The sequence below is a fragment of the Pyrus communis genome, chromosome 15 (assembly GCF_041283825.1).
Source record: "Pyrus communis isolate YQ-2024b chromosome 15, ASM4128382v1, whole genome shotgun sequence".
Taxonomy (NCBI): domain Eukaryota; kingdom Viridiplantae; phylum Streptophyta; class Magnoliopsida; order Rosales; family Rosaceae; genus Pyrus; species Pyrus communis.
The window spans coordinates 29,985,896-30,268,950 of NC_142579.1; the positions used below are offsets into that span (position 1 = coordinate 29,985,896).

The 283,055-nt window shown below is 37.1% G+C and overlaps 28 protein-coding genes, 2 long non-coding RNA genes, 2 other non-coding genes and 7 pseudogenes across 50 annotated transcripts; 22 read left to right on the forward strand and 17 right to left on the reverse strand.

Moving 5' to 3' along the window:
* Positions 1-4,715: 4,715 nt before the first annotated feature.
* Positions 4,716-6,564, reverse strand: LOC148690839 (uncharacterized; annotated as a pseudogene).
* A 6,973-nt stretch (positions 6,565-13,537) lies between these two features.
* LOC148690840 (uncharacterized) lies at positions 13,538-13,888 on the reverse strand. Its single transcript, XM_088685019.1, has one exon. The coding sequence runs from the start codon at positions 13,886-13,888 to the stop codon at positions 13,538-13,540; it is 351 nt and encodes a 116-aa protein (XP_088541145.1).
* Positions 13,889-42,205: 28,317 nt separating this feature from the next.
* On the forward strand, positions 42,206-44,802 carry LOC137718336 (inositol oxygenase 2-like). Its single transcript, XM_068457869.2, has 10 exons — positions 42,206-42,364; positions 42,603-42,792; positions 42,904-43,190; positions 43,500-43,559; positions 43,652-43,704; positions 43,801-43,923; positions 44,015-44,084; positions 44,168-44,246; positions 44,368-44,449; positions 44,545-44,802. The coding sequence occupies exons 1-10, from the start codon at positions 42,334-42,336 to the stop codon at positions 44,569-44,571; spliced, it is 1,002 nt and encodes a 333-aa protein (XP_068313970.2). The 5' UTR covers positions 42,206-42,333; the 3' UTR covers positions 44,572-44,802.
* Positions 44,803-46,459: 1,657 nt separating this feature from the next.
* On the forward strand, positions 46,460-54,717 carry LOC137709178 (uncharacterized). Its single transcript, XM_068448290.2, has 22 exons — positions 46,460-47,704; positions 47,866-47,981; positions 48,158-48,366; positions 48,497-48,616; positions 48,790-48,918; positions 49,012-49,137; positions 49,489-49,544; positions 49,621-49,720; positions 49,841-49,958; positions 50,106-50,315; positions 50,532-50,862; positions 51,121-51,214; positions 51,546-51,654; positions 51,847-52,118; positions 52,249-52,376; positions 52,559-52,793; positions 52,906-53,094; positions 53,194-53,483; positions 53,560-53,743; positions 53,866-54,108; positions 54,221-54,306; positions 54,383-54,717. Exons 1-22 carry the CDS (start codon positions 46,884-46,886, stop codon positions 54,528-54,530), a joined length of 4,314 nt encoding a protein of 1,437 aa, XP_068304391.2. The 5' UTR covers positions 46,460-46,883; the 3' UTR covers positions 54,531-54,717.
* A 1,201-nt stretch (positions 54,718-55,918) lies between these two features.
* Positions 55,919-59,435, forward strand: GGT4 (gamma-glutamyl transpeptidase 4). Of its 3 annotated transcripts, none has more exons than XM_068483488.2 (7): positions 55,919-56,266; positions 56,751-57,091; positions 57,440-57,958; positions 58,091-58,326; positions 58,413-58,677; positions 58,761-58,898; positions 58,985-59,435. In XM_068483488.2, exons 1-7 carry the CDS (start codon positions 56,149-56,151, stop codon positions 59,255-59,257), a joined length of 1,890 nt encoding a protein of 629 aa, XP_068339589.2. In that variant the 5' UTR covers positions 55,919-56,148; the 3' UTR covers positions 59,258-59,435. The 3 variants fall into 3 exon arrangements, with proteins under 3 accessions (XP_068339589.2, XP_088541935.1, XP_068339596.2); XM_088685809.1 differs by having other exon boundaries at positions 56,043-56,266; positions 56,757-57,091; XM_068483495.2 differs by lacking the exon at positions 55,919-56,266 and adding an exon at positions 56,298-56,538.
* Positions 59,436-59,445: 10 nt separating this feature from the next.
* Positions 59,446-61,242, reverse strand: LOC137743580 (AP-4 complex subunit sigma). Its single transcript, XM_068483506.2, has 4 exons — positions 60,967-61,242; positions 59,997-60,083; positions 59,837-59,905; positions 59,446-59,715 (listed from the first exon to the last, which is right to left on the reverse strand). The coding sequence occupies exons 1-4, from the start codon at positions 61,105-61,107 to the stop codon at positions 59,581-59,583; spliced, it is 432 nt and encodes a 143-aa protein (XP_068339607.1). The 5' UTR covers positions 61,108-61,242; the 3' UTR covers positions 59,446-59,580.
* A 663-nt stretch (positions 61,243-61,905) lies between these two features.
* LOC137747535 (ATP-dependent 6-phosphofructokinase 7-like) lies at positions 61,906-63,539 on the reverse strand (annotated as a pseudogene).
* An 857-nt stretch (positions 63,540-64,396) lies between these two features.
* LOC137729230 (nudix hydrolase 8-like) lies at positions 64,397-66,647 on the reverse strand. Its single transcript, XM_068468097.2, has 9 exons — positions 66,499-66,647; positions 66,007-66,272; positions 65,850-65,915; positions 65,497-65,634; positions 65,319-65,393; positions 65,181-65,231; positions 65,059-65,093; positions 64,867-64,975; positions 64,397-64,676 (listed from the first exon to the last, which is right to left on the reverse strand). Exons 1-9 carry the CDS (start codon positions 66,590-66,592, stop codon positions 64,491-64,493), a joined length of 1,020 nt encoding a protein of 339 aa, XP_068324198.2. The 5' UTR covers positions 66,593-66,647; the 3' UTR covers positions 64,397-64,490.
* On the forward strand, positions 65,726-65,827 carry LOC137720543 (U6 spliceosomal RNA). The gene has a single exon (XR_011066536.1). It is a non-coding gene; the product is annotated as a U6 spliceosomal RNA (small nuclear RNA).
* Positions 66,648-67,994: 1,347 nt separating the features above from the next.
* On the forward strand, positions 67,995-70,767 carry LOC137716095 (putative mitochondrial-processing peptidase subunit alpha-2, chloroplastic/mitochondrial). Of its 10 annotated transcripts, none has more exons than XR_015956300.1 (5): positions 67,995-68,259; positions 68,703-68,992; positions 69,096-69,176; positions 69,357-69,787; positions 69,879-69,894. XR_015956300.1 is itself a non-coding variant. In XM_088685194.1 (5 exons), the coding sequence occupies exons 2-5, from the start codon at positions 68,771-68,773 to the stop codon at positions 70,346-70,348; spliced, it is 372 nt and encodes a 123-aa protein (XP_088541320.1). In that variant the 5' UTR covers positions 68,008-68,259; positions 68,703-68,770; the 3' UTR covers positions 70,349-70,767. The 10 variants fall into 10 exon arrangements, 2 of the variants coding, with proteins under 2 accessions (XP_088541320.1, XP_088541321.1); XR_015956302.1 differs by lacking the exon at positions 69,879-69,894 and adding an exon at positions 70,316-70,767 and having other exon boundaries at positions 68,008-68,259; positions 69,357-69,465; XM_088685194.1 differs by lacking the exon at positions 69,879-69,894 and adding an exon at positions 70,316-70,767 and having other exon boundaries at positions 68,008-68,259; positions 69,430-69,465.
* A 3,882-nt stretch (positions 70,768-74,649) lies between these two features.
* LOC137715762 (NAC domain-containing protein 75) lies at positions 74,650-80,118 on the forward strand. The gene is made up of 7 exons (XM_088684861.1): positions 74,650-74,787; positions 75,262-75,506; positions 75,746-75,923; positions 76,180-76,784; positions 77,323-77,676; positions 78,479-78,616; positions 79,362-80,118. Exons 2-7 carry the CDS (start codon positions 75,384-75,386, stop codon positions 79,449-79,451), a joined length of 1,488 nt encoding a protein of 495 aa, XP_088540987.1. The 5' UTR covers positions 74,650-74,787; positions 75,262-75,383; the 3' UTR covers positions 79,452-80,118.
* A 6,486-nt stretch (positions 80,119-86,604) lies between these two features.
* LOC148690841 (uncharacterized) lies at positions 86,605-88,185 on the reverse strand. The gene is made up of 3 exons (XR_015956240.1): positions 87,759-88,185; positions 86,973-87,044; positions 86,605-86,901 (listed from the first exon to the last, which is right to left on the reverse strand). It is a non-coding gene; the product is annotated as an uncharacterized LOC148690841 (long non-coding RNA).
* Positions 88,186-88,878: 693 nt separating this feature from the next.
* LOC137740635 (phosphatidylglycerophosphate phosphatase PTPMT2) lies at positions 88,879-93,090 on the reverse strand. Of its 2 annotated transcripts, XR_011069172.2 has the most exons (8): positions 92,894-93,090; positions 92,534-92,756; positions 91,945-92,067; positions 90,546-90,639; positions 90,361-90,443; positions 90,156-90,245; positions 89,654-90,020; positions 88,879-89,296 (listed from the first exon to the last, which is right to left on the reverse strand). XR_011069172.2 is itself a non-coding variant. In XM_068480472.2 (7 exons), the coding sequence occupies exons 2-7, from the start codon at positions 92,732-92,734 to the stop codon at positions 89,754-89,756; spliced, it is 858 nt and encodes a 285-aa protein (XP_068336573.1). In that variant the 5' UTR covers positions 92,735-92,756; positions 92,894-93,090; the 3' UTR covers positions 89,410-89,753. The 2 variants fall into 2 exon arrangements, 1 of the variants encoding a protein (XP_068336573.1); XM_068480472.2 differs by lacking the exon at positions 88,879-89,296 and having other exon boundaries at positions 89,410-90,020.
* A 5,333-nt stretch (positions 93,091-98,423) lies between these two features.
* LOC137711173 (leucine-rich repeat extensin-like protein 2) lies at positions 98,424-100,115 on the forward strand. The gene has a single exon (XM_068450384.2). It carries the CDS (start codon positions 98,701-98,703, stop codon positions 99,898-99,900), a length of 1,200 nt encoding a protein of 399 aa, XP_068306485.2. The 5' UTR covers positions 98,424-98,700; the 3' UTR covers positions 99,901-100,115.
* A 480-nt stretch (positions 100,116-100,595) lies between these two features.
* LOC137737441 (acid phosphatase 1) lies at positions 100,596-103,158 on the reverse strand. Its single transcript, XM_068476916.2, has 3 exons — positions 102,619-103,158; positions 101,078-101,287; positions 100,596-100,985 (listed from the first exon to the last, which is right to left on the reverse strand). The coding sequence occupies exons 1-3, from the start codon at positions 103,005-103,007 to the stop codon at positions 100,808-100,810; spliced, it is 777 nt and encodes a 258-aa protein (XP_068333017.2). The 5' UTR covers positions 103,008-103,158; the 3' UTR covers positions 100,596-100,807.
* A 3,792-nt stretch (positions 103,159-106,950) lies between these two features.
* Positions 106,951-109,723, reverse strand: LOC137737434 (uncharacterized). Its single transcript, XM_068476902.2, has 2 exons — positions 108,971-109,723; positions 106,951-107,860 (listed from the first exon to the last, which is right to left on the reverse strand). Exons 1-2 carry the CDS (start codon positions 109,564-109,566, stop codon positions 107,194-107,196), a joined length of 1,263 nt encoding a protein of 420 aa, XP_068333003.2. The 5' UTR covers positions 109,567-109,723; the 3' UTR covers positions 106,951-107,193.
* Positions 109,724-114,154: 4,431 nt separating this feature from the next.
* Positions 114,155-117,597, forward strand: LOC137707790 (derlin-1). Its single transcript, XM_068446715.2, has 7 exons — positions 114,155-114,352; positions 115,349-115,484; positions 115,568-115,641; positions 115,891-115,984; positions 116,379-116,507; positions 116,638-116,798; positions 117,208-117,597. Exons 1-7 carry the CDS (start codon positions 114,336-114,338, stop codon positions 117,326-117,328), a joined length of 732 nt encoding a protein of 243 aa, XP_068302816.2. The 5' UTR covers positions 114,155-114,335; the 3' UTR covers positions 117,329-117,597.
* A 630-nt stretch (positions 117,598-118,227) lies between these two features.
* LOC137717118 (profilin-2) lies at positions 118,228-119,720 on the forward strand. Its single transcript, XM_068456425.2, has 3 exons — positions 118,228-118,497; positions 119,040-119,177; positions 119,365-119,720. Exons 1-3 carry the CDS (start codon positions 118,369-118,371, stop codon positions 119,497-119,499), a joined length of 402 nt encoding a protein of 133 aa, XP_068312526.1. The 5' UTR covers positions 118,228-118,368; the 3' UTR covers positions 119,500-119,720.
* Positions 119,721-122,587: 2,867 nt separating this feature from the next.
* LOC137732722 (profilin-2) lies at positions 122,588-124,540 on the forward strand. The gene is made up of 4 exons (XM_068472009.2): positions 122,588-123,125; positions 123,374-123,511; positions 123,790-123,932; positions 124,320-124,540. Exons 1-3 carry the CDS (start codon positions 123,003-123,005, stop codon positions 123,922-123,924), a joined length of 396 nt encoding a protein of 131 aa, XP_068328110.1. The 5' UTR covers positions 122,588-123,002; the 3' UTR covers positions 123,925-123,932; positions 124,320-124,540.
* A 328-nt stretch (positions 124,541-124,868) lies between these two features.
* LOC137732714 (glucan endo-1,3-beta-glucosidase 13-like) lies at positions 124,869-127,759 on the reverse strand. The gene is made up of 4 exons (XM_068472003.2): positions 127,408-127,759; positions 125,386-126,669; positions 125,264-125,294; positions 124,869-125,159 (listed from the first exon to the last, which is right to left on the reverse strand). Exons 1-4 carry the CDS (start codon positions 127,463-127,465, stop codon positions 125,024-125,026), a joined length of 1,509 nt encoding a protein of 502 aa, XP_068328104.2. The 5' UTR covers positions 127,466-127,759; the 3' UTR covers positions 124,869-125,023.
* Positions 127,760-130,787: 3,028 nt separating this feature from the next.
* On the forward strand, positions 130,788-143,158 carry LOC137710904 (mitogen-activated protein kinase kinase 6). 2 transcript variants are annotated; one of them, XM_068450067.2, is made up of 8 exons: positions 130,788-131,111; positions 140,256-140,340; positions 140,958-141,098; positions 141,834-142,058; positions 142,167-142,349; positions 142,447-142,670; positions 142,758-142,803; positions 142,901-143,158. In XM_068450067.2, exons 1-8 carry the CDS (start codon positions 131,026-131,028, stop codon positions 142,991-142,993), a joined length of 1,083 nt encoding a protein of 360 aa, XP_068306168.2. In that variant the 5' UTR covers positions 130,788-131,025; the 3' UTR covers positions 142,994-143,158. The 2 variants fall into 2 exon arrangements, with proteins under 2 accessions (XP_068306168.2, XP_088542664.1); XM_088686538.1 differs by having other exon boundaries at positions 130,848-131,111; positions 142,502-142,670.
* Positions 143,159-145,636: 2,478 nt separating this feature from the next.
* Positions 145,637-146,666, forward strand: LOC137714819 (protein OXIDATIVE STRESS 3-like). Its single transcript, XM_068453953.2, has 2 exons — positions 145,637-146,060; positions 146,176-146,666. Exons 1-2 carry the CDS (start codon positions 145,774-145,776, stop codon positions 146,420-146,422), a joined length of 534 nt encoding a protein of 177 aa, XP_068310054.2. The 5' UTR covers positions 145,637-145,773; the 3' UTR covers positions 146,423-146,666.
* Positions 146,667-148,567: 1,901 nt separating this feature from the next.
* On the reverse strand, positions 148,568-154,577 carry LOC137733590 (arginine--tRNA ligase, chloroplastic/mitochondrial). 3 transcript variants are annotated; one of them, XM_068472724.2, is made up of 18 exons: positions 154,424-154,577; positions 153,975-154,045; positions 153,643-153,779; positions 153,408-153,483; positions 153,194-153,295; positions 152,853-153,068; positions 152,415-152,495; positions 152,171-152,254; positions 151,927-152,031; positions 151,019-151,197; positions 150,742-150,826; positions 150,347-150,533; positions 150,135-150,192; positions 149,743-149,812; positions 149,522-149,611; positions 149,348-149,416; positions 149,124-149,225; positions 148,568-148,837 (listed from the first exon to the last, which is right to left on the reverse strand). In XM_068472724.2, exons 1-18 carry the CDS (start codon positions 154,515-154,517, stop codon positions 148,727-148,729), a joined length of 1,917 nt encoding a protein of 638 aa, XP_068328825.2. In that variant the 5' UTR covers positions 154,518-154,577; the 3' UTR covers positions 148,568-148,726. The 3 variants fall into 3 exon arrangements, with proteins under 3 accessions (XP_068328825.2, XP_068328836.2, XP_068328831.2); XM_068472735.2 differs by having other exon boundaries at positions 153,975-154,049; positions 154,424-154,569; XM_068472730.2 differs by having other exon boundaries at positions 153,975-154,064; positions 154,424-154,569.
* Positions 154,578-171,683: 17,106 nt separating this feature from the next.
* Positions 171,684-176,938, reverse strand: LOC137747449 (putative glutamate carboxypeptidase LAMP1; annotated as a pseudogene).
* A 3,563-nt stretch (positions 176,939-180,501) lies between these two features.
* Positions 180,502-183,951, forward strand: LOC137728418 (putative pectinesterase 53). The gene is made up of 5 exons (XM_068467213.2): positions 180,502-180,992; positions 181,161-181,353; positions 181,443-181,649; positions 182,627-182,862; positions 183,690-183,951. The coding sequence occupies exons 1-5, from the start codon at positions 180,628-180,630 to the stop codon at positions 183,835-183,837; spliced, it is 1,149 nt and encodes a 382-aa protein (XP_068323314.2). The 5' UTR covers positions 180,502-180,627; the 3' UTR covers positions 183,838-183,951.
* A 4,358-nt stretch (positions 183,952-188,309) lies between these two features.
* Positions 188,310-190,324, reverse strand: LOC137716182 (protein IQ-domain 26). The gene is made up of 3 exons (XM_068455594.2): positions 189,735-190,324; positions 189,439-189,645; positions 188,310-189,176 (listed from the first exon to the last, which is right to left on the reverse strand). Exons 1-3 carry the CDS (start codon positions 190,146-190,148, stop codon positions 188,505-188,507), a joined length of 1,293 nt encoding a protein of 430 aa, XP_068311695.2. The 5' UTR covers positions 190,149-190,324; the 3' UTR covers positions 188,310-188,504.
* Positions 190,325-200,378: 10,054 nt separating this feature from the next.
* On the forward strand, positions 200,379-200,450 carry TRNAM-CAU (transfer RNA methionine (anticodon CAU)). Its single transcript has one exon. It is a non-coding gene; the product is annotated as a tRNA-Met (tRNA).
* Positions 200,451-206,960: 6,510 nt separating this feature from the next.
* Positions 206,961-208,836, reverse strand: LOC137714667 (protein DETOXIFICATION 51 pseudogene; annotated as a pseudogene). Its single transcript, XR_015956083.1, has one exon. The product of XR_015956083.1 is annotated as a protein DETOXIFICATION 51 pseudogene (transcript).
* A 24,281-nt stretch (positions 208,837-233,117) lies between these two features.
* Positions 233,118-234,241, forward strand: LOC137729743 (uncharacterized; annotated as a pseudogene). Its single transcript, XR_011068031.2, has 2 exons — positions 233,118-233,208; positions 233,811-234,241. The product of XR_011068031.2 is annotated as an uncharacterized LOC137729743 (transcript).
* A 2,443-nt stretch (positions 234,242-236,684) lies between these two features.
* Positions 236,685-241,635, forward strand: LOC137731329 (hexokinase-1). Its single transcript, XM_068470436.2, has 9 exons — positions 236,685-237,725; positions 238,676-238,826; positions 238,909-239,091; positions 239,356-239,430; positions 239,558-239,713; positions 239,828-239,926; positions 240,009-240,139; positions 240,487-240,568; positions 240,883-241,635. Exons 1-9 carry the CDS (start codon positions 237,454-237,456, stop codon positions 241,228-241,230), a joined length of 1,497 nt encoding a protein of 498 aa, XP_068326537.2. The 5' UTR covers positions 236,685-237,453; the 3' UTR covers positions 241,231-241,635.
* Positions 241,636-241,743: 108 nt separating this feature from the next.
* Positions 241,744-245,602, reverse strand: LOC137731319 (uncharacterized). Its single transcript, XM_068470426.2, has 2 exons — positions 242,727-245,602; positions 241,744-242,413 (listed from the first exon to the last, which is right to left on the reverse strand). The coding sequence occupies exons 1-2, from the start codon at positions 245,380-245,382 to the stop codon at positions 241,995-241,997; spliced, it is 3,075 nt and encodes a 1,024-aa protein (XP_068326527.2). The 5' UTR covers positions 245,383-245,602; the 3' UTR covers positions 241,744-241,994.
* Positions 245,603-252,544: 6,942 nt separating this feature from the next.
* Positions 252,545-253,438, forward strand: LOC137729635 (ubiquitin fusion degradation protein 1 B pseudogene; annotated as a pseudogene).
* A 1,664-nt stretch (positions 253,439-255,102) lies between these two features.
* Positions 255,103-256,405, forward strand: LOC148690842 (F-box protein At2g26160-like). The gene has a single exon (XM_088685020.1). It carries the CDS (start codon positions 255,103-255,105, stop codon positions 256,378-256,380), a length of 1,278 nt encoding a protein of 425 aa, XP_088541146.1. The 3' UTR covers positions 256,381-256,405.
* A 2,129-nt stretch (positions 256,406-258,534) lies between these two features.
* On the reverse strand, positions 258,535-260,821 carry LOC137738618 (mitochondrial import inner membrane translocase subunit TIM17-2). The gene is made up of 2 exons (XM_068478106.2): positions 259,960-260,821; positions 258,535-258,881 (listed from the first exon to the last, which is right to left on the reverse strand). Exon 1 carries the CDS (start codon positions 260,653-260,655, stop codon positions 259,969-259,971), a length of 687 nt encoding a protein of 228 aa, XP_068334207.2. The 5' UTR covers positions 260,656-260,821; the 3' UTR covers positions 258,535-258,881; positions 259,960-259,968.
* A 346-nt stretch (positions 260,822-261,167) lies between these two features.
* Positions 261,168-263,613, forward strand: LOC137748212 (uncharacterized). The gene has a single exon (XM_068488329.2). The coding sequence runs from the start codon at positions 261,420-261,422 to the stop codon at positions 263,439-263,441; it is 2,022 nt and encodes a 673-aa protein (XP_068344430.2). The 5' UTR covers positions 261,168-261,419; the 3' UTR covers positions 263,442-263,613.
* A 4,827-nt stretch (positions 263,614-268,440) lies between these two features.
* On the forward strand, positions 268,441-273,622 carry LOC137745500 (uncharacterized). Its single transcript, XM_068485463.2, has 14 exons — positions 268,441-268,925; positions 269,573-269,628; positions 269,759-269,933; positions 270,185-270,286; positions 270,442-270,513; positions 270,929-271,045; positions 271,137-271,214; positions 271,381-271,443; positions 271,545-271,641; positions 271,938-272,016; positions 272,100-272,311; positions 272,545-272,690; positions 272,945-273,067; positions 273,163-273,622. The coding sequence occupies exons 1-14, from the start codon at positions 268,839-268,841 to the stop codon at positions 273,310-273,312; spliced, it is 1,557 nt and encodes a 518-aa protein (XP_068341564.2). The 5' UTR covers positions 268,441-268,838; the 3' UTR covers positions 273,313-273,622.
* A 71-nt stretch (positions 273,623-273,693) lies between these two features.
* LOC137745514 (uncharacterized) lies at positions 273,694-275,069 on the reverse strand. Its single transcript, XR_015957028.1, has 3 exons — positions 274,933-275,069; positions 274,540-274,647; positions 273,694-273,888 (listed from the first exon to the last, which is right to left on the reverse strand). It is a non-coding gene; the product is annotated as an uncharacterized LOC137745514 (long non-coding RNA).
* A 1,112-nt stretch (positions 275,070-276,181) lies between these two features.
* LOC137717507 (senescence/dehydration-associated protein At4g35985, chloroplastic) lies at positions 276,182-279,372 on the forward strand. The gene is made up of 5 exons (XM_068456896.2): positions 276,182-276,926; positions 278,051-278,181; positions 278,268-278,434; positions 278,644-278,728; positions 279,032-279,372. The coding sequence occupies exons 1-5, from the start codon at positions 276,324-276,326 to the stop codon at positions 279,198-279,200; spliced, it is 1,155 nt and encodes a 384-aa protein (XP_068312997.2). The 5' UTR covers positions 276,182-276,323; the 3' UTR covers positions 279,201-279,372.
* Positions 279,373-279,662: 290 nt separating this feature from the next.
* LOC137747350 (uncharacterized) lies at positions 279,663-282,279 on the forward strand (annotated as a pseudogene). The gene is made up of 6 exons (XR_015956145.1): positions 279,663-279,674; positions 279,793-280,377; positions 280,583-280,680; positions 280,776-280,875; positions 281,242-281,301; positions 281,721-282,279. The product of XR_015956145.1 is annotated as an uncharacterized LOC137747350 (transcript).
* The last annotated feature ends 776 nt before the right edge of the window (positions 282,280-283,055 follow it).

The window sequence follows — 283,055 nt, forward strand, 5'->3', positions numbered from 1 at the left end:
AATAGTTCCAAAACATATTAGTTATGGACTTCATCTTGGGGTTGGCATCATTACCATATCCTCTTGAACTCTCCTCAAGATTCTGTATTTTCCTAGATGAGGGCTTTGTGGCATATGATCTCCCTCTCATTCTTTTCCTTCTTGGTATACCAACTCTTGCAGTTCATTGAACTGTACATCATAAAACTTTTTCCTTAAAGGCAGCCTTAAAGCCTTCTGAGCAATAGATATAAGTTGGGCATGATTGATAAATAATTGGCACCTCATCCTTGTCTTTCTAAACCTTATCATGAAGTTTTCTGTAGACTCATGTTCATATTGTTTTACCTCCACTAGATCGTTAATGGTCATCTCGGGCTCCATCTTATAAAAATGTTCATGAAAAACCATCTCTATTTGCCCCCAAGTAGTAATGGAATTGGGGGGCAACATCTAATACAACTGAGATGCTAGGCTGACCAACGAGTTCCCAAACAATCTTAACTTAGGATTGTCTTCAAATGCTACACAATGGTTGGAGAACTTGAAAATATGATATCTACATGATACACTGCCATCTTCTCCACTAAAAGTGGGAAACGCGGACATCTTGAAGTTAAGGGGAAAAGGATTCTGCTTATCAATATACTCGGGATATGGCTTCTAGTAGGTGATCCTAAACAGCGGGTGAGCCTAAGGTTGGGCATTTTGGACTATCATACTTCTTAACTCGGCTAACTCATTTCTGAGTTGTTGATTGGCAGTATTCTTATATCAGGTATGAGGAAGTTCCCACTTTGGGCTACGATCATTACCTGAGAAAGTTTCATTTTTTGGTTTGGACTTTCTCCTATCTGGCCCCTTTTCCTTTATTAGCCAATGGTGGTGGCCTATAAGGGGGAAGGTTTGTCCACAGTTGTGAGCTCACCTTTCCCATTGGATTCTCATATTAACTAAGGCATCCCGTTCTTATTTCTTTCTTGCCCACCTTGCCCCCCAATATCTAGTGAAAATAATAAGGGTTCGGGGAATTCTATTTCCCGGATTTCCTCCAATATCGGATGACTAATTCCAAATCCCTCATTGTTTTTTCCCTTATCCTTCTTTTCCTCAAGAAAAGGAAATAGGGGATAACTGGTTCTTTCTTAGGGTTTGCTTCTCTCATCATTTCCCTAGCATAATCATTTTTTGGAGTAGAGTACTCCAGATCTAATCTTCTTTGTAGACTTATTGTTAAGGAACAGAGCCTACTCACTTCTCATCTAGTTTACAGAGTAATCTTTTCCATAGTTTTCAATACTTGTATCATGGTGGCTTGTAAGTTTTCATTGGTCATCTTTCATTCTGACTTCTCAGATGAAGTTTGACTCTCTAGAATAGCTGGTCTTCATAAGGAAGGGAAATCTTCCTGTTGATCTGTCATGCTTAATTTTGGTAGACACTGGGGTGGCCCATATTCTGTGTTCCACTTGAAGGTTCTCTCATTCCTTTTCCTTCTTGGCATACAGGACTAAATAAGCCCCACTGGGCGTGCCAAAACTATGTTCGGGCAAAGATTTCTCTGGAGAAGGATCCTCAGACCTCAGCACAGCTCCCCAAGGGGTTAGCACTTTGGACATGTAGTCTCGCTTGTTGATATGCTACAAGAAGAAAACAAAGTTAGTTCTGAAATGTGTTTTTGTGGGGCCTTAGGTGTAGGCCTTGAGGCTTACAATCAAAACTAACTTAGTGCTAGGCGTGTCACTGCTATCTCAGTATAACAGATGTAGAACAAGTGTGTTTTAAGTCGATTATTGCGCCCCAAGTTTCTCAAACTTCTTGCTATCAAAGGATTGTCATGGATGGGTTAAGTCTACATTAAGTTATTTTTCTTGCCTTGTAAACAAGGACTTTTAATTCATAGTCTTGTATGTCCAAATGAAGGGAGTCTAGTGCCCCCTTAAATGACTAGTTTGGTTCCAGATTACATTTAATGAAAACATATCCATCAAGCTAATCAGATCCAGATGCAAGTGGAGCTCTGAAAGTAGAAAAATAGGTTGAAATAACTTGAATACATGCTGAAGAATGCATTAAGTAATAGATCTACCAATTTAGAAAACAAACAAAGAGCCTCAGGCAAGATTTCACCTTGTCTGGCAAGGTTGAACTTCTTGCAGTCACTTCTCTTTGAATTTACAAGGGTTATATGCTAAAAAGGGATGGATGGTAAACAAGTTTACACGAGAGAATCGATACTACACCTCTAAAGGAGATAACAGAACTTTTAAACTAGATAAAAAATAGCTTTTCATAGAACTATCACTAGAAAGAACTGAATCTGGGTTGATTTCAGCTTTTGGATGCAAATCTGGCTTTAGAGCAAAGTTTGTATGTTTGTTTGTTTGATTGGTTGAGTTTTCTTATCCTTGTTGTCTCTTCTTCCTTTTATAAGCAGTTTGACCCGACTGTTGTAGCTTTTGCTCTTACCCAAAAGCACTTGGAGGGTAGTGAGTCATCAACTTTTTACTTGTAATGCCACTGAAAAATGTTCTTTGGCTGGTAGTAGGTTAGTCTCCATTGCTTGTCATTTTAATTATAGCCACGTGGCTTGTAGCTTGGCTGAAAAAGGCTTTAATTTGCTTATGGACTCAACGGGCTTCAGGCAAGTCTTCCTTTAATTTGGCATCCTTAGGCTTTCTTTTATTTAAGCCTAATATTCAAATATTAACCCAAACAATAGTATATACACAAAAGTCATTATGGTTTGACATACTACTCAATTATGTGTTTGTGTGGACACGCTTATGCGTCTTTTTCTCCACCAATTGCAAAATGGTGTTGAATCAAATTCTCAGATTTCTACAACATGTATATTAAATCAAAGGGTAAATTACACAAAATTACCTCAACTATTGGTGTCACGACACTTTCATACCTCATCTTTTAAAATTGATAATGTTATACCTCGTCTTTAGAATTTGGTACAATGTTATACCTTCTGTTAGACTGCCATTAATTTGTCAATTAAATACTGACATGGCTTGATCCAGACCCCACTTTCTATTAAAAAAATAATAAAATATAAAAAAAACTAAAAAAAAATCATTTAATATTTTTAAATATTAAAATAATAGAGAAAAGTTAAAAAAAAAAAAAAACAAAAACAAAACCTTTCGTCCCTTCCACCCTCCTCCCCCCTTCTCTCTTTCCCCATCTTCATCTTCTTCCCTGTTTAATCTTCAACCAAAAAAAAAAAAAAATTGAAAACCTATCGACCCCCAACCCCCTTCCCCCCCCCCCCCCCCCCCCAGAAGCAGGAGCAGGAGAAGAAGAAGAAGGAAAAAAAAAAAAAAAAAACCCAACCCAATTCGTCCTCCCCCCCCCCCCCCACCCACCCAAAAAAAAATGCGGAGGGTGGATGCGAGGGGAAGACGAACTGGGATTTTTTTTTTTTTTTTTTTTTTTCTGGGTTGCAGGTAGGGGCTCGGTTGGGGGAGAAAAGGGGGTGGGGGGAGGGATGGGGAAGGGATGAAGTTTTGTTTTGTTTGTTTTTTTTTTCCTTCTTTTTTTTTCTTCTGGGTTACAGCAGGTAGATGGGGGAGGAAGGGGGGAAATGGACGAAAGGTTTTGTTTGTTTTTTTTTTTATTTGATTTATTTTTACTTTTCTTTATTATTTTAATATTTAAAAGATATTAAATGATTTTTTTTATTTTTTTAATACTTTATTAATTTTTTTAATAGAAAGTGGGGTCTGAATCAAGCCACGTCAACATTTAACTAACAAATTAACGGTCGGGCTAACGGAAGGTATAACATTGGACCATATTCTAAAGACGAGGTATGACATTGTCAATTTTAAAAAATAAGGTATGAAAGTGTCGTGACACCAATAGTTGAGGTAATTTTATGTAATTTATCCTAAATCAAAAGTACCAAGATGAAATTTGGAGACTAATAAATCCCTACGAATTGATTTCTCCATCAACCTCAGAAATCCACGTAAATTACATAAGATAGCTAGCAAGAATAATTAAAATTTTGGAAGCACCGTCCCTCATAAAAATGTCACATTTTGTGTCTCTGTCAAATAATTCTCAACCCTAACTTGTGAAACACGTTGATGTTTTTGATTTCTGTCATGTCTGCCGCTGCGTAGCATTATCCAAACACGTGATTGCTATGTCCTCAATATATTGGTTTTGGACCTTTTGGGAGAACATGCGATGCTCCTGGTTCAATAAACCGATCAATGACCTAATTTTAATTTTTAGCCGTAAATTTTTTATTAATATTAGTCTTTCCACACGTTTTCCACATTCGACATGAACATACGATGCGCGACTCAATATTTTTTTTCCCAAAATAGTTCTTGATCAAGAGTTTCATTTTAAGATAATCCTCTTAATATTTCTATAATTTTCATTTTACATTGTGTTGTTCTTTGGTGTTTTTGACTTTTAATTAGAATATCTTCTCTAGGCTTTTGTAAGGTGTATTTTACCATGACCTATAATATTCATGTTTCCCATCACGTCAAAGTACCACACCAATAGTCAGATCACACAATATGTTATAACAATCTTGTAAATTGTAAACCACGTACCAAATTCTTTTGTGTCCTTGTATGCAGTGGTGAAGCTAGGATTTCTCGAGAGGAGGGGCGAAGTTAAAAGAGTGCAAGGTTAAAGAAAAACGGCAACAACTAAATCTTTTTATATAGTAATGTCTTCCATAATTAATCAATACAAACAAATTACAATTGTTGCCGGCGAGGTTTCATGTCATGAAAATGTCGCAGAATAGGCTCATTATAAATACAAGCAAATACATCTCTCTCAATGTAAACAATCATGCTATCACTCAACTATTGATCTCCTATTTTGTTACTCAATGGTGTTTTCATAATCTTCATAGCAGAAAAACTCTTTCCACCGAAGCGGTTGCAGCCGGTAACACCAAAGCCAATGTAAGAAGCTTGTACACTAACATATAGCCTTCACACCTCCTAGTCTTCACTAACTCTTTTGCAAGATCACTAATTCCTCTCAATGATGAAAACTCACTATGCATCTTCATATCATGAATGTAATTATTAAGTTGAATTGGAAGATTCATGAGATCCATACGATCAAAATCTTGAGGATAAAGTTGGGCTAAACGAACAATTTTTGCTTCATCAAAAGATGCAAAATTATTAACCGGACTCAAACATGTCATACAAAGAAGCAACTTGGTGTTTACCTCATTGAAGCGCTCATTTAATTCCTTTAGTTGAATAGAGGTCCACACGATAGTAATGGAAGTTTGTGATTTTTGGAGCTTTACGCCTTAATTTTCCAGGTACAAAATGGAAATCCTCCATGTTAGGAATGATAATATCATGCTCCTCACAAAACTTTTCTACATCATGAAACAAGTCCACAAAGTCATCATCATTCAAGGATTGTAGTCTTTGCTTGCATACTTCCACTAACACCATCGCATTCATAATATCTTGATCTTTCTTTTGCAATGCTTGTGATAACTCATTTGTAATTACCAATATAAATCTCATCAAGAAAAGGTGAAATGCAAAATCAAAAGTTTGTATGTCTTTGAATAACCTAGTTGCTTCACTGAGATTTTCTTAGTTGCGATCACTTTTAATCCACTCAACCACCTCCACCACGGCTTCAAACATAACAATAATACTAACTGTAGTACCATAATGTGAGTTCCACCATGTATCACATGGACGCATGAAACTACCTTCTTGATTTAACCCTTTACCCGTTTCAAGATTACCAAGATCAAGAGCTTTCTGAATTTGTTCTTGTTGTTTCTTTCTAAATGCATCACGATGCTTACATGATGATCCAATAAGATTCACCAAGCTACTAGCATTGATGAAGAAATTGGCAACATCTTTATTTTCCTTTGCCACAAATACAAGAGCTAGTTAGAGTTAGTGTGTAAAACAATGCATATAAAATGCTTGAGGGTATTTGTTCAAAATCTATGTTTTAAGACCATTTAACTCACCTCTCATATTACTAGCTCCATCATAGCCTTGTCCTCGTAACTTGGACATACTCAAATTTGTTGTAGCAAACAATCTCTCAATGGCCTTTTCAAGCGAGCTACTAGTTGTAGAGGAAACATGTTGAACACCCAAAAACTTTTCAATTCTTTCTCGTTTTTTGTTCACATAACGCAATACCACTGCCATTTGCTCTTTAGTTGAAGAATCACGTGCTCCATCAACTAAAAGAGAAAAAAAAGGCACCTTCCATATCTTTAGTGATTGCATCTATAGTTTCAATGGCACAAGTACAAACAAGATCTTTTTGAATATCGGAAGAAGTATGCTTAAGATTCTTGGGAGCATTCTCAAATACAATCTTCCTAACTTGTTCATTATGCTTGGAAAGAAATTGCATAAGCTCCAAATAATTACCCCTATTGCTTCACTTCAACGATTCATCATGGCCACGAAAAGGCAAACATTGTCCCAACAACCATCTTGTGCACTCAAGTGAGGCACTCAATAAAGTATGATAATTATTGTGAGCTTCATCGGTTTGCTTAATCACAAATGTTTCAATGTGTTGTTTTTGTGTCATCAAATCTCTAGCCTGTTGTACAACTTTATTATGAAAACTTCCAACACCCCCCTCATGGACTCGAAGATTTTTGGGTCCTTTCTTCCAATTTGTAAACCCTTTCTCAGTGAAGACATCACTTCCAATGCTACCCACTTGATCGAAATCACATTTGAAAATATAGCAATAACAAAAAAATGCAGCATCTTTTGATATACTATACTCCAACCACTTAAACTTATCAAACCAACCAATGATAAAACATCGTTTGTTACTAACTTTTCTTGGCATGATGTGGTCTCTAGGTTGACAAGGATCATTTTGGAGATAGTATCTACGAATTGTTTCACGATAATTAGGTGGATAATTAAGCATTCGACGTCTATGTGCAGGGTCTGCAAGAAGATTAGCCAATATCTGTCACATCCTAGCCCGGGACGGATCACTTCCCGGGCCCGCTCCACCACCGTAGCACGATATTGTCCGCTTTGGGCCCCGACCACGCCCTCACGGTTTTATTTCTGGGAACTCACACGAAAAGTTCCCAGTGGGTCACCCATCCTGGGAATGCTCTCACGCGCTTCTCGCTTAACTTCGAAGTTCCTACGAAACCCGAAGCCAGTGAGCTTCCAAAAGGCCTCGTGCTAGGTTAGGATGGGAATATACATTTAAGGATCACTCCCCTGGGCGATGTGGGATGTTACAATATCTCATTCAACTCATTGGCCTCACTTTGTTGTGACCTACTCGGAATATTCGAAGGAGGACTTCTTGGAATATTTGAAGGAGGAGGATGAGGACTACTCGGAATATTTGAAGGAAAATAACTACCCAAAATGTTTGAAGGAGGATTTAAGCATTGTTTTTTATAGTATCGTTCCATTACGTAACTGTAAAATGGAAAGAAAAAAAAAATTCTTAGACTCTTAATCCTAGAGTAGACTATACTATAATATGCATACTAACTAATCCAACCAACAATTCAATTGATCAATACCAATAAGCATATAAATTATTCGATAAATAAAAATTCAATTCAACTAATCATATGAATAATTGTATACATTATGTAATAATTCAAATAATTGAGAATTCAAATTTTAATTTTTACCCTAAAAAATAATTTCATATCAATAATCATAGAATCATATCAATAACCAATAATCATATCAGTGCATTGAGTGCATTACCATATGATTTTATACCAATTAAACAAAATTTGTTTTAAATAATTAATTAGGGTTAGGGTTTATAAATTTAGGTATTAAAAATTTTACCTAAAGAGTGGCTTTGATGGTTGGAAACTGGCGGCTGGAGTGGAGAGTGGCTACCTAAGGGCCAAGCGGTGGGTGGGTGGTGACTGGGATTTCCGTTCCATTTTCTGCTTCGAATTGGGGAGCAAGGCTGCATCTTTTGTTGTTCTAATTGGGGGTTGAAAACGGAATGAGGGACATGTGAGGTTGAGAGATGAATGGAATGGGGGACACGCGATCCCCTTATATATATATATATATATATATATATATATCCAACTTATCGAAAGGGTGTCGTTTCAGGTTTTTTTTAAATTTTTTTTACCAGGACCAAAACGACGTCGTTTTGGCCTGGTTGTTTAAAAAAAAAAATGAAAGCTCTGCTGCAAGCAAAGCAGATCCAAACAGACCGGGATGAAGGGCAACAGCAGAACCAGTGGATTTTCCGGAGAAGGAAGGGGCAAAACCAGTGCTCCAGTCTTGTTTTTCCGATGAGGGGAGTAACGGCCGCCACTTCTCACTCTCACGTGGCTTCGCCACTGCCTGTATGTCTATGTATGTAGAAAATGTAAGAACTCAGAGCACACAAACTGTAGGAAGATGAGATATTTACTAATATTTAACAAATAATATTGTACTTGAATAATACTCGGCTACTCAAAGGATAAGTAGGAGTTCATACTCAAAAGTGTTTAAGTCGATTTATAAAACATCGTGTTTATAATTAGAATCGTTTATTTTATATATCACTCTATAATGATCGCCTAAAAAATCAATTAATACTAAGGTCGTTTGTTATCGAACTGTATGGAAATAGACGAATAAAATTGGTAAAAACATTACGAACCATCTATGTATTTGCTAAAATAAATGGACTAAACGACCTTAGTTTTAATTCATTTTTTGCAGAGGTAATCTTTATTAAGTGATTCATAATATAAATGATTATGATCATAAGCACAAAGCTTTGTAAGTGGAACACAAAGAGTTTTGAGTAGGAGTTCCTATTTATCTTTAAGTATCCAAGCATTGTTCATAGTATATATTTAGCATAAACATATACCACAATATAAAGTTACACCTTAATCCAAGTGATAAGAGTAATATTTTACAATATAAAGCTATCAACCTTACTGTTTTTTTAATTTGAACCATCTCTTCATAATTGTTTCCTATACGAAGTTGTGGATGATACTACAATAAAAAAACCCAAATGTGCAATATAAAAAAAGATAAAAGAAATCACACAAAAGAAATCAATTGGAAATTTGGAATCAAGCAAACATTGTTGGAGTAAAAAATGTTAAACCTAATACGTTCATGTATAATAAAACATCATTGAACTAACCTTGAGACGACATCTTCCTTAACACATCAAGCATTGCAGTTGTAACAAGCTCATTCTCGAACACTATAAATTTCAAAGGTCCATCTTTTGCACACTTACCACCATTGTATTACTCAAATTTATGGGGAGTTCTCTAAGTATGTGTATCGGTGGTGTATGCAGGGACCTTCCCTTGGTATTTATACTACTACAACCCTAACGTACATTCCCATAATCATACACTGGGATCTCTTATTGTACAAGGATATAATCTACCAAATCTCAATCCAAATAAGATAATATCAAGAGCCCTTATTCTCTAATTATAACCAGGTTATATACCTTTACTTGGAGTCCAAGTTATAGTTTATGACTAAACCCTAATCATACTTACATTCCATATGAATCCTTATTAAGTATATTGACCTATTAGACATTGGATTAAAGTCTAACATCCAACATTCTCCAACTAGGTCAATTAGTTAATTCAAGAAAGAACTTTAATGAATCAGTAAGCATGATTTAACCTAATAAGCTTCTTGCATACTTCTGTCAAGTAAAGACTACTCATTTAGAACTATCAGAGACTATGAACTTACATAAGTGTTCATGAGTTCTTATAACCACTGAACAAGATCCTCACTTACATGAAATAAGTAATCACAGACTTGGCACAGAAGTGAGCCACAAAACCATGAGTCGAAAGCATTGACCCCATCTCTTCCATTCCCTGTCTTTTTTTTTTTTATGTTTTTTTTTTAGCTTTGTCTCATCTATCTGAGCTTTGGTGTTAGTTTTTTTCCCTCCCCTCAATCATCGGTCGTTCACCGTCATCCCCCTCATACATCCTTATCACACCCTGGTCTCTTACCTTCCTCCTGTTGCCCTTCATCTTTCTCGACTTTAAACCATGATTAGATATACGAGTATTGGGCTCTATCTTTAATCAAGACCTAACTCGCACAGCCCACTATCGATCCGGCTTACTGGAAAAAATGAGCGAAGTGTGAAACGATTCACGTCGAAACAAGGGTGTTTTACACACCCTCTTTGTCCTCCCCCTTCCCTTGTTACGTTTGGTGACTTTCCTTGCAGGTGTGGTTATGGTGGATTTGGCTCTTGGTGGATTGATTTTGTGCAATACTCTCAGATCTTGGTTTTGGTTCGGGTGCATTTTTCTGTTTGGTGCAATGTCCTTCTTCGCAGAGGTAATGGCGGATATGGCGGTGGTGATCTGTTTTTGGCTTCGGGATTTAAGGGTTTTACTATTTATTGTTTCTTTTGTAGCCTACGGGCCTAAATCAGTGTGGGCCTCTCTTTGTAACTGGAGTTGTAGCTCTCCTTGTTTGGGCTTGTCCTCTATCTTATGTTTGCTTTGTTATGTAGAGCTTTGTGCTCTGTTTAGGTGTAGACCTTTCTAGCACAAATTGTATCTTCCTTTCATTAATGAAGCTTCATTTTTGACCAAAAAATATATATGCAATATCAAGTCTGGTATATACATGTGCATAATTGACTCCCAACGAGAGAATCATAAGGCTTGCTAGCCATTTTTTTCTTCTTAAACTCAGTCTTAGGGCACTTATCCTTACTGAGCTTTTCTCCCTTTGTCATGGGAACATCACATCCATTCTTGAACCTTTTAAGTACCTTTTCAATATATGCTCACTGTGATAAACCAAGAAGTCTTCTACTTCGACTTCTTGTGATCTGAATACCAAGAATAAAAGCTGCCTCTCCCATATCCTTCATCTCAAAGCGTTTGGACATAAATTTCTTGATGTCACTCAGCAATGATGCATTATTGCATGCTAGTAATATATCATCTACGTAAAGAATGAGAAAAATAAAACAGTTTCCATTCATTTTCATGTAAACACACTCATCACTAGGGCTTTCTTTGAAACCATGTAATGAAACAACCTCATCAAACTTCAAATACCATTGTCACGAGGCTTGTTTCAATCCATAAACAGACTTGTTAAGTTTACAGACCAAATTTTTTCTTTCTTCTTGAATGAAACCCTCTGGTTGCTTCATGTGGATCTCTTCCTCAAGATTTCTATTCAAGAATGTAGTTTTAACGTCTATCTAATGCATGAGTAGATCGAAGTGAGCCACTAGTGCCATGATCACTCTAAAAGCGTCTTTTGTAAAGACTGGAGAGAATGTTTCATTGTAATCAACTCTTTCTTGCTAAGTATAACCCTTAGCTACAAATCTAGCTTTGTATTTTTTGATATCACCCTTGGAGTCTCTCTTAGTCTTGTAAACCCACTTGTAGCATATTGGTTTACATCCTTGTGATAGCTTAACCAACTCCCACACTTTGTTCTTATTCATGGAATCCAATTTTGATTGCATAGCTTCTTGCCAATGTGCATTATTGAGACTATCAATTTCCTTCTTGTAGGTTAATGGATCTTCTTCTTGACTACTGAACTCAACCTCTTGCAAATACACGAGGAAATTATATGAGATTGCAAGCTTTCTTGTGTGAATAGATCTTCTGGTTTCCATAAGCACAGGCTCAAAGTTCTATTCTTGAATAGCTAGTGTGTTGTTCAACTGCACAGGTTCTTCTACAATCACTTCTTCTTGTTGAACAACTTATGTTGGTTCTACAACTCGGTCACTTTGCACTAGAATTGGTAGAACAACTTCATCTGTTATAACATCACCTTAGTTTTCTTTTTGCATTACTGTAGTATCTTCATTCCAATCAAGATTATCCTCCCATTGAACATCATTAACTTCTTCAATGAACTTGGCTCTCCTAGTTTCAATAAATGTTGAAGTAAGAATGGGGCAATAGAACTGTAACCCTTGGTTCCTTTTGGATACCCTACAAAGAAGCATGTGATTGTTCTAAGATCTAGCTTTTTCTCTATTAGATTGTATGCTCTTGCTTATGTTGTGCATCCCCAAATCCTGAAGTGATTTGACATTAGTTTTCTGTTAGCCCATAACTCGAAGAGTGTCTTAGGGGTAAACTTGCTAGGGACCCTATTTAGCAAGTAGTTGGCAGTTTTGATTGCTTTTCCCCAAAGGAAAGTAGGTGGCTTCAAATTAGTCATCAAGCTCTTTACCATTTCGATCAAGGTTCTATTTCTTCTTTCACTAACTCTATTTTGTTCAAGGGTACCTAGATTGGTGTATTGAGCAACAATTCCATGCTCTTGCAGAAACAATACAAAATGACTAGGCTGTCTTCCAGATTCACTAAACTTTCCATAATACTTTCCACCCCTATCAGACCTTACCACCTTGATTTTGCATTCTAATTGATTCTCTACTTCTGCCTTATAAATTTTGAAAATAGCACAGGCACTAGACTTCTCAGCCAACAAGTATACATACCCAAACCTGGAAAATTCATATGTGAATGTAATGAAATACTTGTAGCCATCATGTGTTTGTGTTGGAAAAGGTCCACAAATGTCTATGTGGATTAATTTTAGCAGCTTTGTACTTCTAGTTGAACTCTTCTTCTTCTTATCTGTCAACTTACCCTTAATGCAGTTAGTGCAAATGTTGAAATCACCATAGTTTTCTAGTTAATCTTTGCATTCTCTCTTTTGAAGTATGCCCTAATCTCTTGTGCCATAACTTGGATGAGGTGTCGTTTATCAGTGTTTGTTTGTGCCCTATTATGTTAACTACACTCATTGGTATATTGCAGTTAAGCTTGAACATGTCACCAGTCAATACTCCATCATGAATTAGGTTGGAACTTCAAAATATTGAAAAGCCAATCTCATTAATATAAACTTTGATTTAACAAGCCTACTAACTTAAACTAAGTTCCTTTTCATGGAAGGTATATCAGCAACATCAACCAAATCTAGCAAAAAACCAAAAAATAATTCAAGCATAACTACTTCAATGAACTCCACTGCAACTCTAGCTCCATTACCCATGAACACTGACACCTCATCCTTGTTTGGCACCCTCTTACTAATGTACCCCTACAATTAGTTTGTTACATGAATTGTAGCACTAGTATCAAGCCACTAGGTATCATAAGATATCTCAACCAAATTTGATTCAAAACAAACTGAAATTTTATGCACCATACCTTTGTTTTTCTTACTTTCATTGTTTTCCTTCCAAAGTTTATACCTAGTGCACTCATTTTTCTGATGCCCTACCTTCTTACAAAAGAAACATTTCATTCCAACACCCTTATGAATTCTTAGATGGTTATTGCCCTTATTAACTCTTCCTGCAACCCTTTTATTGTTTTTCTGTGGAGGGTTGTCTTTCTCATTAGGAGGACTTGCAAGATTGACATTTTGCACCGCATTGACTTGTTTCTTCCCCTTATCTTGTCGAATATTTTGCTTTTCATGCACACAGATAGCAATCAACTTGTTCATGTCCCATTTTTCTTTCTGAGCTATGTAAGTACTCTTCAACTGAGAGTACTCAGGTGGTAAGGAATTGCAGCTGCATCAACCATCGAGAGAATATGTTCTCTCACATCACCACCAATGTACTTAGTGGTTATAAGAGTGTTCATGAGTGTTCCAGTTTCTGCGTTCTCGGACTCTTTGAACTCTGCTTCTATGGAATCAAGGTATGCCTTAGCATTGTCTGATTCAGTGATAGCCCATCGAACCAGTTCAGACATTGATCTTTTGATCACTAGCAATGCCATTTTGTGAGCCTTAATCCACTTTTCATATTCATTCTTCTTTTTTGCAGTTGTACCTTCAGTAGGCTTAGCTGGTTCATTCTCTCTTAGAGATAAATCGAAATCCATGAGACCCAGAGTTATTTCAATATCTTGCCCCCACTTCTTATAGTTGGTTCTATTGAGTGTTTAAATTGAATTCAATGAGCTAATTACTAAAAGATTTTCAAACGAAAATAAGCACTTATGACTCTATATTCTGTATAACTGAAACAACTCAACATTTGTTTGGTTTTTCAAGTTTAATCAGTATCAATGCAAAACATATAAATTGCATAAGTAATGGTACAACATGAAAGCCATCCACCTTTGTTTGGCAATTAACTTTCACAGCTCATGCATCTTATATGTTATCACTGAGCTATCAGTAACCGAACCAATGTCGATTAGTCGCACCTTTATTTGGGGATATAACCTCATTGTTATGGTTACTGATACAAGTTGATCAATTTAAACCTTGAATTTTTAGCAGTTCTTGAATGATTGAAATGAATTTGTTGCGTTTCACTCATTCAATTACATCTAAAAAACATTAATCCTGATATAACTTCCAACATGTTATGAACCTTGAAACTTTCGATTATCAAACATGCGTAACAATCAGGACTTCTAAAGCAAAGAATTTCTCAGTTTGAATAGGCCAAAACAGTTCTTTACACTAGTTATGCATGGTAGACAGTTTTAGGGTTTCTTGAATGCAAGCACAACATTCATGGCACTTGTTTGCAGATCTCTTATGCATATTACTTAGTCCTATACTTAGTTGAAATTCTTATAAATATGCAAGGAAAATATTTCAAAACTTCATACATGCAATTATTAAGCATAGCATGGGAAAAGAAACCATAATCGAAATTTAAAGAAACATCAGTTCATTCATATTGCATGCATGATGTCATGTACATCAGTTCTTTATGGATTTTAATCCCACAAATGTTGGCACTGATACCAACTATTAAACCTAATAAGTTCATGTATAATAAAACACCATTGAACTAACCATGAGAAGGCATCTTCCTTAACGCACCAAGCACTGTAGTTGCAGCAACCTCCTTCTCGAACACTATGAATTTCAAAGGTCGATCTTTTGCACACTCACCACCACTGTATTACTCGAACTTATGGGGAGTTCTCTAAGTATGTGTCTCAGTGGTGTATGCAGGGACCTTCCCTTGGTATTTATACTACTACAACCCCGGCGTACATTCCCATAATCATACACTAGGATCCCTTATTGTACAAGGATATAATCTACCAAATCTCAATCCAAATAGGATAGTATCAAGATCCCTTATTCTCCAATTATAACTGGGTTATATACCTTTACTTGGAGTCCAAGTTATAACTTATGACTAAACCCTGATCACAGTTACATTCCACATCAATCCTTATTAACTATATTGACCTATTAGTCGCTGGATTAGAGTCTAAAATCCAACCAAAAAAAAACCTCAAATGTGCAGTATAATTGAAATTAACCTCAAACTATTGAAGCAAACTGTTAGATAAGCTAAGTGGAGGAAATTAAAGAATGCCAAAACCACATTAATTCATTTGACATTTACATGTTGACGAATATGTTATAAGCAAAGTCAATTCATCTATAATAACACTTGGAATACGAGACTGTGTTTCGGAAAAGTTTCTATGTATGGGACAGGCTTTTTTTTCATGTGTAACCGATGAAAGTGACAATTGATTAATACATGCCTTGTTTTTTTTATTAGTAACCTATTAGCTATGCATGGATGACTTTATTTGGAGTTGATCATAGATGTAAGAATATGAAGTGTTGATTACGAAAAGAATAATGTATATAATTTTGTAAAAGCTCTTTGATGCGTTAGGGTTACTACACTAAATATGTATACAATCAGCTTCTTTAAAGAGAGGATCTTTTTGCAAAAAAAAAAAAAAAAATTGAGATTACAGGATCAGTAGCTTGGTAATGAGATCGTGCGTTTGACATTTGACACGCCTTATTTTATTTTTTTTCTTTTCCTGCAACGGAACTTCCACGGAGAAAGAACTGTTTCACGAATAAGGAAGACATAAACCAATCGAATTTCGATCTCAAACTCCAGAAGAATCGAAGATCCTCGCATTTTGTATTTGCAAATTCAGATATATGGGGATCCTCCACCTTATCATTTTGGGCAGTTTGAAAATTCAGATATCGCTTTGTCTTTGAACCGAACCTACAAATTGTGCGAATTTTCTTGCTCTTGCGACGTGGTCGACTGAAGCTCTGGTTGGAACCGACGTCGGTCTTCTCCATCATGAGGACAAACAGATATCTGATTAGGTTATAAGGCATGCTTCCATCCTAGCCACACGATGATTGAAAACAAATCCGACGGCTAATCATCGTGTGAAAGCTAAGTATAGTGATTTACGTAGAATTATTAGTAGGTATATGATACTTGTCAATTGTCAATGCATGCACATTACAGTAATAATAATGTTGCATATATGATTGATAGCCGTTCATTAATACAAAAATAATCGAATTCAAATGCTTTGACATGTTCCTATTTTGTAGTTACTCGATTACTCCGTTGTGTATGCTCCCTGTCGCGGCTACACAAGGTCAAATCATGTTAAAGATTTCTTTGACATTATATAGTTAGCAGTGGAAGAAAAATTCAAACATAAAATCTCAAGTGCAGTAAGTGGCCCTCTACCACAGTGAAGAGGAGTGTTGCTCTTGCACTATGGTGTGGTTTGAACCTCGTCGGCTTCCTAATCTAACATTTAATTTAACAAATTTATTGTTTGACAAAAAAAAAAGAAAAAAAAACATCTTGAGGGCAAAAATAAGTGTACTTAATTATAATTAATGTTTTATAACCTTGGACTGTATGGTAGAGCCTAGTACAATTTAATTTGGATAGTGCTATTTACAATTTTCCTTCTCACACATTCCCTTTATCGGAACGAATAAATAGAAAAAGATCAATGACAAAAAAATTAACAAAAATGGGTAAAAAGTGAAAATAAGTGTGTGGATGATACTTTTCTTCAATTTAAGATACAGAAAGAGATAGGTAAGGTTGCCAATTGTATGTTATTTTATATATATATATATATATATATATATATATATATATATTATGGATGCTTTTTAGGGGATGTTGTTTGCATATGGTAATGGTTTAGGAATTACGAAAGATTAAACAAAATCAAGTTGGCTTGTTTCTAAAGATTGGACCTGTAAAGTGGATAACAATCTCACCAAAGCTAGATTTACATGTTTATCTTTTGACTAACCTGTTGCCCAAAATACAAATATCTACTTTTTGTTCCATAGATTTAATGGTAGTTTTTTTTTTTTTTTTTTGGTAAAAGTTTGATTGTAGCAAGCTGCAGTCAAAATTCCCTCAACTTTTATTAAAACAGCAAACCCAAATTTACAAGCAAACTAAGGGTCCAAGTTAAAACTATACACAACCAAAAAAGGGCCAAAACCAACAGAAAAATAGAAAGAGGGCCTAACAACAATGAAGCCTAAAAAACACACAACAGCCGAGAAGTTTCTACCGAAATCCCTCCACCAACAGAGGTCAAGGTCAGCTAACTGAAAACGTCAACCACCACTGAGTATCGCCGCCTCAGACACCACTGCCAACCCCGAACAACAACCAAATCATGGCCATTAACAAGACAGTCAGCACCAAAGAGGGATTAGCCAACTACCAGTAAGAAGTTCAGGGAAACTCACGAGCAACACTACTGAAAACGACAAACATCAAGGAGAATGTGGTGGTGTGGGAAACACCTGAGCCAGGAAAAACATATCATCTCTACACACGAACTCAATAGGAAATATGGCTGAAGATCAGACTGAGGAAGAGATGGGGAAAGGTATACCAACAGGAATTGAAGAAGAGGACATACCGGAGGGAAAAAAAGGAAGAAACATTAGTAGAAACGAAAAGAAAAGAAGAAGAAGAAAAGAGGAAACAGGATATGGCAACCGACCCCAACCGAAGCTAGGGCCGGTGCCACCGAAGGAACGAAGAAGGGAAAGGCTCACACAAATGGTGAGAAAGGCTCTCAGTCTAGAGAGAAAAGCTCTCACTTTTGGAGAGAAGGGCGAAGTGTAACTAATTCTTAGTCTGCCAATATTTTTCGTTTACAGTGTTGTAAGATGTCTCAAATTCGAATCCTATGACATCCACAATAAGAGAATAAAGAAAAAAACAAATGTGTAGAGAAATCTCTTGCAAAATAAAGAAAATTGCAGCATTTATTTTTTCATGGGTAGCCCAAATTTTTTCGTTGGTAAAAAATGAAAATGTAGCCCAATTTATTTGGTTATATGTCTCAAATTCGAATCATAAATATTTGGTTATGTGTCTCTTGCAAAAGAATAATTAAAATTTGGAAGCACTGCCACTCATAAAAATGTCATATTTTGTGTCTCTATCAAATAATTCTCAACACTAGCTTGTGAAACACGTTGATGTGTCATGTCTGCCGCTGCGTAGCATTATCCAAACACGTGATTGGTATGTCCTCAATATATTGGTTTTGGACCTTTTGGGAGAACATGCGATTCTCCTAGTTCAATAAACCGATCAATGACCTAACTTTAATTTTTAGCCGCAAATTTTTTATTAATATTAGTCTTTCTGCACGTTTTCCACAGTCGACATGAACATACGACGCGCGACTCATTATTTTATTTTATTTTTTTCAAAATAGTTCTTGATGAAGAGTTTTATTTTAAGAGAATCTTCTTAATAGTTCTATTATTTTCATTTTACATTGTGTTGTTCTTTGATGTTTTTTACTTTTAATTAGAGTATCTTCTCTAGGCTTTTGTAAGGTGTATTTTACCATGACCTATAATAATCATGTTTCCCATCATTTCAAAGTACCACACCAATAGTCAGAGCACACAATATATTATAACAATCTTGTAAATTGTAAACAACATACCAAATTCTTTTGTGCATTCATGTATGTCAAATTATGTAGAAAACGTAAACTCAGATCACACAAACTGTAGGAAGATGAGATATTTATTAATATTTAACAAATAATATTGTATTTGAATAATACTCGGTTACTCAAATGATGAGTAAGAGTTCCTACTCAAATACTCAAAAGTGTTTTAGCCGATTAATAAAATTTTGTGTTTATAATCAGAATTGTTCATTTTATATATCACTCTATAAGAGCAAGCCCAGCGTTGGGTTTTGCTCGGGGGACAGGGGAGAAACCAAGGGCCCGAGGGCCAGGGGATCAGGTCCAGCGTAGCCCAGCCCGACCGAAGGTGGAGGCCCGAGCTCCGGGCCCGTGGGGGATTGCCAGCCTGAGAGCCCGAGGTGGGGGTGACGTCAGCGCAATATTTAAATTTTTTTGTGTCAGGCACGTGCACCCCACCCGCGTGTGGGGGCGTGTCGCCGACACAAAAATCAGAAGGAAAAAAAAAAGCTGTCAGTTACCGTTGGGAAGCCACGTGGCTTCCCACGGTGCGTTAGATCTCAATGGTCACTTTATTTAGACCGTTCGATCTCAACGGTAAAAAAAAAAAAAAAAAAAAGTCAGATTTAATATCCACCGTTCGATCTGAGATCAATGGTGGATATTAAAATGCTTTATAAATAAAAAAATAAAAGAAAAAATAGTTTTAAAAATCTGAAAAGTTACCGTTGTGACACGTGGCACAATCTGGAGTGTTGGAATTCAAATTTTTTTATATCCAACGGCAGAGATTAATTAATTGAATAAAAATTCAAAAAAAAATTCAAAAAAATTCAAAAAAAAATCTGAAAAATCTGAAAAAAATTGTTTTTACTTTTCTATAAATACCTTCTCATTATCATCTACCTTACACAACAATTTCATATTTTCTCAACTACTTTCAATCACATTCCTTTCTTTGTCTCAAAGTTTGAATCCTTTTTTTTCAACAAAATGACCACTGGTGCAGGTACGAATTGGTCGCTTGTTGAAGATGTTGCGTTGTGTACTAGTTGGGTTGAAGTTACTCATAGTTCGCTTACGGGTAATGAGATACAGTTGCGAGAAATGTGGAGTCTTATTCATACCAATTTTCTTGAGAAAATTGGTGGGAAAAGAACCAAATAATCGATGTCCAGTCGTTGGAAATTACTTAGCCAATCGTTTAGTACGTGGAGAGACGCCTTGGCACAAGCTAGTAGTAATATTTGAAGTGGGGAAAATTACTCGGATCAGGTAACAATATATTATTTATTTGATACCCAAATTTACATTATAATTATTTGTTTGTATTATTTATTTGTTACGTACAAAATTTATTATTTATTGTTTGTATTATTTATTTGTTACCGTCATAATTTATTATTTATTGTTTGTATTATTTATTTGTTATTTATTATTTATTATTTGTATTATTTATTTGTTACCTACATAATTTATTATTTATTGTTTGTATTATTTATTTGTTACCTACATAATTTATTATTTATTGTTTGTATTATTTATTTGTTACTTATTTTCATTATAATTATTTATTTGTATTATTTATTTGTTACTTATTTTTATTGTGTAGGAACTTCAAGCACAAGTTTGGTACGCTGCCAAAACCAAAAGCAAAAATAAATCATTCAACCGGTGGGAATGTTGGAATATTGTCAAAGATTGTCCTAAATTTAGAGTTGTGCCAGTCGGTCCAGAAGTGCACATGAACAGCACCCCTCTACACTCTACACCCGATCATGTTCATGAAGATGATGCAGAAGAAGTGCCCGAAACGCCCCTCCCTGAACAAGCGTCGGGTTCGACCCGTTATCCAATTAGGTCTGAAGGTAAGAAGGCTTCAAAGAGAAAAGGGGGTGCTTCCAAGAATGATTATGCAAAGTTCATGGACGAACTTACTCGCCAAGGTGAATTGACTTTGGCGAGGGAAATGGCGAAAGATGAGGCTGATAAGGCTAGAGAGGCAGCAAAAGCAGCAGCTGTTGAGAGAGAATTTTATGCTAATGAGAGAGAAAGTGATTTTCTACTTGTATAAAATAATTAAAAGTCCATGACCATTGTTCTAATTATCTTCTTTTTTACATAGATTAAAACCCACACGAAATGTGACTCTGTTTTCTTCTTATAATACATATACTAAGAATTACATAAACATAAACATAAAAAAATTACATAAACATACCAAATAATAAAACACACCAAATAAAATAACATAAACATACCAAATTCAAAAAAACACACTAAATGAACTTAATTATCTTCAGCTTGTTTCACTTGGTCTGCAGATGCTCCATATGCAAGCATCCGTAAGGCAGCAGTAATTTTTTGCTCAGGCAGTAGACCCATAGCACCAAAAGCATCTTTCTTTTGCACAAAATAAGAATCATGGTTGCAAACAACAATCATGATTTTGTTGAACAAATGTCGTTCCATTCTAAAACGACGTCTAAAGTACGTATCAGGGAATGCACTATTACGAACAAAATAATCATCCAAGAGTTCCATACCTCGTCGTTGCCTGCTTCTATCAAGGTTTCCGAAACGGCTGGGCCTGCAGATCTGAGCCGCACCTTGGATGACTCGACGGGAATGTGAGGCTCTGCCCTTTCTTACTTCGTCATCTCTCCTTTGACGCTCCTCATCCTCTTCCCTCTCATTTCTTACCCCCTGGTGATTGAACATTGCTTCTGATTCGTTAAACAATTCTTCCTTTGCTTCTGATTCGTTAAACAATTCTTCCTCTTCCTGATTGAATTCCCACATCATCCTTGAGGAAGAAGAAGAAGACATTGTAAGAAAGAAACAGAAACTATGAATAATGATACAGATTTTTGTGAATAAGGAAGCAGAAACTATGAATAATGATAGAGATCTTGAGAAAATTGGTGTGAGATTTGTGAGGATGGATGGTGGATTATATAGAGGATTCAGAAATGATTAGGTTGTACATAATGCCACGTGGCATGCCGTCATTCGTTACAAATATGTTGGAAATCTATCCTCAAAGATTGTGAACGGATTATGACACGTGGCATGCCGTCATTCGTTAAAAATCTGATGGAAATCTATCCTCAAAGATTGTGAACGGATTATGACACGTGGCGCGACGTGATTGGTTAATAATCTTATCAGAAATCCATCACCAATAATTGTATTTTCAGATAATGACACGTGGCATAACGGGTACGATTAAAAAATTTATCGGAAATCCATCCCCAATAATTATCTTTTCGGATTTTATGACAAGTGGCGTAAACGACAACGATTAAAAATCTTATCCGAAATTACAAATAAAATTATTTTGTATTATTTAATAATACTTCGGATAATGACACGTGGCGCAACGAGAACGATTCAAAATCTTATCCGATATTACAATTAAAATTATTTTGTATTATTTTATAAATAAAAAATATACTAATATTTTATTGCCTATTGTCAGGGCTATTGAAGTGCAACGGTGGAGATGCAAATTCTATTGCCAGGGCTATTTACTGTTCATTAAGGGCAGTTACTGTTCATTAGGTGGATTGAATAGTGCATTGCCAGGGGGAGGGCTCCAACGCTGGAGTTGCTCTAAAAATCGCCGGGGCCGGTCTAGAGATTTTTGAGACCCGGGGCGACGCTAAAAAATGTGTCTCACTTCATATAAAAAAATTATTTGTTTTCACACGTAAGACATCGATAAAATTATATTTAGAAAAACACTTCAAATTCAATAATTTAGAAACACGGAATAACTAATTTATTTTGAATCGAGATAAGGAAACCAAAAAAGGGCTTACAAGTAGATTGATTATGAGTTTTGTTTTTCATCTGAACTTTTAAAGTGTTTTTGTATAAATCGTGAGATATTTTTTCTTATTTACTAACCTCGTCAATATAAGACTAAAAAAATAATAATGTTTTCGAGTCTTTAAGGTTATGTATACATAATGAATGAACACTAAATTAAACCTTTTGATAACACGTAATATTATTTGCAAATTTGGTCTAAAAATTTAGTCTACACGTTACTCTTTGTTGAAGATTAGACTTGAATTGGAATGGATAATTGAAAATAGCAACCCACATAGCTACTAGCTAGTAAATAAATTAACAACCAAACAAAAATTTGTAAAAATTGAAAAAAGAAAACTTGCACATAGCATTTCGAACTTAGGACCTCTCGTTAATTTTAAACAATAAAAACCATTGCTTCTAATTAAACTTCTTGATCATTTAGCCAAATTTTATAAATTTATGCTGTTATGAAAAGAGATTTGTAAAAAATGGAATGTAAATAAGTACACATGGTGTTTTGAACTTAAGACCTCCTCATTAATTTTAAACAACAAAACCACCAATTCTAGTTAAATTTCTTTGTCACTAAACCAAATTTCATAAATTTATACTCTTATAAAAACATATATAAATATATCACCATAATAATTTTGGTGCCCCCAATTTTTTGGGGCCCCAGATGGTCGCCCTGCCCGCACTGGGCTTGGGCCAGGCCTGAAGATCGCCTCTGCAAAAAAATCAATTAGCATTAAGGTCTTTTATTATCGAACTATATGGAAACAAATTAATAGAATTGATAAAAAGCATTACGAACCATCCATGTATTTACTACAATATATGGACACAATGACCTTAGTTTTAATTCATTTTTAACAGAGGTAATCTTTATTAAGTGATTCATAATATAAATGATTCTACCATAAGTACAAAGTTCTGTGAGTGGAACGCGAAGAATTTTGAATAGGAGTTTCTACTTATCTTTAAATAGCAAAGCGTTGCTCATGGTATATATTTAGCATAAACATATACCACAACATAAGGTTACACCTTAATCCAAGTGATAAGAGTAATATTTTACAATATAAGGCTACCAACCTTATTGTTTTCTTTTTAATTTGAACCATCTCTTCATAATTGTTTCCTGTACAAAGTTGTGGATGATACTACAATAAATAAACCCAAATGTGCATTATAAAAAAAAGCTAAAAGAAATCACACAAAAGAAATCAATTGGAAATTTGGAATCAAGCAAACATTGCTGGAGTTAATGAGAAAAAAAAAACAAAAAAAACAAAAAAAAAAAAAACCTCAACTGTGCAGTATAATTGAAATTAACCTCAAACTATTGAAGCAAACTGTTAGATAAGCTAAGTGGAGGAAATTAAAGAATGCCAAAACCACAGTAATTCATTTGACATTGACATTTTGACGAATATGTTATAAGCAAAAACAATTCATCTATAATAACACATGGTGTACGAGGTTGTGTTGCTGAAAAGTTTCTATGTATGCGATATGTTTCTTTTTCATGTGTAACCGATAAAAGTAACAATTGATTAATACATGCCTTGTTTTTTTTATTAGTAACCTATTAGCTATGCATGGATGACTTTATTTGGAGTTGATCATAGATGTAAGAATATGAAGTGTTGATTACGAAAAGAATAATGTATATAATTTTGTAAAAGCTTTTTGATGCGTTAGGGTTACTACACTAAATATGTATACAATCAGCTTCTTTAAAGAGAGGATCTTTTTGCAAAAAAATGAGATTCAGTAGCTTGGTAATGAGATCGTGCGTTTGACATTTGACATGACTTATTTTATTCTTTTCTTTTCCTGGAACGGAACTTCCACGGAGAAAGAACTGTTTCACGAACAAGGAAGACATAAACCAATCGAATTTCGATCTCAAACTCCAGAAGAATCGAAGATCCTCGCATTTTGTCTTTGCAAATTCAGATATATGGGGATCCTCCACCTCATCATTTTGGGCAATTTGAAAATTCAGATATCGCTTTGTCTTTGAACCCAACCTACAAATTGTGCGAATTTTCTTGCTTTTGCGACGTGGTTGATCGAAAGCTCTGGTTGGAACCGACGTCCATCTTCTCCATCATGAGGGCAAACAGATTTCTGGTTAGGTTATAAGGCATGCTTCCATCCTAGCCACACGATCTCATGGAAATAAATCCGATGGCTGATCATCGTGTGAAAGCTAAGTATAGTGATTTACGTAGAATTATTGTTAGGTATGATACTTGTCAATTGTCAATGCATGCACATTCAAGGACAAAACAAAAAATTTCTTCTAGTGGGGGCAACAAAAAATAACTAAGAAAATCTTATTATAGTATGGTTATACGCAATATGATATTAAGGATGATTTCAAATGATGATGTATCACAATTCCAATGTTACAAAAATTTCAATATAGTAGTGGAAAGTGGCAAAGTGATAAGAAAAACATAAGTACATGATAGGCGGGAGAGGGTTTTTTTCAGTTTGAATGATAGAACAAGAGCACTATTGCTCATATAATATTTGATATGGAGTTTAAGTAGAATGAATGTATGTTAGATATTAGATACATATATTTTCTTCAAAGATAACCCGTGTATATTATATAATTGTAATCTACAACTAAACAAACGAATTACTTGAGTGGGGGCATCTGCCCCCAGTGAGCCTTCATTGGCTCCGTCCATGTGCACATTATGGTAATAATATTGCATATATGATAGATAGTCGGTCATTAATACAAAATTAATCGAATTTTAAATGCTTTGACTCGTTCCTATTTTGTAGTTACTCGATTACTTCGTTGTGTACGCTCCCTGTCGAGGCTACACAAGGTCAAGTCATGTTAAAGATTTCTTTGACATTATATAGTTAGCAGTGGAAGAAACATTCAAGCGTAACATCTCGAGTGCAAAAATAAATGTACTTAATTATAATTAATGTTTTACAACCTTGTGACGTGTAGCAGAGCCTAGTACAATTAAATTTGGATAGTGCTATTTACAATTGTATTTCTCACATATTTTTTCTCGATTTTCGGCTATCGGAACGAATGAATTGAAGAAGATTAATGACAAAAAGTTAACAAAAATATGTGAGAGGTAAAAATAAGTGTGAGAATAACACTTTTGTTCGATTTAAGATGCTAAAACAGATGGAAAAGGTTGCCAATTGCATGTTAATTTATTATTATTTTATGTATATTTTATGGATGATTTTAGGGGATGTTGTTTGCATATCGTAATGGTTTAGGAATTACGACAGATTAAACAAAATCATGCATCTTTTAAACTTGGCTTGTTTCTAAAGATTGGACGTGTAAAGCAGATAACAATCTCACCTAAACTTGATCTACATGTTTTATCTTTTGACTAACCTATTGCCCAAAAAACAAATATCTACTTTTTGTTCCATAGATTTAAGATGGTGGGTTTTGGACCACAATTACCACTAATTCTTAGTCTGCCAATATTTTTCATTCACAGTGTTATAAATGTCTCAAATTCGAATCTTATGACATCCACAATATAGGAGAATTAAGAAAAAAAACAAAATGTACAGAGAAATCTCTTGTAAAAGAAAAAAGTGGCAGTGTTTATTTTTTCCTGGGTAGCCCAAATAATTGGTGTGGACTGGCCCAAGCCCAGTCTCAGTGTATGCATTTGTCGACATTTGATCCGGTTTCGTAAGAAGAATTACTTGGGCCGCCCACTTTTGGGCCGTGTACTAGGTGTGGTAAAGTGGCAATTCATTTTAACTGAGCACAATTTTATTTTATTTTTTTGATAAAAATAATAGTAGGAAAAAAAAAAAAAAAAAAAAAAAACCCTAACTTAAGACATCGAATGCATAAATAAATGACAGCTTTTAAATATCTACTGAATTGCTAAGGATCAACTGGCATTTTTAAGTAGTTGGTAAACTATCGTAGCTCAACATATGATGATGTATTTTACTAATTATATTTTGACTGATAAATAGGTGTGAAGTGTTTTTTTGCCATTTGGAGCTTCGCATAAGATTATGTATTCCATTACACTGTTTAGTATTGGATAGGAATCAACAATTAATCACATATACATATATATATATATATATATATACATATACATATATATACATATACATATATATATATATATTATAAACGACTTTGTATTTAAGTGTGATTCTTTAAATCCTAAATTAGATTTGATTATAGTTATTCTTTCATATTATGACCTGTATTCCTTGGAAGAGAAGGATTCTTTCCTCCCTTAATACTATAAATAAAAGCACTACGTAAGGGGAAGAACAACATCCTCTACACAACCCTGCAAACACATCTCTCTCTTTGTCAGATAAAATAAGCCACAACACATCAACATTCTCCTACTGCTGCGCTTAAGAATCTAATGTGGAAGATTTCTGCATCAAACCAATTAATCAATATCATCACGCAATCAGGTTCTTCCAAAACAACGGTTTTTATCTTGATATTTTGCAGCTCTGATAGCATGAGCATTCACCATAATGCATAACCCCAGTTTACATTTTTCAAATTTTAGATTCTACATAAATTGTGTATGCATTATATCCATAATTGTTGGATTATGTGAATTGATATCGCCATGAATTGCATCAAACATCTGCTATATGTTAAATATGTATTGAATTATAATCTTGAAATTGAAAAAAATTGAAAAAAATATATTAGGGTTTCGTTGGGAACTCTGAGTACGATGGCTGAAAGTTAAGTCGTTTGGCTCCCTACGCTGAGCCGAGTTAACCAAGCCACAGAGCCAAAAGCTCCAGGCTTTGTAACCCAGAAAAACCCGATGCCATTAATGGCATCCTTATCCACGACCACCACGGGCATGGCCTGCAGCCACCGCCCAGAGCCTCTGGTCACTGTCACCGACGACCAGAAATCGTTCTCGATGAAAATTGGACCAAGATTCACTTGAATCTCATCGGAATTTCTTGAAAATCCAATTTGAAAATTTTAGGGTTTGGTTCTTGAACGCCAAGATTAACCTTCTCCGTTCACCACCGTGGTCGTCGTTGACCCTTGTCACTCGCCCTGAGTTCTCTGAACCTAGACAAAGTCGCCAAAAACAGCGGCGCCAGTCCTTTTCTCCAATGTGCACACCCAGCACAACTAGGGTTTGTGTTTGGTCTGACCCACGACCATTTGGGCATGGACTCTTCTCGGCTTGCAACAATAATTAATTTTATTTATTTATTTGGGCATGCCAACCTAGGCATGCTGCTGATCACCCTAAGCCCATGTGACACCAGCCCGTTGGGCTTTGGTGTTCCCCCTACACCCACGTTGTACCGGATCCCAGCCCAGCGCTGGTGCATCCATGTCCTAGCATGCACTCGATCCTAGCTTGCAGCTGGTGCATCGGTGTACTCGCATCACATCACACTAGATCATATCCTGTCTGGGACCCTATTTTTGGGCTTGCATTCATAGCCCACTTCGCTGTGATGATTGATCCTGCTCACATGCAAGGCACGTGCCTACCCCAGCCCAATTTTTGGGCCTAGATCTCATGACACCAATTTTCTCAACCCACCCGTGGACTTTGGTCTATATTTTTGGGGCCCGAGTTTAATTGCCTTTTTTTTATTATTATTATTAGGCCTTATGGGTTTTATAATTTTTCATCCACACTATAATTTTGGCCCAAGGTCCAAATAATTAATTCAATCATAATTCTAGACCTGAAAATCTATTTGCATTTTTTCTTGTTGCATATTTTTGTATACATATTTGCGTTTGTCTGCAGGAACATATGAACTTGAAGTTCATAATTCTTTCAAAACTTGAAGTTTCTAAAAACATGCCTTGTTTGAAAACCTGAAGTTTTCCTAAAAAACATTACCCATGAAAACTCGAAGTTTTTTATGTAAATTTAAACTAATACATGTCAATTAGAACCTGAATGTTTTACTTCTACGTGAATGAATTGATTTTTTCTCCATTACACTAACCACATCCTTGTCAATTTATTTTATGATAGGAGCATGTCAAATTTGAACAAACTTAACTTCACCACTTTAAAGGTCTCTAGAAGAAACTACCTCAAGTGGGTCCAAGATGCGAAGCTCCACCTCACCGCAAAGAATTTGCATCCAGCCATTGAAGATGAGACGGACAATCCGATTGGCGAAGCTGAGAAAACCATTGCCATGATCTTTATCCGAAGACACATTCATGAGGCATTGCAAACCGAATACCTTGCTGAGGAATATCCACGAGTACATTGGGTCACTTTGGCTGATCGTTTTGATCACCAAAATGACATCTTCTTGCCTGAAGCAAGACATGATTGGCAACATCTACGCTTCCAAGACTTTAAGTTTGTGAATGAATATAATTCTGAAATCTGTTGAATTTGATCACTTCTCAAGTTCTATAACAAGAACTTGACTGAATAGGATCTTCTGGAGAAAACCTATTCGACCTTCTCTGCTACCAATGTTGTCCTACAAAAACAATATATGTCTCAGAAGTTCACTAAGTTTTTGGATTTGATCTCTGTTTTACTTCTCGCTAAAAAGCAGAATTAGCTGTTGATGAAAAATCATCAAGCTCAACCTATTGGGTCGACTGCTATGCCTGAAGCACATTATAGCACAAATCAACATCCAAAATACCAACATAGGCATGGTAAGGACGGCCAGAAGTCACCTCGTCAAGGTCAACAGAGCCAAGGCCCATCTAAGGGAGGAAACTGGGCCCAAAAGCGCTCTAACCTAGCTTCTAAGGCCCCAAACCTCAAGTAAAAGGGCAAAACACCTGACATCATGGATGCGGACATGTGCTACCGATGTGGTTCAAATGACCATTGGTCCCATGTTTGACATGCTTCCTAGAAGGTTGTAGCTGAATATCATTCTCGTCGTAAGAAATTTGAATCAAACTTTATGCAAATGGATAAACCGGAGAGTACCAATATGAAGGTTTTTGACTTTCAAGAAGCTATGACCCTTATGGAAGATTAGAATCTTAGACATGAACTATTTTTAGTTGAATTTTGGAACAATGGGGTGAATTTCACATAGTGGTTGACCCTCCTTGTTTTTGGTTTAAGTTTGGACAATTTTCCTTTATGTTTGGATTATTTGTTGGTGATTTGTTTTTGGATATTAAGTTTTTTTTAACTATCATCCTTGAATACTTAAATTAATTTGCATGGATATTTGTTTTAAGAACTTTTATACATATAACCGATTCAGATTCATTTTTATTTCTAGGTATGACTAATGGGAAAGTTAGTTGTCTGGTAGATAGTGCAACCACGCACACCATTTTGCGTCAACGCATCTATTTCACTAACTTTGTACCTAAGAATGCACATCTGACAACCCTCTCAGGCCCATCCAACATGATCGAAGGATACAGTAAGGTACGTATAATTTGTCTAATGGTACAATCTTGACCATTGATGAGGCACTTTATTCTCCTCGTTCCGGAAAAACGTTGTTGAGTTTCAAGGACATTAGAGATAATAATTACCACACTGAAACCTATGTAGAAAACAGAGTTGATTTTCTATGCATCACTTCTTACGAATATGGCCAGAACTGTATTATAGAGAAGATGAAGCGTATCCCAAGCAGTTTGTATACTAGGACTATACACCCTATAGAAAGCCACTATGTGGCCGGCCCTACCTGAGGGACCGCACATGAAATTACATTTTGGCATGATCGTTTGAGACACCTTAGACGAACAACAATGTGCTGTATCCTTAAATCATCACACGAGCATCCACTAACTCGAAGTTTAAGTTCGATCCAAGGAATCACATGTCAAACCTGCTCCACAAGAAAGCTTATTATTAGGCCTTCTTATGACAAGATTTGTTCGAATCCTCCTATTTTTCTACAAAGAATTCAAGGGGGCATTTGCAGACCGATTCACCATCCCAGCAAACCATTTAGATATTTTATGATTTTGGTTGATGCTTCCACACATTTGCTTGTTGTCCACAAGGAACATTGTATTCTCCAAACTGTTGGCTTATATTATAAGCTCAGGCCCCACCACTCTAATGATCCGATCAAATCTATTCGATTGGATAATGCTGGAGAATACACATTTAAAACTTTTAACGACTATTGCATGTTGGTTGAGGTTGAAGTTGAATATTTAGTACCCCATGTTCACACCCAAAACAACCTGGCATAGGCATTTATTAAACGCTGACAAATGATTGCTCAATCATTGGTCATATATACCAAGCTCCCGGTTGCTGTTTAGAGCCATGCAATATTGCACGCAGCCATGTTGGTTCACCTGAGGCCTGTTGCGACCCAACTATATATCGCCCTTCAGTTGGTTACTGGATATTAACCTGACATATCGCATCTGAGCATTTTTTGTTGTGCGGTCTATGTGACGATTTCGCCGCCCTTACGTACAAAAATGAGCCTCGGTAAAGGATGGGAATCTATGTCAGATATGATTCTCCTTCAATTATTCGTTACTTAGAACCTTTGACAAACGATCTGTTTACCGCTCATTTCGCGGATTGTCATTTCTATAAGACAGTCTTCCCGTTATTAGGGGGAGATAAAAACGTCATCATTCCTAAAAAACAATGCGAATTATCATGACCGAGTCCTACTTTGTCTCATTTAGATCCCCACATCACTCAATCTGAAACTAAAGTGCATCAAATATTAAATGTCCAGAGCGTAGCTCAGAGCATGCCAAATGCTTTCACGGATCTAGCGCGAGTGACCAGATCACATATTCCAGCTGCAAATGTGCCAACAAAGATGGATGTACCAAATGTACAATATACTTCCCTCCTGAAAGCCTGGGAAGCCACATTGGCGAATCCACGTATATTAGCAACTAGTCAATCTTCTACCCCCTACACAAAAGTGTGGCAAACCATTTAGATTCACACCCCCTGGAAAAGGAAACCCACAGCACAAGTTCCTCTTGAGCTTACCGTGAATCTGACTATCACCTACTCATTATATTCAACTCATGAGGAAATTCTAGATTACAGAAGCGTCATTGAATAGACAAATCTACCTCATGAGAATTGCAAGATTTTGGTCCATTATGCTAGCTTGGATGATGTTTGGTGTAAAAATGAGATGATCATCGACAATGCATTAGCATATGCAATAGCTATTAAGATCATGTTGAGTAATGACATTGAATCCTATTTCGTTGAAGAATGTCGACGTAAAACTGATTAGTCAAACTGGAAATAAGCAATCTAAGTCGAACTCAATTCGCTTGTGAAACGTAAAGTGTTTGGATCAGTAGCTCCTACTCCTCCACATGTGAAGCCCGTTGGCTACAAGTAGGTTTTCGTTCGAAAGCGTAATGAGTAAAACGAAATTATGCTTTACAAAGCTCGTCTTGTTGTGCAAGGCTTCTCACAACGCCCCGGGATTGACTATGACAAAACTTATACACCTTTTATGGATGTGATTACTTTTCGCTACCTTACCTGTTCGGTAGTTTCGGAAAAATTAAGTATGCAGCTGATGGACATAGTAACTGTGTATCTCAATGAGGATTTTGATACGGAAATTTATACAAAAGTTCTCGAAGTACTTGCACAAAAATTTCCAAACCACGAAACACGCTCCCAATTCGGCTGAGGCGTTCACTTTACGTTTTGAAACAATCCAGAAAAATGTGGTATAACCGTCTGAGTGAATATTTGACTAGTCAGGGATATGTGAACAACAAACTATGCCCTTGCATGTTCATTAAGAAGTCACATTCTGGTTTTGCGACTGTTGCAGTTTATGTCAACTGAAGGAATATTTGTGAAAAACAAGTTCATTTGAGCAACATCAACAACATGCAATTAACAATTAAAAGGCGGAATCATGTTTATATGCACTCAAAAACAAAACTTAACCCATGAACTTCAAAGCCTAGTAGATAGGTGAACCAAGACTCAACTCAAAACAAAGTGAGTTGAGAAATCAATACCTTTGTAGATTCCTCTTTGCATAAGCAAAGACTAATCACCCAAAGAGAGGGCCTTCATTCCTTGCATCTTAGATCCATGGATTTGGATGGATGAAAAGGTTTCTCCAAGTTCCCAAAATTGAGAACCTCTAAGTCTCCACACCAAGGTAAGATTGGAGAAGAAATGAGTGACCTTGAGGAAGTAAGATTGCTAGATGTTTTCCTCAAGAGTGGCCGGCCATTTTAGAGAGAAAGGAGAGTTTGTTCTCATCTTTACTCCTTAGAAAAATCCTAAGGATGAAATGGCTATAAAGATGTCTTTATACCACCTCACAATGGAGTGGCAAACTTGCAATTAAGCCAAGTTCACTACCCTCCTCTAAATGGCCGAATTTAAGGGGATTTATTGGGCTATTTGGGCCTTTGTGAATCATTATTCATTAAGTTGTCATACAACTTAAGTCAATGGACTTGACGTTCGAAGCCCATTGGGCCTTAAGGTCCAAAACTATCCCGAGGTCTTTTAACGAACTTATTGGTTTGATTAATAATCATATTAATTAATCCTTGCCATAAATAATTAAACCATTTAATTATTCTTACTCATCTCCGTTGAATCTTCAATCTCTACCTTACACGGTGTACGATCCATTAGGTTCCTTTTAGCGAGGTAGTGGGCGATTCAAACTCTTTCAAATTGATTGTGAATTGAAACTTACTTTCAATTCTCCCGTTAGTGATAATACACTTTTAGGGCTTCCACAAACCATGGTTGACGCCTAGCAGCATGTCATGGTTACCCAAGCTAATCAGAAGAGGTGGAGAACCTATTCAGTTTTAGGATTACAAATGCAATACGGTCTTTCTCTAATACAATACTCTTGACCACATTGTTTGGTTTGATAGTTTATTCATGTCTACTATCCAATGTGAGTCTTGTGCTTATATGATTACCTTGAATGTGATTTGGAACACATTCCAACATCTCATTCATACTCTGGCCAGAGATTCTAAATCATATCATAGAGTATTCTCCCTCAAACAGTTTGAAGGTTAGAGATCCCTTGTTGCGCATTCACTTGCCTCCATGGCTAAGTGGCTTAACCCCAACGATGCCGTGGACACCCTCCTGATGGAGTGACTTTGACATAATCAAAGATTAAGGACCTAACCACAAGACAACTGTGATGCCTCAGGTCAAAAGACTAATTTGCATTATCCCAACCATGAGTTCTCATGTGACATGAATATGAGAACTCTTCGTTGATCGTGTTCAGTGAACTCATTCTCTATTGAGCACCTACATGCTTGTCTTGATGTCACACACACCAATGACTCGAGACTAGTCACTCGCCCTGAGAGAAGACATAGCACGTACTGATCTTAACGGACTGTCAATGCCCAATTGACAATCCTATGATCAGGAACGTTTAGGATGTGTCAACGAAAGAATGGTCTCATGAATCTAACTTCTTTAGATCGCATTCTTCCAATCACATATTCCTTGGACTTATCGTTTAAGCATATAACACTTATATGAGACGGCTCAAACAATAATCTTTGCCCTTAATATTAAACTAGATTAGTTTAACATGTGAAATGTCCATAAAGTATCATCATATGATTGGTTTTAGGGCACATTTCCAACATCAACGACATAAACCTCATCAGAACTCCTGAATAGCTCGAAAAAAATGCCATACACCTGAAGTTAGAATTTGAGATAAAAGATCTAGAAAAGACTCGATATTGTCTTGATCTCGAGATAGAGCACTGTCATATAGAATCTTAGTACATCAATTGAACTACACCCATAAAGTGTTGCGCCGCTTTAACAAGAATAAAGCGAAGTCTTCGTGTATTCCTATGGTCTTTTAATCGCTAGATGCAAAACGAGATTCCTTTCTTCCAAATAAGGCTGATGAAGAGATTTTGGAGCCTGAAGTTCCTTATCTAAGTGCAATAGGCGCTTTATTGTACTTAACTTAATGCATTATACCCGACATCTCCTTCGTTGTTAATCTTTTGATGGGCTTGTTTTATCCATACGGATCCTCGAGTAATGCTGCACCCTCTTATCTTGAGTCGATTCTCGCCTTGTTGGTTATGCCCGTGCATGTTACTTATATGACCAGCACAAGGCGCATTCTTAAATGAGTTATGTCTTTATCGTTGGAGGCACCGCAATCTCTTGGAGGTCAACTAAACAGACCTTAGTTGCTATTTTGTTTAACCATGCTGAAATTCTTGTCTTACACAAAGTAACTTGGGAATGCTTCTGGCTGAGAGCAGTTGTGGGCCATATTTGACGCTCCTACGATCTTTACCTTGTCGTTGATGTCTCAACGACGATCTATGAAAACAACGTAGCATGCATCGAATAGCTCAAGAAGTGTTACATTATAGGAGACAACACCAAGCACATTGCGCCGAAGTTCTTCTTTTCACATCAACAGCAAGATCATCAGAAGATTGAAGTCACGCAAATCCGTTCACAAGACAATATGGCTGACCTCTTAACCAAATCACTACCAAAGGTGACATTTCAGAAGCTTGTTTAAGGAATAGGTATATGTAAACTTTTTGAGTTGTAACATTGTTATTTCTCTTTGGAATTATGTCAAACTCAGGGGGAGTATCCTAAAGTATATTTGCTTGATCTTAATGTATTCTTTTTCCTTACGATTAGGAACATTTTTCCTACTAAGTTTTTGCTACCTAACGAGGTTTTGACGAGGCACCCACCTTAGGTTGATCATATCCCTGATGACATCTAGTAGACATTTCATTTGACTTTGCATTTTCTTACGCATTTTTCTTTAGACTATGGGTTTTGTTCCTGCTTGGGTTTTACCATAGCCATTAGGTCTATTGTGAGACTTAATTCCATATGCAAGTTCCTACTTTACTTTGAGACTAGCGTGTTCCCAGAATCAATGCCGACGAGTAGACTTCCTCAATTCTAAATGATACTGAATCTACTTGAGTATTTACATACTCAAGGGGGAGTGTTATAAACTTCGTATTTAAGTGTGATTGTGTAAATCCTAGATTAGATTTTATACTAGTTATTCTTCCCTATTAGGACTTGTATTTCTTGGAGGAGAATGATTCTTCCTTCCTTTATTACTATAAATAAAGATACTATGTAGGGGAATAACATCTTCTACAAACATATCTCTTCCTATCAGATAAAATAAGCCACAATAACATATATATATATATATATATATATTGATATATTGTAGGAATAAAACGAGATTTATATATACAATTATTGCTAATAAACAAATAATTGCAACTATGTATATTGACAAAATTCGAATAAACATGACTAATATTTAAATAGATGAAATGAAGATTGAGGCTTGCTTACCGCAATGTCCTTGAAATAGAAATTAGCCTCTACTTTGTGCTTGTAGTTCTGTAGGCATCTACTTCATCAGGATTCAATGATCTAAGTCAAGATTCGAAATAATGAGTCTAATGAAATAAAAAGATAAACTAAATAAGAAATTATTTAATAAATTAAAAATATATTTAATAAATTAATTATGAATTTAAATCCCATCATATGACAATTAATATATATATATATATATATCTCTCTACTAATTAATAAAACACTCATTGTCAATCAAAATCCTATGAAATTATCAGTTTAACTCTCTAATTAAAACAATACATGAATAAGAAATATGAGGCAGAAATGTAATTTCACACAACCAAATTTTGCTATTTTTTTTTAAGTCTCACCTACATGTAATCCTAACATATATCTAATTAAAAAAAAAAAAAAAAAAAAAAAAAAAAAAAAAAAACTTCCAACTCCCACGTTCTCTATCACTCTCTTCCTCTCTCCTTCTATTTCAAAAACAAAAATAAAAAAATTTCTTACACTTTGTGTGTGCCCATATGCTAGTATATATAATTATAACATTCGAAACCTAGGTTCAAGCCAGTTTTGCTCTCCATAGTCCATATTTCCAATCTTTTTTTTTAAGAAGGACAAGGTGTTACAAAGTGGGCGAAACTTTTGGTTGTGAACAACGTGGGACAATGAGATAAAATGAGATTTCTACTTAAAAAAACTCCAACATTTAGTCTAGTAAAGCATTAGATAGTTTGTATGACGCCACTTGCTGAAATATCTTTGGTTGAGGAATAAATGATATGGGTGGAGTTATAAAAGTACATGACAGTGTGGTTGGTACACTACATTTACTCGTGGTAGGGAGTTATGGGAGACAGTTTCATTTTCTTGACATATATTGTACAAAACATTTTTCATTTGTAGGGTAACAAGTGGCAACAGGGTATCCATTGAAGGACCTCAATTTTGCTCTCCATAGTTTATCCCAAAGCCCAAACCGAGGCTCAAGCCCATTTTGCTCTCCATAGTCCATCTTTCCAATCGTCTTTTAAGAAGGACAAGGTGTTACAAAGTGGGAGAAACTTTTGATGGTGAGCAATGTGGGAAAATGAGATGGAATGATATTTCTACTAAAAAACCCCAATATTTAGTCTGGTAAAGTTTTCTACTATCTGATGTTCTATCACTTGAGCTCAAAATGCTGCTGTTTGAAGACGGTGAACTGTCAAAATGGGAAGAACATGCGAACGGAGCTCGTCATGAAAAGCAAGAAGTTTGTATGAAGTCACTTGCTGACATATATTTGATTGAGATACAAATAATATTGGTGGAATGATAACAATACGTAACAGTGTGGTGGGTACACTACATTTACTTGTGGCAGGGAACTATGGGAGACAGTTTCATTTTAATAACATATATTGTACAAAACGTTTTTTATTTATAGGGTAACAAGTGGCAACAGGATCCATTGAAGGGAACCGGATCCCCTCCGGACCCAAAGGAACTGAGCCCATGGATCAACTGATCCGGGCCATTGAAATTTGATAAAACGGCTATAATTATTATAACTTTTAGAGGGGCCCCCTGTTTGTAGCCGTTGAATCAAATTTCGATGGTTTGAATCATTTGATGAGTGAATTCAGTTCTTTTGGGTCCGGAAGGGATCCAGTTCCCATTGAAGGACCTCAACTAAAAGTTGTACTATTCTCTCGACAAGAAATGGTTTTGTTTTCTGGAATTATGAAAACGTGTTCAAAATACTATCAATCAATCTGAGTTCCTTGAGCAATTTAAACATCGTATATTTTACCGAGTAATGCTTTCTTATCAAATTTACATGTAAAGATAGTGCATATAAGAATAACGAATGGTATGGTATATTTTAACAACTATCCACCGCAAACCAACGAAATTTAGAGTCTTGTAATATGACCATGTTATACGTCGTGCAGTCTGATAAAAAAATATTTTCCTTAATTTATCGTAAATCATAGCCGGCAGTGGTATTTATTTATACCAGGAAAATGATCTACTGCGTATCCCCTAAAGATTATAGCCGACCGGTGCATTATTAAGAATATAACACATCTGCATGACAACAAGAAGGCAAGTTGCAGCCTTGGAGGTTGATGTTCTCAGCAAAACTACTGCAAGTTGTTGTCGGCATCCCAATATTCAGTGATGGTCGTCGATTTTTATTACCCTACCGTATTAATCAAAATTTAAACGGAAGGATGAGGAGGATCACAGCTAATATGTGTGATCTCACACTCCAACAAAAAAAAAAAAAAAAAAAAAAAAAAAAAGGAAAAGTTCAGCAATGTCTCGTTAACTTCTGCAATTGTTCTACATTCACAATGAATATTTAGGTTGGTTTTCACCTCCACTCAACGATTCGCCTTCGGCCGTCAAATGCGTTAGAATTTCGATTAAATTTAGAGTAACTTACATTTTACCTTCTCAGATTTCGGTGTAATTACAATCTCATACAACATCTTTAAAATATTTCAATCTCATACATTTAATATTATTTTATTTCAATTTCATACAATCGTTAAAAAATCAGTTAAGTTAACCATTAAGTGATGACGTGGCAAATACGAGGTCCCCATTTGTGCTAATGTGGCTGCCACATTTGTACCACGTGGCTAAACACTTAATAAAAAATTTTAAAATTTTAAAAAATTAATTAAAGAAAAGTAAAAATAAAAAAACCAAAAATCCCCTTCGTCTTCCCCACTCAAGCCCACCCCCTTCTCCCGTCCCCCTTCACCCATCCCCTTCTCCCGTCCCCCTTCACCCACCCTTTTCCCCATTAGTTCTAAACTCCTTCTCAAACCCAAAAAAAAAAACCAAAAACATATCTTCCCTGTCAAAACACCAGCTCTTCCTAACCTTCGCCACCGTCTGGTTTTCCAGCGATCCGACCTTCTCCTTCAACCACCCTTATCCACCCACCAAGTTCATGTTCGATTGCAACGACATTGAGACTCCTCGAATTGGGACTGCCAGCATCGACACCAAGTTGAGTTGGATCTGCCCCGTCGAGCCGCATCTTGCTGTCACTACTGTCTGAAATTGGACATGCCTCATGCAATTCCTTCTTGATAGGCAAGGGGTGGCGGTAGCGTGTGACTTGGGGTGGGAAAGATTTGGGGCTAAGGGTTGGTGATAGCAGAAGGAAGATGAAGAATGGGACTAAAGAAATGTGTAGAAGTGATGCAGAAAAAGGTGGATCAGCCTGCAACCTAGGGTGGGAAAATTTTGGGGCAAATGATTGGTGATAAGAGAAGGAAGATGAACGAGATTTATGGTTAGGGAAAGGTGCAGAAGTGATGGGGGAAAAGGGTGGAGCCGTGGAGGGGATGAAGGGGTGGCTTGGGTAAGGAAAATGAAGAGGGGGTTTTTGTTTGTTTTTTTTTTCTTTAATTAATTATTTTAATATTTTAAATTTGTTATTAAGTGTTTAGCCACGTGGCACAAATGTGGCAACCATGTCAACACAAATGGGGATCCTATATTTGCCACATCATCACTTAACGGTTAACTTAACAGATTTTTAAATGTTAGTATGAAATTGAAATAAAATAATACTAAATGTATGAGATTGAAATGTTTTAAAGATGTTGCATGAGGTTGTAATTACACCGAACCTGGAGGGGTAAAATATAATTTACCCTTAAATTTAATCAATGTGATGTGCACATAATGTCCATATGAATACCTTTAGCCCTCATTAGTGACTGGTTTTTATGATAAAGAGGGATTTTATTAATTAAAAAAAAGAGTTGTAAACCTAATCACACGTAGTAAAAATAAAGCCAAATTTTTTTCTTGGTTCCTATGGTGACACGGCACTTTCAATGTGACTCTTGTGGTGAAAAAAATTTGGTGAGCCCTGTTAGCAATTGAGGTCCAAATCCAAACTTCAGTTAGTGTTCCCTTAAATACTCATGTGACTATCATGTGGATGAGTCAAATTCATCATTTCAATCCAAATTACATCCTATTCCATGGACATCTAGCATGACTTAGGTATACCGTATACATGTATTCTTTATGGGTGAGTTATGATGTACACTTATTTCTCTTGTGAGTTGGCATCTGATTCCAGTGTACAAAGCAATTGAAACAAAGGGGAGATAATTTACATTATCCATTCACGAAAGAAAAAATAGCTTCATCATCTCTCATGCCATAATGTATTTTGCACACTAATGACAATAGCATATATCGAACCCAAAAAATAAAAAAAAATAAAAACAAAGACAGAAGTATGTCTTCCAAATATATTGTGGTTCATCATAACAAAAAGTCATTAAAGATGTTTTCCACAAACTAAACAAATAATCTAGTTTTTTCACAAAACAAAATCAATTCCCTTCGCTTCATCAATTTTTTTTTTTTTTTTGCAAGGTATTGTGCTTTTTCATCTGTTGATTTTGCATGTTGTGCATTGGGGCCATTCTAGAAGGTCTCCAAGGATTTTTACCATTTGATGATATTGCAGAGGTCATTCCAAGAGGTCTCCAAGGTGCATTGCAAGGTTGTGTACTGCAAGACTACGACCTGCATCAAACCACACTATTAATTAAAGACAAAATTGAAAGGCATATAAGCAGACTGGTACAAATTGATAGAAGAATTAAAATTCAAATAAGTCTAGGTCTCTAACTCATGATCAAAGACGTGTTGGCATTGAAAAAAAAAAACAATGGTTTATTAGAAGTATTAGGATTTCCAAACGAAATCATACGTAAGAAATTAGGCGTGACTTCACCTTCACCTCTTCTCCTAGCCATTAACATGGTTTTATAGGTTTAGTTTCATTGCGTTTAAGTTTTTTTTTTTTTTTTTTCTTATGTAAAATCTAATTTCAATTAAATCTTAAGTCATACTAGATGTCCACCGCATACAATGTAATTTGAATTGAAATGATGAATTTGACCCTCCATGTGATAGTCACACGAGTTTATTTAACGGAAGTTTGGATTGGACCTCAATTGCTAACAAGGCTCACTACGAGGGTTTAAATAACAAATTTGTCACCACGAGGATCACATTGAAAGTGTCGTGTCACCGCAAGGACCACGAAAAAAATTTGACCTAAAAATAATTTGAGGTGACTTAATCATATATAGAGGGGTGTTATATTCACACCGTTTTTTACTTCTCACACATTCCTTATTAATTTTTGCCCTTCGATTTTCTTCAATTCATTTAATCCGACGGTCAAAAATTAAGAGGGTGTCTAGGTAACACATCCCTCTATTTATTTTGTAAATTTTACCACACCAAATTTCACTCAAATTAAATTTCTGCAATCTCTTTGTATAAAGTTAGTTGGCCTTTTTTTTTTTAATTTTTTTTATTTTTTATTTATTTTTTGCATGTTAGTGATTCGAGTGCATTTTTGCTCACCACCATTTAATGTGGTGTATGCTCACCACCATATTTATCACCGTTAGATGAGTTTGAATTTTAAGATTTGTTCATATCCATTACACGAATCTCGAAATTTAAATTCATCTAACGATGATAAATAAAGTAGTAAGTATATACCATACTAAATAACGGTAAGCAAAAATACTCCCTTAGTGATTCGCGTCCCTCTTAAGTCATAAGTGCATCATCATCACTTGATAGATTTAAGAGAAATTCTAACACATCCGACGAGGATAGCAGGTGGAATTGAACAAATAAAAAATCAAGACATTTAAAAACCGAATTATAATTTTTTTTTCTTGGTTAAAAGGATGGATTTTATTAAATTCTAATTGATAAATAATTTAATCAGATTCCACCATGATTTGCATGAAAAACCGAATTATAAATTCAAGATGCAATGTGAAAAATGACGTAATTAAGTTCAGACGACAACGTTTCTAAATTTTCTAAGACCGTTAAAAACTGAATTAAAAATAACAGTTGCATGCATTACTTGGCCATGACTAGATTCCATGTCAGTAGATCCGGCCAAGAATTTTGGATAATGACATCCACGTAATGGCTGACTCTGAGTCCTTCAACTTATAATCCAATCATTTTACTTTTCTAATAAGGGCAGATCAGCCTTATCATCTGTTTCTTTATACAACCGTGTTTTGAACGTTTCATTCGGAGTTGTTGGATAATATTTTCAGTTGAGGACTCCCACGTTTCCTAAATTTCCATGCAAGGATACTATTTATGGAATTTATGCAATCTAGTTGGATAAAATAGGAATTTCAACATGTCGTTTCTCAAGTTGAAGGACTCCCATGCTTCCAAATTTTCATGCAGGGACATTTTAGGTTGCTATATAAGAATCCAGTTTTGCAACGTATCGTACCACACAGAACCAATTTGCTTTCTTCTCTGCTTTTGGCTTCTTGTTTGCTTCGAGTCATATTTTAATTGCTCGATTTTTCGTAGGCAAAGATGACTATCCTCACTGAGCAGCCTGAGCTTGGTAAACCCTTCTACACTTTTCCTTTAATTCGTTTTTTTTTTTTTTTTTTTTCCGAGCGATGGTGGCGGAGGGAGGAGTTGAACACAGAACCTTGGATGAATGGTTGAATGCTGGCATCCAAGCGAGCTGCAAGCCCTTGCCCTTTGTACCTTGTTTAACTCTATTGCATTGGTTTTATGTTCCGGTTTTTTTTTTTTAATGATTAGTTAATTAATTATGATATTAATTTGATCGATAGGGTTACAAATGGAGGAAAAGAAGATTATTTCTTCAGAGATCGATGGAGAAATCAATGAATTAGTATTGGATGGTGGGTTTGTGGTGCCCAAAGAGATCTCCAAAAATGATGGAATTGTGGCACAAGACATTGCAGCATCCAATGAGGCTTTCATTGCACCTGAAATTAATTCATTTGGCCAGTCTTTCAGGTCTGCATAATTATATAAAATTGTTCTTATAATTAACTTTTTGTCACATTTTTCATGTAGTTGTTGTCGTGAAATATTGAGGTCTGACGTGCATATGCAAATGCAATGCAGGGATTATAACGCTGAAAGCGAAAGGCATAAATCTGTGGAGGAATTCTACCGGTTGAACCACATTCATCAAACTTATGATTTCGTGCAGCAAATGAGGGAGGAGTATAGCAAGTTGAATCGAGTCGAAATGAGCATATGGGAATGTTGTGAGCTCCTCAATGAGGTTGTGGATGACAGTGATCCTGACTTGGATGAACCACAAATTGAGCACTTGCTGCAAACTGCTGAAGCAATTAGAAAAGACTATCCCGATGAAGATTGGTTGCACTTGACTGCTCTTATTCATGGTATATTCCCAATTAAAATCCCTTAATTTTGATTTTAATCTTAGCTGTTCATTTGTTAGAATATATAACGGACTTTTCTTCCACATGTTTAAATGTAAATATGTTTTCAATAAACTTGAATACTTAATTTTTTAAATGCAGTTAACCGTACTGTAGAATGACTCATATATTATAGTTTACATAATTCTAGAATTAGAATGATCCACAACTGCTTATGACTTTTTCCAATGAAGTTCTCCATACCCAATTTCTTGGATTTGATAAAAGTGCTTCTTCTCTCGCATTAACTTAATCTTGCATGGGTTTCAGATCTTGGAAAAGTGCTTCTGCTTCCTAGCTTTGGAGAGCTTCCTCAATGGGCTGTTGTTGGTGAGTGTTGTGTTTTGACTATTGAAATTTGATTACCCTTTCACAATTTTGAGCTATTTCAACTGAAAAAGTATTCAAACTTTATGTTGCAGGAGACACACATCCTCTCGGTTGCGCTTTTGATGAATCCATTGTTCACCACAAGGTATTTATCATTTCCCATCAAAGATTTAGTTAGACTGAAGTAAACATCTTAAATGTGATCATAAATATATAGTCAATCATTTCTTTGCTCTTGCAGTATTTCAAGGAAAATTTGGATTACAACAATCCTTCCTACAACACCAAGAATGGGATCTACTCAGAAGGATGTGGACTGGACAATGTCATGATCTCTTGGGGTCATGATGACTACATGTACTTGGTACGTCTTTCACTTCGTGCGTGCGAATTTCAAATGTTAATATCAAGGTAACCCTGATTTTGTTAACTGGTGTATTCAAATTAATCTGCAGGTGGCCAAAGAAAACAGAACAACTTTGCCTAAGGCTGGATTGTTCATCATCCGGTATCACTCATTTTATCGTAAGTACCTCGAAAATGCAGAATCCCTTGCAAGAAAGCAAATGTGACCAAATGCTAACTTCCAATTTATCATTATGTTGCAGCTTTACATAGGGCAGGGGCATATAGATACCTTATGAACAAGGAGGATGAAGAGAATCTTAAGTGGCTTCAAGTATTCAAGTAAGCTCCATTTCTACTTCACTTAATTTATGTATACATATGTATGTATATATCTTGTGATTGCAAGATTTCATGAACAAAACTGACCATACTGTGCTTTTCTTTTTGTGATGTTGTGCAGCAAATATGACCTCTACAGCAAGAGCAAAGTTCGAGTTGATGTCGAAAAGGTGAAGCCATATTATTTGTCCCTCATTGAGAAGGTGAGTACTGTTCTGTAGTTCCTCGAGCGGATTCTGAATTTTCGATTATTCACTAACTCGTATTCTGATTAATTTGCATGTGAATTTTTCCGCAGTATTTCCCAGCAAAATTGAGATGGTGAGCCCCTTAGGTTTTCGGCATGATCGACATATATATTAAGGAAATTGAACCCTTATGTTCTGCTTCAAGATGTTCAGTGTTGTACAAAGTGTTTGATTAAAAAAGAGGCTGTTGAGTTGTATTAAATTCTATGTGAGGAGTTGTATTTTATGCTTTTAACTTTTAATAAATGTATTCTTCTTGTGCCGCTGCCCCAAATTCAAAGATAAATAAAGAAAATTGTATTTCTGCATCTTTCATTTCAGTAATTCCATAAGCTTCTAAATATCTTCTATGCTTTCTCAACCTATTTCTTTCGGTCGAAAAATTTCTGGATCCGCCAGTCTGCGAACCAGCAGCCCAAGTTCATATATTGCAGACAAAATGGTCATGTCTTGTTTCGTCGACTGCCATGGCACCCCACAAGAAATACTTTCCTACCCGAGTGTATCATCTCTCTCTCACTCATCACCTAAGTACGAGTGTCAAGTGAGAAAGAGAAGAAGAGTATCTTCTCCACCCCACAAATTTCATGAGAATTAGATCCCTCTGAGACAAATCACTGTTTGGAATTTTGTTCATCAAGCTGTGATTAGTGGAGTATTTTGTTAATTATTCCATTTGCTATACACAATAGCAAATGTACAAAACAATGTTTAAGTAAATAAGAAAAGATCAAAAGTCAAAGTCGTGCATTCTTATTATTCAATTCCCATGTTCAAAGTGACAGATGCACGAGTAATATAATACAGTTAAAATTCTGCAATACCAGAAACTGAGTGTCAAAAATTAAAAGATAAAAGTTTCTTTCATGAATCTAACGCGAGAAAAAACTTGAGTTGTTACTCAAAATATATTCCTCTCTTTGTGTAATATTTATTATCAGATCATTACGTAACCTAATCAAGTAAAAAGTAAAAATGACGATAAATCTTCGTACAACAATATTCTCCTAAAGCAGATGCATTGCAAGATATAATATCGTTATCAGATGGTAGCTTACGATAATAAAAAATATAGGAAAGAAACAAAAGAAGAATGGTGTGACTATCGTGATGGATTTGACAGATCATATAAGATAAACCAAAGCACAATCTATATATAAAGTCCAATGTGACACTTAAACTAAAACAATAACATTAGCATATAAAAAATAAAATAATATACAATTATTTGGTAAATTACGTAACGCATCAAAACCATTGACTAATTACACTATTTTTTTCGAATTGTAGCAAAAATATTTCTTTTGCTTAATGGCTTTTTTCTTCTTTCCACCTAGAAAGTTGGATAGGATCGTTGAATTGAATTCAAGAAGAAGAGCTTTTTGCAGTAATTGATTGGAGCCTTATGGCTCGTTTGGGTATGCTTTTAAAATGATTTAAAGCGTTTTTAGTGAAAATATTTTTGAAACTAAACTTTAGTAAAAATTCAGTGTATCATGAAAAAGCATTTTAAGTGCTTTCTGCAATAAGCACATATCTAGTGCTTCTTTCAAAAAGCACTTAAAAGTGTTTTCGGAACTCAAAATTAATTTCAATAATAGCGCTTTTAGTCATTTTAAAAGCACATCCAAACGAGTCCTTATTCTTATAGACCGCACTATTGTATGTGATGCATCGATTTTATAAACGCTAAAGAGAAATGCTAAAGAGACTTTCTCAAAATGGACTAAGTATGAAATTCGTATTGTCTCACAGTTTAACATCAATTCACGTGTTAACATTATAAATCATTATGTCAAAAATATAAGATGGCAAAATGTACATGAAGAGTCGCTTTTACTAGAATCTTCTTGGCATTTCACAAGCGGTAAATTAGAATATTTAACTTAAACCACACAAATTTAGCTATTTTAAAAAAATAACAGTCTGATACAACCTATATGCATTATAAGATTAGTCTGATACACCTATATGCATTATAAGATTTGTCTATTGTTATCTGAAACTGAAAAAATGCCTCAATTAAACAAAGACGGTCGCACTTGCCGTGCACACGTGCGCTGCGTCTGTTCCGTTCTGTCTATCCACCAAGGCACCAGCTCTTCGTCTTCTCCTCCGTCAAAGCAAAAGCGCCAAAGAACGCCATAAAATTTCTAAGATTGCTTACCATTTTCGCCACCAGTTCAAATTGCTAAAAAAAAGGTCCAAGATTTTATGTATTCACCAAATTTACCCCACAATTTCTCGTTCAAGCTCTAGTCTTTGATCCAAAAATCTCACCACTAAAACCAATTCTCACAAACCCCAAATCCCCAAAACTCAGAATTCGATTCCGCAGTCTATTTCCAGCTAGGGTTTTTATCTCTGTGATGAGTTTTGCCTCTTCTGTATGGCTCAAAACCCCCCGTTTCTTCTTCACCTTTTCATCCTCAACCTCTTCATCAGTTTCGCCATAAACCCTAGTCTCTGCGCTGTTTCGGACGATGATTTTTCGATTCTTGGGTTCGAAATTCACGGGGACTACTCGCCACCTTCGCCGCCTCCGAGTCCGCCGCCGCCCCACCCTCCCCCGCTCTCGTGCCAGGGGGGTCTCAACGGAATTGGGTCTCTGGACACCACTTGTGAGCTGAATTCAAGCTTGATTCTTGAAGATAATGTGTTTATAGAAGGAAATGGGAGCTTATATATACTTTCCGGTGTTAATTTGAGCTGCCCATTATTGGGTTGTGAAATTGTGGTTAACATTAGTGGGGAATTTAGTTTAGGTAGAAATTCAATGATTATTGCCGGGTTAGTTTCGGTTAATGCTTCGAATGCGAGCTTTTTAACTGGTTCAGTAATAAATGTTACGGCATTGGCTGGTGCACCCCCGGCGCAGACTAGTGGCACCCCGGATGGTGTTCAGGGTTCTGGTGGAGGGCATGGTGGGAGAGGTGCTAGTTGTGTGATTGATAATACGAAGCTCCCCGATGATGTTTGGGGTGGGGATCCATATGCGTGGTCATCGCTGGATGAGCCAGTGAGTTATGGCAGTAAGGGTGGAACAACTAGTAAGGATGAGAAGTATGGTGGGGAAGGAGGTGGGAGGATTTGGTTGGAGGCAAGAAGTTCAATTGATCTTAGTGGGAGTGTTTTGGCTGATGGTGGTGATGGTGGGATTAAGGGTGGTGGAGGTTCAGGGGGCAGCATATTTGTCAAAGCTCGTAGAATGTATGTACTTTACCTGTTTTGTGTTTAACTTTAAACAATGACTCACTAATGATTATGTCTATTAATATGCTCAATCATGGAAGCTGATAGTTTGTTTTGTTGGATTTCTTGTTAAGTACCTCTTGCATTGCGTAACTACAATTATTTTTCTTGAAGAGCAGGACTGGAAGTGGCAGGATAAGTGCAGTGGGAGGTAATGGATTTGCTGGAGGAGGAGGTGGAAGAGTTTCCATCAAGGTTTTCAGCAGGCGTGATGATACAGATATCTTCACTCATGGTAAGTAAAAAGTTATCATTTTGTAATATAATTTTGTACATCAAAGCAAAGAACTTGCTTAAGTTTCTCTTCAGTAATATGTAGAGGAAGAACTTATTTTTGGGAGAACCATTGGAACTACTTTGTTTTTGTACAATACCACTGCTATGTTGGTGATGTTCTGCTTCTTCTGGCAGGGGGAAGGAGTTTAGGCTGTCTTGAAAATGCGGGTGCTGCGGGAACATATTATGATGCTGTACCTCGGAGACTTATAGTCAGTAATCATAACTTCTCCACACAGACTGACACGCTTCTGCTAGAGTTTCCTAAACAGCCACTTTGGACAAATGTTGACATCCAAAATCATGCCAAGGCTTTGGTTCCTTTGTATTGGAGCCGTGTTCAGGTGATTGAAGAACTAAACTAACTTTGGCGGCTCTGTGATGAAGGGCTCTTCTTGTCTCAATTTTTATAATTATAAATACAAACATGCTATTTAAAGTCATATTATACTGAAATTGTAATGCATTGTACAGGTTCGAGGTCAAATTCGTTTATCATGTGGTGCAGTTTTGAGTTTTGGTCTTGCACATTTTGCTTCATCAGAATTTGAGTTAATGGCTGAAGAGCTTCTGATGAGTGATTCTATTGTCAAGGTAAGCGTAAGACTTATCCGTTTTATTTATTTCTTTCTTTCTTTCTATTCTTACATGTTTGACTGTCAGGGCAAAATTTAATTGGGGGTGGGGGTGGAAATAGGAAAACGCCATCTCATATGTTGCAGTATTCTAAAACTTGAGTGTCTATTGTCTTTTTCTGATAAACTCAGATATTTGGGGCTCTTCGAATGTCTGTCAAAATGCACTTGATGTGGAATTCTAAAATGCTAATAGATGGTGGTGCTGATTCAATTGTGGCAACATCCTTACTTGAGGCAAGCAATTTAGTGGTTCTCAGGGTATGTTGAAACTAGAACCTTGATTTTACACTTAAAAGACACATAGAACCTTGATTTACGTTGTCAAATCATGCTTCCGTATTTGGTTGTCAGGGGGCGTCTGTGATACATTCTAATGCGAATTTGGGGGTTCACGGACAAGGTTTCTTGAATTTGTCCGGGCCAGGAGACCTGATTGAAGCACAACACCTGATTCTGTCTCTATTTTTCAGTATCAAGGTAAACTGCAGATTTGGTGTGTATTTTTATGTATTCATCATTTCGTTAAAACCAGGTTTTATGAGTTTTATGGTGCAGAGTATTTAAGTATCCACCCAAGTATCATATACCTAGAATTGTTGGCATCTGAGGGACAATTTATTTGGAATCAGTTCTGTTACTTAAATTTGGAAACTTGTATTGATTTGTTGATTTGCTTTTTAACAGTATAAGAAAACACTTAAAATATGTACGAAAACATATTCTCTGATTTTGTTTCAAGTGTAACTTTTGAAGTGTACCGTATGATTTGTGCATTATTAATATCTTGTGGCCATGTACAAACTGAATTTTCTTCTTTTAATACTGAAGATTGGACCTGGATCTTTACTGCGAGGGCCCCTGGACAGTGGCGGTAGTAATATGACGTAAGTTTTAAATTCATAGTTCTCAATGATGTCATTTTTTTCCCATTGGCATTGATTTTCGTTTTGGGAATGGTAGGAAACCCCAACTCAACTGTGAACTTCCAAACTGCCCCATGGAATTACTTCATCCACCCGAAGATTGTAACATGAACTCTACATTGACCTTCACTCTTCAGGTCTCCCATTGATCCAGATTGGGAACTAAGTACCTATCTTTGTCAGTTTGGTTAAATGTTTAAGAAGGTTGAACAGAGTCCACCTTGTTTTTCTGATAAATGGTTAGCTTCCTCCTTCAGATCTGTCGAGTTGAAGATGTTATTGTTCAAGGAAGTATAACTGGATCTGTTATACATTTTCACTGGGTTAGAGCTGTATCGGTCTACTCTTCCGGGGTAATTAGTGCATCCGGGCTAGGTATGCATTTGGACTCTTAGTTTTTTTTTTTTTTAATAACAATTTTGACTCAACATGCAACCTGGATGTTTGCTTGGATTTGAGGCGATAAATGATTACCTAGACTATGCATTCGAAGATCATAGGAATTTCTATTTCTATGCACAGGTTGCACTGGTGGGGTTGGTAGAGGAAAGCTTTTTGCAAATGGACTTGGTGGTGGTGGTGGGCATGGTGGCAAAGGTGGGGATGGGTATTACGATGGAAATTTTATTGATGGTGGTGCTTCCTATGGAGATGCTGATTTGCCTTGTGAACTTGGTAGTGGTAGCGGAAATGATAGCCTAGCTGGTGCAACTGCAGGTGGTGGTATCATCGGTAAGAAACATTAAATAAATATATCGAAACATGTGGAGAAAGTTTTAGAAGATATCAACTAATCAATGGATTAAACATGTCTAAATTGTTAAATTAGGTTTTGTTTGTGATGAGTGATGACTTTCTTTTTGTGATTGATAGCTAATGGTATTGGGTCATTATTCTTTTCTGAACAGTAACATGCTTCCTTTTTTTTTTTCCCCTCTCCCTGAACAGTAATGGGTTCATTGGAGCGCTCATTGGCAAGTTTGTCTCTTGATGGTTCACTTAGAGCCGATGGAGAAAGCTTTGGAGAAGAATATTTGGAGAAAAATGATAGGATCTTTTCAAATATAGGTCCTGGGGGTGGTTCTGGTGGAACTGTTCTATTGTTTGTTCAAACATTAGAACTTGGTAATTCTTCTACAATCTCAACTGTTGGTGGACATGGTAGTCCTAGTGGTGGTGGTGGAGGAGGTGGTGGGAGGATTCACTTTCACTGGTCAGATATACCAGTTGGGGATGCATATCTACCTATAGCAAGTGCGGGAGGAAGCATCATTTCTGAGTTAGTATCTGGAAATAGATACTGCTTTTCACAATTTTGACATATATGCATCATACATTGTTGAAGTAAATTTGTTTTTAAGTACTACTATAATTTTCTCACTTAATGATAGGTGTACACTAGAACACGTGCCACTTCTATTAAGTTTCTTTAATATAAATATTGTTCAAATATAAAATAGTTTCTTTGTATAACAAGTGTTTCTGGTGTTGAGATATCACTCAAGTTTTAACCCTCTTTTTCGTTTCCTTGGTGCAGGGGAGGTTTCAGTAGAGGTCATGGTCGGGCTGGACAAAATGGGACTGTTACTGGAAAGGCCTGTCCCAGAGGGCTTTATGGTATCTTTTGTGAGGTAGCTTCACTATTTATATTTGGATGACATTTTGACTTAGTTTTAAGATATAATATGGCTCTGTTCATGCTAATATATCAAGCATCGCGTAAGAAACACGTTCCATAAGTTAAGCTTCTTGTTGTAAGCTTATTTTGAAAATTCTAGTTGATGTCAGTTTTACATTTGTTCAATTGGAATATTTTGTATTAATATTTGTCTTAGTGATTATAGGATTGAACATGTTTTCAATGAGTTTGCTTAGTTTCTCTTGGTTTTCATGTTTATGTTTTTTTTTCCCCGGTAAAATATCTTTTTTTTTTGTTCACTATTTGACCAAATTGTACTGCAGGAATGCCCTATTGGCACCTTCAAGAATGTGAGTGGCTCTGATAAAGCCCTTTGTCATGCTTGCCCATCTTTGGAGCTTCCACATCGTGCCATATATGTCACGGTTCGAGGTATCCCTAAATTTAACTCTGGCTACTATGGGCAAGAGCTTTGCTATGATTTTCTTGTGAGCTTATTTAAAGAAGACCTGGAAATTGTGATCGATTGGATTTTTTTTTTGTTGAGAGTGGTGTTACGTGATTTGCCTCAATTATATTATTCTTTGGGTAAATCACCTCTTTAACTAGTTGAAATTTTGTCAGGTGGTGTCACCGAAACTCCATGTCCATACAAGTGCATTTCTGACAGATATCACATGCCAAAATGTTATACAGCATTTGAAGAGTTGGTTTACACTTTTGGTGGACCATGGTGGTTTGGTCTTATTCTGTTAAGTGTCCTCATCCTGTTAGCTCTTGTGCTTAGCGTTGCACGGATGAAGTATGTTACTGGAGACGAATTACCGACTCCTGTACCTGCTCGACAGGGCTCTCGTTTGGATCATTCCTTCCCTTTCCTGGAATCGTTGAATGAGGTTCACCTCCAGTCTTAACTTTGGCTACTTAGTTTTTATGACTGGAAGAATGGTCATTTAAAAACCAAATTACAGTGCCCTGTAATCTACGACATATCATGTTAGATGTGACAATCCTGTTCTTGTGTAGGTTTTGGAAACAAATAGAAACGAGGAATCTCAGAGTCATGTGTATAGGATGTTTTTCATGGGGCCAAATACATTCAGTGAACCTTGGCATCTACCTCATTCCCCTCCAGAACAAGTCACAGATATTGTGTAAGCTCTCTTTCTCTTTAGTGTATTAGGATTTTGGTGGTATGATGCCCTCTGAAAAATAATTGCAACAAGTAGTTATGCACTACATTTATGCTTTGTGCTTGATAATTAGCTCATTGCTTTATAGTACCCAAGTTGCATAAACTTCTGCAAGTGTTTTAAAGTATTTCATTACATGGCAGGTATGAGGCTGCATTTAATAGATTTGTGGAAGAGATTAATGCTTTAGCTGCTTATCAGTGGTGGGAAGGATCAGTCTACAGCATTCTTTGTGTTTTTGTCTATCCACTTGCGTGGTCATGGTTACAGAGTCGAAGGAAAAAGAAGTTACAACAACTGCGTGAATATGTTCGATCAGAATATGATCATTCTTGCTTGCGTTCTTGTCGTTCACGTGCACTGTATGAAGGACTCAAGGTATATCTAAGGAAGTCATAATTCTCTTGCCAACGTCTTTTGAAGTGTACCTAATTGGAGATATAGGAGTTGAATTAACAGTTTTAGCATCATTTACTGTTTTGTGCCGCAGGTAGCTGCAACTTCTGATTTAATGCTTGCATACATGGACTTTTACCTCGGTGGAGATGAGAAAAGAGCTGGTCTTCCTCCCCGTCTTCATCAGAGATTTCCCTTGTCATTAATTTTTGGAGGAGATGGAAGTTACATGGCGCCTTTCCATCTTTGCAGTGATAACATTCTCACTAGCCTCATGAGTCAGGTTATCTATCTACCTTTAGGGCTGTGTTCGATATGAAGTTATTTGTTTCCTATTGCTATTTGTATAAAGCATAAGTTCTGATATTTGATCTGCTTTCAGAGTATTCCACCTACCATCTGGTATCGGCTTGTAGCTGGTCTAAACGCTCAACTGCGATTAGTTCGGCGTGGTCACTTAAAGTTGACTTTTGGTCATGTTATCAGCTGGCTTGAAACGCACGCCAACCCTACTCTTAGTGCATATGGCTTACATGTTGCTCTTGCGTGGTTTCAGCCTACAGCGTCTGGGTATAGCCAGTTTGGACTTTTGGTATATGCTTTAAACAACGAAAGTGTGCCACCAGCACTGGAGGGTCAAGATGCATTGTCACCGCGGGATCATCTGTCACGGTAACATTCAGCTCCTGATTATCTTTCTAGCAAGTTACATACCATATGGCTCATGTTTCTTCCACCCTATTTGCAGTACACCAAGAAATCATTGGGAAAACCCATTCGACCATTTGAGACTCATCGACCATTGGATGTCACAGAAAAGAATTTCTGGAGGAATTTTACTCAGCAAGAGCTTAAGGACGTTTAAAGAGAAGAAAGTCATATGTTATCCGTTTTCTTTCATAGTTTATAATGGCAAACCGGTTGGCCATCAGGTATTGAACATGCCTATGTTTATATTATACCGACTTGGTCTTTTTATCGTTCCTCGTTCTGAAATCCGGTTGTTCTTGGATGCTATTCTAATTCTCCCTGGTACGTTCTTCCGTTATGACAGGATCTTGTCGGTTTGTTCATCTCTATTCTACTCTTGGGAGATTTTAGCCTAGTCTTGCTCAGTTTGCTGCAGCTATATTCTATTTCACTGTTGAACTTTTTCTTGGTCTTATTTATTCTTCCTCTCGGTCTACTATTCCCCTTCCCGGCTGGAATCAGTGCTTTGTTTAGTCATGGACCTAGACGGGCAGCAGGTCTTGCGCGTATATATGCTTTGTGGAATATCACATCCTTGATCAATGTCGTAAGTTGTTCTGGACCAAATGGCTTTCGTATTCAAAAGAACGGCATTGGATACAAGCAGGCAATGCCCTTTTTCAACGGCATGATTCCTGACATTTTCCGGTTGTTAACAGGTTGTTGGATTTACTTGTGGATTGATTCATTATACGACCCACACGAGGAAGAAGCATTCGAACTTTCAATCCTGGAATTTTAGCATGTAAGTTGTTAAACCTTCATTGCGGCAAGTGTTTATATAGTGACTGCAGCAACGTAAAGTTCTTGTGTCAATACAGGGATGAAAGTGAATGGTGGGTGCTTCCCTGTGGCTTGGCACTGTGCAAACTCGTGCAGTCGCGTCTCATCGATTGCCATGTGGCGAACCAGGAAATTCAGGATCACTCGTTGTACAGCAAGGACCCTGACGTGTTCTGGCAGTCATGAAAGAGGTTCATTGACAAAGTTCAAGTTTTATTTAATTTTAATATTTGGTTTAATTTTTTTTCGGTAAATATGTGTACCCTATATAGATATTTCTTTTTTTGATCGAGGTCATCTTTTAGATCGTGGCCTATAGTATTACCAAAAAAAAAAAAAAAGAGGAAGAAAAAAAGAAAAGTTGTCGTACAAATGTGCCGATGTATCCAAATCGGTTTTCGCTTGCTGTGTTCGTATATTTGCCTGACATTATGAAAAGGAAAACCCTACTTATCAATCCTCGAAAGTCCGAATTCGTGACATGTTTGATTACGAAACGATGGTTGTAAATGAAATAAAAATACTAATCAACGTTGTTTCCAATTAGAAGGGACTCGAGTTGGCCCTACTTCGTACTCTGTTTTCAGGCGTGAGAAGTTATGATTTCCTGCAAACTTATTAGGAGTGGGGTGGGTTGTGGTGGGTCTATTCACCAACTCGAGGGCTTAGGCGATGCTTAGTTTGATGTCAGCATAACCATTTATATGTTTGTGTGCGCGTATCATAAAAGTCTTTGTCCACGATAACGATACGAAGCTCGACGACTCCACCGAAAAATTGTTCATCAGCACACTGCAACTGGTCATAAACAATTAAAGTAAATCTTTTATACCAAATAAGACGCAAAATTATAACAATAAATGAAATAGGTATTAAACCAATATTTTTGTTTTGCGGTTTGATAATATTGTTTCTTATCTATAAATTAAAAAATTTTAAGCTTGACTTCAGATGACGAGTCCAACACTTGATTAAAACCCCAATCACTGTCCAATTATCACGATTTATATTCTTTGATATGGTATGATGACGTGGCAGCATTTAGTTGGTGGAGGTTAACCCAGTGCAGACGGATCTAAACCTTCTATTTTGTTTCTTTGTCTGTCGCCAGAAATCATTTCCGGATCTCTTCTATCAAATTCACTCGATCATCCAATTCGAGTCCTTGAAATTTGATCTAACAGCTAAAGTTATTATAACTTTTAAAAGGGCTTCCTGTGTTTAGTCGTTGGATCAAATTTCAAAGGTCTGAATTTGTTGATTGGGAAGTTTTGGTCAAAGAGATCCGGAAAAAATCTCTTCCCCGCTGGTATCTAAACTCTAAAGCCTATATAAGGTTAATGTCTATTTTTTACTTTATGGATTGAAAGAGAAAAATCCAATAAGATTCAAAACTCTGTATCAGGTCACAATAAGAACTAGATTAAGAGATACGATTTATGCACATCATTTTTCTTCTTCAATGTTTTGTTTCTTCATTTTCTTTTACTCTACTCAATTTAAAATGAAATAAATAAGGACGTGTAGAAGTCAATTCTGGATTAAAACCGAGCCATCTTCCTCTTTCTCTCTTTATGTTCTTGTTTGGTATAAATATATATGTATGTAACCATCCTCTCCTTATAACGGTGACAAATGCGTTATTTTCTGTGACAAATGTACATTTGTCATGTCTCACCACAATTATTATTTCATAGAAAATATCTAGGGAGAGTGCCACGCAAAGAAACAAGTATAACTACTTTTCCCTGCCAAAATCACCTAACCTTCTCTCCCTTGGTGAGTCTCAGAACAGAGAGGAATAATGGGGGAGCAGAGCTTGGAAGCTCCACTCTTGGGCAGTCATGGTTTGGTCAATAACAGCAAAAAGACTGCCAGACCTCTCTGGCTCCTCCTACTTACATTTTTAGCCATCATCATCTGTCAGTTCTCTCTCTCTCTCTCCCTCTGATCATATATGTGTGTGTGTGATCTTTGCGTTCTGGTTTTTGATATTGTAAAAACTTTCAGTTTTCTTTGATTAAGGAACCCCGATTTTCTGTTTTTCTGTTTGATCAACATGCTCTACTCTGCAGACTGCAGCTATGGAGGAGACCAAAATCTTCATGATTTCAACTCGATCGTTCTCTCATAGCTTAATTTCCACTATTATGTTTTACATTTTATTTTCTCCGGATAATTTTCCTTGTCAAGGGTATGAAGCAATTCAAATGTATCTCACCAAAATTACAAAAAATAAAAGCATCAAACTGTGATTTATTTGGAAAGAAAATCAGAAAATTGGAATCTACCCTTTTTTTAAGATTCTTGTTTATACAAAGTAGAAGCATAATTCTTGGCCACACATCGTAAAGATAAATGCTTTAATAATTGACGAATTTTTCTATTTTTCATTTAATTTTCTAGTTGTAGGCCTTATATTTGGAGGGGACACGAAGGGCTGGTTACTTGAAGGAGCAAACAAAAACAGTGAGGGGAAATTTGGAGGCAATGAATCTGACATTGTTGAGTCAGAAAATGGAGTTGTTGCTGCAGACGATGCCAGGTGTTCCGAAGTCGGAGCGTTGATGCTCAGGCAGGGAGGACATGCTGTTGATGCAGCAGTGGCAACTGCATTGTGCCTTGGTGTTGTTAATTCCATGGCAAGTGGGATTGGAGGTGGAGGTTTCATGCTTGTGAGATCTTCAGCAACCTCCCAAACCCAAGCTTTTGATATGAGGGAAACTGCCCCATTAGCTGCTTCACAGGTCTAAATTTTCCATCTTTTTGGCTGAAACGCTAGTTTTGTTTGTAGAGATATTGTATAGGAAGACCGGACGCATTGACAAACCTCACTTCTGTTTAATTTTCTTCGACTTTGATTGCATTTATAGATATTGTTGATCCATTATGGTCTAGAATGGTCCCTTAGAAGTTCGATTTCAGGTTAATTGAAGCGAATAACATCAGAGACTGAAACCTAAAAGAATGAACCATGTCAGTGGATATGATCGAAGTTGAAGAAAATTTAGTATAAAGTGGGGTTTTCTTAAAGCGTCCTGCCAATGGGTCTGATCTAATCCTTTAGGCTGATCATTGTCATTGTAAACAAACAGAATATGTATGCGAGCAATCCCAAAGCCAAGGCTGAGGGTGCACTGTCAATGGGAGTTCCGGGTGAGATAGCCGGTCTCCATGAAGCTTGGTTGCAATACGGGCGTATTGCTTGGAGGACTTTATTTCAACCTGCAATAGAACTTGCTAGAGATGGATACGTAGTTGCTCCTTATCTGGGAGGATATCTACGTACACATGGAGATAAAATTTTAAGCGATCCTGGCTTAAGGCAAGTGTTTGCACCAAATGGGAACATTTTAAAGGCAGGCGATACATGCTACAATGTGGAACTTGGCCGGAGCTTAGAGGCGGTGGCAGAACTTGGGCCGCAAGCATTCTATAATGGCACTCTTGGGGAGAAATTAGTCAAGGATGTGAGAGAGGCTGGTGGGATCTTGACAATGGAGGATCTGAGGAATTACAAGGTGAATGTTGTGGATGCAATGGCTGCGAATGTGTTGGGCTACGCTGTTTTCGGAATGCCTCCTCCTTCGAGTGGAACATTGGGGCTGTCTTTGGTGGGTGGTTTCTCTTTCCGAATTATTTTCTTTACCATTTTGTTCTTCAGAAAATGCAATAGCTTATGAAAGCATTAGTTTTCAATCCTAATGGGATAACGATGGCAATGCCTTTTGAAAATTGAAACACAGGTTCTGAACATTTTCAACAGCTATGGAACCACGGATGCTGCGAACGGAGATCTTGGTCTACACCGCCTGATTGAAGCGTTGAAACACATGTTTGCAATCCGAATGAATTTGGGCGACCCTGCTTTTGTTGATACAAGTGAATCCGCGTCTGCTATGCTTTCCCCATCTTTTGCAAAGAAAATTCGGCAGAAGATATTTGACAACACAACTTTCCCTCCAGAGTACTATTTGCACAGGCACGATCAGCTGACTTTTGTAGTTCAAATTAGAGCTTTTCTCTGAGTGATTATTCTGAATTTTTTTTCAGCTCATAATTAACCAGGTGGAGTCAGCTCAGAGATCATGGAACAAGTCATTTCTGCATAGTAGACGCAGATAGAAATGCAGTATCGGTTACAAGCACCGTAAACTACCCTTTTGGAGGTGGAGTGCTTTCTCCTTCTACTGGAATTATTCTCAACAACGAGATGGATGACTTCTCAACTCCGACAGAGATATCCCCCGACCATCTCCCTCCTGCTCCAGCAAATTTTATCGAACCGAACAAGAGACCTTTATCTTCCATGACTCCACTTATAATCACTAGGGTACAGAAACTGCTGCATTGCATACTTTGCGTGTCCTTAAGGTAATAGTATCTAATGAAAGGAGGGATTTTCTGCATTTGCAGGACAATCAGTTGGCTGGGGTTCTTGGCGGTAGCGGTGGTATGAACATAATTCCTGCGGTAACCCAGGTTTTCCTGAATCATTTCGTAATGGGGATGGACCCTTTAGATGCAGTTCAAAGTCCAAGGATCTACCACAGGGTTTGCTTTCTTGCTTCAGTTCATATCCATGATAGATGTTATGAACTCTGTACGTTTTTTTAATAGTTTCTATCAATTCCGTGCAGCTGATACCGAACATAGTTTCCTACGAGAACATGACTGTGATAGACGGTGATCACATTGAGCTTTCAGACGAAAGAAAGCTCTTCTTGCTAGAGCGGGGTCATAAGTTGCAGGCTAAGGCAGGGGGAGCCATCACTCAGCTCGTTGTTCAAACCCTTCGAAACCCTGCAAACATAGGCCGGAAAAGCGGAAAGAATTCTAATGAACAAATTTTTCACGGTAGACTCACCGCTGTAAGTGACCCGAGAAAGGACGGGAAGCCTGCAGCCGTATGATTGCAAGTTAAGTTTCTGTAGATTAGGAAGGAGAGGCCATAGTCGGATTGTGCAGATTTGTTCGTACATAGAAAAACATCACGCGTAGCATAGGTTAATTTTCAGTAATGTTCTCCTTCCCTTTGTGTTTTTGGATGAATTTCAGCAATATTATAGTGTGTTCCAACTTCCAATTAAACCAATCAAAATTTTTAATAACCAAGAAAAAAGAATGGTATTTATCCTCATTGCGATTGTTGTACAACAGGCAAACAGAAGCAAAATCAAACCCTTCGAGTAACTCGATTCAACGCATAGCAACTAGCATCTAAAATGGCATCTTTCTAATTCATTTTGTCCATCAGCTGTATCGGCGCCAGAATGCTAGACTTGTTCGTCTCAACAATGCATCCATTCATGACCATTTCTTCTAGCATGAAATGCGCTTTCTCCAAATGGAACATGATGTCTAGTTCACACTGCAAATTCAAGAGTAGGAAAACAAAAGTCGGAAGTAAATACCAAGAAAAAATGTTCGTTTAGCTCGAAAGTTACAAGAAAAAGTGAACTATGCACTCTGTTTCTGGAAGAGGAGCTTACCACATTGCCGAAATGACGGTCCATAGTCTCAACCAACAGATGTATGAACTCCAAAATTGCAAGCTCATTCTGCAATGGAAATGACAAGTAGAGGGAAACAACGATTCAAAGACACGGTTGGAGGCATCAAAAGAACAGGTTTGTGTTTTGAGTAACTTACTTCATCATTGTCAACTCCAACCAGGAAAAACAACGAAGCATAGCGCCTGTACACAATTTTGTAGTTCCGATGCTCAACAAACGAACACTGTTCCATGTACAAATACACATCAGCATCATAAACATGGATAACGGCTTCGCATAGTATCTACTAATAACAAGAAAACAAAAAACTAACTTGAGTTAACTCAAAAAGAACGACAAGTTGATCAAGTTTGATATACTTATGCTATTTAACTACAAAACTTTATGACACAGCCCATCCAAATTCCATGCATATGCAAGCGAAGAAATAACCACTACCGGTGCTAAACATGACTAGCATTAGCATTCCCCACCCAGTCACCTATGCGTGAGCATCCTAATAACCAACCAACGCAACCCGTTTAGGCGTTTACTAGACCTCGTTCAAGGTAGGAAGGCAGGTAGTGAACTCTTCCAAATGAATTAAGCTCAGCGGGACCCAAAAATATGAACTTCGAAAAGGGTTCGTGACAAATGAGATTGCCCCCCAAAGCCCCTAAACATAAAATCCTAATGCAGAACATGGATCATAGGGTAATGAGCGTAATGTAGCAAGTGCTTGATATTCACGATCTGTATTCTAACTTCAAATCATCAAACATATACTCGGAGTTTCGAGTTCGATCTAAAGCGAATTAACAAGAACATTTTCTTAAACAAAAACTCGATGCACCCAGTAAAACTTAAGAAATACAAAACCAAAATAACCCAACAAAGTTTCGGATCCGAGCTCCACTTTTTTTCGATGAACAAGCAAAATCCATCGTCACCTAATGATATTCCAATGTTCAACAACTTAGCATGAAAACTCAGCATTGAGCAATTGAGCATTGCTAATTTCGTATGCAACAAAAGAAAATCGGAGATTCTGGTTCCGATAATTAGATTCGATGATCAGGCGTAGAAATCGATGAAAGGGAAGTGCAGAGAGAGAGAGAGAGGGGTACCTGTTGCTCTGCGCGGGCGAGGCATTTGCGGACGATTTCAGGTTCAAGAGCTCGCCGTTCTTCGAGAGTGAGGTATTCGTAGTATTGGGCAAGCCGGGTCTGCCCCTGTTTGTTCACCATCAGTATAAATCTGATCCCCATCTCCTTCCTCCTCTCTCACTCTCTCCAACTTCTCAGACGGACGTCTGGTTTTCTGCAGCTCGAGCAGCCTCGAGGATCTGTTTTTTATTTTGTACGAAACCTCGAGGATCTGTTTTGCTGAATCATTTTTCACAAGCTTTCTTTTTCTTATTAAAAATATATTTTCTTTTTCCTACAAGTTTGGTGGAGAGTGCCGAACGTATCTCTTTGAATAACTTCTATGTTTCGGCACTGAGATACCGAATATTTTCCCAAAAAAGTTCTAAAGTTGGGTGCTACTGAACTATCCTATATGTGTTTGGTGCTGCTGCGGTGAACAAGCACGGATCATAACTTTTTAAGGGCTAATTTTAGCTATTATTCTTAAAACTCGATTTTGATCTCACTTTATTTTCTGAAACTCAAAAATCGCGCTTTACTTTCTAATACTTAAAAGTCGGTCAATTTTAATTACTTGTTTCTGTTTATTTTGTCTAAAAGACATGGAATACTAGAATGAATGGGTGGCATATCTCTTCTTGGTCATCCATTACTTTTTTTCATGGTAGACTGCATCACAGTCAAATATTCTGGAAACAAAAGCCTTACATCCCCGAACACCTACAACAATAAGACTTCGATTCTCGCCCTCTCTTTTGAATATATGAAACTAAAACTAAGGAGCATTACAGTAGCGATCTCAATTACAAGCATAGCTGATTTCCTTGTTCAACAAGTTGTCCTCTAAACCATTTTCCTGATCCAGCAACTAGGTTGGCGGATCTTCCTCTTTCTTGTCCTCGATGACATCTTTAGCACTCAAGAAGTTTGGCTGGTTTGTCGAAGATCGAAGCCGGGCCACATTCTGCCAATTATCACAACCTTGTTATGCTGCTCTATGATTCTCTGCAAATCATCCATTAATCAATCACTTCATGTCAATCACTAGTTCATGTTTTATCACAAACTAAAAGATAGATAAATTTTACGGATAATGTGCATTAGCAAAACTAGTTACAAACTTTTAATCAACATAGAGTTGAGGACCCTAAACAGACATTTAACCGTACGTGGCTCACGTTTTAGTATTCTTCTATTGTATGTTTAGTGTCCCTCCCGTTCTATTTTTTGTTAAACGTCAGTATGTCTGCGTATGCCTCCTAGTTTTATGCATGACATGACGCACTCACATGGAAGGGTATATAAGAATGTCTCCCATTGACAGGCCCAACTGTAAATCCTGTGTAACCAGCCATTGCTCCATGGACAGCGCTTAGAGCAAGAAGCATGCAGTAAACGTTATCGGAGGGCATTTCTTGGAACCGCTCAGATCTTATACGTAGGATCTGCAAATAATGAAGTGCAATGCTTAATTAATTGCTCTAGTCCTTCCACTTGCTGAGAACATAATTGTTCCGCCGCGTTTATGGATGGTGTTCACGCTCTTAGAGTGAGGAATCGTGTTACGTGAGTAGAAACCCCGGTATCCTTCCTGCAAATTTACGTACTCCATTAGCCAATGTTGCCACTGAATCATGCAATCCAAATCTCCATAAATCAGTTTGACACTATAAATCACTTGCATCAATTCCGATAACTTCCTTTACATAATACATATGGTGCAAGCAACATGCTATCTCCCTAATCACTGTGTTGAGTCCAGGGCATAGACCCCCACATGTCACAATACAGGCATTAACATCATCCGCTTGAAAATACACCTGATGACAAAGAAGCAACAAAGTCAATTGACAGGATCATGGTATTTAATCATGTCAAAATTCGTTTGTAAAATACACGAAAATACGTACTCTTTGGCGCGGTCCTGCCCTCCGGAAATGTGTGCCCCTTGGACTATTGCTGTGAACAACAATCTGCGAAAGGCAGAAGAGAACACAAGAACTAATTTTACACAGATAGTAAAAATTGCAATCCAATATGAACATGTAATTTCTTTATCAGAAAATTGGAGGGAAAACTGCATTCAAAAAAGGAAAAGGCTTACCTTTTAGGCAACAGTGTCATCCACATTAACAAAGTACTGCCTGATGATAATTTCAAAAAGAAAAACACTAAAACAAAGTACTGCTTGAAATAAGAAATATGCACTTGAAATGTCACTGTAACGGTATTTCAAGTTAACTATATATATATATATATATAATTTTCAAATAATTGTGTGTGATAAACTTAAAATACAACTACAATAACAAATTAATATATCCTATAAATGTGTGATTAACTTTTTTTTGGGAAAAGATGTTTCAAACACCAATAGAGAGTATAAAAGATAGCATAAAAAGCTGTTCAAAACTCAAACATAACTATCAAAAACAAAAGTTGTCTTAAAAAAACACACCCTCGTATGAGGAACAACTTCACACAACTTACTTGACAACTGAGTATGCAGGATTGCCTTGCAACGGGTTCGGGTGGGTCTGCAAAAAGGCCATCAAAACACAGCGGATTTGGGTAGGTTGGATTTGTCACATTCAAGGGCTGTGTGCCACATGTATTTGTATGGTCGGATTAGGGTATAGGGTTTGATGTACTCTGCAGAACCATCTTCAGGTGTTCTTGTCACAATCTTATAACTATGATATATAGGTGGATCGATGCTCTTTATTTGTAAAAGAGGAGTGTTAAGTCTCTTGATGTACATAGTTCCACATTAGAGTACGCATGCGTTCAACAGATGCCACTGTCCAGTTTGATCTTTACCGTAATTAGATAAGATTAATTGTGAAGTTTTTTTTTTATTATATATAATTCAGCATAGCGTCCTATGCAACTAAGTTCTTTAAGTTTTGAGTTTTGTATGCACCTAAAATATCCTCTTTTTTATAATTTATCGCAAGTGTATCCCCCAACTGTATGCATGCAGTTGGAGTTTTAATATAAAAAATAACATGGTGTTATAGGAAATTATCATCTTTATAATATGATATACATTAGATTCACGAGGTAATTATAAGTGTGGCGAATTTTCAAGTAGTCCATTCTCATCAATGTGGGATTCATTCTCCTATGACGTATTTTTAAATCTAACACGTGAACAACATAATAGGATAAAGTGGAGCACATGTGGCCTTTGGGTTCTACACGTGGGACTACATGATCTGAATACCATGCAAAGAGTTTAGATTCTACCATAAAACCAATTAGAAATATGTGAAGCAACCAAACTTATAGCCCATGTAAGGTCCATCCTCCCATCGATGTGAAATTCATTCTCAAACAACTTGGTTTTGTGTTATAAAAAAAAAATGTCATTAATTTGACAAGTTATTTAATAATGTTATAGATTAGATTATGGAGGAAATTATCATCTTTTTAATATGATATATAATAGATTCAGGGGGTAGTTAAATATGTCCCCTTGGAAAATAATATAAGATGAAATTCTAAATATTTTTGAATTCATCATAATACAAGTAAGACACTTTTCCATCAATTTTGGAGTTGAGCTGATGACCAATGAATCCACTGTAACGATCTTCTTTGGCCGCCATGCATATATCAATGACTTTCTTTGACAAGAAGTCATCTTGGTAATATGGCTGGGTAATAAACTCATCAACAGGCATCCACTGAAAAAGAAGATGATCAAACACATCAATCACTCAGAAATCGGAGTGGGAACAAAAATTAATTTCCCGATAAAGTTTTTGATAAGACGAATATTTTTTATTAGTCTAATTTACAGGACACGACGTCTAATAACTGGTCAAACCATGATCGCTTTCAAAGAAATTTAATGTGAGTAAAATTTGATTATACCTTTGCAGCTTGGATTTCCTTGTCATCTATTGTGACCTCGTAGGATAATGGCTTGAGCATGCAGACAAAGAGCAAGTCTGACTGGTCAAATGCTACCAAGTGTGCGTGCCTAGCAGAAGAAAATAGATATTAATTTCATATGCATATTTATATACATAGCAAACTAAGGAGAGATTGGTGCCAAGACCTCACCTGAAAGCTACCATTTTTAGGAAAGTGGTGTCAATCTGTGAACATTAAAAAGTGTGATTAGTGGGTGTGATTAGATTATTATTAAGAAGTAATTAAGGCAATGATTAAAATTATGTTCTTACACCAGTTTCTTCTTTTACTTCTCTGATAGCTCCAGAAAATATGTCTTCAGACTAAGAAAATTAAGAAGAGAATCACATTATTTCTTGTCCATCAAGGAAACCGAAATTCCATGAAACAAATAAATGAGAATTATTCACCTTGTTGATATAGCCAGTGGGCAACTTCCACACACCGGAGCAACTACAAGGGCACTTCTCTTTTACCACAAGAACCTTAATTATGTTATGTAAATTGCATCAGTCAGAAAAATTTACAAATTATGCAATGGCCCCAAAAACGCGAACAAAACTTTATTGGATTTCCATAGATATATACCTCTCTTTTATCGTTGATCACAAATCCTGCGATACCAATTTGATGCGAGGGGCTAGCAGGAAGCACACATGGTTCCTTCGGAATCCAGTATGTTAGCATAATATATCCTGGTTCAGCATGGTGATAGTTGAAACCCTCCTGATTAACATAAGCCAGTCAGATGTGTTGTAATTAACTAAAACTATAAATTTATTAAGTTATGATGAGAATCGAGTGTTTCTGAGGTCCCATTGGACAACAATATTATGTCCATTTGGAACGGTATAAAGAAAATTACTATAGCCTCAGCGCAAGGATGACACATATAGATTGAGAAATAGTTCATTTTTTTACATGTATTATGGAATTGTTACCCGAACTGCAATTGGAACAAGATCAGCTTGCTCTTGCAGTATTTTGAGCCATACTCCCCTTTTTCCCTGCACATAATAGTACTTTTGAGCCATGTTTACAAAGTGCCTATCCATACTAATATGGTACGAATGTGTCTCATTTTCCCATATATTATACCTTCATTTTCCAGTTGGATAAGGAAGCCTGAAAAGCGGATGCAAAAGCATTTGCACTCGTGGGAAGGCTCTCCGAATTAATTATGAGTCCACCATATTCATCGTTCCATGCATCAAGTATTCCCGTTGTCACACTCTGGGAAGATGAGTTGGGAGATGTGACATGAGTTGCTGCTGTTTTCTTGAAGCCACCCCCAAGAAATGGCATGCCGTGAAAATTGAGCTTAGCAGTTGAGCTCGTTGAGTGAATATATTTCTGCCGAAATCCTGAATAACATAATAAAAAGTTGATTAAAGTCCTTATGCAAAGAAATGTCTTAAGCCAACTGATTAAGGCAATGTGTCCATCCCCTTACAGTTAAGATCGATTTCTCTTCCCTAAAGACTAGACTAGTTTAAAGTATCACCTTGTCAAAAACATAAAAACATTTGTTTTGCAATGTAAACTAGAAACACATATAATCTTATATGGCAAGGAGAAGTAAGTACTGACCATTTGGCAACCACTCGAAAGTGCAATTTTTAGTCCAGGAAGCTGCAAACATTGGCCCGTGGAAACCCCCCAATGTTGCTGTTGCCATTGTCATAGTTTTGGAAACAAATTAAGACAGGACCAAACTAGTATTTGTATAGAGCCATTGCATGCAAATTGATGTGCAGGAAACGGAGAGAAGGTGAATATTGAAGGGAATAGCATCTGCAGGACAAGTAGTAGAGGAAAGAGAATATCGCTTAATCTATTATGCATATACAATGTTATGGCAAGATTTGAAAGTGAGATATTAGCGGCCCATCATTAATCAACGTTGCATTGCAGGTGCGTGGTCTTATCACAAATTGTTTCAATGTAACTAGTAATGAAATTTATTACATTGTCTTTTTCTAATCATCCATTAGAGTTTAAAGTAGGAACAAAAGGTCACCCCAATGGATGGAAGCAACTACAACTGCAACTAGTAGTAGTGAACTTATCCTTACGTCCTTTTAAAAAGAATGATGATATATTCCATTCCATTTTCAAGCATTTCATGGACATTCTCTGCATATAAATTCTCAATCTTAATCCAATATTTAGAAAATTGGACTTCCATAATTTTCCATACCTTTAATAATTTGACAATGTTCTTATAAAATTCATCATGTTTTATCCTTTTCCGTCACTTCATGTTCACGTTAATCCACTTCATTGTTCATCTTAATTAAAGCTTCTGGAAATGGAGGTAATTAGTTCGAATTTGCTTCCAAGTTGGCAGGAAGCAGGATTCCAAAGAGTTTAAAATCTTGGTCTTCCAGATCATTTTCTAAACAGAATCATCATTTGAATAAGGATCATTGTCTCATTAACTTTAGCATCACCATGAGTTACTTAGCACTAAGGATATATTCACATTCTTTGATGCTCATAAGTTGCTAGAATATTGAACAGTTGGAATGCGACCACTTGTCCCGCCCGCAATCTGAGACAAATACTATACATATATGACGAATAGTCTAACAAAAACATGACAACTTCATAAAAGAAGTATTTTATCATAAAAACACAAATGGCAACGTTTTATTTGTATAACAAAATATAGGAATTTTAACACACTCACTTTGAATCAATTCGTATGTTCCAGCGAGATTTTGAGTGATCAAAAGATTGAAATGGATCAAATAAACTACTTTTTAACCTTGAAATTTAAAAACTTGAATAATGGTATTTCGTGTACACTAAAAAATGAATCTAACAGTATTTAAAATTTATTTAACACGCATCAATTGATATTGTTATTTTCATTTCATGTACACTCGTTAATTAATACCTTTTAAACTTGTATTTAATGAGACAATAATTGGTGGTGTTTTTTCTTTGTTTTAGAAAAGGAAAATCCAAATTTTTTTCGTTAATTAATACATTTCATGGACACTCGTGTAAGTCTGAGCAAGGTATATTTGCTCATGCTTACACCAGTGTTGACTTGGCACTAATCCAGCCGTCAATGTAAGGATTGTATCTTGTCGTCAATTCTACGGCCCAGATTTCCCCATTCGCAAAATTCCACTTCAGTCCGACCTCCGCAACCGGTAATGGTGGCACCAGCACGTGCCAGCCAGTCCCTCACATCCGATTCCTCCTCCACTCTTCCCAAATCCTTCCACCAAAATTCCACAGCGAATCAAAGTCCGTACGGTCAAGGATTTTGAAGCTGATCGGCACCCTCCGATCGCCGCCATGTTCAAAACCGCAGCTTCGCGCCTTAGGGCTCTCAAGGTCAGTACTTGTCTCTGATAATTTGGTGATTTCATTTGGATTTTAGTAATGCGTGATGGTTGTTTGGATGCCGAGAAAGTGTAAGAAAATTGGAAGTTTGCGACGTTAAGATAGTAAAATTCAATCCGTTAGATTAGTAAAGTTCAATGTTTTCAGCGTGAATTCAATTCACTACGTTTTAGTAAAGTTATATTCAATTTGTTTCAGAGTAGTAATGTTCAAGTTTTTGAGAAGCAAATTCAACTTTCATAGAAAAAAAATTCAATTCGCTACGTTTTAGTAAAGATCAAGTTTTTCAAGGTTCTGTATGTTTTGGTGGAAGTTGAGATGCTCAGTAATTTACCCGAAAACGAAAGGTTCAGTCTTTTAGCTTCTATACAAAATTTCTGTGTTATTTTCATGTACGCTGATAGTCTGATAGAATGTAACTTTTCTATTCGCAGATTTCGATGGGGATATTAGGGTCGTATAAGCGCGTTTAACAGGGGAGTGGCCAGATTTTCAAGTTTGAATGATGTTGCAACGAAGCCCTCCTCCTCCTCCTCCTCCTCCTCTCCTTTCCGAGGTTTGTTTTGGCTGGCTGATTGGGGAAAAGTCCAGGTCTATGCCTCCATTAGGCTTGCTTCTTTCAGGCATCAACCTCCCACCTGCATTGCCTGACCATGTTCAACCAGTAGATGTTAAGATAACAACTCTCCCGAATTGTGTCAAAATAGTTTCCTTAAGGTCAGAGGTACGCACGGTCGTTCATGGAAGTGCTTATTTGATCTAATTTATCTATCCCTTCTTTCTTTTTCATCCAGTAACTTAAAAGTTTGATTTGTCTTGCATGACAGGAAACTCGTTGTGACCTTGCATTTAAACTTCCTGGTGGCTGGCACAATGAGAGGGATGCAATGACTCTGAATACTCTTCAGGTCTATATCAACTATCGTCTTTCTCTAGTAACTATAACTCCTTGTGTTCCGCCCCCCTCCCCCCACCCCAAAAAAATAAAATTGATGCTTTAACACTTCTCCTTAGTGTGCTTTCAAGTGTTGCTCTTATTTTATTTATGCTATATGCATTTCAGAATTTTACTCTGTGCTCTTTATTAGGATTGAAGGTTGGAAGGCGGTAACGAATCCAGTTTAATGTAGGCACTAATGGGAGGTGGTGAATCTTTTTCAGCCTGTGGACCTGGAAAAGGGATGCACTCACGTCTATGTAAGTTTTCAAAAGACAAGCAGAAATTTAAATAGTCCAACTAAAAAAAGTATAACATGGACATTAGTGCTTCAGGAGGTTCTGTTCAACTAGCCACTAGGAAGTAGAGTCCCTTTTATATTTCACCTATTCCGTTCTTTTAGATCAGAAGTGTTCATTTTTTTTTCTTGTTCTGGTTTAAATAGCCTTGGCATCTGAATTAATGTGCTATACGTGATGAGCAGATTCCCGTGTGTTAAATCAATATTCAGAATTTCATTCGATTTTAGCATTCAGTAGCATCTACAACAATACTGGCATTTTTGGAATCCAAGCTTCCACTGCAAGAAACTTTCCTTATGTCATGTGAAAATGTGAATAAGGAGAATTTATTTTCTGTTTAAACTATACTGGGAGCTGCCTCTGGATTTCAGTGTCCAGATTTTTTTTTGCAACAGCCATTGGGAGACAAATTCTGACGTACAGTGATTGGTAAGGCCTTTCTCGTACCTGTATATATTAGTGTTGAACTGTGTTGGATGTGCCTAATGCATTTTTGATTGCTAATGCGGACGTTGCTTGTTAGTTATCTGTTTAACGAAAATGGATTGTACGATAATGCTTTGCAAGCATATTGTGCTATTCGTCCATTATAGATTGTACCACATGATTGGTATTGGTATAATTGTGGAAAAAGCCCCAAACTATTTCAGCATCGGTGCTCCTATCCCTCTCACACGCATATTTTCACATGGAACTCCTAGGTTTATCAATACCTTATGCTGCTCACATGTTTACGCCTTTTTACAAACCACTTGAAAGAAGTTCGTTTCTGGTTTTTATCTTCACAGAAACTTTTATTCCTTGTTAGGAAACTGAGCCATCTCTTGAAGGCTGTGGATGAGGTTTCGTTGAAGGATATCCCTCCTATTGGTTAAAAGCTTTTATCTTCCCCTCTTACAATGGCATCATATGGTGATTGCAGGTTATCATCTTACTGAGAATCCTCTGTTCATGTTACCAGAGTCCCAAGCTACGGTTCAGTCTGCGAAAAGTTCCATTTAAAATGAATTTGCTTTCATGTGCCAAACTGGGCATTAAGCTGATCTGTTGTCTTCGTTTTGCTTGGCATCCACATACGCTAGAGCTTGTATAAAAAAATTTCGGATGAATGAGGAAATATACGTAATCTCGAGTGTAATTAACCCAATACGTAGTCTCGATCTTATATGTATCTCTTGTTGGTACAGTTTATCAGACGATGGTTATGCCATTGTTATTGTATCATTATGTCTAATTTTATTAGCAAACGTTGATGGAAAAGTCAAAAGTGCAAATTGTTGAAGAAATGGAAGCAAATGTTAGATATTGTAGATGAACCTAACATCGGCACTGCTCTCCTCTCACAACCATTCGGAGTCGTACCGAACTTACCATGACAAATCTGGCACGTCCGTACACTCAAAATTCTATGATAATATATTCTAGCTAGACAATATATTCTAAACTATTTACGATGTTCTATGTTACATGGATGAGTATCTGATATTATATTCTAGCTAGACAATATATTCTAAACTATTTACGATATTCTATGATAATATGATATCCTAATCAACTGATCTAACTCATGTCTTAAGGAATAAATATATTATTTTAATTAACTAATTTAATTCACATCTACTCTAATATAAATATAAAGATGAAGAGATTAAGGACAAAATTCTGAAGATTCTTCCCCCTCTCAATCTTCTGCCCAGTCTGGAAAAAGTAGAAAACAAAGAAAAGAAAAGAGAAGTAAAATAGAAAAAGAAAATTATATTATTCGTGTCTTTTGTCGCCTCTACTTGTCTCTCACTTTGTGCTTTGAGAAATCATGAATGTGCCGACGGATTTACCATTTGTGGCGAACATCCATTAGCATTTGGCAACCACCCACTCACCCGCTCATCCACTCATACGCAGTTTTACCACGGGATGAGATTGGCAATGAGGAATGTGTTAAAACATGCATGCAAAAACACCATTATCATAAACTTATGATCATCATGAACAATATTTTCTTCCAAATCAAAGTACGTCGTTTGCTTTCTACAAACCATATTTTTTATGACAACGTCCCGCCCCCAATGAGTAGTCTCCTCTTGCATTTTGTACCAAAACTCATGAACTATATGTGTAGTGTATTTTGTTTGGTTACAAAATGGTCAAACGTTGAAGATCATTCGAACTTTGGCCTCGAGTGCGGAGGTAAATGTTTACCGACACTACAACTTTGAGGAAATCTTTAGTAGATTGACTAAACTCTTTTCAACTCAAATTTCTTCACAATACTCTTCAAACAAATTAGTTATCCGTGAGTCAAGTTTAGTTTTCCAAACAATGGATGCTCACAAGGGAGAGAAAGTGACTGTAGAAAAACCCTTCCAATGTACTACATTTTTTAAGTAATGTGAGTTTTACTTTAAAGAAACAATCAAAGCTTTCCAAACTTTGGCTAGCGATGTTGGAGAGCATTATGAAAGTGGCTAGTTATAAACAACGTACATTTACATCATTTCAAGTCGAAACGGATTATTTTTTAACCAGTATAGTTGAAGGTGCTCTTACTTATCTACGATTTCACGAACCATATTCAATTGTAAATATGTATGTGTGTTAGCATGCAGCATGCCTATCAAGCATTTTCAAGAAAAAATGTCCACATTTGAAAAGGCATGTGCTTGAATACGGGTAACCGTATTAAGCATTTTCCTTTCGGTCCCGGACATCACGACTTTCTAACCAAGTCCTTGTCCTTCCCGATAATCTTGTCTTGAATTTTGCTCAGGAAACTTTTTCAGAGGGTTTTATGAATATAAAATACAAATTGCAAGGTTTCTATTATATTCAAGAATTTAATTCTTGGGTTGAATCTTAATTTATATGTTCTTTGACATGTACCAAGTATTATTCTACCTACTTGTAGCAAATATTCTCATACATGTCTTTACTTATATAATTCATAAAGAGGGAGTATTTTCCTCGTAAAGATGTGCCCAAATAATGCAGAGCTTTGAAAGTTCTTCGAATATTTCATATGCAAATCATGCCATATAAATTTGAATTGTCCCTTATTAGTAAATATTCCTTGCCTCAATTTTTCCTCTTGCTGAAAAGACATAGCAGTTTCCAGTTTTAAAATACAAAAAAATTTGTAGATAGACATGCCACATATACTGAAGAAATTTTTTAGTGTAACTGTGCAGTTACCTATATATTCACCTCATACGTTAATTATTATAACTCAAGTTTAGATCCTAAGTTTATGAAATTTAACTGTGTCGTTTTTATCCGTTGGTACTACGTGGTGATGATCGTTACATTAAAGAATTTTTCCATACGAAGTATCAATAAAGCATAAAAAAAAGTGTTGATATAAGCTGTTTTTATTGAATAATACAATAGGACAATCTAATTCTTTCATTCCCTAGGGACAAAAAGGGACCAATCCAAGGTTTTCAACAAGTTGAATTCATGATTTTTGTCTCGTATTTCTGTTATATATTCCCCAGAATCAATGATATCTGATCTTTTCATTAAGAAAATTACGATTTAAGCCCAAAATGGAATAAAAATAAGTTAACTTAAGGATTTCTATTTTTAATTAAAGAACAAAGAAAAAGCAAAAAAAAAAAAAAAAAAAAAAAAAGACAAAAAAACAAAGGGGGAGATATCAGACAAATAAGCAATCATGGACATGTATCTGTTGTGTAAACAGCATGTTGGACCATCCATCATTTTATTTTTGACTGCTTGAATGAATGAATGAATGTTATAAACGTGAAGGGCTCACCATCATCCGATGCATATCAAGACACTTTCGATAGCACAAGATTTTCCCAGGCCACAAGGATCTAAGTCCCACCCTTTGGGGACCCCACTTCTTTCAAATATAGGAGGAGGCTAACATACTTTGTATGAGTGTGCAGTACCCGAGGCATCCTCCTCTAAATACAAATAACACAAGCCAGAAACAAGGGCCATAGAAAAATATATTTTCCAGGCAAAAAAACATGATTTCTTTTCGGATGAGGTAATTTATTTACTCGGTGGGTGCTTCTACCTGAAGTTTCCTCTAGAGTTTTATTTATTTATTTCTTTTTATAATATGTTTTTTTGCATAAGTTGTAATTAAAAGGGGTGGTGGTGGTCCATTAAGTATACTACCTATTTGCCTTGCACATCAAGCAACCTTCTAATGCCTCTCTCTCTCTCTCTCTCTCTCTCTCTGCAACATTCATGGCCAAAGCATCATGATCAGCACTCCAGCTCAATACCCATGTGAGCACCAATCATCTTTTTTTTCTCTACAATATATCTTTTGAACAATTTTTTGGCTTTATTATATATGCCTCATAACTAAAACTTTTGTAGGAAAATAAAAAAATAGTGGGACTGTAAAATTCCTGATTTCGTCTCTATCACTCAAAGTTTCTGCTGCCACGTATATATATATATATATATATATATATATATATATATGTACAAGTATATCTATCTTTGTTTTTTTTTCTTTCTTTTTTGTCATGAATTTAAATACCTTTGTTGACATCCACCTATTACCAAAAATACCAAACCATTGTTTTATAAGTATAAACATATGTATATATTATAAGTTTCTTGTTTAAAACTTTATACGTACTACTCAAAGCTAGACTAAAAAAATGAGGAGGGTTAAAATCAGGATGTAATGAGATAGTAAAAAATTGCTCTAATTATCAAAACACTCTACCAATTGCTACTTAATTATACATTCAATATATATATATATATATATATATATATATATATCTTTGTATTTTTTCTTTTTATTTTGTCCGCCTTTTACCATGAAAATACCAACCATTATTTTATACATATAGACACATATATATTAGGGCTCCTATATACTATAATATTATACGTATAAATCAATTTTTTCAATAAATATATATAAATATTGCAAAGATGGGTTCATCTGCTTTTGTATTTGTGCCTTAGTAACAGCTGTGAAGGCTGGTTCTTGCCTTTTGCTTTTGTAGTCAAGGCTCTCTAGCTTTCTTTAGCGCAAAACCAACTTGGTTTTCTTTCTCTCTTTCTATCCTCTTCTCGTATCTCTCTCTCTCTCTCTCTCTCTCTCTCTCTCTCTCTCTCTCTCTCTCTCTCAAACCGCCTAGCAAATAAGGCTTTAAGGGCTTAAAGATGGTATGTAGTTAGGGGTTTGAGGACAACTTTTCCTTTTTTTTCTCACTGCCCCTTCAGTTAAAGTAGAGAGGGAAACTCTCATCTCTCTCTCTCTGGTGTTTTCCATGGTTAAAGCAGGTTTATAGCTCAATCTCTCACTGTGACAGTTTCTTTCCTTTTCTCTCCCTAGCTTACCTCAGATCCCTCTTCTCTCCTCCTCACTGATTTTCCTCAATCAAAATATCTGTATTTCTGTCTTGGGTTTCATATATCTCACTTGGGTTCTGCAAAAATCCCACCTTTTCATATTAATTGGATTCGGCAAAGGGAGAAAACTTTACAAGCTTTCAAAACTTGTTTACGATATTTTGCTTCCTTTCTTCATTAGCTTGATGAAGCTGTTCTTCTTGCTTGATATTTAGTTCGTATTTCGATCCTCAATCAAATTCCCAAAATCAATCCAGCAAATATATATATATATATATATATATATATATATATATATATATTATATCAGATATATGTTTTTCATTACTCTTTTTTAAGAGTACCCTTTTGTGCATACAGTTCATCAGCAGATCTCAATCAAATTTGTGTATGATTTGTGTATAGAGAGAAAGCGGCTGGGATATGAGCAGCAGGCGTTTTTACAAGGATGACGAAAATTTCGCAGAAGACGGTATGTCGATGAGTTTGAGAGAAAGAAGAAGATAGCATTTCATTTGAAAACAGCAATGAGTAAGAGTAATTTGGGGTCCATCAGAAGTTCTGATCTCATTGATGCAAAGCTTGAAGAGCATCAGATGTGCGGATCCAAGCAGTGTCCCGGTTGTGGACACAAGCTCGAAGGAAAGCCGGTACGAGTAAATCATATTAATCCAACAATTAATATTCTTAGCTTGGCATATGAAGAATTATGGTTCTTGCATAATATTGTTTGATAGTAATTATTTTGAATATGGAGTAAAATTTTATGCTAATATAAAAAGGGTCCATCTTTATCTTTTACTTTAATTTGTTTGTTCTCTTTTTTATGGGTGCTTTAATTCAATATTTTTAGTTGAAATAAAATTAAATCGAGCTAATTTGCTTGCAGGACTGGTTAGGTCTACCAGCAGGAGTGAAATTTGATCCAACAGACCAAGAACTAATTGAACACCTTGAAGCAAAGGTAGAAGCCAAAGACTCCAAATCTCACCCTTTGATTGATGAATTCATCCCTACAATTGAAGGAGAAGATGGGATTTGTTACACCCATCCTGAAAAACTTCCAGGTAAAAATATTTGAATATTAGTATCTATCTCTCTCTCTCTCTCTCTCTCTCACTCTCTCTCTCTCTCAAATTAGTGAAGTTGAAATAGTATGATTGGCAATTTGCAGTTAGTTTGTTGCTTACCATACACTACTTCAGCTGATGACTTAATTGAAAGAAGCTAAATATTGTATCACATTTTGTCACACCTAAGTCAACCTAACCTTTTGATTTGGCAATAATATTAATGTCTTGTTCACATTATTTCTTGCAATAGGAGTCACAAGAGATGGGTTGAGCAGGCACTTCTTCCATAGGCCATCAAAAGCCTACACAACTGGGACAAGAAAGAGAAGAAAAATCCAAACAGAATGTGACTTGCAAGGAGGGGAAACAAGGTGGCACAAGACAGGCAAGACCAGGCCAGTCATGGTGAACGGAAAACAAAAAGGCTGCAAGAAAATTCTAGTCCTCTACACTAACTTTGGGAAAAACCGAAAACCTGAAAAAACGAATTGGGTGATGCACCAATACCATCTTGGGCAGCATGAGGAGGAGAAAGAAGGAGAGCTTGTGGTGTCAAAGATATTCTATCAGACTCAGCCAAGGCAATGCAACTGGTCTGATAGAGCTAGTGCGACAACTGGAGAAGGAAGCAGTGATATTATGGCTACTAATAGCAGAAGAGATAGTGGGAGTGGGAGTTGTTCTTCTAAGGAAATATTACCTTCTCATCCTCATAGAGATCATGATCAAATGGCGGCAACAGCAATAGCTGCGGTTGCTGCTGCTGCTCCAATTTCAAGCTACAGTGGCATTGACATTCATCAGTTGAAATCAGACCACTTCAGCTTTGGCCCCTTCAGAAAAAGCTTTGATGAGGTAATTAACAATTATAATTACATCAATTAGATAAATGCTTTCTGCATCTTCAACTTCAAAACAATTAAATTAAAATTTAATAAGATAAATTTTATTAACTAATGTTTGTATTTACACATCACGTTTCACATTATGTCGCCTAAAACCGTGATAAGACTAGCTTATTCATTATTAAATTAAACACTTAAAACAAATTTTTCATATATGCATCTAAATACTTTCCAAAAATTTAATTAGCCATATGTGGTAATAATAAAAATGTTTTCTATATGCTGTCATTTTCTTCATAACCCATTGCTTGCAATTGCAGCATTACAAATTTCATGGACCACTCTTGATTTCATTTCTCAGCTAATAAAACTAGTTTACATACCAAAATGGTCCAGACTGAAATCAAATTTCAAGCTGCTCGACTAATAAACACACACAGAAATAAATAAAACAAAGAAAAGATTAATAAGAAAATGAAGTGAATAAAATGTGGTTGATATAAAAAAGACATGGTAGCGGATTTGTTCATGGGGGTATCCATTTGCAGGTGGGGATAGGAGGAGAGGCGTCAACGGTAAGGGAAAGACCAGAAACTGGCACGTGCGAAGAGATACAAGAGCAGCACCAGAGATCAGTAGCAGTACAGCGTCATCATCATCATCATCATATGGGCCATGAACTAGTACCTGATCATCAGCAGCAGCATCAACATGAACATCAACAACAGCAGCAGCAGCAACTGCACCATCATCAACAAATTGCAACAGCTACAGCTTTCCACATCAATCGCCCTTCACATCCCATTTCCACCATCATCTCTCCATCTCCTCTCCACCACACCTCCATCATTCTTGATCAGGACTCCTACTCCCGGTTGATACTTCAAAACGAAAATTTCCAGGTAATATTCCATCAAACCCCATATCTTCGTACTATCACAAGTAACCCAAGCTAGCTAGCATATATAAGTATACATAATGAAGCAATATATTTGACATACTATAAAAATTGAACTAATCACTTTTTCACCCTACTCCACTATCACTTGAATTAGAGCTCATCACCAGTAATCAGCTGGTGTATTTATTCTAGTTGGTTTAGTTTTACATTTGTTCATTTGTTAGTGGTCACATGTTATAATTACTTGGTGCATACACTTGTGTTCACTCTGTGTGCGTAGTTCCTCATCTACTCACTTGTGACCGTATTTTATTATAAATGAAACTGTTTATTCTTTAGTATCATTATATGAAGATTATCTCTGTAAAAGATCAACCAAGTTGGAAATCACTTAGTCATTCATTTAAATAAGATAAATAGATCACGAGAATAGTACTTGTTATCAAAACCGTTAGATATTATAATATGCCGCCAAACTTTCATTGAAAATATATTCCTCAACCAAACAAAGAAAGGAAGAAGTAAAAAACTGAGTCAATAACTCGAACTGAGTTGCACCTGCGAAGCCCGTTATCACATGACCAAACCCTAGCGTCTATGCCATGCTGTACTGTACATGTGGCAAACCAATCTCTGGGGTAGCTTTTAGTGTTTGCTAAATTGCAAACAATGAAACTGTCATTTCACTTTTTAATCCTTGAAGACAATATCATTAAGATGTGCACTTGTTTATTTATTTAATTTATATGTTTTTGGTTTGTTTGTCGTTAATTTATTTATTGCATTTATCTATCAATAAACAGGCACAGCAACAACAGCAGCAGCATCAACAGCAGCAACACCACAACCAACAACAGCATCATAAAATGGGAGATAGGTCTGCATCTGGTTTGGAGGAACTAATAATGGGCTGCACTTCCAGCAGTAGTAATATCAAAGAAGTGAGTACATATATCAACTTTTTTACTCTGAATTTCATGACCCTTGTTTTGTCATAATACAAACTAATTACAAGACAAAAAGAAGGAAAAAGTAAGCAAAGGATCATTAGAAAGAACCAAAAGCAACAAAGACCAATTTATTTATTACTATTAATTTAAATTAAAGATAGAGAGAAGCCAAAGCCTTTTTGCCCTTTTCTCTTTATCTTTTTTTTTTTTTTTTTGGCCTTATCATTTACAAGTTTTGGAGGTATTATAATCCTCCCCCAAAAGAAAAAAGGACGGTAGACACTTAGCATATCTAGACTCTAAGGGCTATACAGAATATAATCTTTTTTGCCACCTGACTGTAAAGCCGTCATTATGTTGAATAATTTCAAACCGAAATTCAAAACACAAAACCTTTATTACCCACCATTTTATTCTTAAATGAGGTAGTAAAAAACATAATAGGATCAAACCCTAACAACATATAAAGAATATATTTATTAAATTATATAGTGAGAGACCAATGTACATTGTGAAAACGACCGGCTTTCTATTGAACTCAAGTAGAAACTCTCTTTTTCACTTTTAGAAAACAAAGGTAGTGATAGCCATGGACTCTGGTTCTCTGCTAATTGTAATTATAATTTTACAGGAAATTTTTTGTTGCAAAATTATCAGAAAATTAACTTTTTAGAAACCCTAATTAGTTCTAATTATTAATCTAAACGTGGCAAGCTTGCAATTAATTTTGTTGCAGGAGTCATCCATGCCAAACCCTCAAGAGGCAGAGTGGATGAAGTACTCTTCCTTCTGGCCTGACCCTGACAACCCAGATCATCATGGGTAGAAGAGCACACAAAAAAGAAATATATTAATAGAGAGAGAATAATAAAATCACCGCATCGATCACAGTCACAGTCACAGTCACAGACAACATCATTGTCATCAATCATCATTTGTTTCCCACCACCATCCCTCGTGAAGTTGCTTTCGAACGTGAGAAGCAAAGAAGTTATAACCATCCATGGTTTCGTTTGGTCACCAACTTTTTTCTTTCTTCTCTCTCTCGGCTTTCAACTGAACTAACTGAGCAAACGGTCCAATGTTGGAAAGGAAAGATAGGACAGGAGAAAGGAAAAAAGGGCGGAAAAGTAAAAGAAAAGAAAAAAAAGAAATGAAGGAAAGGCTGCATGCTGCTCTCTCTTCTGACAAAATAGAAGGAGAAACCGAAGACCCAAAGCAAATCCATTGCTATTCTCTTCGTGCATGAAAATCATCACCACTATCATTGCACAATATCATCTTTATGGGCTATATCTTATTATTATTTTATTTTATTTTTTAAATGTTTGTAGAATGTTTCTTTTTTCTTGTTCTTTTACAGAAAAAAAAAAATACCAAAGAGTAAGCGCCAACTAATGCAACATATACTTTGTTAATTGTGCTCTAGCTTTGGTCAGTGGCTTTGTTAGTAAAATATCAATAGGGTTTCACATTTTTTCTCTTCATAGAAATGTAAATGTGTTATTATATTAAGACAACACGTACAGTATCTTTTTTCATAGTGCTTTGCTTTTTGTCCACTTCTTTCAAGTTTCAATGTTATTGGAAAATAAATCCATAGAAACCAAAAAGAAAAAGGAGAAGAAAATTAAGAAAAGTATAACACATAAGGAACTAATTCTTAATGATGTCATGAGATATATTTGCAATTGTTTTACTCCTATGGTATATGGACAACTTTAAGATATATCTGGGACTAATTTGATAACCATTTTTATTTTTTATTTTTCAGTTTTTAGTTTCACATTTTTTTTTAAATGGTTATCATATGATTCTTTAATTTTATTTTTTATTTTTTTTTTATGTTTTCCATTTTCTTTCGTAATGTATATACGCATATATCTTAAATATTTGCTAGTAAAGATCAAATTATCTGGATGGCTTCCAATTATCAACAAATGCGAAGAGATTTCTGGTTCATATACTATTGTCTTGTGTGCTTGCATTGCTCTAGAATCCAGATGTTTTCCCATTATGAAAAGGAAGTTTGCTTTCTATTTTTGTTAGGACAGAAACTTTACACTGTCATGCCACCAATTATGTGGCTCCCTACTTAACTCTTAAAATTAATTAGGATAATTACATTTTATGTCACTTCTTAATAAGTGATCCAAATGGAATATATACACATCTTAGTGGAAGTTGCACCCTAATTGGTCTTCTTTTATGAAAACAATGATATCACTATTGGTGGATTTCGAAGTCGAAGTGCATGCATGGTTTTTGTGCTTTCTCTTAAAGGCCGTACCATAAGTGGTTTTCCAATATTTGAACTACTTAGCCACTAAAAAGGACGTGAAGTGGGGTTCAGCTAAAATATAATTTTTATTAGAAATTAATTTGGAATCTTAGCTAGTATAATATATAGTAACAATAAGTTCACAATTTTAGTCGGTCTCTCCGTTGTTTAATTAATTTGTTACTTGAGGGCTTTCTTTGTTGCTTTATTCTATTCCATATTCGATCTTTTTCAGCAGTATTATAGAGTAAAGATATGTTTCTCCCTCTCTAATTAGCTAGAGAGAGGAGAGAGAGAGAGAGAGAGAGTAACGTGCATGCGATCTTTATTTTCATGGGACGTGCATGAAAATTGAAATAAAGGTTAAAACAACGTGGAGGATAATTAAGCAGCTTCATCGTAGTTTCTGAAGGGAATAAAGAGGAACCAAGAATTAAAAGACAAGAATAAACTTTAGTACTTGCAAAATGACCAACATCTCCTGATCGAGCCCTTATTCCCAATTACCCTGATTATACAAATACAATGTCTCTGAAATATGGATAATACTTGTACTGTTTTGGGTACCTACTTGTTTCCCTCACTTACAAGTTGTAATTAAAGAATCTTTACCGTCCGAATATCACAATCGAAACCAATCATTCTCTTTATCATCGTCTAATTTGGAGATCATTTAGTCATCCATATGTATCAAATCAGTCAACGGTTTTGATAACAAGTAGCATCCTCATGAAAAACCTTCCATTTTTTTTTATGCATTCTCTTTGTCATCATCTAAATATCATATTTGCAAAATAGTATTCAATTTGGAGATTGTTTAGTCATCCCTATGTGTCAAACTAATCAACAATTTTGATAACAAGTAGCATCCTCATGAAAAACCGTCTATTTTTTTATGCATATGAATGTGGCTAAAAGATCTCCAAATTGAATAATTTTTTACATATTTGATATTTAGATGATGGTAAAGTAAATGAACAATTTGGATTATGATCAATATTCAGACAATAAAAATTCGTTAATTGTAAGAGAAAGAGGGGAGAGGGGACAAGTAGGTTCCCATAGGGGAAAACAGAAACATTATCTCTGAAATATATGTATTTTTTAATTTTATATAAAATACATTTATGAACTTGTAAATTGGCATATCCACTGGCACATATAATCGAATACAAACTAAAAATACCCGACAGCATATATATTCATACGAATATTGTCCCAATCTAACTAATACAATTTATATAGAGTGATTTTGGATGCGGTCCCTATTTATCAACGTTTTTTTATTGAAACCTTGTTGGTTTTTTATTTTTTATTGAATTCCCTGAAATTAATGCAATAATGCATTTCTATGTAGGTTATTATAATTTTTAAATTAAAATTTGATATTTGTAGTTATTTATATTAATGAGATTTTAAATAGAATCCATAATTTGTTGAAAATATTAAAAGAAATTATACTTAAATAAAACCCATGATTTTTCATTACTTATATTAATGACATTTTACATACAAAAAATTGGTAATTTTTATACGATGCATTTTACATACAAAAAGTTGGTACATTTTATACAAAAAAAAAAAAAAAAAAAAAAAGGTGATACGTTTTATATAATGGTTACATTTCGTATATATAAAAATAAATAAATAAATAAACAATGGGTACATTTTACACAAAAGAGATGGTACTTACAAAAAAAAAAAGTTCGGTACATTTTACATATAACAAAGTGACACATTTTTAAAGACAAATGGGTACTTATTAATAAATTATGGATACAAATAAAAGGTCAAAAAAAAAAACAATATGAGTACAAATAAAAGTTTGAAAAATATGGACACAAAAAGAAATTAATATATGGTTACAAACTAAAACTGAATAGAAAATTGGCACAATTTAAAAAAAAGGGTTGCAAATTAAAATGGGTACAAACTAAAAATAAAAATATATGACACAAAATTTAGCCATAAATATAAATATACCAAATGTAACGTTTCTAACACTAAATGAATAATTTAAAAATAAAATTTAATTATCTTGCTATGTAAAATATTTTATTATTGAAATAATTAATGATGTTTATTAAAACCAAGGGACCTTGATTAAAATTTGAAAAGGAATAAGGTTTCAATCAATGGAGTTGAAAAAATAAGGATGAAAACCTAATTTCTTCATTTATATATGGAAACTTAGTTTATGTGCGCGGTACTATATTTATTTGCTATTGTATCAGAATAACATCGAGGGGTTTATGAGTTGCAGCTGGAGATTCAACACTGTTTATGAGTTTAGTACGTACAGGTAGGGTTAGCACATAGCGGTAGCAAGTATATATATATTGAGATTTGTTGGTGTCTAGAGATTTGGTCCCATAAAGAAGTTGCAGGAAGAATTGTGGGTGGTGGGTAGTGCAAGGACGAATATCACAACATGGCCAAACTCACCCTTTTTGGGATATATTCTTCCACAACGTCCCACCACCCTCTTTTTATTTGCTTTTCATTTTTCATATAAAACACACACACATATATGGTCCACTACTGCTTCTGCTTCTGCTTATTCTAGGCTCATATACATATCATTTGGGGATGGATCTTCAAGTAATTGCAGAAATGCATGACTATCTTTAGTTTGGAGGGTTACTTAAGCGTATGGTGCATGAGTGCAACTCTTAAGCAGTTACTTTATGGGCTAGTTTGGTATTGCTATACTTAAAAAAAAAAAAAAATACTTTTGTTGTGTTGTAAGAATAAACAATTGCGTGGTATTGCTATACTTTAAAAAAAAAAAAAAAAAAACTTCTGCTGTGTTGTAAGAATAAACAATTGTAAAATAAAGCAATTGAGTGTTTGGTAAACTTTTTTTTTATTTTTAAAGTGCTCTTAAGTGTAAAGATGTTTGGTAAACTTTTATACAAAGCTGTTGTAACCATGTCAAATGACAAAAATGAGTATGATATTAAATGTAAAATAAGAATAATTTTATTTATATTTGACAAAAAATAAAGAATAATAATTGTATTTATTATTTTATTTATTAATACTCTCTCTAGAGTCTCCTCCCTTTATTCTCTCCATATGCATCGACTAGACTTTTCCAAAAACCAAAAAAAATCTCTCTAGAAGTCTCCCCCACTACCCCAATTTTCTCAGTTTTTATTTTTTCTGCTCCATCTTCTTCTTTTTTATTTTCATCTCCATGGATTTCGAAGGCGCCAACGTTGTGATTATGCCGTCTTTGATGGGTTGTTCCTCAATCTCTCTCACATGTCTCACTGCATTTTTCTTCCTCATTTTCTTCGTCTGGGCAATCTAATGCCAAAACCAAATCTGAATCCGAGTTTGGTTATCACTGGAAAATATGGTGGTGTTTCTCGATGCGATTTTGTCAACATGGGAGTGAGAGAGGACGAACAATATATGGGTGAAAGGACAGAGACATAAACAATGTCGTAGGGTATGGAATCAAAGGTCAATAACGATGATTGTTGAAGCTGGGAGTGAACAGTGTTGTGGCGGAGTTCACGAGGACGATCTCCCAATTGAAGTCGGTGACGTCTTCCAGTTGGTATTATGTGTACTCTATTTAATTGTTTAAGGCCATTTTGGGTATTTGAAAGTTTCATTAAATGACTCGTCGCCTCTTGCAAATTAGGTTTGCCCTGAAGCTGTGGAAGCAAAAAAAGCTGGTTTTTCAAAGCTAGCTTTTGCTGCTTCTGTTTTTTGGTTTTTTTCATCCAAAACTGTGAAAAAATAATAATAATAATATAAAAAAATAAAAAAAACTGAAGTTGAAAGTTTACCAAACACAAAAAAGCTCCCAGCTTTTTTTTGATACCTGCTTTTTTCAAAAGCATCTCAGTACCAAACCAGTACTGTATCTTAGGGATTTAAGTAATGACAACTTTTCATCATATGTAATTAATATTGCCGTTTTGCAGATAAGTATATACGATATTGGGTAGGAGAATTTGATACATAATATTGAAGGAAACATGACTAAATCCTCTTAACTACGTGAATTACAATGCTCATATTTTTTCCAGATTAATTTAACATTAGAATAGCGTTCCATGCATGGACGATTTGTATGCATAAAATATGGAAATTAGAGTTGGGATGGAAGGATGAACAACACAGATATGGTTTGTTAATTTACATAAAAAATCGATCTACAATTATGTTGTGAATACGGTATCAGATATAAACACCAGAGTTTTGTGTGTATATATATACAGATACAAAATGGACTAAAGTTGAAAAGGAGCTTTCTTTGAAAAGCAAATGAGGGCCCAATTAGATCACATCAGTTTAAGCTAGAGAAGTGTTTATAATAAAGTATCGTCGATATGTAACTGGTACGGACTGAATGGGCAGTGTCCCATTGGACAAATAATAGAATGTAGGGCTTATGGATGTTGAAAACAATGCTCTAATAATAATTAATAATAATAATTGTATATATCCTAGGATAGGGTTTGGATAAGACTGAAAAGAGACATGTATGAACTGCCAAACTTTGAGTGCTTATAACGTATGTAAGACCATCTGCAAACATCGATTGGAAGGAAAGCATGTATATGTATGTAATGGAAAAGAGTTTCAAATCAATCATACGCCTGTTATGAAATTAAGCAACTAGCTAAACAATATATGATTAATATGTAGCAAACATTAGAAACTGCATTAACAAAGGAACTAGTTTATAATTCTAAGGGTATGTTTAGAAGTGTCTTTATAATTCTAAGTAATCCCTTTAACAACGTTTCATAAAAAAGTTTAAGAAAAAAACCATTTTTGAATTTTCATCATAGTTCTTGGAAGTATTTGGATTTAATTTTTTGAACGTATCTATAACAGTAACGCTTATAAACTGAAATGTACTATATGAGCTGAATGTTAACCAGCATGTGCTTAATGGGTCTTGCACCATGGACCTGAAGTCCATAAATCATAAATGATTTATATTATATTTCTTAATGCACAAGGAAAAGATCTTACAAATTAAAACGAACAAATGTATTATTCTTACTAGCTTAGTTGATATTGTGCAGTTTTGAAAAAACATTATTAAACTTATATTCATGAAATTTTTGCCGCACAAAAGTTTCATAAAACTCATACAGAACAATCCATAGTTGTTCTTACCACTGAAAATATGTTATGGCTTTTAATATCTGTTATGGGCCGCTAGTATTCATTTTTTGTTTTTATTTTTTTACAATATAAGAATTCAATAAAATTCACTTATGGAACTTAAGGTATGATCGCCTTTAAATGACTAATATTTTTCATACTGCACATACAAATGATCTTATCACAAAAGTTGCATTTTTCACAAAAATGATAAGTTATAACTCTTAGTTTACAGTTCTTTTATGCAAAAATTGTAGAAAGACCATCAAAAGACCAATTTCCATGGCATTTAGCTTTAATAATTATTAATAATACTTTTCTAACTCAATAAATGATAAGCCACTTCCCACTTATAAGAATTTCTGTTTTACACACAAAGTTTTTGCCAAAACAACATTTTAGCGTGCTTAATTTTTTTTTCCAATTAGTTTGCTCTTCCAAACCCTACTACATTGGATATATATAGAATAAAAAAGTAGGGTTGGAATTTTGTCTTGAAGATCTTACAAATTAAAACTCGACAATCGTATTTTTTACGAGAAAGGAAATAGAAACGGTCATGTTTGAAAATCGATGTCAATCGTTTGATAAGGATTCAACGGTTGAAAGATCATTATTTACAAAAGCATAAAGAGTTTAGCAGCTTGTTGGAAAAGCAAAGCAACAAATGCGAAGAAACATAACATACATGTCCTCTTCAATAATCTCATCCTACAGATAAATACCTCGCTTTTCTTGATTTAAAAAGATAACTGCAGAATTTTTCTCGAGACCACAATGTAAATGCGGATGTTCTTTGTTTCTAAGAAATCTGTTTCGAGAGTTGCAAAGGTTCAAATGCGGATTGCCCTTCAATTTCCTGCAGGTTAACTCTTAATAATGGAATTCTTGTGTCAAATAAGTACATCATCACGGACTAATTACACTTACAGGGATTTGAGAAACTTCAATTCTTCCAGGAACAGAGGCATTGGCCTGGTTAAGTTATTGTTCGACAAATCTCTGGGACAAAAAGCATTATAGTTAGTATGTTCTGCAGGATATTAAAGTGAATAGCTTCAGCAAGATGAGTCTTTATGGAAGCAAAAGTGAAGAACAACTACTACAAGGACTCAAGCGATGACAGCTTGGCAATGGAAGCAGCTATTATCCAATTCAAATTGCTTGAACTCAAGTTCCCAATCACTATAAAGGGCAATTTTGCTTAGAAATTGCAAAGACAAAGAATTGTAAGAAAACTAGTTCCCCAGAAGGACTCATAGGGAAATAATCCGAGCAAGCGAAGTGATATAGTTGCGTTCTGGACCTTCCCAAGAGAAATCCTTAGGTCCACAAGGATCACCAGCCCAGTTTCTTTTTATTTGATACATAGTAGTGATGTTCCTTATGGCATCGACTGCATTCATTAACAAAGAGAGATCAAACAGGAACGATGTGAAAGCATATATTTTTCCGAGCAACTAACAATTACCAATGCACTAAAACCTATCTTAGTTTTAATGGCAGTAGCGAGGACAAAAGAGGATTATGGGAGCACAACTACACACCAGGGCCAAGTGACCTGACTACTAAAGCATCCTACCCTACCCTCGCTCAAAGCGATTAGAGGGAACCTAGCCCCGGATAGAACGCTCCATGATCTTCCAGGCACCCACACCAAAGCATATATCAATACAAATAAGAATGTGCTTGATGGTTCGACAAAAAAAGACATACCATCTTCACCATAAGTAGGTGATTCAACTAGCTGCACGACTTGGAAAATCTCCATGGCAATTGAGAACGGGAGGAAGGGAAGAGTCATCTGCCTTGGATATCGAAATTTCATGATCTTTTCCACCAGAGCTTTTGAATTAGATATTCGTCTGCGTGTATGTAGCGTGGAATGAACTGTCCAAACAATGGAGATCCATTCCAAGATATATTGAATTTGATTAGACCTCCCTTCTTGTATGGAAACTACAATTAATGGAGAAAACAAGCTGCCTGAATTTGATCTGTATTTCGGCGTCAACTTTTGGTTAAGGGTGAGGTGTGGCAATGCTTTAGATATTGTTACAAAGGAGATTATTGGTTTTGCAGAATCAAATACCATGGATGTTTGCCTAATAAATAAAGGGTTGGGAGCTCCTTTCATTTCGGCGTCGGAACTTAGACCCCTTAATAGCTCAACTTATGGTACTGAATTTGGGACATCTGCATCATTATTACTCGCTGAAAGATCGGCCATCGGTTCGGGAATGGAACAGGTCGATATGGAGACGATGTTTATGATCATATCGCATCATAAATTTTATACAAGCCCCTGAAATCTTAGAGACAGACTTGCCAACCCACAATAGATCAACCATAAAGACTGCACAATGAGATTTTACGGATTCCTGGCCAAATGGCCCTGACTTTTGAAGGCTTGAAATTTAAATTAGGGTTCCATTTAAGTCCACCCTTACGCGTACACTAAATGAAAAAACCCTACGTTGAAAACAATGTTAGCATAAAATTCACCTGTCTTTCTCCCACCCCCACCTACTTTTCATGTTTCTATTTTTGCTCTTGTTCCTCCGGCGATAATTGCATAGCGTGGAATGATTATTGGTACATCTGAACTTAACTGTATATAGAAGAGATGACTTAATATGCATATTACTATTTTGAAAGAATGACGCAACATATTCTAAGCTGTTTTAATTCACGCGGAAAGATTAAAACTTGAATAGCACATTGCTTTGGTCAATTGGCCGGACTTGAATGGGCATTGATGGATGGGCCAATTGGAGCCGGAATCCGTAAATCACAAGATCCCCATCACCACAAAATAATCCAAACAACCTAGCAATGTAAAATAGCCCGACAGATAAGACCCGCCCATTATGTGAAAATTATCAAAATGGTCAAACTCTACAGCTACAATAGTTGGCTATTGCATATGTTCAAATAGAGGAAAATCTTAGGTAAGGTGCATGACTATGTTATATGTACGACACCTCTCGCGACTAAGCATAAGATAACATTTGTAACCCATTGTCCGTGGAAAATTGTAGCTTCCGCCCCTCCATACCACGTGCATGCAGCCATACTAACACACCCCCTGTATTTGGTCTCACGTGCCTTACACTTGTCATTGTTTATTGGAACAGAACCACCACATGACAGTAAATCCGTTCTAGTGTATCATGCTTTGTATACAGAGGTCAGGCATCAGTTTGTCTCCATTGTCCGTACCATAGTTTATGGCACCTCGCCCTCCCAAAGACCTGTCGCCATTCAGAACTTTGACATTAGCCAATGTATAATAGAAAGAAAGAAACCTCGTAAAAGTTTCACCGCTGGCACAAGTTGCTAAAGCAAAACACAACACCACCAAAGGTTAAAAAGCAAAACAATGACGCTTTAAATGCAGCAGCAGCAGTACATAGTGTGCCATTGGTACAAACTAGGAAAATAACAACGACGAAATTACATTAAAAAAGGAAGAAAATTTGACGTGCTGTGTAATGTACATGTAGAAGCTCCAAAATACATTCCTCAGCCATTGACAATGCGTTATACTCAATCTTGAAGAAAGCCGCCGAAACCTTTTTTTTTTTTTAATCTTTAATTTCTTCATTTACCTTCTCTCTCTCGTAAACATGAAGCGGCCAGAAACATTGGCGCGTCATAAAACTTCTACAAGCAAACAACTATCGACACTTGCGTGATATGTGTGAGAGCTCAGCAAGCACGTGGCTCCGGCACAGACAACCGCCTCGCGACTGGTCCACAATTTCCTGAGACTTTCAAGGATGCGAAAAGGCATGATAACCTAGCTATCATGGGGCTGGCCTTCACCATTTTGGGAACAATTGCCAACTGCTTACGAGCAGTGTCGTCGTAAGTTCCATGGTACCCTTCAAGATCATCTTTGGTAATTAAAACTGCATCTCCTGAGGGAGAACATGCTGCGGTAGTTGATCCACATCTGCTGTATTCTAGAACAGCCTGCCAAGAAACAGCAAAACATGGTGATTGAGGTTGTACGGGAATGGGAATTAATAAAATCAGTCAGCAACGAATGATAGAAGATTGCAGATTATAACAAAATGCATATATACAAGAGAGAACTACAACACATACCTTCCATTGTGAGGGGGCTAGCAGTACACGTGGTCTTCTAGACCGGACATAGTCTAGGGCTGCAGATGGTGTCATGTTCTTGTATTTCACCTGCAGAAAGCAAATCAATTCAATCCTATAATGTCCTAGAGGTTGACAAGGGTTCATCATCAGTAACTCTTCAGCTAATGCAACCAGCAACTTTTGAAAAGCAGGAGATAGTTACCAAATAGCAAAGCACGATAGTTGTGCTCCTTCCCCGACCAGCTTTACAGTGCACATAAGTAACTTCACCACACGATGCATTCTCTGTGTTTGGGAACCAAGGTTAAATAATTAAATTAACAGCTCTACAAATGAAAGCTAAAAATTACGAACTAGCAAAATATTGAAGTTGAATAAGATCCTCACCGTGAATGAATTCTACAGCTCTGTCGATATCAACAAAGGAAGGAGCAAATAGATAATCTCGCGTGGGAATTACAAGATGGTCAATTCCATGGGCCTGAGAACCATCAAACATCTTAAACGAATAAGTACAATCCAGATTGAGAAGATTTAAATGCATTTCACTCTTCTTATTGGCAGGATAATAAAACATCTCAAAACAAATAGAAAGAATCATTATAGTTTCAAATCTTAATCTGTGGGTTCCTTTTCTCATATGTTAGATCAAATAAAGGTGATTTCAAACTTGTCCTTATTTAGACATTTAAAAACATATTTTCGTTAGAGGAAAAAAACTTGAAATAATGATTTCGTTACATCATATTATCCAAGGACAAGAACCAAGAAAAATTGGGTAACTTTGGATGCGGTCCTTACTTATCAACGTTCTTTGATTGAAATCTGGTTAATTTTCAGTTTTTGATTGGGGTACCTGAAATTAATACAATAATACATTTCTATGTTGGTTATTATAATTTTAAATTAAATTTGATATTTGTAGTTACTTATATTAATGAGATATTAAATAAAATTCATGATTTGTTGGGTTGAAAATATTCAAAAAATAAATTATACTTGTATAAAAAAGTATAATTTAATGACATTTTACATACAAAAAATTGGTAATTTTTATATGATACTATTTACATACAAAAAGTTGGTACATTTTATACAAAAAAGGTGGTACGTTTTAGATGAAAAAATTGGTACATATTATATACAAAACAATGGGTACATTTTAGATTAAAAAAATTAATACATCTTACATTAAAAAATGGGTACATTTTACATAAAAAACATGGTACTTACAAAAACAAATTTGGTATATTTTACATATAACAAGGTGGAACATCTTTAAAGAAAAATAGGTACATTATCAATAAATTACTGGTACAAAAAAAAAAGGTTAAAAAAAGGTGTAAAAATAAAATTTTGAAAAATATGGACACAAAAAGAAATTAATATATGGGTACAAACTAAAACTGAAAAGAAAATTTGTACAATTTAAAAAAAGGGCTGCAAATTAAAATGGGTACAAACTAAACATAAAAATATATGATACAAAATTTACCCATAAGTGTGTGTGTATATATATATATATATATATCAAATATAACGTTTCTAACACTAAATGAATATATTTATTAATAAAATTTAATTATTTTGATATGTAAAATATTTTAGTATTGAATGATGTTTATTAAAACCAAGGGACCTTGATCAAAAATTGAAAATGAATAAGGTTTTGATCAACGGAGTTGAAAAAGGAGGGATGAGAACCTAATTTCTCCAAAAAAAAATATTTATATTTCTAACATGGTAGTAGCAATTCAGAACCATATGGTGCAGAGAAGTAACACACACGATACAAGGATGTCGGAACCAAAGTTTCGTAAGGTTCATTGAGAGTGATAACACCACCAACACCTAGCCGCTTCAACTGGGGAACGTCTTTGGGAAATGGAACCGCACCGAGCAGAACAAACTGTAAGAACAGCACCGCGTATCCATTAAACACCACGAAATGAGCAACGAAATACATTTTACCAAACAAGTACACCTCTTACAACAAATCCAAGACGATATTCATACATATATACTCGGTCTATTCAAATATATGTAATAGCAACATGCAAGAATCCACTTTTGTGTAAAGTCCTGAAAACATCAAAATTTCAATTTTTTTTTTCTTATCCCAAATTTCGATTGATTGCCAAGAAAGTGAGAAAACTGATTGATCAATTTCAAAAACTCGTTTCTTCTTTTGAAACCAACTTTCTCAGAAACCAAACAAATCGTAGCTACATAACAAAGATATATAAATTAAAATCAACAAAAAAAAAAAAGATGAAAAGAAATCAATTTTCCTACAATTTCTAGGTCAACAAACAGAGGATTAACGAACCCAACCACAAAAATACATAAATTGAACAAAATCGAGAAAGAAAAACCTGGTCAACTTCATCCCACCATCTGAACTCAGCTTCCATCTTGTTCCGCAGCACATTATACAACAGGGTCGGGTAAAAGAGGATCCGCGCCCCGGCTCCAACGAGTGCTCGCTTGGCGTCGTCAACCCCAACTACCTGCCTCCCGGAAAGGCCGTCATTCCGATCGCAATCCCCCTCCGCCTCCAGTTCCTCGATCTTCATTTCGCACACACAACAAACACCCCTGACCACCAGATCCAAATTTAATGAGAAAACACAAAGGGTAATAAAATCCCCAAAAAGATTCCGATTTTCCGAATCCCTAATTCGCAATTGGGATATAAATTTCCGAATAAAAAAACAAACAAGAAATTTACATACTTGGCAAACCAAGGAGCGGAATTGCAATGAACAGGCAAATTGGGGGCCGATCCCGAATGGAAAATTAGGGTTTTTTGGGTGGGAAAACGGAAATTAGGGAAATTAGAGAGGTGGGCTTCTAAATTTGGGGAGTTAGAGAAAGAGTGTGCACTGTTTAACTTAGATGCCAAGGAATTGGATTTGGTATGCGAATACTGAAATAGGAAGTTGTAAATAGTCAAAATCTGGGAAATACAGGTAGGTGGTGGTTATAAATGGGGGTTGGAGTTGGATTTTATTACGTTAAATGCCATTGGAAGGTTATGTGTCTGATGGTGACTGGTGGGTGATCCGAATGGTTAGTCAAAAAGATAAGTCTTAAAGTGGTTAGTTAATAAAGGTAATAAAGGAAAATATAGGTTAACTTAGCGCCCTTGGTAGGAAAAAGTAATTAATTAGATGGAAGCATGACCAAGAAAGTTGTCAAGGAATAAGTGTTTGCTTAACTTAATCTCCAAGTTAGTAAGTTTTTTTTCGTTTTCATTTCATGCTCTAAGAGTGTAACAACGTGTTTCGACGTGGATTTGATTTACATCATGGATAATGAGTTGCATTTTAAATAATCTTGTAGTCAACATTTGTGTTTAAAGAAATTGAACTTTGAAAAAACAGAAGCTATGGTACTTTACTCTTTAAATATTGAAAGAGGTTCCGCGTTCAGGTCGTATTTCGGCATTCCCTCCCCTAGGTCATTGTTGTACTATTTTCTCAAGTGTTGTTTCTTAGATTTTATTAGTAATGTGAAGTGGGCAGTAGAAAAGAAGACTGCAAAGAGGGAGCTTCAAGTTCAACCGTGAACCATGCATATGAAGGGTAGCTAGGTAGGGTTACATCTTGTTGATACGAGAGTAGTGGTCCCCCGTTTCTCAGAGGGGATCGAACAATTTGTCGAACAATTTGTCTCAAAAGTAAAGAAAGTGGGAGTTTTTTTTATGCAAAGTAGGTGTCGCATGAATCTCATTCACTTCGGAAACACAGAAATTGCACTTCAAAACTAATCCCCAACAGGAAATTTTTTATTACTTTTTAATAAATCACAAGGAGTGAAAATGTAGTTTCAAGTAGGTTATTGTATAACTCACTCCTGCTCAGTGCTCAGTGGTGTGAAAAACAATTGGTAACATTAGGATAACTCAATTACTTATAAGGGTATATACGTCTCTTCATTACTCGATGTGGAATTAATATTTTCAATATGCCTTGTCACTTTTGATGAATTTTCAAGATTAGCACGTGGACAACACAAATTGGTGACGTGAAGCATATGCAGCCGTTGAGCTTCACAAGCAAGACAACCTACTCTAATACCCTTAAGAAGTTTTTTTTTCCATAGACACCATGAAGGATTAGTCAAACTACTCATAAGTACATGCAAAATATCTTCCTTCCTAGACGCGAAATTACTACTCTTAACAAAAAGGGGCAGCATATGGATTGATTTTGTTTTGGATCAAAGTGACAAATATTATATGTGTGTGTGTAATTGTTGGGTTGGGGTGATTCTTTTATGGTCTTTTACGTGCCTCATCCAACATAATCCTTTTGGATGGACAAATAAAAAACATAATCATTTTGGATTTAATTGGTTAGATGGATAATTTATGTTGCAACAGATACCATCTGTTCCCTATCTTCAAAACTCTGCCTAACTCCTAAGCACACACTAATTGAGTGATTAATTGATCACAATTTGGACTGGTTGCTGGTCAATACTTGATTAATTAGTTGAATAAACCCTAATTACCCAGATTGTTCTGTATGTATTAGGCCCTTACCATGTTGCATGAGCCCAGTCCAAATATTGGTAACAAAAAGTCTAAACAAGTACAATTTTGGGCCCTAAAATTCACTCTATCATTTCAGAGTCCAACTTTGCTGTTTTCCATCTCAAAACACCTCCAAAAGATCCAAACCAAAAGACCCAAGTTATGTATTTTGATATCTTTTTATGTATATGAATATTTCGGAAGAAATATTCGAACTTAAAACTTCTTAATATATAAATAAATAATTCTATTCGCACGTGAGTTACAAGTACCCGACAACTGATATAATTTTGAGAGTTGTCTAGTTGCGTTTCCTTCCACTCCATAAATGTAAAAGAAAGTACCTGACAACTGATATAATTTTTAGAGTTGTCTAGTTGTGTTTCCTTCCACTCCATAAATGTAAATGAATCAAGATCTTAAGAGCAATCGGAGAATTGGCATAAATTCCCACCCCAACTGAGCACAAGCACATGAGATACAGGTGAGTTTTGGGTTTGCCAATTTAGAAGCCTATCCACCTGGCTTCACACAATTAGGTTTTTTTTTTTTTATCCCCAACATCCCCTTGCATTCTAAAATAATTCATAGGAATGAGATTACTTATTGTCACAAAAAATCTTGATGCTTACCTAATATTCACATGCTGCCTTGATTCCTTCTTTTTTTTTTCTTTTAATTTTTATATTGTTAGGTATTAACGGTGTTTAAAATATCGATATCATTGAAAATATTAATATGTAAATTTGTGGAAATATCAATAGATATAATATGGAAAAATTACACATAGAGTATACTTTTACCACTTAATTTTATATTGAGACAACATTTTTTAACCATTTCAAGGAGAGACAAACAATAATAAATGTGAAAGATGACATCATTTGTTTTTTTTTTTTTCTTTGGAGTTTAACTTACGAAAATACCCTTTATCTATGGTATCTTTTCACACTTCTCTCTCCAGCATTGGAGTTGTTCGTGCCACCTAGGTGTCTTGTTTCTCAGGGTTTAAAGAGATGATGTAGTCGTGCAGGTTGGGCATCTACACCTTTTTGCCGCAAGAATGAGCTTCCCATCATAAGTTGAGGTTAACTAGTACAAAAGCTAAAACAATTATACTTACACTTGGGAATGAGACTTTAGAAAACCTATTTAAAATTTATTTGTTTCATCAGGTACATTAAATATGCTCTCAAACTTTTTAAAAAGATAAAAAAATTGATCCAAGTAAACAAAAGACCAACTTACAAAACAAGCGTCAATCTTATATTCTTATACATTTGGACATTGTTCAATGAACTCTCAAAAGATTAAACACATGATGAAGCTTGCACAAGAGAAATTAAATTAATACACAGTGATTAATTTAATTTGAAGGAGGATGTTAATTAACTTTGAACTTAATTTGATTGATAAAAAAAAAGTAAATTCTTTGGAACTTACAAATACCGAGTAAGAATCAATCTAACTCAACCCAACACAAACTAGGCTTCCCCATTTACTAATTCTTCTAAAACTATACAAACTGGTTCTATTATAAAATATATAAAACTGGTTCAATTTCGTGTTCCATGATACTCTTGATTATTCCGTAACCCTTACCTCCCTCGCATGAGTAGGAAAGTTGCATATATATTTTTTTTTAAGTAAAAAAAGTATACAAAACTGATTTTACATGTATTTGAAATTGACTTTGCAAAAATGGTCGAAGGCGGTTTGAACTGATTTTGCAACAATGGTCGAAGGCGGGTTGAATTGATTGTGCAAAAACGGTCGATGACAGATTAAACTGAATCTGCAAAAATGGTCGAAAACGGGTTGAACTAATTCTGCAAATGGTCGAGGACGGGTTGAATTGATTATGCAAAAATAATCAAGGACAGGTTAAACTAATTATGCAAAAATAGTCGAAGCCGAGTTGAACTGATTCTGCAAATGGTCGAAGATGAGTTGAACTGATTCTGCAAAAATAGTCGAAAACGGGTTAAACTGATTATGCAAAAATAGTCAATGACTGATTGAACTGATTATAGTAATAAATGATACAAACTTATTCTACATATAATTTCAAAACTGATTTTGCAGAAATAGTCGAAAATTGGTTGAGCTTATGAAACATATTAATTTTATTGGAGTTGTGAGAGTTGGATTCTATTGAAAGCCTAAAATCTTAGGGGGTATGGTTAGTATTTTAAAATATTGTTTTCATGTTTTTGGGCTGGCCTTTAATTGTTTTTATGTTTTTGTCTTTCCTTTATATGTTTAAAAACTAGTAGAGTTCCTTGAAATATAGTAAAAAAAATGTCCCTATATATAAAGCTCCCATATAATATTTTTTTCCGATGGAAATAATGAAAATTTGCTCAAAAATGTGTAAATTTAAAATGAAACTTTAGAGAATGTTAAAAGGCAGTTTGTCAATATTTAATCGATATATCGTAAATACCGACGAAATCTGTCGATATTATCCGAAATTTAAGAATTTCTTCGATGTTTTCAAAATATCGACCGTTCAAAGAAACTGCAAATAATAGGTATCACAAATGAATAGAGAACAATTGGTGCTTACATTCTTGTGGCCAAGATTTTTATAAATAAAACTAACTTGCAGGGCTTCCACTTATAGTGAGACGGTTGAATTTGGTACCATGGAAGCTAGCTGCCATCCAATAGAGAGATTCAACTCCAAGTAGAGCACGCGCTTGCCTTTTGATTCATGTTCTCACCATGAATCCCTTTTTGTTCGACACTGCATGTGCAATATTATGCCGACAATAGGGCAAACTTATCTACCTCAGCTGAATAGAGGGCTGGATATGTTAAGGATTCAGGTGTATACCGTACAACGGTGCGTACTAGAAGTCTAGAAAACTCCTGTGCTCTTCACGCAACCAAGCAAATGATCCCAACTTACTTCAAGATCAACTGGGAATGAAGAACCTGATATCCTCAAGCTAAGTTAAAACTTAAAAACCATAGATTACCCTATGGATTGGGATATAGTTTAAGTGATAGGAGTATTGCAGTTGCGCCATTTAGACATGCGTTAAACCATCTCATATTTGGCATAAACCGTAACTTTTAGTGCTTTAGAGAAAAGATTGATTACGTTACGTTTGCTTAACCACGTCATTTGAATGATATTTTACAAAATAAAAATAAAAAAGATTATATCTTTGTATCATTTGATTTTGGACTAATCTCACCTAGTGAAAAATGTCAGAATCAGTCAATTTACCAAAATATCTCGATTCAGACACCGAGAAAGAGTAAATGAATAGAGTGAAGTAAATATTATTATCTGAATAATAAGTTTGAGTCTGGCTACAAATACAATAGGTATCTGAACTTTGTCCCATCTAATCAATACTACATGTACTGATTCATAACATTATGAGCCACCCAAAATGTTTGTATCCTTCTCACTCTGCTTTCTGTCAATGATTAGGACCTAAATCATATCATTACGCAAGCTCATATAGACTAATTTGCCCCTGCTCATTTATATTGGTCGGTTTACTAATGGACCAACTTACTGACCAGAACTTCTCTGTCACCAAAAGAAGCTGACCAGCCTGTTCTATCACCATGAAATTGAATGATGATAACACTTAATCACTCGCTCGTAAGTCAACATATGTACAGTGAAATGTTACAACCAAAACATTAAATCGAAAACAAAAACATTAATAAAAAAAAAATATAATTAAAACAGTTTCATCCAATAGGAAATATCATTGAAACAGTATCTTGATCATGATCATTTTATTTTACAGAGATATTATTATAACAATATCTCGATCATGGACACTTACATGTGAACAAAAATGTCACGAAGTGGTATCTTAAGCCAACAATAGTATTGTTACAATACATTTTACTCTCGTTCAAGGCCAAATAAACCCCACCAGTTTCCACTCTCATTAATGCTGCAAACATAATTGGACAACTTTACAAGTAAACCCAGCAAAGAAGCATTATAGTGTTTTCTCCACTAAAAAAATGGAGAAATGGTGGTGGTTTCTTGCACTTCTCCTACTGATTGCTATCCCCACGGAAGCTGGGATTAATGTGGGCGGAGGAGTTGGTGTCAATGTCGGCCCTGTTGGCGGCGGCGGTGTCTGGATTGGTGGAGGAATCAATGGAAACGGGAATCCCCCGGTCCCGTCTGGGTCTTCTCCTTCAGGCCTCGAGAGAGCTTTCACCGCCCTCCAGGCGTGGAAATCCGCCATCTCCGACGACCCATCAAAGGTTCTAGACTCATGGGTCGGCCCGAATGTGTGTTCTTACAGAGGGGTTTTCTGCTCACCTGATTCTCAAGAAGTTGCAGGCATAGATCTCAACCACGCCAATCTCAAGGGCAATCTCGTCCAAGAGCTCTCTTTACTCTCTCAACTCTCTCTCATCCACCTCAACAGCAACAGATTCTCCGGCCAAATCCCCGAAACTTTCCGAGACCTCACCGCCCTCCAAGAACTCGACCTCAGCAACAACGACTTCTCCGGCAGCTTCCCAACGGTCACATTACAAATTCCGAACCTCATCTACCTCGACCTCCGATACAACAGCTTCTCCGGCACCATCCCGGGCGAACTCTTCAACCAAAAACTCGACGCGATCTTCCTCAACAACAACAATTTCGAAGGCGAAATCCCCGAGAGTTTAGGAAACTCCCAAGCCTCCGTCATCAATTTCGCAAACAACCAGTTCACCGGAAACCTCCCGGCCAGCTTCGGCTTCATGGGGACGAAACTGAAGGAGATTTTGTTCCTCAACAACCAGTTAACCGGCTGCATTCCCGAAGGAGTCGGGATCTTCACAGATGTTAAGGTGTTCGATGCAAGCCATAATTCCCTGATGGGTCATCTTCCCGACACGATTTCTTGCCTGGAAGAAATCGAAGTTCTGAACTTGGCGCACAACGAGCTGTCGGGGGTGCTGCCGGACTTGGTGTGTTCGTTGAAAAGCCTGGAGAATCTGACCGTTGCTTACAATTTCTTTTCTGGGTTTAGTCAGGAATGTACGAAGTTGCCTGACCGGAATGTGTGGTTTGATTTCTCCCTGAATTGCATTCCCGGGCGGAACATGCAGCGGCCGCAGCCGGAATGCTCTCTGATTCCGGGCGGCGGGTTGAATTGCCTGAGAATTCCGGGGTCCAAGCCTCTGGTCTGTGGGTCCCGCTACCCGTCGTCTTCTCCATAAGGAGATTTCAGAGCTTAATTTCTCTAATATCCAGACAAATGTTTTGTTAACCAAGATTCCCAGAAGCACTATTTTAAAAAGCAGAATTCATGATTGGCTTTGGATTTGAGCAATGGAAGAATCGTGAGCAGAAACAGTGGGATATATAAAATGGTTTGCTTCTGTTTGTCATGTGACATTCTTATGGAATTTATGTGATATCTTTTTGTGCCGCACTCGCATGTATGTTTATCGGCTTGTGTCACGTGACTTCATCTCAACTTTTAAAAATCTTGTTTTGGCATTTCCAATCCAGTGCTCATATAATTAAAAGCTTTCGTCTTTGCCGTTGTTGAACAAACATATTTGAGAACTTGAATGTTTTTACCTAGTTGTTGTAACCGGCAAAAGCACTTCTAATTCCGTTTGGACAGAAAACTTAAAAGCGCTTATGGATTGTATAAGCACTTTATCAAGGAGCAACCACATCCAAGTATTTTTTTAAGTGCACTTGGTTTTTCAATAAAAGTTTCAACATGTTTCCAATAGTTTTTGAAGCGCTAAAAGTGTTTTCTTCAGAAGTATTCATAAACAAGTCTTTAAGTTTTCCACAAAAAATGGTAGGATCATTTGTGTATGCACTTGGCTCGATCATCTATGCACGAGTGTGTGACTGTTCCTGGCACTCCTGTTTGCACCAACTTATTCCAATCAAATGAAACAAGGCATATGCGACTCTAAATCAAGCCGACTTTCATACCATTTGAAAAGATGAATACAAATACAAGGTTCTCCGGATTGGATTGGCTCGCCGCCGGGTTAGCAGACGAACGATGGCAACCAATTTTAATCACTGTGGCAATTGAACTTAAGGGAAAATACAAGAGTCTAATTATATTACAGACAATTGCTGAATGTTGGTAATTTGCTAGGCAATGTAATACATTGGGTTTGGAAGTTTAAAGGATCGTTGAGCAATTGCAAAACCCACCAAATCACTCCATTGATCTCCCGAGCTCCCATGAATTCGATAACCTTCATTTATCAAGTCCGATCTCTTCTGGGATTTGAAGACCGTGGCAAGTGTTCCTTGATCAGAAGGTCCTCTGTATCATTAACGGATTAACCAAACATCAACAGTCTTTACTACCAAGTTACGAAGAAAGACAAGGAAAGAAATGAAGTTAGCGCAATGTACCTCAGCAGCAGCCTCTCCCAATTATTGTAACCTGCAACTAGAAGGTTTTTCGCGGTGTCATTTCTCTGATATTCGCTCCGCCCAGTTAACAGAAAAATCTTGAAACCCAACCGCTCAAGCTGACTGTATAGATTTAAACTTGCTGGGAGAGCAGGGGCCTCAGCCAACTCCACCCACTCATCGAAAGATGCTTCATCGAACGTCTCTGATCTATGTCCAAAAGAATGTAGACCCAGTCAAATTTCATCGTATGGAAAACTTATCAATTAAGACAACTAAAATCATTGATGTACTCCAAGAATCCCGCATAACTCACTCTAGTTAAAGGAACATAAACCAGACCTATACCAGCTAAGAGTGATGTTGGGAAATCGAAAATTACAAAGAAAAACAGAGAGTTTTCAGTGGAACTCTCATTGCTACGATGGAGGATAGAGGACTTGAAGGCAGTGAACAATGTGATGATTATGCAACCCCAGTTCGTCAAAGAAAAAAAAACTGGAATCTGCAGCATAAATGTGTTCTGTATAACACAAGTAAGATTGTTTACCTTACCCATACTTCAGCTATATGTTCCCTTTCCCCTTACCCCGTGTAAATTAGAAAAAAAAAAAAAAAAAAAAAAAAAAAAAAAACACCCCGACAACGATAAGTTTTAAATGACTTATCTATCCACTTGTCTTGCTCTAATTGATTTGAAGTTGTATAATTTCCTATGGTGCCCTTCCCTCATTACCACGTCTGTTAAGTTTTCCACTAAAGTATTGGGTTTGAAATGTTTTCTCGAAGTTACAATGTTACCAAATTGCTAAAAGTTATTTCCTTCTCACTCTAAATTGCTAAAAGCCACACTGTTTCTTCCCATTTAGACCTTCTCACTGTGCTTTGTCACAAGTCACAATGTGCAAGGTATCACTTTGGCACAAACTAATAGGATATATGCAGCAGCATCATCTTTTACAAGCAATACTCATAAGTTAACAAACCAAATGATCAACAAACAAACAAACCAAAATGAAGGCTACAAAGAATGCCCTGTAACAATGGAGAAAATCCATTGAGTCACCGGCTATCTCTAACGTTAGCCGCCCTTATCACGTGATCTGAGTGTTACCGACACTAAAAAAATATATCTGCAGACTGCAAAGGTATGACATTCTCTTCTAATAAAGGCTCTCTTATGCATGAATCTAAACCTCTAAATTCTATAAACATACAATTTTACAATCAAAATCCAATCATTCCATATTTCCTCATCAAAATTGGTCATTTGTCGCAAAGCTTAAAATTAGATCAAGATCATCACACTTTCTGCTTTGGGTGGGGCCTGCACCCTAGCATGCATCACACAGTACACTATCTATCCACCTTACGTGGCGGCCTCTCATTAGCTAATCCCACCTGCCAATGACGAATCAATCACGTGTATATTCCACACCAACCACAAAAGGCCTAACATTCCTAACCCACAACAATTTAATCTGCAGTAAAAATCAAACCAATCAAAGCAAATCGGACGGTTGTGATCGACTGGAGCTTACCCGAATCCATGTGCCTGATAGTAGGGCAAATTCGAAAGCAGAGTCTCATCGATGTCGAACACCCACGCGTCCTTCCCATCGCCGCCTATGGTCACCCCCTTCGCGAAGCTCAGCGAGAAATTCGCGACGGCCGCCGAATCGGACAGATACCGGTCGCCGGTCATGTAGTTCTGGACGAACCCGACGCACCTGGACGGAATGTTGGACCAGGTCCCGGCGTCGTTGGTCTCGACGGAGAATCTCCAGCTGTCGCAGAAGAGGCTATCGTCGGAGTCGGAGACGCGGTGTCGTTTCGTTGGCATTTGGATGATGGATTGGGATGATAAGGACGTGGGGATTGCGAGGAGGGTGATGAGGAGCAGGAGAGGGCGGTGGCGAACGGAGGCCATTGATTTTGCTGAACCCAGAAAGATCTTTGCGGGAATCGGAAAGAGCTTTCTGGTTTCGGATTGAGAATCGAGAAGGACGGAGGAGGGAGAGACTCCGAGAGCTTTTTTTTCTAAACGATTTTGGGGGGTTTTGTCCTGTTCTTTTATGATTTTATCCGTACCCGAGAGTTTTTACGTACAAATTTTACCGCATTTTAGTTTGGTTTTTATTTTTTCGGTAAAAACTATAATTATTTTACATCAATTTTTATAAAAACAATTAATTTTAGTTTCATCAACAGAAAAGCAATCAAATTTTAGAAAATAAATCGCATTCACAGGTTTTATAGGATTTAACATTACTTATAAAAAAATTTATAAAAACAAATAATTTTAGTTTCATCACCAGAAAAGCAATCAAATTTTAAAAAATAAATCGCATTCACGGGTTTTATAGGATTTAACATTACTTATAAATTGAACATTCGTTACCTACAACAAACTATAATAAGTCATGATATAGCATATATCCGCTGCCTTCATGAAGGTGAAATTTAACTAAGTGAGAACCTAGTACCTCGAGACCAATACAATCATGCGAAATGGTTTTTCTCTTTAGTTGGGTAGTAATTTCCTTTTTGGTTTTTGCCATTTTATTGGATAAATAGATAGTAATTTATGTTAACAAATCTTACATAGAGTTGTGAGAGAGAAAGTAGAGAGAGAGAGAGAGAGAGAGATTGTGTATTTCTTCAATAGTTCACTGTATTGATTAATATTGTTACATCACTTGTTTATATATAAATACATCCCCATATAACTAACTCATCTAATACACTTGTGATACATGGCACACATCTAATACATAACACTTGGCACAATCCTAAGCTAATCTCTATAGCCTAACATTCCCCCTCAATCTTATGGAGGTGAGAACCGAGCATAAGATTGGAACAATGGACATTGAACTGAGAAGAGCACAACCCCTTAGTAAGCACATATGCACACTGTTCTGTAGAAAGACAAGCTGGAACAAAATTGTGCCTTGTTGAACACATTCTTGCACAAAGTGGCAGTCAACTTCAATATGCTTTGCTTTGGAGTGTAACACATGATTAGTAGAAATATTGTCACAATGTAGTGGGGGAATAGATGAGCTAGAAAGATGCAGATCCTTGAGTAGCTGTTGAATCCACACTACTTCAGCAGTGGTAGTAGCCATTGCTTGATATTCAGCTTCTGTAGATGACCGACTTATTGTATGTTGTTTCTTAGAACTCTAAGAAACCGAATTAGAGCCTAAAAACACAACAAAACAAGTGGTTGAACACCTATCATTCAAGTCACCAACCTAATTAGCATATGTGTATGCCTTAATATCCATGAAACCAGGTCTAAAACATAGTATGAGACCAATGGTACCTCGAAGATACCTCAAAATTCGTTTTACAGCAACAAAATGATCTTCAATAGGGGAATGCATGAACTGACACACTTGATTAACTGAATACGCAATGTCTGGGTGTGTGAAGGTGAGGTACTGTAATGCTTCAACTATGCTTCTGTAAAGACTAGGATCCAATACAGAAGAGCTACCACGATTTAGTAACTTGTGATTGAGATGACAATGAGTGATGCAAGGCTTGCAATGAAGCATATCAGTTTTCAACAAAAGATTTGTAATATATTTGGACTGATGAACAAAGATACCTTGAGCTTGATATTCAATCTGTAAACCAAGGAAATAGTGCAGCATACCAAGATCCTTCATATCAAATTCTTTGGTCAATTGATTAATCACAACTTGAACATGACTCTCAACATTCCTAGTCAAAATTATATCATCAATATACAAAAGGAGAACAACAATAGACTGGCCAGTAGACTTCACAAACAATGATGGATCGACATACGAGGATTGAAACCCCAAAGATAAAAGAAACCTGGGTGATCAACATCCACAAAGTCATAGAGAGACCTTTGAAGTTTATAAACATATTCAGGGTGATCAACATCCACAAGGCCTTGTGGTTGAGCCATAAAGACTTATTCGTCAAGAAAGCCATGTAAGAAAGCGTTTTTGACATCCAGTTGTTTCAGTTTCCACCCTTTTGAAGCAGCTAGAGATAACATAAGCCTCACTGAAGTAAGTTTAACTACAGGGAAGGCCAACTTCCTGAGATAACCCCTTAGCCACTAATTGGGCTTTATAGCAAGCAACCGAACCATCAGGATGCTTTTTAACTTTATATATCCATTTACACCCTACCACATTTTTATTGGGAAGAAGTGGAACTAAACTCCAAGTGCCCTATTGAACTAAGGCATCCATCTCCTTTTGCATAGTTGTTTTCCAATGAACAAGTTTAGATGCTGCAGAGTAGGATTGAGGCTTTATGACAGAGAAATCTTATTGCACATGAGCACTAAAAACTTGCTTCTTCTTGATAATGCCAAACTTAGATCTAGTATGCATTGGATGAACATTTCCTGAGGATAAAGACACTTGTTGTAACTCTGTTGCTTGAGACACAAACAAATCTGGATATAACTCAGAATGAGGCACTTGTGTAGAAGTAGAGTCTTGAACCAACTGTGGAGATCCACCAGTAGAGACAAGGTCACTTTTTGACTAAAAGCAAAACTGAGTAACATTTGTTGGAGAAGTAGATTGAGAAAACAGTTGTGGGAAAAGAATAGGAACCAATGGTGGATGATGAAAAGTAGTGGGATGCACAACCAAAGGTTTAGGTGACTGAGAGCTAGAGATCTCAAAACTAGAAAGCTTATGGAATCAATGAAACACATGTTCATCAAATAAAACTTGTGTTTACCTATGATGGTATAATCCTTATCTTACCTTACTGTACTTTACTTATACTCTGTAATCACGTGTGAAATGAGTTCATTCCCGCTCACCAGCGCACTCTTATATTTAGGCATTTTAGGTTTAAATTTATTTACATTTTCCACATGACTACACTTTATGGCTTCATCATCTTTCAGGTGTCGACCAGCACAGCTCGATTCGGAATCCTAGTGGACATACTGGGTCGAGGTGTGTCAATCATTGCTATAATTGGATTAACATTAAGGGACCATTTCTCCAATTAAGTTAAAATTGAAGGACCATTGCTACAACTTTCTCATTTGGGTTTCTATATTTGGCCCTTGATTCAGCCTCACGTGCATGACACGTGTCTCATTTTGATGGAAGTTCTGACGAAGTTGACGAAAAAGACAACTGCATCTTTGGATGAGTTAAGCAATCTCCAACCGAACGAGGGTCAGATGGCTCGTTTTAGCCCTCCAGTCCTCCAAGATATTAATATTTTAATGAACAATACATGGCCATATTTGCTTCCATCTTTGCCAAAGGGCCATAGGACTCGTTTTAGCCATGTCACAAAAAATTCGTCTCCAACCGAGGGCCAAACAAAATTTATTATTTAAATTTAATGTTATTTAATGTTGTTTGATATTGTTTAATGTTGTATAATAGCTTAGGAAGTTATAGGAAAAAAATAGAATTAAAAAAAAAATTAAAAATTTTGTAAAAAAAAAAAAAAAAAAGGCCTACCATTCTTGTCAGATATAACCTACAGGAATAAGTACAATGCTGTCGGTTATATCCGACAAGAATACTCAAAATTCTAGCCTAGCCCGGGGCGGCTGGCTCATTTGGGCCAGCCGGTTGGCCCTTTGGTCCTTTTTTGTCTAGTGGGGCCCACAAGCCCTTTGGTTTAGCCCTCGGTTGGAGATGGTTTTCGGCCCTCTGGCACTCTGGACCCTTCGGTTGGAGATGGTCTTAGGGAACCAATTGTCATAGATTTTTAGTTGAGGATCATTATTCCAATTGGGTTAAAATTGATGGACTGCTACAATTTCCTCCGAAAAATACAATAAACCATAAAATTACAAACAATTCTCTTTGTTTGCCTAAATTATTTGCAAGTTTCTTGTATATAGGTCACAGAACGATGTAATATTATAAATTTCCCTAATACATTTACAATGTGTAACCAACACCAAAACCACTGGCAGAATCAAAACCCGGAAAATCAAATCAAAGAATGTGGAGAAAAAATGAAATTAAAAATAAAAAATTATGCATATTTCAGTGCTCAAACTTAGTAAAAACTAATTGGTTGTCACAGCGGCAGAGAGGATGAATTAGTAAGAAAATTAAGATTTAAACCAGTTTTAATTAGGAGAAACAATTCTGCTCATCATGGCAAAGCTCCTTTCGGAGTTTATGAGAAAACAGCCGGCAAGCGTCCATGCTGAGATCAATGGCGGCAGAAAGCGCGACAAAAAGAGCAGCATCAGCCATGCAAGTTACATGCTGCACTCCGACTTGTACCACCGGCTTGCTAACCTTTCCTTCACCTTCCACGGTCGACCCCGTCACGAAACCTTTCACGGGTGACCTCGATTTCAAACCTGAATCTCTATTTAACCTACTGTCGATGCAAAACTGTCCGCCCTTTTTGACACTCAGTGTACCTTCGGCAATGGTAATGCTGCTGCTAGGCCCATTGTCAGTGACAAGCTCAAACTTGTACCCCAAGCCATCAATAGGCCCTCTCTCGCGCCATGCCTCAAGACGGCCCCATGGCTTCCAACTACTGATTGAGAACCCATGGGGTCGGAGGATGAGCCATGCTCCAGGGTTTGACCTGGATACGCGGTCAGTGCCCGGAGAGGGTACAAAGGGAGTGATCATGGAAGCGGCCGCCACAGGCGAGCCGGATAGGTCATGAATTGTTATCATCCACCCCTTTCTTTCCCTCCATGGCTTTTCTGTATCACCAGATAATGTTCTCATCCATCCTCTATTATTGTTAATGGTGGAATAATCTGATTGGAGAGATCTGCAGATTCCACACAAGATCAAGAATTAATTAATCATTATGATCATATTAGTTTAATTAATTTGTTTAATAAGGATTAGGACAGAGGATATTATCAAAAACAGGAATATAATCTTAAACAGAACATGTAGAATTCGAGACCAAATATATAAGCACATGGGAGGGAATCTAATCAAACCATGAAAGATACAGTTTGAGGAGTTGGGATTTTCTGTTTGACTAGATATGCAATGCAACGACCGCTAATTGTTCGAAAATACTTCAAGTTGTTTCAAATCATTTGGTTGGTGTTTTGCTTAAGTTAACATTCTTGGCTGGTGGAAGCAGGAAAATTAACAGCAAAATCTTTGAGGCCAAGCAACCAATTTACCAGACAATACATCCATGGTCTCGTTCAGTTTGTCAGATCTGTTGGAATGACATCTGACGGCCATATTTAACCGTTAATGAGTGATTGTTAAGTAATTCAATGTACCATATAAATAGTCAGTCTCCTAACATTGAACAAGAACGACGAAGATATATCCAAACTAGGTGAAATGTGTCATGTCAAATCTTCCAAGCCATTGCAACAAATGTGTGGAGTCCTTGATGTTTTAGTCAAAAATACCTAAAAATCCGTCTTACTAAAAAAAAAAAAAAAAAAAAAAAAAAAAAAAACCCTTGAGCCATTGTTATTGAACTCGACGATTGTTCCATTACAAAGTATTGCGTATATTTTTTCAATCGTTTTATTTTTAAGTTTTTCTCGTTAACATTATCAGGACGACTAACTCAATTTAGGAAAAAAGAAAGCAATTCATAAAAGAAAACACATGGAGAGGCACTAACTAGCATGAAGAAAGAACGTAAAATCCTGAAAATTGAACCAACCGGGCATGTGATTCTTGGACGCCACCTAATACTGCCACCCCAAAAATGCGTAATCCAAAACCCATATCGCCAAAAACGACACAGATGAAAAAGTAACTCACCCACAAAAGAAAAACAGAAAAAGAAAAAAGAGAATAATTTCCGCATTCAAGTTAACCACCACTCCAGGCTCACGTTAGCTAAAGTTAATCACTCAGGACTATAGTGCGCCAGAACCGCAAGTAAAGGAAAACTCACCGGTTTCTGGAGTTACGGTCCGCACTGAACTTGCAGCTAAAAACGGGCTGTCGTATGTCCCGCCCTTGAATCTGAAAAATCACCGGGCTGCACTCCGGCTCACCACCGAATTGGAAAACGAACCGGGGGTCTGGTTCAGCTCGAACCGTCAAGTGCAGCCTGGCGGAGGGCTTGTCGCAGTCCTTCCCTAATTTCACCCACCCGCTGTGTATCGCGGTTGATTGAGCCTTGGCCGAGTTCAAGTCAATGTTAAGTTGGACTCGGCCGAGCAATTTCCCACTAGCAACTCCGCATGTCTGGCCCATCCGACCAGTATAAACTGAGACCCGGAGAGCGACGGTCTTGCCGGCCAGCCTCCGGAGCATGGTGGGATCCACGTGGAAGCCGGGAGCGGACGTGGAGGATTCCGGCGGGGAGTCACCGGTGGAAGTGGAGAGGTTGACAATGGAGGTTTGGGGAGGGAAGTTTTTGATCTTGAGCTGGCAGAAGCAAGGGGTGGTGGAAGAGTGGACCCTCGGACCGGCGGGTCTGGTGGCGTGCGGGAGCTTGAGAGCAAGAGAGTCGACATTGAGCCGTACGAAGGGACACGGATCCATTGAAAGTTTATGAGTTTTTGAGAAGTGGGAGTGGAGGAGGAGGAGGAGGAGACAGCTTTTAGGGGTGAGTGGGACTGAAAGATGGGGGTTGTGTTGTTGGGATTATATTGCTTGCATGTTACCAACTTACTATTTTTAACGTTTTATCTTTATGTTTGTATTGTGGAGTGGATATTCTCTGTATTGTATTGTTGCCAGGTGAGATTGTAGTTGGAGGGGTTGGAGAGGGGTAGGAGATGTTTTTCTGCTTCAATTTTCCTTTTAATTATATTTTCTACTACAATTGGTGGATTATTTTGCTTCCTAAAAGTCTTTGTCTTGGATATCAACTGAGAGAAATGCTAAGGATAATGCTAAATGGACTAAATTTGTAAATAAAATTTACAATTAATGATGTATTACTAATAGAAATGAGCATGTTTATCAATACTTTAGTCATAATCCAATCATTAACTTCTATATCATTTAGTCTACAAAATTTTGACTACGAATTTAGTTTATCTACCACTATCCAAATTCTAAAGAGACTCTTTCAAAATGAGATTCTTTATAAATTCTTTGTCATTTCAAAATTTAACATTAATTTTTATACTAATATTATAAAAATTATATAAAAACAAAAGATGAGAAAAAATTCATAGATAACCTGACGTTTGAAAAAGTCATTCATAGAGTTTGGATTAACATTGTTTTGTGACACTTGAAGTTGAGTTGGCGATTGACTCAAGACATGGAAAGTGATGATACAAAAAGCAGAAAAGAATGACGGGCCCGACTGGGTAAAGGAAAAAAATGCAAATGAGCAAGAAAAGGAAGATGAAATGGATCCCGCAAGTGATTCAAGTGGGGTCAGAGGCACAGCTTGGTAAAGGCTGTCACCACCTCGTCATTCAAAAGCTTACCTGGATCGGACAACAACGCGCCATAAATAAACGAGCAGTAAAGGCTAATCGGCGCTCAGGACACTTCTTTATGATGAAAGCAATAGCACGGACATAATCGTTACGGTGCTATCGAAGTGACGGACACCGTTAATATATAAAGTTATGAAGAGATAAACTTGCACTGTAGATGTATAATTGTAGTGAAATACGGTAAGTTTAATATTCTTATGTCATATAAGCCATTTCATTTTTAACCGTTCATTGCGTATTGAATTATTTGTGCACTCAAGTATGATGACAATTAAATGTCATAAATATTGTCTCATATTTTCAACTTTTTCTTTCAATATATCATGAATTAAGAATATTTTCTGATTGGGATTTGGATAAAACAGGGTCGCTGATTAAATTCAAAGACAATTTGAAGAAAATCAAGTTCCATAATTCAGCAAAATTGGGACAAGTGGACAAAAGATGGGTGGGATTTCACCAACAAAAATTATAATTGGTGCACAACATTAAAAGGTCGACACTACTAAGTTTTATTCAAGGTGCATGCATGGCCCCAAAAAACAATTAATTTCTCCACTGTCAATTTTAATTAAATGTCATAGACAATGTTTTTCGTGTATTTTGGAATGTTTTCTTCTAATCCATTTTGTCACTAGTGGGGGTGGCTTCTAGATTTGAACTATTTTTTTTGGTTTGAAAAAACTGATATAATATTATTGAAATTAATTGTTACGTGCATTAAAAGTTTAGGCGAGCAAGACAACACATCAATTTTCGATCATCGACCATTATTTCTTCAAGAAGCACACTTTTTTTTTTTTTTTGTTCCATTAGATAAGAGGGAACTCTAACTCTTTGAAAGTCCTTTTAATATGAGTAGAAGTGTCTTTTTTATGAGATGATGCTTTTTCATGAAACACTTCAAAATACTTTTTCAAAAAGGGATGTGCTATCCACACATCACAAATTACTCCTCACACACTCTTTGTTAATTTATGTTCGTTGATCTTCTTCAATTCATCCGATCCGACGGTCGAAAATTAGGAGGGTGTGTGGGAAGTAAAATGGGACGTGTGGATATCACACCCCTTTCAAAAAACACTTCCAACATACGGGTTTATGAACAAAAGTGTTTTTTGAATTCATTTTCAAACTGCCAAACAATAGAAATAACAAAGGTAAATAACTAGATTAAATAGATGATTAATGAAACTTTTTTTTATTAATTTTCACTAGTAATTAACCTTATCTAATTCGTCACGGGTGGGCACACTTTAAATCTGTGGGGAGCAAGCTTGTAGGCATACCACATTTGATTGCTTGGCACAGTCTCATTCAAACCATGATGGTTGTTGCATTGCTACGCTACCAAATGTTTCACTCCTATAAAGCTATATAATAATAGTTTCTCCTCATATATTAACTTTTAATCCCACATCCTTAATTAATTATTAGCCAAAAATACTAGGCAATAGCAACGACAATGTTTGTCAATATAGTACCACTCTGTCGGCTGGCTTTGCTTTGTGTTGCAACGACAAGAAGCATCATGAGGCTTCTGAGTTTACAAACTTAATTTCATCCACTAATTAAGATCCAAGGGGTAATTACTTAAGCGAACTAGGTAGTAGGTTTCTCACTTCATATGTGTTACGGGTGTTAATCTGTCCAAAGCGAGATCGGTCGAACTTTTGTCGTGAAGGTGAAGGTCAGCATCGAGTGGTTTTAGTTGTGTGAAATCAAATGAGAGTCGAACTATCACCAAAATGTGAGAGTAGATACTGTATCATGCATTAGAGTTACCATCATGTCCAAAGCAACGGAAGAGTAGTAGAACTTTTCTCTTGAATATCAATGCATGTTAGAACCAAATTCTCCTTATATTTAAGCGTGAAGCTGAACGAAAGTTGAACTCTCATCATGGAAAGGAAAACAAATTCTTTACAATCAATGCTTTTGACGTTATCAGTAGGTAACACTATCACATAAGTCATAATTTTCGCCCTCCTATTTACTTCTTTACCATTCATTCCTTTGTTTCTAGATTTAGAATTGAACAATTTAATAGAGAACAAAGAAAGAAAAACAAGAGAACCCGAAGAAGTGGAAACAGAAAAATTTAGAATGCAGAAGAAGAAAATAAAAGTGTGAAAATCGCATGCCCTAGCAACCTAGAGTACATTAAACGTGTAGTGCATGAAAATCACACGCACTGTATCGTGGATCCTAAGCATAAAAAAATCTGGCATGTAAATCGATGTTTGATAACGTTATAAAAGCACATAGGGACAATCCATTTGGTTGTATTTTTTACACAAAACAAAGTTTTGGTGAATCCACAAAGGACACAGACAAAGATATTTAAAAACCAACTCAGGGGTCTTTTCCTTGTAACATTTCCAGGCAAGCATTTGAGCAAAGCGGCATGGTGCTGCTGGAGAAGGTATCAATGTATGAAAAGTTGGCAGCAGCAGCAGACAGGTCATTTGGGCGCTCTCTCTCTCTCTCTCTCTCTCTCTCTCTCTCTCTCTCTCTCTCTCTCTCTCTCTCTCTCTATATGTATATATATAATCTCTTAGGAAGATGGGCAGGTCTGGTTTGGTCCACCAGGACTAGGACCGGTGCAGTGATGATTTTCTGCCAAAAGCAAACCATAAATTATGGAAATTTAACACTAACTAATTCTTAATGATGAATTAGGACCCTCTAGAACCCTCTGCATAATGATCAATTAGGTGAAACGTATGATGAAGATGTACGTGCATATAAAATATTTGATGCAACTTTTCTCTCGTCAGACAATGATTTATAGCAGAAATGGCATTGTGATATCAAATCTTATCAGTGGCGATTCATGAACAGTATCTGGGGTAAGATGTAATAAGCTTTCAAACATTGACTTTGAAGAGGAATGATTAATTCAAGCTAGAACAGATGCCTAAGTCTGGACAACACTTTACTTCTTTGCCTTACCTCGGCCCTTGCGAAGTATTTTGCCCAATATACCTTGCTTCCCATAACAACAACGTGGAGCCAAGTCAGGGCTTACCCGTTCGCAAAGGGTCAATGGGGACCCATCCATTCATGTGGCATCTCTTGGCCTACGTGGAGCCAAGTTGGGGCTCACCTGTTCACCCGGGGTCATGCAGGGTTAAAGGGGACCCACTCATTCACGTGGATGTACGGGTCCGTCCCCTGGATTTGATACCATGTTAAATTTCAGGTAGATGGGCAAGGCAGGGTGGTGTGAGGTTGCATATCCTCTTTTCTACCTAAACCAGTAGTCATTTTCGGCTTTTCTCTTCAATTTCAACAACATTTCACAAAGTTCACTCACTTCACCCAAATATCCCTCGATGTCTCTGACCCCACCGTTGATAAAATCCACCCATCAAGAAATTTAGGCAAGAACTCGAGACCAAGATACATATCTGCACCAAGTAAATTTTTTTGAATCCGCCACTGAATCTTATCGTATGTACGTAAATTTTGTTTTATTTTTTCCCCATATTGAACCCATAACTTTTGGGTTAGGAACCCTTTGACTCAGTGGCCCAGATACCCACATTCAGACGGTAACCTTTGGGTCAGTGCCCAACCTCATAGGGCCTTAACCCACACATGCACATAGTCGGCCCAATTAACAACCCAATTGCAACCTGTTCGCGCGTGCGAAGAGTACCAAAAAACGTGCACGAAAGCGAGAGTCTTAGAGAAGCTTCTGGTTTCTGGGTCGTCGTTCCTGTATGAGCAAACCTCTTCTTCCCTTTCCTTCAATTCGAAGTTACTTGGTCGAATCGAGCAAGTAGGAATTAGAGGAGAGATCTCAATTGGGTAACCGTTCAAATTATTTTCTTCAATTCTGGGTCAACCATGTCTTCTCCTGCCGAGTAATACTAACACCCTCTTCTTTCTTCTTTCTATTTCGTTCTCAGATTCATAGATTATTATTCTTGGGATATATACGTATATATATGTATATTTTTCAGCCAATATACTTGAATTAATGTATTGGATTTTGATTTTGGTGCTGTTACATTGTACTAGCCGGCTTCGGGTTGCATTTTATGGTGTTTTTGTTTAGCTATGATTTAGCAGCAATTTTATACCCTAGACTTGAATTCAACTGTGTTTATGTACAATCTGATAAACCCAGATTTTTGTTGAGAAAGTTGATAAACCCAATTCTTAAATGGGAGTCCTTGAGATGCTAGTGTTGGTCATATTAAATTTGTTAGCGTGTTTGCACCGGTTTCATGGCCCTGAAGACTTTGAGTTGCTACCCGAAGAAATCGGGTTTTTGTGATTGTGGATTGGCCAGATGAGCTAAGTTAGGCATTGTTATGGGTGTATAACTTCCGGATGAAGTTAGTATAGCAAAAGGCGGTTTAGTCGTTTGATGACAATATAGCGTATGATTGATATATTGTGTATGATTTTATCTGATATGAATGGCTCTACTCCGGTTTGCAATGATGGATTATCATAATCGAGCTAGCTTCAGCATCTGTTATTGTTTTCCCTCAAAACAATAAAACTAGGGTATAGGAAAAAGAACCCAACTTCAGATTTTCTTTTTCTTGGCAGCATGTTGAAGCAAAAGTCATATATCACCTTAGCCGTATATTGTTCTTTGGATGAGTTGAATTAGGCATTGCTATGGGTGTGTAACTTCCGGATGAAATTAGCATATCAACAGGCGGTTTAGTCATTTGATAACAATATAGTGTATGATTGTGTATGATTTTTTCTTCATATGAATGGCTCCGCTCCTGTCCATGATGATTGATTACGATCATCCAGCTATCTTATGCATCTTATTGTTTTCCTGAAGATACAGTTGCTCCAATCACAAGTTACAACCATATATTGTTTGCTTCTTTCAGATGGTATCGGTCACTCCCACCCATAAGCAAGGCTTATGGTACCCTCTGTGTAATTGCAACTACAGCCTTTCAATTGGGGTTTTATGATTGGAAAAGTATTGCATTAGTACATAAACTAGTATTCTCACATTTCCAGGTATGTATCCCATCAGATAATTTAAGATTTGTGCATAGTTGTTAAGATATCAATTGGATTTTGAACTTCACCATTCTTTGTAGGTTTGGAGGTTGTTTACAAACTTCTTTTTCCTTGGAAACTTCTCCGTCAACTTTGGAATCCGCATTCTGATGATGTAAGTTATAGTTCTATAGGATACCTGGTCAGATGAATTGAAAATAGATCTTTGTCACAGTCTATACTCTTATATCTTTTTTTGGGCCTTTGCAACAAAGTGGTACCTCTCCTTTTAGAAGGCATACAATTTTCCCTGTTATGCAGCATAGGAGATAGATTCATTCTTCTTTTAAGTATTGGATCAATGGATTCAATAAGGGAACTTAATTAATCATGCAGTAATACGAAAACATTAATGATTTTACAGAGCAAGATATGGGGTTCAACTTGAAAAGGGACCATTTGATCGACGAACAGCAGATTTCTTGTGGATGATGGTATTTGGAGCCACGACATTGTTGGTGCGTGAGTTATCTTCATCATACTTTTGCAATTAAATCTTTTTCTTCTGAATGAAAAGGTCAAGTGTGTTTTTCTGTGGTGTCTAGGCTAACTTACAATCTCATAAGCTGTCTAGAATTTAAAGTGGAATTGATTTTTTGAACTCAAAAGGCTGATTTTACTTGGGTTTTACTGTTCATCCTGTATGCTTTTCATCTTCCTGTTCAGTGTCAATCTATTACTGCAACCTTTCGTATGATAGGGAAATCTACTATTGAAAGTTTGAAACTTAAGGAAGTTGCTTCACATGTGATTGTGTCTCATATAGTGTAGCTTGATAGGATCGTATTGTCATTGAATTGTACGCCAATCCTATATCCTGTTTTCACCTTTCACTCTTGTCTTGAATTTTAGGTTTTATCTGCTATCCCTATTTTCTATTCTCCTTTCTTGGGGATATCTCTTGTGTTCATGCTTGTTTATGTCTGGAGTAGAGAATTTCCAAATGCCAACGTCAACATATATGGTCTCGTGCAACTTAAGGTATGCACATTGGTATATATACAAAGTTTCTCTTGGGTGCATCTATTTTGTAACTTCTATTTTGTAATTTATCTGCATCTACGTATTCATAATGTCTGGTGCATGCAATTTCTGTATATTGTGATTGCAGGCGTTTTATCTACCTTGGGCAATGCTTGCTTTGGACGTCATCTTTGGTTCCCCATTTATGCCAGATCTGCTGGGAATCATTGCCGGACATCTGTTTTACTTCTTGACTGTGTTGCATCCATTGGCAGGTGGAAAGAACATATTACAGACTCCAAGATGGGTGTATCCTTACTTTTATTCATTTACTTTTTTCAATTGCAAAGTAAATTCATGCAAAAGCGAAGCTATCATACCGTCATTCATTCTCTTTCACATATTATCTGTTTGTACTTTAGTTTCTTCCGTGCTTGTCTATTGCATTCTACTTGTAGCTCATTGCAGTCAAGTTTTTAGTTTTGTAGTCAGATATCCACATTAGCATATGTAGCTCATCCGCGGTCTATCATAATCATCCACGTTTGGCAGTGTTAGTTGTCATTCTCTTTTCAGGGTCATTGCCATGCTTTTGTGGTAATGTTTCAAAACTAATGGCAGTCTACCACATAGTAATTGATTTCTCACTTTCGTCAACTAATCATACTCACTTGAAGGTAGTTTGCACATAAAGATTTCCTTGACTGTTACTGCACAGACGTAAAATAGTTGCAAGATGGAGGATAGGAGCTCCTCCACCAACTAGCCTAACCCAAGAACCTGCCCCAGCTGCTGCTGGTGTGGCGTTCAGAGGGAGGTCTTATCGACTTAGCGAATGATTGCGACCTGTAAAGGGGCTGAGATTTTTCAGATCATTTAAACTTTCTCACTTTTTTGTGGAGGCCGAAACTAACAAGCAGAAAGGAAGCAATTTGGTCATAAAGGCCCTAACTGTTGCAATTGTAGTAAAAATTCCCCATTGAGGATACATTTTCATAGTTTGTTGAACTTGTGAAGCGAAATGAAGAATATTTCAAACAAACTACAGATTGTTTGAGTTGCTACGAATGCTAATGATGCAGACAAATCTTTACACCAATTTAATTCATTCTCGGTGCACCGTATGTTTGAATTTAAATACGAGGCCTCAAAGTTTTGATATCAATTGATCCAACAGATGATATATGATAATCTCATTATCAACCTTTATTAGAAATTCTTGGCGCAAAATATTCGTTCTTCAATAAAGAACAGACATGATGTCGAAAATGCATCAATAGCGTGTTTACGTATTTCATTGGCAACAATAACATTTACGTGTTATCTATGTCATATTGACGGATTTAAAAACATACATCTATTTCAAAGTCGAACTACAACATTAAACAATTTTTGGTTCTTGGTTGTACAATTTTCTGGGATAGTTTGGAGATTTGAGAGAGAGGGAATAAAGCATTTCTGTTGGCAATTTCAGGCAGGGTAATTGATGGATGGATTTGAGAGGGGAGACTTGGGATAAATAGCAATATTTCTCCAACAGAAACAGAGGAAAAATGGTCAAATAAGTACAAAGACCAAGGATAAAGCGACACGTGGCAGCATGAAATATGAAGGATAGAGAGAGAATGGAGGTGAGCCATCAGATGAGATCCATGTTTCTCTCTTTCAAAGCTCTCCCCTCCCCCCACATTTCTCTCTCCTCCCTCTGTTTATAATTTGCTTTCTCAAAACTAACCACAATATTAATAACTCCACCAAACAAACAAATCACTTCTTCCTTCAGAAAAATTCTCACAGCTTTCTGTACACCAACAAACAAGAATACAACAAGCATAACACAAGGCAGACTCTTGCACTACAACATCAGAGGTAATCGAAAATGTCGTGGCAGACCTACGTGGACGACCACTTGATGTGCGATATTGACGGCCAGGGACAGCATCTCACCGCCGCTGCCATCGTCGGTCTTGATGGCAGTGTTTGGGCCAAGAGCTCTTCCTTCCCTCAGGTCCAACCCTACCTCTCCACCTTTCACTATTTGCGTGCTTTCCTTTGTGCTTTCTTTTTGGACTTGTGTTGCCATATAATATTTGGTTACATCGTCAAACTGTGAATAGAGACCATCTCGAAGCTTGCATAGTCATGATCGACAATCCACGTTCACAATCTGACAACATAGTATATTGTCATCGTTTTCGTTGTATGTTGTTTGGTGTTCAATATAGTTGCATTACATGCTTTACTTCATCTGATCCACACATTCAAAATATCATAAGATATTGATTTCTTATTGCCACATAATATATGGTTACATTGTCATTATGTGAAGCGAGACACATTCTCAAGCATATTTTTGTCATGATCAATAGTACGTGCTCACAGTTTGACGACGTAATATACTTATATGGCCGTCTTTATTGTATGCTGGTTGGTGTTCAATGTAGCTGATTGCATGCAGCATTGTTAATCTGTGGTTGATCTCTTTCATACAGAAATGCATGTGCTTGTGGATTTAATTAGGGTTCATTATATATCATTCTTCACATGCAGTTTAAGCCAGAGGAGATGACTGGTATCAACAAGGATTTCGAGGAACCGGGCCACCTTGCTCCAACTGGCTTGCACCTTGGAGGCACAAAGTACATGGTAATCCAGGGAGAGCCTGGCGCTGTCATTCGTGGAAAGAAGGTACGAGCCTCCCATATTGTCAATAATGTATCAATAACATATCAATACATTTTGTTAATTATAATTATGTCAACACATCATCGATTTCATGTCAACAATTTGTTCTTTTGTCCGTTCCATAGTTGGACTACACATACTTATTGCACAACTTTTAGACTAAGATCTCCTTTGTAATTGGTTTTCTTAGGGCTCTGGAGGAATCACCATAAAGAAAACTGGGCAAGCTCTAGTATTTGGAATCTATGAAGAACCAGTGACTCCAGGGCAGTGCAACATGGTTGTTGAGAGGTTGGGCGATTACCTTGTTGATCAGGGCCTGTAGGCTAAATAATATTCTACCATGTTCATGATCTCCTAGCATTCAATTTTGGATCTTATTTTTCTTTTTGTTTTGGGGTTTTGGTTCCCAGTTTGCATCTCCTTCATCCAAAACCCTAAAAACTGGTGGTGAAGTTGTTGCAGACAAACCATGTGACAAGGACTAAAAGCAGTTTGGTGTTTGAAATTGTTTGAATATTGCATAAGCTCTATATTTTCATGATATATTTTTGTATCCTTTTATTCCCTCCGTATTTCCCTTAATCTCTTGGAGTTTTTCTTAAAGCATCTTTATCTGGCAAAAGCTTGCCAGCACATATTTGAAGCGCTGGTTGTGAATTTATGATTTGGTTTTTTATTTTTCTCACAAAAGTTATGAGATGTGCTCGCGACATGTTTGGTACAATAATGAATCAAACAACTAGTTGCATTGCATATAAAGAAGAACGTGTCGAGGAGATGAGGGAAACTTATTTACAACATAAACATCATTTTAATAGTATTTTTAAGTTTTTGATATAACAATACGTCATAGACTTAATATATTACATATATGACATCCCGATTGCATAAAACAATACTTAGTCATTGATGCACTTGCATGTAACATTGCTAGTTGGCAACCAATGGTCTTCAAAGCCTAAATCCTCCCATTTTGGCGTTTGATTAATGGTTTTGCTGGCAAGGGAATATTTATCATCATTTTTTATTTTAATGGTGGGAAAATCCACCATCATGGTTTGCCATGCTTTCCTCAGAAACAAGAAGACCTCAGATATTGCAAGTTGCCGCATGTCCTCACATATCATAGGGAATATCTCCTGATTAAAAAAGAAAGAATTCTCCTTTGGGAAAGTGACGGGACAGAAAATCTAAGTTAACTGTTAGGGTTAAGAAAAAGATGAACAAATCAAAAGTATTTTTACCAGAAGGGTATATTATCAATTTCCCCCCTGAACTTGTGACCATTAGCCAATTTCCCCCCTCAACTTTAATTTTGGCCAATTTCCCCCCTCAACTTTCATGATTAGTCAATTTCCCCCCTCAACTTTAATTTAGCCAATTTTCCCCCTCAACTCTTATAATTAGTCAATTTGCACCCTACTGTTAAATTTTTAATTTGATCATAATTAAACAAGTGTGTGTAAGAAACTAAATAAGATGTATGTTAATCATGTTCCTATATCTTTATCCTATTACAAATAGATTAAAATTTAGAATTTTCAATTTATCATAGATAGTATTATTAGTCATAATAAATCAGTATGGAGTAATTTTATTTGATTTTTGACTATACAAAATTGATAACAAAAAGGATTGATGTGTAAATTTTTGTATGTGAATACAATTTTCTTTATAAAAGTGAAAGCTAAGTTCAAGTAAATTGCGGAGAATGGAGCTTTAGTAAAAAAATGGCTAGTCTATTCATAATTTTCGACTCCTTATTAAGAATAACCCATTTTATTGAAATAGGTTTGATCCATGAGTTTAGGATTATTATTTCTTTTTGTTATTATTTCTTCTTCTACATGCTTTAAACCCGATTCATAACTTTTTCTTATAATCAACCCATGTCACATACTAACTGTATTATGTTTTTGTACATTTTACCCTATATTATGCAGGTGAGTTTATGTTAATTTTAGTACTTTGTTGGAAGCTATTAGAAAGATTGAAAATTAAGAAAAGAATAGATGGAAAATTAAAAAAAAAAAAAATTAACAGTAGGGTGCAAATTGACTAATTTTGAGAGTTGAGGGGGGAAATTGGCCAAATTAAAGTTCAGGGGGGGAATTGACTAATTATGAGAGTTGAGGGGGGAAATTGGCCAAAATTAAAGTTCAGGAGGGAAATTGGCCAATGGTCACAAGTTCAGGGGGGAAATTGATAATATACCCTTACCAGAAAGAAACAAACAAGAGTAAGACTAGGATAGACAGAGATTCTCCTAAGCGTGGCCTTTTTTCATAATTTATTTTATCCTTTTGTAGCTTTAAGCTTTGTCGTTGGGAAAGAACAAAGATCATGGTTTTTATATTATAGGAGCAAATAGGTGTAAAATTTGAAGCATTTCTTAAAAAAATAAAAATTGAAAATTGAATAGATTTGGAGCAAAAATAGCAAAGAAGATGTTGAAAAATATTACATCGACATATAATAATAAAAAAATGACGTATTCTTTTACTTCAATCAAATTACCAAAGCTGAAGTGTAAAAGAAGGCTGAACTTTAGACGTCAAAATTGACGCCAAATAAATTTTTTGTTTTTACCAAAGGCACTCAACGTGCCTTACATTAAATGATAGTATATTCAAATGTTTTTGTTGCTTTTAAACCAGTAAATACACAACTTTTATTATTTTTGTTTAAAAAAAAAAACATAAATGAAGCGATAAATTTTAACATATTGGGTGAAAAAAAAAATGTTGACAAGATGTCAAATAACCAAGTTAACCATCAAATTGAATTTTGATGTATTAAATTTGACGTCTCATTTGAAGATGCTTTAAGAGAACCTAAAGTAGTTTAATGTTCTAAATTTCATACTCTTATGCCGATGGGATGAATTTGTTTGGCATATTTCCTATGTGCTATTTTTGCATTTGCAAAAGAAATATAAGCAAAATGCACACAAGAGGGGTGGATGTGTTACATCAATTTCATGCATTTATTCATGCATGTGGGGTTGATATGAAACGGACATGACATCTAACTTACCAAAAAATGCACATTATCATAAAAAGATACTAATTATCATGGGATAGCTCAGTGGTTGAGAATAAATTTTAGACCTATACTCAACACGACACATCCTTCGTTTGATTCATGACGCTAGTGAATCACATGATGATGGCTAAGGTGTGAGTCTTCCTAACCTTCGAAAGGATGGACTGCCATAACAAAATTATCAGCCGGTCCATTTAAAAAAAAATCATATGAAAGATACGAGACATTGTCACGTGAGTATATTGTTCGAACTCTATAATTAATTAACATTTGAGCGTCGTCTCACGTTGCATTAATTTTGTATCTTCCATCCCACATTAGAGAACTCTCGTATTCTTAAATTCTAAGAAATATATAACTTTTGAAGTTGCAATTATATTACAAATGAGATAATTTTCACAAGATCAAAGATAAAAGAAGTAATATAGTCCTTAATAATCACACAAATTTCAACTATATGCTTACAAGTTATATTGAATACATAATATCTCCTAAATTTGTTTTTTAAGGGGGGAAATCATTTAATACATCCTTAATATTTTTTTATAAGAAAGGGTAAAAATATTCAGAATTTAAAGAGATTCACCCTTCGGACAAAAAATAAATTAAAATTTAGAAAAAGAAAAAGTATGTAAAAACTGCGTGCGCAGCCTGGGAGTATAGAAGACTGAGGGTTGAAACGAGAGCTGAATTTCCTCCGCAGCACCCCAAAACCTCCGATTCAGCAGCAAATCCCACCAGACACACAAAAACCTACGAGAAACCTCAAAAAACAGCAACATGTCTTGGCAAACGTACGTCGATGACCATCTGATGTGCGAAATCGAAGGCAACCACCTCTCCGCCGCAGCCATCATCGGCCACGACGGCAGCGTCTGGGCCCAGAGCGCCACCTTCCCTCAGGTACCCATCATTTTTTTCACTCTCTTCCTATAAAACACCTCAAAATTTCAATTTTTATAATCCCATCTTGCTTAAAGCTTAGATTTTTGGTGGGCAAGTCAAAGTTTGATCCGGTAAACAAATCGATTTGTGCGATCTTTGATCTGGGTTTTCATCTAACCACATCGTTGGATGCGGTAATTTGATAAAGATTAGTGCTTGATTATTGATTGGTTAGTGTTTTGGTTGTTATTGTTTGGGACAATTAGTTGAAGCCTGAGGAGGTGACTGGCATTATGAATGACTTCAATGAGCCGGGTTCACTTGCTCCGACCGGGCTGTATCTTGGAGGGACCAAATACATGGTGATCCAGGGTGAACCAGGAGTTGTGATTCGAGGAAAGAAGGTAATATTTGTCGCTTAATTTGATCCATTCGTTTCCAATACTTACAAACCACATGCATGATTCATGCCTATGTATTTTGGTTTTGGGAAATACGCACAAATTGAACTGGTTACATAACATGTATGGAGATGGGTGTATAACACGGTTTAGTGATTCGTTATTGGATGTTCTGTTGCTCCATTTCTATTTTTATTGAAAGTTTATAGTAATCGTTCGTGTTTCCCTTCGTTTTTTGTTTTCATGGTTCTTGATCTGGGTTTGTGTCACTTTAATCGCAGGGCCCTGGTGGTGTCACTGTGAAGAAGAGCACTATGGCTTTGCTGATCGGGATTTATGATGAGCCGATGACTGCTGGCCAATGCAACATGGTTGTCGAGAGGCTTGGGGATTATCTCATTGAGCAGGGTCTCTAGTTACCTTGGTATGTTGTTTGTTCTTTTACTTGAGAGAAACTTACCGACAGGCCAATCAAGATCTTCCATTGCAAAATATAAAATATATGCAGATGCAGTGCTTGTTTGGATGTGCATTTTTGCTCACCGCCTTTAAGCAGCGGTGAACATGTTCATCACATTAATCACCAATGGATGAGTTTGATTTACTCTATTTGCCACATAAATCTCAAAATTTAAACTCATCCAATGACACTTAATATGGTGGTAATGCTCACAACTTAAGAGTGGTAATAGACCATGGTGCCTCCTAGTTTGGGCAAGTTATTATGCTTTTGGTTAGGTAAATCTTCTTGATTTCTATAGAAGTTTTCATCTACTCATCCTGACTGGCTGCCGGAAATGTTTTGCTGCAGTGAGAAGAAAAACTACCTGTATTGCTAGCGTTGGAACCTCTTGCAGAAATGATATTTGGTGCTTGAGAAATGATGATTATGGTCTTGTGTTATTGTCTTTGTACTTCTTTGATGATTTGTATTGTATGATTTTCAAGCGAGGTACTTGTCCAATGGATTTCAGTAATGGATGTTGCAAATTGATTTGCATGATTTATAGAAAATTTATTTTTATCATGGTTTTTCTCTGGTTTTCAGTAAATGGTTCTCTGTTTACAAGAGATATGATCCCGGCATAACACCGTTGGATTCAGAATCTTGTTTCCAGTGTAGTCTCCGGCTTCAGTTGAGGTGATGGTGGTGGCATAAGTTACAGGCAGGGTTAGTGTGTCGAGGCAATACCGAAGTGTATGCATGAAACTTTGGTATTGCCTTGACACACTGCAGATGTATATCGTAGCTACGTCGACTCGTCCTCTCCAACTGAGGTGTGAAGTTCAAACATAAGATGCAACATCTTTAGTTCAAACTTAAGCCTCTGCAAAAATATGTAATTCATGTCATCCCATCTTCAGAAGACGAACGCTATCATACAAAACTTAGGGAGCAGTTTGATGTTCAGCAATTACAATTCTTTCCCTTGAAAACGGGGCAACAACTTTCAAAAACCAACACCGCTCCCTGCATTACACTAATCACCGGAATACAAGAATCGCCAATCGCCATTATCTGCTCTCCGCGGAAAGGAATGACATCAAAGTCACCAGAAGGCAACTAAAAATCCATGCTTGAACTCCGTTCCTCGTGGAAGAGGAGGTAGAAGATATTGCAGTCGTATTACTTGATACGGTTTTGTTGCTCCTGTGCGAAAGTTGCGAAAGTTGCAAAAGAAGAAAAGATCGGTAAATATGGAGTGCAAAATTGACAAACAGAATTCGTAGGGTTTTTGTTTATATAAAACTTACCCAGTAGTCATATAGATGCAGTTGTCATAGCCTGCACAAGCGGAGGAAGATTAGTTAGTTTTCAGCGAGACCTGTTAAAGAAATCTGGTTTAAAAGCAGGGCTTGGATCCGTGAATACGTACTTGGGTTCTTATCGACCTTGATCCCTGTACCTCCGAAACTGCAAGCAATATCAGTAGCCCCATTTTGCTGGTAATAAGTGTTGAATGCAAACGATGCGTGAGCCACTGTATTATCTGGCTCGAAACAAGGCTGGCTAGGCTGAATAGCTCTACAGTCCACATTCCCAGGACCACAAGCCCAATCCAAGGCATTCTGCAAGTCGAGTTCAGAAGCCTTACTCGAAGCAATGCACCATGTTGTCGTTGTTGTTCCATTTGAACTGGTAACATTAGTCTCTGTAGTCATATCCACGGAACCTTTTCCTGTGAAATCCAGGTTGTAGACGCTAGTCTGGTCCGGGTAAAATAGCCCCCAGTTCCTCTCAGATTCCAACCCTGGCTTCCTATTTTCGTTGAACAAGGAGAAGATGTACACATCCAGCCTCTCTCCAGGCTTTGCGGGAGTACCAGTATCGTTGATGACATGGCGAATCAAATTGGTATTGTAAGTTTGGGCATTATCAGGAGTTGCAGCTGTCTCTTTAGGTGATCCTTTCGAAGGCCAGCCCGTCTCAGTGACCATGACTTTGATTGTTTTGAAATTCAGGGCCATCAGCGCGTAATATATAGCGTCAATCTGAGCATCGAGCATGTTAGTGTATAGCAAACCAGTGTTCGGATCAATAACTTCTGAAGATGCCTCAAATAGAGCGTAATCCAAAGTGCCATTGCTTGGAGAATCTCTGTAAGCATAGTATGGATAAATATCAACCATGAAGGGTGACTGGTTTTCGGCAAGGAATTCCAACAGCGGTTTCAGGAAAGACGCATGGCTGCTATTAAAAGCCCCTGCTGAGGGAGGGAATGATCGGGACAGAACACCGAGGGAATGTGTGCTCGATAATTTGATCTTCTTAGACAGACCAACTTTTTTTAAGGCTGTGAGGACATTTCTCATGGCCGGCACTACTTGGGCAGAGAAATTACTGGAGCTCTCAGTAACTTCAGCTCCAACCGTTATGTATGTGATCTTCGTTGCTGGGTAGTAAGGAAGGATGCTGTTCTTGAGCCAGGTGTCTGCATTGGATTGGAACTGTGAAAACGCCAATAAATCCGAGTTCGGAACCCCAATCATAAGTTCAACGCCAGTGTTTGCAAAGGCCTTGAGGACTTGTATGTTGGAGTCGTAAATCCTAACATATTTAATGTTATGAAGCTGGACAAGCTGCGCCGCTTTGTCAGGCGTAGGAAGATCATCAGCATTTCTTCCATAGCAGATTCCAATAGTACTTCCCCAGCAAACATCTGCCACGAAGATCAACAAGATTCAAACAAATGAACATTCATTCAACTTCGGAAATGTCCGGCAACACAAATATACAAACACCAACTGAAAGATTGTATGACCGTCAACGGATAGTGGTCTAGCAGCCAATGTCTACCATTAAACCCGAAACCGTATTCCCAAGTCCCTCAACTAATTCCTAGTGACAGTTAGACAATGTCAACATGCATTTTACGGAATAATCGCTTCCTCTCAGGAACAATTGCTTCATCAGCAATGAACCCTTTCAATTGCTCAAATTTCAAATTTGAATATTTTCCAATTGACCATACCACATTATATACTTGTTCGTATCAGATCGTATTGTAAATGACCAAAACAAGATAGGGGCCTCAAAACCCCAACAACTTGAATAAAGGATAAAAACAGAGCAAATATAAAAGAAAATCATTAGTTTAAGCTCCTACATTCTTAGAATTTCACACTCTGTTGAAAAACGAGGGCGAAAAACGAGAAAAAAGATCCCTAAATGGCCAATATTTCCTTTTTGTTTGTGCATAATGTGTGTGAATTTTCTCTTAAAGCACTTTGTGAAACCAAAGATCCGATGGCTAAGAAGCCAAATAAGAAAAACCACTTGTTGAACAAAGAAATCCCAGCTGAAAGCAGTTCAAACACCATCATCAATGCCCACCAAAAGAGAAAGAAAGCAAAAAACGACAGAGATAAATAAGAAGAACCGAGAAAGAAAGACGAACCCAAAAGTATAGGCAGCAGTGAAGTTGCAAAGAGAAGCCGGAAGAACCCTCTTCCCATTTGCTCTTTTTCTTTCTTTTCTCAAACAGCTTCTGCTTTTCTCCTTCCTCTCTGAGCTCCAAGCAATCTCTTCAACGTTCTTGTTCCTTCTTGTGAATGGCAACGGCACCTTGGTGCTTTTCCACTTTCCCAAAAGCCTCTTCTCTATCCGTGTGGTTTCTCAGAGCTCGATGGTGAAAGCACTTAAGAATCAACTTATGGTAAGCTAGTAAACACTTTTGCTTCTACGTATGTATAGGTAGGGACTTTCTTGAGTTACTACACATATTTTAACTGCTAAATTTTTATTTAAAAATATAAAAATAAAAATTTAGCAGTTAAAATATAACCGGAACTCCGGAATACCTCGGAATTTTCTTTATTAGTAGACCAAATCTAAATTTAGGCTAAATGCTATTTTTTAGGTTTTATTTTTCTCTCAAACTTAACTCAACTCATGTTAAATGTATGGGTTAAAAGCTAAAAGCCAAACAAAGCTAAATTTCCCTTAGGATTTAGCCCAGAAAATGGTGTGGACATCACCAGCGGGACTCCATCCACATAGGCATGTCTCATGGAATTTATTGAATCTAACAGCTGAGATCGAATATAATCAAATCTAACGGCAAAAAAAAGATCTAACAACCCGAATTTAAATGCAACAGCTAAAATAATTAAAAAAATTATTTAACTCAAAATTCATCTAAATTTAATGATTTTTAATATTTATCCAAATTTAAATATTTTTAAATTAAAATGTTCATAAAATTAAATTATGATAATGTACATAATTAAAAAAAAAATAGTTTGAAAGAAAAAATTAACCTAAATTTATAATTTAATAATCTTAGACTGAAAAATTTAGATCATAAAGATTAGGGTCGAAAAATTGTTTCTAGATTAAAAATTTTAGATTTCAATCCAAAGGTGAAGATGGTGTTAGGTACAGGTTTAGAGCTCAGTCATCAGTAGGGGAAGAAGCTTTTCAGGGTTTTTAGTGCTTGTGTCAGCAGAAGGACCGGACCTGGCAGTTGAGTATAAAATCTAGTTAATTCAAAGGCATCGGGTCCGGAAGTAACTTTGCATGTCTCAGTGGTAGGTTCTGCTTCGCACTGTTTATTTTAATCCTTAAATATATAGGGCTGGTGCTGGTTAAGCTGCTACTGTTGGGTTTCTGTATGTAGTTGCTAAATGCCAAACAAACGGTCCCATTCGAGCAAGGGATTCTGCTTACTTCCCTTGTATATAGAATATTAGAATATTAAAAGTGATATCCGCAGGTAAAACATATCTTTGTCTCTTGCTTTTTGGATTTTGGTCTGCTATAGGTAAATCTAGGAGAACTACATGTATTACAAGTTTTGTAGTTTATCTATCAACTATCTACCGACCGTTAGATTTTCAACCTACGGTGAAAGATGTGTCGGGTGGTTTTACGAATCTAACACCTAAATTTAGTTGATTAAAAAGAAAGAAAAAGAATATTTAAGCGTTAAATTTTTATTGATGAAAAATCACTTGGCACAAGTGTCGGATACTGCTAAAAATTTCTCCTATACTAACTAATTGTTAATAAAAATAGTCCTCCGTCTTCACGTACGTTATGGGAAATGTTGATAACCTTCTTGCTTGGACCTTTCGTTTACTTTCTTGGCTCTTCTTATGTTATGTTGTTTGATGATCAAAATCGTCTCTTTTTTATATCACCCTTTATATATCAACCCTTCAATCAATCAAATCATAATCCTTTAACCGTTTGATTAATGTCGTCAAATCTAAGTATTCAAATAAGAAACATAGGTTGTCTATATGACTAAACGATTTTGGGTTTAATTAAATTTTGGCAGAGATGATCATTAAATGGTAACCAAGAAATTAGACGGTTTAGATAATCCTTCAACATTGTAGATGAGAAGAAGAGTCAAGAGGAAGAACGAGAATATCCAAATGAGAATGTTGCTAGCATTATTCTTACGTTATAATCTTATTTGTATATAAAAAAGAATAATTCCCCCGGGGGGTTCCACCTTAAACCAAATGTTTTTTTGACTCTCCTCTCAATCTCATACCTCACTATGTGTAATAAATTTTTATGCTTAATGCGTGTATTACTTTAAATGAGTTACATGAAGCACATGTAAGCAAACTCCGTCGCTCTCATACCATGACAATAATTCAAATTCCACCTATAAATTAATTGGCGATAAAAAAAATAACCAAATTCCTTATAAACTTATGTAAGGTTTCTTAACTTTTCTTTCTTAAACTAAAGGGAAATGGCATGCTATGTACATTTCTTTTAATATTTGGATTTTGAACTGAATGAATTAAAGGAGAATAGAAAGAGAAAAAAGAAATTGTAGTTGTGCGGATATCATTTTCGTATATATGTAGTGAATTTATTTCACCATCTTCAAGCTTTGTTGTTTAGCGTACTAAGTTTTCTTGATAGTTTCTTTCTTTTGTTGGTTAATTATGTCTGCTCCTCGTCTAAATTGATATATTTATCCGGATTCCATATATATGGAATCATCATGTCCATCTCTTCGACATGGATCGATCCACAACGATATATGTTCAATTTTTTACACCGCAAAATCTGTCATTGATTGTCTAGTTTAATTAGATTTTTAATGAATTATATTCCGCTTAATTTATAAGTGGAAGGTTTTTGGCAAAACGAGAAGGTCTCTTAAGAAATTTCGAGCTACTTAATAATTAACATCCATGGCTTGAAACTAGTTCTTACCTAAGTATTTCAAAAACAAGTGAACATCCATGACTGCAACGAACGATTTCTTTTCTTGTATAATTGAACGTTAACTTTGGAAGACAATTACCATTTCTTAGGCTGGAATGATGAAATTATGGTTTCGCATCATTTAGGTAAAGGTACGTTCTTGTTCGTCCCGTTCTTACGGATGTTTCAGTTGCAATCTCACTGAAAGGATATTGAAAGAAAGAAAATTTTGGAATTGATCGTTTATCATTTGTACTTGTAATTTGCATTGTTTACTGAATTTGTTAAGTAAGTTGGGTTACAAACTTATTTGTTAAGGTTATTACTATTACTGTTGGTTCGACAAAGAAAAGAGTGTAAAAATTATCAGCACCGTAGTGACTGACCATAATATGACAAGAAAATATTCTATTAAGTTAAATTTTAGTTGCATTTTGTTGATTTTAACACGACACTAAAAAACCTAAGGACGCAATTAAGATAATGTGATAAAAGGAGATTCACATATACATAACAAGTGAATGATTGACTACATAATAGGAACGTAATTAAGATGATATTCAAATTTGTACATAACACGTAAACAACTGACAATAACATAGGTCTCGCTTTTCAAGGCTATCATCACAACGTATAATAGAATTTCCAAGACTAATTACAACAGAAAGAAAAACAAAAAGTAAACAAATTTTCATATAGTTTTCGCGGTCTGATCGTTTGAATTTCTCTACTACTTTCATTCCGTTAAACCCATCTGGGCCATCTCCACAAAATTGAAAAAATCCAAGGCTCTGCCTGGAACCCTAGCTAGCAACGAGTTCAAAGTCCAATAGCACCAAGGATGAAGACTAAGACGCCATTGAATTTGAACTTGAAGCAGCTGAAGCTCAATGTCCCAGCTCAAGAAGCCAACATCAAGTCCTTTCTGTCAGTCACTCCATCTCTCTCTCTCTCTCTCTCTCTCTCTCTCTCTCTCTCTCTCTCTCTCTCTATCTCCCTCTTCTGTGTGTAAGATTGCATCTTTCATCCGTCTTGTCCTAAATTTCAATTCTTGATTAGGTTTTTCATTTGGGTTCTGAGAGAATGGAGGGAATTGCAAAGAAAGTTGCTTTTCAAGAAACAAAAGAAATTTTGGAATTTTTTTGCACTTTAAAGTTTAGGTCTTTCAGTATCAGCTGGGAATATATATAATTTGGGTTTCTGGGTTTAACTTGAAAAATTCATAATTTGGGATTTTATAAGTTTTGATTACCTAATGCTATTAATTAACTTCCTTAAATTGACCCCCTTTGAATGGAAAGTCCTCTTTGTATTTAGGTTTGTTATGAAATTGTGAACACGAAAGTTTCCTTGAAACAAGAAACCAGAATAACGTGTACAAAATAATATTTTTTGTGTTTATGATTTTGGGGTTACGATCTCTCTCAAATTTGGTCCTCTGATTCTATCTTCGTAGGGTGTAGGTTTTTGGATGAGTTGTTGATCCAAAGGGCCGTCGGGGCTTGATCTAAGGATGAACAGTTGATGAACGGATGAACACTTTCTTCAAGGGCCGTCGGGGCTTGATCTTGAATAATGGTTGTGTGGATTTCTTCAAGGGCTTTTGGGCTTGATCTTGAAGGTTGATGGATGAGTGGATCTTCAAGGGCTTTTGGGCTTAATCTTGAAGAACGATTGGATGTGTGGATTTGTTGAGGTTGTTGATCCAAAGGGCCGTTGGGGCTTGATCTTAGGATGAACAGTTGATGAACAATGAACACTTTCTTCAAGGGCCGTCGGGGCTTGATCTTGAGTTGGTGGAAGTTTTTCAAGGGCCGTTGGGGCTTGATCTTGAAGGAGGATTTGACGAAGAACGAAGAGTGCTTTCTTGATCCTTCGGAATTCTTGGGAATTTGGATGCTTGAGAGCTTTGGAGTTTCAAAGCTTCAAGGATTTGGGGAATTCTCTTCCAATTTGGGAGTAGAGAAATGTATTTGTGAATTCCTTGATGCTTGATACCTTGATGGAGAAGCCTATTTATAGGCTTTGAGAATGAATCACCACCACAAAATATTTTTTTCCTTTCCAAGCACCATTGCCTAATTTTCCCACTTAATGCAATATTGAAATTGAAGTGGTGTAACTTATGGCCTAATTTCCCACTTAATGCAATATTGAAATTGAAATGGTGTAACTTATGGCCTAATTTCCCACTTAATACCATTTTAAACTTGAAATGTGTATGCTTTGTCATTGCCCAAATGAGAAAAACTTTCTTTGATCCGTAATGGATTGAAGTGTGCTTACCTTGTCATTGCCCAACATGAGAAGAAAAACTTGTTTTGATCCTCAATGGATTGAAATGTACTTGCCTTGTCATTGCCCAAAATGAGAAGAAAAACTTGTTTAATCCTTCAAGGGTATTTCTTCCTATTTTGTTGAGTCACACGCCATGTGTACAATTTGTACAACACGTGGCGTATGCCATGTATGCCTTGACACGTCAAAACTTTAATGCATTGGTGAACATTTGTTTTACTGAAATTTCGATGTCTACAAATGCCCCCACTTCAAGGCGCGTCGTAGACATGTGCTTGTCACGTGTAGAAGATGCGTTTTGAAGTCCCTTAATGTAGATGTCAACCCAAGGGCCGTCGAGGCTTGATCTTGAATTAGGCTAGAAATTTCTTCAAGGGCCATTGAGGCTTGATCTTGAGTTCGACTGGAAGATTTTCTGGTTTCCTCCAATCGTTGATTTTCCACAGGCTTAGTCTTGAACTGGGCTGGAAATTTCTTCAAGGGCCATCGAGGCTTGATCTTGAGTTCGACTGGAAGATTTTCTGGTTTCCTCCAATCGTTGATTTTCCTTTGTGCTACTCTTGAACTGGGCAGCATGAAATTTCTTCAAGGGCCATCGAGGCTTGATCTTGAGTTCGACTGGAAGATTTTCTGGTTTCCTCCAATCGTTGATTTTCCTTTGTGCTACTCTTGAACTGGGCAGCAGGAAATTTCTTCAAGGGCCATCGAGGCTTGATCTTGAGTTCGACTGGAAGATTTTCTGGTTTCCTCCAATCGTTGATTTTCCTTTGTGCTACTCTTGAACTGGGCAGCAGGAAATTTCTTCAAGGGCCATCGAGGCTTGATCTTGAGTTCGACTGGAAGATTTTCTGGTTTCCTCCAATCGTTGATTTTCCTTTGTGCTACTCTTGAACTGGGCAGCAAATTCTTTTGGTCTCCCCCGAAGGTCTGAGCTTTACTCCTTTTTTTCTGTTTCTTTGTTCAATCTCTCCAATTCGTATTGAAGAGGGTTAGAGGATAGCTCAGCATATGCAGTTGTTGCTTGTCTCCACATGCTTTAATGTATCATTTTCACTTGCCTTACTTGCTCCCCTTGCAGAAGTGGTATTTCCTTATGCAGGTTTAGCATCTTCTCTTGTAGTATTTGTCCTCTGATGCAGGAGTTGAATGCAAACCTTGCATTTGAATGGACCCTCACTTCTTGGTGGCAGCGCAAGTTTGAGTGGAGGTTCCGACATATTGCTTTCTCTGTCCTTGCCTTGGCATGTGAGAACAAGGGCAAAGGAAAAGACAGGGAAAAAGCATGATATGAGATACCTTTGCTTTCGCCCTTGATGATATGAGATACCTTTGCTTTTGAAGAAACGGCGAATGGATCAGCACATGTATTTGTTGTGCTTGTCTCCACATGCTTTAATCTACCGTTTCCTCCTGGGTCATCTGTACTCCAGGCATCTGGTATCTTCTTTGGGGAAGAAGAAAAAATTGAGTATTTCGAAAGGCTTTGCTGGGAGTGCGCCCTCAGAGGTGGGGAAGAGTTGGGCATTTTTTTTTTTCAGGTCTGCCTTGCCATAAAAGATGAAGGTCGACATATATAGGGATTTCCCAATAACAAGTGGTGGTTATATTCTTTTACCCTTGTCGACAAACGTCTCTTCGATTTTTTAACAAGCGTCTCTTCGATTTCTGAGCGAGCGCCTCTTCGAAAAAGTAGTCACGGGTGCGGCTCTGTCACCACACTTGTTGGCAAAGGCGCGTAGTTGGGATGATAACCTTCACGTGTTTTCAACTTTGTCAGAGATCTTTTGACAAAGTTGAACGCGTTATCTGAAAAGCCGCTAAAGCGTCGCCGAACTTCACGCAGGAAAATCCGATTTTTTGAATCGGTGGTCGTGTCGCCTTAGCTTTTTATAGAGGTATCGATCACTTCCAACATGCACACTTTGAAGATCGCCCGTTTGTGAAAATCGTCTTCGGCCCTTTCTGATTTTACTCCATCCACCTTTCTCTTTTAACCTTTTGACAATGGCTAACCCGTCTAACATTTGCTTAGATTTGAGTCTCAGCAGTGATCCGAGTGCGCCGCGTCAGGTAAATGTATGGTGCCCTTCTTTCTTATCTTCTAATGGCCCTTTGACAGGTGAAGATTCTGTGATGAAGGACGCAACAACAGCTACGATAGTAGCTAGGAACTTCCTCACTCCAAAAGATAGCAGGCTGCTTTCAGAACGGTCCGATGAGTTGGCCGTTCAAGAGTCCCTAACTCTCAGTGTTCAGTGCGCAGGCTCTGTGTCCAACATGGGCCAACGCCTACTTGCTCGATCCCGCCAAGTGGAATCATTGATGGCGGAGGTGGAAACTCTTAAGCAAGAGATCAAACAGCTTAAGCACGAGAATAGAAGTTTGCATGTGCTTGCAAATAACTATTCGACGGGCATGAAGAGGAAGCTTGATGAGCTGCAAGAATCCAGTGGTCGAATTCAAAGTGACCGTCAAAGGCTTGCTGCTTTCTTCTAGAGGCACCTTTTTCCTGGCTCATCTAGCGTTCCACCAAGTATTGAGGCCTCTTCTTTGATGCCTCCCGCTTCTGTAGTTTTCCCAAGTAGTGGGGCTTCACGTGAACAACCTTTATGAAAGCTCCATCTTTTTGTTTTTTTTTTTTTTTTTTTTTTTTTGTACGCACTTGTAATTTCTCGGAGATCAATGAACATGCTTTATTTTATTTAGTGTATTGTGCTAAATACAGATAAAACATATACATCACCAAGATGTGTTATTTCCCTTTTTTTTTTTTTTTTTTTTTTTTTTTTGATGATGTGACTGTACTTGAAGTTTTGAAGTTTCAAGTTGCCTACGTACCCTTGGTTGAGGAGGGATCAAGTCATGACGTAGTTCAAATGAGTGATGGTTTTTTTTTTTTTTTTTTTTTTTTTTTTTTTTTTTTTGATGATTTTGCCGTACACAGTTTATGCTCTTGCGGGCCAGGAGCTTGGTGCGTTTGTTTTAGGGGTAGTAGCGCTTCAAAAATCTGCCGTTGATGGGGCCGATCTTCAACCCGTCTTCTGCCATGATTAAGTAGGCGCCATTGGTGTAGATCTCTTGTATTACGTAGGGTTCATCCCACTTTGATGTGAACTTGCTTTTTGTTTTATGCGTTGTAATGATAGGCCTACGCAATGCCAGCACGAGATCTCCGGCTTGGAAAGACCTTGGGCGGACTTTCTTGTTGAATGCCTTGGATAACCGTGCTTGGTAGCATTCCAAGTGTTGTTAAGCTTCGAGTCTTCTCTCATCCAGCGCTTCCAACTCCTGAAGACGCAACTTTGCATTTTCTTCATCAGTCAAGCCTTCTTGTATAGCCATCCTTAGTGAGGGAATTTGACTTTCGAGCGGTAGAACAACTTCTTTTTCAGGAGGTTGCACAGCGTCTTGTTGAATGCTTCCGCGAGGCCGTTGGCCGGAGCATGATACATGGAAGACTTGTGCTGCTTGAACTTGTATTTGTCGCAAAGCTCGTCCACGAGTCGGTTGGAGAACTGCTTTCCGTTGTCAGTGATAATGTAGCGAGGCACCCCATATCGGTGGATGATATGCTCCTTGATGAAACGAACAACAGTTTCCTTTTTTACTTCCCTTAAAGGGATGGTTTCAGCCCACTTGGAGAAGTAATTTGTTGCAGCTAGGATGTAAGCTTCCCCTGCAGATGACTTTGGCGTAATTGGTCCTACAACGTCCAATCCCCATGCGTCGAACGGCCATGAAGCAACTGTAGGGTGTAATGGTTCAGGCGGTTAATGTATGAAGTTGGCGTGGAATTGGCAGGCTTGGCACCTTTTGGCGTGTTCCAGGCAGTCCTTCGCCATGCTCGGCCAGTAGTAACCCATTCTTTTAAGCCGGAAATGTAGCTTTGGTCCAGACTGATGTGCCCCACACACACCTGAATGTGCTTCTTCCATGGCTAGATTAACTTCTTCCTCACCTAGGCATCTCAGGAGCACTCCTTCAAGAGAGCGTCGATAGAGTGTTCCTTTGTAGTAAAGGAAGCGAGGTGCTCGTCGACGTATTTCGGAACGGTGTCTGAGATCATCTGGAAGCTTTCTGTGCTCTAAGTAGTCGATCAGCGGCTGTTTCCACTCTTCGGCATCGACTGGAAGTACTGAGATGACATTTATATCATCTAGTGACATTTCATTAACGAGCGGAATCACCCATCTTTGGCAAACTGGCACGTCTGCAACTTCATCTTTTCCTGGTGTCATACTCGAGGCTAGATTGGCGAGAGCGTCTGCCATTTGATTTTCCTTTCTTGGCACATGTTCTAGTGTCACAGCTTCGAACTTTTGTAGCAGTTGGGTCGCTAGCCGGAAGTATGGGATGAGATCATCTTTCCTCACCTCATATTCAGTTAAGAGTTGATTGATTATGAGCTTGGAATCGCCATATACCTCAAGAGCTGTGATTTCCAAGTTGATCGTCATTTGGAGCCCGATGATCAATGCTTGGTACTCAGCAACATTGTTGGAGCATGGCTCATTCAGTTGGAAGGAGTAAGGTAGTATTTGCCTTTGTGGCGACATGAATACTACTCCTGCACCCGCTCCGTCTGCTCGTGCGGATCCGTCGAAGAACATCGTCCATGTTGGGAAGATGTCGATGTAGAACACCTCCTCGTCAGGCAAGTAGTGTTTGGTGCTGTTTGCAGTTTCAGCTCGTGCAGGCAAGGAGCGTTTGGTGCCGTTTGCAGTTTCAGCTCGTGCAGGCAAGGAGCGTTAGCAAGGAGCGTTTTGGTGTCGTTTGCAGTTTCAGCTCGTGCAGGCAAGGAGCGTTTTGGTGCCGTTTGCAGTTTCAGCTCGTGCAGGCAAGGAGCGTTTTGGTGCCGTTTGCAGTTTCAGCTCGTGCAGGCAAGGAGCGTTTTGTTGTCACCTTTTAGGCTCGTGCGAACGAGGAGCTTTTGGTTGTTGTTGTGGATTTGTCAAGCGGTCTGGGAGAGGCGTTCCTCGCAATCTTCATAGGAAGGAGCCTTGACCGAGTAATTGAAGAAGTCTTCTGGGAAGAGGTCGCACATTGTGATGGGGATGGACGATCTTTGTGTCGAAATTTCATTGTCTCCAACACTTTCACATTGTTCTGGAGGTTGACAAGAGCTGTTTTGCCCCATTTTCGACTGATAAACTTGTGGACAAGATGGTTGCTGCTTCTCCAATTTCTTCGAAGCGATCTTCAAAAGGCATTCCTCACAATCTTCATAGCAAGGAGCCTTGATCGAGAATTTGAATAAGTCTTCGAGGAAGAAAAGATCCCGCATAAACGATCTTTGTGTTGAAATTTTCTTATCTTCAACATTTTCACATTGCTTTGGAGGTTGGCGAAAGCTGCTTTCCCTCCTTTCTGATTGGTGCACTTGTGGAGAAGACATATGTTTCTCGTGCAGTTTCTTCGGAGTGACATGAGTCCATCCTTCAATTTCACTTGACTTGGAACATGCCCCCAACAGTCGAGGTGAAGACTTTGAGTCGAAAGAGCCAGAAGTGACATCTTTCTTAGGGATTTCATCTTCAGTGCCGTTCTCTTGGGTTTGTTGGCATGAAGATTTGCCAATGTGGACGATGATGCGCCTCTTTACCTTCAGTGGTCCTTTTGTGTCGACCTCTAGGATTGCTTGGCGCTTCATCCTTGAAGGAATCAAGCTTCGAACGTCGCCTTTTTCTGCTAACCCATCGAGCTTTTCTTCCTTTGGTGTTGTCTTCCTCTTTCCAAAAGGCTTCTCATTATCTTCAAATCTTTCCGAAGCTGATCGTCGCAGAGGAGAGATAGCTGTGTTGCTTTGTTTCTTAGGCTTTAACAACCTTTCAAAAACAGAGCTTTGGGATGTTGGCGCGTTAAGCCTCTTGAAGACGGAAGTTCGGTCTTGCCCACCAATACGATCAAGTGCCGAAATTCTGGGTTTTGAATGATTCAGCCTATCGAAGACTGACACTCGAATAGGAGGTTTAGGCTCCTCTTGATTTTGTTCAATGCTCACGCTGATGTGTTGAGCGCTAGCGTTTTTCGCTTTGCTTGAAATCTTCACGAGTGCATTTGGTGTGAAGCCAAGTCCAGCTTTGTTGTTGTCAACTCCGTAATCATGCTCCTTCAACTTCTTTTGAGTCTCGGTGAGGTCACGATCTTTGTCGTTGACGGTGTTTGAAACCTTCTTTCCAAGATTTGAAGAGGAAGCAAAGTTATGCCTAGCCTTTGACATGAGTTCGTAGGCATTTGGGTCAAAGCCTTCTTCGGTCTTCTTAGTTGGAAGAGAGCTTGGTTTCACTTTGACGCCATGTTGTGCCTCCAGACGGTTGATGAGTCCGGCGGTTTGCAAGGTTTTCTCCTCTGCAGTCTTTATCAGCCTTGCAACTGTTTCCTTCATCTGAACTAGCTGTTTTTCAATGGAGGTAGTGCCGATAGTCATGACTTGTTCTTTGTTTGAAGCCATGGAGTGTGCTTGAATATCTTGAACGGAGACAGAGATGAGAGGTAGAGATTGTCCCACTGGGCGTGCCAAATTTGTGAACACGAAAGTTTCCTTGAAACAAGAAACCAGAATAACGTGTACAAAATAATATTTTTTGTGTTTATGATTTTGGGGTTACGATCTCTCTCAAATTTGGTCCTCTGATTCTATCTTCGTAGGGTGTAGGTTTTTGGATGAGTTGTTGATCCAAAGGGCCGTCGGGGCTTGATCTAAGGATGAACAGTTGATGAACGGATGAACACTTTCTTCAAGGGCCGTCGGGGCTTGATCTTGAATAATGGTTGTGTGGATTTCTTCAAGGGCTTTTGGGCTTGATCTTGAAGGTTGATGGATGAGTGGATCTTCAAGGGCTTTTGGGCTTAATCTTGAAGAACGATTGGATGTGTGGATTTGTTGAGGTTGTTGATCCAAAGGGCCGTTGGGGCTTGATCTTAGGATGAACAGTTGATGAACAATGAACACTTTCTTCAAGGGCCGTCGGGGCTTGATCTTGAGTTGGTGGAAGTTCTTCAAGGGCCGTTGGGGCTTGATCTTGAAGGAGGATTTGACGAAGAACGAAGAGTGCTTTCTTGATCCTTCGGAATTCTTGGGAATTTGGATGCTTGAGAGCTTTGGAGTTTCAAAGCTTCAAGGATTTGGGGAATTCTCTTCCAATTTGGGAGTAGAGAAATGTATTTGTGAATTCCTTGATGCTTGATACCTTGATGGAGAAGCCTATTTATAGGCTTTGAGAATGAATCACCACCACAAAATATTTTTTTCCTTTCCAAGCACCATTGCCTAATTTTCCCACTTAATGCAATATTGAAATTGAAGTGGTGTAACTTATGGCCTAATTTCCCACTTAATGCAATATTGAAATTGAAGTGGTGTAACTTATGGCCTAATTTCCCACTTAATACCATTTTAAACTTGAAATGTGTATGCTTTGTCATTGCCCAAATGAGAAAAACTTTCTTTGATCCGTAATGGATTGAAGTGTGCTTACCTTGTCATTGCCCAACATGAGAAGAAAAACTTGTTTTGATCCTCAATGGATTGAAATGTACTTGCCTTGTCATTGCCCAAAATGAGAAGAAAAACTTGTTTAATCCTTCAAGGGTATTTCTTCCTATTTTGTTGAGTCACACGCCATGTGTACAATTTGTACAACACGTGGCGTATGCCATGTATGCCTTGACACGTCAAAACTTTAATGCATTGGTGAACATTTGTTTTACTGAAATTTCGATGTCTACAGAAATTTCCCAGCTTTGACAATGCTGTATTTTGTTGAATTTCAGGACTGCCAGTGGCACATTTCATGACGGCGATCTGCGTCTGAACCAGAAAGGATTGCGGCTTATATCTGAAGAGAAGGAGACCCCAGTAAGTTTAATTTCAGATTTCCATCCTTTTATTTTTTATCTTTGATCTTACATTGATGTTGAACCGTTTGATTGTAAGTTACCTATGATCATTTGATATGTTTCTCATCCCAAATTTGGTAGTTAGGGGTGATGAAATTCGGAGACCTTAATGGTTTCCACCCGGAAAAAATTAGGCTTAATCTTGTTAAGCTTCCCACTGCAGAAGCATGATTGGTGAATTTACAGCGATGATAAAGAGCTGCTTTTGAATTCCAAGTTATTTCAACATCATCATTTGATTTTAGTGTTCTTGGATGGAGATTTTGATTTCATCCAGAACATGTATCGAATTTGTCCATCCAACTTATAAGTATTAAAGTTCACAAGTCCTATGCTTATGCTTTAAATCTCCGAGGATTGATTTTGCATCCTAAGTTATCAGGGCTGACTTTTTATGTTGGTGTGTGTTTTTGCATGCTTCCATGAACACACACTCGGCGTTCTTGTATTTTGATGTACATATGTGCTATTATCTGCACAGAAATGTCCTTGTGAATGTTTTCATAATAAATAAATTTTCATGTTTACCATATGGTGTATAGACACAATATGATTAATTGCCTGTTTGGTATGTAGGATCAATCTTCTGACAGTAAGGAGCTCAACTTTGAAATTACATTGGAAGACCTTGAGACTATCAAAGTTATCGGGAAGGGAAGTGGTGGTGTAGTACAACTTGTTCGTCATAAATGGGTCGGAACACTATTCGCCTTGAAGGTCAGTGGACTAGCAGTCTAGCAAAGACAACTGCTCTCTTATCCTTTATGTACTTGCCTTTATCGTGTTATGTCATATTTGATCTGTTTCTTTTGTGATGCAAATTGATATAGTCTGGTTTCACATGAGGTATGAGAAGAAATTTTCTCTTTGAACCACAAGGCTTATGTGCAGATTACAGTTGTAATAGATGTTTTGACATTGCTCTGTGAGCTAAAGGTTTGATTTAGTTAAGGATTCAAGTGGAATGGATATTAACTTAAGAGAGTTATTGTGTTATGCATACCAGAACAATGTAGTGATGAACGGAGGGAAAAAAAGCACTTTATAGTTCATTCACTTATTTTGGCAATTCTTTGAAATGAATAAAGAAATTTTGATGTTTATAAAAATCGTTTTAGCAAAGACTTGGGGGAATTGCAACCAATAGGACTTTTTTAATCCTCCCTTCCCAGAAAGAAGAGCATGAGATTCTTCTGTACCGTACTGTCCAGTTATATCTAGCTCTTAGTTATTGCTTGTTAGAACTGTGATCCTCGTTAACTATTTCAGTTTTCACCCTAATACTTGCATGGCATCGTTCTCTTATCTTGGTTATAAATGTGGCTGGTCTTTCCGAGTAAAAAGTTGATGCGATGAGTATCAGATGCAATTAGGACATTGTGGCTCTTAGTTTGTGGAGTTATATATCTCATAGCTGTTTTACTAGGATTTCTTTCTCATTCTGTTCTCCAGGTGATCCAGATGAACATACAAGAGGAAATTCGTAAACAGATTGTGCAGGAGCTAAAAATAAACCAAGCAGCACAATGTCCACATGTGGTGGTTTGTCACCACTCATTCTATCACAACGGGGCCATTTCTCTTGTGTTAGAATACATGAATCGGGGATCTCTTGCAGATGTGATCGGACAAGTTAATACAATTCTTGAACCATATCTTGCAGTCGTTTGTAAACAGGTATACAAGCGTATCTTTTAAATTATATGTCAGTTCTTAAATCACTCGGAACCTGTTTGCAGAAGTCCCGTTTTACCCTTAAATCAAAGATCTATACTTATGCATCAGGTTTTACAAGGTCTTGTCTATCTGCATAACGAAAGGCATGTAATACATAGAGACATAAAACCGTCCAACCTGCTTGTAAACCATGAAGGGCAGGTAAAGATTACTGATTTCGGTGTGAGTGCTTCACTAGCTAGCTCTATGGGTCTAAGAGACACATTTGTTGGGACTTACAATTACATGTCGGTAAGTAATCCTCTTTTCCCCACCTTTTGTTTCACATGTAATTACCCAAAACCATTGAACGTGACTCATGAAACTATGACATTACTTTGTCTTTCAGCCGGAGAGAATTAGCGGGAGTACTTATGACTATAGCTGTGATATTTGGAGTTTAGGTTTGGTGGTACTGGAGTGTGCGATCGGGAGGTTTCCTTACATGCAATCTGAAGATCAACAAAGCTGGCCAAGCTTTTATGAGCTTTTGGAGGCAATTGTGGAAAGTCCACCACCTTCAGCTCCTCCGGATCAGTTCTCCCCCGAGTTCTGTTCTTTCGTGTCTGCCTGGTAATTAACATATTACTTGCACTATTCACCTTTTACATATCAAATAGACTGCAATGTGACTGTCTATATTTCTTATTCGATTTGCAGCATACAGAAGGATCCTCAACGCAGATCATCATGTTTGGACCTTTTGGTTAGTAAGCCGCTGTTTTTCTTTTCTTGTTTTGAAAAAATTTGGGTTTTATTTTCGCGGTCATAATTTTGATAGAGATATCACTTCATCCTTTCAGAGTCACCCGTTCATCAAGAAGTTCGAAGACAAAGACATTGATCTCGAGATTCTGGTTGGCAGCTTAGAACCTCCTGTAAATTTTCCTAGATAGTTTGTCACTGCAATGTAACATTTGAGAATAACAACATTGTTTTTCCCCCATACGTATCAGTGTTCAGTTTTGATCAAACCATCACATGAATTCTCCTGCAGTAACTACAGCTTTTCATTCACAATATTTGTCCTTGCATATTGAGAATAATCTTCAGTTGGCAGATGCTTTGCTTGCCATTGTTTAGTTCATATTCTTGTGAGGCCCATCACGAAAACGTTTAGCAAGAAAGTATGATTACGTTATCCATAGGACAACTACAGCTCTCACAAAAAGTAGGAATTCTTGCAATTTGGTTCCGTAGCCTCACCTATTCGAGCTAGCTTGTAGATGACGTGATTGGAATGTCTTCCTGAAAATCTTCTCCTATATTAATATAATTATATTTAATATAATATTTCCAAAATTACAATATCATGCTATATCCCATGATTTCAATCAAGATTCAAGGAAAAGTAGGTAGTATGATGAACAAAAGGAGACCAAAGCTCCATGTCTTCACCATCCCATAACAAGATGATGTCACACCAGTCGTATGGGTATTTTTTTTAGAAAAACTAATGAAAAAAAATTTGAAAATTTTGAGTTTTAACGATAAGAACAAAATAAAGGATAAAGTGAATGGTATCAGGATTGACTTTTTAGTGTAAAAATGTGGTTTTTCGTTAAAGTAAATAGCACCGGAAGCTTTTTGTTAAAGTTCCTTTTTTTTTTTTTTTTGTTCAAGTCCTATGGGTATATATGATCCTCATTCATATTTTCATGCGTAAACACCCATTCTATAAAGGGATGTGATATCCACACACCTTTTTTTACTTCTCACACACCCTTCTAATTTTCGTCCGTCGGATCAGATGAATTGAAAAAGATCAACGAACAAAAATTAACAAAAGGTGTGTGAGAAGTAAAATAGGGTATGTGTATAACACACCCCTTCTATAAATAGAAAAGAAGAATGCTGACCCAAAATAGATGAGGTAGGAGGGAAGAGGATCCTCTCCTAAGCATAGGATGAGGATCCTCCTGACCACAAAATCCGTGCCGTTCAATTTTAATCCAACGGTTCTAAAACAGGGGTTCCTTAAAAGTTATAATAATTGTAACCGTTGGATTAAAATTGAACGATCCTGATTTCGTGGTCAGAAAAATCCCCATCCTACGCTCAGGAGAGAATCGTCTTCCAGGTAGGAGGGGTGGTGGGGTTAGGGATGGGTCAGTCAATGCCATCAATCTAGGGTTTTTCTGTGGGCTTCTATATAAAAAAAACACCATTAAATTATAGAGAGGCTTTTTTAGTCCAACAGATTTGGCCATCCTGACCCAAAATAAATTAACTTTTTCATTTTTATTTTTATTATTATTTTTAATTTGTGATAAGGAGAATTGCAAGTGACATGGATAAGATGAAGAATGATAAACACGGTAATGGCAGAAGCAGAAGAAGCATGTGGTGGGAGATTGAGTGCCCATCAAAACACAGATCCAATCAGCATGAGCTGTTACTGAGTCAACCTCCCTTGGTCCTTATCCTCATTCCCTTTCTTTACCAAGCCCCAAAACTCTCCATAATTATTAACTTCATCAATAAAAAATCAGTGGTGATTTACCACAATGGTAAAAGAATATTAAGTTCTTACATGATGACATAGATTTGAGCTCTGTCGATAGCTAATTTAGCAAAATCCATTATTTGTTAACAAAACAAAATCACTAAAACGCTTATTTGGAAATAAATAACGAAAAATTTGTACTTACAATTATTATCATGTGAATTATTACGTGACGAAAATAATAAGAATATTTTTCATATCACTCCAAAACAGGTAAGTATCGTCCTTATGCATGGTAGGAGAAGTTTGGAGAAAAGAATTTTCAAGGTCAAAGTACAAGAGAAGGAAGCAAGGATTTTTTTCCCATTTATGTGGAGAAACAAGGGTTTTCCATAGTAAAAACTTGCGTCCAAGACAAATTAAAGTGTGACAATTGAACTCTGTGGACTCTACCGCCATTAAATTGAATGCAAATTAAACGTTTTTACTGTCAAACCTATACAAAATATTCTCATTTTGTCTTGAAAAAACTTTAACCTTTTATCTTTTCTCGTTTTTTGTTCGAATTTTAAATTTTGACTCATCTCTTATGGAGTGTCGAAGATAAACTCGAAATTAACAACGGGTAAATAGGGAAATCTGTCATGACTTTAAGAGGCAAAAGTTGCCCCAAAGACTGTGACTTAGGTTTGGATGTCTTCCAAGTTGGAGCTTATCCTTATTTCTTGTAGCATGGAAAATCAAATCAATTTAGACCATAAGGATGTGATGACAAAATCTGGGATAAAGCCCTATGTAGGAAAATTAAAATTTAATATAAAAATATAACAGAACAGTCAGTGTTATCTATCTCGGGAAGAGATTTCCTCCGAATCTCTTCTACCAAGTCTTAAAGATTTAGAGATCCGGATTCTTAAAATTTGATTTAACATGTACAAATAAAGGATTATATTAAAATTTATAATAATTATAACTATTTGATCAAATTTTAAGAGTCCAAACCACATGATCCACGGGATTTGGTGGGAGGGGATCTCTTCCCATCCATCTCCTCATTAATAAACGCAACACCGCCAAGTATTTTATGGAAGTTTTCTGGCATATATATATAGACACACACACACACACACGCACACATGCTTATATATGTATGCTCCCTTGGACAGAAGCCTATTGGAAACTGTATTGTATTGAAGTTCTGCAGAATCTTCAACGTTAAGATTGCAAGAAATGGGTCGTCGTGAAGGAGAAATGAGGGCTTCTGGGGGTCAAAATAGAGAAGAAAATCATGCTCATCAAGTTGGAAAGGAATTTTGGGTTTTCAACGAAGAACACGAAGAAGTTATTTGTGATGACTCAAGATCTTTTGAATCTTCTTCCATGGAGAATTCTATGAGCTCAACGGAATCATCATCTTCATCTGACTTGGTGGAGGATGCTTCTTCATCTTCTTCAACATCGTCGTCGAATGGGCCGCTTTACGAACTATCTGACCTAATGATGCATCTTCCTATCAAGTAAGGAGCCGAGCAGATGGTTTTTCTGTTTACCCGATGATTTTCCAGTTAGTACTATACATGTTTCCATATTATTATATGGTTTTTTATTAGGGTTTCTTATATATATATGCAGGAGAGGTTTATCAAAATGTTATGAAGGAAAGTCACAATCTTTCACAACCCTAGCAAGTGTGACGACCTTAGAGGACCTTGCAAAAAGGGTAGCACCTTGTAGGAAGAGAATAAAGGCATGCAAGAGCTTTGGTGGTGGGTTTGATGGTCACCAATCACCGTATCTTTCTCCAAAAGCTAATATTTCAAAGAAAGCTTCAAGAGGAGGAGGATCTTTCTTGTATTCCCTTAGTAACAGAGGAAAATGATTGGATTAATTTATTAGTTAATTAAGCTTTAATTTATCAATCTCTGTACATAACTTTTTTTCTTCTAATTATGCGAAAACATATTAGAAATTTGGCATGGTTTTTTGTATTCAAGGGTTAGGATTTGATCTTGTAACCGAGAAAAAAATGACTCGCATTTCGATTTGGGTTTTTGTATGCTAATTAATTGTTATTGTTCAATTAATTTACAGAGTTCTTAACATGGATTGCGATATTATGAAAATCTGTCCCCATTTTATTGTTTGAATATTTAATTACAGAATTCTCAACATAAACTGCACATTTTTATAAGCTATAATCTATATGATCCGATCACTTTTTTCATTGGCAAAATTTTTTTATTTTCATATTTTTGTGTTAAAAGGCATGTATTGAAGAAACTAGAAATGGGGAATGATGGATGGAGGTTGGTGTGAAAGAGGAGAGAAATGGAGGAAAAATGTTCTTATTAAAGATAGCGTACAGTGTTTATTTTTCAAGGTTATTATACAAAATGATTCCTGACATTTGCATGATTAATAGAAATGATCTCTGAGATTGAAAATCAATAGAAATTGTCTCTGAGATTGTCTACCATACATGATTTTGGTTCTTCCGTTAAAAACTCTTTGAGCAATTTTCAAAACTTTGTAATTCAATCGATTCTTAACCAAATTCGACCCATGATATATCAAAATGAAGATAAGAAAATGTAGACCAAGATTATACCATTTGGCAGCCCAATGATTGCCATAGATGGCCGGAAAATAGCTTGAAAGGTGACTGGTCCGCGAAAAAATTAGAAAACTCGCTGGAAACTGGGTAAACTTTAAACATTCATAACTTCTTCAATACTTAATGAAATCGAGTGATTCAAAAACGAAAATCATACTTCTCGACGAGACAAAGAGAATGGTATTTTTCTTTACTGCTAAATCACTGTGGTTTGGCCGGAAAACTGCTCGAAAGTGGCTAACTCGATAATGGTTAGCCACTTTCGAGCCGTTGTCCGACCAAACCACAGCGAGTTAGCCTTTGAAAAAGTTACCATTCTCTTCGTCTCGTCAAGAAGTATTATTTTTGTTTTTCACTTGATTTGGTTGAGTTTTGAAGAAGTTATGAACGTTTAAAGTTTACCCAGTTTCCGGTTAGTTTTCCAGTTTTCTTGCGGACCAGTCACATTTCAGGCTATTTTCCGGCCATCTCCGACAACTATTGTGCATCCAAATAGGTATAATCTTATTCTACACTTTCTTATCTTCATTTTGATATATTATGGGTTGAATTTGGTTAAGAAACGATTGAGTTACAAAGCTTTGAAAATTGCCCAAAATCGTTTTTAGCGGAAGGACCAAAATCATGGATGGTTAACAATCTTAGGGACCATTTCTATTGATTTTCAATCTCAGATATCATTTCTATTGATCATGCAAATCTCAGGAACCATTTTGTATAATTACCCTATTTTTTATGTTATGAATTCTCTGATTCTCTCTCATTTCTATGCTTCCTTGTCTAACAACTCAATAGTTCGCCTGATAATTTTTTTTTTGGTGGGTTTAAAGAAGTAATGCTTGTGCTTTTTTTTTTTTTTTTTTTTAATTTTCAAATCTTACGCTCTTTTATTTTCGCAGTTTTTAAATTGAACAAATCAAATAAAAATCAAACTACACAAAGTAATAAGAGAAATTAAAAGAAAAAAAAAAAGGAAGCATGAACCTTAATGCAAAGATTTAATTATGGAAGTCACATGATTCGTACCAAATGTAAGATCCCACATCAATCAACGGAAAGGGGATGATGTGTCTTATATGTATATGCTCCCCTCCCTATAGCATGAGGTTTTTTGGAAACTCATTGACTTCAGATTCCATCGGAATTTCAAAATTAAGCAAGCATGAGCAATAGTAGGATGGGTGACCCCCTTGAGAAGTTCTCGTGCCGGAACCCAAAAACAAATCCTTGAGGGAATGGTAAGCCCACAGAAGACAATATCGTGCTACGACGGAGTCGAAACTAAGATGTGACATCAAATCAATCATAGCCTTCGATTTTTATCTATTTTTATACGAAATTACAAATGATGTCGTTTTGCTGTATTTTTCTGGTGAGATACGAAACGACAAGTCGTGTGTGAGAAGAAAATTCCAATTCAACACTCGGTCCTTTTTCTTTTCAAATTTTGAACTCTGAAACCAAAAATGTTATCAACTGAAGATCTGATTACAATTTTACAGTGCAAACGGAAAAGCGGCATTCAAATATCCCCGTTAACTAAGATGGTTACAACACTAGTTTGGTCCTTCATATCTTGTAAACCGGTTCGATACCGAGCAGATTAAAACATTTCCTCATCACAATGGCTGTTGCTTCACAGAGCAAGAGCCTGCTCGTTTCCTCAGGAGACCCGACAACCTGCAAAGTTTTAGAACGCAATGAAGATGAATAAGATTGTCAGGATTGTATTCAACAAAATTTCATTGTATATGCTTAGGCATGTACTGTTTTCCTAGCCTAGTGAGGCAAGCCAAATGAACAGCGATTTGGTTACTTCATTCCATTATTAAGCACAAGGCTCTCAGGTATCGGTGCTAAATAATGATCCATCGTTGAGTTTAAAGTTGGCTTCGGTTCATCCCAGAAATGTGACATTATCAATACTCATCAGCGTAAAGCATGAGACAAACAAAGACGGGTGTACCTGGCAATTGGAGTAGAATTTTTTGGTGAAGACTTCTGATAAATTGTATAGGTATTCACACAAAACATTCGGCAATAGATTAGTGCAGGTCTCCTCCACGTTCTGAAAAGTGAAGAGGAAAAATACAAATCTGAATTCCACATGCATTACAGCAGTAATCAACGAAGCCTCGAGCTAAGGACACGAGGAAGACAACAATCAGTTCAATTATTGCATGCACCTACCTCTGAAAACTGTAGCAAATGAAGCCCCAATTCACGCTCACCGTCATGATCCAACACGATTTCCCCCGTCTGTTTCAAATAAAAAATAAAATCAGAACCCATCCACCAGTTTCCAGTGGCGAATAGGAATAAATAAGCGCAGGTAACAATGTGGAAAAATGCAGCTGAACTTACTTGTTTCAATTCGTCTATGTTTTTGCCAGATTTCCTTATTATGGAACAGATCCGAGCATGAGCATAGAGTAAGTAAACAGCAGTGTTTCCCTGCTCAGGTAGTTTCCGAACCGTAGGACAGAAAGCATTAGTACCATAGTTTAATACATATAGGACAAGTAATTAGAACAAGTCAGGAACAATCTTAATGCAAAGCCTTCGCCAAATACTAGTTGACGCACCTTATCACTTAGCATTTGATCAAAATCAAACGTGTAATTGGTTAATCTATTGTTCTTCAGATCAGCATACCTGTCAAAACATTAAGAATATAAAAGAATTAAGTCCCATTCTAGGAACAATCTACAGGCCGGACTAAGTATGCAATTATTCATATACATTCTCTCTAATTGTTTTTGTAAATGGATACCATGGAGTTTTTAACCATTCCTAAGGTTCTTCAAGAAATACTACATTGATATATCCATTCACGTTCAGGATGCAGAAAATCTGGGGCAGTAGTCACAGTTTATACGTTATCGTAAAATTTACCTAGGCTATCCCACCCCATCCATTATGAAGATAATAATTACAACATAACCAGGAGAAACTTAAAAAAGTTTAGGCAGCTTACTTAACAGCACCGTAACCAACAGCCTCAGCAATTTGATTAAGTTCCTGCTCAGTCCAGCCTGAATTTTAAAACATAATTACCCACTTGAGAAGATTTAGAGGTTAGGAGATACGGAATACTAATCTATGCTAAGATGATAAATACAATTCCCTTCAGGATATGTTCTACATCCCTTCAGAATATGTTCGAACATAGGTCATAGGATATCATACCACGTTCAACAAGAACCTTTTTGCTACGATCCTTGGCTTCATCAAGCAAATCAACCAATCGGACCACCTCACTAGAGCGAGTACGAAAGCGTTTTCCGTCTTCTCCCAGAACAAGACCAAAACCAACATGGGTAACCTTTGGTTTCAATGCGCCATCAGTTGGGAGCCAACCTGCACGTTTAGCTGCCTGAAACAAAACATCAAATTATGTCCAACCATATAATTGCATCGTATTACTATTACCGTAAGCCTTAGAAGCGAGAACATGTACTTGAAACCACATAAGAAGATTTATGCTACGCGATAAATAATTACAACAATAACATAGACCAGAAAATGAACGAAACACCACAAATCAGGGTATGCAGAGACAGGTCACAGTTTTAGCAACATACCTCAAAAAACATATTAAAATGCTGCTGCTGGCCAACATCAGTAACATATATGATCCAATCCGCTTTCTCCTCATTAAGGCGATACCTATACAACACATTGCAGGTAGAACCGTCAGTAAGAAACTAAGAATGACAACTTACTCTCAAAGGGGCACAGTATGAAGATCACGAAGAACTATAGTAAAGAAACAAGGCTAAATGACTGGCCACAACGTAATTGCCTTGACTCATAAAACCAAAACATCCATGAAAATTATCCAAAAAAAAAAGACCATACCAAAGAGCTGCTAAATCAGTTGAAGCATAGTTGAAACCACCATCGCTCTTGACAACAATAAGAGGGATGTTAAACCCTTCCAGAAAGATTACACGAGCACCCTGGCTTTCCTCAATTAAGCCTTTATCACTCAATTCTTTTAAAACCCCAGGAATATATGGGTTATAAAAACTCTCTCCCTGTCAAAAACAAAAAGTAAAAACGAACATATATGACTTTACTGCTTACTCTCAGCAACTAAAGATGAAAAATTAAATCCAACAAATATTCTATACTATATACAGTTAATACAAACATAAATAATCCATGTTGCATTTCAACCACATTTCAATATAAATGACTCCAATGTTTTCAATAATTCAGGGCACAAAAGTAAACATTAAGATCACAGGCCGCGAAAGTAAAAACATTATATCACAAGTAGATTGTATACAATAGCAGAAGCAATGCACACTTTATGATCAACATTGCATATGCAAATGCACAGCTAAGGGCAAACTTTAAAATATTATTTTCATCACAGCTATTGGCCAATCAAAATATAAACCAAATTCATCTTTAGTGTCTTGCAACAATAATGTTTCAATATGGCATCATCTTGTTGTAACTTGAAATCACGTAGTACTACAAGTACCAACCAACTTGCTGGACCAAACCAGGTTTTCCTGTAGTGCACAATCTAGGAGGAAAGCAATAGCACTTAATCTTCAAATGTCTCACTCATTAGAAAAGCTTACTTGCAAAAGATGAAGTGCTATTATAAAAGCTTCCGTATGCAAAGGAGAGACATGGCCGTCTCATATTTTTTACTTTGCATCTAATTTCAGTAAACTTGTTGTTTCTTATTCAAAGGGATACAAGAATATCAATAGCCTGCCAATAGAATATCCTGCGAAGTTAGAACATACCTTTTCCTCTAAATGAACTCCAAGGCGTTCATAGACCTTGTGAAATTCTTTACGGCTGATTTCACAGATTTTCAGCCATGCATTCCTGTACTTGGGTTCTCCACCCTGCAAATTGAGTTGAATCACAACCAAGTTATGAAGAGAAACACAAAAGACATTCTCCCATACTTTTGAATTTTTACTAACATCATGGATAGAGAGATCAACCTCGTGTTCTATGTACATCTAAAAATGCATAACTCACCTGAAGGGAAACCACTGCCCGTTGTGCTCTCTCCTTAAAAGCAGGATCATCATCGAATCTCTGTTTTGATGCTTTATAGAATGCCTAACAAAACACCATTCGTTTAAAGTCACTAACAATCATTTTCACTTTATTTTCTGATTCATCATGTCAAAGGAAGTTTACCAAACAAGAATGCACACGATAAAATAATACAATATAAGCATTTAAATGACTAAAATGTAAGGAGAAAATTTTCACTAACCTGTAGATCACCAATAGCCGATTCATTAACATCTTCTATGTTTGGGAACTTTTCAAAAAGGAACTCAATCAACATACCGAACTGCAATAGACACAGAACTTACTTGAGCCACATCTTAGTGATGGAAAAAATGAGTGCTTCTCTACCAAGCATATTGAACGATGAGCTAGAAAGACATAATAATATCTACCTACTGGCTGTATTCCCAGCTTCAGAAGGTTGTGATAGTTACACTAATGAAGGGTATAAAAACACCTAGATGCGTGTATGTGAACATAACATGTGTCTGTGTGACTGGATGCGTATATAGGAAAGGCAAGTGCCAAATGTTAGATGGTGGGGAAACTTGAAATGTCTAAGTTTAGCAATTTTTTTCTCTTGGAATCTGAATTAGTTACACATGCTATCAAACTGCATTACCTAAAATGAATACATCACCTGTGTCCCCCAGTCACCAACATGATTTCGTCGAAGAACTTCAACATTTGAAAACTCGAGAATACGGGCTAGCGTATCCCCAATAATAGTTGACCTTAGGTGACCCACATGCATTTCTTTAGCTATATTAGGCGAGGAAAAGTCAACCACAGCCCTTTTGATCGGTAGCTGTGGCGCCCATTTCTCGATACCATCAATAAGCATCTTTTGTATTCTCTGCACCAACAATTATTCACAGTTAAGTCCAACAAAGTAAGAACTTTATATCCGCCCACACCAAAAAAATTGAATAAATAAGTTATTTAGTATAATTTACAGTCACATAAAAGTTCAAACAATACCTTAGCCAACCATTTCTTTGACAAGACAACATTCACAAATCCAGGTCCTGCTACAGAACAAGATTCTATGATCTCCGAATCAGGAAGATTTTTCATGATTGCCTATAAAATGAAACCCCAGCCATTATTCAATGCTATCAACTCAAGGCCTAAATACAAACCCTAACTATCTAAGTTCAATGTAGAGAAGTAAAGGAAAGGTGAACGTTAGTACCTGCCCAACAGATGGAGGACCCCTGAACTCACTCCCCTTTCCCTTTATTTTAGACCATAGACCCATGGCATTGTTACTGCACCAAAGAAGGACTTACCCATCAAATAGAAGTACGTACAAAGCATGACTTACAAATTGAAATATCTTTCAATTGACAGAAACAAATAATATAGATTATTTACAGTTGAAAAATAAATCTAATGTTTACAATTTAGAATTTAGGACTATAATGTACCATTGATAATCGCCAAACTTCCCAGTTGAAGCAGCAATCACTGGCGCGACATCTTGCTCGTCAGGGACTATTCTCCTGAGCGATACTTCAAACAGTTTTGCCAACTGTTGCCTTGCATTTCCCACATTCTCTTCTTCCTGAGCCAAAAAACAGCCACAAATCAGACACAAGTATACAGCTAAACTGTCCTGAAAATTCGATTACTGCTCAAAACATAATAGCGGCACCACAAGCTACACATTGCAAGAATATTCTCACAGACAAACACACACAAAAAAATGCTAAGCAAAATTGGTAAAAAGTAAAAGTTATGAGTAAAAAGAATAACTTACAGTTGCCATTGTCGATACTGAGTGGGACTTTGCTGCAAAAATAAGCTTTCTAGATGCTACCTTCAATAAGTCTGTCTAGTTTCACAATGACTACATCAAATTACAACAAAAGCTATGAATTTCGAACTTCTCATATCAAATTAATGAAAACCCAAAAAAACCAAAGAAAAATTGGGTTAATTAAAAACATTAAAAGCATAAATCTTGTGATAATTACAAAAATATAAGCAAAAAACTGGTTTCAGCATTCATGAACTTATGAAAGAGTAGAATAAACAAAAAGCATCAATCTTTACATATGTTTTTTCTGAAAGAATCAATCTTTACATATACCTATATATATTTATTTATTTATACACAGAGACATATATTGTCATTGCCCGCATACATAGAAACAAGAGAGAGAGAGAGAGAGAGAGAGAGAGAGAGAGAGAGAGAAGAGGTCTCACCGGTGACGGGGAGGGAAGGAGAGGGGTGGAGGCAAGAGAGTCGACAGAGGGAAGGAGAAATCGGCGCAATCAGGTTTAAGTGGGTACCTAACATATTACTCCTTTTTTTTTTTTTTTTTCTTTTTGTTTTCCCTCGAATACTTTCTGCGTTACTGTTTATATATTCGTCTTCTTTGTTGCCGAATTTTTACAAGCTGGGAGGAAAAGGTCCCTTTGCTTGGCCAATGGGACGCTGCCAAGTCAGTAAACAGTAGATTGTGGTCCCACACGTTGAATGGGCTTTGGCAAGTAAAGCTGCTTGGACTGAAATTTAGAGTGTGGACTTTGAAATTGGACTTGGAGTACACTGCAACCCTAGAAAAGCCCAAGTTCAGATGTATTTTTGTTTATGCTTGTAGCCCAAGTACAATTTTTGTGGTTTTTTAATCAACTAAGCACTTTTAGATCATCACAAGCATTTCTAACCATGTTTGGAAGAACAAGTTAGATATACTTTTGGGGGTAAACCTATTATTGCTTCTTCTAAGAAGCATTTCAAGAGCACTTTAATTTTTACGAATTTACGTCTAATAGAAGCTTTTTTAGTGAAAATGCTTATAAACAATTTTTTTTTTTAAGGAAACAGTTTCAAATGAAGCGTAAATACAACATGTAGTTGTCCTTATCTGATTGTCTCTAACCAATCAAAAACCTCCATGCACCCACATACAACAAATAAAAGGGTAAATTATATTTTACCACCTCAATTTTGGGTCTCATAACAAACTCATATATCGTCTTTTGAACATTGTAATGTTATGCATCAACTTTTGAATTCATTACAATATCATACCTCCTCCTCCTTATATGTCAATTTATCTATTAACTGCTAATGTGGCAAGCGCGGTACCCACTCTCTCTCCAAACTCTTCACTCCTCCTGTGTTGCAGCTCGTCTAACTCTTGATCGTTTGCTTTTTCAACATTACAAATTTGGTTGTGGTTGGAGAGCCTCTGCCTCCGGTTATAACCCGCACCGCCGACTGCGATCTGACTCTTTCTCCCCTCCTCCTATGTATTGCAGCTCGTCTAACTCTTGATCGTTTGCTCTTTCAACATTACAAATTTGGTTGTGGTTGGGGAGCCTCTGCCTTCGGTTGTAACCAGCACCTTCGACTAGGATTTGATCGAAAAATTTGTCGAAGACCACAAAGGAAGCCAAGAGAAACAGATGGTGCATAGCATGTGCCTTGCCGTGATGGAGCCCAAAGCCAATGACGAGTTCACCAGCAATAAGGGTGCGTATGTAGCCAACGTCATCGCCTGTTACCACAAAACACTTGTCTAGAGGACCAATGACCAATTGGGTAAGCTTCGTTTATGCGTTTTTTTTATTGAAATTTGAAATCTAAGCATCAAGAGAAAATGCATCCTAAAACGCCTCCAGCAAACTCCTCGGGATTGCTTCCATACCTTAAGTTCTATGGACTCATTCATGGTACAATATTTCTATTAATATAAAACTAAACTTATAATTGAATAAAAATTACTTTTATATTAATTAATTAATTAATTAATTAATATAGAATTATTACATAAATTATAATTTAGGGCATAACTCCGAACATATCTACCGTAATTATGCACATATAGGAAGTAGGATCATTATTCCAAGAATACGTATACTGAATTTAATATACGAGCTAACACCTCTGAATTTTATGATCAAATCCACTTTGCTAGCCATAACTCGATCATAAGCATTACTGAGCCTATTCTCATTGCTTCTCCCTCAGAACTTATCAAAGCAGATGATGGAAGTAATTGTGAAATGTAGAAAAGGAGAGAATAGAAACGTATACAACATTTTACAAAGTAATGAATCAAGAAAATAAAAATGAGCAATAAAATGACTGTAACACAAGTGAATCTACTTGCCCTCTCTTCAATGAGTACGGTAATGACTGTAACAACTCCAAAAATTGCCTTCCAAGAGATGAAAAATCCGAGTAGGACCTTCTGTTCCGAATTTTGTCGGGATTTTTTTTGTGGTTGAAGGGTGATGGCGATTTCTTTGGCAGGAGGAAATTGGGTTTTGGGATTTCAGGGATTTTGAGTAAGTCGGGGTAGCGAAATTTGGAACCAAGACTGCAAATTGAGGAGGAAGGGTGAATCCCGAAAGTACATTTCCTTGATTAAGTTCTTAAATTAAATATTTAATTAAAAAAAAAAATCGAACATAACATAATAAATTACCACGTAGTTGGCAATTTTATCTTTAAAATTTTAAAATATAAAAGTAAAAAATATTTAGAACAAAATTAAAGAGCAAAGTAAACACGTAAAATTAAAGAAAAAATTGCCACATGCGTGAGGGTGTGGCAAGAAATTAGGATGATATTAAAACAAAGTCGAAATTAACGACTACTTGACAAATTTACTTGCGAAATTTTCCAAAAACATGCCCGATAAAGTCTAGTCGAATATGATGAAAATACAAATTAAATTAACAACCAACATTGTATGTAATATATTGAAACACAAACAAATCGCCGTCGCGCGTGTTATTTCAGGAGTTTCTTGATTAGTAATTTGAGATTGATCACCAGATTATATATAAATATAATTGTAGCTTTTTACCATGTTTCTTTTTGCTTTAGTAATCTTCTCAATAACCAAACATAATTTCATGAATGCAAATTCAGTTTTTGTACTTTTTGTTTGCTGATTATTCCAATTTTTTTAAGTTCTTTTTGGGTTTATGCTGATTTGATTTCCGAAATTCATAGCTTTTATTGCAACTTACTGTAGTCATTGTGAAACTACACAGAATTACAGAAAGCAGCATCTAGAAAGCTTGTTTTTGCAGCAAAGGCGCACTCGGTATCAACGATGGCGGCTATAAGTTACACCTCTTGGTAGTCATCTAGAGATCAAATGCGGGTTATATTTATTTTTGTGTGTTTGTCCGTGTGAGTGTTGGTTTGAGTGTTTAATCATTGGGCCTTTGGAGTTGTATCTGATTTTGTGACTCTTGTTTTCCGGCTCAGGAAGAAGAAAATTTGGTGAATGTAAAGCGAGAGTTGGTGAAAACTGTTTGATGTAGAGCCGGTGTTGTTGCTTGCACTGGAAAATTTGAGAGTAAGTTTTCATTCTTACTGATGTTTCTACTTGCAATGTGTTGCACTGGTATCGCCTTAATGATGAGCAAGCTGATTGGATCATATATGTTACCGATGTTGGCCAGCAACAGCATTTTGATATGCTTCTGAAGGTACGTTGCTAAAGCTGTGACCTGTCTCTGCATACCCTGATTTGTGGTGTTTCTGCATTTTCCGGTCTATGTTCTTGTTATAATTATTTTAGGGTTACGATGCATATATGGATGAACTTAATTTGGTGTTTTGTTTCAGGCAGCTAAACATGCAGGTTACCCAACTGATGGTGCCTTGAAACCAAAAATTACCCATGTTGGTTTCGGTCTTGGCTTTGGAGAAGATGGAGCCAAGTGAGGTGGTCCGATTGATTGATCTGCTTGACGAAGCCAAGGATCGTAGCAAAATGTTCTTATTGAACGTGTATGATATCCTTTGACCTATGTTCAATTGGGTAATGATTTCTTTAAATCATAATCAGGTAAGGGTGAAGAGTGGACTGACCAGGAGCTCGATCAAACTGCGGAGGCTTTTGGTTACGGTGCTGCAAAGTAAGCTGCCTGAACTTTATAAGTTTTTCCTTGTTGAAAATTGTAATAATTATTTTTGTCGTGTTCGTAATGAATGGGGTGGGGTAGAATTTTACGAGAGCATATAAACTGTGACTAGTGCCACAGATTTTTCTCTTCCGGAGCGTGAAAACTCCATGATATCCAGATTATAGAAACAACTTGAGAAGAGAATGTATATGAATAATTGCATGCTTAGTCCATCCTGTAGATTGTTCGTAGAACGGGACTTTAATTAAGTATGCAACATTGTATCTATAATGTTAAGTGATGCTACATTTTCCAGCTCATTGTTTTAGTGATTGCAGTTGACATACTCTTAAAAATGTCCTACCTACTATGAATTTGTTTCTTTGCTATTGAAAAATATGTTGGAGTTAAATTCTCAGTTGACCACTCCTTTTTGTGCTTGTTGCCTTCCTTGCGTCTTTAGCTTGAGTCTTCGTGATTACTGCTGCGATATGTGTGGAACTCGCAGTTGTGTTTTTCCCCTTCACTTTTCAGAACGTGGAGGAGACCTGCACCAATCTGTTGCCGAATGTTTTGTAGGAATACCTATACAATTTTTATTAGAAGTCTTCACCAAAAAAATTCTACTCCAATTGCTAGGTACATCCGTGATGAGTACTCAGTAATGTCACGTATCTGGTGGTGAACCGAAAGCCAACTACAAACTCAACGATGGGGTATGATGATTGTGTAGAAGCAAAGACACAGAGCCTTATGAAACTTTCTACTTGATGGTAGAATGAAGTAAACGGAGTTGTTGTTCATTTGCCTTACCTTCCGAGGAAAATCGTAAATGCGTTTCACATACATGAAATTTGGTTTTGGTGAATATGCTTGAGGTTTTGTTGAAAACCATCACAACAATCTTAATTTATCTTCATTAATTGCATTCTAAAACTGTGCAGGTTGTCGGTTCTTCGGAGGACTGTGAAGCAACAACCATTCTGCTTGGAATCGAACTGGTTTACAAAATATGATGGTGGACGAAAAGTGTTGTAACCATCGTAATAGAGACATTGAATGCTTGTTTTCCATTTGCACTGTAAATTCTACTCAGAATTCAATTGATAACATTTATTTTCTTTTAAATTACGGTTCTATATTTTATTTCTTCTTATATTTTTTAAGAATCCGATCCAACATGTTATTTTCCAGTCAAATTCAAAGTGTAGAAATTAGAACCTTGTTGTCCTTCAGAGCAATTTCACCCCTAAAGACTTTGCGCCAGCACCCAGCTCATTTATTCACTCAAGTAAACAGTAATAGACATCAGTGAACAGTAATAGACCAAAGCATCTCCACCCATAATAAAAAATAGCCTAGTCAATTTTATTAAAATATTATTAATTTTTATTATAAAATAATAATTTGGTTTTAAATTTTTGACTTCCCTAGACCCTAAACCGAAAACTTTTACATTCAGTGATGGTGAGACAACAAAAATTACTGACACCCATCCCGTCTTCTTCTTCTTCTTGTTATTCTTCCCACTTTTCCCAATTTTTTCTTCTCTCTGTACACCATCTTCTTCTTCTTCTTGTTCTTCTTTTTTTTCTCCTCTCTGTACACCACGTCGTCGAATCTACCCTATTCTGAACATGGACACCCACCATCATGGACCTGCGCACACCGTAAACCCCCAAAAATCAACACCTACATATTCAAAAATTCATCGAAAATATACAAAACGGAAAAAAAAAATCCAGTTGCAGGAAGATCCGAGTTAATCAACCGATCGACGACGATCCGAGTTGCAGGAAGATCATGATTTAGAAGGGGGACATGGTGTTGAATATATGGATTTATCAGGGGAAGGGGGTTGATGGGGTTCCAGGGATTGGGATGGGTTCCAAGGATCGGGATGGGGTTCCAGGAGTCGGATGGGGTTCCAGATGAGAGAGAATGTAGCCATGACATTAGCCAGGCATCAGATGAGCCGTCTCCTTCCTCTGTCGATTTTAGGCCGACCTGTGGACTGGCTTGGGTTGGGTGCCAGTCTATTCCACGGGCTGGAGTGGATTGGCTGAGTCTTAGCTTGTTTTTTCCACTGGGTGCCGGCCTCTTTTGCTTCCGGTGGAAGTGCTCTCAAGTTCTGAAACTTTGGAGCCCTTGTCTTTTGATGATTGGTTTTTATTCAATCTGAAAATAAAATGTACTTTCCAGCATAAGGTGCCTGGGAATGTTGTGTTTGCTATTGTTTTGTGACATTGTTGGAAAAGGAGGTGCCATCATGCACGTGTTTAATCTTCCTTGTTTTTGTTGGAAAATCAAATCAAAACAGGTTGTTAATGGTTAAAGCAAGCTGTTAGTTTCTTTCCAGGTTGTTTCCAGCAACTACAAAGATCATTGCTCCCTCCATCTGTTAGCCGAAAGCTGATTACAAGACAACAGTGTGCTGCCATGTGATGTATTAGCCGAAAGAGTGTTGATTGCAAGCTGGAAAGATAGCTGCATATGTGTGCTAGACTGTCCAAAGTTCCTGCATGTGTTTTAAAGGGTGTAAAGATGTTAAACACCTCATTCATTGCATGTGTTGTTGCATTGTTTATTAATTTCTTTCTTTGTCCAATTTTATTGAGAGTGAAAGTGAGAGGTGTGATAGAGTTTGTAAACTTATCACCACATATTTTGGTATTGAGTTAGTAAACTCTTGTGAATACCAACAATTGGTATCAGAGCCAGAATACCATTCTGGTAAGTGCAGTAGCTATGGCGTCCAATTTAGTGCAACTCTAAGTTCCCACATTGAAGAAAGAAAATTATGAAAGATGGTGCATCCAATTCAAAGCATTGTTTGGATCACAGGAGCTATGGGAAGTTGTCAGTAGTGGGTATGTTGTACCCACTGCCGAGCAAGAAGCCGTATATACTGCAGATCAAAGGAACACTCTCAAGGACTTACGAAAGAAGGACCAAAATGCGCTGTATCTTCTATACCAGGGTTTGGAAGATTCAACGTTCGAGAAGGTTGCAGAAGCAACAACGAGCAAGCAAGTATGGGATACACTCAGTACAATCTACAAAGGAGTAGATCGAGTCAAGAAAGTGAGGTTACAGTCACTTCGAGCAGATTTTGAAACTACTCACATGAATGAAGGGGAGAGCATCTCCGACTATCACTCAAGGCTCATTGTGATAGTAAATCAGATGAGGAGAAATGGCGAGAGACTCGATGAAGTACGAGTTGTGGAGAAGATACTCCGGTCACTCACATCTAAGTTTGAGCATGTGGTGACTGCCATTGAGGAATCCAAGGATTTGGAGGTGATGAGCGCAGAGGAGCTACTAGGATCCCTCCTAGTTCACGAGCAACGCATTCAGAAGAATGCAAACCCCACAACGCTAGAGCAAGCTTTGGAGTCAAAGTTGAATATTGACAAACCAAATGGAGGTCGTGGGCAGTGGAACTCACGTCGTGGGAGTTCATCTAACCGTAGCCGAGGACGAGCTCGAGGAAGAGGTCGAGGCTATGCACAAAATCGAGGACAGTCTCAAGAGTGGAGATCTACTCGAGGAAAGGCGCATATCCAATGTCACAATTGCAAGCAATATGGACATTATGCCAATGAATGTTCACATAAAAATGGTGAGCATGTCAACATGGCAGAATCAAGTGGAAATACTGATGAAGAACTTACAGTCTTGCTAGCACACCATGATTCCAGTAGCCAACAAGATGTTTGGTATTTGGACTCTGGTGCAAGCAATCACATGTGTGGAAAGAAGGAGTTTTTTGTCGAACTAAAAGATGGGGCCTATGGATCTGTAAGTCTTGGTGACTCCTCAAAGTTGCCAGTTGAAGGCAAAGGGAAGATCAAGATCATCCAGAAGGATGGTAAAGAAGAATACATCTCCGATACCTACTACATACCAGGTATGAAGAGCAACATTCTAAGCATTGGTCAACTGGTCCAGAAAGGGTACATTATACATATGGAGAATATGTTTCTCACTCTCAGAAATGCAAGGAGAAAACTTATTGCACGTGTTCAAATGTCAAAGAACCGAATGTTCCCGTTGAAGTTGAACACAAAGATTGGGAGTTGCAACATCGGTGTGATGGAAGATGAGTCATGGAAATGGCATCTTTGATTTGGCCATCTTCATTTCAATGGCCTAAAGTTGTTGTCAAGTGGAGGAATGGTTCGTGGTTTACCCCAGATTGAAGCCACATGCCAAATATGTGAAGGTTGTGTGCTTGGCAAGCAAGCACGACTATCGTTCCCTGTTGGTGATACATGGAGAGCAAAGGCACCACTGCAGTTGGTGCACACAGATATATGTGGTCCATTGGATCCCATGTCTTATGGAGGTAATAGGTATTTTATTACCTTCATTGATGATTTCAGTAGAAATACTTGGGTCTATTTTCTCAAGGAGAAGTCAGCTGCCCTAAAAATTTTCAAGGAGTTCAAGGCACTCACAGAGGCTGAAAGTAACCACAAGTTTGTGGCTGTGAGATCAGATAGAGGTGGAGAGTACACCTCCAATGCTTTCCAAGCATACTGCAAGGAGCAAGGAATTAGGCATCAACTTACTGCTGCCTATACCCCACAGCAAAATGGGATAGCCGAAAGAAAGAATCGAACCATCATTGACATGACAAGGTCCATGCTTAAGGAGAAGAATTTGCCAAAAGAGTTATGGGCAGAAGCTGTAGCTTGTTCGATTTATTTGTTGAATCGATGTCCAACAAAGAGTGTCAAGAGGATGACACCACAAGAGGCTTGGAGTGGATACAAGCCGAATGTTACACACCTAAGAATTTTTGGGTGTGTTGCATATGCTCAAGTTCCAGAAGCCAAGAGGAGGAAACTTGATGATAGAGGTGAGAAGTGTGTGTTTGTGGGCTATAGTGAAGAGTCCAAGGCATACAAGCTCTACAACCCACTAACTGGCAAACTAGTGGTTAGTAGAGATGTCATCTTCAGTGAGGAAGAGACATGGAAGTGGAACAACAAAGAAGTCAGTAAAGAGAAGATCGTCTCCACTGATTTTGAAGAACCAGAAGTTGTACCACCTATTGAGCAACAGCCTGCTCAAACAATCACAACAACTCCAGTGCACAGAATTGCAAGGAGTGGTCCTACATCTAGTGAGGAAAGCAGCTCCTCAACTCCAGTGAGGTTAAGGAGTCTCACAGAGATTTATGGACAAGAAGAAGAAGAAACCAATTTTTTCTGCTTCTATGCAGACCATGAGCCTCTCTCATTCAATGAAGCTGTGGAAGAAAATTGTTGGAAGAAAGCCATGGAAGAAGAGATCCATGCCATCGAGAAAAATGACACTTGGGAGTTGACAAAGCTTCCACCAAATCAGAAGGCTATTGGTGTTAAGTGGGTGTACAAGATCAAACGCACTACAGATGAGAGTGTAGATCGGTACAAATCAAGGCTTGTAGCAAAGGGCTACAAACAGAAGTATGGAGTGGACTATGATGAAGTCTATGCTCCAGTTGCAAGACTTGACACGGTAAGATTACTAATCTCTCTTGCCGCTCAGCATAAATGGAAAATTTATCAATTAGATGTCAAGTCAGCCTTCTTTAATGGAGTTCTTGAGGAAGAAGTGTATGTGGAACAACCGGAAGGCTTCCAAGTACAAGGAGAAGAAGAAAAGGTGTATCGTTTGAAGAAGGCTTTGTATGGCCTCAAGCAAGCACCACGAGCTTGGAACTCAAGGATTGATAACTACCTTCACCAAAATGGATTTCAGAAATGTCCATACGAGCATTCAGTTTACATGAAGAATGGTGCAAAAGGGGAGTTCTTAATTATTTGTCTCTATGTAGATGACTTGTTGTTTACAGGAAACAATGAAGCAATGTTCTGTGAGTTCAAGCAATCCATGTTCAGTGAATTCGAGATGACTGACAATGGATTAATGTCATACTTTCTTGGCATAGAAGTGAAGCAAGGAAGTGACGGTATCTACATCTCTCAACAAAAGTACATGAGAGATATATTGGAGAAATTCAATATGGACAAGTGCAAAATTGTCAACACTCCAGTTGCAACTGGATTGAAGCTGTCCAAGGAAGGAGAAAGTGAGTTTGTAAACTCAACCGTGTACAAAAGCTTGGTTGGAAGCCTAAGGTACCTTACAATCACAAGACCTGATATAGTTTATGGTGTTGGACTCGTGAGTCGATACATGGAAACACCAAGGGAGTCTCATTGGCTGGCCGCCAAGAGAATTTTGAGGTACATAAGAGGTACTCTAAACTATGGTCTATTTTATAATTTTGGTGAAGATGCAAAATTATTTGTTTATTCAGATAGTGATTGGGGAGGTGACCAAGATGAAAGGAAAAGCACAACTGGCTATGTGTTTTTTCTAGGATCAACAACTTTCTCATGGACTTCAAAGAAGCAATCAATTGTTGCTTTGTCATCGTGTGAAGCCGAGTATGTTGCTGTAGCCTCAACCGTGTGTGAGGCAATTTGGTTAAGAAATCTGTTGAAGTCAGTGTGTCATCCACAAATGGAATCGACTGTGATTCATGTGGATAACATCTCAGCTATCAAGCTTGCTAGGAATCCAGTCCAACATGGAAGGAGCAAGCACATCGATACCAGGTTCCATTTTCTGAGGGACCATGTGAAGCAAAAGACAATCGAACTTGTCTATTGTCACACCAAGGAACAAGTGGCTGACATATTCACAAAGCCACTGCCAGTTGAGCCATTCAAGTTGCTACGTGAAATGCTAGGCATAAAGTCGTTTTAATTTGAGGAGGTGTGTTGGAAAATCAAATCAAAACAGGTTGTTAATGGTTAAAGCAAGCTGTTAGTTTCTTTCCAGGTTGTTTCCAGCAACTACAAAGATCATTGCTCCCTCCATCTGTTAGCCGAAAGCTGATTACAAGACAGCAGTGTGCTGCCATGTGATGTATTAGCCGAAAGAGTGTTGATTGCAAGCTGGAAAGATAGCTGCATATGTGTGCTAGACTGTCCAAAGTTCCTGCATGTGTTTTAAAGGGTGTAAAGATGTTAAACACCCCATTCATTGCATGTGTTGTTGCATTGTTTATTAATTTCTGTTTTGTATAAATAGGCCATCTTGCTAAGCCTTAAATCATCTCATCCAAATCCCATTTCCATTCTCATTTTCAGCTTGTAAGCTTTAAGAGTTGTAAACTCTTGTGAATACCAACAGTTTTGAGCCTCCTAATGTCAGTTTCAATATCATTCTATAATTTGTAAAATGATACTACTGATACAGTGCTAATTGCCGCCTGGATTTGCATCGATCTTAGGCTATGTAAAGGATCGATTAAAGTAAAGCTGTCTGCTTCTCGAGCTATATGCTAGGCTGCTAGCTAGATTTATGTAGTCATCTAATACGTACACTCTCGCAACTGCTGGTTTTCATTTGCAACATTCAATTGAATGTGGGAAGTTGACATTCTTCTCAAGCTGCATATTGTGATGCTACTTGCAAATTCCTCTCTCACTCTCTTGCACTCTCTTGCACACTTACGTCGTTGTTTTCATTTCGCGAGTGCCCATGTTTTTTTTTTCAGACGTTTATTTATGGTATTTTTTTTCTTTCAATTTATGTGTTTTGTTTTCTTGTATTAGAAACTCTCACATTCAAACTCTACAACCAAAATATACCATTCAAACAACTTAACAAATCTCATCACTTGAAATCCCATCATTTTTTAAATTTGTAATATAGAAACCAAAAGAAAATAAAATAATATAAGAAAAAAAAATGATGGGATTTCAAGTGATGAGATTTGTTAATTAAGTTTCTTGTTTAATAATTCATCAGTATGTTTCAGAGATTGGGTAACTAAGCTTGCTCATGATTCCGCCAAGTTGACTTTTGACTTGGTGTTGACAACTATATGGAGCATTTGGAGAGCTCGTAATGATCTTTTGTAGAAAGGTACAATCAATCATCCGCGTGATATGGCTATGAGAGCAGAGGAATGGATGCTTGCTTTTTTTTTTTTTTTTTTTTTTTTTTTGAACACCATGGATGCTTGCTTTTAGACACTATCACTCCCCTAGCAAAATGGTATCGATGCAAACCGTACAAAAGTGGTCTTCTCCTGACACAGGTTTCTTAAAGTGTAACTTCGATGCTGCTTGAGATGAGAGATCGAGGAAAGGTGGCGTTGGGGTGATTATTAGCAACTGTAGTGGTGAATTCTTGCAATTTGCTCAGGAAATAGTTTCATGCAGCTCGGGGATTTTTTCGAAGGGGATTCCAACTTGACCCTTGCGGCAATGAATGGGGAGGGCGATGATCACTGTGTATAATTTGGATGTAGGAATTACTAATACAAGAAAAAAACATAAAAATTGAAAAAAATAAAAAAACATACAAAAAATAAACGTCTCAAAAAACACAAGTGTGCAAGAGAGAGAGAGAGAGAGAGAGAGAGAGAAACGAAATGATGCAGTAAATACTCAAACAGTAAATAATGCAGTAAATAGTCTCATCTACTAAGATGATGATGAAAGATAAGATTTTCTTTCCTCTTTTTTTTCTTTTTTTTCACTCTCTACTGTTTGAATGTTCAAGATTTTATTTTTGTAGAAAGTAAAAGAAATAAAAAGTAGAGAGAGAAAGAAGAAGAAAAAAAATGAGAGAAGGGGAGGAAGGGGAGAGAATCCATGATGAAAACCTAACCAATTTAGCTAGTATTATTTTACTTTAGGGTTGAGGTCCTTTAGGGCTAAAACCAATCCAACTAAAATCCATTAAGCTCTACTATTTTTCCCCTTAATTTAATTGATTCCTTTAATTAAACTATTTACACATACATAATATTATCACATTACATGCGCGTCGCACATGCATGCATGTCATTGTCCATGGTAGCAGCTAACGTAGGACGACTTCTTTTGTTAGATGATGAGTTTCAGTTACAAGAAAAGAGAGACAGGGAGGAGAGAGAGAGACTATCGAATGGGGCTGGGTTTAGGGCTGGAGGGTTGCTTCTTTTTATAGGAGGGAAGGATGAGAAACTTCATTATATTGCTTGCCAGAAGAAAATAACCCAAAACATTTACCCTTGTCTTTCTTCTGTCAAGAGAAAAGTAACCCCCAAATTATGTACCCAGAAAATTAAGATTACAACAAATCAGATAAAATTAAAAAACTTACAGCATAAAAGCTGAAGAGGAGCTGAATATTGTTTCGACCAAAAAAATATTTTACTGCCCACATCAGTGGTTGTGGGTGTAACTTTTCAACTCATATTTATTATTATTTTTTTCATGAAGAAGAAATAGGGGAAAGATCTTTTTTCTTTTGCCCGAGAAGAAAGGTTAAAGAACTGCATGCATGTGATGCTTAAAGGTTGAGAGACGATGCGTGAATGGTTTCTTTCTTCACGTACGGCCATTACTTCTTTACAAAGCATGGCGAAAATAATGCTTGATTTTGTTTTTTGTTTTGATGGATTTGACGGGACATCGGAACCCACTGATGTGCAAGGATGACATGAAAGAGCTGTTTCCCCTTCGTGCGTGCATGCAGTACTTTCTGCACATACATTGATTATGCATGTTTGCTTCATTGTATTCTATGCTTAAAAATTAAATTTACAAATTAAATGATTTGTCTATTATAAATGATTTGTCATTAATAGACAATACGCATGTTAATTGATATTTAATTAATAATTTAATTATCAACAACCATATTATTTAATTTAAAAATTTAATCTTTTTAGCATTACCTATTTATATATGTAGCTTCATATAAGTCCGTTTGATTACTATCCATGCATGCTAATTAATATATTCACAATTTAACGATCAATATTGATAAAATATGATATTCTCTTATTTTGTTAGTCCATCAAACCATTAAACAGTAAAAGTATTAAGCAAATACATGTAACAATAGTCTCTAGCCAGTCCCCATAAAGTCAAATTTTTAATAAAATTTAGGGTAAATTTCTGTTTACTATTCTTATATTTCGTGGTTTTCAACATTTAGTACATTAAGTTTTTTCATCCCAGAGTCATACCTAAAGTGTAAATTTTGGAACAGTCTCATACATCCGTTGGTCAAACTATTAAGTTTCCCGTTAAGTGATGACGTGGTATCCATGTGGACAATGACTGGACGCCATGTGTCATTAAGGGGTCCACGTGGATTTTTTTTTCTTTCTTTCTTCTGTTCAGAGGTGACATGGATTTTTTTTCTTCTTTTTCTCTTGCTCTCTCTCTTATTCTTCTTCCTTTCTTCTCTTCCTTTCTCCCCAGAATCCCCACCTCCCTCTCTCTGCAAGGTCTTTCTCTCACTCTCTCTGTGTAGCCCATACCGTTACCTGTAAACCCATACTTCGGAAGCGGGCAGGACCTTTGCGATGGTGGGTGTACAACTTGAAAACGGAACCCGCGCCCTTCGCCAAAGGGACAAACCCAGACCCCGGGCCACAATCTCTACCCCTTTCCCTCAAATCCTGACGACCCCTATGCTTTTCTCTCAGCGTACCCCCTCTCCCACTCATGAAATCAAGGATCTGCAACAATGGCGTTGAGATCCTTACTCTTCCTTTCCCCCTCTTTCTGTCGCTCTGTCTCTGTCTCCCTCTCCCTCTCCCTCAACATGGCCTCCCAACTATGAAACCCTCAGCGAGGGATCCCTTCTACTCATCCCTCTCCCTCTTTCATGCTGTCTCCCTCTCCCTCTCTCTATCCAATTGCGAAACCCACGATCTAGGTTTTGCTTCTTTTTTTTTTTTTTTTTAACTTTTCTTTAAATAATTATTCTTTGGCGTTGTCTCCAACCATATGTTCCTTGTCTACGAATTCGTCCACGGCGCCAACCTAGCCGACTGCCTGCGGAACCCCAACAATCCGAATTTCACGGTCCCGTCCTCTCTCTCTCTGATTTCTGAGCCGAAGCTCTGCCCTCCCTACGCCACCCCTAGATTTGGTTGATTTGCAGGATTTTTGGAGGCCATTGTGAAGGGATTAGGGTTTAAAGTGGAGGATCTGAAGGTGTTGAGGTTCGATTTAAGAGACGCACAGGTGGGGCATTCGGTGGCATACGAGTTCGACGTGGAGGTGGAAAACAAGGTCCTGCCTCTCAAGCTTCTGGAGGACGTCGACTTGCCCATTTTTAGGGTCAAGGACGAAAAATGGGTTGGACTAGAAAGGCAAATTGGCTGGTGGTGGCGTTAAAAAACTCCACCAGAGTTGGTCGGAATCGGCTTTGGAAAATGGGAACTTGTGGTGGGTGCGGTGGACGGGAAAGCCACTTCCTTTTTGTTTTTTTTTTTTTTTCTTTTCTTTCTTTCCTCCATTTCTGATTGGGCTTCACCCCACAAAGTGGGGATTTAATTTAATTAACACTAAATCTTGAATAACCAATTTCGAACGTCCGTAACTATACCGTTATAATCCGGACTCGCAAACGGCTTTCGCCTATACGTTCGTACCAACGTGTATTACGAGGATATGCTAAAAGAATAAGTCTCACATCTCTCAAGTCGATGGTCAACGGAAGTCAAAGTCCTTGCGTCTAGGGCAATTTTGTAAATTCACGCTTTTAAAATAAAATAAAAACGTAAAATTTGGAACGGGTTGTCACAATCTACCCACCTTAAGAAAATTTCGTCCTTGAAATTGAAAATCATCAGTCCAATGTACAATACTCAAAATTAAAGAGATATATGTATGTAAATACATACACGAGGAAGACATTAAGTTATAGCGACTACATAAAAGAGGAGGGTTCCATGAGAACTCCGAAGTTAAGCGAGAAGAGGGCTAAAGCAATCCCATGATGGGTGACCCATTGGGAAGTTGCTCGTGAGCTCCCAAAAGGCCTCGTGCTAGGTAGGGATGAGAATATACATTTAAGGATCACTCCCCTGGGCGATGTGGGATGTCACAATCCACCCCCCCTTAGGGGCCCGACGTCCTCGTCGGCACACACGCGGCCAGGGTTAGGCTTTGATACCAAATTGTCACATCCCGGTCTGGGCGGATCACTTCCCGGGCCTGCTCCACCACCGTAGCACGATATTGTCCGTTTTGGGCTTACCATTCCCTCACGGTTTTGTTTTTGGGAACTCACGAGCAACTTCCCAGTGGGTCACCCATCATTGGATTGCTTTAGCCCCCTTCTCTCTTAACTTCGGAGTTCCCATTGAGCTTCCAAAAGGCCTCGTGCTAGGTAGGGATGAGAATATACATTTAAGGATCACTCCCCTAGGCGATGTGGGATGTCACACAAAATGTGTGCATACTTAGTAATGGTGGATATAAAGATCGCATAACATTCATAAGCCAATAAAATAGATCGTTGTTTATGAACACCTAATCTCTCTATATCCCCTAACAAATTTCAGCTTATTTTTACTAGTTATTCTATGTCTATCTCTTTCTCTCTCCCCTGCAAAAGTCTTCACGCTTATATCTCTCTTTTGATGAACTGGGTGAGAAACGAAAAAGCAGAAAACATGGTCTCTGATTTTTAGGGAGATAATTAAGAATTAATAAGTGATATTAAAGGATAAACTGGAAATGAGGAGTATATATCCTTTTACTTTGAGAAAAATACATTAATAACAAATAAATGAATTAAATTAGAAATTGCTATGTGGACATAAATTAAAGCACCCTAATTAAAATTTTAAAAATTAAATCAAAACTTAAAAACCTGCAAATGTTAGTTTAAAAAATGTGAAAAAGAAGTGGTAGAATCTAATTTTCTCTTTTCAGAACATGCTTGGGAAAGGTTCAATCTGTGAAACAAAACCATCAAATAAGATTTTGGATCCTCTCCTGAGCAAGGGTCCGAATGCTCCTGACCTAATAACACGAACCGTTGGATTTTGATCTAACGGCTACAAACAGGGAGCTCCTCTAAAAGTTATAATAATTGTAGCCGTTTAATCAAAATTCAACAACCCGTGTTATTGGGTCAAGAGGATTCGGACCCCTTGCTCAGGAGAGGATCCAAATCCATTAAATAAAAGGTTCAATCTTTTATTATAATTATTAGAAAAGTGTTGTCTTTATAGAATTTAACCTGTTTAACTGAAGAAGACAAAGCTTTGCAGCTAAATATGATGTTCCCCTCAAACAAGTTTCTGCATGTTTGCAATTTTTTCAATGACAAACATATCGAACACAACAACATTTCTTATTCGTACGCGTTTGATTTAAATAGGGAAATACATGCAGTTTTTTTGTTTGCTGATGTCCACAAACAATCATTCGAAATTTTCTTGGTATATGAGACTACGGGCTGGTTTGGTATTGCTGTGCTTTGAAAAAAATCTACTTCTGCTGTGCTATGAGAATAAGCAGCTGTGAAATAAAGCAGCAGAGTGTTTGGTAAACTTTTTTGTAAAAGTGCTTTTGAAAGAAAAAAAAACAGTATTATGGTGTTTGGTAAACTTTTATGTAAAACAAATATGAAAAAAAACCGGTTTTTCAAAGCTGGGTTTTGCAGCTTCTTGTTTTTGACTTTTTTTAACCCAAAACTGTGAAAAAAAGCTGAAGCTGAATGTTTACTAAACACAAAAACAGCACCCAGCTTTTTTTGATACCAGCTTTTTTCAGAATCACCGCAGTACCAAACCAGGTCTACAAGTTGTCATGTTAGCTAGTTCACTACTGAGGATTTGCGAGGCATGTTTGACAGCTCTGGAGACCCCATAAACTTCATGTTGCAGATTTCCACGACTTTTCAATGCCTTCATCTATTCCAGGGAAGGATATCGATCCATAATCGTCATGCTTTGAGGGCCCGTAAATCTGCCAAAATACTATACTAATTAGTCCATCTTGTAACAATCAAAATCCGAGATCACAGGGTTAGGAAAACAAAATGCTCTTGAGAGATCGTCAAACGCAAATGAAAGAACAATGGATACAACTTTAGTTAAATTTACATGACGATTTGTAAGAAACATACCAAATGCTTATAGCATGACCTTCCAAATAGTCCATCTTGATCTGTAAATGCAGGCTCTGCCATCGTTAGTCTGTCATTCAGCTCTCTCACCTTCAAATGATCTTTCTTCCATATGAACTGCCAACCTTTATTTTGTTCTATTTCCCGGAGAATCATGTTTCAGTTATGTATTCATATGAAATGAAAGTGTTTGATCAAGATTTATAGGAAACTCGATCGATACCACTAGTACAAAAACATGTTTGCGTGACACTAAACACAAAATGTCGCGCAAACGGCCATTGCGCGACGAAGGCATGCGTCACACAAAGCTGTTTTGCACGACAAAGGTGCACAACATTTGGAGTTGCTTCTCTTACCTTCCTACCTGTTTACTAGTTAGTCTCTATGGCATGTGTCTGGTTGAATGGGTTGTACGAAGTAAACTGTCTTTGTACGATACTTTGATCATATCAATTAGTCTAATGAAGTTTTGGTACCTTTGATTGATTACAATGTTTGGTAATCCCAATGTCGGATTACCCTTTTTTTTTTTCTTTTTTTTTTTTCACTTGATGCACTTTTTTTTTGTTGGCTATGAAAATGGATAGGTAGTTCCTCTTGTTTTGAAATTAAGAATGTTGGTAACTACTTATTACTTTGGCTGCTAATTGATTAGTTTCAAATGCAAGAAAGGATTAGTTTATAATGTTATAATTTTATGGTTCAAAAAGTGTATAGATGTCGCAGTTGATCACTCGTCGTTGGAGTGTGACTAATGAGCCTCCCGCATTATCAGCATCTACTGCTCCAGGCGTGAGTGCTCCATTGATTGGGGAGCTGACACCCCTTACTGAGGCTACTCCTACAGCGTCCCAGGTGCCCGTCTCATTGACATCATCAGTGTCGGTTCAACCGCTCAATGCACGACGGCCCTACCGGCGCCGCCGCGAGCCGGAGCCTTCTAATCACACTTCCTCAGCATCCAAAGTCGAGGGTGAGGCCTCCCAACCAGGTAGTTTTTTCTAATTCTCGATCACTATGTTGTATTTTTTTTTTCATTTTAAAATTATTATTTTTTATGATGGTGAAAATTTGCTGGATTGTGAAAATGTGATGGGGGTTGTGAATTACTGTTATTTTACTGTTTTAAGGTTTTGGGAAATGCTATACTATTAGGGGATGTGACATCCCACATCGCCCAGGGGAGTGATCCTTAAATGTATATTCCCATCTCTACCTAGCACGAGGCCTTTTGGGAGCTCACCGGCTTCGGGTTCCGTAGGAACTTCGAAGTTAAGCGAGAAGGGGACTAGAGCAATCCCATGATGGGTGACCCACTGGGAAGTTGCTCGTGAGTTCCCAAAAACAAAACCGTGAGGGAATGTTAAGCCCAAAGCGGACAATATCGTGCTACGGTGGTGGAGTGGGCCCGGGAAGTGATCCGGCCCGGGCCGGGATGTGACAAATTGGTATCATAGCCTAACCCTAACCGCATGTGTGCCGACGAGGATGTTGGGCCCCTAAGGGGGGTGGATTGTAACATCCCACATCACCTAGAGGAGTGATCCTTATATGTATGTTCTCATCTCTACTTAGCACGAGGCCTTTTGGGAGCTCACTGGCTTCGGGTTCCGTAGGAACTCCGAAGTTAAGCGAGAAGGGGGCTAGAGCAATCCCATGATGGGTGACCCACTGGGAAGTTGCTCGTGAGTTCCCAAAAACAAAACCGTGAGGGAATGGTAAGCCCAAAGCGGACAATATCGTGCTACGGTGGTGGAGCGGGCCCGGGAAGTGATCCGTCCCGGGTCGGGATGTGACAGGGGAGGTTGTGTCGAATTTTCTGTACAAATTTAAGCTTAGGGATTTCACCATTAATTATTTTTGGTCAGCTAAAAAAAAACACCAGGGGGCCTAGTCGAATGTTGAATGAGGCATAGAGCGTACGTCTGACCAGCTCCAAGATCAAGATTGAGTATGACCTGCAACATTGTGGAGCGGCTACCTCACAGCAGCATAGCAGCGTCACTAGTAGTTGTGGTGTTGTTATTAAACAAAATTGTCCTATGCAGTGAGAGTCTTGGGCAGAAATTCCCAAGGGGACGAAGAAACTGGTGCAAGACAAATTGTCGGTTAGTATATTAATTTTTAGCCTTTATCATTTTTTTAATTTTGTTTACAAATATTAAAAACCAAAATATGTTACCTTAATATTATTAAATTTCTTACTATTATTTTATTATTTTTCATATTCGTAGGTCAATTTTGATCTTGAGGACATATCCCCCGAGACCATGGCCACTTAGAAGAGACCTTAGCAACTCGGTACAAACATTGGAAGAACAATCTTCACACGCATTTTAAGCTATGGGATGATCTGAAGTTTGCTCAACCACATGGTTGCCCAATCAAGTTGCAAGACCGGCCGGAGGATTAGGAGTGACTCTGCAAACATTTTACGGACCCAAAATTTGTGGTATGTACATAATATTTTAATAATAATTTATTATTGTTTTAGTTATTTTTTTTAAGCTTCCTTTATTAATTTATTTCAAATAGTCGCACTAACATGTATATTGTGTGTTTAACAGAAGAAATCCATTGCTGGCAAGATAGCTCGGGACTTAAAGACACTTCTCCACCATTCCGGTTCGAAACCCTTTTCGTATAGGCTTGAGGCACGACGTTAGGTAAAAGTATATTAATTTTGAAATTTTATACAATTTATTTATTATTATTGATTAATAAAATTTTCTTAATGTTTTTTTCTTTAGGAGGGTTCTAAGTTCCCAGAGATCAACATGTTCAAGGATGTTTACGCTCGACCTGGTGATGAGACAGCTAAACAGCTTCATGTAAGTATATGTAATTGTTATTATTCTTATATGTATGAATCGTTCAAATATTATTTATATTCTGTTATTGAACATTATATGTTTTTTTCTTTATTATTACAGGCTGCTGTGGTGGAACAGTGCACTACTGTTCTCCAAGAAGCAACATCGTAGCTTCCCCTGGAGACCCCGATCGAGGACGTCACGGTACCCGAGGATGCAGGTTTTCAGATCCTGACTAATGTCATGGATCAGAACTTCAGTCGTTGTCATGGCAAAGTTGTTCGGTGTATGGGGAAAGCGCGAGTTCGTGAAACAGGTGCCTATTCTTCTATATCGAACACAACAGAGGTCAGTGCATTGAAGGAGGAAGTGACAACCCTAAAGGGTCAGCTTGCGGTCCAGGGTGAGCAGATGAGGGCCCAGAACGAGCAGATAAGGGCCTAGGACAAGCAGATTAGGGCCCAGGGCGAGCAGATTAGGGCTCAGGGCAAGGAGATGAAGGCCTATGTCGGGCATGTGAGAAACCTTGTACGAGCCATATAGATGTTCGGCCTCAAAATCTCGCTACCAGTACCTGATCTTGCTACACCTTCGACCTCCGAGCCACTTCGCCCTGCCGATACCCAGTAGCCTGATGTATCAAACCTAGAAGACTACTTGTAGTTTTTTCTTTTTTTTTTGTTCAGACATCTTGTATGTACATTTTCATATATTTTATAATTAAATACTTTTCCTTGGTTAATTAATTATTGTTTAGAATTTAATTACAATATTTATTAAAAATTTAAAAAATAATATTTTTTATCAAAACAAAAAAAAAGGGTTCACACGACGAAGATTCTACCTACGTCGCGCAAAGGCACCTAAGCCACTTTGCGCGACGTAGGGACACAAGTCATGCAAAGCTACTTTGCGCGACAAATGTTTCTTCTTCGTCGCGCAAATCCTTCTGTCACTGCCTTGCCTCGATGGTTAGCGCACGACAAAGGTGCGTTGGGCTAAGTTTTGCGCGACGTTTTTTGACTTTGCGCGACGAAGGACCTGCGTCGCGCAAAGTGTTTTTTGTACTAGTGTACCTCTATCTGGTTGTTTATTTCTGTGGATGCTCTTTTGAGCTCATCAATGGATTTGAACAGAGGAGTTAAGTTTATGTTCATGTCCGAAATATCATCTTCCAAGTCCTTCTATATGTCTGGCATTTAGAGTTTCAATATACTATTTTGTATCACAAGTTTCTCCACGTAACTAATACATTTGATTGTTTCAAAAGTGAATGTAGCGGTTAATTAGAAGAAAATGTTTGCCATACTTGTAGCTCCATTGCGTACGAGAGATCATTAAAAGGCAAAAATTCTGCATCCTCTAGCCAAAGAGCTACCAGACCCCATACACTTGCCACTGTGATCGACAGCAATCAATTAAATCGAGGTCCTTGAATTTAAACTGTCAAGGGGGATGCAAGTAGAATTGTCTGAGATGCCTATGAAACATGTTACATGCAAGTAGAATTTAAACTTAAGGCTGACCTGTTACATGCCTATGAAACATTGGATCAACAAATTTTTGCATCTATATAAAGTCATCATAAATTGAATGGTACACTGGGCATCCTGCAATTTTAAAATTGTTTATTAGTAATTAAAAGCACAATGTTTCCTGTTTTTTCAGGGGCAACCATGGTTCGAGTGTTAGGCCAAATTGCACAAGACAAATGTACGCCGAGGTTTACACCAATTTTTTTTTTGCAGCTTCCCTAATCTTTGGGCAATCTACGTTACACATCAAAAGCAGCTTCTGTTATGTTTTCTTTCTTGTGCACGAACTTGATGACGATACATAATTCAAATCCACAATTACCTCTAGTCTCTAACAGTGCTGCAGTGCCACTATTTCGGTCAAGAGCTCCAAATGTCCACGCATCCCGGTGAATGTGAATACCCAGAATGACTAATCTACGAAGTTTTGGCAAAGGAGTAACTAACCATGCTAAGGTGGATCTCACATTCAAATCATAATGGATGCTAACAGTAAAATTCGAGACTTATAGCCGAAATTTGTTAATCGAACCCGAAACATTCAGTCCCATTTCTCTGGAGCAAAATGTGATCAAACAAATGAATTTTGGAGTGATTCAAATTGGTGGACGTTTGCCTTTAGTTTGTTCATCTCAAAATTTCAGCTTTTTCTACCAAGCCATTATTTTTTGACAATTAAATAGAGAAGTAGTGCGCATTGCTAGAAAGTAATATTTTTGGGTTTAATTGCGATTTTTTTGGCCTAAGATGACATCTTTTGGGTTCGTTGCCTTCTGGAGAAGTGTTCAAATTATTTCAAGCTCTAAGTCCAGCCATCTTGGCCCAATTTTGGAAGAGATTTGGGTCCAAAACATGGCTGTACAGATTCTAGGCAAATTTTCCTAATCAATTTAGGATTATGTTTTTAATTTATTTGGTTTCTTAGTTTTATTCTATGTCAAGGAATGAACTTTCTATGCAGTATAAATAAGCCACAGTGGCCGGCCCTAGTTCCTCTCTTTTTATGCAATTTTCGGAGAGGGGATTTTGGCCAAAGTTTAGAGATTCCAAGACTTATACTTTCAAGGAGTTTTCATTCTTTTTCTATTTCAATAAAGATAGTTTTGATTTTAATTATCAATATGCGTAACTAATTCTCTTTGTTAGGGTAAGGCCACAAGCCTTAGCAAGAATATGTAGCCTCTTTGTAATTTGCTTATGATATTATGCATGCAGATTTTGAATTGTTAATCACCAGTTTAAGCTATCTATTTGTCTTAGTGATTCGTGACCATTAGAATATTTAGAAAAGTAATTTTGTGCAATTTTGACGGAGAGCTGTCCCTAAAACTGATTAAGGCTTTTTGTGGTTAATATGTATAACTTCACTTATGATGGATGCCACATCTTATGGGTTGCATGATTTTTCAAAAGGTTTTTACACAATGTACTGAGTTTTGCATGTTCACATTTGATCTGGACACCACGGGCGGGTTGCATTTTAGATATACGCTCTATGTTGGAGGTTCCAAGTACGACATACTTTAGAAAAACCTAACCTTCAAAATATGCATGTGTAATTCATAAGTAATTAGAAGAATTACATAGGATTGTTAAAGTAACGACGTAACCTTAGTGCTTTCTCACTTTGATTTTAAAAAAAAAAAAATTGTCTCTTTTTCCTTTTCATTTTTATATTGCACATTTTGTTTAACTTTTTTAATTAAATTCGTTTTTTCTTAATTTAGGTCATTAAATCATCTTTTTTTTCAAAACTTTGTTTAAATAATTAGACTAGATTTGGTTTCGCATAAATTTATTTAAAATGATCCTAGTGGAGAATGACCTTGCTACGATAATCTTGTTTCTCTTGCAAGTATTTTAAGTATTTTTAACCTTTTTTGCACAAGTGGTAAAAATCAAATCAAGTGTTAAGGAGTGTGACGCGGGATAAGTCAAGGCCGCACGGTTAGGGGCAACGTGGAATTTGATACTGGAGGAAGTGAAAATGAAGAGGACATAAGCTGCAGCCTCGTCGTTGGCTTTAAGGCCAGCCACGTGTGGCCGGCGGGTGAGGGTGTAGAGGTGGTCGGATATGGAGGCATTGTCTGATAGCGAATCGGATATGAAGAGAGTGGTACGAGGATTTTGGGGTAGGATAAAAGAGAAGGAAGGTGAAGGAGTTGGCTATTGCCAGCAAAGTGGCTTTAGCTGTTTTGATTAGCAATGAATCCAACCTTTCAATACAAATTAGAGATGTTAGTCGCAACATTATTCAAGACCACAAAATCTCAAAGTCACGGTGTTCATGGAGGCAGCGGCATCAGAAACACCAGGACCGATTGTAGCAACGATTACATACTGCTGAGAGCGGCTAACAATGGGTTACCGACTGCCGTACGTTGAAGAACATTTTGCTATATCTCAAAGAATGAATTTGAAAATGATTGTCTAACAACATAGCATGTCTATCATTGTGAATTAGACTATCTCACTATGATGTGATATTGTTACTTTGTGTGTATTGAAAGGTTCTTTTGAACGATTTGATACTATTTTCAACTTTCTTGTTGTCTTATACCTTTCCGGAATAATAATAATAAACCGATTAAGAACAATGGATATGACAGAATATTGAAAATTCATGTATATTTGCCAGATATGATGTCCTTTCCAAAATATATTATCCGTTTCTTCAATTCTTTGTCCTACTTTTTAAATTCAAATCTGTTTCTTCACGTTTGATTGGGAGTCTTAATCCTAATTGAAAGCCCTTTACCGTGTTTTCCATCAAACACAAGATGCATTATCATGTTTTAATAGACTAACAGATGAGTTGAAAATTAGGAGATAAAACTACATTGTAACCAAGACGTTAATCTAACAATATCACAAGCCATCACGTAATACTATGTGTCTTAACTTATCAACGTAACATTGTGTGATTTAGTTGAGATATCGTGATCTGTCTTCCCATCTTAAGCCTATTCTATCAAGAAACAACAGAAGTAGCTAAATTTATTTTCGACTTAAAGAAGGAGCTAACTTGTAGTGCAAGTACTAAAGGAGACCAGAAACAAAAGTTGAGCAGAAAAAATCACAGAAAGAGAAGGGAGTTGGAGATTTGATCTTTCAACATCTCAATAATAGTCATTTTGGCTTTTCGCACATCACCAAAATCCCCCCACACAAGTTTGTTTATGTGGCATGCTGCCAAGAGGTAGGCCTTAAGTTTGAGTGACTCACTTGGTCTACTTCTGTGAGCCTAGCAATTCTCTCAGTCTCAGCTTGAGAAGAACTTTCTTGTCATTAGGATGGTATTTTAAGTAAGTTATTTACACACTATCGTGCCAAAAGTTAAAATGCATGATAATACATAATGTGATTGATTAAGAATATCAACACAATAATCATTCAAAATTGTACTTTTCTTTAAAAGGAAAACTAATGAAAATGGTTTGAAAATTTTGAGTTTTAACGATAAGGACAAAATAAAGGGTAAAGTGAATAGTACCAGGTTTGACTTGTTAGTGTAAAAAAATGGTTTTTCGTTAAAGTAAATAGTACCGTGGATTTTTCGTTAAAACTCCCTTTCTTTAATGCAGTCTACAATTAGTTCAATTAGTCCTGTTGCAAGTAACTTTCTCTCCTCAGTACACCAACAACTGTTTCACATTTACAGGCCAAAATAATCTGAACCGTAACCACACATTTAGATAGTAATCAAATGATGCATAATTGGACTCCATGTTATATTGACGGCCACGATTACGAGGTAGGTAGAAGCTAGAAAGTGGGTTGTAACTCACAAAACAGTATCTTAGTATTTGCAGTCGCTTAAAACAACCCATTTTCCCCCCTCACAAGAACATATTCACACTCACACAGAAACAGAAAGAGACACACTCACGGGCACCACCAAACAACACAAAAAAGTGCAAAAACATTTTAGACACAACAATTTTTATAAGCAGAAAGTGCTTCTCTCTCTCATACATGGATGTCCGTAGAAGCACCCGTGACTGGTTCACTGTCTTTGATTCCAATTTAGCATCACTTTCCACCTAAAAACAAAAGCTACTAACTTGTTTATAAACCAAACAAAACCAAATCACTTCCTGTCATTCTCTCTATATATATGTAATGCCCTTGGAATTCCATTCCCCACTAATAACATACTCCCTAGTCTCTATTCTACTCCCTTTCTCATTCACATTCCCATTTATATTCGGCGTCTCACTTTGCCTCTGCCGTAAATTAGATGTCAACATTATTCCAACACATTTTCTATGTTCTTATTCTTCTTCTCCTCCTCAATTCAACCCCATCACAATGCCATTCCAAGGGACTCCGACCGGGGAAGCCAGACGGAAACGTGCACTTAACGAAGAACCTGACTCGAGCCCAATTATCAGAACAGCAATTCATGAAGTGGGTTAAGTATGTTGGAAGCCTCAAACACTCTGTTTTCAAAGCAGCAAAGAACAAGCTGTTTCCTTCTTTCACTTTGCATGTGGCCAAGAACCCTAATGCAGGACACTTCACGAAAATCCAAGCCGCCATTGATTCTCTCCCCTTCATCAATCTCGTGAGAGTTGTCATCAAAGTACATGCAGGAGTATACATGTAAGTATCTTTGACCGTAGAAGAAGAAAACGAGAATGTGAAAATCACTTTTGACCGAAATGCTCTGCTTTTTTTTTTTCACTTTTTCGTGTGCTGTTAATTATCATACATTCTCGTTGTGTGGAGAACTGGTAATTGATGAAGCTGTGGAATGGGAAAAAATTTCAGGGAGAAGGTAAATATACCTCCACTGAAATCATTTATAACCATAGAAGGAGCAGGGGCAGATAAAACCATTGTTCAATGGGGAGACACAGCTCAAACACCATCTGGTCCAAAAAAACAACCGATGGGGACTTTCAATTCTGCAACTTTTGCTGTGAATTCCCCTTATTTCATTGCCAAAAACATTACATTTAAGGTAATTTTCTCAATCTCCGCCTCTTTTAACGTACGTCATGCACAGAGAATCTCTGTATTACAATACATAATTGCACAATTAATGTGCAGAACACTACACCCGTCCCTAAACCCGGAGCAATTGGGAAGCAGGCAGTGGCATTTAGAATATCAGCAGATACTGCATCCTTCTGGGGGTGTAGATTTTTGGGGGCACAAGACACACTTTATGATCATTTGGGAAGGCATTATTACAAGGATTGCTACATTGAAGGTTCTGTGGATTTCATCTTTGGAAATGGACTCTCCCTATTTGAGGTTAGATCAATTTTCATCTTATTTCTGAATTTTTGGAAGTAGAAACATAAAAATCAAAATTTGATCCAAAAAAAGAAATGAATGAATAGATCCGAAATCCAATAATTACCTGTCTTCTTGCATCATCACATGACCATAAGAATTTGTGCAAATGACACATTGATGTTAAAATTTCTCACATGTCATTATTATATTATTAATTCACGATGTTATAATAATATATCTGGATGCAAATAAGTCTCTTCCCACGTGCACAACCACTTTGTAATTTTTATGTTAATTTTCACATGTATATTATGAATTTTGTTACAATACTTATATGTATTAGTACAATTATCACCTTGATGGTTAAATTGTGATTGTATGAAATAAAATAACTGGACGTTCACAAAATTTCACGTCACAAAGTAAAAGAACTGTGACTTTTCTGGGAGCTGCTATTGCAGCTATTCCGCAATATTTTTTTTTAAATTATTATTATTAAGAAAAAATTGGATGACTTAAAACTTTTACAATAATTTAGGAAACAAAAAGTTTTGAATCGAGACACAAGGATAGAAACTCGATACCCTATTCACTAGAATATTAGACCACATACAAAACCATCATCTTTCACTCTCGTAAAAACAAGAAAGTGCACTTCAAGGAATTAATGCATGATGACGTTTGCAAGTTCATCATACAATGTTCCCTTATAAGACACGAGAGATTACACTACTACGAATGCAAATGTTGTTTTCGAAATGCAAATAACACTACCCTTACGATTTCAATACTAACATGTTACAGCTAACTTCTTGACATGCTAAAGAGTTTATACAAGGCACCAAAATTAACTGTGACTGTTGTCAAATTATTAAGTTAAATCAAAGCATGTTCTACTTCTTGGTGTCTTGTATGTGTCCGGACCTTCCAGTCTCGTGTCATATAGTCACATGAATATGTAAATGTTGAAATTGCTTAGTGCAACTGTACAGGGATGTCACGTGCATGCAATAGCACAGAACATAGGAGCACTCACGGCGCAAGGCAGAAGCAGTATGTTGGAGGAAACGGGCTTCTCATTTGTAAACTGTAAGGTCACGGGTTCAGGAGCTCTCTATCTTGGAAGGGCTTGGGGTCCCTTTTCGAGGGTGGTCTTTGCGTACACATATATGGACAACATTATCATCCCCAAAGGGTGGTACAACTGGGGTGACCCTAATCGTGAAATGTAACTCTCTCTCTCTCTCTCTCTCTCTCTCTCTCTCTCTATACTCACCTTTTCCTTTATCTTGTTGGATTCGATACATCATGACATGTACGTCGCATAGTGCATTCAGTACATGGTGTATCATTCACACACAATATGCTCCTATGAGACAACAAGCAAAGCGTTCTAAAACTTTCAATTTTACTAGGGTGGTACGAATACTTACAAACAACCCATCGTATGGTGTATTAGACCCTTGAAGCAATACCTACACCATTCAATGTGTCAAATGTATCACTGAATTTGTTATGATAATGATATTTCCAGGTGTTCGTCTTTAGTACATTAATGTACCCTAGTAAAACCCCAAAACCTCACCACAACCAACAAGGTGGAGACATAAGTAGGTGGATTTAAGATGTATCTTGATCATGCTCCTGTGAGACAAAACTTAAGCAAAATTGTGTTCTAGCTAGCTCATTGTTATTAGAACACAAAATGGGCGGTTACGCAGACGACCTAAGCATGCCTGTATGTCCTTTTGCTTCTTTACACTGCAAACCCTACCTGTAATGCACCATAACACCAGTGCATGTATATAAAAACCCCTAAAACCTCTATCTTACGCATTTCAAGTTGGTATATTTTAAGAAAACCCACGTCATCATCTATACATATAAGCTTTGGTACATGCTACATCTATAAGCCACCGACTAGTCCTAGGTCTCTGTATATAGGTTTGGTTTAGTTGCTTTAGGCATTGTACAATTTGGTGATAGTGGCATGCGCATGAAGATTTGAGGAGGGTTTTGTAATCGTATCGTTGGAAATGTTGTTTGTCGTTGCAGGACTGTGTTTTATGGGCAATACAAGTGCACAGGACCAGGAGCTCGCTTTGCAGGGAGGGTTTCGTGGAGCAGAGAACTCACTAGAGAGGAAGCCAAGCCCTTCATTTCCCTTTCCTTCATCGATGGCTCTGAGTGGATCAAAATATGATGATCAAACTTTATAATACCAACAATTTTTTACCCAATCAAAGAAGAAGAAAAAATATCTTTGTAAGAATCCATGTTAGTAATGTTCTTGCTTAATATATGTGATTGAGATTAATGCCGTGTCAAGGAGTAACAGCTCCCAAACTAATTCTTCTTGGTAGATGACGTTTTACCACAATGGCTGAAAATAATCATGTCCATGTGGTGCGGGTTCGATTCCCACCAATTCTCCTCTCCTCTAACAATTAATTATTTAATCTACTAACGCTATCGTTTGTCAAAACTAATGCTTCTATATGCTCATTGCAAGGACATTGAATTAATCTTGCTTTAACTTCCCAATTCGTAACGAAGGAAATTAAGACAAAAGAAAAGAGAAATGAGGTATTACCGATCCAAAATATGATTGTAATAAGAAAATGGCTAAATTGCAGATTATCATGTGGCGTAGGTAACGTGTAAATGCTAGTCTTGTGGTGAAATTTCAAAATAGTACACATACGGTTGTGTTCCTTACAACTTCGATCCAGATCGTTCTTTTCCACCAAATTTCCTCTTATTCGAACCAATGTATGCATCACTTGGAAGTAAACGACTAAATTTAAGCTTGATTTAAGGATCCAACTAACATAAATGTCTTTAAAACACATTTAGATCAGTGAAATTTGAAAGAACTTGAATAGAACGTTCGATTTAGACCGAGATAGAAAACATACTTAACCACAGAGGTATTATTAAGAATATTTTATCACATGATTGATCGATATTGAAATGTGGCTCACATGAATGATATTGGCATTTGGCATGAGAAAAGAAAAGATCCAACATAATTTCTCCCCTGCGCATGGGTTGCGCATAATTCATGAGGGATTTAACACTCATCACATCCGTTGGTTTTAAGGCCTTAGAGGTGGAAGGCTCCGATTTAACCTCCACGACACTTTTTCCATTTTCCCTTTGGTAGGAAATTCAGTTGGACTTGGATTTTGAGCTACATAGCCTATATAAGCTTAATGGGTTTTCAATTGACTAAAGTCACTGGGGTGAAAATCTATAAGGTATATACGTGTCACACAACTTGGACGTATAAATTAAGAAAATTCTCAGTTTAACATCTTGACTTATTTTTTTTTTTAACACTTTATACATCAAGTTTTTTTAATTCCAGTTTGGTATCTAAAGTGATAATTTTGAGACATTTTCATACATTCATTAAGCTTTCTGTTAAAATAGTCGTTAACCTGTAACGTGACACCTACGTGGACAATAACTAGGCGTCATGTGTTAATCTGGCCACGTGAATATTAAAAAAAAAAAAAGTTTTAACGACTGTTTTATTTTTTATTTTTTCAATATCCATGTGGCCCAGATTGACACGTGACGCCTAGTCATTGTCCACGTAGGCGTCACATCATAGATTTAACGATGAAAGCTTAATGAATATGTATGAAAGTGTTCCAAAATTATCACTTTATGTACCAAAATGGAATGAAAAAAATCCTTGATGTATGAAATGTTGAAAATCAAGAAATTTTATGATAGTAAACTAAGAATTGCTGAATAAATTATAAGAAGACCCTCTTTTTTTCATACATCACACATTTTTACTTTTGATTTTTTATCTTTTTTATATTATTCTTTCCCCAAAGACTCAGAGGCGGGCCATTTAATTACCAATGTATTTGGAAATTTGGAATTGGAGGGGAAGCATTCTACCTCTGATCTCTGTGATGGCTGAGGCTCTCTGCCTGACCTACAACAGACTTTGAAAGCTCCCTTTCATGAAAACCCTAACAAAAGGACGTTGGTCCCAGTAAAGCTTTGTTTCTGCAAAACTTACCTGCACCAACAGAGATTGAAAAGAATGTGGCTCCGGCCTTCCAGTCCATGTACCCGTTGTGACAAGTCGAAAGGGAATCCTCAAAAGGCAAAAATTTTGATTTTAGTCTCTGTAGTTTGAGCGAATGACAGATTCGATTTAGGGCTTAGTTCACCAAGTTTTAATTGCCGCAGTTTACTAACTCTTGCTATTTTTAGGACAATCATTTAGATTGCATATGTAGGTTAGGTCAATTGGACATAATATTGCGTCCATTTTGTGAGGATGTGAAGAAATCTCTCATGTTAGAAGAAGTTTATCAAACCTTGCACATAATTGTCAATACGTCTTTGGGTGGAGCCTCAACTTTCTTTACGCATACCTTGTACTCAAGTTCGAATCTCCTTTATGTAACATATTGTGTTGTCAAACAAGAAATACCGAAGTTTTGTCCATGATTTCTTCGAGATCATTAGCTTGCGACTGACGTGTGAGAGTAAATTCATGTAAAAAGCACATGCTAATTCCGTTGAAAATGCTCTTTGAAGACAACAACTTTAGTAAATTTACACAGGTTAATTCGCCAAAATTACAAGGACCAAGATCATACTTGGAACAGTTTGATAAATTGCTTGCAGTCTTGTGGATACTTAACAAACAACTACAAGGAAAGGTGTTGAGCCCTAGCATGATGACGTGAATTTGAACCTCGTCGGTGATTAATCTAACATCTAATCCAACAAAATTTATCATTTGACAAAAAACAAACAAACAAACACACAATATACATAAATTTATTTAGGAAAATGTTAGGGAGACCACATTTTTGTACTATCTGATGTGATAAGTAATGTATACATTCCATATGATTTAATAAATTTATCTCATTGAATATTAATTGTATGCATCATGTACTACACGAAAAAGTATAAAAATATAGTATAAATAAACGGTCTCTCAAGCATTTCTCATTTATTAATTATTCTTCTTTTCCAAAACTTTTCTAGAAAAGTTTGAGCCGGTGAAGGAACTTGAAATTCACATGAGATTGTTTGTCTTTTTTAATGAGTAATTGATAAGGACAGTAGAGAAGAAACAAGGACAATAGAACAGACTTTTCAAATATTGGCTAAAATGGAAGTATGTAACCCACTACAGCAATTATCTAGAAGGTTAAATGGTTAAAACATGACTAAATTCAACATTCATCTAGAAGTTTTGGTAACTTTCTCCACATTAAAGACTTTCTAGCAACCAAGAAATGTGGTAGTTAGTTTATTTTCTTTTGATCTTTATAACAGGAGAACAATTTAAATAAAATAGATTCACGTGACTTCTCAATCTGATAATATAATTGCATATGGAGAGAAGCTAACATGTGACTTTGTATTAGTAAACCAGAATACCATAGTAACACTGAATCCGTGCTATATAAGTCATCATGTAAGTGAAGAGGGCGCACAAAATTAAAAACAAGTAGGGTCATATTTTAAGCAGAGTTTGACACGATCAAACAAACAAAAATAAATTCTCATACGTAGGAAAAACACATGGACACATAATGCTTCATGGTTCAAACCTTTTCCATTTTTGTTGGTTTTTGTGGTCAATAATTGTACCAGTTTGAAAAAGCTTCAGCATTTTTTACTTCGTTTAGAGAATACACGATTAAAGAGACATATAAGCAATACAAAACGGTTATTTTTGTATTGTGCATGTGGAATATATTGTAACGTGGAGGAATTGTATTGTCAACATTTTCCATTTTTGTAAAAAGGGTAATGAGTTTGGTCGGATTTTCTTCAGATAATTTGTATTATTCTTAGACAGGGAATATGTCTTAAAGTTGTACGTAACTTGATAAGTTTCTTTTAACACTTTGCCGCAGTTTCATGATGTTCGTAAGTTGAAGCATAATTGATTGGAAACTAATGATTTGGACATTTTCAATTGATAGTTTCATGTCACGACAATTTTGATTGTACATTCAATGATTTGAGTTTTTATATTCATAATTATAACGCATTTAGAGCCTCATTTTCATTTTTTTGAGTTAAAAAAACAAGTGAGATGCGCGTGAACTATGAAGTGCACATTTTATTAAAACACGAAAAACGTTCTGAAAATGAAATTAGATCAGACTTCACGTTATAATTGTGAAAACACCAAAAACGTTAAATTAACGTTTTCACCATTTTCAGAGAATACAAAAAATTGAGCCATCCAACAACCACATTGACCTCCGCCATCAAACCATCACTACCACCGCTTCCACCACTTTATTGTTTTCATTCTGTAAATATTATAAAATATTGTGTAAAAAATATAAAGTGGCAGAAGTCCCACCTTTGAGAGAGTTTGTTTAGCATTTCTCTCTCTAAAAATAAATAATCGAAACCATTTTTGAATGGGTAATGCTGGGAAGACTAAATTTTGTAAACTAGAAAATTGAAGATTGAATTATTATTTAAATGTTGATTAACGCACATATTTCTTATTGGTGACACATCATTTAATTTTCAAATTAGTCTATAAATTTAATCTACCTAACATTATCCTTTTTAAAAACCTTAACGGGGGAGGGACCCAAACTTACAATTTGTTTTCTATCTTTCATTAGAGAAAAACCGAAACTCCTTTAATCCCAATAATAATTACACAATTCCAAGCATTTGATTCATATATTAATTAACATTAATCATAACCCCATCATGATTCATTATAACCCAACATCAAAATCAGATCAAATCCTACTATAATATAACATTAATAACACTTGACTTTGGAATCTACAAATACATTTTCTAGTATTATATCCCCTGTTCTCGATCGTTACATGCATGCAACTACTAAAATCCAGAGGATCTCTCAAGCTTCCCAATCACAGCATTTTTGAAAACAATGGCGTCCTGCACTTGCGAGCAGGACCTCTGCATCCTAACCCCACTCAAACTATTCCTCGACTCCAACATTTCGTTGAGCGAAAGCCGCTTCTTCGGCCCCGGCTCTGGCCTCTGTTTCGGAGCAGAGTGCGACCGCAACTTCGCCTTGAACGACTGAGTGCTCGCCATGTAATTCGGCGCATATCCTCCAAAAAAAATCTCATTACAAACACTCTTCGAAGGCGTGCCGGTGGCATTGCTATTAGCCCCTCCGCCGCACGAATTCATGAACCGCGGCGTGCTCTGCGCCGTGGAGATCATCCTGCATTGCTCCACGGAAAGCCCCCAGTCAGAATCTTGGTAGTTCCGGCTGTCGGGGATTGATAGCCGGGCAGGAGTACCCCGACACAGGATTGGGGACGACAATGCTTGTTGGTAAGTCAGGTCGTCAGATAATTCGGATGCAGAGCAAGTGTTTGTTCTCCGGGACCTGGATTTCGGCCTGCTGCCTGTATCGACCTCAACAATCTTGGGGTTTTCATCAGTGTTGTTGAAATTGCTGTCTCCCAAATTAGAAGCAGAGAGCCTTTTGCTGTGAGATGGAGCCGTCTGCTCACTCCTGCTGTCATTAAATCTCTCCTGCAACATTCAATTATTCACACAGCCAATGAAAAAAACAGAAATATTTATAATTTGGAAGAGAAATTATTTCCACAAATTCGTTTTCTCATTCTGCATATTCCTGTTTATTTCTGTTCTTCGATTTATTCAATTCAAAGAACGGAAATAAACGTGTGTGGGGTCGTAAAGGGTTGTGAGGAAATCGTTTCCGATTTTCAAATGCAAGTCTTTCAGGCGTCTCCAATGCACCGGAAAGTTTGGATTCGGTTGTAATTAGTACCATGGATTGTCGTGCGCGGATTTCAAATCTGTTGTTCGATTCAATGCCGAAGAGCCCCCGATTTTTGTGAGAACGAACAGTTGCTTGAGCTCGAATCAGAGCTTGCATACTGTTGAGAGTTGCAGTCGCCTGCTTTCTCACTATGTAGCCTCTCACTAATGCCTGCAACTTCACCAATCCTTTCAGAGCTCTGAAAGCTTTTCTAGCCTGCGTTTTTCACAAACCCAAAAGCGGAAATAAGTGCTTTTTCAAGAAGTTAGAAACTTTGAGCAAAAAAAGAGCAAAACCCCACTTACCAAATAGCCTCTGAAACAAGTTTGAACTTTGACAGCGGCCCATCTCTCTCTACCGCCGCCGAACATGGTACCTCTGCCGTGACTTGTAAGGCGGACGACCTCCACGGCCGCGTTTGCAGCTGCAACCGCGGCGTCTGCAGCAGCAGCCGTGGCGGCTGCCACGGCAATTGCGTGCTTGTTCTGCTTCTGCTCTGTTTCTGTGTAGTAGGATCTCAGCCAGGCCGCCTCGGACGGCGAAATGTTGGGCGGAATGGTGGCGGGGTTGTGACAGAGTAGGGTTGCAGCTGCATCCTCTCTGCCAAAGCTGGAGCCTTTCTTGTGTTTGAAGTCGCCGGAAGTTGACTTTGGGTTTTGGTGTTTGTCTTTGGTCTTTATTCCACACAAGCCTTTGAGCCACCTTGTAGCTCTGCCCATTTTCTCAATCTAGAGATAGAGGGGAATGGTATGGAGAGATTGAATGTGAAAAGGGATTAAAACCCAGCAGAAGTTTTGAGTAGGTACTTTCCTTGTCGCGGAAAGCGGTGAAACAGAGTTGATAAAGAATAAGATCTTTAGAAAACGTAAAAAAAAAATGTTGGGAAAAAACACTCATTTTTAACGCTCACACGCTTTTCTCGTTTTCCTATTGTCAGATTTTTCTTTTTTTTAGTACATCAATATTTTTATACTAGGGGAAGGGAGAGTTCAGTTAAGTCATATAATGGGCAGCCTAATTTGTTATCAAATTAGCCATTTACGGGATTCGAACCTAAGACCTGTCACTTCTAAGCGAAGAAGAATACTACCGGACTGTAGTACTGAGTTACTCTACTCTCTGATTTTAACCCTTAGACTTTTATTTTAAATGATTTGTCTTCAAATTTATTATAAATCATTAATTTTACCGGTCATGTTTATCCACATTTTATAAATAAATAAAAAAATTAATGAAAATGACTTGAAAACTTTAAGTTTTAATCAAAATGACAAAAATATGTTGTAAGTGAATAGTATCAGAAGTGATTTTTTAGAGTAAAAATATCATTTTCATTAAAAGTAAACAGTACTATAAATGTTTCGTTAAAATTCCCATTAAAAAAAAAGTTGAATGTCATATTTTAAGAAAAATAACAAGTAATTTTACAAAACTTAACAAATACTACTTGATGATCGGCACATGATATTTTTCGAATGTAAAATAAGGATTCGAATGTGGTTAATCATGAAGGTACGGAAGACTGGTGATTTATAATAATTAGGTGGGAATAACCGAATAAAAATTTTAGCTAATAAAATTTAACACCTTTCATGTTTGGGATAATATACAAAATAGCAAACGAAGTTTTAGTTTTCTTATATTAATTCAGAAAGTATCGAAATTTTACTAATTTATGTAATCAATCTGATTGATTCTTTGATCTTTCATTAATTTGATGCATAGTGAGAACGAGAAACACTTATATAGGTTAATCTGACAAAAACTAAAGCTAATTAATTAGACATTTAAACAGACATACAAGTTGACACAATCTCAAAACTCCATAGTGCAATGTAAAAGAAAAGAAACTTCGTGACCTTAAACCTGAAATGTGTAACTAAAATATAGTTAACCTTAAATTCTTAGTTCAAAAATATTCTTTGGTTTTAAAATATTTTGAACCCAATAAAGACAGAGAAGGAGTTTTGCGCCACAAATCCCAAGTGAAAAATATAAATTGAGGAAGTTACGTCTAGCAGAAAATCCAAAAAAAAAAAGAAAAAAAAAGTGAAGGGTAAAATAAGGGCTATTTTATTTGAACCAATGTAACATCTTTCTACACCCAACTTTTAAATTGTTAATTATCTATTTTACCCTATTGCATAATTACTATTAAGTACAAAATGAAATTAATAATAAAACTCAAATTTATCAATAAACCCATTAAACTCTATCAACACTTCTTGTTTATCCTACGTTCATTCTGGCTAAAACCCTAATAAGTCTTGTAGAGAAAACAAGTTTCTTTTTATTGATGGATGATGATTTTGAAGTTTTGAATCCTCCAACTAAGGTATAACTTAATTTATGAATATTTTGTTCATTTGATTTCAATTTTTTTTTAAGTTTAGAAGATGAGTATTTGGGTTTCAATTTTTTTCATCAATCCCGAATGGTTTGTTAAACTTTTTGCAATTGGAAAATTCTAAGGAAAAAATTCTTACCAATGTTCTTAAATTATAAACTTCCTTGCTTGTTGATAAATATAAGGGGATGAATTGTTTGATTTGTTGCTTATGCACATTAGTAGAAAGAAAAAAGGCAAATGTCTGAGTTTGGTAGCAGAAAGAAAAAAAAATAGCCATGGAAATGCTAGTGGGAAGAGGGGAGGGGGGTTGGGCAAGGGCATCTCTTTAAAAAAAAAAATCAATTACATATGTTATTTTATAAAGGGAATGCGGGTAAAGATAACTTAACATTTTGAATTGTGTTTGAGATGATAGGTTAGGTAATAAAATTAGGTTTAAAGAGATATTAATTATTTAATAAAAAAATAATATAAATGAAGAGATTAAGTTAAATGTGGAAAGATATTACATGGATTCAAATAAAATTTCTAGTAAAATAATAACGTAAACGAGGAATTAACTCACATCTCACCTTGGTAGAATCTGATTCCCACCAGAAAAGTGACAAAAAAGAAATGTAAGAAAAAACACTTGTGGGAAACGGAAAGGGAAAGGGAAAGGGATTGAAACGCTCGAATTTTCACTGCTCCAATGAGCAACTCGGATTCTGGGAAAAAGCTTGTATTGTATCTCTCTTATTTTATTTTTATATTATTTTTTCTTCTGAAAAACAAAAGAAAAAGAAGAAGAAAGCCTTCTTTCCCTGCAGAATAAGTCTCTGCTCTTCTGTCTCAGAACTTTCTGGAGCGACGTGTCCAAAAAAGAAAGGATACCTCAGTGTCTTCACTTTCTGACACTCGTCTCGTGAATCCGTAATGCCACAATTCTCTGTAAAAATATACCATTTTCTACTTTAATTTAATTAACAAAAGTTTTAATGAAATATTTTTGGTACTGTTTATTTTCAACGAAAGATCATATTTTTACTTCTTTTTTTTTTATACCATTCACTATACCTTTAGTTGTCATTTTTCATTAAAACTATAGTTTTTTTTGGACTTTTCGTTATTTTTCCTTTAATTAAAGGGAACTTTAACAAAAAGCTCCCGGTATTATTCACTTTAAAAAAAAAAAATCACATTTTTAGACTAAAAAGTCAATCCTGATACTATCTACTTTGCCCTTTATTTTGTCCTTATCGTTAAAACTCAAAGTTTGCAAGCCATGTTCATTAGTTTTTCTTTAATTAAACCCATTTTATACATTTCATTGAATTAGTCCTCCTATGAGACGAACGTCTATGGGTGATGCAATGATATCGGTGTTGAAAACAAAGCTTAATTAGTCTGCCTATGAAACTGATGTCATTACTATCGGATTCTCTTTGTGAGGATACCGGAAATCCGTGAATTATGTCCCTTTATCGTACAACATACGATCAAAAATCATTTTAAATTATTCTAAAAATATGACTTTAGCCCCTGAAACTCAAGTTTCTTTACATAAAATCCAATATAGCATTTTTATCTCAATAAAACACAATGACTAGGCTCTACATAAGCAAATTCATTAATTTTGTTTGCCTTTACATATTTTTTATTTTTCAGATGCCTAAAATACCCCTAATTACAGTTTTAATGTAGACATTTAATTATATGCAGATTTAAAGGGAGAGATTAATGGAAAAAAAAATGCATTAATTTAAAATCATTGCATATTAATATATCATAACAAATTGTATGTTAAGGCAAAAAAGAACTAATAATGTTACGGAATTGTTATTAGCGCTCCAAATTTCTTATTCTACACTTCAAACTTTCTATCTTTAGAAAGAAAAATACACTTGTGGGGAGTGTAGAATGAGATTTTTGGAGTGCCAATAACACTTCCCTAATGTTATACTTTCCTTAAGATTTCGTAATTGTTTTTCAAATTTGCATAAAATTAGACAATTTTAATTTAATCTTGTCATTTTCTTACCAAATGAAAATCTAAAAGAGCATTATAAAATAATTTACCTATATTTAAAAAATATAGGTAAATTATTTGGACATGTGTGTCACATCCCGGCTTAGGCCCCACCACATTTCGGGCTCGACTCCACCGTAGCACGATATTGTCCGCTTTGGGCCCCGATCACGCCCTCACGGTTTTGTTTCTGGGAACTCACACGAGAACTTCCCAGTGGGTCACCCATCATGGGAATGCTCTCGTCCCTTTCTCGCTTAACTTCGGAGTTCTGATGAAACCCGAAGCCAGTGAGCTCCCAAAAGGCCTCGTGCTAAGTAGAGATGAGAATATACATATAAGGCTTATAGGATCCACTCCCCTAGGCAATGTGGGATCTAACAATACACCCCCCTTAGGGGCCCTACGTCCTCATCGGCACACCTCCAGCCAGGATTGGCTCTGATACCAAATTGTCACATCCCGGCCCGGGCCCCCACCACATCACGGGCTCGACTCCACCGTAGCACGATATTGTCCACTTTGGGCCTCGACCACGCCCTCACGGTTTTGTTTATGGAAACTCAGACGAGAACTTTTCAGTGGGTCACCCATTATGGGAATGCTCTCGCCCCTTTCTCGCTTAACTTCGAAGTTCCGATGGAACCCGAAGCCAGTGAGCTCCCAAAATGCCTCGTGTTAGGTAGAGATGAGAATATACATATAAGGCTTACAGGATACACTCTCCTGGGCGATGTGGGATCTAACATGTGTATTAGTAATAAATTTGCCTTGTGTATGTAATGATACATGCAAAATAATTTACATATAAAATAAGATAAATGTTATTTGATTCAAAATAAATATAATATAAGAAAATAATGATATGTGCAAAATAATTTACCTATTGTTTAATCTTATAAGAAAATAAAGATATTGTTTTAATCTTATAAGAAAATAATTTACCTATTTTTTAATCTTATAAGAAAATAATGTATCTACAATTTAATCTTATAAGAAAATAATATACCTATTTTTTAATCTTAAAAGAAAATAATGTATCTACTATTTTATTTTTATTTTTATTTTTTTTTTGTCGAATATCTACTGTTTTATTTTAATGCAGATAATTTGTCTTGGTTTAATTTTTACAAAATAATTTATGCACTGTTTAACTTTACCAAAAAAATGAAACTACTATTTTAATTTACCTACAAAATAAGTGCTATTTGATTCAAAATTAATTTACTTATATTTTACATATAAATATAGATAAATTATTTTTAACATGCATATATAATGACAAACAAAAAATGCCTAATGTATGTAATAATCTAGGTAAAATAATTTACCTACAACATGAAAGAATATTAATTGGTTCTTTGTTGTTTTTATCAAACAATATTATTTGATGCAAAATAACTGATTGTACAAAGGATTTTTTTTTTTTCCATAGGAAAAATGTGCCCATAATTGTTTATGAACATGGCTAAATTAATATATATATATATATATATATATATATATTCCTAATATTTATCATACAAGAAAGGTAAAATTTCCATATGGGGTTAATTGCTAATCATAATTAGGGTGAGTAATAATATTTATTGACATAATTAGGGTTTTGTGGCATAAGTTTGTAAATATGTGATAATAATTGGTTACATATTTGTCTGCATGGTAATCTATTTGAAATTTGGGTTTATTTGGATGTTTAATATTAGGTGGGTTTTTGTTTGGAAAATAGGAGTTTTAAGGGTCTTTTTTTAAAGAACTCTAAATTCTTTTATTTAAAATTGAACACAAATAGTACTGTACGAAAAATGATCGCACGATGTATGATGAAATAACACAATTCACGGATCCTCAAAGAGCATCCGGAGAGGATCTTGTTGGGTGATAACAATGTTGAAAGCAACTATCAATGCATTTTCAATAAGATCGGTTGCCTGGCTTTCTTTCTTATGCACATGAAATTTTCGTTCATTCAGTTTCCCAGTTACATTTACATGTGAAGCAAATCATTACGGTTCTAGGTTCTTAATCTTCTAATCGACAATGAATGCACGGATATCAGTTTCGCAACAAAAAAAACACAATATCAACTGCACGATCGTTCTTTCTCTCGTACATATAATTTCTCGTAGTATTTACAAGTAAAGCAAATCATTACCTTTCTATTTTTATTTATTTTTTAAAATTCTGATCGTCCACGAATCCATGGTCGACTGAAATTTAATAGGGTTGTTTGTTTGATCTTGTGGATTTTGTTATTCTTCTTCGTCTTGTTTCTCTGGGCCAATGTTGGGAGGGCTGCTGTGCTGCCACCCCTTTTTAACTCTGTATTTTGGATTAAAAGATGATTCGGCCGGTTGCCGTTGCAGCATCTAAAGATAAAGAGAACCAGAATTCTTTTACACTGTTTCTTTCAATTATTCGTGCACTCATTCAACTCTCCGGAACTTTGCTTTTACCCTTTTCTCTGCAACTTCTGTTCGACCATGCACACATTAAATAGCTTAGTTACAGTTTTTCTCTCCCATAATATACTTTATGCAGGGTTGAGTCATTTCATACATTAAATTTATATATTTCTAAGGCTAATGTTACCAAAGCAATATGTTCATGGATGAGATGCAATTACCTTATACTTTTTAGATCACGAACACGTATTAAGTACGAATATTTACAAATGACTCATGAGAAGGTGTATTAGACCAATCAGATTACCAGACCCTTGAAGTCGTGGTACATCACTGAATGAGCCAAATGTATCACTCAATGAGTATTTTTTTTTTTTTTGGTCAATAGGAATTCCATTAATAAAGCAACATGGAAAAGAAAATACAAAAAGACTCCTTAGAAAAGAAGAAGATAAGCACATCTCGTTTTGATAGTGTTTTTAGGCATTCTGTCGAGTATGTATTTGTATTGTAGCTGAACTCGTGCAAATATATTGTATCAATAGGTCAAAAATATATTATGGATACACATTTTTTCAAAAACCATTGAAGGTGTATGTATACAGTTTAGTTTGTCGTAAGAACTGAGCAGTTTTTTAACCAAGAGAAAAAGGTGAAAGTGTCTCGAAATAGTGCACTTTCGAAAACAAAAGTAAAGATGCATGTGCCAACAAGTAATGGACAACCCAAGGTGGGTTCCTGTACTGAAGCTGAATAAACACTTACAACTATAGTGCTGTAAAATGCATTTTTGAGAGGAAAGTGATTAAATGAGAGTTTGTCCCCTGCCACATTAATTATCAATAATTAAACAAAATTGGCAACCCTAATAATAGCCCTTTGCAGACCTCTATCTCTTAGTAGGGTAGCTGCTCACTAGGAAAATAACATACATGCAACCCGAACGGTAATGTGACGGCTACTCAAGCTAGTCATGGATATTTATGTGAGAAAGTAAAATTATATCAACTCGTTAGTGGCGTCGCAAACTAATAATACAATGTTATGTAAAAGAATAAGCACACATACTATCATATTAGTGTTTCATGATGCTTGGTGGCAAACTAAGGAGATATTCTCTTGTGCAACCAAGACCGGGTGGCGCCATTCATTAAGTACATGTTTCACGACTCCTATGTTCAAAAAATAAACCAGCCATTCAATAAACGCTCATCACGTGGTGAATTGTGATAAAAGAATTTCTCAATTTCGAGAGTGTATATATACGTCTTTTTCACGTGATAAGACTCTAAATATCGACAAATCGATATCACAATTGACTGTAAGTTTATCTCGCTGATAAAATTTCGGGCGCCAAAGGAGGTAAAATGGTAAATTGAGTTTCATTTGAGATACATTGATTTCATAGCTGGAAATGTTTGGTAGGAGCCACATATGTACCATGAAAAAGCAAAATCCAAAATGAGGTAAAGAAATTGGTATATTTTCGGAAATGCCACACAAATTTATAGGCCATAGGTTTGACAAATTGGGTTTGGCGGAGGCTCATCATTTTGCGTACGATGGTGCTTAAACTTTCAGCTTTCAATTCATGGATTTTAGGGTTTCAGCATGGAGAGGGCAGGATGAAGAGATTGACTTCATTAGTACGTAATTACTTTGTTGTGCACCACGAGGGGAAGTGGGGAACCAAATGGTGACGGATTGTCGGAATTTACATGGAAAGAGGAAATTTTGTACACTTTTTCTTACTTACAAAGAAAAGTTGATAGATTCTTTCATTTTGTTGCCCTATTTTATTTTAATTACTTTCTTGTGCAACTGCAAAGTTTCCTTACGTGTCACAAGTTTCAATAAGTTGTCCGTGCCTAGCTAGTAGCTATGGCTAAATCCATGCTTAAAAGTTTTTTTTTTCATCTACTTCCCTTATTTCTTATTTGAACGGTTATTGTTAAGACACGTTACTATCTTATATTAATTTTTTATAAAAAGAGAAAGACAAAATATAGAGAGTGAGAGGAGGAAAGGAAATAGGATGGAAAGAAGAGAGGAGGGAAGGGGATGGGATGAGATGGAAAGAGGAGGAAAAATAATTTTAATCCGAAAACTACAGTCGTGAACTATGATTGCAGCTCAAAACAATCTTCTGCACAAACATAATTGCGTATCAGAATATAGAGTTCCCTTCTTCTTCAAAAACTCAAGGGTATAAAAAAGTTGTAGTCACTCATGTTTGATCTTTTATCTAACGGCGGAGAAGAAAATAGTACAACAAATGTTATCTGGACATTTACTGTTGAATTAAGGATTGATCGAACAGCATGTGTTCACAATTAGCTTCGATCATGGGGTCTAAGAGAATGAAAGAGTCAGAAAGTAGGTTTACCTATGTAGACTCCAATTTCAATTTGAATCCCAAAGTAGGTTTACCTATATTTGAATTATGAGGACAAATTTGCATTAGATATTGGAAAATCCTAGGGGACTATATCTTAGATCATATAATGTGACAGTTGATGATTAGATACATTTTTTAGTGATTTAAACTAGGAATTCAACTATCAACTACCACATCATGTAGTCCACAAAATATAGTTTAAAAACATGATCTCCCTAGCATCACCCATTGATATTATGCACTCAGTTATTGTACTGTAAAACGGTAATTACGGATTTCATAAATCATAGCCTTCTTCCAACAGAAATGGCATTAACTGCAAGAATAACAAACTAAACAAGCTAATGAACAATACAAGATGATGACCCAAAAAAAAATTAACAATGCTAGACATACCACGTTTTATACAGCCATTTAATACCACATAATGTGGTAAGTAACGTATGGGTGTATCTCTCGTGTAGAACAACCGCCCGATTGGATTATGCAACAGCTTGATAGGTGTAAGTCCAAGAAAAACAGGTTTTGACTGGTGTAGTCAAACTAGGATTTGAGAGGATTTTAAAAGACTTTAAAATCCTAGTATAGTCAATTAAAAAATTTTAAAGGATTTTGAAATCCATTCAAATCTAGGTGTAGTCAATTAAAGGATTTTAGAATCCTTTAAAATCTAGGTGTAGTCAATTAAAGGATTTTAAAATCCATCCAAATCCAAGTGTATTAAAAAAATTAAGATTTTGGAGGATTTCAATAAGTTGTGGATTTTGTGGGATTTGAGAGCCAAAAGTATATATAACCAAGACTAAAAAGAATCCAACCTCATCCCCTAGGATTTCAAATCCTTCCACCACAATCCATTCAAATTCTTTAAAAATCCATATGAATTTTGTAAGATTCTTTAATCCTCTTAAATCCTATCAAATCTATCACTTTTAAAATCCTTTAAAATCTTAGTTAAACTACACCCCCTAATTTGAGGGATTTGCATTCGATTTGAATTCATAATACATTGTTTGTTTCGAAGAGAACAACGAAATGGAAAAGACACAAAAGTTTGCAGTGACATTTGAGATTTGAGACACGTGAGATTTATAAAATAAGATGCCCATTCAGTATACATTAGAGTAGAACATTGGTAGTACTAAAAAGGATGCCATATTTTTGGAAAATGAATGACCATTTCAAAGGAATGGGCTTGTACATATGAGTTGTCAAGGTACAATATATTGGTCTTATAGACATTATATCCTCTGCCCCATTTGGAACCATGATGACGAATGATGGGTACAATGGCATATGTGGGGGTGAATCATTGAGATGGGTATGGCTTGAGTCAGAGGGAAATGAAGAAGAGGGAAATCCACTGACCTTATACAACAGAATGGGTTCAAAGAAGCTGATGTATTACAAGCTGAATTTGGCCAGTCACAATTTGACACTTGCACATTTTTGATGTCGATGCCGAAGATATTTCAAGAGAAAAAGAGAAATAGAAATAGAATGGATAGTATGAGGTCGGTCGGCCACTCACATCCTGACACATTCATAAAACTATGGGCAGAAAGCCCAACTATTGCAGGAAACAATTCCAGTTACTTCTGTGGTAGCCTGGTAAGATTATAATTGGGCTCCCTCTCATTGAGTTCATAGTGAACTTCGGTCATGGGACAGTCCGTGTAATCACAACACAATCGTACGACTCTCAGTTTCTGGGCCCAAACATGGGTATTAGGTCACACAAAGACTATAACCTTAATGGGTCACGGATAATAATAAACAAATAAGTTAATCAGAGTGGCGCAGCGGAAGCGTGGTGGGCCCATAACCCACAGGTCCCAGGATCGAAACCTGGCTCTGATATATTTTTTCATACTGTTTTGTTACTTCTCTGTGCTTCTCGGCAGCGCCCCATTTATTTTCATCCATGTACGATCTATTAATGGCTGGACAGAAAGCTTGGAGTTCAACACAGAAAATGTTCTTCCTTTTGGAAAAACCTACCACATGCTCCTGGGTATGATATGAACCTTTTGTTTAGAGCCTACAAGTTCCAACGATTTAAAACTTTGATGGAACAAATGCTTTGGTGCCTAGTAAAAAAATCCCTTCCCCCAAAGGTCCCAAATAAAAGTTGAAAACAACTTAGAAAGCTCGATTACACCGGCATGCTTTGACCTATGCCAATAAAATAATAACGTGTGGGCAAATACTTACACATCTTTATTTCATTAACCCGAAACGACTTCGTAGTGATAAAATCATGCCATGTAAATCTTTCTCCCAAAAGCTATAATACATTTGCCACTTCTCCTAAATGTCATATCTGTGAGTACTATCTACTGACATGCATGCATGTTTTAGAAGTGATTCAATATATTTACAAAAATAAATAAAAATTATTAAATAGTTTTGCTTTTATGACCACCAACATTCAGATTGGACCCACGTGTCGACCACAAAGGAGGTTGAAAATGATGGGTTTGGGAGTGAGAGGTGAGACCCTGAACAGTGCTACAAACCCTAGATGGTGGCAGAGGGCCATGTGTAGAGAGAAGTCGAGTACCTCCAGAGAGGAGACATGCCATGCCAATTGGAGAAATAAAGCAACAAACACAGACAGTTGTGCAAATCATGCATGTCACACAAAAATAAAAACCCTAATCTCTTTCATGCAAAAAGCCTTGTAATTTTAGAATATTCCAAACTCCAAAGTGCATGACACTAATGTGCCTAGCTCTAGCTAGCTCTTTGTTGCTTATAAGTTGGACAAAGGCTGCCTCTATGCCCTAATTTAGGCTACAAGGTATCTAGTTCATGTGGGTAAGAGCTAATGGGCTATGGGGTTTCTTTCATGTGTACAAAAGAGACAGGCATGATGGAGTTGGTGTATTATATATATATTTTTCATAATTGTTTTCTTGGGATCTTACTATTTAGAATGAGATCAATGCCAGCAAGAAGTATCTTGTTTAGTATTTGAAGTTTTAGATAAGGGGACAAGATAGGAAGAAAGATATGAGGCTTGATCAAAAGAAATAGGGTGGTTGCTCATAGAAAGAGAGCACTTACCATGTGATGGAAATTCCATTATAATCTAAAATAATGTTGTTGGCACTCTTTCACAAGTAGCGTTTCAATACCACACAATAATTTCTCATTCAATACTTAAGCGTAGTGATCAGATAAATCTATAAATTGTTGAGTTGACTGAACCGGAGTATAATTAACCTGCCTTAGAAGCTAAATAATATCTCAATGTATATACTAAAGGGAGGAGGAATGATTTGAATTCGGAACACAGTAAGTTAAAGAGGAAGATCCTAACCTGCAGGGCAATCCACAATTGAAGTAGTATAACCTGCCTTAAAAGCTAAATTAAGGCAACTGCAAGAATGCGTGCTGATGTTTATATCAACCCTTTTCACTCTAGCATTTAGATATTTGATGTTAAAGTTAATTATGGCATCGTTTTTAAGAGTATGGCTTTTTGTCAAGAACATATAACTATTCAAGTGGGAATTGATGCTTTGGCGTTTTCAGGCAACTAACAGAAGCCACATGCAGTACTTATTTGGCATTTTGGCAGCGACATGTTTTGAGTTTTCCCAATCACCTTAGGCTGGGACATGTTTGGATGACCCCGTTTACATATATAGTTCAAGATTCTGATAATCTCAAAAAGCCTTTTAGATGCTAATTAGATCAAACTAATATGCGATTTGGATTTGAAAAAAAAATCTGGAAAAACCCTAGCTGTTGCTTCAAGAGTGGTCACTCTGACTCATCATATCCCACAACCAAGAATTTGGCAAGCATCCAACTGTTACTTCATTTTAAGAGCAATACCACCATGATTAAGATAGGATTAGGATCACTAATTAACTTTTATATAATTAATATCTAGCTCTAGGTGCATGATAATGGACACTCGCGCCATGGGGTCTGAGGTTGAAGTTTGGACCATGCTAGGGTTAGGATACAGCAGTTAGCCTCAACCTTAATGGACACGAAGTAATAAGCACTACAAACCATGCTTTTCAGCCTTTTCCTTTCTTTATTAGTTCAGTTTACAAGATAGGATCATGGGACAAAATATTTAAAAGACATCACTCTTAATCAAGATCCTTGAATGTTATAAAATCTAATGGCTAATAAAGAGTGTAAAAATATTTGTGATTATATATCCAATAATATGCTTATCCTATTATTTAGTTTCTCTAATTACTTATAGCACAAAACTAAAGAGACTATGTTGACAACATACAGAAATATATATTTCTAAATATATTTAGTCGTGCAAATGGTATAGGGCACTGCATGATATATTAATCTTAGATATCTTGTGATCGATCGCATCCCTATCGCGGCGTCCAATTGGTTATGAAATTGTCATGCATTTGACAAAAGCTTACTCTTATTTATTATTACCAAAGAGTATATGACTTACCATTTATTCTATTTAAAATCATCAGTGATATATATGCAGGTTCTTGCACTGAAATTAGGTTGACTAATAGAATGTCAACGGAGCTAACAGAGTAGGTAAGAACTGATCAAAACATATGCCTCTCGAATGTCAAACTCAAGTATTTGTTTTGTAATGTACAACAATATTTTACACTTAAGGGATAATGAATTTTGGAAGTCGATCCTTAAACAGTTAATGCATGAAAAACTAAAAACATGTCTCAAGTGAACACTTCATGCAGGACAATTAATGTATTAAATTTTTTTGGATAGGATAATGCTAGGAAGACTAAATTTGGAGACTAAATTTGCAAACTAAATGATGTGGCACCAATAAGAATGTGCACATTTATTAACTTTTAAGTATTAAACCAATCATCAACTTTCATGTCCTTTAGTTTCTAAAATTTAGTCTACAATTTTAATTTCCATAGCATTACCCTTTTGGAGATAAGCGGATTTAGTAAGCACCTAATGATAGCAAAATATATTTGAAAGAATAATACTAGGGAGATTAAATTTGTAAATAACATTTTGTAAACTAAATTATATGGAAGTTGACGATTGGATTATTGTTTAAGCGTTGATAAATGTGCTCATTTTTTATTGGTGACACATCATTTAATTTGTAAATTTTGTCTACAAATTTAGTCTCCCTATCATTATCCTAATTGAAAACCATACGGATTAGGGGCGAATGAAATTTTTGTCATATAGATTAGGGTTTTCAAATGTAAAAAACCATAGAGTCGAACCGAGTTGGAGACATTTTTCAAATCAAAGATTAAGAAATCTTAGACTTTTGCTTCGTCTGGCTCCCTTTAAGGCCGGCCAATGCATGAGCAAAAAAAGGCAAAATAATTTGGTTTTGGTTTGTTTTGTTTTGATTGATTTGATGGCATGGAACCCACAGTTTTGGCTTGAAAAATAAGTTGGGTGGGGGTCAGTTTTTGAAGTGGCAGGTTTGGCCGAACACAAGGTAGTCTAAGTGGAGATAACTGGATGAAGTAAATGAGTATAGGAGCTGCTAGCTGCTTCGGAAAAATATGCGGATTAAAAGACAATAGAGTACGTAGGCAAAACAAGAAGTCCCACTGAGATGAATGACAAAACTGACATGAAGGGGCTGATTCCCCCTCGTGCACTTTCTGCACATATAGAGTATGCATGTTGCTTCACAAGAGACAACACCCTCTCTATCTTCTTTCTAAATAGCACTGTGGTGGGCGTCTTTTCTAATGAGTAGTGTGACTTTTGCATTATACATGTCCATTGTTTGTTTCCCTTGCTTCATTTCCCTTTTATCCATATCATAGGGACCTAAATGAACCACCTAAATTCCATGTATTCAGAACATGTCATGAGAACATATATATGTAGCTACGTGTCTGTGTTTTTGTCCAAATAAGTCAGATATGGCACTACATGACGATGTCAATCTAATCACGCATACTGTAAATATAACGGTTAATATTTGTTTTATTTTTGAGAAAGTAGAGATTGGGACTTGGTCATCTAATATCGGAAAGTGAAATATCAATAGACTATCTGTCAACGAACCTAAACCCTAGTTGCATAACAGGGTTGATGCGATCAAGTTGAGACTAATGTGTGTGAGAAAAGTACTCAAATTACCAACCTCTCATAATTGAGGCTGGCTTTAACTTTGTTCGTAACAAATTATGACATTATGTGGTACTCGGGCCGTTTGTTTCCTATGGTACTTATCACTTTGATAGGGATATATGCGTGGACTGAAATAATTATAAACGCAAACGTGTCTTCAGATAATATAATTGGTCCCCCAATCACTTTGCATATTGCGTCTAAAACTCTATGAATGAAGTCGTCCAGATTCCTCCCTTATGTGAGCAAGCATAATTGCGAATATTTGTGAGAGTAAAAACTGAAAACATAACTTAATGGTATTTGGATTTTGGATCCGAATGGGAAACGATATTCTATATATACTAGTTTGATTTGCTAGGAAGAGAATTCGAGAAGTCAGTAGATTGTTGTGACCAACTGTTTTAACTCACATATGAACGTAACAATAACTTCTTTTTTTTATAATTAAGTTAATTCAAGGTTAAGAATTTTATACTTTGATGTATGATCCAAAAAAATCTTAAATATATTTTGTAAATGATAATTTGACAGTAGAATAGTTGAAAATGACCGAATATTATTTTAGCAGCTGCTTAATAACTATTTAGTTTCTATTTTTTATTTTGACGTTTTTCTGAAACCAAAAAATTGTTTAAAAAAATGAAAATCCAAACCCAAATTTGAAAGCTACTTTTTTAATTTTTAAAATTTTGGCTTGATTTTTGTTTTCATTTTTTTTTTTTCGAAAACTAACAACTCAAAGTAGTAATTATTAGACGAGACGAGTCTTTAGTTAGGGAAAAAAAAAATTAAAATTAAAAGTTAAAACTTAAAAACTTAATGATTATTGAACGGATAATAACTAAAACAAAAACATTTGTCTTTGAGTATGATTATGTGCATGCATTGCTTTCATCTCATTTTTTGAGCATGCATGTTTCTTCACCAAATAGATTACTACTACCTTTCACTACCGAGAGAAACAATGAAAGAGACTTACTGAAAATGAGTTATTATTATGACGGTATCTCGAGTTTCTATATAATGAATTTTCATACATTTTAATTTTTTTAAGTACCAATACATCATTTTAAGATACCGTTGTAATAACACCTGAGTTGCGTCAAAGATGCTCTCTCACCATTGACCGCGCATACTCTGATCGATCAAAACTAGCATGAGTGGGCAACATATAATATCCAACTATGATGAATAATATCCACCTTAAATGTTATTGTTGGGGGATTTACAACTTGGGGACCAACGTGAAAGAAAACGATAAGATAAAACGTCCATTTACAAAACATTGTTTGGACAACCCACTGCCACGTGTTACAATCTCATTCGAATCTAATCGGATACTTTCGTTAGGCCTCGTCCACCCAACAATAGCTCATGAAAGGAAAAGATCAAACATGTCCGAATTTCTGAGACATTTCCTATTTGCACAAAACACTTGCCAGTTTCACTGTACTAAGCCCTTGTCTCTGTCAAAATATCATTTCAAATTTGATTAAATTTAAAAGTAAAAACACTGAATGAATCGCTATTTACACCACACAAAACACTCGAGTCACGAACAACTAAGAAACAAATTACTTTTTTTTTTTTTTTTTACCAAAAAATAAAGAAACAAATTACTTTGGTTTAGATCAAATTCACCTGATTAATTCTGTAATCTTTATACGACGTAATATATCAAACTACTATTGAAAGATTGGCTTTTTTTTACAGAAGCTATGGAATATGTTATTGCCAAGAACTTCATGTACAAAAAGTGTTAGATGAATACATTTTTTACGACGATCAATTTTTTAATTTAAAGATAATTAGCACACAATTCAAATAATTTTAAATCCCTTTACAGCCGCTAAAAGAGACCACTAAACCCAAAAATCTGGGCGCATATCTGTTACAAAGACGTCAAACGTGACATATCTAAATTGAGAGACTATTATGCTCAAGCAGCTCAACTGATCCGACATATATGTGCAAATTAGTCAGATATTTAGGGTTTGAAAGTCTAAAATTTATGTGGAAAGCTGTAAAGCAGGATACTCCAGCATTTTCTTGGATGAATTATTTGTAGATAAATTATTTATATGAATAATTTATTAATCAAACCAAAGTCACTTATTGTGAATGAGTCCGTGCAAAATATAAAGCAAAATCCACTAGGCATCCACAGATAAATAAGAGAGAACAAAATTGTAGAATTATTTTATTTTACGCAAATCCCAATCTCTAGCCCAAAAAAATTAATAACAATATAATTCACAGAAAAAAAAAAAGAAAGAAAGAAAGAAATAATTATATAAAAAAACTGGTGGAAAACATTACATCTAATCTGGAATTTTTGGATTATCGAGAAGAAGGCACCGTAATAACAATCAACGGCTGCTGTTCCTCAACAACCTTACAATCAGGTGCTGTGATTTCACTCCCGGCGCACGTTAGCGACTGGGCCCTCTTAGCTTGAAGATCCCAGTCTGTGGTCCCAACCACATACAACATCAGCCCAGCACAACAAACCTGGGCTGACAGCAACCCGATCCATAATCCGCAAAACCCGATTCCTACCCAGAACCCGAGTCCCACGGCCACGGGCATGCCCACGAGATAGAATGCGCTGAGGTTCACGTTAGCCGCGGTGGACGGACGTGCGCTGCCTCTGAGGACCCCACAACCCACTGTCTGCGGGCAGTTGCCAAGCTCGCACAGGCCTAGGATCGGCAGCGCCGCCGACGTCAGCCGCACGATCTCCGCGTCGCTGGTGAACATCCGAGCCCAGCTCCCCCGCATCCCAGACGCGAAACTCGTCGCGGATAGGCCCATCAAGAACGCAATCATGACCGCCACCGCAGAGGATAACTTTGCCTTGTGCGGTCGGTTCGCCCCGAGCTCGTTCCCGACCCGCGTCGAGACCGCGAAGCTCAAGGAGGACGGGAACGCGTATATCAGCGACGTCGTTTGGATAAGCACGCCCATCGAGGCGACGGTTGCTCTGGGGTCCACGAGGAGCCCGCACAGGACGATCATGATCTCATACCACCACCACTCCAAGCACACGGAAACGCAGCTCGGTGCTGCCAGCCGAAGCAGTGGCTTCCAACCTGTCAGGCACTCGCGGCTCGGCTTCGTCCACGTTGGCTCGTGGATCCCTGTGGCCCACACGTACGACACGAGGGCCAGTAAAACAAATAGATTGGAAGCGGCGGAAGCCGCCGCGACTCCGGCCACTCCGAGCTGGAGCCGAGTGACTAACAGGAGGTTCATCGGAAGGTGGAAGAGCGCGCCGGCGAGGGATGCTAACGTGAGCGGGTGGGTGATTCCCTGCGCGCGAAGGTATATGCGGATTGGGTGAATGAGGGAGTTTGTGAAGAGGTCAGGGAGGGAGAAGATGAGATAGGTGTGGGCCACGGCGGTGATATCTGGGTCCTGGCGGAGGTACAAGAGGATTACTGACATGCTGACCCAGAAAAGCGAAATGGGCAGCGATGCGAGGGTGAGGAAGATGACGGAGCGGTGGAGGGTCAAGGAGAGGAGCTTCGGACGTTGGGCACCGAAGGCTTGGGAACAGAGAGGTTCCATGCCCAGGGCTAGTCCGGAGAGGACGGAGTAGCCGGTGATGTTAGCGAATGCGATGGCGAGGGATCCAGCGGCGAGCTCGAGGTCGCCGAGGTGGCCAAGGAAGAGCATCGAGACGACCGAGCGGGAGTAGAGAATGAGGGCGGTGAGGAGGATTGGGAAGGCCAGCTGAAACAGAGACTTGGTCTCGGCGACTATGTCCGAAACAGCAAGTGAACTTGTGAAATGTGGCAGCGGAGGCGGCTTTGGAGCTTCTGGTAAGGATAAGAAGTCTAGGAACAAGTGGGGCTGCGGCGGCTGATGGTGATGATGCTCTGTTTTCGTGGCTGTGGATGAAGGGTTTGGATTACACATGATTGTTTGATGAACAAGAACAGAGAACTGCAACTACGGAAAAACAAAGAAATGTATTTGTTTCGTTTGTATGCGATGACCGATTGTTTCTGTTTTTGAACGATTCTCTGTTTTTTAGAGAGAAAAGGAGAGAGGATAGAGAAGGAGATACTCCCGTAGAGAGCACTCTAATGACTTCAAATTGAGTGGGGATGGATAGATGGATGATGGGTTGGTTTTTTGGGGGTAGATGTAAGGGATGTACAAGTATAAATAGAGGTGTGATGAGGAGGGGTGTTTCCGTCTTTCTCATTTGCCTTTGAACTTTGTTTATCTTTATGCTCTTAAGAGCTCTTCGGGTTTAAGTTTAGGCTTTTTTACTGTTTCGTAAAAGGCTTATAACTCTCTAAGTTTCATGAACTCCAAAACTAATCACAATTTTTTTTTTAATTATTTAGGGGTAGAGTGTGGTAATACTTGCTTAGGGTTTAGTAGTTTATGTAGTTTGAAGAAAGAGACGTCAGATTGTCAGAAGGCAAGGCAGGGCAGACTCAGCAGAGGATTCAATTTCCAATAAGTGAAATTTTTAAAGGGGGAGATAGTTGTGGAGGATGATGATATTCGTCACCGCGTCCGTCTCTGCTGCTCGCAGTCTGACTGTTTGAGTTCTGGCATTTACCTACGTACATGAGTACTTGTATAATGTGCTTTTCTTCAAATGCCAGTGATTCGAGCACACTCCCCTCTTCTCACGGGCGCCCAAGGATATGCAATGCCAATATAATGCAACCAAGAAAGGAACTTTTGTGTATATATATATCCTCCCCACACTCCACATCTATTAACTTCAATTTTTGAAAACGTATCAAAAGTTTGAATATTTGTCAAAGTTAAATGACTTAAAATAGAAACTAGAAAATTACTGTTGAAAAAAAAAAAAAAAAAAAAAAAACTAGAAAACTACAAATATTTCGTTAAAAGTTTAAGGATAATACTTGCATCTCTCTATCTCGGATGCAAATCCCCCTATGTGGAACTCTAGTTTGTGAACACTATGTCTTGACCGAATAAAATCAACTATCTGAACCATTCAATTTGATAATATTCGTTCGATGATTACTTCTATAAAAAAATCATTCAAATTGGACATCGTTTAATCATCCGAACACATCAAATAAATGAAAGGTTCATCATGAGTTTATTACTTGGAACCTACGTCATCGATTTGTTTTATATATTTAAATGATTAAATGATCCCCGATTGAAATGATTTTTTGTAAAGGTGATCTTTAAATAAAGATTACAAAATTGAATGGTTCCGGTATGAAATTTGTCCGATCAAGATACGTTATTCATAAAAGGAAAATGAGCTCATCTCCAAGAAGAAACACAATAGTATCCAAGGTTTAATAAAGCCATAATTAAGTTAATCAGGTAGTAGTCAACCTAGATATCATAGTGGTCATGAGAGCTTTGATTGGAAGCACAAGCTTCTTGGAAATTGTCATGCATAGTGTCTAACAACATCTCTTGCCGCATTTTTTGAGGCACATAAATTGCGAGCTGTTTGTTGGTGCGTTGATTTTGATTGAGTGTCAATTAATCCTCTTGGATCAAAAGTCATAGGAGGAGTGAGACGTGAGGTCACTCTCACTGGCAGTTGCACTGCTTGGAGTCTCGATCCTATGAAATCTATGGATTCTCAGTTGAATTTTCTGCAGCAAACAAAAAAGAAAAATTAATACATGGATAAATGGAGTCATATATCGAGAGTAGGATGGCAGAAGAGAGGAGGGGGAGAGGAAATGGGGGTATTGGCCGGTGTGTGGGCCTTGTGGCCGTTTGAATGATCTGATTGGGCGACTGTAATTTCTGAATTGGACACGAAAGATGGTCAGGGCTATAAACGTCAGCAAAACTTCATTGTACTGCCAAAACTGCGGCCGATGGACGACGTTGCTCCTCCAAAGTCTTATCTCAGGTCACTGCTCCTCGTAAGGAAAAAAGAGCTATGTTAGCAACAAACGTCTGCGTGTGTGAATTGTTGTCAACCGTTTAACTCATTTCAATTTACTCATGGGATATGGCTCTACTTTAAAATGATCATCATACCTTTAGCTTTAGGTATATAATTACCACTCTCGATATTGAAAAAGAAGATTTGTCCAAGTTACTAATAGTTTAGTCACTTCATTAACTATTTTGATGAGAAAGAAGACCCTGACCTAAAAGGGTCATTCTCTTATGAGTACTACTGATTCAGTGGCTATATTGTCAAGTTTTCTTGTAGTGTTGCAAGACTGCAGATATGATCGATAGTCTAGTGGCATGTGAATTAATTAATGAGTTGCTTACTAAATAAAGAATATATATATATATATATATATATATTTGATGGTACTGCACAAATTCAAAACAAAGAATGAGGTTACCAGGAAAACAAATATCGCAGTCTTCTCTTGGGTTGAGTTGCGGACAATGTTGCTTTCTTTAAAACGTTTCGCGGCTCTGCTCAAGTTGTGCAAGCAGTCAAAAGTACCACAACGTCCCCAGGATAAAATAGCCTGGAAAACGCATCTATATAGACCTTCCTTTGCACTAAGGAAGATCCAAAGCTTTCACCACTCTTATACTCAAAGTTCTTCTAGCTAGCTTTTCTTAGTTTTTCTTAGTGTGGTTTACGTAGCAGAAAACCCTAGTATTTATACACAATTGCAAGACTTTAACGTTGAAGTAGTTGAGCAGATCATGCTCACAAAATCCAGCCACAAAACAAGGGAGTAAAGCCACTATGTTGAGAAAGAATAGGTCTCCCAAATCAAAATAAAACCTTGCAGTTTAAGAAAAGATTTTCTCCCTAAAAATAGGAAACCAAAGTTAATAAAAAAACTAACTCTAATAAATTTAAATAAACATAAAATCCCAACAATCCCCCACTTCGTTATTTAAAGCTTGATCCTTGAGTATATCATCATAGAGTTGTGCATAAATGATGGTGTTATGTAACTTGAACCATTACATAGTGCCTAAGCTTCAAATCAACATGAGTAACACTTAGTTTTGGACTCAAACTTTGATAACAAAGCACACACAACCTTTCTTAGGTGAAGCTCGAAGCCAGCACGATTTGGCCATGTGCTTGTATCCCAGTTTAGTGATAGTGCTAGAAGTTAGCCCCATAACTTCATAGTAGTCGGCCTCACCTTCACCATCACAAAGGTGAAACTATCAAAGATACTTCTATAGTGAGGTATCCCACTCAACTGGAGTATAGTTTTCATTAAGAGTATTATAACTCACCACACATATGCTACAGGATTTCATGCCTCCACTCGAGTCTAACGATAACTTCTGTAATAAGTATGGCATGAATCCATATCACTCCATGACTTGTTATTACCTATTGAACCAATTTCTTGGAATCTCTAGCCCAGAGGTTAAGTTATCATCGCAAGTGACTCAACTTAACAAGGGCTTTAACCCCATTCCATTGGAGATTTTCCAAACTTTCTCTCATGCTAATCCTTTCGTCAAAGGACCAGCCAGGTTATCTTCACACCTTACATTGTCTATTATGACATTTTTTGTGGAAAGAAACCCTCTCATTGTGCTATGCTTTTGACGAATTTGTCATCTCTTCCTATTATAATATCGATTTTCAACCTTTGCCATCGTTGATGTGCTATCACATTGAATAAGCACTGCAGGAGTGGTTTTTCCCACAAAGGAATATCATATAAGAGATCTCTCAACCATCCTGCTTCTTCATTAGCTATTGCTAGTGCTATTATTTCATATTCCATCGTTGACTGAGCAAGAATGGTTTGTTTCTTAGACTCGAGTGGAGGCATGAAATCCTGTAGCATATGGATTGACTGAAAGAGTATTCCAGTCAGTGTCGCTATATCCTTCACTATACTTATTACTTACTCTTAAGGTATCTGATTACCCTTTCAATAGCACGCCAGTGCTCAACACTTGGATTGCTCGTGAACCTGCACAAGACCCCCATTACATAGGCTATGCCTGGCCTAGTGCAATCAGTTGCATACCTTAGACTTCCGATGATGCTTGCATATTCAGTTTGTCTACCACTGTCTCCAGTGTTCTTGAATAATTTCACACTAGGATCATATAGTGTACATACAGGCTTACAATCAAAATAACTAATTTTTTTCAAAATTTTCTCCATGTAATGTGATCGATCTAAAGAAAACCCTTTCTCAGTTTTATTAACCTTAATACCAAGAATAACACTTGCCTCTCCTAAGTCCTTCATGTCAAAATTAACACATAACAGTGACTTGAATTCATTTACCACATGAATGTTACAGCCAAAGATAAGCATGTCATCAACATATAAGCAAATTATAATGCACAGATTATTCATAGATTTGACATACATGCATTTATCACTTTCATTAATTTTGAAACCATTATTTATGAGTAAACTATCAAACTTAGCATGCCATTGTTTTGGTGCTTGTTTTAAGTCATACAATGATTTGTCTAATTTACAAACCTTATGCTCTTGGCTAGTTATTATAAATCCATCAGGTTGATCCATATAAATCTTTTCCTCTAACTCTCCATTAAAAAAAAAAAAAAAAAATAGTTGTAAGGTCCATTTGATGCACAACTAAATCAAATAATAAGCTAATATAAACAAAACACGTATGGAAGTAATTCTAGTAACTGGTGAGAATGAATCAAAGAAATCAACATTCTCTTGTTGTCTAAACCCTTTAGTTACTAACATGGCTTTAAACTTGTCCACATTTCTATAAGCTTTTAGCTTCTTATTTAGTATCCATTTGCACCCAATGGTCTTGCATCCAGGGGGAAGATCGACCAAGTGCCAGGTTCCGTTGGATTCCAATGAATCCATTTCATCGTTTATGGCTTCTTGCCATGAATCTGCATCCAGAGAAGTTAAGGCTTCTTGGAGTGTTTTAGGATATTCTTCCAGCGTGTAAGCTTGGAAGTCAGTCCCGAAATCTTTGGCCACTTTGGGTCTCTTAATCTTTCTTGGTTCAACGCTAGTTTCAACTGAATCATTAAGAGCATGGTTGATCATTCCAGACAACCCAAAATTAGTGGAGGTTGAACCCTTACTATTGCTTGGCTTAAAAGGAAATTTATTTATTAAAAAAAAAAAAAAAAAAAAAACGTCGGCATCATTTGATTCAATAATCACATGATTTTTCAAGTCATATAACCTATATGCTTTACTATTGAATGCATGGCCAATAAAACACATTCAAAAGCCCTACTTGCTAACTTTGATCTCTTAATGTCAAGTTTGCGTACATACGCTAAACAACCCCATGTTCATACGTAGGACACATTACGTTTCTTATTCTTCCAAATTTCATATGGTGGAGTTTTTGTTTTTGAAGAAGGAACCCTATTGAGAACATAACAGACAGTTAATAAGATTTCACCCCACCAATATGAAGCATTACCAGAATTAAGAAGCACATCCACTGTTAATTCACAAAGTGTCTTATTTTTTCTTTCGGCCTTACCATTCATCTATGGAGTATAAGGTGCAATTGTTTCATGTATTATACCTAGGTTTTTACAGTGTTCATTGAAAGCCCCAAATTCATATTCGTCCCCTATCATTACGTAACCTTTTTATTCTTTTATTGAACTGATTCTTTATTTCAGCTAAGAATAGTTTGAACATGTCAAAAGCTTCACTCTTATTTTTCATCAGGTAAACATAACAATAATTAGAGTGATCATCTATAAAAGTAATGAAATACCGTTTCCCATTTCTAGTAATTACCCCATCAAATTCACAAATATCAGTGTGGATTAGTTCAAGTAACTCAGTTTCTCTAATTACTGATTTGTGTGGAGCTCTAGTGACCTTAGCTTGACTATAGTATTCACACTTTTCAAATTTGTTTCAAAAGTTTCTTATTTACGTGACAGTGTATAGCGTGCCAAACACTAAAGGAACAAAGCATATAAGCAGAAGCAACATTTTATTCATAACATCAACATTTAACTTAAACATGCCATCAATAGCATACCTTTCCCCCACAAAGACACCATTCTTTGTGAGAGTATACAAATCAGCCCTAATTGTGATATCCCGTCCCTAAAATTATGATTTTATTTTATTCTTGACGTATTTCGAAGATTTGATTGGGACTAGTTCTTTATTTCTCCAAATTTGAGAAAAAGGAAGTGAGGGTTACTTTAGTCATTTCCAATTTTCTCGACCTTTTCGGTCAACTCTTGAATTGGTTAGGTAGAGTTCGATTCCATGAGCGCGTATGTATAAACAGATCTTATTTCCGAGTCCGAACGGAGAAGTTACAGTCGTTTAAAGTTGGTGGCATTTTGGTAATATTATCAAAATGTTATAAATGGGAGGGAAACCTCCAGAAAAGGAGGAGGGGTTTTCAGAAAATGGGGAATAGAAACTGCACTAACCCGTTTTAGGGGGAAATTTGACCCATAAACCCACCAAACTTGACCCGCTTGTATCTTTTTCATCCGAACTCCGTTCTGGATGATCTTGATGTCCATGGAAAGCTCTTGACGAGCCCTACATCTCTGTGATGTTAGATTTTCCCATTTCTTTTCCATCTTTGCAGCTCGAGGTCGCAAAGTCCACGACTTTTCCGGCGGTTTTATCATTTTTCCGGCGATTCCGGCAACGATTTTCTTCGAGTGGGGTATGAAACTTCATCTACTCTTCATAATCTTCAAGTGGGTATGCTTAGTTTGTGCTTTCGTATTCATTTTAGAGGTGGGTGTTTAGAACCCTAGAAATTCGGTTTTCTCCGGTGAAATTGGACGGTTTCTGGTTAGAATTTGTCGTCGGCCTAGTTGTGAAAAGTGTTTCCCTTGTTGAGCTCTAGCTACCACGTAAATTTGAGCTCATCTAGTTAATGTTGAAATTTGGGGTTTGTAAACCCTCCATCTTGACTTCCACCACGTGTGGCGGTGCGTGGGATCATTCACTAGTGTTATCTAGGTTTCAAATACCTTCTAGTGACCATGTGAACTTATGTCTAGCTTGGTTTCCAGAGATTCAATTGTTTGGTGTGGTGATCAATTTGGACCGCCACTTATTTGTGTGATTGTCGACAATTCGACCATTGGACCAAAATGAAACTTTAGTATGTTATCCTCGAAGCATAATGTGGACTTTGCGAAGTTATGGATCGTAAATTTGATTTGCGGATTGTTGTGGACCCCATCGTCGACCGAGAATTGATTTATGGTCAACATGTCTTGGAATGTTCTAAATAATAAAATTAGTACTATGGGAGACTTAAGTGAAGTCTAATGGGCCTACATTGGTTAGAGAGTGATTTGAACATATGTGATATGGTTATTACCTTGATTTCTTATATTGGTATCATCTGTGAATTTAACTTGGTCTTATAATGTGATTATATTGAAATGTGATTATATATATATATATATATATATATATATATTTATATATGTTTAGCCATAGACCTATGTTTATCAAACATGATTTGGCTTGTGTACTGATGATGATCGTGGTATGTGAATTGGCGTGCATATTCGAAAGGTGTTTGATTTACATAGATGGTATGTTATGATGAAATGTGAGTGACTTTAATATATGTGAATATGAAATGGTTTTATAATCATTTTTCCTATAAATTTTTAATTTTCATATTTAGCCAATGATATTGTTATATGAAGTGGGATTTGACGTGCATATTGGAAATATGGTTTGTTTTGTTTGATTGGCTTGATTTGTTGAAGGTGAGGGCTAGTGGTGGACCGTTAACCCATTGTCATGGGGTTTGTTGCTTTGAAACATGTGTCAATGCTCGTTTCATTATTTCATTTCTTGTTCGTTGAGCCTTTATAACTTGAGCAACTTGATTCCTGTGTTGTTTCATTGATTGGTGGTTATGCAATGTACTCCGTGATTCCGTTGAGTGATGGTCCGGAATCGTATCCTGGTTTGGATTCCGTTGAGTGATGGTCCGGAATCCTTCCTACTCCACTCCGCGATTCCGTTAAGGGATGGTCAGGAATCGTATCTTGGTTTGAGTTCCGTTGAGTGATGGTCCGGAATCCCTCTTGCTTAGCGATTCCGTTGAGTGATGGTCCAGGATTGTATCCACATTAGTTCATTGAGTTTAGTTTGAGATGGTTGCAAAGGTGTAGGCTTTGGTTGAACAGTGTCGCCCTAATTCTACTTTCATTGTGTGTATGTGAATATGGGTGTGAGATGTTATGGTTGCCTGAAATGAACCTTTGGATGTCTGGGTGACTCCCTCGGAGTTTTCAAAAGTTGGGTATTGATTTCTTATGAAAGATTTATATTCAAGGTTTATAAATTATGATTGATGGCTAGTTTTATTATTGTATCACATGCTTATTTTATTGTCCCTCACCCGAGCCTCTCAGCTTGTCTGGGTGCCTGATTTGCCAGTGCACCAATTCCATAATATTTGGCATTGACTTTACATATGACAGGTCTGGGTAGATTATGAGAAACCGCTTTATATTTTGGTTCCGTTGTGTGGTCCGGAACCCAATGTTGTTGGATTCCGTTGAGTGGTCCGGAATCCTTACTCTTGTTCATTCCGTAAGGTGATCTTAGAATCCTAAATTCGAGTAGATGGGAATTATCCACAATAGATATTGTGAAAATAAATTAGAATTACCATGTTATTATTCTTAACCCAAATTGGGAATTATGTAGAGTTCTTTAATTAAATTCGTGAAATGATATGTTATCTCACTGATTGATTAACGTAATTAAATATTAATATTGCGCTTCGTAATTCCTTGATATGTTACAAGCTATGGATCGGAATATAATGTTGGAAGCATAGTGATTGGTATGATGAAGTGAAATGTGATTTAACTTGGGTATTGGAAATGGTTATGACACATGATTGTAATGCATATTGAATTGCTTGAGAGATGTGAGGTCTAGTAATGGACCGATAAGCCATTGTGATATGGATTTGTTGCTCGAGATTGTTTCGTTGATTTTTTGGGAATTGAGTAACTTGAATCATGTTTTGTTCCTTCGAGTCATTGTTATGTTTCTTGGACTTCCGTTCAGTTCTGTTGTGTGGTCCGGAATTGAGTTCGGCTTGGATTCCGTTGAGTGATGGTCCGGAATCATATCTTGATTTGGATCCCGTTGAGTGATGGTCCGGAATCCCCTTTGATGCCTTGATTTCGTTGGGTGGTCCAAAATTTCCCTTTTTCAAAGATGTAGTCTTCGGTCGAACTGTGTCACTCTAGCCCACGTGTTTCGACATGTTGTATGTGTTATTGATGATGTGATGGTTGGCATTATTAATTGACGGGATTGTGGAATGACGTTGGATATGAGTGTGGTTATCTTAAGTATTTTAGTTGATTAATATTTCTAGGGAATCATGTGTACTTTGTTAATTCTTAACTATGTTACACACTATGAAATGCGATTTTATGTGGAAAACGTAATGAATTACGTGATGGATGAAGTGGAAAGGTTAATCGTCATGTGGGATTGTTATGTTGGATATCATGGTTATTGTTATGATTAGACTTGTTGATAAATGTGGCTAGAGAATGGTATTGTGCTTCGTTGGTTCTTGAAGTGATATATGTTGTGAATTGCGGTATCATGTTGTGACATAATGATTTATATATAGTTGGAGGGGAAATCATGTTTTTCAAATGGGTTTGTTATGTAACCCTGAGTCTAGTATTTTCATGCTTGTCAAGTTCTATTGATTGATTGAGAAATGTTATACCTTTCGACTTAATCGGACTGTGTTATATGTCAATTATTGTGCATGACGAACTACGAATGGCTTGATCCCTGTTAAGGGTACGTAGGCAGTCTAACGGGAAGGTTAGATGCAGCCATAAAACATACGAAAAATAACTATGCGATTCGATTTTTGAGTTGTGCTTGCCCATATCCCGGAGGTGGGATATGATAGATACGGATTTTTGGTGACGTCACGTGTCAATTCTGGACGTATGTCGGGATTGGGGCGTGACACTAATTGATAAGGTAACCAGAAACCAAATTTTTCCTGATCTTTAGAACGTGCAACACCTCATGCAATATTACTGTTTTTCCTAAGGTGAACTTGAGCTCAACATCCCTGACTCCAGCAACATTAGTTGAGTGAGAGTCACCTAACAAAACCCTTATGTCTTCAGTTTCAGTGTTGGACTTAAAAAGCCCACGATCATAGTAGACATGGCGTGCAGTACCAGTGTCTACCCACCACCTCTCGGATCCATCAACTAGGTTGATCTCAGACATCATTGTAATGAGTTGACCCTCAATAAGGTTGGCTTAAGGAGCAACTGCAAACTTCTTTGCTCCAACTTCTTCAGTATCATACTTCTTTTGGAGAGCATCCCATAGTTCCTTAGCAGAATTACAAGAAGAATAGTAGTCATAGAGATCATCACATAAGCCATTTAATATGTAGTTTTTGCACAGAAAGTCATTTTCAGTCCAGTTTTGAAACAATTTAAATTGTTCAACAGATGGATGTTCATGTAATTGTGGCATCTCAGAGGTGCAGTTTGAGGCAATTTTCTTGGTGGTCAGGAAAAACAACATCTTTTGCCTCCAACATTTGAAGCGAAGTCCTTCAAACTTGGTAGGTTTGTTCAAATCAACGACAAAGGGATTGATTTTAGTGTCCATGGCAGATAAGTAACGTCTTAAAAATGTTTATGGTACTGCACAAATTCAAAACAAAGAACAAGGTTACCAGGAAAACAAATATTGCAGACTTTTCTTGGGTTGAGTCACGAACAATGTCGTTTTCTTTAAGACGTTTCACAGCTCTGCCCAAATTGTGCAAGCAGTTAAAAATACCCCGATGTCCCCAGGATAAAACAGCCTTGAAAACACCTCTATATAGGCCTTCATTTGATGTGACAACCCGTCCCGAAATTTACGGAACGAAAGGGTCAATTGGTAATTTCACTTGGGTTGTGGGTTTTTTTTGTTTAAAATATTATTTTTGGGTCTTATTTGGTGTGCCCAAGTGGTACCCACCTTTGATTTTGTCCCCCCAGCCCAACTTCTCATTCTCTCTTTTTCTCGTGCACACCATCTCTCTCTATCTCTCTCGAATCCTTCAGCTCTCTTTCCCTTGAGCAACTACACACACACACACACACACCAACTCCCTCTGGGACTTCCCTAACCTCTTTTGTCCCCCTCCCTCATCTGCGCATGACAACTCTAGAATCTGGACACCCCAATGACCAATACAAATGCATGAGGGAGCTCTGGCGGGTCTCCATCACCCTCGACATGGGTAGGTCTTGAAAAACACTCAAAAGCTTTCCATTTTGGTTCCTATATTTCACTTCTAATCGTATGTATGTATTATGGATGTTGAAACATCGAGAAATCACCTCGGATGAACTAAACACAGTTTCCGGCAAGTACCCGTGGCTTACAGGGCGTTTTCCGGCTAACTTCGGCCACCACACGCCTTGAAATTGGTATAGATCTCTTCCTCTTCCCCCTGGGCTTCATTTTGGTATATTGCATGACTATTTTTAGTTGAGTTTTAGGGTTGAACAAAGCTTGGGAAGTTCCGGCTTTCTTCCTCATCAAAATCGGGTTAAACCCGACCCGGGAACACTAGTCCAGCCCAAAGAATTAGGCCATGGAAGCCAACCCAATTAACCAGCCCAGCTCATTAACTCAAGAACCTAAACCAGGCTCTTAGGCCGTACAACCCAGACCCACTTTTTAATTCAGCCCAAGCCCAAGAACCCTTGAACCCAAAGTCTAGGCCCAGCCCACACCCAGGCCCGACCCGTTGATCGGCCTTTGACCCAGCCCAGTTGACCAAACGGAATATTTCTAGAATATTCCTAGAATATTAGAATATTCTTGTGTTGACTTTTTATTACTTTTTTGAAATTTACCTGGGACCTTTCTTACGGTAATTGATGTCCTAAATCCGTTTTTGACGTTCGTTTTCCCCAATTCAATCATTTTAATAGAGTTTTATTAATTGGACCCTTTATGTGCTTAGGGGCAATTATTTGTGGTGTTTCCGTCTTCGTTAATTTGCGTGGCTCTTCGGTAGCGAAGTATCTATGTATGGACCCCTTCTAAAATGCATGTTTTAATAGAAGCATGATTTTAATGATTACATTTTATGAGATTTTATACTTACTCAAAATATTTTGGAATACCATATTTTATCGAAATGATGTTTTGTGTAGTATATATAATGGATGACTATATACTATTTATGAAGATGCTTTTACACAATTCTTTATAGTATATATGATGAATGACTATATGCTATGAAGATGTTTTGAGATATATGTATCTATGTTTGGAAAGACTGTTCAATGATTTTGTGTGTATCTAGTGGTCATTGTTTTGCCTACGGACGAGGGAGATATATGGCTTAGGGAGACATATGTAGATAGCTTCGGGCCAAGAGATATATGCACTGGCTTCGGGCAGAGAAATGTAGTGCTTATGAGCGACTTGATACAACTAGTTAGCACACTATATAAGAGATGTGTTTTATGAAGGTTTTATGGCATGCTAGGGTTTTTGGAAAAATCTATTACATATTATGCTATTGAATTTTCATAAAACTTTGGGGGTTACTATGTTGATAACTATTTCAGTATTTTATATATATATATATATATATATATATATATATATATATATATATCAACTTGGTCAACTCATGTTTGTTTTGCGCCCCCTCAGGACTTAGAATCGAGACGTATAATCCCGACGTCAAGGCACTTCTGCATCAACATCTTCGAGTCCTCTCGGTGTATCACCCATCATTTGTCCGTTCAATTTTATATTATTTATTTTTAGTGTTCTAGATTAGTTGTATACTCGAAACACATTCCTTAATTGCATAATCATTGTATTTATTATTTCTCATGCATCTTAATATGGCTTCGTCACCTTCGGTTATTAGCCAACACGTGCCTACCTTGGTATTCGGGGAATATCAGGGTCGGACGTGTCATTTTCACTAAGGAAGATCCAAAGCTTTCACCACTCTTATACTCAAAGTTCTTCTAGTTTTTCTTAGTGTGTTTTACGTAGCAGAAAACCCTAGTATTTATACATAGTTGCAAGACTTTAACGTTGAAGTAGTTAAGTAGATCACGCTCACAAAACAAGGGAGTAAAGCCACTTTGTTGAGAAATAATATGTCACATCCCAGATCGGCTCCGTCGTAACACGATATTGTCCACTTTAGGCTTACCATTCCCTCACGGTTTTGTTTCTGGGAACTCACGAGCAACTTCCTAGTGGGTCACCTATCCTGAGATTGCTCTCGCCCAAACTCGCTTAACTTCGGAGTTCCGATGGAATCCGAAGCCAATGAATTTCCAAAAGGCCTCGTGCTATGTGGAGGTAGGCATGTACATATAAGGCACATCACCCTCTCTCCGTTGGTCGATGTGGGATGTTATAGAATAGGTCTCCCAAATCAAAATAAAACCTTGCAGTTTAAGAAGAGATTTTCTCCATAAAAATAGGAAACCAAAGTTAATAAAAAAAAAAAAAAAAAACTAACTCTAATAAATTTAAATAAACATAAAATCCCAACAATATATATATATGTATATGTATATGTATATGTATGAATATATAAGCATATAGTTACAAGCTAGGTCAAAGGGTTTGTGAGGTTTGTGAGGTTGAAAGGAAAATTATTCGTGCGTGATGGTCCTGATGGATGGGGGCCGGGAGACGTAGCACATGAGCGCCTCGCTGGGTTTCCACAACGTATACAGACGGAAGGAAGGAGACAGAGACGCCTTCAATGATCAATGACGGAAAGTGCATGCATTGTTATTGCTATATATATTAATTTACTTTAACTTCCAAAAAATAAATGCATGTTACCTCTGTGTTGTGCATGCAACTCTCTCTCTCTCTCACTCTCTGTGCAGCTTTCACTCACTGTCTTGTTGAGTTGGGCGCGATTGACTAGCGTATTGTCTTTTTCCACGAATGCATTTGCATTTTGCATGCAACTCTCTCTCTGTTTCTCTCTCTGCAGCTTTCACTCACTGTCTTGTTGAGTTGGGGGCGATTGACTAACGTATTGTCTTTTTCCACGAACACATTTGCATTTATGTTTATTAATAAATCTTGAAGATATATAGGTATATATATCAGGGCATTTATGAAAAAAAAAAAAAAAAAAAAGAAGGTGTGGGGTCTACTTTATATCGAACTTTAACGTTTCGCGTCTATTTTGTAAGTCTCAATTCATAGATCATCCTTGCAAAAATTCAATTCAATCTGAAACCATTTGCCTATTTAATTATCAAGATAAAATTTCATTGTTTTTTATATAACAAAGTATTCTTTAATTTCTTTGAACTTAATTAGATGCATTTGGCTAATATTTTGCAAGAATGATCTATGAGGTGCAAAAACCTAGCATTCGTGTCGTGTTTTCCGTGTTTGTGTCGTTTTCGTGTCATACTCGATATCTTAACGGGTTGTGTCATGTAACACCCGTTAGAATAAACGGGTAAAATGACCAGACCTGAAATCAGCCCGATAATATTAACAGGTAATATGACCCGACCCGTTAACTGTTAAGGAAAATATATTTTAAACCAATAAATAATCAAATGAAAAATATAATACTAAATGAGTATATACTTACCATATTGTCACATCCCAAACATAAAAATGCATTTTTTAAAGTATATTTTCGCTTACCTAAATTGATTGCTCTAGCTTTTTTCTTTGCAAGAATCGTATTTGTATTGTCTATACTTTCGCTTCCAAGATCTCGTTCTGCTCCCTTTATAATCTCCACGGACTCCTCATCACTAAGGTTTACTGAATCTCAATCTCTAGCATCCATTGCTTCTAAAACAAAATGACTATAGATTAATTAATAGCTTAATTAATTAAGTAAAGCCTTTAATAGTTTTTTTAATTAATGTAGAAGTGTAAAAAATATATAAACGCTCGTAATAACAAGCTTTACAAGTTTCATGAAGAGTTTAACTTCGAAATTCACCACTATAATCATATAAATTATAGATCAAAATTTAACTGTTGATTGTTGTTTACATTTACGCTTCATTGTTCTCATCAACAGTTTTTTTTTCGGATTTTCTTTTTTGAAAACATCTATTAGAGGATGTAGGAAGATGAACGGTTTAGATCGTTGATATTATATTCAGAGTTTTACGGTTAATGAAAATATTGCTTGATGTTTATAAAGATTCTACAAACTATATGACATCGACTCATATTTCAGTTAACCGTAAATATCAAAACGTGATATCAAAGATCTGAACCGTTCATCTTCTTACATCCGCTAGACGATCATGTTTTCAAAAAAGAAAATTTAAAAAATGAAATTCAGTAAGAAGAATAAAGTGTAAATGATGGTTAAATATAAATTTAAGGTTTATGGATTATTGTGTTGGATTTCGAAGTTGATCCATTCATGAAAGTTGTAAAGCTTGTTACTATGAGTGATTGCATTTTTATTTTTATTTTTATTTTTTTTTACATTTTGTACACTTCTACAATAATTATTATTAATTTTGCCCTGAAATAAAAAATATTATTCATGAGGGTTTGGAGGATTTTAAAAATCTAAACGATAATGTAAGTGTAATCATTATCTACTCGTGTAGGAATAATGATGAATCACAAGTGTATATATATTCTTTCACATTTTTCATAGTTGTATGTATGTCTTCTTAGTTCTTGCCTATACAAATATTATACTAGTATGTATGTCTTCTTAGTTCTTGCCTATACAAATATTATACTAGTTTAATTTTGGACAACATGTTAAGTAAAATTTATCCTAGTAATGATAATAAGGAACTCTCACAATAAAAATAAATTATGACTAAAACTTTTTTTTTTTTAAATTTAAATTATATAGAATAATAATTGACACATCCCGACCTGGATTGTCCACTAGGACTCTGAATCGAGTTGTGCTGGAAGGTGACGAAGCCATAAAGTGTAGTGATGTGGAAAATGTGAATGAATTTAAACTTAAAAGTGCCTAAATACAAGAGTGAACTGTGAGCGGGAATGAACCCATTTCACAAGTGACGTCAGAGTATAAGTAAAGTACAGTGGACTAAATTGAGAATCATACCATCGAAGGTAATCTCCAATACCAAGATTTGCCATGAATCCTTGTCGATAAGAAAGCTCAGCTATTAAAACCTGGAGGGGCAAAAAATAAGGATGAGTGGGTCTGAAAATAAAGTTTTAATAAAAAAAACCTTTTGAAAACGTTGTAACCCCTCGCTGTAAAACCTGTATAATTTCCAGAAAATCATACTACGTATAAGTATGAAATCAAATGCAAATCAACAGTAAATCTAGAAATATTCCAAATCACTACATATTAGCAGCAACATAATAAAATTAGGTGCTCATCAATCTATGTTGTCACATGAGTCGGAGTTGCCTAAGGCAACTTGTACGACTCATAAATCAATCTATGATAACACACGAGTAAGAGTTGTCTAATGCAACCTGTACGCCAGTGTTGGAGTTGCCCATTATTGCAACCTATACGACAGTGTCAGAGTTGCCTAACATGTACGCCAGTGTTGGAGTTGCCAATTATTGCAACCTATACGATACTATATCGGAGTTGCCTATTATTGCAACTTGTACGACAGTGTCGGAGTTGCATAAATCATAAATATAGTCATGCCACAACTCAATCATTTCAAATAACACAATAAACTCACCTGAACTTACCTGCGCGTCCCGCGTTCACCTTAGCACTTCCAAGCATTCACAACAATTATATGCAGGTAATATGCATATGGATATGCCATGATGCAATCTAAAACTCAACCATATCATAGTATTTAAAAAAAAAAAAAAAAAATAAAAAAAAAAAAAAAATATATATATATATATATATATATGACATGGCATAAAATGCATAAATTAACTTAAAAGCATTTGTGGAACTATCAATCATATATATACTATAAAATGGATAAGACCCACTCACCTGAAATATGCACTACAATTCCTTAGCACGAATATCGAGACAGCACGAACCATCGTTGCCTAGAACAATTATCAAATAACGTCTTAGAATTCTTATCGATAGAACACGTAACTTACATGAAATACATCCCCAAGGACATTCTAGAATGATTTGAAACCCATTGATCAAAAGTCAACCGTCAATCAAAAGTCGATGGTAGGGTCCACAATCCTACGTAACTCAATCCAGAAGATCCGCACCTCGGATTTCTGATCCGTAACTTCCAAAGATCAACATTATGCTTCTAGAACATCATACTAAAATTTCATTGCGATCAAACGGTCGGATCTCCGCCAATTGCTAGAATTAAGTAGCGGCCAACGTTTTATTTTACGAGCTTACAAATTCAGCTCGGGAAGATCCGTGTGTCAGATTCTAGATTCGTTAGTTCATGTTGTCCTCAAATATTATGTATTATAACGTATTAAAGTTTGGTGACAATCCAACGGTTGGATCGTCAATTCATATAAGGATCAAGTGAAGGTCTCTATCATAACTATGTTCAAACGATGAAATTTCATCAATCAGACTTCACATATGGAATTAGGGGTATCAAATTTAGGCTAGGAAGGTCAGGGGATAGCCCGGCCCACACGTCGCCGCAGGTGGCGGTCGGCCACCCTGACTCACCGGAAAATCCAACTATTTCCAAAAATTACCAAAATTTACAAGAATGAAGATCTCAATGAATAGAGAAAGTTTTATACCTGTGGCCAAGTCTAATTTAGCTGGGAAAAGCTCCAATTCATCTCAAACCCGTCGGAACCCTAAGAATGAGTGGCTTCGATCCATCACTTTTGGTGTTGCACCATCCCTATAGTTGTTTGGGCTTTGTTCCAGGCCTTAATGAAAGTCTAATGGTGGTGGAGATGCATGTCGTTAGCTTCAAATTTAGGTGATTCGAACACAAAGCCGTCGCACCCCACCGTGCAAGTTCTCCTAATTTCAAGGCCAAATCCCTTGATTTTTGGGGTGTAATAGGAAGAGGGAAGATCATGGAGGGTTTTCCAAGTGATGGTTTGATGTAATTCGCCGGAAAAATAGGCGGAAAGCCTTCGGAAGAGTAAGGAGCTGATCGGGTCGGGTCAAAAGGGCGCGGGTCAAGAATCCCCCATTTCCCCTTTCTCTCATTTCCCCTCCTTGTTCTCTCCCTCAATTGGTTATCTCCCTCCCTCTTTTCCCTCCTTTATCTCCTTGCTTCCTTCATCTGCTCCGTCAATCTTAGCCACACACATGGCTCATCCCATTATTCCAGATTTTCTGGAGCTTTCCAATTAAATGTTAAATTATCTATTTTGCCCTCCACTTCACTCATTAATAACTCATTCGTTATAACTTCATTTCACGAACGGTTTGTGCCTACACGTTCGTGAGGTCGAGTTCTATCCAAATATGTCAAGAAACATGACAAAATATATGAGGATCAAATACGTCCTCAAAAAATTACGTTTTGCCCCCCAGGGCATTTCCATCAATTCCCTCGATTAAAATAAATAAAAACATAAATTTAACAATAATACAAAACTATATATTTAATATAGAATATATTAATATGACTATTGTATTTTATAATAAATCTTTTGGTAATTAAATATTAAAATTATCAAAATAATTTTTTTCTTAATGGGTCGAAACGGGTTACCCACATATTACCCGCTTGTATACCCGTTATTAACGGGTTCTTAATGGGTCACTCGATAATGACCCAATTAGTTATCGTGTTGACTCGAAATCCGTTATTTTCGTATCATTTTCGTGTCTAGTGTCGTGTCAGAAACTACCGGGTCATGCAACTTGAAAAATACACAATTCGGATCGTTAAAGTTCAATATGATGTGAATCCTACAACTAATCTCTATTTTTTAAAAATTATAAAGACCCTTTTACATAAAGGGCCTATATATACATACACACACACACACACATATATATACATACATGGAGAAGGAAAATAAGAGAAACAGTGGTGAAGGTGGGGTATGCTGGGTGGGTGGCTCAGAATCAGATGAAGAGAGATCAAAGAGAGCTAGTTTGATAGCCACCTTGTGCTAGGTTGTGCTTTGTAGTATTTGACGCACACATTTCCAACCCTATTATCTGACACCATCTTCCCCTCTTCGGTGCACCTCTTCTTTCCAACAGACAAATTTTGTGTGCTCCCTCCATCGTTCGCCGTTCTTCTATTTTAAATCAATTTATAGTGTATAATTCATTTTAAGTGGCTCATATTTAACGAGTTTGGATGTTTGAGCTCAAATTCAACTGTTAAATTTAACAATGTATGTTATATGTTGTTGTCCATCTTCACGGACCATAATATACATGAGCAATTAATTTACTCTTTTAAACGTAAAATAATAATTAATAAATATAAGACGTATTATAATATATAAGTAGATTGACAATATGCATCAAGCTAGTGATTCATCATACAATTTTAAGAAATCAATTTAATTTAGGGTTTAATTCAGAAAATTTAAACAATCTATATATCAGAACCTTTGTTTACACATGGTGTTGGTAAGTAATGGATCCATGGCTTGATGAGAATGAACTTCGTTGTCAATGATGCTGTAAGGCATACGAGAATATATTAGATATAATTCTTAGAGTTACAATTAATTATAGTAGAAACCCAATTGCACAAAGCATGTAGGTTTCTTTCTGCCTAGATTTGCATTAAAGAAAGACTGAAGATCGTAGAGGATTAATAAATTAACCTCTTTTCCAAGGGATTAATTAAAAACTAATAACTAGAAAGTAAAAAGGGGATGCAGAAATGAGGGAAACTGGGAAAGGCACAGGTGTTGAACCGAGACAGTAGAAGCCTTTGTGCTAGGGAACTTCTTGGTTCTTATTTGGTGGATTGTGAGTAGGTCTCCCGTCACACGCAGCAGAAACCCTAGTGGGGCATCTTTATTGGGTGATGGGCAGCAGCTACCTATAGTGTGTAGGCAATATAACATGTATATCATAGCCACTTGATATATATTTATATTCGTACATATGTGTGTGTGTGTGTGTGAGTGTGTATCGATCATGGAGGCACATGACCGGTATACTGTTTCAGTAGCATCAAATTTAAAATACTCTGCTTTGCATGAGTTGGTAAAAACCCTAGCGCGCAGTACGTACGTATACTTAGCTAGACTGCTGCTTCTTGTTTAAATAAACAAGCCATTCTGATTGACTGCTTGTTTGCAGTTTGACCTCCCACTTGAGGCAAAGGTTATTAGTAGCCAATTATGACATCTTTAATCAATCCTTTTCTTAATCACAAAGTTTCGCATCATAGAATGCAGAGTGCTCAATCGAATAACTAACCCATCAAGTTACTGTAAACATATTTACCGTTGCTATCTTATAGAACAAGAAAATTTAGGTTGCACAGTTGCATCGATTTATACGTCTTATTCTTACAACTATCAATCACGAACATATTGCTCATAAGATGAGTGATTAGGAGAAAGATGTGTATACATCGTACTCACTAAAGAGTGAAAGATGAGACTAATTGAGGGTTTATTCTCTGTAAGCTAATGAAGAGACTAAGATTTTATGCCTTGTTCAAAAACCAATGCATTGGATATAAGCCAAATTCATTGTCGTTCAACTCCTTAATCCTACAAGAAAATGCTGTTTTATAAGTGAACTCCTTCTTCCTCCAACTACTGTATAATAGGTCCATTATGTTTTTTTTTTTTGCATTATTTTTCTGACATATATCATTGAGAAGATAACATATATAATTGTTGAAAGTTTTGTAGATTGACTTTTTCTTTATGGATGGCTTTGAAAAGTGCATATGGCAATAGCATTTTGTGGTAGTACTATTAACTTTTTTCATGTATTTTAAGATTTCAAATATACATATCGCCCACCCAACAACCAATATGTGAGAACCATCGCATTACGAGGAATAAAAAGTGATATTTTCATTCCCATGATCACGAAAGGGCAACGAAACCAAAAAGGAAAAAAATACACAAAAGAAAAGAGAACAAAAACATCAACGCTATGGGACTCGTGGCAACACCCCAAATATGGGAAAGGAGCACAGAAGGCATTCAAAACTGCCACTTTTGCATATCATAAACTAATATGAGCTTTCCTTTTGCCAAAAAGCCCTGCCAAAGATCACACTGAATTTCCAAAAAGGTATAAGCGACCGCAAAGCATTTCCTTTCCACATACATAGTATTCATACCCCCGATCTTTTCTTTCCAACTGTGTAAGTTTACCTTTCAGTTTGTATTATCATGCATTTTCCACCCCCAAAAAAATTCTAAAGTTGAACAGAAACAAGAACTATATCATTTTAAAAAACCCAAAATATAACATGGAGATAAAGAAGAAAGTTGGGATTGGGTGAATAGAAAGTAGCTGTTTGTGGTGTTCAAAGCATAGATAGTAGGAAACAGACTGTTAGGGGTTGTATACCGGTTTGTGCCAATATTTTCCTTAAGCAATACATTAAGGTTTAGGCAGGTAAGTTTTAGCTAGATTTTTTCCTCTGTCCTAACGTAATATATCGTCGGATCGAAGAGACCATTAACGGAGGGTATACTCATTCGTGCTTCTGTCGTAAACCTTAAACTCTTACACATCACATGAAGAGAAAAATATATATACAAAAACATATACATACACACCGTTGCAGTAAGTTTTGGATAGATTTGGCAGCTGATACTTCAAATCATGAATAAATATTATAAGTAGCAGCCAATCTTTGCACAACCGTTGGCTTGTTGTGTAGTTTAAGTTTGCCAGAAAGCGAAAACACTGGTGCATGCCCATGTAGGATGTAACTCATCTCACTCTCAAAGAAATCGAAAAAGGGACAGAAAGAAGGTAAACTATATACTGTATAGGAAGGAGTTGCAGATGGGTCTTTGTAAAGGCCAGCTACTTGTCTCACACGCACAGCTCACCTCCCATCTCTATGTATATGCATCTATTTAAAATCCATCTAAACTCTAGCAACCATCTAATTTTTCTTTTAAAGTAGAAGAAGATAGAAGAAGAAGACCCATTTTATCATCTGGAAAAAAGAGCTAAATATAATTAATATGAATGTTCTTAATTAGTTCTTAATTAGTTCATAAATTATATAGTTTAAACTTTCCATGCTTGGAAATTTTGTGGGATCCTAGTGTGCTGTAGTTTACCAAAATTGTCACACAAAAGATGCAAAAAACAGAACCACTTGGAAGAGACCCACACGCATGCCAAACCCGACGTGGAGGGCATTTGTGCACATGGTCGTGAGACATTCTTGTCCAAAATCCACACCATTATTGACCTTTCATACATTAAGCATTACTCATTCAACAATGTGAACCGTACCCCTCAATCCTCATGGCCTTTTAATGAATTATTAAAGAGTGTTACAAAGATTAGTCATCTACGCGCTCATATGGGCAATCTAACAGTTAATAAGATGCGAGTGCGCAAGTATAATGGTTAAAAATAAATGACTGACGATAACACAACTCAACATATCTATATCTTATTCCATCAGTAAAGCCGAGCACAACTCCTGCAAGACTGCTTATTTCAGCGTATAAGTTGGACTTGGACTGCTTTTAACAATCAAGGTCAAGACTCCATTTTGGAAGGAGGAAACATGTGAACAAAAACTCCAATCTCATTGGGACCCTCTACAATACTGTTTGTGTTTGACCTAATAAAAGGGTCTTTGCATGAGGATTGTGCCATATTGTTGAGAATAATTAACCAGTTCTAAAAAGCCATATTGCGGAATTGGATCCTCTCCAAGGCAAATTCTCGGGATCCTCATGACCAAGGTTAGTGGGCCGTTGGATAAAAATTCAACGGCTACAATTATTATAACTTTTAGATGACCCTCTTTTTTGTAGCCGTTAGATAAAAATCCAACGGTCCACTAACACTTGTCAAGAGGATCCCGAAGGATTGTCTCGGAGAGGATCCAATTCCCCGTATTGCAATATGGAGATACACATGGCAAATTGGGCCCTAGCCACATGGAAAACTGGGTACGCCAGAGGAAGAGCTAGGTTAATGATCTGCTTTCTTTTAAACACAGATATATGTTCTTTACTGGGTTCGGTTTTGTATAATTTCCTTGATTGATGCACGAATGAAAGGCGTGCACTGAGCAACATTTAATTTCAAACCCTAGTCGCATGAGTATAGATTGCTCTTGAGACTTAACTCGATTTAGTACCCCACAAACCGTATTGGTGGTTCAACTTAATTGGCATTGTGATTAACCTGTCTATTTAGGAGAATGTTCCACATCTTAATCATGAATAATCAAGCTATTATTTACTTTGTTCAGATAGATTAAATAACTATAACCTTGAATAATTGTTGTGTACTAAATCGAATTGGTGTCAAATATAAAGTAATTAGTCAAGTCAATCACTTCAATAATCACTAATTAAGAAAAGAAAACATTATCTTAGGTTGACAAAATGGAAACAAAAATCCGAAAAAGTTGATTTTCGAAACATGTAGGCGTACATCCACAAAGAATTGCAGAATGATGAGAATATATTTGGTTCGATATGGGAGGTCAAGTTTTCTTGCACCAGTGACTTTGGAGGGAGATTTATATTTGATTGGACTGTTTTTCAGGAGAACTAATTAACTACATCAGTGCGTCCAAATCAATATTATTTTGGTTGAATTAATTAAAATCCCACCAATGCAAAGGGGTCGCCACTATCACCTCCACCAGAAGATGGGAAATTAACCACTAGTAGATGTCAAAAGTCATCACGTCATAGAACAAGTACATATCGAGAAGTTGTCAAGATAAAATAACTCACGAGATACACTTGTGAATACTACATAGCAGTAGTTGATCAACAATAGTTACTTCAAGAGCACTTACGAGATTCTGCTATATAACTGGAGACATAATGTCCTATATCTTAGAATATCTCATGACCTAAAACACGACCTGTCTACATATAGTTCAAGAGTTAAAGACTATATAGCAAGTTAAAGTAAACGATAGCTAGGTTAAATGCTATGGAAAAAGAAATAGCAACTAATGGCAATGGTGCTTGAGAGACATGATTGCTAAATCCTCAAAAGTGATACTTAACATGAAATATCCAGAGCGTGTGCGGCATCATCCCAAATTTTCAAGAGTGATTAGTGCTTAAAGAGCAAAATTAGGCGTGGGGTTATCATTATATGGAGAATCTAATCATGTCTAATCCATGTTTTGTTGATAAGAAACCCCAATTTTCCCCCACCTCAAGGACATTCCTAAGCTTAACTACCTGCACGCTGCACAGAGTGATGTGTTAACTGGATTATACCATGGTCTGGGCCCACAACTAAGTACAAAAACCCAGCCCATTCAATACAGAGCTCCTTTTGTTAGAGGACCCGGTCCGGTCCATAAGCCCATAACTTTAAAGTTTGCGGTCTAAAATCGATCCTTTCATCAAACCCATAAGCCCTTCGTTGTTCTTGGTCAGAGAGAAAGGTGAAGCTGAGCGGCCATCAATGGCGGCTCAACCCAGGAGGAGTAAAGCCGACGAACCATCGTCTTTCAGGTAATCAAACCACATGGTGATTTATTCAATTCACACATTTTAGTATTGTTAAAATTTTGTTGTTTTATTGCTTCATTTATTTGTTGAATAGAGCTAGCTGGGGGCCTTGGGTGTAAATTAATCTGGTGGGATAATTTTGGTTCGGTGAAAAGATACAAAATTTAGAATTTTTTGCTGTCAAGTAGTTGAAAGTAAGAAGGAAAGATATTATCTTTCTCAGAGATTAAGGCAAGAGGTTGATGACAATCCAGTGTAGCAGTAGGCAGTAGCGTCGAGTTCTTTGCAATTTGGATGTCTTTTTGTGAAACGACAACTAAAGAGGCACCGTCTCCCTCAGCAAAACGGCAAAACCAACCGTTTTTACGTCTTGAATTAGTTAACTAACTTAACTTTTAAGTTAGCAATGCAGTTGCGGGTTAGGCCTCTTTCCGTTGATTCTTCGTCTTGATTCTCCTTTGGTTTAGTGAATCCAACTACTAGAAAAGAAACAATGGAGTGCATGGGGGAGAAAAGGGGAGTGATTTCATAAGTTTTGGACTAGCCGGGAAGAAATTGTTTACTTCTTAGTTGGACTGACTGGTGTTGAGTATTCAAATGTACAGTGGGATTAAGGTGCCTGCACCGGTCGAGAAGAAGAGCAGAGTTGGAACGTCAGTAACTAGTCGATTTGAGGGGGAAATGCTATGTTGCTGTACGTATGTAGGTTCCAGAGTCTCAAACTACAAGTGCCGGAGTGAATTTGAGGATTGTGCAGGCCAAAAATGCGGCAGTTGCACAAGCGCATAAAGATGGTGCGACCGGAAGCTATAGGATCTTTGATTCGCCCTTCGGGAATTATCTTGTTCCTGTAAAATCCCCACTGCCAAGGAACTAGCTGACTAGCTAGTTTCTTATGAAACCGTAGGTACCCTAACTAATTGACTGATTGATTTTCTATAGGAAATGTGATCGCAATACATGTAGAATGTGTCACTATGATTCATGCATTTTGCAGGGTTTCATCACCAATTAAATATCATCGGTTGTCTATACCTGATTGTGTCTATCTCTCTCATCGAGTCGCGCATTGTTTGTTCTTGTTCTCGAGGATATAAGGGTGTTGGTGTCTGGCTTTTTCCACTGTTGCTTGTGCCTGTAACAAGAACCTCCCCAAAAGTAATTCGTACTTACAAGACAAGGGTAGCTTTTGATTAACGACGCATCACACATTTTGTTTTACGTGTTCTATTTTATAACAAATATGTATACCAATTTGGTACAATTGGAGCATCCGATCTGGTCATAAAAAGTGAAATATATTCATTATAAAGAAGACAGTAAAAAAAGGATAAGGATTGTCTGCTCTTTCACTTCTGATGCTTTTCTGTACCTTTTTATTTGTGTAATTACGGTTAAGCCACGTCAACATTTTATATTAATATTTATTTTTATCTTATTATCTCTATAAAAAATAATATAAAATATTAACATAATTTAATCGTGATCACATAAAATAAGAGAGCATTGAAGGACAAACAATCCTTGTCTCTAAAAAAAAAATTAAGCTCTTTGGATAACATCAACGTAACATTCTATCGAATCAATCGAATCGAATAAAAAAATTATAAAAATCACTTCCCATAAACGAAAAAAAAATACCCTACATGCAGGCCTGTCATGTGTCGGCTTGAATTGATTTTGTCTCTGTTCTTCAATTATAACAAATGTTTTATTTGGTTAGGAACAAGTTGTGTCTAAATGTAGGATAGGACCACGTTTTGGGATTCCATCTATTGATGGAACTGAAATGGAACCTCCAGATGAGGGACAAGGACCAAATAGGGGTGGGCATCCAGTCACGAATTTTGGCCGGACCTAATAATCTGGCTATTGTTGTTTGCGGATTTGGATACTATTCAGATTTAAATTGTGAAGTTCATAGAGATCTTCTCGTCTTAACAATTCATTGTGCATCATGCGGTAAAAAATCATTTGACTTTTTTTATTTAAAATTAAATACAAATAGTACGTGATGAAAATTGGACGTACGATATGAACGGCTAGGATATGAATCCTTACAAAGTAGATCCGAAAAGAATCATCTTCCGTTCTTCGCAACCTTTTGCCCTAGACCTGAACTGGCTTAAAACTTAACGAGGGGCACTTGAATCTTAATGCTTTATCAACACCAAGCTTTGTATTCTTGAGTAGGGTCACAATATTTTTTCCTCCGGTTGCCATAGTTTGAAGATAATCTTAAATTCAATCTTATGTTTGTGAACGGAAAAAAATCCTACTGCAATCATGATATCAAATATCTGGTTTCGTTTGATGTTTAAAATTGGATTAATATAACTAATTTGTGAATTCAATGCGTATTGAAGGTAGATGTGAATGAATTCTTCAACCTGAGAGAAGTAGAAGAAAGTTAAATGTGAAGGAAACCTATCCCTTCAAATCCAACTGTTTTGAAAGGAATTGAAATATACAAGTTTTATTAACAAGCAATCCATCTTCTGCATTCAAGTTGGATACATTTTTTTAATTCCTTTTAACATATCTTGAATCACTTCTCGTTTAAGTGGTCGTGTTAATTAGCAGAAAAAAGTTATTTAGTACTACGATCTAATGTTATTCATTTTTATTTAGTCTATAAATAACATCATTTGTTCAAAAAAAAAAATTAGCAAAAAAGAGAATAGATCATCTAATCTAAAAATCACCTCAAATATTTTCTCCAAAAAAAAAATCACCTCAAATATAAGATGTATGATTATGCCTTATACTTTATGTGGGGGTTATCTAATTTAATCCCTCAAGTTGAAGACAAATAGACCCCACGTAGTGAGATGGCAGATCCTTATTTCATAAATATCTTCTTCTTTTTTTTCTTTTGGCTGCAGTTGTTTATTAGAGGTTGATTTCGTCGTACCTTACACAAGGGGAAGGTCTACTTTCCTTATCTCTTAAACTCTTCCACCCTTTCTATAAATCCCACACTCGCAAAAATTTTCATTTCATAAAATTTAATATTCTGCAATACAGATTTGATTCGAAAAAATTATATTCAAAGAGGAAGAGTCGAAGACAATATCTCTTTACTCAAAACAACTGTTTGGAAGTGATTAATAAATAAAATCATTCGTGAGCACATGTATTTCAACCCTTAAGTGATTATGGCATTCTTATAATCATTTAAGAGGGGACAATTTAGAATCACTTTTAGAGAGAAACCACTCGTCAAAAGCACATGTATTTCAACTCATAAGTGATTTTTGGTATCTCATAATCACTCAAGACAAGACAGATTAGAATCACTCATTGAAAGAAAACAACTCGTCAAACACACATGTACTTCCACCAGTAAGTGATTATGTATTCTCAAAATCACTCAAGACAAGACATGCCAAAATCACTCGAGGGAATATTATTTGTTAAACACACATGTACTTCAATCTATAAGTGATTATAACATTCTTAGAATCACATACATAAAAAATTACTCTAGACGAGAAAACCATATTTAACTCTAAAATTTAAACGATACAACTGAGCTATAAACCTTGAAGCTAGCATACTAATTTTTGTTTGGAGGAACAACATGTACATATGCTTGAAGCATATTAGATTTTGTTTGGAAGGCAATAAAATCCCAACTTTAGGCATTGGAATCAGGGAGAACCTCACGCTTAGCCTTCCCTAAACTGAAAACTCCAAAATCCCAAATCACATCAAGGAATCATGTTCGTCCATATAACACATCACCTTCGCACTCGACTCTGACAGGTCAATCTCGTAATTTTAACGCAAAACTATGCCCACTTTCCCGCCATTTCCCTCCAAAAAATACCGAAATTCATTTTTGACGCCGAAAGATATATTCTTATTTTCCGAGAAAGTGTCAGAAAAATAATACAGAAAAGGCTAATTTTCCGAGAAAACAAACAGGGCCAAGAAAATCATAAAAGCATGCACACACACTCTTTCTCATACAGCTTTGTTTTCCGAGAAACTAGGCTGCAGATTGGAATTCCTTGATTTGACAATTTTCCATTCGTATCCCTCCCCGAAAGTCCGATCTAAAATTGTACTTATAATTTTTCACTTCTTACTCTCCCTCTCTCACTACCCAAACTTTCTCACTCATGCAAGCCCGCAAGCACGAGAATTTCAATCCGCCCATCGATTCCTGACCCCAAAATCGGACTCGGGAGATTTCGGATTGAAAAACCCATCAAAGATTTGGTAATTTGAGCGGCGGTGGTGATGGGGAAAGTGGCGGTGGGGGCTGCTGTGGTGTGCGCGGCGGCGGTATGTGCTGCGGCGGCGCTGGTCGTGCGGCACCGCATGAAGAGCTCGGGAAGGTGGGCCCGGGCGATGGCGATTCTGAGGGAGTTGGAGGATAAGTGCGGGACCCCCATTGGGAAGCTGAGACAGGTGGCTGACGCCATGACTGTGGAAATGCACGCTGGCCTCGCATCCGAGGGCGGCAGCAAGCTGAAGATGCTCATCAGCTACGTCGATAACCTCCCCACTGGGTATTTTAGTCTATCTCACCCGCCCTTAATTTCTTATTTTTCGATTGGGATCGGAAAGACTCGTAATTTAAACTTCGATTGGATTGAAAAAATATGTTTGGGTTCAATAATTTTGTTCTGTGGCAATTAGTCTTCTGTTTGGACTGGTGTATTTGTCCTTTTTTTTTTTGTTAATTTTCTGATTAAAAGGGATAAAGATGGAATTTTAATCTCCGTTGTTTATGAGATGGGAACTCATTTATTGGGGTTGATTAATAAATACGAGTTAGTTATGTTGATGTTGAGTTAGTATCGTAATTTGGTGGAAGTTATTAGTTGGTGTGTGTTTCCGGATTGGGTATAATCTATTGATTAATCTTTCCTTGCGATGGTTATTTCTTATTTGTTGATGTTGTGCTCTTTTGATTTCTTGTGTCAAGAAATTTTCTATCTTTAGTTGATTGTAGGAATTTTGCTTTTTCATGCAGCTCCCATTGATTTTTCGCTTCGAAATAATATTTGATCAAACTGTAGAGATTAAAGTTTGATTTGCTAAAAGCCTAAAATTGGCGGTTGTCCTTATCCCGTGTGTCCTTCAGATGGAGCTTTTATGGCTCTCTTATTAGTTTCCGTCTTTGGTATGTTCTTCACGGTATGTGGTGTGGGCTGCGCTATTATAGTGGATTATAATGTTCTATACTCAACGGATTAATGTGCTTCTAATCTTTTTAGAGTGTCATCGTATTGAAAAGAAATTGAGATACTATATTGCAAATGGAAAAGGAAGGGCAATTTAAAGTCGACAAGCTTAGAATGAGTGTTATAAATGGGTAGATTATGTTCGTGATTTGGGTTCATAAACTGAGCTGATAGGCTGGCCCTGTGTGAGCTGTATTTGGTGTCTTTTCCCCGCCATATTTACCTTTTGGATTCATGGCAAACTCCCATTACTTTCATTCTTATCATTTCAGGGATGAGAATGGGCTGTTTTATGCGTTGGACCTTGGTGGGACAAACTTCCGTGTTCTGCGTGTACAGCTTGGTGGGAAAGAAAAACATGTTGTTAAACACGAATTTGACGAAGTTTCCATTCCACCGCATTTGATGACTGGAACTTCTGAAGTTAGTATTTCTTCAAGCAATCTTACAAAACCTGCTTAGATTTGTTCAAACATGGTTGTAATTTGTCACGACTTGGTTTCAGGGATTATTTGATTTTATTGCCGAAGCACTTGCAAAATTTGTTGCAACAGAAGGAGAAGGTTTGCATCCTGCACCCGGTAGACAAAGGGAGCTGGGTTTTACCTTTTCATTTCCTGTGTGGCAAACTTCAATTACCTCAGGGACCCTTATTAAGTGGACAAAAGGCTTCAATATTGAGGACACGGTACTTTTACATCTCTTGCTATATTGATTTTTATTTTGATAGTTAGTCATGTAAGTCATGTCTGGAGGATACTGCGCCTGATACAATGGGCATTGGAGCTTTCGTTATGTTATCTTTTCTTGACATATGTTCTACAGATTACTTTATTTCCTGCCTACAGGTTACCCAATCAATGTGTTCCAATAATAACTTAATTTAGCGGCGGTGGACTAATCTTTATTGTAGGGTGTCCCTTGTGACAGTTTTTGGCTGATGTTTGTGCAGGTTGAGCAAGATGTGGTAGGAGAGCTGACCAAATCAATGGAAAAAATTGGACTTGATATGCGTGTTACAGCTTTGGTCAGTCCAGTTTGGTTTTTAATATCAGCAATTTGGATTTTCATGTTACGCTGCGAGGAGCTGAATTAAACCTTGGTGATTTATTGCTTATCATTTTGGACAATCCTAACTTGCCAGGCTGATGCAGGTAAATGATACAATTGGTACATTAGCAGGAGGTAGGTACCACAATCAGGATGTCATTGCTGCTGTGATATTGGGCACTGGAACAAATGCTGCTTATGTTGAAAAAGCGCATGCCATTCCAAAATGGCATGGTCTTCTACCAAAATCAGGAGAAATGGTTAGTATGTTACGAAAAATTCCTATCAAATTGTGGAACTATGGTTTGTTGCCTGGTTCTAAGGTTTAGTTCTATAGTTAGAACATACTAATTCTTTGTTTATTTTCTTGATAGGTTATCAACATGGAGTGGGGTAACTTTCGCTCATCACACCTTCCGCTGACAGAATACGATCAAGCACTTGATGCTGAGACTTTAAACCCTGGAGAGCAAGTAACAACATTTTCCGTTACTTGTTTTTGCATATGTAGATGACTTGATGGATATATCATATGGATTTAATTTTTGTTTGCAGATCTTCGAGAAGATCATTTCTGGCATGTATTTAGGGGAAATTGTGCGCAGAGTATTGCTCAAGATGGCTCAAGAAGCTGACTTTTTTGGTGATGTTGTCCCACCAAAACTGAAAATTCCGTTCGTACTAAGGTATATTCTAACATCTTTTGTAGACTGACTGGTTTAAACCTTGTTAGCTCGAGGTATGTAAATTGGATGTGTTTGTGTGTTGCCGAATTTTAAGAGGGTTTGCTTCTCAATGGTGCCTAGATTAAAACTTATTGCTACTGCCATTGTGGATTACATGCGAATTGTCCCTTTTTTTTTATTCACAACGAAATCTGTGTATGAAACAGTCTATCAAAAGGTTGATAATGCTAAATAAATTGTTTCACCTCTATATAGTTCCTACCAAATTGTTTTTGCTTGGGTTGGCATTAATTTCGGAATAGTGTAGAGTTTTCTGAGTCTTTATGGCGTGGTTGTAATAATTGCAGGACTCCTGACATGTCTGCCATACATCATGACTCATCTCCAGATCTGAAAGTGGTCGGGAGCAAACTCAAGGACATCCTTGAGGTACATTGCTCATGCTATGGGATAACATGATCATTTTGTTATCCGGCTGTGCAAATTACTTTAATTTTTTCTTTTCCTCCTCATAATTCTTTTGGGTGGGTGGTTAGAAAAGTAAAAACAAGGACTGGTTGAAAGCATGATACCTTTCATTGAATCACATTTTCATAGAGTGAACGCGGTGCCGTCATCTGTTTGTTTGTGGCGTCCTTAAACATTCACTCTTAAAAAAGAGCGTTCATATTTTTCTCTATAAAATTTCAAGCCAATCTCTAGACAGGTGACATGAGCTTATGGTTGATTTTTCAATATTGTAGATCTCCAACACCTCTTTGAAAATGAGAAAGGTTGTTGTGGCAGTCTGCGACGTAGTTGCCACTCGTGGGGCCCGCCTATCTGCTGCTGGGATCTTGGGAGTGCTTAAGAAGTTAGGCAGAGACACAATTAAGGATGGAGAGAAGCAAAAATCGGTGGTTGCAATGGATGGTGGTTTGTATGAGCACTACACCGAATTCCGCACCAGCATGGAGTGTACTCTCAAAGAGTTGTTGGGTGACGAAGTTGCTGAGCACATTTCTGTCGAGCACTCAAACGATGGCTCTGGAATTGGAGCTGCCCTCCTGGCAGCCTCTCACTCCCAGTACCATGAGGTAGAGGAGTCATAAAATGGTCAAGACCAGGTACATGAATGAAGTGTGACATTCTCAATTTTTGTATATTTTCGTTTACCCTATCTTCTCACTATTTCCTTCGGATCAATTTCAAGCTGTTCTCAGCTTATAATTCGAGAGATATTGCATCCCATCCATAATTTATGATCCCTTAGAGCTGGTAATTGGCTTAGGATCATAATAGGCAGTTGGAGTAGACAATCGGCTAAGCTTTCTCGCTGCAGCCCGTTGTTTCGCGCTGCGGATGTTTAGGCGCGTTGTGTTGTTAATCAGTGTATAAGCTAATTTCTCCTGGATTACTTAAAAAATAGGGGATGTAAACTGTGAGTAGTTATGTTTTGCGCAACATTCTCTCGTTCTCTATTGCAAATAAAACGTGTTTTACGGTTTCGTTTTTCAGTTCGAAACTTTCTACTATTTAAGATTTGAGATCATTCTACTGATAAATTGTCAAGTAGATTGGTCACCATTAACGAAATTTTGACTTCATAGGATTGTTCTCACTGATTTTCGAGAATTTTCGCTACTCGTTATTATGCCCTTCTTGATGTTATGCATATGCAAATATACAGGGTAGTTTCGCCGCCTAGGGTGCAGCTCGGCATCCTTAACGATGCAGTGCTGCACTCTAGTATACATCTGATCAGTATGTCTTATGTAATTCCTCTTATAGTATACATTCGATCAGCTTAAGACCGACGCGAAATGAAAGTTTTATTTCCCCTTTATCGGTTCCTCTTCGTGAATTCGACGAGGCATCAGACATTGGTCACCAAACTACCATCATCGTCTTCCAAGGTCTTCTTGCGCTTCAAGTTTTGGAGCAGAGGAGAGGCAACATGCTCGGTATATTCTCTGCTGAGTACTGGACGGCTGCATCGGAGCAAGATTTGCAGAACCTCCTTCATGGAAGGCCTATCATCTGGAAGTCTCTCAGTGCAAATGAGGCCGAGTTTGAAAACGGAGCACATTTTGTCCAAGTGACAAGGTTCTTTGATGTCCTTGTCCAAAGCATCAGCGATAGCTTTGTTTTCTTGAATGTGACACCGCGCCCATTCAGCAAGGGCAGTGTGTTCATCGCCGTCATTGGCTTCCCTGCCGGTTGTCAACTCCAGAAGGATGACCCCGAAGCTATACACGTCGATCTTTTCATTCAATCGCATTGTGTGAGCATATTCTGCATTTTGGGCAAGGAAAACCAGTTTACTGCTAATGGAAATGAAGAAAAATAACACTTACTTCTTTAGGCACTAAGGGCAAGCTCCTTTTTTGACAACCCAAAGAACTTCTAACTGTGTTTGGCAGAAAAATTTAGAAGTGCTTCTGGGAAGCATTTTTTGTTCATGCTTCTTCAAAGCACTAGGGTTTTAGTAGAATTTTATGTGCAGAAGAGAAAACCGCTTCTTGCAAAAGCACTTATAATAGAAGTGATTTCTAAAAGCGGTCTCAGACATGCCCTAACTTTAGCATTTGTGGGGTATAAGGTCTACCTGGAGCAATGTAGCCAAAGGAGCCAGCGACAGATGACATTATTGCAAGTTCTCCTTGCTTGACCAACATCTTGGCCAGACCAAAGTCTCCTATTTTTGCATTGAAATCAGAATCCAACAAAATGTTGCTCGATTTCACGTCGCGATGCACCACGGGCGGCACACAGTCGTGGTGCATATAGCTGAGGCCCTGAGCAGCGCCCACTGCAATCTGCAACCTCTCAGGCCAGTCGAGCACGACATGATGGACTGGCCTCGAGAGATTGGATGGCCTATTTCTCCTGTGCAGCCATCGATCCAGGCTCCGATTTTCTAAGTACTCGTAGACGAGAAGTTTTGAAGTCTCACTGGAAATGCTGCACATCAACTTCACTATGTTGGCATGTCGAATTGAGCTCAAGATATTGACTTCTGCAAGAAACATTTTCTCAAGCTTCTCTTCTAAATTCTCATTCTTCCAAATCTTTTTCACAGCAACAACATCACCATTGCAATTCACAGGAACGCGATAAACTTTTCCTGACCCGCCACTTCCAATCAGATTACTTTCTGTGAGCTTCGATAGAATTTCTGACGCTGTGAAATTCAACCTCTGAAATGAGTTGAGATTCCATTTAGAATCCAATCCACCGTTTCTCTTCCAGTAACTTCTGACCATGAAGAACGAGATGGAAATAGCCAACAAGCACAACAGTACGCCAAAAGATAAGATTAGCGCAAGAGATTTCGACCAAAGTTTGCTGGACTTTTGGGATTCAGAATTGCACATGGGGAGCTTTGCTGACGAGCTAGTTGCGCAGAGGCCTTGATTGTCCAAGAAGCTTCCTTCATACGCAGCATTTTCAAACTCAGTAGGGATCTTCCCGTAGAGGTGATTGGAAGAGAGATTGAATTGGTTGAGCTTCCGATGCCCGAGTTGATCCGGAATTTCGCCAGAAAGTTGGTTTGCTGAAAGGTCTAATTCAGTAAGTCCCGGCAGAAGACCCAGTTTCTCAGGAATTGTTCCGGTGAGCTGATTTCGACTGAAATTAAGACTAGTGAGTGACTCCCACGATACAATATCCGATGGAAGGAAGCCGGTGAGCTGATTCTGATCGAGAGAAAGTGTCAATAAGCTAGAAAGCGCGGTTAATTCCTGAGGAATAGCACCACTAAAGCGGTTATTACCGCCGTCAAAAACCATCAAACCCCTCCAGGAAGACACCCCGATTGGAATGTTGCCCGAAAATCTGTTGTCTCTCATTTCCAACCGCGAAAGATTTGATGAAAGCTTCTCAGGAAGCTCGCCGGTAAGCGAGTTGTTGCTTATCAGCATAGAAGTCAAGTTTGGCGCCGTCCACATACCACTAGGAATGTTTCCAGACAGTAAATTATCATGAACTTTGACAGTCTTCAAACTGCTGCAATTTCCAAGAGAGCTTGGCAATTCTCCACTGAGATGATTCTCATAAGCTATAAGTGTTTCCAGCTTACCCCAATAGCACAAATTGTCTGGCAGTTTTCCGGTTAGCCTATTGACACAAACTTCAAAAGCTTCGAGTTTTGAGTGCCTCCCAAACTCTGGAGGCAATATTCCTGACAAATTATTGTTGAAGATTTTGAAATGTATGAGGTTTGGCAGGCGGGCAATGCTCTTCGGAACTTCCCCCGAAAAACCATTGAAATACAAAGCCAATTCTGTTAATTTGGTAAGATTTCCATACTCTTCTGGTATTGTCCCTGTTAAATTGTTGTTAGAGAGATCAAGAATGCTCAAGTTCAATGATTCGATCACTCGAGGAACCTTCCCAGAAAGCCCGTTCTTGAAGAGATAGATTATACTCAAATTCTTCAACGAAAACAAACCGCTCGGAATCTCCCCACTCAAACTGTTGATTGCCAAATCCAGTTGTTCAAGTGCCTCCATCTCCCCAAGTGTCCCATGAAGCTCTCCGATCAAATTCGATTGGCGTATCCATAAAGTCTTGAGCTTTTTCAACTTGGTAAAATTGGAAGGCAAGTTCCAAGGCACAAGTTTTATATTGAAAGACATGTCCAGGTCTTTGAGATTTGACAAGTTACCTATTTCTGGTGGGACAGAGCCATTGAACTGGTTCATGTACAGCTGAAGATTCTCAAGCTCTTGCAACCGCCCTATGGCGGGAGGAATATCACCGGAGAAGTTGTTTCCGGCGAGGATAAGTTGTTGAAGCCGGGGCAGGCTGTCGATGTCATCAGGAATGGGGCCTACAAAGTAGTTCTGAGACAGGTCCAAGTACTCTAGCTTGGAACACTTGTAGACAGCTTTTGGGAATGCTCCGGGGAGGTAGTTGTAGCTGAGATCAATGACTGTGAGGTTTTTGAGATCACAGATGAAGGATGGCACCGGTAGGGTTATATTCTTGTTGTAGAGAAACAATTTGGTGACAGAGTTGTTGGTGCAGGAAATTTCAGGCCAGGAGCAGTGGGAAGAAGCGTTTGATTTTGATAGGATCCAATGGCTGAGAAATGGCGGAGAGTTTAAGTAGGACTTGAGTTTTAGGAGGACTGCTTGTTCTTGGTCTTGGAGGGATTGGGAGTTGGCATGGGGGAGGAGGAGGAGGAGGAGGGGAAGGAGGAGGAGGAGGAAGTGGAGGTGGGTTTGGAGAAAAGATGTTGGGGTGTTTTGTTTAGTCATTTGGAGGGAGAGGGATTGAAAAGTTCGTTGATTCCCGCGGTTGTGTTGATGGCAAGTTAGTTAGAGCTCAGAGGATGTGATCATTTCCTTTTTAAATGGTTTGGAATTCAAGTGGGGGGACTTGGAAAATGATGGTCAATGGAGAAAGGGTAGAAAACCCACCAATTCTTGCGCGCTTGCGCCTATCACTCATCTGTTAAGTTATGGTCAAAACTTTTCATTTACACTTGCTTAGATCTTTCCAAAAGCTATTACTATTTTATTGACACGTAAGTTAATATTCTCTTAAGCAGCACCTATTGCTATTTTATAAAAAGAACTCATTAAAATCATTAAAAAAAAAGTTTATGATCACATGTCAAACTGCAATTTGTCTGTAAAGATAAATGACATATTATATAAAAAAACTCATTAAAACCACAAAGAGAAAAGTCTATGTGCACATATCAAACTGTAATTTGTGTGTAAGGAGGAAGAATTCTTCCGTATAAGTTAAGGAGCCGAATATTTTAATTCCTGAATTAGGTTTTAGTTGTTCGACAAGAAAAAAAAAAAAAAATTAGGCTTTAGTTTTACAGTCCAGGGATATGAGATACGAAGATAAGAAGCCCAACAAGTTGACTATTATACATGGTATTAGACCAACGATGGACAAGACGAACAAAAACCACATGCTTGCAATTTGCCAAAGTTTTAGACGGCAAGAAATTGTATTTGTATAAATGAGTAAATTGTCGATTTATCTCTTGAATTTTTACCTAGTTTTCGATTTCCCTTCTGAACTTTTCTATTGGAAAATTAAGGATTCAAAACTAATTTTTTTAGCCAATTTGCCCCCTACCATTAGTTTTTCATATATTCCATCTATATTTCTGTTAAGTAAGATAATGTGCATAACATGTGAGGGTAGTTAAGTCATTTTACTCTTAAAAATGATTAAAAAATTGAAAATAAATAAAAAAACAAAACTTTCCCTCTATTTTTTCCCGCTAATTCTTATCCTCAATTTTATTTTTCCCTGTCATTCCTATGCATGAGAAATGACATGATGTTATTGTCTTCATAAGTAGCTAAGTTAGTCTTTTTCTTGAAGCATGTACTACCATTTTTATTTTCTCTAACAAATTAATAATTTGACAAATGCTCATGGTGTTATTGTCTCTAAATCAGTGAATTAATATAAGAAACATGTTCATAATACTCATAAAAAAATGCTCAAGATAATTACATACTTTTCATAATGTCATAATAATCCCAACACAATTCCACAAAATGATCCTTAAGAAGTTGGAAAACATAACACCCTCAACTTTACTCAGCCATCAAAAATGAAAATAGATTTAGGTACAAGATTCCAACCAAATAAGGAAGGCCATGGAAAGTGTAGTTGATCTCCACGTGTCATGTGCGTTTCGAGCAGAATGTTTGTGCTGTTGTTTTGAGAACTAAAACCTTATTTTGCTTGTGTTTGGTTAGGTGGAATGCCCATATTTTGTAATCGAGATTTTATGGGTTTTATACCTTATGGATGGTAAAATCTCTTATGTTTTCCAACTTCTTAAGGATCATTTTGTGGAATTGTATTGAGATTATTATGACATTATGAAAAGTATGTAATCATCTTGAGCATTTTTTTATGAGTATTATGAATGTGTTTCTTATATTAATGCACTGCTTTGAAGACAATAACACTATGAGCATTTGTTAAATTATTAATTTGTTAGAGAAAATAAAAATGGTAGTACATGCTTCAAGAAAAAGACTAACTTAGCTATTTATGAAGACAATAACACCATATGTCATTTCTCATGCATTGGAATGACAGGGAAAAATAAAATTGATGATAGGAATTAGTAGGAAAAATAGAGGGAAATTTTTGTTTTTTTATTTATTTTCAGTTTTTAATCATTTTTAAGAGTGAAATGACTTAACTACCCTCATATGTTGTGCACATGGTCTTACTTAGGTACGGGCAAATCGGCTAAAAAAATTAGTTTGAGTTCTTAATTTTCCAATTGAAAAGTTCATGGAAGAAATCGAAAACTAGGTGAAAGTTCAAGGGGTAAATCTACGGTTTGTATAAATTGAACTCCCCTTGGCCCCTGGTCCATTTGCCAAACATGACGTACGTGAAAGGCAAGGACATACGGCAGTGAAGTTTCCTGGGATCTCAATTCTGAAGTGTGAACGAACGTCATTGTTGAATGAAGACTTCAGATATGAAATATAACTATTTTCTTGTGGAAGATTTGACCTAAAAGTTAGAATTTTGATCCCATATTTCCATCAGAAATTTATGACTAGGAATGACAAAAACAGCACGTCTGGATTTCATTGATATAGACAGCAAAGTGGAATAAAAAAAAAAAAAAGTCAAATTCTACACAAAGAATAAGAAAAAGGGTTTTTTTATCTGATCTTTGAAATTGGCCCATCAAATCAAAATTGTTTACGAAATTAAAAATTGATCATTGTAATCTTTGAAAATGGCTGTCGAAAATCAATATGGTTATTCTGTCATAATTTCGTTAAAAATTCTATTAAATGCTGATGTGACACGTAAATGAATTCCACAAATTTAATTAAATATTATTATATGAATAAAAATATATTTTTTTTTGTAATTAAAAAAAGAAGAATCACCACCCAATCAATAAAAAAATGGAGAGCTCCAAAGCAGCTTCAACAAACCCAGTTGTCCTTCTATTTCAGGTCTCTCTCTCATTCTCTCATTTGTTTCCTGTTTATATTTTTTTCTTCTTCTGGGTTTTTGGTTTAAGGCGTATGAGAATTGGGTTGTGGTAAAAAAAACATGAAAGTCTTGAAATTTATGGAAGTGTACAGATTTTCAGCAGTATAAAATAACCCAGTTGCTCTGTTTTCTTCTGCGGTGTGGAAAAACAGGGAAGACGACAGTGACCGGAACCAAACACGTTTTGCAGATCTTGGAGAGCTTGAACAGTCTGCTACCGCCTTCCCTTACGACGGCGGCAAGTCCGACGGCAGCACTCCAAAGATACCCACAACTTCATGGGAGAGAGGGAGGGGGTGGAGTGCGGGCTGTAGTGGGAGGGTGGGAAGGGAAGAAGATGATGAACAGTGTTCAATTATCTCCTTCCTTTTTTTATTTTTTAAGATTTTAATTATAAAAAATAACAATTGTTTTTATTATTTAAATATTTTTAATTCATATAATAATATTTAATTAAATTTATGGGATCCATATATATGACGGAATTACGACGAAATGACTACATTGATTTGCGACACACAATTTCAAGTACTACATTTATCGATTTTCAATTTTAGGGACTATTTGTGATAAAAACCCTAAGAAAAATGATATCCACCAACATTTCATTGATATAAACATGTGCCATCTGCAGGAAAACCCAAGGGTCTCAAGGAGACCGCGATAAATAATCTGGGAATCACTCAATCAGGGACAACGAAGTTCGCTCGATGTTGCTAATTGCGGATTCACTCACACGACTAAGCAAACACTTAATTTTAGAAAGAAGAAACACTGGCTCACTTCAATTAAACAAAGCAAAATATATTTTCATTCAATCAAGTCCGCCTTAAACAGACATGTGAAGTTCTTTAAATAGAGAGATTACAATATATATTGGTAGAATAAATACTTAATACTAAGATTATAGTTACTAGGCACCTAAAAAACATAACTTTGAAAATTGAGAAGCCACAAACAATCCAATTTAATATAGGAGCTATATGTATTATCGTGCACTGCGTCATACTCCTTTTCTATAATAAAAATAAATAAATTAAAAATTAAAAAAAAAAACTTGTCCTCAAGTTTTCTTTGATTTTTTTCCTCGTTCTTTTGGATGACGTTTCAAATCTTTCTACAACAGCCACATCAAAAGGAGATTCAAAGTTGTTAAAAGTTTTCAAACCCACAAAACATTCAATTAAACTGCACTTCCACGTTATTCCCAAAGCAGGTAACCTAGAAATTGACTTCAAATCATGCACATGTGATTTCCAACTGATTTTCTGAGATGAGTAGTCTTGGAAGGATAATACAGACTCAGACGCAAATGGAGCAACTTTATTCTCCGAAGGTTTTCTTTTGATGTCCCGAGCAACAAAATCTTCCTAAACATAATCGTCATACAACTGCAAAGCTTTTACCTCTTTATGAAGTTGTACATGAAGACCTTCAACCATTGCAGTAATATCCTCATCACTATCGTAAACCCCAAAGATTGGGGTGGAATCCCAATTGGCAAGATTATCGACTTCATCAATGCACTCAATATGTTCCATTTTCGTGCCAAACTCCATGCTCGAATATTCTTCAACCTCAAAACATATATCACAACAATTCACAAGAACCACTTGGACAAAGATCAAACTTTGGAAGATCAAGATTTAGGAAGTTGTCACCTGAAAAATCCAAAGTAACCATGTTGTCTACTTCAGTTTATAGTAAATACCTAGACAACAACGACATGTTTTAGCAAAATGAGGATATTGTATTGTAGAAATAACAGATTGAAGAACCACTTGGAGATATGGAACTATACTAGAAGAGATTTTAAATGATATATGACTTCAAGGTTGAATAGTACTTACTGAACTGGAAATTTAGTCCAAAATAAAACTGACCAGATTCCGCACAGCACTACCGCTTTGTGGTGTTGTGCTGGTACTTGTTCACACAAAACTCCATTTGACACGTCGTTTATTGCGCTGAAAACAAAACTACCAAAGCTTCTCAGTAATATGAAACAGTCTAAATATAAGTCACCAGAACTGACTTAGTTTTGATGACCAACATCGATGATGTGCGCAACCTCCACAAGGATTTCGCATAAAAATCTGAAAAACCCCACTATGATGCCACTTAATGCAAGGAACACCCAAGGGTTTCGAGGACAAGGGGATAAATAACATTACTCAACCAAAGACAATGGAGGTCGCTCGACATTGTTAATCGTGGATTCACTCACACAATCATGTCAAACGCTTGATTTTTTTTAAGAAGGAAACACTCACTCATTGGAATATTATTTTAATTATGTGGTTGGTTTTGACCTGGTGATTATTATTTCCTATGTTGTAGTAGACTAGGAAGTTGTGTTAGTATTGAACTGTGTTATTGCTAAGCCTATTAAAAGGCTACAATTGTTAAGAAAGAAAGGGATCATAAATTTTGAATGAATTTATGTCTAACAGATACTAGTTCTCTATATGTTCCTTGGGTCATAGTTGTGCTTGAGATTTCAATAAACATCTCTTTGTTTTCCTCCCCGCATCATTTGGTCATCAGAACTTCGCTATGCTCTTTGGGTAGCTTCCACACCATTTATCTAAATGGCAGCAAGGAATGGTAGAGGAAGGTGTGGTGACCATGTGCAGGAAAATCACAAAAATGAGAGAGACGATGAAATTCAAGAGATCGACAACAAGTCGAACTCCTAACCATGCAACTTGAGCGACAAAATGTTGATTTGAGAGTTAAGCTCAGGAAACTCAAGTGATGAGGCTGACTTTTGAGTTCAAGTTGTGGTGGTTATTTTGGTGTGTCATATTCTTTAAATGTAATCTACCACCAATATTCAATTGTTTCCTTGAAGACAATTGCGAAATTTGTTCTAGTAAGCAAACTGAACAGTTTGGGATCGATGAATTTTGTGGAGTTGAAGAAAACAAATTGCCAGTTGTTTGTGAGGACGCAAAGAAAGAGATTTTGAATTCTTGATGAGGTCGATGAAGATTCTGTCAACTTTGTTTGTGTTATTGGTAAAGTTCTTCAAAGTGAAATTGAATATGAGAGAGCCATTGTTATTGGAGTTTATGCCTTTAGTTTGAAGTTGCCCGAGAATCTAATTGATCTTGTTAGTGAGATGAAATCTGGTGAGAAGAATTTTTGGGTGGCAAGACCAAATAAGACAAGAATTTTGCAATCCAATAACAAGCAAATATTTCAAATATCTTTTTGTTTGTAGTAGACAATGCCAATTTCAAATGAAAAGGGTCATGAAACAAATTTTGTGTAACCTAAGACACCTGGGCTTCTTTTCGACCCGCAACTTGAATTCGAGGACGAATTCTTTCCAAGCAAGGGAGTCTGCTGCAGTGCATTAAGGAAGTTGATTACAGGGCTCTTGATATTCGGGGATGGTTTCTTAAGTTTTTAGATCTAGTTAATAGTTAATACTCCTAGTAATCAAATGTTTGGAATATTGTTTTAAGTTATGTGGTTCGGTTGGGACTTGGTGATTATAATTTCCTATGTTGTTTTTAGCTACCGGAATTCTGATAGCATCAAAGTATCCGAACCTTTGGCCAGAGTTCGGATTCTCGCAGTATTTCCTGATTCCTGATTTCCTTATCCTTAGAGGATTTCTTTTACCGTATACAACTTGTTTTATATTATAATAATTATAAAATAATTACTTAATGCAAATCCTGGTTTGTTTTGGGTAATATGATGAGATGGCAAATCTATCTATCGGATTGGTAACGGGTACCCATTAAGCACCCCATCATCACCAATTAACAAATGACGGGGCTTCAAATTGTGAAGACGTAGAGGATAACTTCTAGAGTTCGGAGTCCGGACCACTAATTTCCTACATACCAAAACTACGAAACAAACTCTCATGGCTCATCTCCGCTGATTTGAGACCCAACCCAGTGAGATTACGGTTTCCTTATCCTTATAGGATTTGGTTTTGAATTGTGTATAAATACAAGGGAGGCCGCTTTGGTTTCACACATGTCATCAAGTAGTATCTGAGAAAGCCACATTCTTTGCACTCACTGTTTAGAGTCTCAGTTCGTTGGGTTGCAAGAAACTCGGAATTACCTCTCCATTACAAGCACAAGGAGACGATACATCAGTAACTTCTTGGACGCAGTAAATATGGTTTCCGAAGACTGCATCAGTGATTCATCCAATGAAGAGTATTATAGCAGCGATTCATCTGATGAAGACTATGTCAGTGAATCCTCTGCAGATGATAGCAGTTCTTCTGAAGACCATAGCAGCAATCTTTCTGAAGACCATGTCAGTGATTCCGAATTCTATGGCAGAATTTATGAAGAACCTGGCAGTAATTTTAATTCCTTTGAGCAGCTTTACCGTTGTTATCCTGTTTCCTTCATCAACAAGGAACATCTCGAAAGGGGTGATAAAATCGTAATGCCGCCCTCAGCCCTCGACCGCCTAGTGTCAAATTTACAGGTCGATTACCCCATGTTGTTTGAACTCAGCAATCCTGGTGATTCTGGACGAATCGCTCACTGTGGGGTGTCGGAATTTGTCGCTGACGAGGGCCAAATGTATTTACCATACTGGATGATGAAGAAGCTGCTTTTACAAGAAGGCGATATTGTTCGGGTGAAAAACAACAGCCTTGTGAAGGGAACATACATGAAGTTGCAGCCTCACACCATGAATTTTCTTGACATATCAGACCTGAAAGCTGTTTTGGAGACTGCTTTGAGGAGATACTCGTGTTTAGCCACTGGTGACATTATCATGGTTCCTTATAACAATAAGGAGTACTACATTGACGTAATCGAAACAAAGCCTTCCCCAGCAATCTGTATAATTGATACCAACTGCGAGGTTGATTTTGCCCCTCCCCTTGATTATGTGGAGCCTCAAAAGCCAGCAGTGCCATCTATTCAGTCTAAGAAGAGACCAAGAGAAGCCGAAAAGGAAGAAGAACCACCTGAGAAGATTCTGAAATTCAGCCCCTTTACTGGTTCAGTAAGAAGATTGGATGGAAAACCGGCATTGGACCAACCAGTTGCACCGGTTTCCTCTCCCGGCATTCTCAAGCAGAACCAACTGGAGAGTGAGACTGGAACCAAGGGCTCTATGTTATCAACTTCTGCATCAGCGCATCGACCTAATGGAAAGCTTGTGTTTGGTACAAATGGTTTAAGTGCCAACCATCCCACGAATGAAACCCCAAAATTTGTCCCACAGAAGAGCAGCCAAGAGCAGTCTCAGAAGGCCGAAAAGCCAAAGTTGCAAGCATTCACAGGAAAGAAGTATACACTGCAAGGATGAAGTTTAGGAAGATGGCCATGGCTGAAAGCTTATGTAACAAGTAACATCCAGATAAAATTTGTTTCCTTTATTATTTCTCTGTTTTATTTTTTTATTTTACTTTTTTGTGATTTTGATACGTAAATGTATAGTTTGGAAATCAATATAACTCAATCTACTTTACGAACATGTTTTATCGTATATACTTCGCTTTGGTGCAACACTGCAACTCATTGTCTAGTCTAAAATTCTATGCTTTGTAAACAAAAAGTTCTGCAAAAACGATAACGAAACAAACACAAACGCTTCAATTTTGAAGGCTAAGCCCTTGATTCCAATCCTTGAATTTTACCATTGATAGACAACTATTTTCTGTTTAAGTGTACTCAGTTTAGGGAAAAAACACATAACCACAATCCAAAACACAAAGAGTATTGATAAGAAGAATGATGAAAAACCCAAGGACGGAAAATCGCTTCTTCTCAACAATATAACAGACACCACTAGTACTATGGTCTTTTAGTACTAGTGGCGTTTCTCTTTACAAGCGGTATTACTCTTTGCTTGCAAAGTGAAAATATCTCAGAGTCAACTACCTTGAAAGACGTGTTGAATACCAAATTATAGCCTAGACATTCTGTGGTTTATAGGGAAGACAAGGAGTGCATTAAGACACGAATCTCAAAATTTAAAATGACAATCAGTTGTTTTTTTTTTTGGGGGGGGGGGGGTGGTTTTGAGCATCAACCCCCACTGTAGAAATTATATATTCAGAGAAAGAACACGGTAAACACAAGCAAAAATATTGATGGAAGTCGCAAGCTTTTCATTGCTTATTATCAAGTATAAATATACAAGTGTACAGAGAATCCTCAAGGGATAGAATGACTCCCAATACAAATCCTAACGTAATTATAAATCTTCAAGATAAGGTAGCAATATACAGAGGATAATTATACAAATTATGATGAAGTTATGGACGTGGAGGACTCTGTGCTAACACCATAAGGGGTTTGAGTATCACCCCCCAATTTAGGGGGTGAGCAAAAGTATTCCCCGAAGGGAATAGGGTTACGGGTCCCAGACTATACTAGGTTTTTAATCTTATTCCTTAAAACTCATTCAATGGTTCAGATTATGCCAACATGCATGTTTAGTAACTCAGATTGTGCTAACAAGTAACTTCTTTGTTTTAAACTCTGCACGTCAAAATACACTAGTCGCAATCCTTACACGTTATAACCGATTAAAGCATTCTTCATCACCATATTAGAACGGAACTATATAAATGTCAAGACAGAGGATCTAAAAAGGGAGTGCAAAATTTTTCTTTCCCGTAATAAATAGCTAATTGCCAACATTCCTTCAACAAACACTCAAATCCTTCACAAAGTGGTTCACGCATAGAACCCCATGAGATTAGAATTTCATGTGAGATATGATTGTGATCATATATATGTGAATAAAAGTTTAGGTAAAATGTCACACCTAGAGAGAATTTTTAGCTTTCTCATTCCCCTAAGGATTTGAGTTTCCTTGTTCCCCAAGAAACTCTTTGTTTAATTATGCCTCGCAACAGGACCAAAACCCATTAAATCACTCTTATCTTGTTTTTCAGGTAGTCCTTGTTCTCTCTCGTTTTTTCTTTGCATAAATTGCCATATCTTTTCTACTGTTTCACCAATATGGCCAGTACCATGACTTCAACCAGTACTAGTTGCCCATCTGATCATTTAGGATGGGCAAGCGTTCCTCTAGATGTTCTCTTTGTGATTCTGAATAAGCTGTCGGAATACGTGGATCATGTTCGTGTTGCCGGCGTTTGCAAGGGATGGCAGTCTATCGCTAAACTCTATAACAACTCAACGCAGCGTTGGCATAGGGTGCTTCCTCCCATGCTACTGTTCCCTGAAAACTCCAAAGGAAAGAGTCGTAACATTCATAGCCGAACAAAGATGAGAGGAGTATTGTATGGCGTTTCGGAAGGAAAAACCTACGAGAATGTTCAACTGTCGTTGCCTAGTCTTATTAGTAGGACGAAGACCAAGAGGTTCTTTTTTGGCTGTGGTCATGGTTGGTTGGCCCAAGTAGAACATCGTCCTCAATGCCATATTACTCTCCTCAACCCTTTCAGAAAATTTGAGAGCGTTTCTCTCCCTCCCTTGAATGCTGGTGGTTTTGCGCCGCAAAAAGTCAAAAACATAAAGGTTATCTTGTCCGCAGTTCCCAACTTGAATCGAGACAATTATGTGGTTGTAGCATTCTCCATGTATGGGAAAAACAGGATTGCTTTCTTTAAAGGGGGACAAAAGGATTGGACTTACACGTTTGGGCCGTACAGGTTTATCGATGCTATCTTTTGCAAAGGGGATCTCTACGCAGTTGAATGTAGTGGAAGTACAGTTCGTGTGTCAGTGTTCAATATCCAAAGCATCTTTGCTAAAAAGGCCCATTCGTGGCAAAAACCAACGGCACGCCTTGTAATTGAAACGCCAAGATTTTCTCGTTTCGGATATCTTGTGGAATCAACCATAGGAAACCTGTTCTATATTCAGAAACGTTGGCGTCCAGAAAGTGGTAGGATTCCTGGCAATAACAAGCGGCCGCCGGCCGGAGTGATGTTTAGGGTTTACGAGTTGGCTTTCAGTATTGATGGGGGACAATTGATGGCGGAGGCGGTTGAGGTAACGAGTATCGGTGACGAAGTTTTGTTCGTTGGTGACAACCAGACATCGGTATCTGTTTTAGCTTCAGATTTTCCTGGGTGTCAGCGCAACTCCATATACTATGCGGATGCTGTATTAAATTTTGCAGCAGGGCCCTTTCGTCGATATTCAGAAGTACCGTTTGATATGGGTATCTTCAACTTAGACGAGAAAGAGACCATTCTGGAATATAACTATAAAAAAAACCGTTGGAAGCCATACATACTTTGGTTAACCCCACCTGTTGAGGGACTCTGATATCTAATCAAGCTTCCAGTCTATCTTAATTGCAAGGATTAATTATAAATTTAGATCAAGGAGTGATTAAGTATTCTATTCTTTTTTATAGTTTATGTACTTTATGTTTCACCTGTTTCACGTCTCTCAATAATTTGTAGTATCAAATGCGTTACTTCTTTGTTTTCATGTTTATCTTATTTCAGTTTTTACACGTTTTCATTCATTATGTCAAAGGCTGTGTTGCCTAGAAGCATAAGGGGAAAGGGGATTAGGCTAAGCCACACAATGGGTTAGCCGGAACTAAAATTGAACTCAATATTAATATTATACATCCTTGTTTTCATGCAAGTCGAATTTGAGACGTCTCGCTTATCAATGAAGAGAAATATAACTAGACTGTGGTTTTGATGTTGTGTATGTAAAACGGGAAGTGACCACCTCAGCAATATCTAGTTCTCCAAGGTTTTGATGTAAGTTGTGTATGTAAAAAGGTACTTCTTATGCAACCACCAATTACAGCATTCTCTGATTATAGAACGGGACTGTGTAACAGTCAATATGGAAGAAACCAAAATTTTACCTTCAAATCATTCAGATAGTGGTTCAAACAGAATCCCATGAGATTAGGATTTCGTACGCCTAGGATTAAATCTTAGGTTACAAGTAACAGTTATAGACCATCTTTTGCTTTCATATTCCCCTGGGATTTAACTTTCCTTGTTCCCCAAGAAACTCTTTCGTTAAACAATCTGCCTTGTGACTCGAGTACAATGCATTAAAGCATTATTCTCTTGTTTTTTGGTTTTCTCTGGTTTTTTTTCTTTTCGTAAATTCATTTATATTTCATTCTGTTTTAATCCACATGGCTGGTACATTGACCTCGAGCAGACTAGTTACCTGTTTGATTATGCAGACTGGGCAAGCCTTCCTCAAGAGGTTGTCTTTTTTATTCTGAATAAGGTGTTGGAACCCCTCGACCAAGTTTATGTTGCTGCAGTTTGCAAGGAGTGGTGGTCTGTTGCAAAAGACCATAACAACTCAACGCAGCGTTGGCGGCCCGAGTTTGAAGTCGTTTCTCTCCCTCCCTTCCCTCGCTTGGGCAGCTTTCTGTTGAGAAAAAACGATAACACAAAGATAAAAGTTTTCTTGTCCGCTGTTCCCAATTTGGATCGAGACAATTTTGTGGTTGTAGCATTCTAAATAAACGAGAAATCAAAGATTGCTTTCTTTAAAGGGGGGTAAAAACGTTGGAGTTGCAGCACTCTTAAGACCAGGTATATTGATGCTATATTTTATAAAGGTAAACTCTACACGGTTGAATGTATTGGAGAGAGACATGTGGAAATTTTGATGTCCAAAGTCATTATTTTGTAGGAGCAGATTCAATCTTAATAAGCAAGGAAATGAAAACCTAATTCTAAAGAATTGGGTCTAAAACCCAAACAAAAATAATTAACTATTTTCCCAACAGTCACCCACGTCTGCAGAATTACCAAGCATATATCTAAAGACACGCAATTGCTTAATTTGGTATGAGAGAACCATTTCATACTATAAGCATTAAAGCAACTGAGCAAGAAATAAAAAACCAAAATTTCGACACAAAATCGAAGAAACATTTCATACTGTATGCATTTGCAGAGTCATGACCTCATCAACATTTTATATTAATTTTTTAGGAGCTCGAGATCATGGTTAAGCCACATCAACATAATATATTAATTTTTTAATCCACGTCAACATTTCATACTACATGCATTTGCAGAGTCATTATTTTGCAGGAGCAGATTCAAGTGACACATTATTCAACCGCTCCACCGCCACAATAAGCGCCTGAAATCACAAATTGCCCTCGCCGTGAGCCTTCAGTACAGCTGCTGAGCCAGGGCTAATCCGGGCAGAGCAAGTCCCACCTTCTGGCACTCCTTTAAGCAAATGCCCAAATCCTTCACGAAGTGGCTCACATAGAATCCCGGCTCAAAATCCCTCTTCAGAATCTGGCCGCCGTACAAATCCAGTGACCTCGACCCGGCAGCGCCGACTTTGATCGCGTCAAGGAAAATACCCACGTCGAGGCCGGACTTGTGGACGGATATGAAACAAAACGATTAATGTACCAAAATAAAAATTTGAGCAGAAGACAAAGATGAACGTACCACACCATACAACCTGTTCCGAAACCAAGTCATTCGCATTCGAGTTTGTATTAAGGATAAGTAATTTCACATTAATGGAAACATGAAATTAACATTCGTCTTAATTAAGGAACTAGTTTTCCAGCCAGAGTATAACGTACAATCCCTGAAACATAACAGGCGAATAATTATTCGAAACTAGTACACCGGCCAGGGTATAACAATGATCCTTAATTCTAACACAGGAACACCTAACTGTTTGAGTTTTCCCAACTTCTTTCGACGTTATGGTTGTGGCGAGCTTCGTGTCTCTACTATGTACTGCTCCTCAAGCGCCTCAAAGCAAAAATGAAATATCCATAGCAGTCTTGGGCTGTTCATCCACTGAAAGAATGAAAAGACAGAACCACCAATTAATCCAAGACCAAAATTAAAGAATCATAGACCGCCCTAATCATAGCATTGTCCAATGAAACATGCATCGGCAACTGGCAATGCCATGGGGAAAAAATACAAGTTTGAGCAGAACTCCAAATATTTGCACAACCATAGACTACAACGCATTACCAATTCAGCAACATTCTATTCCAAATACAATCACGGACTACAATGCATACCAATTCAGCATTGTTCTATTCCAAATATTTGCACGGTCATAGAGTACAACGAATACATTCAGCAACCTTCCATTCGGGGCATAAAGGACAGGACTAATATGCCACTGGCTTAGATTACAGAATAACACTAATGCTTGGAACAACGAAACATAAACTATCTGGCTTAGTTCTCAAAGGAAGGGGATTTTCTTCTCTGCATATGTGATCACTTCAATCTTTACAAGCATAAACAAGAACGTCATGCAGTTACAAATACCCTAAGTTAAATTTGAATGATGCTATTCACATCTACTCTTTGTGAACCTTACGAGCCTCAACGCAACAACTGGTTCCCAAAACTTTCTATATCCATATAACCAGGACAAATTTGTGTAAAATAGTCCAGTCTCAATGCATGAACACGAGAAATACAGAAAACGTGATGATCAAGCAGACAAGCACCAAGGCCAGCATGCAAATGCTAAACCAAGTCACAACAAAATTATCACATTGTCCACGAGAATTAGGTGAAAACAATCCAAAGTATGCAAACTCTTAGCGCTCCTAATCCACGAAATTATTACAAAACATTCTTTTGCAGATCAAAAGCATGGAACAACGATTCAAGCAAGACATGAAATTTGAATTGGAAAAGCATTATAATACAAGCTATAATTTCTTGGTTATTCCAAAAAACCTAGTAAAAGACAGAGCACAACATAAACCTATCGTTTCGGCGAAAATTAGAAATAAAAACCTTAACTTTCTCAAATCGCGCAGTTCAATACCAAACCCCCCCCCCCCTTCTCCCTAAATACAATCTAATCATCAGCCTTCTACGAAAACCCCTCCTCCTTAATCCTTACCATAATCAATCACTTAAACTCGAAGGTCGGCACTGGCGGTGCATCGAAACTCTCCAAAATCTTCGTCGCGCTTCCGCTGCTCTTGGCCTCAGACTCCTTCCCCTTTTCGAACCACCCTCCAAACCACGATCCTGAGCTCGAGTTCGCCTCAGATCCGCTGCTGACGGACGTTGCCATCTCTGGTGGGCCAGGCTGACTCGGATCCCGGCCCATCGGAGGAAGCCCAGGCATACCGGCCATATTCGCCGGCTCTTCAATCACAACCGGCATCTGCTGCTGCTGGCTCATAAACTTATTAAGCATGATCCCAGCTCCTTCAATCAGCGCCAAAAGAACGCCACCGAAGGCGGCCGATCGGGCCGAGGCGCCAAGCCCCTGTCGCATCTGGAGGAAGCCACCGGTGGCGGCGCCCGCGATGATGGAGTTCCAGGGGTCCTCCTTCTGGCGGGCGTAGACCATGGTGCAGTCGAAGGCGGAGAACAGGCCCCCCCAGACGGCGAAGCTTCCGCCGACGCGCGGCGCGTTCATCCGGACGGCCTGGGAGCCGCCGATGAACCGGGCGCCGGCGGGGGAGTTGTAGACGCCCTTGATGAAGTGGAAGGCGGAACCGCCGACAGCGCCCATGCCGAAGGCGCCGCCTATGTCGTCGAGGATGCGGTCGGGGCACGGTTCCCGGGATGTTTCTGGAGTTCCCATGATTGTGTCTAAAGGCGGTGGTGGGAGGAGAGGGTTTTTCTCTGCTTCGAGCCTTCCAAGGTTTTTGTTTGGAGAACGGAGAAGTCGAGAGAGATCGAATTAAGAGGGCCTGTTTTCCCTATAGTTCTAGGTGTTTGTTTGGCCGTTTTGACGGAAATATCCTTGTGAAATATCGCGGGTCGTTTGGCTCGGTCGGGTTTTGGTTACGGGTGCAAGAAAATGTCAAATCTGCTACACAATGACTCATTTGGCCCTATGTTTCCATTTTTTTCATTTGCAAATTATTTTTTTGCTTTTTGCTTCATAAAAAAAAATATATATATATTACTCCCAACAAATTAACAAAATTAAGTATTATTTGATTTATTTCTCTCCCAATGAATTAAGTAAACAAACATAACAAAACCAAGAGAAAAAAGGTAAAAAATAACGGGTTAAGGGGCATTATAGTCCATCAAAATCCATGGGTCGGGTTCACTCGTAGGTTCTAGGGCTACGACGTCGTTTGACAGCTTAAAGTATCTTATCTTCCAAGGCTGCCGTTTAACCTCCCCGCCATCCTCACTCTTCAGCAAAGCTTCATGGTGGTGGCTGGAACCGTTCAGCGATACGAAGTCGTTTGAAGTGCGGAGAAGCTTCACAGTGAACCAAAAGCCTTCGACACTCTTCAGAAATCGTTTTTGAATCAGGTTTTTGCTCTTTCTCTGCATCCCCTTTTATGTTTTCGGATCGAGTTTTCTGAATTTTTGAAAATAGAGAATACAATGTATGCGAATTTAGCAAAAGGCCAAGCATTTCCCTTGGCAATTAGGGTTTGTTCGAGGCCCGAATCTTTTCACACCTCAAAGTTTCAATCTTTACAAATCGGATCTCATCCAAAACCCCCAATAAACCTTAGGTCGATCAAACTCACAAAACCAACATGCGGGTTTGGTGAAAAAAATTGTGGGTTGTCACATTTGGTTCGTTTTTCAACCGGTTCGTATTGTGAGTTTCTGGAAACTGGGGTTGTTGCAAAACCCAGAAGTGTTTCTGATGGGTTTAGGATTACAAGTGGTGCACAGAGTTGGTGTTTTGTAAGAGGTAGAGGTTTTTCGAGTTGCTCGGGTCAGGGAGTTGATGGAGGGATTGGTGGGGGTAGAGCTAGGAAAAGACTCCCGTGGTTGCCGGCAGCAAAAGCTAGGGGAGCAAAAGGGTTGGAGAAGGGAACTACGGCGAAGACATCTGTTTCGTCTTGGGAGCAATCTGCTAAGAGGTTAGAGGAAGTTAGTGATAATGGTTCTTGGGGAGAAGCGGCAAAGAGATTAGATGGAGATAGTAGTGAGTCGTCTTGGGGAAAATCGGGAAATAGGTTAGAGGAAGAAACAAATTCGAAAACTGGCCATGCTTCTTGGGATGTGTCAAGAAAAAATTACGTTAGGAAAAGTGGTCCATTGCAGTATGGGAGTAGAGAAGGTAGAACTGAAAGGGGAACTTCGGTAAAGGATCGTCAGAGTGATCACCGTGGGAGGGACAAAAGATTGGATGAAGCCGATACAGCAAAAAGTTATGTTAGGAAAAGTGGTACATGGGAGCAATGGGGTAGAGAAAGTAGAACCGGAAGGGGAAGTGTGGTAAAGGATCATCAGAGTGATTACCGAGGGAGGGACAGAAGATTTGAGAAAGCTGATACAGAAGGAGATGTTGAAGAAGAAGGAGATGAACAAGAAGAAGAAATGGAGGCTGTTGATGATCCAAGGTGGGATCGTATTCAAAACAAGTTCAGTGGAATGGAAGATGTAAAACCTGGACGTGAGAGACCTGAGTTTCGAAGGTGGAATAGGCAGGAAGATTGGGGTAAGAAGACATGGAAAGAGGCTACTGAATCGTCCGTGCCTAGGATGATTGGCCAAAGTGTTTATGGCGTTGGTCCAGTTTTGGCTGCTTTGTCAGCTGGAAGAAGAGAATTTTATGCATTGTATGTTCAAGAAGGGATGGATTTGAGCAAAAATAATAGGAAGAAGAAGGACAAGAAGGGCTTTGAGAGAATTTTAATGATGGCTGACAAGATTGGGTTAAACGTAAAGGATGTGTCCAAGCATGATCTTAATATGGCTACTGATAATCGACCTCATCAGGGTCTGGTTCTAGATGCTTCTCCGTTGGAGATGGTGAAAATTAACGAATTGGACCCCGTTTCGGTTGAGGAAGGTAAGGGCTCTCTTTGGGTTGCTTTGGATGAGGTTACGGATCCTCAGAATGTGGGAGCAATCATCAGGTCTGCTTACTTCTTTGGAGCTTCTGGGGTGGTGTTATGTGCAAAGAATTCAGCTCCACTGAGTGGTGTTGTGAGCAAAGCAAGTGCAGGCTCACTTGAGTTGATGGAGTTGAGATACTGCAAGAATATGATGCAGTTCCTAACATCCTCAGCCGAAAATGGTTGGCGAGTTCTTGGAGGTTCTGTTTCTGCCAAGGCTATACCTTTGAACAAGGTTGCACCTAGTGTACCAACAATTCTTGTTCTGGGAAGTGAGGGCACTGGGTTGAGACCTTTGGTGGAAAGATCTTGCACTGATTTGATTAGAATCCCGGGGAATATTCCCATGGAAATTACTGCTGGTGGAGTTGATGATACTGAAACCGTGGAAGGGAATCATGCGTGCTCAGCTGAAGAGTTCCGATCATTTTTGGCCGTGGAGAGCTTAAATGTCAGCGTTGCAGCTGGTGTGTTGCTTCATCACTTAACAGGAAACAATAACGATGAGGATGTCGATGCAGTTAATCAGCAGACTGACGAACTTGACTGAGGTTCGTCATACACGTTGTAATTCATATTGGCACTTTTTAAAGCTTTATCTAAAGTTGGGAGTAGGTTTACAGTTTTTATTTCCTTATCGCCTCTTAATCAGAAATGTGTGCCATAACAACTCTAATTTTTGGTGTTAAAATGAATATCTTAAACGATTTGAGATCATTAAATTGTGCATCACAGTTCATACTAGTGATATATGTGAAGTTTGGACGCTATTATTCACATTCGTTCATAGAAACTAGATACAACAACTAATTGTCTTCAAAGACTGCCGTCATTTTTGCTGCAACTTACCCTTATTCCCTTATCACAAAACACATACATTTCCCTCTAATCTGTGAGCGTGGTGTTCCAATGTTAATGAATGATTACCACAAATCTCACGATGATATGAAGTATGGCTAGCTTTCAATTGTTACTCACCGCACTGCAGAATTATTTGCATTTATGGCTAAAAGTTACGTTTTTTCTGCAACTACACGTGCGGTTCCAGATACCTGATCTGTAGGCTCTACATATGATGTAGCGATGATGCCTAATGCTGATGAGTTGTTTATTTCTTGATCGTCTATGCATTACCTGTTTTCGAGCATGTGGTTTGAAAATGGCATCCATCTTTTATGCTTTCCAGTTGCTGAATCTGTCTGACTTGACTCTTATACGACTCGTGTGATCAAAAGTACTTTTGCAAATTAATTAGCCAGCCTGAATCTCCATTGCAATTGTGTTACTTTCCGTCCATTATTTTCAATCCCAAAGCTCATCCAATCCAGATTCCCAGTGCTCCTTGAAGCGTGAATCGGAGAAGTCATGAATGAGAATGATACTTGTTGTTCAAGTCATAAACAACTCCCCTGGTGATCTCATCTCGTACCTAGTTGTTCAAGTACGAGTCATGACATACTGAATTTCAATGTGAGACCTACTTTTACATTCTGTGTTTGTTCAGGTTTAAGAATGAGAATGATACACATACCTTGCGTGCGGATTCTTAATAAGAAAACATGCCTTGAAAGTCTGGAGGCGAACCCATGGTGAAAATCTCAGAAGGCTAACAGTCCCTTTTCCACTAAGAATTGTAGGTACAACTTACAAGTCAGTTAGAAGGATTTGTTTGTAGGACCCCATATCATATCACTATTCTACCTATTCCAACTATCCCGTATATAAAAATAAGAAGGCAGGTGGTCCTCTACCATAGTGGTGGGGAGGACTGATACCCTTGCATGACCGCAGAGGTTCGAACTCTATCAGTAGCAAACTAATTTCTAACTTAACAACAATATTGTTCAACTCCAAAAAAAAAAAAAAAAAAAAAAAAAATGAAGAAGAAGAAGAAGAAGAAAAATTAAAATATAAAAAGTTGCATTGTTAATTGTATAATCCATCAACATGTTCCATCGGCTGCAAAACTGGCAAGATCATGTGATTCATGATGAGGATGCCAAATGTATAATTGAAGATGGCTCCTCCTCCTCATGCCTTTCCCATTGACAGCTCACTTTAGTCAAAAGCACTTTCCGCGCGATAACTTACATGGAAATTGAATATGACTTCCGTCCCGCAATATTACAGATTCAATAATGCTATATAGAGTGAAACTTAATCACGATAGTATATTATTTAATCAAGATATTATGATGTTTCGGTTGTTAAAAAACACTTTTAACCTTTCAATTAGCACTTTCAAACATACACTTAATTCAATTTGGAAAAATACTTGGCTCCTTGTTGTGCTCCCTATAGACAAATTGTGGTTTTACATGTCTGCGTATATTTTTTTGGATAAATCTCAGTTTACTACTCTCATGTTTTATGGTTTTTAACATTCAGTACATCAAGTTTTTTTTATCCCAGAATAAATTTTAGGACAATCTCATACATCTGTTAGTCAAACTGTTAAGTCTTCCATTAACTAACGTTCATGTAGATAATAATTGAGCGCCCCGTGTCAATAGGGGCCACTTGAAAAATAAATAATAATAATAAAAAAAAAAAAAAATTCCCCCACCCCACCCCCCCGGGGGGCGGTCTCCTACCTTCCTCATACCCCTCCCTCCCTTCCATCTCTCTTCTGCAACCCGCAACTCCTCCACCATTCCTCTCTTAACCCCCACCCTCTGCTTCCTCCTCCTTTTCTTGCACCCCAACCCTCGTCGTTGGCGGTCCACAGCCGACCCGTCCCCAAGCCCCCCTGGAGACAATGCCATTTTCCGTTTTTGCCGATGTGGATCCGGCCTCTGCTTTCGTCGTCACTCCGCCAAGGAAGCTGCAATCCGATGAGCTCGCCACGGTTCAGCTCTTTCAGGAGAACACTCCCTCTGTTGTTTACATCACCAATCTTGCAGCCAGATACTATTGAAGTTTGAACCTTTTGGATTTTGTTGAAAATTTGGCCCCTTTTGGAATGGGGAGAGAGAAAGAGTTGTGGGAGCGAGGGGAGGAGTGGCGGGAGTCCGGGTAGGAGTGGTGCGAGAGGAAGAATGTTGGGGGTGGTAATTACAACAAATTATGATAAAACCCACATCAACTTTTCCACAAATTAAAAAACCCAAGTCCTAAAATCTGGAAAGAAAAGCAAAAGTTTGAAATTCTGAATGGGGGCAATCCAAAATTTTGAAATTTCCATAGCAGAACAACATTTTGTGAAAAACCCAAAAGCAAAAAATTATGATGAAATGAATCCAAGGGAAAAGAAAGATGAAATTTTGGGAAGTACCTGGAGGACGTTTTGGCTCAAGAGGGAGTAATGGGGGCCTCTCATTTCTGTGACGCCATAGCTCGAGGTTTTTCGGGACAGTCTTCGTTCTCCTCGAAGTACTTCCATCTGTACGCCGCCATCGTCTTCCTCCTCATGAATCGAGCTCATAGGACGAATCAGAGATTGAGATAACTGGAGAAAATGAAAGGGGTGGGAGGGTGGGCACGGGTGGGATTCAGGGAAGGCTGGTTTTTTTTTTTTTTTTTTTTTTTAATAATTTATTTTTTAATTTTTAATTTCCACTTGGACCCTTTAATGACCTGTGACGTCTAGTCATTGTCCACATAGGCGCCACGTCATCAATTAACGGAAGACTTAACAATTTAACTAACAGATGTATGAGATTGTCTACACTTTAGGTATGATTCTAGAACGAAAAAAATTTGATGTACTAAAAGTTGAAAACCACGAAACATGAGGGTAGTAAACTAAGATTTACCCTTTTTTTTTTTTTTATCTTTTATTAGTCTCAATTATGTATGTGTCAGCTTATGATGTGCATTAACGAGCTATACTACGATCCTTGTCCTTACGTCGAAGGTTGAGACAATTTATTCTGGAACCGGATCCCTTCTGGATCCAAAGGAATTGAGCCCAATGATCAAATGGTCTGAGCTATTGAAATTTGATCCAACGGTTACAAACAGGGGGCTCTTTTAAAAGTTATAATAATTGTAACCGTTAGATCAAATTTTAATAACCCGAATCATTTGATCTTTAAGCTCAGTTCCTTTAGGTTTGACGGGGAATCCGGTTCCATTTATTCTCCCCCAGTTACAAATGCTGTCAGTCCCCCATATCCCCGGACCCAAAGTTGTCTCTGCACGTAGCTCAAGATGTTGGATGAAACATTGAAACATAAAGTTTCTATGAATGCTACTGGTACCTGCTATGCATATGACCACAAGACGATGCGTTTGTATGGGCCTCTGTCATTATCCAATCGATCAAATCTCAACTCAATTGTGTGGGCTTATGAAATAGACGTATAATATTTCGAACATGGAATATACTTTTAGCATCCTAGACATGTTTTTGTCATGCCCAATTGGCCACGTATCGTTTAGGTCACGACAAATTCGGAAAATTCCTACGTATTCACGAACACATGCGAATAATTAATTGTTATTGAATAACATAAAAAGATATACATGAACGATTATTAATTGTTGATAGATAAAACATTGGATTTTAATTTTTAATATGAAACCGAACTATGCTCGTAAATGGAGAGATATTAAATTAAGTATTTCTTCGTTCTACTGAATTCCAAAGTTGTGGTTTTGGTATTTTTTTGTTTGTTTGTTGGTGTGGGAGTGTTGCTATCAGTATCGACAATCCCACCATTGTTATTTTAGTTTTGATACAACTGAATCACAATGGTCCACACCATGGGGAGGAGAAATCACTTTTATAGCCAACTGATTAAGAACTTGTTGGGAGTACTTTTAAAATGATTGAAAGCGTTTCTGGTGACAATGTTTTTTAAACTAATTCTTAGTAAAAACACTTTTAAATGTTTCATGCAAGAAACACATATCTAATTTTCTTTTTTTTCAGTTATTTAAAAAAATATTTTCAAACAAGCCTTAGTCTAGATTTGGAGCCCGTTTCTGGTGACAATGTTTTTTAAACTAATTCTTAGTAAAAACACTTTTAAATGTTTCATGCAAGAAACACATATCTAATTTTTTTTTTTCAGTTATTTAAAAAAATATTTTCAAACAAGCCTTAGTCTAGATTTGGAGCCTACCATTGTTATTTGATCAAATAAATCAAAACAAGTATTTTAATAAAACTCAATTAGCGTACACGAATCGTCTTGATTCATGTTCAATAATTGCTTAGCACAATACTAATATTTATACACTTAAATATACTATAAAATTATAAACTGCCGCATCTCTAGAGTCTATACTATACAAAAAATGCTTAGCTTCGTACATATAGGGAGTCATTCTTTCCTTAAAATAAAATCAGATTTTGACGCTGATATGTGCGCAAAAACTCTGATATGAAAAAGTTTATTTTTTTTTTACGCCCAAAAATGTTTGTACAACATAAAAATTGATAACATCATGCTACTTAATACTTCTACTTAGTTCTAATAATATTCTTCATTGTCTATGGGCGAAAAATCTTAAATTTGAATCTAGAAATAGTTCGATATGACCATGCTAATTTATCCTTCCATTGTTTAACGTAAATAACATCGTTGACATGAGGCGGTGTCGGACCCAGCACCGAATGAAAAACCAGGAATTATTGTTAAGGGGATCACCCTCCGACCTTTTTTCAACCCTTTCTCTTCCTTAAAAAAGCAAAGCCAGCAAAAGGGCACACACGACAGGAATTCTTGTTGCTGCTCGTGTTGTGTTGTGTGGCCAGCGAGCCAATTAGTAATTTCCCTTTCTCCTGCGAATTATAAATTACGCGCTCTCTCACTCGAACCCCTTTTTTCCCTCTCTCTCTCTCTCTCTCTCTCTATCTCTCTCTCCTCCCTATCTCCGTCGCGATTATCGACGCTGTTCATCGGCCATGGCGATCTGAGAGAATGTCTGCGGCTTCTCTCCTCGCCATAATCTTTGTCTCCTCCTCCCTCTAACAAGCAACACGAGCGTAATAATAAAAATGTCTGCATTGGATCCTCTCGATTCGCTCCTCTTTTCTCTCGGCAGAGCGTTCTGCAGCCCGCTGGCAGTTTTCGTTCAGATCCAGGTTTGTTTTTTTCCTTAAAATTTAGATTTTTTTCGCCATTTTATGTTTCGTTCAGATCCGGGTCCGTTTGGTTGCCGAGAAATTCACTTGAAAATTTTCTTTTCGTTGGGTTTTAATTTGTTATTTGGGGTCGGGTCTGGGATGAATTGCTTGCCGGCATTTGAATTCGGCTTCTGGGAATGCGAAATTCTTCGATTCGAAGTTTGAATTCTTCAATTTTGATTTATGGCGGCAGTTTTTATTTTCGATTATTAAAAAAATTAAAATTAAAGCTTCATGCTTTCTGGCTTAAAAGTAATTTTCGTTATAGTTGTCCAATGGAGGTCAAATATATGATTTCTGGGTGAGAGAAGTCAAAAATCCAGAAAATGAGGTTTGAACTGAAAAAATTAGACTGCTTTGGGATTGGGAGCTGTTATTGGCACGTCAAAAATCGGCTTACATTTCTCCTCGAGTTCGCATTTTCTTAGGCGATTCTTTGTGTTATTTTCGAGTTGAAAGATTAGGTTTTTCTTCATAAGAAGTTCAAATTACACTCTGTTGGGTCTGAGATTTGGAAGCTCAATATGTTTGTGATATTAGATTAACATAGTTATACTATATTTTCTTTTGGTGGGCATGTCTAAATTTCTGTATTTGCGCTGTAGGGATGTCTAATCTGTTTGATTCTTGCTTTCGGATGGGCTTGTGCGGCTTATGTCAGGTACCTGAGTTTATATTCCGACTTCAATGTAACATCAACTACTAGCATGGCCTCTGTGCTTGTTCGATGTTAAATTTCCTTTCTTTGCTTGGTATTCAATGTTTTTTTCCTGTTCTGTTTCCCCCCTCAGGAATAGAGAGATTAATCGGATGAAGGATAGTATGCAACGAGGCAATAGCTTTGCTTTCCTTTGCCATGATATCACTGAACTTGAGCACTCAAATCAGCTCAAACTGCCAAGAGTAACAGTTGTTATGCCTTTGAAGGGATTTGGAGAACACAACTTACACAACTGGAGAACCCAGGTTAGAGGGACACTTTGCTTTCGACGGGGATGCTAAGAGTCTTCTTTGGTTTTGAGGGTCCGCTCTCGTGTGTTTATATTTTCTTGTTTGGGGAAAAAAGGAGTTGTTGAAACCATCAACACCTTTTAAATGATTAGATTATATGGTGAAGTGTTCAAAATCCATGTGCTAACTGATTTAATAGGTTGAATCTGTATCCAAGGTTTTTTTCCAATATGGTCTGAGCTATTTTGTTTTATTAACGAACGCAGGTCACTTCTCTCTATGGTGGTCACTTAGAATTTATGTTTATCGTGGAAAGCACAGAAGACCCTGCTTATCGTGCTGTATCTATGCTACTATCAGAGCTTAAGGTATATGCAACAATAATCATGGTTTCTTTGATATAAGAACATCCAGGACAAGTTATATAATATATGCTTGGAAGCATAAGTTTAATGGTAACATTTTTATGGTTGCATGTGTGCCCAGAATGATCTGTTTTAAGTTTAACTTCATTTTCTTGCAGGATGAGGTTGATGCTAAGATTGTTGTGGCTGGTATTTCAACAACCTGTAGTCAGAAAATTCACAACCAATTGGTATGTACCTGATTAAAATTATTTACGGTTTGCTACTGTGCTGGTGCAATAGCAAGGTCTTGCACAGTTTATGTGTTATCTTATCAAATCATTATGTACCTATAATTCTTCTTTATGACGAGGTTCTTTTCTTTTTGGAATAGGGGAATATAAACTTATTACTAAGTCTTAGTAGTGTAGGATATATGTCTACACTATATAAGGCATCAGACTCGTTGTGTAAGGTTTCTTTTGAGGACTCATGTAGAATAAAAGGCAAAGGAAAGCTGCACTTAGAATTATATATGGAAATGTGAGATTTAGCCTTGTGGCCTACTCTGTTTAAATCTTTTTGCATACATGGTTTGAACTTTAAAGCATGACATTCTGTAGTGACTAATTATATCCATTACTAGATCGAAATGTCTTTTTGCAGATTGGAGTGCAGAAAATGCACAAAGACAGCAAGTATGTATTGTTTTTGGATGACGATGTTAGGCTTCACCCTGGATCGATTGGAGCCCTAACCTCGGAGATGGAGAAAAATCCTGATGTAAGATTTTTGTACGTTGATCCTATCTTATATGTGGTATGTTAGTTGTGGGTTCTGTTATGGTGTTAATCCTGTTTTAAATAATGTGCAGATATTTATCCAAACCGGATACCCCCTTGATTTGCCTTCGGGAAGCTTAGGGAGTTACTGCATTTATGAATACCATATGGTACCCACTTGTTCTTCAAAAAATACATATACATGTATCTGTATTTTAACATCTAAATGGACGTGTATATAATTTTTAGTGGTTATTTCTTGTATTTTATCTTAAGCTTCCTCCTATATGTTAATTGAAGTCTGTATCCTAGTCATATGCAATTTGTTTTGTACAGCCTTGCTCAATGGGCTTTGCTACTGGTGGAAGGACATTCTTTCTGTGGGGAGGATGCATGATGGTAAGTAGCAGTAGCCTTCTATAAGTCTTGCGTGCACTAAATCGTCATGCTGCTTTAGTTTTAAATTTCTTGCGGTTTCAACTGTTTTAAATTCTATGCAGATGCATGCAGATGATTTTAGACTCGACCGCTATGGAGTGGTCACAGGACTTAAAAATGGTGGTTACTCTGATGATATGACTCTTGCAGCTATAGCCGGTAATATACCCATTGAAGTTTTCTCTGCTACCTGAAGGCTTAGATGCAATCATCTTGTCAATCTGATATAACTATCCTGCCAACTTATACCATGTCTTGTGCATACCATTTCTTTTGGCTGTTCGAGTGTTAAATTAGTGCTCTCCCTATGTTTGTTTTTTCATGTTTTTTAATCATCTTTGGGGGGATACGTTTACAAGGGAAGGGAGACATTACATCAAGGATTTTTGCATGATTTGGTTCAGTGTGGTTTAAAGTGGCTATGCATTGTTGCTGATGTTATTGACCTCTTCCAGGTGCTCATAAAAGGCTCATCACATCACCTCCAGTTGCCGTTTTCCCCCATCCGCTTGCAAGTGATCTTACTTTTCCAAGGTTTGTAATGTACACTTGTTTTCTCAAAAAACAAAAAAAATGCAGTCATACTTCATGCTTACATCTTTTGACTTGTCCTGTAGGTATTGGAATTACTTGAGGAAGCAGACATTTGTGTTGGAATCATATACAACAACAGTTAACTGGATTATGAACCGTGCATTGTTTACCGTCCACTGCTATCTCTCATGGGGATTTGTAGCACCATTCTTAATGGCCATTATTCATATCACCGCAGCCCTACGAATGTATATTAAGGGGTATTCAATCGAGGAAACAACCTTCACTTTTGGTGGTGAGCACTCTAGTTTTCTCCTTTAGGTAGTTTAGTAGCGTTGACTCAAATACTAATGTAGAAAACCAGTGTGCAAGATAAAATTTGATTCTCTCTCCCGTTTGGATTATGATTTCTTGCCTAAAGTAAATCAAACGTTTCTCCAAATCAGTCATTTTAATAAAGATCCTCACGTTCGCCATTAATTTGGTGCTTATTTTTATGCTCTTAAACATTCATCCACCCTTTCTCAGGATTGAAACTGGTAGGCTGCCTAGCGACATGCACAATTATCGAACTTCTTTCGATGTGGAACTTGACCAGGATAGAAGTTCATCTATGCAACGTGTTATCACCGGAGGCGCCTAAACTCTCACTTGCTACTTACAACTGGAGCCTTGTAAGTGTCCATCTCTATACCCTCAGAAGAATTTTGAAATTCATTGCCTGTATCTTGAATTCTGTATATTATACGTACCAAAATATCCTGATCGAAGGTTTATATCAAAGTACCATAGAAAAATCAGACATTCGTGAGCTCTATCTTTTTATATATGAAAATCCAAACTCCATATCTAGTTGGAGCTCTGGGGCGCCTTGATGATGGCTACTGAGTATTCTCTAATGTTCATGTACTGTTTTTTTATTCGGCAGGTATTTATTGCACTCATTGTAGATAATTTTTTGTACCCCATCTCTGCCTTCCGTTCTCATTTCTCTCAGTCGATAAATTGGTCTGGTATTCGATATCACCTAAAGGATGGGAAGATATTCAAGGTATGCTGTCTAAGGCCTTTCTGGTTATATAGCTTTAAGAACATTACAACTTCTGAGCTATATTTTCTGAAATATTTTGTATAATTTCACTGAAGATTGAACGAAGCAAGGATATGGGTCCAGTATATACGGATTTGGGAGGAAAGCATTTAGGGAAGAAAGGAGCTCCTCCGAAATTGTCATTCCTGAGCTCTTTGGCCAGAAGTTTGGCACAACGGCGCCAGCCGAAGAAATATGATATCTAGTGAATGTGATTGGAGAAAACACCTTTCGATCGATTTTCCCAGCGTTTCAAGATCGGATGGGCGACGAGATTGTTAGAAGAAAAAATCTGTTGGGGTTAGATTGGTTTTCCATTCAATTATTGATTTATTGAAGTGTTTTTAGAAATTTTAGTCTCATTTTTTCGATACCCCTTCAATCCATTTGATTCTTCAGCCTCAAACCCGACCTGCCTCGGTTGATTTGTAATCTGTACCTTTTTGTTTTTAGTTATGTAATTTAAATTCTTATACAGTTGAGATTTAAAGGATAGCAAGTAGAGATTTGATTCCATTTCCAGTGTTGCACTGTTGGCTCCTCCCCTTCATTTGCATCTTTAGTGAAAAACTTCGCGAGTTTGAATCGGAGTGCAAAATATAAGTGTTTATTTACTATGAAATACGAGTTTTGAAGGGCTTTCTTACAGATACAATGTTGTAAGAAAAGAAAATGCAAAGAGAAGAATGGAATCTCAAAGTAATGACTCCAAGTTGGTCACAGCACCAGATCCCCGATATAGAAGTTGTCGATCATCAAAGACTCCGGCAGCCTGCTGCGGCCTGGAACACGAAAAGTAAAGATAACAAGCAAATGTCAGGAGTATCATTGCTATAACCTTGCAAATGCAAAGAATGTGCCAATTTTAATAACCAGGAAAGATACAAGGAAGAAGAAGCGAGTTTCGGTTTTCAGCATAGTTCACGAGATCAAAACCTCCACCTCTCCTGTTTCGGAACTATTTCTTTCTCAGTTATAGATCAAGTAATTGTGTGACACTGACGTCAAAACATAACTAATTAATCCCAAGTAGACGAGACAAGCCTTGAGTCGAATCATCCCCAGCATGATCTAAGATGGCATCGCCACCCGGGTGCTCCTCTACGTACGAGGTAATATCATATACCTACAAGGATTATGCAAGTGTGGTTACAATGGAAAACAAGAGAGTCCTAACTCCTAATCAAATGAGAAATCAAAACGTTACCTTGTCTTTAATAATTATCCAACAATCCGTTCGCTTATTATGCAACGAGACTTGAGCTTTCGTGTACATTCTGGCTGGCTGAAGAAAAACAGGTCATTTGAAGGCAATCAGTAACACAAAAACTCTCTTAAAAAGTATTTTCTTTGGGTGGTGTTAACGGTTGCAGTTGATTTTTAAACTAGTACAACTTTAAATTCTCTTTCAAGATTAACCAACAAGAAAGTACCATATTTTGGGCCTCGTGGGATCACAAAGACCGCCACCAGCGCCGCTGCGGCGATCATCATATCTCAAAAGTTGAGCTCTTTAGTCTTTACACCGCCGAGTCGAAATTCTTAAACCAAGCAATGAAAACAGATCAGAAAATGTGGTAAATGTCACATAATCTCGAGCTTTTTGTTTAATTAAGTTAGATAAACACAGACGGTCGGATAAGACAGGCATTGTCTGATTTGACATTTTTTGCAATCAAGCAGTTTGCTAGGATTCTAAGTGAGTTCAAGTGACTCGAAAGACAGACTGGTTAAGTACGAGTTAACAGCATGTATTTGGAGTTTCCCAGGCTTTTAGAGATTCTAGATTTTGATGCAGAGAGCAATTAGGAGAGAGAGAGAGAGACCTGCAGATTGGATTGGATTTTCCGGCGATGGCGACAGAGACATGGATGGCGGATTTCGGCTTTGGAGAAATTATAGGGAGAACTGTCTATGACTCAGACTCTCTCTGCAGTCTGTGTTGCGAGATGGTGTGGGCCGTAAAGATTTTGTTGATGAACATGAGAAGTACATTTCTGATGATAGTTTAATATTGGGCCTAATGGGCCTAAATGGGTCCAGGCAAGAGAGAAGTTATTTGTACATGAGATGGAAGTTTTACATGTAAGTTATGTTATGTTGTCATATTATGAATTTCGATCATTGATATCTCACAACATAAGTCTGATAAATGAAAATTTAATCATGTTAAACACATCAACTAAGATATAGCCTATTATACGCACCAGTACGATCCATAAGAAAGAATTTTAGTGTCAATTGAACTGAATCGTGGAAGAGTCGGTTGGTCAGTCACTCACATCCGCACCTACACTTATTACGCCCTATTAGGGTTTGTACACGAGAATTTGCATATCAACTAATACAGTAAATTGCTTGGCAGAAGATGAGACTACAAAATCAAGTGAATTTGATATTTTAATATATTAATATAATGTCATGTGATGAAAACTTACATGTGACAATATTTTGTCCAAAGTGACACCATCGTTACAGTAAACTCAGTTACTCAGTTCTACTCATGCCACATGCATTCTATTAGCACGCAAAACAAAAAAATTAAATTACTGTTTGGTTGACAAACTCAAATTGTAATCAAACTAACAAAAATGAAAAAAAAAAATTAGTGAGATTTTAATATAATTAAAATTTTAGTTTTGAGTGCTAACGGAGTACGCGTGGTATAAAAAAAAGTGCAAAGTTAAATGAAAATGTATTGAGAAGGTTGTTAGCATTCCAATATCGATTATATGAAATAAGAGAAATGTTAAGAAGATCCTCAAAAATGAGATTTTTTATGAACTATCTGCTAATTCAAGTTTTTACCTAATATTTTATAGTGTTGATACGAAAATTAACGGTAAATTATAAAGTGTTAGAAAGCCAATAGTAAGTCATCTTTTGCTGAGAATCTCCACAACATTTCTCACTTGGGTTCACACTTCAGACTTTCTTTGGAAACTGCAAGGTGTGTCTGTACTTTTATACTGATTATCCGGCATCATGCAGACAGTTGTCATCCTCCGAATTCTCCACTGAAAGCCTCAAACAACTTTATTCTGATTCTTTGGGGTTAATGTAATTAATGCGTATGGCTTTCAGTGGAGAATTTGGAGGATGACAAAGCATCAAATTCGCCTACAACTTTTCCTCTTAACCCATTACCTTTTCCCGATCATCTTCTTTCCAACCCCTCGGTGAAACAAGTACAGACAATTTCCTTCCCGGCATAGAAATGGGTTGCTTCAGTCGGTCACGCAGTCCCAAACACAAAACCTCCCCTCCCACCTCACCTCCGCCGCAGTACCAAACCCAAAACCCTACTCAGCAATACCAACAACCCAAAAACCTCCAGCAGCAAGTCCTCTTCCGAATCCCAGGATGCAAAGTCCACCTCATGGACGAAGGAGAAACCCTAGAGCTCGCAAACGGCGACTTCGTCCTCGAAAACATCTTGGAAAACAACGTCTCGCTCGCCACCATAATCAAGGTCGGCGAAGAAATTCAGTGGCCGTTGACAAATGACGAGCCGGTCGTGAAGCTCGACGCTTTGCACTATCTCTTCTCCCTCCCCATGAAAGACGGCGATCCTCTGAGCTACGGCGTGACATTTCCCGCCCAATACGAAAGTAACTTGGGGTTTCTGGATTCGTATTTGAAAGAACACTCCTGCTTCAGTACCGCATTGACCAAGAATAATAATAATCAGGGGGTTGATTGGAAGGAGTATGCTCCAAGGATTGAAGATTATAATAATGTGTTGGCCAAAGCAATTGCAGGAGGGACTGGTCAGATTGTGAGGGGAATCTTTATGTGTAGCAATGCTTACACCAATCAGGTTTTTTTTTTTTTTTTTTTTTTGAACAAGTGAAATAATTTTAGTATTTTACGCAAAATTGTTTGAATGAGAAAATTTAAGGTTGCTAAGAAATTTTAAAATGACGGAATTTTATTTTTAGAATTTGTGAATTTTCTTTTTTGATTAACTTAAAAAACCAATGAAATTTAATGTGTGTATAGAGTCATTAGTATGTAAATGAGTGATAATAGTTAGGAAATGTGCTAGTAATGGCGATAACGGTGATAATGGTGGGTGAAAGTGGCAGTAGTGATGAAGGTGGGTGTTAGCGACGGGGGTGATAACGGTATGTGGTGGTAATGGCCGCTCATATTTGAGTTTTGTTGTATTTTTTTTTTTTTTTTTTAAACTCTCTGAAAATTTGGAAGTAACACTATTAATAAATTTAAACATAGGAATTGGATGTCCTAAAAATTTCAAGTGATTATTTTTTTTTTCATGCAAAATTTTTAAATTTCTGTCTTTATGAATCCAAAAGTGATTTTATGTATGTCAATTTATAAATTATGACTTTTGTCTAAATCCCAAATTTATTTCCCTCGTCCAAATTTAGGAGCCAAGAATTAAACTTTGCTTTGTATGGAAAGCATACCACTCTAGTCAATTTGGTCAAGCCAATAATTCTTTTTACTTTAAAACAGTACATGTAACACAGGTTATAATCCCAATTTTACAAAGTTTCAATGGTCATAGATTTTACAAATTGAGGAACTGCACAACGTGCGAAACCTGTAAAAATATGCCTTGAACCCTCCCCATTCTTTCAGCCCGTTCTTTCACTTGTTGCTTAATCATGATTGAGGGAGTGTTTAAGTTTGACATACATTGTTGCAACACTTATATGGTTTGCATGTATGTCTGTGAAGGTGTATGCTTGATATATATTGTTAGCTTATTCTGTGACAACTTAAGCTAGTTTTGGGGTCTAATGATTATCTAACAAAATGAATCAATGAAATCTTCTTCTTTTTTCTCAAATGATCAGTTTCATCTCAACATTTCCGCAATTAGTTAAATACATGGTAAAATGTATAAGAAACGTCATCTGGGTTGATTTCTTTTGAAGATCTAACAATAATTTGTATGATGGGAGAGGAAAACAGGTCCAAAAAGGAGGGGAAACGACATTGGCTCGTCCCGTGGAGGGGAAAAGTTATGTCAAAAAACAAGGAAGTAATAGCAGTGAAAGTTCTGCTGCGACAAAGAAGAGTGGAATCAACGAGAACTTAAAACGGTTAAACACATTTTCCTTGCATTACTTTGTGAGCGTGTATTGAAAAGTTCTCAAGTGAATGGATCTTTTGTATTGCCATGATTCAGTGTGAAAAATTTGTCAAAGATGACATCAGAGCTGAGCAAATCTATGCTTGATGGGGTTGGTATTGTGACCAGATCGGTGATGGGTCCGGTGGTTAATTCCCAGGCAGGGAAGGCATTCTTTGCCATGGTTCCGGGAGAGGTCCTCTTGGCTTCACTTGATGGCATCAGTAAGTTCAAATTCGTACATTCTTCATGTCGAAAATTCTGCAATACATTGCGTTTTGGGATTTAGTAGACCGTCATATATGATGATTTCTTTCATCTAAAACATATAAATCTAGCAGTCATTTGAATGCATAGTTGAAAATTCTCTTCACATTGCCAAGGCTATATAAGAATCTACATATTGATGTATGGTTCATCCTGCAAACTGCAGATAAGATTTTGGATGCAGCTGAAGTTGCTGAGAAACAAGCTCTTTCTGCCACCTCAGGTGCTGCAACTAGAATTGTCAGCAACAGGTAATAATGGCCAATTATACAAACATGATCGAAAATGTTAGACTCTACATTTGAAGAGTTTCGATTAATAGAACATGTACCGTTACAAACTTTTAATAAAAAATAGAACTGGAGAGACACTATCCTACATGATGAAGCACTAATTGTGCTTATATACGGCTTAAGCCTGAGTAGTGTATTTCTGATTCTATTTTTTATTAAAAAATAATAACCATTTCTAATTGTACATGTTTCCCGTTACTATACATACACAGATGATTCTTGCATGTTAGTTGAATTGCTATTAATGTTGAGAAACTGCAGGTTTGGGGAGAGTGCAGGGGAGACAACTGAGGATGTGTTTGCAACAACAGGGCATATTGCTAACACTGCTTGGAACATCTTCAAAATTAGAAAGGCCATCAATCCAGCCTCATCTGTCAAAACAGGAGTACTCAAGAATGCTGCCAAAAGTAGAAACCAATATTCTTAAAAGCCATCAGTGATTTGTTAATTAGTGTTGGATATTTGATGGAGGTTGGGATAACAATTAATATCTAAAGTTTGCTACTATGGATTGACTCTAATCTTGCTATTGTACTTATGCTTAACAAGAAACTGCATATTGGATGTGGGAATTTCAAGTTGAAACTCTCTTTCTTCTCCGTCCTTTCTTTCTTCCTTCCCTTTGAGAATATATAAGAAAATTTATTGTTCCGCAAGTGCACGACGACTTTTTCAAATTGTAAACAATAGTTCATTAATGACATGCTTGTTTTCTTGAAATAGTTAGAACAAGTAATGGAAATATTACGATTCTTGACTTTTTTTCATTACTTTAACATGCACATATTGAAATTACTTTGATGCCTGATTTCTCACACTTGCCAGCATATGTGAGAGTAAAAGCAGATATGTGTCTACTACGTTACAGTTAAAATTAGTATTCTAATACATGAAAAAAGATGTAACTGTTGTGCCCTATGTTTATCTAAGGGGATGCGGCATGGAGAGAAGGAGAGTGGAGAATGGACTTGAGGAATTGTGTGTTAATTCCCTAGTCCCTTGTGCCTTTATTTATCAAGGATCGATTAAACGAATGGACCCAACGGTCAGAAGCTAGCGGAACTGACGTTGCCTCGCTTGCTTCTTTATTGAAAAAGCCGTTGCGCCCTCTATGGATATCTCAAAAGACTGATTTGGTTGAACGAACTTCCAGACCATGAATCATGGGATTTCACACCCATCATTCTTGTTTCTGCCTCTGCCTCCGATGGTGTTGTACCACACAGGACTAGTTCAGAATTTAGCTGGAATTACGTAGCAGGAGCCGGTGATGATGGAAGAAAGCTGGGCAAGGGGTTTAACACCCACCCTCTTCCGGAATCATGCCTATGATATTATAAATGCCTGGCCTGTTTTGTGTAACCAGATGGTAGCTGATATGGTTGAGAAGGATCGAGTTTATCGTGCTCGAAGGGGGCAAATTGCCCCTCAGGTTTCTGTCAACGCTCCGAATTTGGTAGAAAACTCGGTTCATTGTTTGCACGATCACTTGACGCTGCCTTTGGATATTTCAAACACAAATATGGATTTAAATTCTCGTGACGAAGATTGTGCTATATCGCGGCTGGGTTCAACAGGTCTTGCTGTAGGCATATCTTCAACCGGTATGTTCAAAACTACTTATGGTTTGTTAGCATCCAAATTCAACCTGACCCTTAATTTTTGGCTCTATTTATCAGTGCATGTGAATGTTATGTGTTCATATTTTATCTGCCTTCCAAAACTCTTTTGCTATCTAGCTTATGTCAGCAACATTATGTATTTGTTAATTCATTTGGCTTACCCTTCGGTCTACCTTATTTGTTGCAGCTGCAGTATGCAAAGTTGATTGCATACTAAATTGTGACCAAGAGTCGATCTCTGCTTCTCATCAAAATGCTAAAACATATATGCATCTTCCTATGGTGGTGAGTTCAAAAGAATATTAGGATAACATTCTTATTTTCATTTTCATTGTGTAATTGTTCCACTAACTTTTCACTTTCCTTGGCAAACATCAAAGCTTGATCGGTTTTCCTTGTTTAATAATCTCCCTTCTGCTCTGAACTTTGCAAAGTTGAATCTAAGTGAAGGGAAGACCCTCCTAATTTGGTGCCATAACGGTAAAGACTTCACATCTTTTGCTTAGTTAATTCCATTAAACAATACCACTGTACATGACATCGCATTCTGATGGAGCTCTTTGTTTCATATATGGAATCTCAAGAACTTTTAGTTTCTCTGAAGTGATTGTGCTTAAGTACATATGCAGGCTTCAGAGTCGATATAGCCATGTTGATCTGTTACTAGCCCTTGCTGAACTTAGTTGAAAACGATATACATTCTTATAAATATACTTTACGAAACTTATATGACACATATATAGAGAGAGAATAAATAATGTTCTTCAATGTTTGATTATTAGTTTTCTTTGTTCTTGGATTACCATTAGGGTCTTCTAATATTTTCCAATATCCTCTTTATTCCAGGGGAAGATATCAGCTTATGTGTATGTCTGGCAGTCTTGACTTCATTATTTGATGATAGAGGTATGCCTTCTTATACTGCTAGAAATATCTTCAACTTCGAATTTGATGGGTTTTATTGTTTTCTCGTTGAGTGTAAACCATTGAGCGTATCTTCTTATTTCATAAATAAACATGTTCTCTATCAAAACAAGGGATGATGTTCTTGTGCTTCTTATTTCCTGAAGAGGTGTTTAGATTAGACGTCGTGCATGATCCCCGCCCCCTCTTCCCTTTTCAATTAAAACATATTTGTCTAAGCTAGCTTGTAGTAGTAAATGACTCGTTCTCTCTATGTCTGTGCTTTAAATATTTGTTTATTGTCCTGGATCTTCAATATTGATTCATGTTTTACTGCTGCACTACCAGCATTTAATCTTTTCCAGGAAAGTTGTAATGACACTTTGTTCTAGCATTTTCTAACATTAAGACAATTTCATTAGGAACCTTTGATGGTGGAAGATTCTTCAGAGATACATGCATTACAAAATTGGAAATGCGGAGAAGACTCGTAACTATCTGTAAATATGTAGTAAATGCCAGGCCTTCATGAGGAAACCTGAAGCAGGTTTTCGGTTTTCTTAATGGCCGAAAAGAGCTGGTGCAACAAGACTGCTTAGACCTTAACTCGCAGAATTAGTTCGACTAGATTTTCAAAGCATCTGTGCCGAAAATATACAAGTTGCATCCTTTCCTGGCTATACTTGCAAAGCTGTCATGTGTTGCGATTTTGAGAGGGAGGCATGGAGTTCGTATAAATGAGTAAGAATTGTAACAAAGAAATGGAAACGTGAGTTGGAGAATAAAGAATTGGCGGCTCCCGTTGCGAAGAGTAGAGTTAGATTCATTCACATTCATTCGTTTTGCACTCTCGTGCATTCTTCAACAAGAGAGATTTTTCAGTGTGACCGATATACGGGGTAGTACACCACGTGTCATTATACAAATTGTAAGATATGTGTGCTAAAAAGTTAATAACTTCAAAAATAAAATTTCTCATCACTTCTATTGAAACACGTGATGTATCACTTGTGTTCCCATCACAATTAAAAATTTCTCCTTCAGTAGCTGCTAACTTCATGGCAGAACATGTTTGTTGTAAGTCTTCATTAACAACTCTGGGATTTCATTAAGCCACTTTGAGGTTTAGCTGTTTATGACTAAAATGTTGTGGGTAAACTGTAAAGCCTAGTTCTTTTGACAAGACACAACATATTGTAAGTTGTTGAAGCTCAACTGGTTAAAAGATTTACTCCTTCACCCGAGATCATATGTTTGATTCCACCCTCTCACAATATCACTTGTAATAAACCACGGAAAGGTCAAAAAATTTTGGTTTGTACACTTCCGTGGAATGAGTACTAGAATTATTTCAATTTTCCCATATGTTCACCAATTTCTAACTGCTTGTGCGCTTATACCAAGTGTTGAATTAAAAAAGATGTAGATTTCACGTTAAATTCGTAATCTAATACATCAAAAGTTAAGAATAAAATCTTAGAATCAATTACAATAGCTATTGGTTCCGTACCCATTTTTCTCTCTCTATGACTAACATATCCTAAACCTAAAGATGAAGAATGCGGAGTTGGTATCATGGCCCAATAAAAAGGTTAAGAAATTATGATACGTGCACTTATGCGGAGGAGGTACTTGAATTATTTCGATTTTTCCCTATGTTTACTACTATGGCTATTGGTTCCATACCCATTTTCTTTCTCTTTCTCGATTTATGACTAACATATCCTAAACCTAAAGATAAAAAATATAATATTATG

Bases quoted from the DNA above. Each gene is read 5' to 3' on its own strand.
- LOC148690840 (XM_088685019.1), bottom strand. From the start codon at position 13,888: ATGGATTTCGATTTATCTCTAAGAGAGAATGAACCAGCTAAGCCTACT.
- LOC137718336 (XM_068457869.2), top strand. From the start codon at position 42,334: ATGACTATCCTCACTGAGCAGCCTGAGCTTG. The intron at 43,191-43,499 runs GTATATTCCCAA...CATGGGTTTCAG, and splicing joins CTTGACTGCTCTTATTCATG to ATCTTGGAAAAGTGCTTCTG. The intron at 44,085-44,167 runs GTAAGTACCTCG...ATTATGTTGCAG, and splicing joins CCGGTATCACTCATTTTATC to CTTTACATAGGGCAGGGGCA.
- LOC137709178 (XM_068448290.2), top strand. From the start codon at position 46,884: ATGGCTCAAAACCCCCCGTTTCTTCTTCACCTTTTCATCCTCAACCTC. The intron at 48,617-48,789 runs GTAAGCGTAAGA...TGATAAACTCAG, and splicing joins TGAGTGATTCTATTGTCAAG to ATATTTGGGGCTCTTCGAAT. The intron at 49,721-49,840 runs GTCTCCCATTGA...TTCCTCCTTCAG, and splicing joins CATTGACCTTCACTCTTCAG to ATCTGTCGAGTTGAAGATGT.
- GGT4 (XM_068483488.2), top strand. From the start codon at position 56,149: ATGGGGGAGCAGAGCTTGGAAGCTCCACTCTTGGGCAGTCATGGTTTG. The intron at 56,267-56,750 runs GTCAGTTCTCTC...TTAATTTTCTAG, and splicing joins ATTTTTAGCCATCATCATCT to TTGTAGGCCTTATATTTGGA. The intron at 57,959-58,090 runs GTGGGTGGTTTC...ATTGAAACACAG, and splicing joins GAACATTGGGGCTGTCTTTG to GTTCTGAACATTTTCAACAG.
- LOC137743580 (XM_068483506.2), bottom strand. From the start codon at position 61,107: ATGGGGATCAGATTTATACTGATGGTGAACAAACAGGGGCAGACCCGG. The intron at 60,084-60,966 runs GTACCCCTCTCT...TACATGGAACAG, and splicing joins TCGCCCGCGCAGAGCAACAG to TGTTCGTTTGTTGAGCATCG. The intron at 59,716-59,836 runs GTAAGCTCCTCT...TTGAATTTGCAG, and splicing joins ACCGTCATTTCGGCAATGTG to TGTGAACTAGACATCATGTT.
- LOC137729230 (XM_068468097.2), bottom strand. From the start codon at position 66,592: ATGACAATGGCAACAGCAACATTGGGGGGTTTCCACGGGCCAATGTTT. The intron at 65,094-65,180 runs GTAAGAACATAA...TAATGTTCACAG, and splicing joins AAGTAAAAGAAGAAACTGGT to ATTGACACCACTTTCCTAAA. The intron at 64,976-65,058 runs GTGAGGTCTTGG...TTCTTCTGCTAG, and splicing joins CTAAAAATGGTAGCTTTCAG to GCACGCACACTTGGTAGCAT.
- LOC137716095 (XM_088685194.1), top strand. From the start codon at position 68,771: ATGATGTTGCAACGAAGCCCTCCTCCTCCTCCTCCTCCTCCTCTCCTT. The intron at 69,177-69,429 runs GTCTATATCAAC...AATCTTTTTCAG, and splicing joins TGACTCTGAATACTCTTCAG to CCTGTGGACCTGGAAAAGGG. The intron at 69,466-70,315 runs GTAAGTTTTCAA...ATTCCTTGTTAG, and splicing joins AGGGATGCACTCACGTCTAT to GAAACTGAGCCATCTCTTGA.
- LOC137715762 (XM_088684861.1), top strand. From the start codon at position 75,384: ATGAGTAAGAGTAATTTGGGGTCCATCAGAAGTTCTGATCTCATTGAT. The intron at 75,507-75,745 runs GTACGAGTAAAT...ATTTGCTTGCAG, and splicing joins ACAAGCTCGAAGGAAAGCCG to GACTGGTTAGGTCTACCAGC. The intron at 77,677-78,478 runs GTAATATTCCAT...ATCAATAAACAG, and splicing joins TTCAAAACGAAAATTTCCAG to GCACAGCAACAACAGCAGCA.
- LOC137740635 (XM_068480472.2), bottom strand. From the start codon at position 92,734: ATGAAGATCGAGGAACTGGAGGCGGAGGGGGATTGCGATCGGAATGAC. The intron at 92,068-92,533 runs GTTTTTCTTTCT...CTGTTCTTACAG, and splicing joins GGTGGGATGAAGTTGACCAG to TTTGTTCTGCTCGGTGCGGT. The intron at 90,444-90,545 runs GTGAGGATCTTA...TCCCAAACACAG, and splicing joins AGCTGTAGAATTCATTCACG to AGAATGCATCGTGTGGTGAA.
- LOC137711173 (XM_068450384.2), top strand. From the start codon at position 98,701: ATGGAGAAATGGTGGTGGTTTCTTGCACTTCTCCTACTGATTGCTATC.
- LOC137737441 (XM_068476916.2), bottom strand. From the start codon at position 103,007: ATGGCCTCCGTTCGCCACCGCCCTCTCCTGCTCCTCATCACCCTCCTC. The intron at 101,288-102,618 runs GTAAGCTCCAGT...TTTTGGACATAG, and splicing joins TATCAGGCACATGGATTCGG to ATCAGAGACGTTCGATGAAG. The intron at 100,986-101,077 runs GTACATTGCGCT...TTAATGATACAG, and splicing joins TGGGAGAGGCTGCTGCTGAG to AGGACCTTCTGATCAAGGAA.
- LOC137737434 (XM_068476902.2), bottom strand. From the start codon at position 109,566: ATGGATCCGTGTCCCTTCGTACGGCTCAATGTCGACTCTCTTGCTCTC. The intron at 107,861-108,970 runs GTGAGTTTTCCT...TGGAATCTGCAG, and splicing joins GACCGTAACTCCAGAAACCG to ATCTCTCCAATCAGATTATT.
- LOC137707790 (XM_068446715.2), top strand. The intron at 115,642-115,890 runs GTAAGTTATAGT...ATGATTTTACAG, and splicing joins GGAATCCGCATTCTGATGAT to AGCAAGATATGGGGTTCAAC. The intron at 116,799-117,207 runs GTATCCTTACTT...GTTACTGCACAG, and splicing joins TTACAGACTCCAAGATGGGT to ACGTAAAATAGTTGCAAGAT.
- LOC137717118 (XM_068456425.2), top strand. From the start codon at position 118,369: ATGTCGTGGCAGACCTACGTGGACGACCACTTGATGTGCGATATTGAC. The intron at 118,498-119,039 runs GTCCAACCCTAC...CTTCACATGCAG, and splicing joins AGAGCTCTTCCTTCCCTCAG to TTTAAGCCAGAGGAGATGAC. The intron at 119,178-119,364 runs GTACGAGCCTCC...TGGTTTTCTTAG, and splicing joins CTGTCATTCGTGGAAAGAAG to GGCTCTGGAGGAATCACCAT.
- LOC137732722 (XM_068472009.2), top strand. From the start codon at position 123,003: ATGTCTTGGCAAACGTACGTCGATGACCATCTGATGTGCGAAATCGAA. The intron at 123,126-123,373 runs GTACCCATCATT...TGGGACAATTAG, and splicing joins AGAGCGCCACCTTCCCTCAG to TTGAAGCCTGAGGAGGTGAC. The intron at 123,512-123,789 runs GTAATATTTGTC...CTTTAATCGCAG, and splicing joins TTGTGATTCGAGGAAAGAAG to GGCCCTGGTGGTGTCACTGT.
- LOC137732714 (XM_068472003.2), bottom strand. From the start codon at position 127,465: ATGGGAAGAGGGTTCTTCCGGCTTCTCTTTGCAACTTCACTGCTGCCT. The intron at 126,670-127,407 runs GTTCGTCTTTCT...TCTTCGTGGCAG, and splicing joins ACTGCTGCCTATACTTTTGG to ATGTTTGCTGGGGAAGTACT. The intron at 125,295-125,385 runs GTACGTATTCAC...CCGCTTGTGCAG, and splicing joins CAAGGTCGATAAGAACCCAA to GCTATGACAACTGCATCTAT.
- LOC137710904 (XM_068450067.2), top strand. From the start codon at position 131,026: ATGAAGACTAAGACGCCATTGAATTTGAACTTGAAGCAGCTGAAGCTC. The intron at 142,350-142,446 runs GTAAGTAATCCT...TTTGTCTTTCAG, and splicing joins GGACTTACAATTACATGTCG to CCGGAGAGAATTAGCGGGAG. The intron at 142,804-142,900 runs GTTAGTAAGCCG...TCATCCTTTCAG, and splicing joins CATCATGTTTGGACCTTTTG to AGTCACCCGTTCATCAAGAA.
- LOC137714819 (XM_068453953.2), top strand. From the start codon at position 145,774: ATGGGTCGTCGTGAAGGAGAAATGAGGGCTTCTGGGGGTCAAAATAGA. The intron at 146,061-146,175 runs GTAAGGAGCCGA...ATATATATGCAG, and splicing joins ATGATGCATCTTCCTATCAA to GAGAGGTTTATCAAAATGTT.
- LOC137733590 (XM_068472724.2), bottom strand. From the start codon at position 154,517: ATGTTAGGTACCCACTTAAACCTGATTGCGCCGATTTCTCCTTCCCTC. The intron at 154,046-154,423 runs GTGAGACCTCTT...GAAACTAGACAG, and splicing joins TCCTTCCCTCCCCGTCACCG to ACTTATTGAAGGTAGCATCT. The intron at 152,255-152,414 runs GTTAGTGAAAAT...GTGTTTTGTTAG, and splicing joins CGGCTATTGGTGATCTACAG to GCATTCTATAAAGCATCAAA.
- LOC137728418 (XM_068467213.2), top strand. From the start codon at position 180,628: ATGTCAACATTATTCCAACACATTTTCTATGTTCTTATTCTTCTTCTC. The intron at 180,993-181,160 runs GTAAGTATCTTT...AAAAAATTTCAG, and splicing joins GTACATGCAGGAGTATACAT to GGAGAAGGTAAATATACCTC. The intron at 182,863-183,689 runs GTAACTCTCTCT...TTGTCGTTGCAG, and splicing joins GGTGACCCTAATCGTGAAAT to GACTGTGTTTTATGGGCAAT.
- LOC137716182 (XM_068455594.2), bottom strand. From the start codon at position 190,148: ATGGGCAGAGCTACAAGGTGGCTCAAAGGCTTGTGTGGAATAAAGACC. The intron at 189,646-189,734 runs GTAAGTGGGGTT...TGAAAAACGCAG, and splicing joins CTTGTTTCAGAGGCTATTTG to GCTAGAAAAGCTTTCAGAGC. The intron at 189,177-189,438 runs GTACTAATTACA...TGAATGTTGCAG, and splicing joins TCCGCGCACGACAATCCATG to GAGAGATTTAATGACAGCAG.
- LOC137731329 (XM_068470436.2), top strand. From the start codon at position 237,454: ATGGGGAAAGTGGCGGTGGGGGCTGCTGTGGTGTGCGCGGCGGCGGTA. The intron at 239,092-239,355 runs GTACTTTTACAT...ATGTTTGTGCAG, and splicing joins GCTTCAATATTGAGGACACG to GTTGAGCAAGATGTGGTAGG. The intron at 239,714-239,827 runs GTTAGTATGTTA...TTTTCTTGATAG, and splicing joins TACCAAAATCAGGAGAAATG to GTTATCAACATGGAGTGGGG.
- LOC137731319 (XM_068470426.2), bottom strand. From the start codon at position 245,382: ATGACTAAACAAAACACCCCAACATCTTTTCTCCAAACCCACCTCCAC. The intron at 242,414-242,726 runs GTAGACCTTATA...CCCAAAATGCAG, and splicing joins CTTTGGCTACATTGCTCCAG to AATATGCTCACACAATGCGA.
- LOC148690842 (XM_088685020.1), top strand. From the start codon at position 255,103: ATGGCCAGTACCATGACTTCAACCAGTACTAGTTGCCCATCTGATCAT.
- LOC137738618 (XM_068478106.2), bottom strand. From the start codon at position 260,655: ATGGGAACTCCAGAAACATCCCGGGAACCGTGCCCCGACCGCATCCTC.
- LOC137748212 (XM_068488329.2), top strand. From the start codon at position 261,420: ATGTATGCGAATTTAGCAAAAGGCCAAGCATTTCCCTTGGCAATTAGG.
- LOC137745500 (XM_068485463.2), top strand. From the start codon at position 268,839: ATGTCTGCATTGGATCCTCTCGATTCGCTCCTCTTTTCTCTCGGCAGA. The intron at 269,934-270,184 runs GTTAGAGGGACA...TAACGAACGCAG, and splicing joins TACACAACTGGAGAACCCAG to GTCACTTCTCTCTATGGTGG. The intron at 272,312-272,544 runs GTGAGCACTCTA...ACCCTTTCTCAG, and splicing joins AACAACCTTCACTTTTGGTG to GATTGAAACTGGTAGGCTGC.
- LOC137717507 (XM_068456896.2), top strand. From the start codon at position 276,324: ATGGGTTGCTTCAGTCGGTCACGCAGTCCCAAACACAAAACCTCCCCT. The intron at 276,927-278,050 runs GTTTTTTTTTTT...AGAGGAAAACAG, and splicing joins GCAATGCTTACACCAATCAG to GTCCAAAAAGGAGGGGAAAC. The intron at 278,729-279,031 runs GTAATAATGGCC...GAGAAACTGCAG, and splicing joins ACTAGAATTGTCAGCAACAG to GTTTGGGGAGAGTGCAGGGG.